The sequence below is a fragment of the Phoenix dactylifera genome, chromosome 9 (genome assembly GCF_051530095.1).
Source record: "Phoenix dactylifera cultivar Ajwa chromosome 9, Ajwa_hap1_PhDact_Kaust_v1.1, whole genome shotgun sequence".
Taxonomy (NCBI): domain Eukaryota; kingdom Viridiplantae; phylum Streptophyta; class Magnoliopsida; order Arecales; family Arecaceae; genus Phoenix; species Phoenix dactylifera.
Window position 1 is genome coordinate 32,095,832 of NC_143198.1, and position 277,199 is coordinate 32,373,030.

The window sequence follows — 277,199 nt, forward strand, 5'->3', positions numbered from 1 at the left end:
ATATTTCTCAACCTAACGGCAAGTATCTTCGTCGTGGCCTTGTACAAGGTGGTACACAAGCTAACTGGTCGGAAGTGACTCGACTCAATAGCATCTTGCCGCTTCGGTATCAAGATGATAAAGGTCCTCTGCCAATCTGACGACATCACTGTTGTACTGAAAAACTGATGTATAGTTGCTGTCACATCCTGTCCTACAATCATCCAATACCTCTGAAAAAATATCGGTGGAAAGCCATCCGGTCTCGAAGCCTTATCCTCCTCGAGGGACCACATCGCCTCCCTAATCTCCCTCTCTGACACCGGTCTGATCAGTGCCGCAGCCTCCTCCTCTGACACCCCAACCACAGGCCTCGGCATCTTCGCCCAACTCCCATCCCCTAACTGCTCCATCCACTTTGCCCTGAAGAAGCTCTCCACAGCCCTCCGAATCATGACGGGGTCCTCCAACAGGTGCCCATCCTCTCCCCTGATGACTCTGATCCTATTCTGGTGCGTTCTGATCACTGCCGTCTGATGGAAAACCTTGGTATTCCGATCTCCCTCCAAAATTCGCTGGACCCTCGACTTCTGTCTCCACAATGTCTCTTACTGTCTAAGAAGAGAATCATGCAATGCCAAATGCGATTTGAGCACCCCCACCTCGTCATCCGATAGTCCTCCCCTATGTGCCTCCTGAGATTGTAACCTAGCAATGGCCTCCTCTACCTCCTCTGTCCTCCTAAAAATGTTCCCCACTTCCTTACGGTTCCACCTCCGCTGCCGCCTCCTCGTCAGCTCCAGCCTCCGAGAGACCCGGGGCATTCTAAACCTCCCTCACCATCTTCCAGGACTGTGGATGGCATAGCCAAAACTTCTCAAATCTAAATGGGGAAAGAACTCGGATATGTGCATCAGTACACACCAATAGTGGACTATGGTCCAACGCAATCCTAAGCAGGTGTCTGACGTAACGATTCCGAAAGCACCGAACCCACCCAGCTGTAGCACAAGTCGTGCACAGCTGAGTGTTTTGGCGATCAAGTCGTGCACATTCGGGTCACCTTCAAGTTGTGTTGGATAGGACCAGTAGAGAAGCCCATCATGACCGATGGGAGTAGACGTAGGCATAAAGCTCATAGGATCGTTGGATGATATGCTAATGTAAAGCGAATTTTGTATAATTCTGTCGTCATCACTCATCCGTGCCCGCCCGGCTTGAGGCTCCCGCGGCTACATTTTTCCATCCGACCATCGCTGAACCAATGTGGTCCCAAAAGCATCGAGCCCTGCCTCTCCAATGACCCAGTGGCCAGTAGTACTACATGGGTTCTGCACAAGCCCCTTTATAGGCGCTGGTGGCTAATCTACTTGATGGCCTATGCGTCGGATGATGCGTAGCAAATAGCCATGGAACACTAATCATGGAAGCAACCAGGGTTCTGTGCATGATTTGAATGCAAAGATATAATTAATCAGGCATGAAGTTAACTATTGACCCTGGGACAAAGTTGGGCATTTTTCAGCATTCAGGTGTCTTCAATCATTGTGTTTAGCAGCATGCTGGAATTCTTTAGAGTCCGTAAATCTTGACCGGCTCGACATGTTTAACTCAACCGACCAGTGCATCTACTTCTAATAAATTGACTTGGCAAGCGGCAAGACCGGTTCTCCGCAATTTACTGCACCAGCGCGGCAAGGTCTACCCCATGCGTTCACCACTACATTGGCCTCCACTTATTTCTTTATCCTCCTCAATTTTGCAACAAGCCACCATCCCATCCGTATTATCAATATATGATCTATATACCTACTTTATATCCTAATCCCCATCCCTACATTGTGGGCCAGCTTGCGCTTTCAAAGTACCCTCCAGATTCATCTCTCCACTTGGCTCATCTTATGTTCTTTGACATTTTGTATGAAAAAAACTGGTTCCTGTCTTTTCTCATGCATGACCTTGAATTTAGAAACATAGAAATTATTTCTCCCTGATTCGACAACTTTTGTGTTTCTTCTTGCGGCCTTTATTTAATCGCTCTCAGATAGGAACCAAGCTAAGTAAGTAATCTGCATTTGATAAAGAAAATTCGAAATGAATAGGGGGCTATTTTCTGCATGCATTGCTATGAAGAAAGAGACGTGCATTGCAGGATATGAATTATAAGATTTATAAATCCCATAATAAGTCCAAATCTTGGATTTGTTGGATCATATGCTCTCCAACTCTACCTAATGATCTTAGATAAGCAGGTAGCGTCAGTTTTGAACCCATATGGAACCACTGTCAAGAGCATGATGTAATAGAAAACCAAGTGGAATTAATTAATGGATTGGAGAAACTGCATGTATGCGCGAAGCCTGTAAGCAAGTCTCGCAAACAAACCGAACTTGGTTCCAGTTTGATCTGGCATGACCTGTTCTGTTCTGAAAAAATTAAGCAACAGCACCGTACAATGTGTAAATTACTACTTGCATGTAAAAGCAATATTTCAGGAAAATATATGACCAAAGTTTTGGCCACTTAGATTTATTATGACCAAAGGTCATGTAACAGAAGAACTAATGGTGCATTGAGTCCTTACGACCTGTTGATGAATGCAAGATGTTGCTGATGAGAAGTGGATAACATTACCAATGATAATGCCGGTCCACAGCAGAGAAGGTGCTGATTATAATGATAGTAACTAGAGATATGATAATATGGAACACCATCACACATCACACTACGATTTGTTTAGGCTGAAAGGAGGCCGTGGTACAATCAAACAAGACCAACATACTCCTACTGATCCCTGTCCCATGATGGAACCAGTCATCGCCGGCCTTTGGATGCCTGAATAGTCCACAGACACACACCTCATGGCTGAGGATATGAAAGGGAATCCCACGTACAGCAACCAGAGACCCTTCACACCTCTTGCTTTCAGAGGTGCAGACCAGGGGGCATCCCAAGGCCCACCAAACCCCTGATAAGAGTTTAGAGCCAACGCCAACTTTAAGCTCCAGATAAGCCCCAAGGCACCTAACAAACAAACAAAAACTTTCTGGACCATCCATTCTCCATCGTATGACTCCATCCCCTGGTGTCTGCTAAAGTTAGGATGGCTACCGGTAGTCTCAAAAGTCTGCAACTTACACCAACAAAGAAGCATAATGATGTGGTTTTTCAACAACATTAAAGATGTTTTTTCTGTGCGCACTTGCAGAATTTTACAGAAAGTCTTCTGAATCTGGAAACTATAGATTTATGGGATCGATGCTGCTGCATGACGAAACATTATCAGCATACAGTGGATTATATGGTCTGCGAGTGATCTCTGATAAGATGCTGTTAAATTCGTAAAAGGTGGATCAGATACATGGAATGATGCACAAGCAAAAGGATTTAATAGGACACTCCACACAGACCTGCATTTTAACCTTTTCCAGAGCATGATGGTCATTTGCCTGCTGATATATTTCATGAAGAGCTGAGAGTGGTTGTTCTCAGATATTCAAAGTCCCAAATTGATATATAAATCTTCACAACTAGAGTCTTTCTTTCTTCAGGCCTACGGAGTAATCCATGGAACTGAAGTGTCAAAATTATCAGTCGGTGTATATAACCTTCAACACACACATTAGATATATAAATGATAAATTTTGCATTAAAGGCAAAACTGAAGCACTGCGTCCTTGCACAATGTTACTTAGAAGACGGGATTCTCTCCCTGAGCATGCAGGTCGGTAGGGATACTACGGCTTATATCAGCTACAGCTGTGCTCAGATCTTGACCACAAAATTGCTGGTAAAAGTTTGTAGACATTCATTCTTCGCATGAAAAAATAATGGAGGCAACGGTAATTTTATTAGGATATTAGATGATAGGAGAAACACGTCCTATAAACAGCGATGCCCATGCATGAGGCTTCTCAGATAATTGTTAAAGAAAGAATCACATTAGAATGGAAATAAATGATATCAAGAAGGATCGAGATGTCATGGTGAACTTGGTGCCTTTGAATAACCTAGGCGTGCAATCTCCCAGCTTTTACGTGGAGCAACCTCTTCGTGCAATGGAGTGTATTCCTGCAACTCAGATGAAAGAACAAAAATCATCAAGAAGAATAAGAAGTGAAACAACTGTTAGGAGTTAGGACTGTAAATATTGCTCCTTGCTGAGGCTATCATAGAAAGAAATGCTGGATAAAGTTGGATTGACACAAAAGGTGAAGTAGGAAAAAATATTACAAATTTATATAATGAAACCTAGAGTGAGAGGGTAGATAACCTCCATTTTTTCTAGCAGTTCTTTTGCAGTTGGAGCAGAAACAACTATGTGTCTAGCAGCTGGCTTTATGAATCCTTCCTTCACACCATTGTCAAATAGTGCAAGCAAGGAATTGTAGTAACCATCAACATTTAACAGCCCAACCTGCACAAATAGGAATTGTATTATCACCTGTATTTTGTTAAGAAATTCAAAGATGTTAATGCAAGAGTTTGAAGTTAACCGGTTTATTATGAATTCCTAGTTGTGACCATGTTATCATCTCCAGCAACTCTTCCATTGTTCCGTATCCACCTTACATATTCCAAAGCAAATGCAGTATTTCATCAGACAGAAGTAAATGCAGTAAATTCTTGAGACGTAACTATTGCTTGCAATTGTTTTCAAGTAAAACTTGACCAAGGAGCTGGTGAGGATTTACCAGGAAGGGCGATGAATGCGTCAGCCTTTTGAGCCATTTCAGCCTTACGCTCATGCATGTCGGCGACAGTTTTTACTTCACCAACAGTTTGGCCAGATATCTGGAAAAAGTTAAATTTCCAGTCTTCAGCGCATTATGAAAGGAATAACAAAGAGGGGAGGGTAGATGGGTAGGAGTCGACGTCAGATTGTGCTTTCCATAAGGTACATATCCACTTAAAATCATGCATCACATTAAATCTGGGAAATGAATGAAGTTGTCATTCCTTCCATATTCATTTATATATATCAATAATCCAAAAGCCCTTTCATTAGATTGCTTCTCTCAAATACGAAGCTGAAAATTCAATGAAGAGCTGGCAGATTAACTTCCGAGGGATCCTTATATATCAGGAGTCACTTTTTTTTCTTATCAATAATAAGCAAAAGTCGGAGGATAGCTCTGAAAAGTATATGTAAAAGAGTATAAAATTTCAAAACTCACAAAACCAGGAATGCATGGTACTGAATTGAAGATTAACATAGTTTTAAGATCGCATCTAATTAGGTCCAAGCCACCACCTTTATAATATGGACCTCAATAAATCGGAAGGTAGGTACCAAATTCCTAGCATTTATTAGAGTACTACAACTATGATTCCTCTTGGCCTTCCCCACGTTCAATATATCTGAAAGCAGATGAAATCTACCTATGCTTCCACCATACCCGTTACAAATAAACCACTGTGCTGCCTCCATATGGCCTTGCACAAGTTTAAAAACCTCTGATCTAAGAGATCAAAGGTAATCTCTTAGCCATAAGACAACGCTTGGAACCAATCCATTTCAAAGTGTATGTGAGACCAAGGAAAAAGATAACTACCGGGGAAAAAGTTAACAACTTGCTGTGCCTATTCTTGTGGCAAAAGATTTACAAAATAGAAAACATGGAGATACAGTACATGGCAGAATGAACAAGAAGGTAAAGAAGAAAAGGATACACAAAACAATTACATACCTCAAGGGGCATGAGAGCTGTAGGAATAACCCTGCACGAATTCATTCCAGTAAATTTTAAACACAAGCAGTTGCATTTATTTATTTACTTTTTCTCCAAAAAACACTAATAAAGGGTTGGAAGAAAGAAAAGAAGCCACAGAATAGCAAAATACAAAGGCAATATCAAAAGGGCAAAGTTCCTGTGTAGTAACTACCCGAGGACATGGCAGCCTCCATCATATACTGTCTGAGAGATCAGCCCCATCAGTCCCGCGCTACCCCCACCATAAACTAAATCAATTCTTCTCTTCACCTGTAATCATCCAAGAAATGCAACAAAACAATTGTAAAGACAAAAGCAAAAACAAAATGCCACTCTATCCATCATCCAAAATCTATACTGCGATCCAGCTTAAAGAAGAAGAAGGAAACCGGATTCACTGCAATCGAAAACCAATACCCAGGTCCTCGTATCCAATTTAATTCACTTCAAGATTAAAGTTTTAAGGTTCTTCAGCTCCCAAAATCCAATTTTTTGATCACCCAGATGGAGAAAAGAGAAGGAGCAGCAACGAGGCATACCAGCTCGTGACCCAAATCAATAGCTGCATCGCTGAAGACGGTTCGGTTGCCGGAGTTGCTGCCGCAGAAGACGCAAATCCGCTTGAACTTGCTCGGAGCCACCTCGCCCATCATTGTTCTATCCAACCTCTCCCTTGCTTTCCACTCTTCTCCAAAAGATTGGGATAAAAAAGAGATTTCCCCACGCTCCTCTGTCTCTCTTCTCCAAGAGAACGATACAAAGGAGTGATTTTTCCCCCCCTCAGTTTCTCTTCTCCAAAAGATTGATTTGAGATAAAGGAGAGATTTGTCCCCTCGGTTCCTTTCACTTTCCCAAGAGAATGAGGTGAAGGAGAAATTTTTCCCTCGGTCCCTCTCTTTTCTCCAAAAGATCGAGATAAAGAAGAGATTTTTCCCCCTCGGTTCCTCGGTCAAAACTTCACGTAGAGAATGGATTTTTAGACGGAGAAAGAGCGAATCCAAATCGATACGCTCTTTTGTTGCTCGAATCCGACCAGTATCTGGAATCCTAACGTCCTCCCTTCCCTCTCTGATCTAAACAAACTTTAGTAGAAGACCAGCATCTCTTTTTATCTCCCAATCTCTGTCTTCTTTTATTTATTATTCCTTCTGTCTTTTCCCTTTCCTCAGGCAAACTTCTCGAAGGAGACACCCACCGAAAGGAGGAAAGCTCTCTTACGCTGCCTCTCTCCTTCTCTCTCTAAGCCATGACACCCGCCTATATTTATTGATCCAGTGTTGGTTTTAATTGATGTCATTTGCCACCCCCCATGGACCACAGCTTTGTGATGTGATTCCTACCGTTGGATGTGAATGGTCGCCTTTCGGATTCGTTGGCCCTTAGGTTGTGACCTTGGAGGTTAGGACTGAGCTAAGCCCACATCAATCTAGTAGTTTGAAACATCCCTGGAGGTGGTTAAATTAGTTTGCTTGGAGAGACCCCGCTGTGCCCCAATCCTAATGACCCTTTGGGGTCTTTGTTTCTGCTGAACTGTTGATAACTAAGGAGCCCACATTAGAGGTCTTGCAGATTCTGCTAAGAAAATAATTTTGCTCAAAACTTAAGCAAACTGCAACGCTTGATGAATAGTTAATACCTAACTCGCTCAAGAACCTAGATTAAGCCCCAAGTAATCCACATTCAGAATGAGAGACTCCTAATGACCCTTTGGGGTCTTTGTTACTGCTGAACTGTTGACAACTAAGGAGCCCACATTAGAGATCTTGCAGATTCTGATAAGAAAATAATTTTGCTCAAAACTTAAGCAAACTGTGTCGCTTAAGGAATAGTTAATACCTAACTTGATCAAGAAACTAGATTGAGACCCAAGTAATCCACGTTTAGAATGAGGGGTCACGACAACAATGGAAGGACTAAGAGCAATGGTAGTGTCTTCTTCTATGGAAAACTTTCGTCGGTGGCGATTAGGTTAGCCATCGAATTTTTTTCGCATGAGTTTTATAGCATTTCTTTTGTAACTAACAATTATTAGAAGATCTAGGCATACATGAATAGGACTATTGTTGACTCCGGGCATCATATTTAATTTTTCTGGTGATGTGGTTAACAATTTTTAGGCTATTTGTGTGCATCAGGTCTTATTTGCATGTTAGCTTTTAGATTGCCATGTGGTCTGGGTCAGTGCTCTATAAGAACACCACCTTGTCGGCATAAACCAGACATGCAACATGGCCAACAAGTTATTAACCCTATTAGCAAAACATTCAAAATGAAAAGTTTGTAAACCAACTGCAAAATTATTATGCTGGAACTCTGTAACAACTCAAGACCTTATCCAAAATGGCTAGCCGGAAGATATTATTTGGATTTCTTGATTCCATATAAGTATTCAAGATCTATACAGCGAATAACCAATATGGGACGAAACACATGCCCGCACGGGTCCTTACATACTCCTTCCGTTCAAGCCCTGACATCCTCGTCAGGCTAAGGGTTCAATTTTATTCAAATCTAATTACAAACACGACGATCAGTCCGTGGTCAGCTCCAATTGATCTATGTTGCAGTGTCTCCTAGTCTACATAGGTTATGGGCCAGGTCCGCTCTGATACTATTTAAACAACTCAGGACCTCACACAAAATGACTAATCAGAAGATATTATTTGGATTCCTTGATCCTTTATAAGAACTCAAGATACATCCAGCGAATAACTGATGTGAGACTAAACACACGCCGGCATAGGTTCTTACAAACTCAACATGGAAATGAGTAATTACATGCTACACAATAGCACTTGTAGGGCAGAACCCTTCCCTCTTGCTCTCACAATGCTGAGAAGGCAGCAGAGAAGAAAGAGGAGGAGAGCGTTTTTTTGCATAAGCCTCTAGCTGCTGAAAGGAGGGGAGTTTAGGGGATGTTAACTTTGTCCACAACGATCACAATATGGTTTATTACAGAAAGAAACCTACGTAAATCATGAGACATAAGAAGAGCAAATCCCTAATCCCATCTTATATGGAGGTTCGCTTTACCCGTGCTCATCCTGAATGATAACAGAATGTAGCGGTTAGCAATTGTTTATAGTTGGTATTTTCAGCAGCCTGAAGTGATCAATTATTCGAAAACTAAATCAAGAAAAAGTAGAAGGTAAATGGAGAAGGAGATGTACAACAAAAAAACCAAGTTCGTAACTGTTCTCATAAGATGCTCACAGTGGTGTTTCGGAAACTCTGAAGATTATCAGAGAGAGAGAGAGAGAGAGAGAGAGAGAGAAAGGGGGGGAAAAGCAAAAGAAGGTAAAAAGAATCAACTAATAGAAAGTGTTCGAGTGCAGAAGAGCGTGCCAAAATTATCGTCATCAAATAGTATTGATGTGGCCATCAACCGGGAGGTGACATGTGGCGCAACATGAACTTAGTTGTATCCGGATTCAAATTCTTAGGCTGAAAGGTAAGAAAGGCTAAGATATCTGTCCATCAAATCAAGGACTCTAGAGCCTAGGTCGAGAGGAAGAAGGACTATTTGTCTATAGAAGAGGGCCCAAATACCAGGTACAGAGGACAGATAGTATTTTCTCTTTTATACTCTCCTTATTTTCTCAGATCTTCTCGCTTATTCCTCTGTTGGTCCGTAGAACTTTTTCTTAAGCATCAGACGATCGTGCTGGAACCAATCTGACGAGCCTTTCTCTTTTCTTTTCTGTGTAGAGCAACAACACAGCAACAACACACAATGAACCGTGGTCTCACCAGAGTGCTGACTGACTAAGAGCCTTTCGACCATCAGATCAGATTTTGGCAGCAACAAGTATCTTTCAGAATAGGGTTTACTGCAACTTCTGACTTAAGCACTCGACGGTCATGGCGGAACCAATCCGACGAGCCTTTCTTTTTTATGTATCGAGCAACGACATGCTATGAACCGCTGTCTCACCAGAGTGCCAACCAACTAGAAACTTTTCAACCATCAAATCAGATTTTGGCAGCAACAAGTACTTTTCAGAATATTGTTTACCACAACTTCTGACTTAAGCATCGGATGGTCATGCTGGAACTAATCCGTCAAACCTTTCTTTATTTTTTGTGTGTAGAGCAACAATACCTTATGAACTTTGTCTCGCTAGAGTGCCGACCAACTAAGAGCCTTTCAACCATCAGATCAGATTTTGGCAGCAACAAGTGCCTCTCAGAATATGGTTTACTGTAACTTGACCAACTTTAAAATTAAGGCAGACTGCTCGTCGAGACTGCTCTTTTTCTAAAAATATATAATAATTAAAGTGCCGACTTTGGTACTGCACAAGGAAGGGTCACTTTCTGTAATACTGTTGCACAGGCCATTTTGGTGAGATCCAAAATAAATATGTAAGAAGAATTCACAAAGACAAGTCATATGTGCTACTGAGTTTAGGTAGTTTGTCGCTTACTCGAGATGTAAAGACTCCTGGAGCACTCCACCAGGATTGGACAAATCGCCATAATAACCCACTTAAATACTTAATACTCAGTGCAGAGTGGTCCTCCAATTCGTAGAAGCCATAATGAAATTTTACAGAATCCTTGCAGAAGATAAGGGTTGCATGTCCCCCTTGTAAGATTTCAGAGTTCATGGATTTCATTTGCTGGCTTTTGAATGCTTACTTTCAACAAGCTCTCACATGCAAGGACCTGTGATTAAATATATAAGACTAAAGGCAGTCTGAGAAAGTTCAAGGTAGCTATCTGTCTCCAAGAATCAATTGTGTCATGAATACATCGTGGTCCAATTTACGTCAGAAAAGATACGTTGTGGCCCAGTGCCTGATTCAATTCCAAAACTAACTGAAGACTCGTACGTATACCTTATGAAAGCCCCCAGTTATTAATATGGATGAGACAAGCTTCTCTGTAGTGCTACAATACCACTGCAATAGACATTCTCAAATACCATCATAATAGGAAAAGGAAAGAACAAGGAATAAGAGTTCCAATTGTATGAAATTCTAATGTATCAAGACTAAATTGAACATTTGATGAATGGCGCTAACAGCACTCTGCCTCTGGTTCTCCAAATTCAAAAACAATAACAAATTCTCAAGGAATAAAACTTTCAAGTACATACTTCAAATATGTGTGATGAGAAATATAGTTGTTCGGAATATTACATGAAGATCTCAATTAAAATGCATGCAGAAGATTCTTTACTTTGACCGGCTTCGGACATTCAGGCAGTGGGAACAAACTGCCTTAACAGCATCATATTAATACCTACTAGAGGACAGACATGCAACTCATATACAAAGTTTGCTGCTTTGGTAGCGAACTCCATACCGGTACCATCCTATTATAGTGTTGGTATGCAGTACGGTACGAGACTGCATACCGGTTCGATACTGATACGGTATGGCACATCCGACATGGTATGGTACCGACGGATACGACAAACCTTAACTGCTACTTACAAATTTTTGTCAGTTGCACCTAGATAAATCATCATAATCATAATATACATTAAGTAGTGCTAAAACCATTGTTATCATAAATTCGTTTATCAGATTTTAGTTACTGTGCTTCTCTACCTTATCTACTCTTCAGATAAGTCAATAACTATATTCACCTGCCTCATCATAATGATCAATTAAACTATGTTCAACTTGGACAAAATTTGAGTCATAACAAGTTTTCAATACTTTAAATACCAAGTTATGCAAATTTCCAATTTCTTTTTTTCAGTAGTGTAAAGATCGAGCTGATTCTCAGGCAGATAAGTAACCTTTAAAATGTGATTCTTTGTTAAGCAAGAGGACATGCCTCTTTAGCTGCATGAGTTTCTATGAAACTCTGTGATCTTTCAAGATCTGATTTTGCTGAAAAGTAATAACAATTGATTCGGTTAATCTGAAGTAACTTCAACAACCTTAAAATGTATTCACTGCTAATATAATAGTACTCTGTACCCCATGCGTAGGATTTCCTGTCTGCTATCTCACTTACACTATTTGAATTTGTACTCTGTACCCCATGCTTAGGATTTCCTGTCTGCTAGCTCACTTACACTTGAATTTGTACTCTGTACCCCATGCTTAAGATTTCCTGTCTGCTAGCTCACTTACACTATTGGAATTTGTAATAGTTACCCTCTTATAATCGTCAATAAATTAATGAGGAAGCAGACCAAGATATCAGGAAAAAAAATTGCTCCATTTTATTGCTTAAAAGAAAGTGCTCATTGTCCATCCAGTAATATACTACACCCTTGCAAGGACACTAGAACATCAGAATAAGTTATCTACTTCTATAAAAAAAATGTGTTACAGGAGTTCTTGAACTTATCTTAAATAATCACTAACTTATTGAAAGCCATTGATGGTATATATCTATGTACGTATACATACACATTTTGCCTTTATAGAAACACTCTACAAAGAACCTATTTGAGCTCAGGTCATCTCAATTCATTTGATCTGTTCCCTTCTGATAGCAACACAAATTCTGACAGAGAAGGTAGATATTTCTTGATTTGTAGCAGAATGATAACTCTTATTATGCTGTTGCGGGTAGTCCAGAATAGAATCATGCTCGTTGTAGAAGGATTCTACGTTCATGCTCATCTCGACGTAGATGATTCTGGAACTAAATGTCACACCACTTTAAAGACAAGCATACTCTTCAAAAACAACCATTAGGCATGTTGTGGGTAGTCCAGAATAAAACCGTGCTCATTCTAATAAATGCACACAATAGGCTCACCTTGATCTTACTAGATAGAGTAAGTTATCACAACAAACTCAAATCATATGCATAGTTCAATGAAAACTCAGGAATCAGCAAGTCTGAATGCAACCATATGCATGGACACCCAATAAATCAAGCAATTAAAGATTTATATGAGAGAGATTCACAATAATTGGTAAAATGATGTGTTCATAAGATATATTAGCAATTTAGTGAAACCACATTTACTGACTGGTGAGCAGAATATTTGAAAAGGAAAAAAGAAAAACCGTCTATGCTACAAAAGCCATATAAGTAAAAATCAGCAAAGATCTCTGGATACATTATATAAATAATGACACAACAACAAGATGTCGGGCACCAAAAATAGATACCAAGAACACATGACCTCAAAGTTCCAAGAGACCAAGCAGAGACATGAAACACTCAGCACAAAGAAGCTGATCTCTAAACATAGAAATTGTTCTCCGTGTCCATTCTTCTTGTCATGCTCTTCCCCTTCCAAGACCTAGCTTTTCATGTGTTAAAAGATGAAACTGAGTCCGAACCAGCATTACTCTTTGAGTCTATGGTAGAGAAAGCCACCCTAATATAATACTGAAGATCCCTTGGTATTGTCTCTGTGCAGGTATTCTATGAGTATTGCTGACTTTCTGTTTTGCCTTGATCGGCTCTGTCAATTTCACATAGTTGGGTGATGCAACACGCATGAGCCCAAGCATGGGGCGTGCATGGAGTTTGGGTCCTCTCTTGGGCGTGCCCAAGCTACATTGGGTCCATGAGTCCAAACGTCAAGCTACATTGGGTCCATGAGTTCAAACGCCAAGCTACATTGAGTCCATGAGTCCAATCATCAAGATACATTGAGTCCATGAGTCCAGTCGTCAAGATGCATTGAGTCCATGAGTCCAATCGTCAAGTACATTGAGTCCATGAGTTGTTTGAAGAGTTCTAGTTGATTTGGGAGTCTTAGTTGATTTTTAGTTGATTGTGTCAGATGATTGAATTGTTTTGACAGAGTCCTTGATTGTTTTGCTTAGTCGTTTGCTTGTCCTTTTGTTTAAAATTCAGGTGTGTGTGAAGACTCATTCAAGGCATGCGTGAAGCTCCTTCATGGGCGTGTGCAAGCTAAGAGTCCTTCTGTTTTACTTTGTTTGAGACTCTCTCAAAGATTAGTGTTATCCAAAGCAAAAAAAAAAGATTAGTGTTATCGAGTACTTATATAAAGAAATTTGAATTATTTCAAACTTCTAATTTCCAGCGGATAGGAGCTGGTTGTTTGGTTTGTCTCCAACCTCCTCACACTATATAGAGAGATGGTGTATGAAGTTTTAAGAAAGATTAGAGTTGAAAATTTCTGAGTGATTCTCTTATTTTCCTTGGAGTGCGACACTCCCTTTTTTCCTTGGTGAGATGCCAACCTTTGGGAAGAGTTCGAGTGAAGTGGGACTCTTCACCCATTCTCACACCCAACCCTTTGAAGAGTTTGAGTGGAAGTGAGACTCTTCCACCCATCCTCTTAGTTATCCTAGTCTTCCCATGCCACCTTATTTGAGAGTCCTAGTGAAGTAGGACTCTTCCCATTCCTCACAGCATCCTACTATTTCCTCATTCCCGTGTCCACATTCCCTTCCCACGCCACATATTAGAGAGTTTGAGTCCCATTAGGACTCTTCAATCTAGCCACGCCTCATCTAGTTTAGTCAAGCCACATCAATCCTAATTGCAACCCAATCTAATTAAGCCACACCCAATCCACATTCGGCCACACCCAATCTAGCACACCATCACAACACCTCCCTCATTCTCTCACGTTCAGCATCCCCTTCCCTTCCATCCACATACACATCCAAAGACAGAAAAAGGAAGAAGAGAAAAGAAAAAAAAAAGAGTGCCACGCCATTCACCATCCTTCATCCTTCTCCATCCCATCCGCTGCACCAAAATTTGGGCCTACTTTTACCACTCTCCATTCTTTCTGACACTAAAAGGGCAGTTCCAGCTATCAGGGTATACTTACAGATGGAAGATGATGGAAGAGAACTCTCATCATACTGGAATTCAGAAGAGGAGGCAGATTTTGAGCTTCACAATGGTTGTTAAGCACTGATGGAGGAATCACTGAAACCCTTGTAGTGACATCATTTTTTCTGATTTTTACCAAGCTAGAATCTGAATACTCTGAACATGCTCCACAGGATTTTTCACAGCTTTAGGACATCTGGCCTCAGAAGGATCAGTCTGAGCTTGTTCCTTTGCCTATTCTCCCAAGGCTTAGCTGCCATCGACCATGCTAACCAGCTCCAACCCAAGTTGCTCTTATCGACCTCATGAAGCTTGAGAGAGGTCACAGATGAGTTAGACCTTGCATTCAAGTTGGCCTCCATTGCTGAGAGAAATAGTCAAAATAAGGGTTCCAGCCAGTCTAAATGGAATGGTTAAGACAATAATGCTATGAACTGTAGATCAAATTTTTGATAACTTACCTGCTGAGAAAAAGAATAAGCAATAGCTCGTTCTCTCTTTGTAGCTCTCTCTTGCCTCAGCTGTAACTTTGCCCTAACTTCATCCAGTGTGCCTTGATTATCATCATCCTTCCTGAATAACCAAAAGATATTGAGATCCACGATTTTGTAATGCATTTAACAAGATCCAAGTGAGTAACAATTAGAAGACTGTGTAAAAATTAGCAGAGATTGGGTCCATTATCATTCACTCTTTCAATGATGGAGTGCAACAATACTCAAGTCTGTCAGTGCACAACCATGTAATTATTTCTATAAGGATCAAATTTCTATATACCAACCTCAACTTTGCAGAGCCACAGCTATTGGTGATGCAAAGCATAAAATTTCTACCAGCATCATACCATTTTTTGAAACAGATAGTAAATTAGAATTCTCAGAATCAATCCAAATTGAGTTAAAACTTTATGAATGAATGCACTATGCACACAAAAATTTTGGTTTGGGATGCAGAGCTCAAGTCAAATGCAAAATTCAGATTCCTTTATTACAAACTCAGCACAGCAGACTAGAAGATGCAGAAATCTAGAGTGGAAGGTGAATTATGGTCAGGCTAAGTTCTGATTTCAAAATAAAGGTTGTGACTGCTAAGAAGCACTGTCTTCTCATTGTCCTTCAGATGTTCAAGTTTTCAGTTTCTACCACTAATATTTGATCGATGTAATCTAGAGAATAAATCATATAGTATTGCAATTATTCAAAAACCATTTCTTATTTTAATTAGTAGATGTTAGATCTCACCCTTGTGCTATTTGTCGGCAAAGTTCTCAACAGTTTCCATCTATCTCCTTACTTTCGTTAAAATCACAAATTTTTGCATCCATGATTAAAGTACAAGTACTACCAATTCGGTGCCAGCATGGAAAATCGAAAAACAAATGATGAAAAGAGAAATGTAATTGCAAGATGACATGAAAAGAATGCTGCAATTAAAAGGTAAATAGGGAGGGCTAAGGGTGAATGAAAAAGGTATACATTCTTTCCATTTGGTTGCGATGGCTCTCAAGCATCTTCTGCACACCCCGGTCCTCAGCAGACAACCGCACATGCCATGCGCAGATGTAGGCCTGCACTCAGACAAAAGCCTGCATACGAGTACCCAAGATCTACCTGTGCATAGCCGATGTGGGACTAAACACACATCCGCACGGATCCTCACACTACTACCTCCTGCTTCCTCACCTGGCAACCTCTCACCAGTGCTTGAAGCCTTACAACTCCTTTCCTTTCAAAGCTCTTAGAGCTCTTCTAGCCTACAGGTTCGAAGTTTAAAGAAAGAGAAGTGGAGGTGGGGGTGTGAATGAAGGGCAAGGATAGCATACTAAATTTTAACCTCAAGCTACAAATCTAAAGGACAAATATTGAAGGAAAAAGAAACAGAGAAATCTTCATGTTCTGTCAGGAAACAGCAAGCAGGTGTGAAAAATGAGGACTAAAACCATTTTTGTTAAATTCAGAAGAAAAAGTTTTTTCACAAATATGGCGAATATAAAGAAGAAACGGAAAAAGATAATACTTGGATATACAGCCGTTTTTATCAAATACATAGAATAAAAGCACAAAAGAAATTGTTTCAAGTTATATGACAAACACAGACAGCGCAATTAAATCAAAAGGAAAAAAAAGAAATTCTCGTCTAAATAGACTTGAGGTTTATTCACCGAAAAGGAGGAGAAGAGGAAGAAGTAGAAGAAGATAAGCCTCGGGTAAAATGTCGTCCGGATCAACTACATATTAATGAGCAAAAAAGAAAAAAAAATAGATGAGGAAATAGAGGCATCACAAAGGCTCAATCAAGCATATGTAAGTAAGAAGAATCAAAGTAGACAGCCATAATACCAAGAATCCACCCCCGCCTCACTACCTCGAAATCCTTTGGCAGCGCCCGGACGACCGTCGCCACCGCGGCACTGAAGGCATCGGCCGATGGGGAAGCGTCGGAAGCCTCCGACGCCTACCGGTGGCTTCTACTCCTCGACCCTGAGGGGCTCCTCCATAGCTTCCGCTTCCTACTCTTTCTACTCCCACCACCACCATCCACCTTGAAATGCATGCAATCCAGTTCCACAAGCGCAAACCACGAAGCCATTCAAGATTGGGAATTGGGTCGAGGAATGGATTGGAGTAATTACTTGGTCGTCCTGTTTCCACTTCCCGGAGCCGCCCATGTCTCCGGCCACCGGCGTCGACACCTTGGGCCTTCTCAGACCAAGATGAAACAAAGATATCCCACATTCACAACCCTTAACTAAAAAATCGTCCAACCTTTCTTCATTTGTCCCACTAAAATTAATACTTGTTTGAGTTTTGTCCATCAATTACATGATATTTCTTGTCCCACAGGCCACAGATCCTACCTTATTTCAAGGGCCAACCTGGAATTAAAATCCACGCCAACTAAGTTCAGCCTTCAAAGATCTTTTTTGCGGGGGAGGAGCAGAAGGCAGCCGAGCACCTATCACTAAGCGCTGCGGGAGTGTTATGCTGATCAAGTATGTCCTTCAGCCATTGATTGGATTGCTTCGTATGCTTATCATTCTGAAAATTTTTTTTAAACTCAGCAGCCCTTTGTTCTTTTTACTTTAAATAATCTTCTTGCTAGTGATGTAGTTGGCTATGCTAGTGATGTAGTTGGCTATGCTCATAGAGGAACAGTATAAACAGCCGATATACCAAAAAAAAAAAGAAAGCTAATAATATGCTTAAAATACGTTCAACAAAATACACACTAAATTCTAAGCCTATGTTCATGCCTAAAGCGGTTCGATCAAATGACTTCACTAGAATCCAATCTCGTTCTCCTCAACCTCCATGATAGCTGGATTGTTTCAAAGGAATGAACATGAGATGCGTGTGCAACATCATATTGAGGTAATAAGATTCGTGATTCTTTTTTCTTTTCTTTGAGAAAAAAAAAACATCTTGAGAATAACTTAAATTATATGGTTCTATTTTCAAATTTTTTGGCTTGCTTCTATGGAATTAAGATCGAAAAAAATAAAAAAGTCAGTCATGAGCAACCATAGATGAAGAATTACTTGAAAGCATAAGAATTAGCAATTCTTATTAGAAATTGAATGAATTCGATCTTAGATATACGTTAGAAAGATATCCAAAAAAAAAAAATATACGGTTCTCCTTTTTTTTATCATTCAAGAGCCATCAAAAATAAAAATTTTATGCACGGTTTTCAATGAGAAAGAAAAAAAAAGAAGAATTCTCTTTTTTTGATGCATAGCATAGATGATATCTTGAATTTATCGGAAGGAATACACCCTTGCTATTTTCCTTAATAAAATATACCATGATGCAACTGTATCTCTAGATTAAAAAAGATGTTGGGATGAGCCATTTTTGGAGGTTAAGTCCTTTCTTTGGAAATATAGCCATTTTTACCACTCCATAGGATTGAATTCGAAACCTCCCCTAAGGAAACAAGGATACTAGATAGTTGAGCAAACAACCATTGTCCTCTTTTCCTATATTGTTTAAATGTGGAATATTAAAAATATCTTAAATATGTTGAGAACTTCTTAGCTACAAATTAAGCTTTCTTATTAATATATAATAAATGGTTGGACTACACTAATTAACGGGTTTGAAATTTCAAGTCATATCAATGAATCGGACTCAATCCAGTCTTGCATCTTGAGAATGCAATGGAATAGCTCCATTCATAAGACAATCACCTTAGCTTCTTTCATTTCATAAAGTTTTAAATATTATTTGATAATATGATAAATATGGATTTATAGGCTCAAACATATTTAGTTCTACATCGCTTATATATTGAGAAAAATTTAAATATTTATATAGGAACAAAAAATTCTAATAATATTTTTTAGCTAGTATTTTAAGTAAGATTCTCGATTATTATATTATACCAAGCTAGGATAGCCTCTCAGGTGCTTTTCAAAATGTCATGCAATGTACCTAGAGTTACCCGTGCTGATTTATCTATTTGCGGATATTCTATGGCTTGTGCCCATCAAAAGACCATGCTTTTGCTCGGATTTAGAAAAATAATGTACATTCGGTCATTATGACATAGACTTTAGGCACATCATTATCATTAGCTTCACTTATATCTAATATAAAACTCTCCTCCACCTCATCACCATCACAGTAATCAAATTAAAAGGGTCTATTAACCCAAGCAATCTGATCTAGCGATCTCAATGCTACCTCTCCCTCTATTATCCTATCCCTCCCTCAAACATCAAATTTCTGGTCACTCGAAAACTATTATCTATAATTACAGTATAACTAAAGACACTTCTTGCCTTTACAAATTTACATTCATCCTTTGAATTTATTCGACAATTAAAAACATTTGTCACAAGATAATATTCATTTTTAAAATAAAATCAATGGATATTTTGTAAAAAAAAGGTGTTGCTTGTTCAAGAAACAATTTTCGAGAAAAGCTATATAAAAAAGGCAAAAGGTTAATATAACAAATAAATATTGTACAGAAAATCACATGACAGATATGTATCATTTTGGTTTCTTCTCTTATAGCTGCTGATAAAAAAAAAAATAGCAGGATGATCGCCGTATCATTTAAGAATTTGGTTTGCTATAATAGTAATATTAAAATATTAATTAGCATTAGATTTTAAATATTATATAAAAATAGTTATTTATTCATATCAACAGACAAAAATATCAAATGGTGGCCGATGTTCTGCCTTAGAATACCAGTTATAACGACAAGTCAATAAAGATAACAATCAAAATCTTAAAAATTTATGTGTCAGTTTCTAAGAAAATATGAGGCAAAGTGCAATTATATTTTTATTAACCAAATTGCAAGATAAAGAGATCAGCTTATCAATATACGAGAAAAAAGACTTCTAAAATTATCGTCTTGGTGGTTATCAAAGTTAGACGACTTAACGTTGCTTTACACCATGGTTGAAGCACTGCTCCAACGTTATCCTGTAGACCTCCCACGTCAGAATCCACTCGCCACGTCCCCATCCGCCCGTCCTCACTCCTGCGAACCTATCCCGAGGGCACCCTGTCGCTGATACGCGGGCCCCGCCATTTCTCAAGTCCCAATCGCGCTGGTCACTAAAAATGAACCGAAACTCTGGGTGACTTGAAGAACTAAAGAATTGCATCCCCGAAGAAACCCTACACACTTTATAAGACCGCCGGGCAATCGAGCGAGCAAGGGAGAGTGCGAGCGTGCGAGGAGGAAAGAACGAAAGGGAGAAGACGACTCCGATCCTCTCCAGCTTCCATGGCTCTCTGCAACCGCCTCCATCCCCGGATCCGCTCACCCCTCCTCCGTCCGCGCTCCGTCTCCTCCTCTCTCTTCCTCACCCGCCACCTCGTGACCACCGCGAGGCACCCTTGCACTGGCGGCCTCCGCGTCCAGCTCCGCCTCCGCTGCGCCGCCCAACCCCGTCCGGCAGAGACGCCGCTCCGGACGGCCGAGGGGAAGCGCAGGGACATCAAGAAGATCCTGATCTTGGGCGCGGGGCCCATCGTCATCGGGCAGGCGTGCGAGTTCGACTACTCGGGGACCCAGGCGTGCAAGGCCCTCCGGGACGAGGGCTACGAGGTGGTGCTCGTGAACTCCAACCCGGCTACCATCATGACAGACCCAGACCTCGCCCACCGCACCTACGTGGGTCCCATGACCCCGGAGCTCGTCGAGCAGATCCTTGACACCGAGCGCCCGGACGCCCTCCTCCCCACCATGGGAGGCCAGACCGCCCTCAACCTCGCCGTCGCCCTCGCTGAATCCGGCGCCCTCGCCTCCCGCGGGATCGAGCTCATCGGCGCCAAGCTCGACGCCATCCGCGCCGCCGAGGACCGCGACCTCTTCAAGCGCGCCATGGATCGCATCGGCCTCAAGACTCCTCCCTCCGGCATCGCCATCACCATCGAGGAATGCTTCGCCATCGCCGATAGCGTCGGCTCTTTCCCTCTCATCATCCGCCCGGCTTTCACCCTCGGCGGCACCGGCGGCGGCATCGCCTACAACCGCGACGAGTTCGAGGCCATCTGCCGCGCCGGCCTCGCCGCCAGCCTCACCTCCCAGGTGCTCGTCGAAAAGTCCCTCCTTGGCTGGAAGGAGTACGAGCTCGAGGTGATGCGGGACCTCGCTGACAACGTCGTCGTCATCTGCTCCATCGAGAACATCGACCCGATGGGCGTCCACACGGGGGACTCGATCACGGTCGCTCCGGCGCAGACGCTCACCGACAAGGAGTACCAGCGGCTGCGGGACTACGCGGCCGCGATTATACGGGAGATTGGGGTGGAGTGTGGGGGGTCCAATGTGCAGTTCGCTGTGAACCCGGAGGATGGGGAGGTGATGGTCATCGAGATGAATCCCAGGGTGTCGAGGTCGTCGGCTCTTGCCTCGAAGGCAACGGGGTTCCCCATTGCGAAGATGGCTGCGAAGTTGTCGGTGGGTTACACGCTCGACCAGATTCCTAATGATATCACGAAGAAGACTCCGGCTAGTTTCGAGCCTTCCATAGATTATATGGTGACAAAGGCAAGACCTTTCTCTTTTCTCCTCAAATATCCTAACACGATGCTACCTTTGTTTTTAATCAAATCTTATTTCAGTTTTATGCCACGCTTTCCTTGAAGGATGCCCATCTCCTTTGTAGTTTTATGTAGCTTTTGCTAGATATCTCCTATGATTACTGTAGTACATACTGTTTCAGTATTAAGATATTATGCTGAATTAGAATTTGCAAGCATTCATTTTCTTTAGTGTTTAGTTTTTTTATTTCTCAAATGGGGGACTGATTTATTGTTATAATTCATCAATCCAGTTTAGGTACATTGTAAGTTTATGCAATATCGTTGGAACTGGATTTACTTAAACTTTCCTTCCCTTTGTGAGTGGAGCTTCAGATTAAGCTTGGAGATGGGACTAAAATGCGCGTCCGTAAATTTCTAATCGATAGAATGATGCCTTTTAGCCTTTCAAGTGATTTCCAATGACAGATTTACCAAATAAAAATTTATAATGATGTAGATGTAATCTATTGTAAGTCATATTTCTTTCCTTGCTTCATGTGCAGTGGCATATGCCTTTTGGTCTTTCAACTGTATTATAAAATATCAAATGTTCCTTTTCTCTTCATGGTTGAAATAAAGCAACAGTGCATTTGCTTTATTTTTTGTTTGTTTGCAGAAATTATTCCTTGTTAACTTATCTCTGCACGCTATAGTGTCATAATGCTACATAGATTGTCTGAGCCAAGGGCTTCATTTCAAATCTCTTATCATGTAGTTATTTTTCATGTAACTAATTTCTGCCAATTGAACTGAATCACTCATGCAGATTTACAGGGCAGACATAACCCATTGAGTATCAAGTCATGCTATCTGAATGCTGCTTTAGTTTATGAATTAGTGTGTATTTTTTTAATCACCAGTATGAAAATTCAACTTTGCCTGCTCGTCCTCAAATGGAAGGGGCATACAGACTCAACAGTACGAAAACCTGCTTATGGGAAATGATATGGTTGCAGCCTTGAACCTTAGTGCAAGCTTCTACTTGCACATGGCAAGGATGATCTGCTTGTAAATCTTTATGCAGCATGCTTTGTTGATTATATTGATCATGCTCTGCAAAACTGTAGTAACACAATATAATTGTTCAGCAGTTGTGGAATTTTTAGTTCACATATATTTTTGAACAATTCTATTTTTCACTTTTCCTTTTACTCTAATCTACCTCCTCAAATTTGGCATGCAGCTGCTGCATTCCATGGGGCTGGTCTAACTGTAGCTGATAGCTGCCTGGTTCATGTCAAATGAGAATGGGAGACAAGGCTAATTTAAAATGATAACATCATCAATGTAGTCTAGATTTAATGTTAATTACAGACATTTCTCTCTTTCATTAATAGCAGGTTGTTCTTTCTATAGGTCATGAAGCAGCATTTATATTTTTTTCCTCCTGCTTTTTCTTACTTATTGTACCCGTGATGCAGATTCCACGATTTGCTTTTGAGAAATTCCCTGGTTCCCAGCCAGTGTTAACTACCCAGATGAAATCTGTTGGCGAAGCAATGGCATTGGGACGGACTTTCCAAGAATCCTTTCAAAAGGCTGTTCGGTCTTTGGAGTGCGGTTATGCAGGATGGGGTTGTGCACCTGTGAAGGAACTTGACTGGGACTGGGACCAATTGAAGTACAGCCTGCGAGTTCCAAATCCAGACCGAATTCATGCAGTATACGCAGCTATGAAGAAGGGAATGAAGGTAGAAGATATTCATGAGCTGAGCTATATTGATAAGTGGTTTCTTTCTCAGCTGAAAGAGATGGTAGATGTGGAACGGTACCTCACAGCAAGGAATCTGAATCAGTTGACAAAGGATGACTTTTATGAGTTGAAGAGAAGGGGTTTTAGTGATAAGCAGATTGCTTATGCAACTTCTTCCACTGAGAGGGAGGTGCGGTCAAAGCGCTTATCACTAGGTGTGACACCAGCGTATAAAAGGGTTGATACCTGTGCTGCAGAGTTTGAGGCAAACACTCCCTACATGTACTCATCATATGATTTTGAATGTGAATCAGCCACCACTCAAAAGAAAAAGGTTCTGATATTGGGCGGTGGACCTAATCGAATTGGTCAGGGTATTGAGTTTGACTACTGCTGCTGTCATGCTTCATTTGCCCTTCGGCAGGTTTGTGTTGCTTTGGCTTCTGTTTTCTATATTTCGATTATTCCTGAATGTGTAGTGGATGTTTAATTGTTTATCATTTAAACTGTGGTGTTTGGAAACTTGTGTCGGATTTGAAATATCAAGTTTCCTCTTCATATATTTGAGCATATCCATAAATTTTCTCCAATTTATTCCATATATTTATTTATGTTTATATATCTTCATCTCTAAATGCTAGCTTTTGAACTTTCATTTTGTTCTCTATGAGCTATCTTAAAATTTCTCGAAACTTGACCACCTACCATTGCCTGTTAAATCTCTGTATTGACTTGATTACTATGCTGCTAATAGGTATTTAGTGTCTTTTGATGATTATGTTTGGTTTCAGGATGGGTATGAGACAATTATGATGAACTCAAATCCAGAGACAGTGTCCACAGATTATGACACCAGTGACCGTTTGTACTTTGAGCCTTTGACAGTTGAGGATGTGTTAAATGTGATTGACTTGGAGCGGCCTAATGGCATAATTGTACAGTTTGGAGGGCAAACCCCTCTGAAGCTTGCTCTCCCAATACAAAGGTATCTGGAAGAGCAAAAGTTGGTGTCTGCTACTGGAATTGGATATGTGCAGGTATGGGGAACATCACCTGATTCTATTGATGCTGCTGAGGACAGAGAGAGATTTAATGCGATTCTTAAGGAGCTTGAGATTGAGCAGCCTAAAGGTGGGATAGCAAAGAGTGAATCTGATGCAATATCAATTGCTACAGAAATAGGCTACCCTGTCGTGGTCCGACCTTCTTATGTCTTGGGTGGACGCGCCATGGAGATTGTTTACGGTGATGATAAACTTGCCACCTATCTTGAGAATGCTGTTGAAGTAGATCCTGACCGCCCAGTCCTGATAGATAAGTATCTCTCTGATGCCATTGAGATTGATGTGGATGCACTGGCAGACTCGAATGGGGCTGTGGTAATTGGTGGAATCATGGAACACATTGAGCAAGCTGGGGTCCACTCTGGCGACTCAGCTTGCTCCCTTCCCACAAAAACTGTGTCAACCAATTGCTTGAACACCATCAGATCATGGACAACAAAGCTGGCGAAACGACTTAATGTATGCGGGCTTATGAATTGCCAATATGCAATCACAGCTTCTGGTGATGTTTACCTTCTTGAGGCAAATCCTCGTGCTTCACGCACTGTGCCTTTTGTTTCTAAAGCTATTGGTCGTCCGTTAGCAAAATATGCCTCTCTTGTCATGTCAGGGAAGAGTTTACATGAGATTGGATTTACAAGTGAGGTGGTCCCAAAGCATGTTTCAGTCAAGGAAGCTGTGCTCCCATTCGAGAAGTTCCAAGGTTGTGACATTCTTCTTGGACCAGAGATGCGTAGCACTGGAGAAGTTATGGGAATTGACTTTGAGTTTCCTGTAGCTTTTGCTAAGGCACAAATAGCTGCTGGACAAAAGCTTCCAGTTAGTGGTACAGTGTTTCTCAGTCTAAATGACTTGACTAAGCCACACCTTGCTTCAATTGCTCATGGATTCCAAGAACTTGGTTTCAGAATTGTTGCAACTTCAGGTACGGCTCGAGTGCTCGAGTTGGAGGGCATACCGGTGGAGCGTGTCCTGAAAATGCATGAGGGGCGGCCGCATGCAGGCGATATGCTAGCAAATGGTCAAATACAGGTCATGGTGATAACAAGTTCAGGAGATGCTTTGGATTCAATTGATGGACGACAATTGAGGAGGATGGCACTTGCTTATAAGATCCCAATTATAACAACAGTTGCTGGAGCACTAGCTAGTGTGGAAGCTATTAGGAGTTTGAAGTATAGCTCTGTGAAGATGTTAGCTTTGCAGGATTACTTCCATTCCTCAGAAGAGCATCAGAACTTGGAGGCAGCATCTTCTGTTATACAATAAATCAATTATTCCTAGTAAGAGGTCTCTTCTCATTTTTTCACTATGTTATATGAACTTGCTCTCTATTTTAAGATGCCTTGCTTATTTCTTGGTGTTTATGTTGTAGTGATAAGTGAGAGTGTGCATTTAACATTCATAATTAAGTTGCAATTGAAGAATTTAATATTTTGCTCACTTTATATCCTTTGTTTTTGCAATTTTAACTCAGTAACTGATAGTGAATGGTGTTATTTTTCTACTCTTCTCTCAAGACTCAACCTTTATACATGTGCATGTTTTGACTTCCTAGTTCTGTATATTAATTAGTTTGCTTTTATATTGGACCATAGCTCTGCAGATTATGAGTGTTCCAGTTTCGTAACTCTGGTCGCTGCAGCCACTTACTTGTCCTCTGATTTTCTTGTTTATATAACTTCTAGAGGTATGTCTGTACTCAACATTTGTTGATTCATAATCAAATGGCTCTGTCATTACCAACACCAATCTTCAGTCTGTGCTGAAGACCTTGATGAATTCATCATGGAGGGAAATAGGTCTTGCTAGTTGAGAACATTCTTAACAATGTGTTGCTTGTGTGATGGTAAATCTGATCTGAACTGGATGGTCCTGTGCGTGTCTTATTCTTGGGGTTGTACTTCCTATACTTGCATGGAATTTTCATTAGAACATTCCTATTTGTCAAAATGGAAGTTCTGTATGGATCAAGTATGTTAGTCTAGGTAGTATAAGTTGCACAACTCATCTGGTCCTTCAGCAGTAGGCCACATTTAAGTGTGAGATTCTCATCTGGGTTCTCTTCTACTTGGTATTCTCTTTGTAATAATGACATAAAACCTAGATAGTAAAATATGTCCTGTTTTTTTGGTACAATATCCTTTTTTTTTTTTTTGTTACAAGTAAAATATGTCCTTTCACATATCCTTTGAGAACTCCACTGTGGAAGGGGAAGCATCTGTTATGTCAGGAGGAAATAAAGAAAGTATCTGGAATGTTTTCGTGACTTGCTGCACACCACATATAGATTCAGTTCTCTAACGGTTTTGAATCCTAAAAATGTCCTATGTAATAACTAGTTATGATAGATGTAAACAGCTAAGATGCATTGTGTTTTGATGACCATTTTGTACATTCCATATTTTGTGGTGATGTCAACCAATATATTTTCTTGATGTACAGGTTGCTCTTTTTTCATGGTTTTGCACAGTTGAAATCTGGGAACCACCTCTAGGCATCTAAAGCATTTCTTGGCTAATGTGTTTTCCCTTTATCTCTCTACGGTTGATGCAAACCCTTTAGTTACACTGATTATGATGTTGCTTGAGTTCCTTGCCTCGATAGTTTTTTGCCTAGTGAATAGTGTTATAAATATTTGTAAAGGTTTAGTGTGTTGGGAGAGTGAGAATGACCACCTCCTAGCCATTTTTAGTCCAGTTCTTCTGAGCTTATTTCTTTCTGGTACTTCTCATCCACAACTTGGTTCAGATATTTAATGTCATGACTTTCCATTGAAATGCTTTTTGGTTGTTCAATCAAATTACAGGGTTGAAACTGCCCTAGGCATCTGTGAAGCAACAACACCTGGCATGGAAAGAGGATCTATCCTTCGATGCTCATTTACTCTGTGAAAAGCAAAGAGGAATAGGAGAAGGTCATAAGCTCCTCGATCATTTTGCTTGGCCTTAATTTTCTCCCAAACCATCCTCCTTGAATGGTGAAATTGAGGTGCTGATGGGATGTGTCCTTTGACATCTTTTTGTTTTTTATTTGATTTCAAAAAGACTTCGGTCAGGTTTTATCAGATGATAGCACAAAAGCTAGTTCATATGAGTGAAGCATCTAGCAGTTTTTATATAAGTGACCATGGAAGAATCGATGAAACTTGGATGGTGTTTCGCACCAAAAGGGGAAAAAAGGAAAAGAACGAAAAAAATGGGATTCCTTGTGGTTCTATGCACATCAAGTATAGTAATTTCCTTCTTTGAATTTTATAAATAACTCAAGGTCTAAATAAGGATTCAATACTAATTTTTCACTACATTTACAAATATATATTTGAAAAGGTTTTGAGATCAGTCTCAGAGCTCTTCATCTTTGGTGGGTTCATGTTGAAAAAAGATATGCTTGGGAGAAATTTTAAAAAAGACAGAGGTGTTTTCAGAAAATGAAAAAAAATATAGAGATGTGGCTCCTTAATCTCATGGAAAAATCACAATTTAAGAAAGAAAAACCATTATTCTAGGAAAAGAAAAAAGAATGTCATGAAAACTTTGACACCTAGGGTTCAGTTCCACTCCATGTCTGCTATATATGAAGGACATACTTGGTGCTAGCCGACGTTTACATGTGAGTTTAGGTCTCAGTTGGAATCATGTGAGGTTTTATGTCTTAATTTTTGGTGCATAATTGTTGCTTATTTGTTGTTTACTAAGGGACTGCATTGGTATTGTTTTTGATCTAGATATGTTTTTGTTTAATCTAAAAAACCAAGAAGAAAAATGAACTAGAATGAACAACATATATGTTGATTTTTTTTTTAATAAATTTTTTGTAAAATTTTGGCAGCTGTGGTTTATTGCTTTCAAAAAAGAGTGAAAATAAGTACAAGAAAAAGCAGAAATTTTGTGCAAATGCTGTTTTCAACATGAGTGTAGGTGTGGTAGTATGACTAGCAATGATACCAAATAGGCACTAAGATTCTTGACGAGTCTCTGTGGAGGAAATGACCTTGTGACTTCTGCGATGATCATGAAATTATTATACCAAGAATTTTCGGAAGATGAGGAGAAAATGGAAAGAAACAAAATCTTCATCTATCTGTTGTATTCAAGCCACAAGGAATGCAACTTTTAGGAGACTGTTAGATGTTTGATGACGAGGACATGCCACGCTGATGACAGTGATGTTTCATGGAGACAAGTTTGATGATAAAGGCTTGCCATGCTGCCCACAGGATTGCATTGGCGAGAATAGGAATGCATGTGAGCATGGTTGTTCTTTTTCTGTTTTTTTTTTTTGGTACAGGGTTCCTTTGTGGTCGTCTAAAACATCTCTCTCTCTCTCTCTCTCTCCTAATAATTGGATTGAGGATAAGCATGAGTTGACCATGTCAAGAGTCCAACCATTTTGGCAGTACCAAATTTCCCAACATAGATACAACCAACCATTTACTTCCCAATATATCCATCATTTTGCGACTCCCTTGCCTTGTTGCACCAAAACCACACAGTAGGCTCAGGCCTCTAACTTCCTGTGGTGTTCTACCAGGAGACACAACAGAGAAAGAAAAATGGCCTGCAAGAAGGTGGCTACAATGCTCTTCATCAGCATGCTGCTTGTTCTGTCCACCGTGGAGAGGAGCGAGGCTGGGCAAAGCTGCTTCTGCGAGTGTATGAAGAAATGCATCCCAATGGGCACGGTGAGCACGCAAGCATGCAAGAAAGAGTGCGACCAGGCATGCAGGCAAGCAGGATTTTCTGGGAAACCCAAGAGAGGATTGGAGTTCTGTAAAAGACTGGCAAGCCGGAGGCACTGATCAGTTGATTCTACTTCCATCTTTTCACTCTGATTTTTAAAAATGATGATTGTTTCAATGGTATATTTATTGATTGATATTCTCTAAGAGCTGACTTGTCTATCATTAGTTAATGAAACAATCTTTGGTTAATGAAACAAGCTTTCATAATTTGTGATTTTGCCTGGAATATGATTTAGAATTGGATGGCAGTACAAAATGGGATGATTTGCCTTGCAATGGTTGCATGGTAAATAGTCCACGAGATCATTAAGAATATGGTGACTTGCTTTGATTTAAAATCAATCTAAACAATACATATTATACAATCTAAATTACAGCTGTCTAGGTAGGGGTTCTACCTCTCCATCTAAGGAATTTGGAGCCTCATTTTTAGATATCGCATCAACACCAAATAAACCCCATCAATCCAGCTTTAACAAGAACTGGCATGCATGAAGATTGTTGCTACTGAAAGGTTCCTGGTATCTGAAATGTCTAAATCCTAGCTTAAAACATAATATTTGGAACTTAAACGAAGAGTATTAAATAGATACAACAGTACAGTAGTAACTGCCAACTATATCCTTTTTGTAACCACCACAGGTTCTGAATTAAAAGATGGAAAATTTTCTCATAATTTTTTCACATGTTTTTAACAAAGTCCAAGCCCTAGGGTCCCCACTTTGCCTCGGTTGTGAAACTCTTGTTTTCTTTCCCCTGATCCTTCCATAATGCTCCCTTGCAACGAAGGGTGAAAAGTGTAATTAGCAAAAACCAAATAGCCAACAGTCCATACAGAGGCAAAACTGAAAAAGAAGAGGAAAGAAAATATCAAAAGCTGCACATCTATCAATTTCATCAACCAACTGCATACTATCCCATGTAACTGCAGAAGGAGCACCACATTAACAGATCCAACTCCATTTAAGAACAATTTCTGGAAACTAATTCATTAAATTTTTTCAATGTGCAGTGTGTCAATGCTGAGACAACATCACTAACCCAAGCAAGGAACTAATTAAGCTTGCAAACTGCATCAATTCACAGAAAGAACAAACCTTACCAGATAAGGTAAGGCTTAATCACCTCTGAGTTCCCCAGCATCGCGGCAACAATCTTTTTCCTTCTTTTCTTGATCAACAATCCAGCCTCTAAAGAAAGGTGATGTAAGACCAAGAAGAACATTTTCACTACCAACAATTAGATTCCACAATAAACAAAAAGTACATATACAAAAATTCATCTCTTTACTCTGCAACAAGTGAATAAAGAAAAAAAATATCCAAGAAACCACAGATGCGTATCTGTAACCATGTACACGTCTCCAGGAAAAGCAATCAAAGAAGCTCCCATAAACCTTCATGGCTAGTCTCTCTTTCCATTCATAGGGGAGCAGAATTTCTCAAACATTCTTCCCAAAAAACCCCAGAATCCCCCTTCTTTGTTTGTGTATACCTCATGATTGTGTTCTTTCTTTGGATGAATTGTTCCTACGAGGGCCTCGATCTCTTCTTTAGCTCGTTCAAATACACCAGGTCCTTTAACTTTTTCAATAGGTGTATTCTCGTCAATGTCATTGCTCGTACCATGAGTCTCCTTGTCATGGGTTTTAACCCTGTTCAATGTTTTGGCCTCTTTGTTTGCCTTATCAGCTAAATTAGGTGCTTCCACTACACTTTCTGCCAATCAATCAAAAAATACATCCTCATTGAGAATTGGATAATTTATGGATGGTAAAAACCAAAATTTATAGATGAAATAACATTTTCAAATCAATAACAAACCTTTTGGGATACTTCATATTGACTGAAGCACTAATTTATTCGAGAAAATTATTAGGAAAATGCATTAGGACTATGAAGAAAAATGTTCTATTTAGTCTTGAATGCATAAATCAAATAAATGATTTTCTACCATAAATATAAGAAGATAGAAGACTCCATTCCATATACCAATGATTCACCTTAAAAAAAGATTGTTTAACTAACACCCTTGTCAAAGATATGATAGAAAGAAAGCTTGGTCCGGTACAAATTTCAACGATAACAATGAGGTACCAGATGAAAATTCAGCCTACACAGGGTGGGAAAAAAAACTGATTTTGAATATATAATTGGATCATAAATCTTTTACCAGAGCAGGTGTTTCTTTCACAAAGTAAAGACCAACTCAACCCTAACTCTCAAGCACAAGCATGAGCAATTCTTAGCTTCAACTCTTCAAGTTTTGACTATGCAACTGCAAAATTTATTCAAGTGAATAATCATAAAGAGAAAGGAAGAAAAAATAACACGGCAGCACATCTCAGTGCCGCTAACATGGCAATGTCAGGATGATATCCAATTAAAATTTACTTTAATGCAGCTTCCATTTAATCACATTTGGGGTGGAAAATTACCCTCTTTCTTTGTGGGTGGATCATGATGAGGTTCTCTCTTCGAATGGATAGCCTCCACAATGGCCTCGATCTCCTCCTTAGCCCGTTCAAACACATTTGGGCCTTTAACTTTGTCGATTGGTGTGTTCTCATCGATGTCATTGCTCATTCCATGAGTCTCCCTATCATGGGTTTTCACCATATGCATGGTTACTTCGATCTTTTCTTTTACCCTCTTGTGCAAATGAAGTGTTTTTTGCTCGTTTTTCTACCAATCGATTCAAAATAGTACACCCCTATTAGATCCTTCACTGAACAACATGAAAAAGAAAAGCTGAAGCAATTCATAGATTTATATAAGATTACAAATGTATCAATTACAAGTCTACAAGAATAATAGGCGTCTATTAATATACAACTCCAAACTGGTACCAATTACATCTGTAAGTGATCCCTGTGACAAAAGAGGTTTTTTTTTTTAATTTATTTTTTTAATGTATGTAGGGAACTTGATTCAGAGGGATGATTTTTAGACTAAGATCCAACAAAAAAGAAAACTTTATCTAACCCCATTGATCAATCAATCATAAGAACTCAGAAAAACCTAAGATTTTATGCACTTATCTTCGGATCAAAGATGCAGTAGAAAAAGGGGTTCGTCCGATAAGATTTGTGCATTGCACACAATAATTTTTGAGGATCGAACACACACACACAAAAAAAAAAACACATCAAGAAAGCGTGGGAATTAGGAATGAAAGGAAATCACCTGATTGCGATCCTTTGATTGTAGAAAAGACCACCGATTAGTGGAAACCCTAGACGAAGCGGATGGAAGGAAGACGGAGAAGGAGTTTCTTGTAAAGAGCTGAAGCGTTGCGATGAAGTTCGAGGGGTCCCCCGACCCCCCACAAAACAATGCTATGAGATATTGATTTGCTGCGAAAACGTTGCAAGCGCCGTCTTGGCGGCTTGGCCACGCTAGTTGCGGTGGTTATCCTGACGAGGACACCTAGGTTCTACCCTGGCTTGGCTGTCTTGGATCAAACAGGATACAGCATTTCTAGAATCGTTGATGGCACATCAGATGCATGCGTGTAGCTCCCGTTCCGTTTCTTGCTCCGTCGTGGCGGTTGGAGATTACCGCTAAAGGTCACCCGTTCTAATCACCACCCGTCCCCTAGAACTTGTGGATTGGCCCAATGGCTTGTACTAGGTTATATTCCCAAGTTCTAAAATAATATCCAAGACTAGTACAATCTTAAGTGAAACCCAATTATTTTCATGAACCACTAAGGCCTGTTTGGGAGAGCTTTTGGAGGGCCAAAAAGCACTTTCTGGCCCTCCAAAAGTACTTTTAGATAAAAAATGCTGTTTGGTAAAATTTTCGGAAAGCTGTTTCAGCTTTTGCGAGAAGCTGAAAACAGCTTTTGCGGGAAGCTGAAAACAGCTTTTGAGAAGAAGCTCCAATTTGGAGCTTTCCGAAAATACTGTTTTTAGCTTTGTCGGGAAGCTATTTTTTAGACCAAAATACCCCCATTTAAATTTCACTTTTTCTCCCAAAACCCTCATCCCATCTCTTCCTCTCTCACCCATCCCCTCCCTCTCCCTCTCCATCTTCTTCTTCCTCTCAACATCGTCGCCTCTATTCCTTCTTCCTCTTCTTTTTTTTTTCTTTTTTTGTTTTTGTTTTGGGAGCTCGTGGTTGCCATGGTGGCAGCCACAATGTCGGCCACCACTCATGGCCAGCGACCCTCTATATTTCAATGAAATAAAATAATAAATAACTAAATAAAATAAATAAAAAGAAAATAATAAGTGAGTGGCAAATAATCTGATCTAAATAAATAAATAAATAAAAATATTAGTAATTATTTAACCAATTTTATCACCTAGGTAGAAAATTTGTTAGAGAGATAAATGGTCATTAGATTGATGAAAAATTAATTTACACTAATAATTATAATATTTTATATATTTATTATTATATTATACTATAAATATAATATTATATTACATTATATCATAATACATTGATATGTTATGTTAAATAATTTAATATTATATTAAATTATTATTCTATAATACATAATGTTATAGCACTATATTATAATAATATTATATTACATTACATTAATATTATACTATATCATATATTTATGTATTAATACATATTATATTTTATTATGCTCTGTTGTATAATACTGGTAATGTTCTTTATGGTCATTTTGTCACACAAAAGTACTTTCTCGGTTTGTTTACTAAACACATGTTAAAGTGCCACATCACTTTAGAAATGTAGTTACCAAACAGTAAACAACTTTTTATAAACGCTCTGCTTCAGATAGCTCTACTTCCAACAGCTCTACTTCCAAAAGCTCTACTACTAACAGCTCCCCCAAACAGGGCTTAAATATAAACGGTACAAATAGGGGTGATTGGTCAATGGGAATGAATTGAAATGAGAATCAAATCGGTCATATTCTCCGATATATTTGGTTCATGAATAGAATCAAAATCAAATTTTTATAAATTACTAAATATAAATAGTACATATAGGCAGTGGTTGGTCAATCGGAATGGATTGGACTGAAAATCGGATTGGTCATATTCTCTGATATATTTGGTTCATGACTAGAATCAAAATCAAAATTGAAATGCATGTTTTCAATACAGGGAGAGACAGTCGAGATTAGGTTTTGAAAGATTGAGATATTTTCATTCTCTTCTGAAATAGAATAGGAATGAAATTCCCTTCAATCAAATGGTCGGAGCGCAACCTTCAATCAAATATGTCCATAATTTATAAGCTATTTGGACCAAGGCCAAGCAAAGCAATCTTCAACCAAAAACTAGCAGTTGGGCTCCGGGTGCGGCCGGCTCGCCATTGGCATATGGGCCAGGCTCAACAGAGTTAGATACAAAGTTGCCGGTCCAGAACGGTCCGACCTGGTTTATACAACCCGGTTCAACCCTAGCGTGAACCATATATCAGAGCGCTCGGAGGAAGCTTCGGGGAGCCAAATAGGATCGGGAAAACTAGGGTTCTGGGCACTCCAGGGGGACGATGGCGTCCAAAACCCTAGCTCGGGCCGGGGCTTCCCTCATCAATCGGCTCCGCCTCTCCAATCCATTCCATCCCCTGGATCCGAGCAGTTCGTTGATTCTGCCTCACATTCCTTCCAATCCTTCGGCGCAGTCTTTCCCGGCGAAGTTTCAGACACATTGGTTTCCTCCGGTGGAGGGAGGAGAAAACGCCGAAATCCTAAAAATATTGGATTCTCCCGAACGGATTTCCTTCCCCTGCGGGCTCCCTTCGCTTCGCTTCTTCATAGAAGATGGTGAGAAGGAAATTTTGAGACGTTGGGTTCTATAAAATCCCTATTGTTCATTATTTTGCAAGAAACCCTAGAATAGGGTTTTGTTTCACACCTTCCTTCTTCTTTTTTCATTATATTAATTCAACGTCTTTTATTTCTTTCTGTTGGCTTCTTCATTCAAAGTAGCCGATCAGATTTTCTTATTTATCTTGCATGTTGTCTATATCTCATTGCAATACACGGTTTCTAGTATAAATAATACTTTGTTATTTAAATGGCGACGGAAGAATTCTTCTGCATTCGTGCTAAATTCTTGTCAACGGATGAAGACTGTTTAGTAGTTGGAACTTGCAAGAAAAAACATGTCGTGATATGTTGGAGGGTTGACATCACGTTATGTGCAATGCTAATTTTTCTTGAAACTTTAGTGATGATTATATTTCTGCGATCGAACGGTTTGCTATGAGAAGAAGTTCACCGAGCTTAACTTTCCATTTTCGTCCAAAATCCTCTCTAGATACTTCAGTCGTGGCTTTATTCAAGTCAAAAGATTGAAGACTGCTTCAAAATATCCCAGCCATAAAATTAATGCTGACTAAGTATCACTCCAATAATAAAGATCTCCTCAAGTTTTGCACAATTTTTTTGTGTAAAGCCAACATAAGCGTGGATCCGGAATTCGTCTTGAAAGTAGCAAAAAGCCTATAGAAATTTGTAGCTGGATTAAAAGTCAGACTTACCGCATGATTTGTTACTTTCACCAACCAACTTTATTTCAAATTAAGGTTTCTGCAGTATGCTCACATTGATCATGTCTGTGGTATGCGATGTATGCTTTGGAGGCAGTTGCACACGTTGACACTTTCCGTTCTCTTTTCTAAGATTCAACAGACCTGGTAGTGTCTCTAAATTTTGAAGACTTTTTTTTGCAGAAGGAAATTCAGAGGCCCTTAAATCGAGTGGTCAAATCTTAAAATCAGCTTATATCAAAGTCATTTGGGAGAAAAGTGATTATCCTGGCATCTTCCTAGATGTGTGAAAGCCTCAATTTCATGATAAGGTGGCTGCATCAAAACACTTGAGCAGAATGAAAATATGTGAACGAGCATGTCTTGCATGCGAGGTTTGATCGTGGCTGAACATATGAGGTCCTTTGCCCTACATTTAAGTGTTAATTTTGGAGCTTAACAAGATAAAGCTTCTTATCCATCTTGTTCCATGGATTGTGAAACATAAAGCACTTGGATGCCCCGAACCTCTTTTACACTACCCTATGCTACTTATGGGGCCAGTTGATTAACTAACGAGCTAAAACTAAATCGTTAGGTTTGGGGAGAGCAACTACTCAATTGTGAATTTTGTAATAAAACAGGTTTGTACCGGGGGGTGTCTATGTGGGATTATCATAATGAGAGATTTATAATGCACACATAAGTACAATTTGCTGTTCCAAATGTAAAAAAAAAAAAAACTTATAAATGTGTTTTGCAATATCAACATCTGCTAGTTTTCTATCGGACATGGACATTGAACAATGATCTCTTGTTTAGCACGTTTGCATTGTATGGTTTCATTAAATGACCTTGGGGGACATTAGACTGGATCTCTTATGTCCTTGGAAGAAAATTGCAACAAACTAGGCAAAGCCAACTTTTTGGACGTTGAACCTAGAGTCACTTTTTTTGTTAAGAAAAAAATTCTAGTTGTGATATTTTTATTTATTCAACGTGCAACAGTGTTATGGGGACGCTTGTGTCGAGCTCCGAAAATCCATGTCGTGTATGTATCTGAATTGGATATGTACCGAATACTTGGATACTTATGAAGTTCTTTCTAGCGACTTTTAGAGACTGGGAGAGTACTGAACTCTTCTGACAATGATTGAGCTGATCTCTTCCAATAATAAGTTTGATCGTCTAACTTGATACTAGGGGTGAGTAGTAGTTCTTTTTCAAGATCTGTCAAGAATGTAGGTATTGAAATAACTTTGCAAAATATTATTTTACTAATATTCTTAAATTAATTGGAAAGTCTGAATGAGAAAACACATATATTGAAGGATCTTACCAAACAATATCTTTTTAACATTTTCTTTTTAATGTTTAAATAAATAAGGTTTAAAGGTATAAATATATAATTTAGTTAAATTTATATGTTATCCTATATTATCCTCGTATCTCTCTTTTCCCTCTTGCCCAAAACAAATTCTCATATGCATGTCCATGCAACACTGATGTGCAAAAGGCATATCTAAAAGAGAACCAAGAATTCCTCAAATATGGAGACATACATAGGAGCATGTTGTATACGAGATTTAGTGGGCATTTTAAATTTCTAAGTATTGATGAAGAATTTGTGGAGTTAAGTTAGTCTTATTGTTCCAAGGCAGCTGATATATAGTCGGTGCTGGTGCTGGTGCTGGTGCTGGTGTTGGGAGACAATCTGTAGCTTTTACTTGGAAGACTTGTGGAGGGTTTAGGAGACTTACCCCCTCCCCCTCTACAATTTATTATTTTGTTGTCCTTATATATGCTGATTTTTCTCTCTCTGTTCCACTTTAATATAGATGAATAAACACCATTATTATTATTTTCCTTCATTAGTATTGCTTTTGATTGGTTATTAAGTAGATATACAGGAAGCACATATTACTGAGCACAAATTGATGAGGAATTTAGACATGCACTGTGATCTTATTAACTTTGTATTTGAAGTCTGCTAGATCTGTTTCACATTACTGCAAAAGTTATGTAGCTTTTTTGCTTTTATACTACTAGGTTGGAGATGTTTAACTTCTGAGATGATAGTTGATTGGGACCCTAAACTGAAGTTTCTGATTTAACTAGCACAGCAATATTCAGGCACTACAACTATTAGAAATTCAAATACTTTTAGTGTTCTTTTATCTATCTAATGGATATTGTCATTGCTAATACTGATACTTTTCTTCAGGAAATGATGCTTTGGTGAATGAGCCTTTACTCCTACTTCCAAAACGAACTTACCAGCCAAGCCACATCAAGCGCAAGAGAACTCATGGTTTCCTTGCACGGTCTCTCTCTCTCTCTCTCGCTCTCTCTCGCTCACTCACACACATACACACGATCAAGCTAAATTTTTTGTGTCTTCCTATTTTTAGATTGCTTTATGGCCAGTCAATCACTCATTTGGACAGAAGAAATATCGTGTGTTCATTTCTTCCACATGTTGTTTGACAAAAAGTGCAATTAGACCTGCTTTAGCATATTTGTGAAGCATATGGCAAAGCACTTTTGATGTTTTTTTCTAGATGGTATAGGAATTAGATCAGTCTAGCAATCACACTTATGGATGAACCAAAGAACTTCCATGCAATTTTTATATATAATGTGACCATATTATAGTTTTGGCATATAATGCGATTCGATTTGTTATCCATTATCGAAAGTTTACACTTCTCTTGTTTGCATATCTAACTTTAACCATTGTGCATTATCCAAATTATTTGGCATTGGTTTTGTGAATCCTTATTCACCAATTGCAAATCCTTTTTATTGGAAGCACTTGGTATGATGATTTCTGTACATGGAAGGAAAAATAGCATGATGTGCATGAGAAGAGCTCAAGTTAGTTTGGCTAAGCACATGGAAATGCACTTTGCAAGCACCTTGACAATCATGGTGAATCAAAGGGGTCTTCATGGAGGAGCTCTGTCACCGACCCTTTTTTGGGTTTGGACATTCTAGTTGCTACTTATTTCATGGTGGCTTTGTGTACTCCTTTTTTATTCTCCATTTTCTGTGATGCTATTCAGGCATGCTAGTTTGTTTGCAAGACTGCAGAAATGCTGCATACATATTTCTATATACTTATGTGCAAATATGTTTTTAGCAGTTGTTTTCCCTAGAATTGACAATGTGCATTGCCTTGCTCAGTAAGGCGACGAGAGGTGGACGGAAGGTCATTGCTCGGAGGTTGGCGAAAGGTAGAGCAAGAATCACGGTATAACATCTCTACCAAGTCTGGTAGTATTCTGGAAGTGCGCTTTCCCTTTGAAATATTAGATTGTTGTGATCTAAATATAACTGTACTCTTTGATTCCTAGCAATCACAAACTAGAAATAATAATCCACAGCAGCAACGGTAGCAATTTATTCTGTAACAACAAATGGGTGTTGCTATCTCTAATTTGTAAATCTGTCCATTTTGGTTTGCAGTTGGAACATGTTTGAAATGATTCTGGCCGTTCTTTTAAATCAAATTACAATTGAGTTAACGGTGACCTTTCTATCTCTGATTTGAAAATCTGTCCATTTTGGTTTGTAGTTGGCACATGTCTCGAATGATTACAGCCATTCTTTTAAATCAAGTTACAATGCTGATAAGAAGATCGTCGAACCCTCCCATGAGTTAGCGGTGACCCCTAGCTAATTATCTCTATTGGTCGCTTACTGTGAGCTGTGTTTTGATCTGGCTCTTTGGCTTGTAATTTGTGCCTCGGACCATTCTGTGTATAGGCCTTATTTGTCTTCTAGAAGTTTTCACCTGTAATCGACCTTAGAAATTTCATGGCATTGTTGCCCAAAATTGCCTTGGCTAAGATACTAATTCATAAGATTTTGCTCATGGTCAAGACCCGAAACCTGCTGTAAAACATTCTCAAACCATATTAAATCATATCTTTTTTAGTGTATTATATTGTTCCTTTCTAGAAGCAAGATCTTTGGTTTAAAAAGTTCCAGTGGTCCCACACCTTGTTTTCACCTTGAGCACAGTTGGCATATGATCGGAAATTACTCGTTTAAGCCTGTCGTTAGACATTTAGTGTTCCTTGGGAGAGGAGTCAACATGGCATATGATTGGAAGTTACTCGTTTAAGCCTGTCGTTAGACATTGTAGTGTTCATTGGTAGAGGAGTCAACTTGTATTCTCATGGATTCGTCTCTGTTTCTGAGGTTGCAAACAGGGTCGATATTTGGGGCCATCCCCTTTTAACAATTCTTCTCATGGCTTGTGGTTGATATGCAAAGTGCACATTAAGGCAGTTTCATCATTTAGTAAACTATATCCCTAAAGGTTGACTGTTCCTGAAGTTTCATTATATTTCGTAGTTTTATTATCTGTGTCGCAGATAGCCAGCCATTCTGTTTCTGTTGTGAAGATACTGGCCGATTTTGATCCAGCAGTGCTTGCATGAATCAACTATTGTGCCTGTTTTGTTCTGGCCTCATGCAACCAGCCAAAGCAAGGAGGTACAGTAGTGCGTTCCTCAAGAACGGGGTATGGTACATGATTTTGGTGATAGCGATCGCTTACCATTATTTGGGGATCCAGTCATCGTATGATTACCTGCAGATGTAATGTTCTGATGCATTTGTATGATAGTATTGATGTGTTTCTGATACCTAGAGGGCAAGCATCATTTTCTCAGGGAGAAAGGGCCTCATTTTTTTCAGGGACAAGTTTCTTTTGAATTGATAAGATCCAATTAGGTTTCCCTCTCTCTCTCTCTCTCTCTCTCTAAATCATCAAGACAAGAATCGCAATTTATGGTCCAAATTTCATACAGGAAAATGATAACAATAAAAATATTTTCATCGTCTGACTCATTTCTGTTACCATTTGCCATGGTTGTTCCAGAGAGAACAGGAAATAATTTGCATAGAGTTGGAATAATTGAGCTGTATATCTAGAGATTCTAGCTGGAACATTATTTCTGGCGCAACTGACCAGAGAACGGCAGTCATAATTTTCAATGAATAGTTAAAATAGTTGCTCACCCATCTTCAAGTAAAATTGGGAAAGCGAGGATGCATTATTCAATCATTGCTATTTACATCTCCATAACTAGGTTACAAATTTCTTTGGAAGAGACACTACAAGAGTTAATGAGAAAAGAAAATTGCGCTTCGAAGAACAAATATATGATACAAATTGAGGTTCGAGGGACACCAGATTAAAGATATAACAGACAAGGAAAATCATGATTGTCATTTCTTGGCGAGCTTAGTTCGAACAACTCGTAGTGATTTGGATGACGGAGTGGGTAAGGCAGACCTGGGAAGCTCCTCCCTGTCCTGGCTGAATGCCTTCATCATTTCATCTTGAAGTTCCAGGTATCTTCTCTTTCGCTCTTCTGAAGTAATATGCTCAAGACCAGCGAATTCTGATAAGTCATCATCCACAATCTTGTTAAGCACCCTCGAGCACCGAGGGAAGAAGCGCATCCCAAGTTCCACTGGTCAATAATATCTTGGTGAGTATTGCGATACCGCATAAAATATGAATAGTTAGACTAGAAGAATCATTTACCAGACCATTTGAGAATTTCCTACCCAAATAGATGGACGATAAGCGGCTAGACCTTGTGTTTATGCTCATCTTTATCCGATGATGTGAGATAAGTAGGTCAAAAAAGAAAGTTTTGTTGATTTTTGCTGGAACTCTGCATGCTATGACAGAATACAACTCGAAGAAACTTCATAGCTAATCCCAGCATATAATCTGAGTTCTATCAATAAGAGAGCTTACAATGCATATATGCGGCTCCTTCAATCCTACTTGGTTCACACGACAGTTTCTTCAAAGAAGTGGTTTACCATATTGTTATCTCTAAGCGATCACCAAGAGACTAGTTCTGTCACCTTCTGCATGCTTGTATGAAGAGACTTAAAGGGCTCATCAATAACATGGGCCCATCCCGTGCGACCTTCATGTTTGCATCAAGTGCTTAGAGAGGGTTCTTAGACCTTCCACTACCAAAGGTGAGTTATGAAACTCCCAAGTGACTTGACATCAAGATCATGCTTGTCTCTGCTTCACAAGTGCAAAGAATCAAAAGTGTGTGTAAAGGCAAGTAAGAATGTTTCCAATCCTACCAAATTGGCTATTGAATCCTTGAGAGATGCCCATGCTCAAATCATCACAGTTACTCGAAAATTTGAGCATTCTCAAGATATATAAGAAATGTCTCGAGCAAGGTTCGATCCTGTACCGGACCATTCTATTACAATATCGGTATGCGGTATGGTACAGCACAGTATACTGGTTCGGTACCGGTACAATACCAATCGGTATGGCAAACTTTGGTCTAGAGAGTAATAAGACAATAGGTTCAATACAACATCCTACCTATAACAACTGCCTCATTTCTTTCAGCATCTTCCTTGACAACTATTCATTTGAGGGGGATAAAGAATTCAGGGTTTGGGCAAAATTCTTGCTCAATATTGTAATTCAGCTGGCTTTCACCTTTCCCTTTGCTTCATTATGTGGCACATTTCACAATGCCAAATCAAAAAGGAGCTAGAAGATTGCAACAAACTAGCAAACTGACCTTTTGAGTTAGATTTCTGAGTTATTAAAGCACTAATCATTTATTGATAATTATATGGTAGCGTGACATTTATCAATCATTTTTGCTCGCTCAAAAAGCATCTCAAATGTGATCCCCTCCATTCCATATCTTGCTCTTTACTATTTTAATGAGAGAAGCCTACACCACTGGACTTTCAACTTTGAGACTTTTAGCGTCCCAACACCACAAGTTTCCATTGATTTGAATTTCAAGACTTCCATCTCTAGGTTTCATGTATGACAACAATTTGGGGGTTTTTTTTTAGTTTCATATGGTTAAGGTTTCCTGCAATCCTTTGATTCCTACATAAGAAGAAAAGCAAATGGCTTAAGATGTGTGGTCCACCCAAAAATGGCCATATACTGAAGTATGTTTCTCTCTTTCTCTGTGTGGCCCAAAACTCTTCCTGGAGGGTCTTGTAATGGTCTAACTAAAGGGTTCCACCAAAAATATGATCATATTGTTTTTGATATCTCCTCATATATACACAAATATATACATGACATCTCTTCCCCTTTTCTCTGTTTGAACTGTTAGTCCAGGCCAGTTCAGGTCCCTAGATCAATATAAAAGTTTCAGGGGAGCCAGCGAGCGATTCCACTAGTTCAAGGGCCGATTAGTTCATCCTTCAGCACGCTAGTGAGACTAGGAGGTCAAATAAAAGAACAAACCTCCACTTACACAATACACAGCCGATTTGTAATTTTATGCTATATGCAAGAATATTTTTCTATGCTCAGATATGGAGATTTTTCTTGTGTAGAAAAGGTAAGGATGACCGTTTATTAATTAATCGCAGTGATGCAAATTAAGATAAAATCACCTTTTCAGATGTTTCTAGAATTTGATAGTTTCTTTCAAGTTGGTTTAGATACTAAATCATATGCTCATAGATCCAGTCTTCTATTTGACAAGAGTTAATTATTGGAATATTTTAGCAATGCAGTTTTATCATTATAAAGAAAAAAAGAAAATCATCCTATTATATAGATTAGAAGAAAAGAGATCGTTCCATAACATTGTATACAATTCACACACTATTATCAGCTAATGGTACGACCAATTGGCTGCCAGAAAGTGGGGTAAAACACTCTATACATTTAGTCTCGTTTCAATATTGTTCTTTTATTGAAATGCGCGAGTCCATTCCTTTTATATACTTCCCCCTTTTTGGTTCAAAAATGTGCAATTGAATCTTTGACAGTTTCTAAAGTAAAGGGTACCTTGTTGCCAAATTAGAACATTTTCTTAATATCAATAAAAATTAATATCACATGTGCTTGGAAGGAATAAGATGCAGAGTCAAATACCTGTTCGATAGAGAGCCCTCATGCGAGATAAGTATTCTTCCTTCATCTTAAAAGGTGTTCTATCTGAATCCAATGTCATCCTCTGGCTGCCAGTAGAGAGGTTTGAGTTGTACTCCAGAGTACCATCCACATGAGCATTGTCCATGGCAACTTTTGCTTCCTTAGGAAATAAGAGCTTTGCTAGAGTAACTGCATTAAAATGCAACCAAATCAATCTACTATATTAGATGCCTAAAGCAACACTATTAGCAGAACTTTCTTTCAGGTATGAAGGTTGGTAGGAACATTTGCTGCATAGTTTGGTCAAATAAATATTTACAATTGTGTTTTATTATTATTTTCAACTGACTGAAGGCTCACTTCTGTCCAATATACTCAACTACAGAAACAATCACACGCACATATTTGAATGTACCCAACACAAATTAAGTCCTATAAGAGATCCTAATAAACAAAAATGAAGATTCCTACTACAAACTTCCTTATGAGATGAGAGAGGCCTCCATCACAATTTTGAACATATCCAACACAAATCAACTCATAGAAGTGATCCCAATATACAGAAATGAAGATTCATATCTCAAACTCACCTCCGTATGAGATGACAGAGTCCTCCATCAAAATTTTCATTAGATCAACTTTAATAAAGTTAAGAAAGAATTACATTCAGCTCAAAAAACAAGTAGTCTTTGGATTGCATGATAATTACTTGAAGATAACTTCTCAATGATTATGTAGGTCCTTTAACAAGTTCACTGCATGCAAATATTTTATCATCTCTGACATTTATATGCTACATGAGAGGGTATAGACTGATCCAATTGCAAAATAGGTATACACCAGACAGTTGATTGCATACGAAATGTTAGATTTGGTTTTGTTAACATTATCCTTGGTGTATAATAGTCCCTGTATGATGGCGCATTTGCAAAGGCTGCAAGCATAAACATGCATAACTGTAAAGAGTCGAACAAATCAGTAATCTATACCCGGGTTTGATCCAGGGAAACTGGAGAATATACCAGAATAGACCCCCTTTATTCTGAAATATCCTGCCAAAATGACTTCTTTGGCTCTACAATAAAGGAGGTTGGGAGGGGAAAAAAAAGCATTTTAACAAAGCTGACAAGCTTCCCTTTTGCTCACTTATTGCACCTAAGCTGGATTAAAGTGTACCAGCAAAATGGTAAAATAGATCTATTTTGGCTTATCCTTTCATTCACAGTAAAGCTCACTTATTCCACCAACTAGAATAAAACCATTCCTAAATCAACAGGATAGAGACAAAAATTTGGATTGCGGACTTGCACATGCAAGGATTTTGTCTGTCAACAGTCGCAGATAAATTTGAAGGCAATCTCACAGGTATTTGACTACTGGTTGTTTCCTGATTTCTTTCACAAAATAAAGCACAATAATACATCATATATGACTTGCAAAAGTGAAAACAGTACATGCAGACATGGTCAGGAACTCAGGAATATAACAACACATATTTCTAGATTTGGTTGTGTACGCACTGGGCAACAGCTGTGACCTTCCTCTCCAGGTTAGAGGTCTCAGGTTCAAATTTGAGTGGTGATGTATAACTACTGTATTCTCAAAAAAAAAAAAATATATTTATGTGCTAAGATAAATTACCTCTAGCTTCAAGATATGATAATTTCTGATGCGGGTCGCCGCTAATCATTGCAAGAGGAAGAGCCATTTCTTCTCTTCTTTCAGCTTGGTCTAGTACCTCGATGCACAATTTATCATTACAAGCAGCCTTTCCTTCTTCGTTGGGCCTTTCATAATCTATGTATCTGGTATGTCTTTTTGAGATTTGAATTGCTTTCTGTCCATGCGATGTGAGATCGGATGGACGAGCACCCTTTGTTAGAAGGGATACAATTATGGTGGGCTCTTTACGCATTGCAGCAATGTGAAGAACAGTGTAACCCCTGCGATTTTTACGGTTAACATCTGCTCGTTCAAGATCCAGCAGCTTTGCTGTAATTTGTGAATCACAATGCGTGACTGCATAATGTAGTGCATATGCATCATCTAGATTGGTGTGCCCCTCATCCAACAGCAATTTCACTAACTCAATATCATCTGAATCAAGAGCTCTGTATATGCTCTTCACATTCTTATCTGGGAAACCAACGCTTTCTGGACCATGTAACCCTGGATTTGAGCGTGACTTCATGATTTGCTTGACGATATCAGAGGTCAATGCCTTTTCAAGGGTTACATTATCCATATCTGACTTGACCACAATTTCAACACACTTTTGGAGCAATCTTGAACATGCTTTACCGCACAGATTTGCAACACGTAGGATCACCAGCATGTCATCCGTTGCCACCTTTTCAAGCATATCAAGGAGGTGCCGCTGCAATGGAACAGATATTGATGGTTTACCATCTTTTCAAGGAAACTGATAAATTGAATAAAGGGATACTAATGCACAAATTTGTGGATGCAACTAAATAATTAAGCAACCAGGTTAAGTAACAATAAATAGGTGATCTAGCTGAGACAAGCAAGCAGGCCCAAAGTGGCCCTGTTCATAGAAATTAAGTTTGTCTGTAAGATCAATCTAACTTGGCCAAGAACCAGTTGTATTTTGCAAGTGCTAATCACTGTAATGGATAAGTGTCATGACAAATTCCTTCAGCTTTCTCAACATCAAGTATCGTCTTTCTTTATCTTGAAAAATAGAAAAAGAGACATATTTTAAGCAAAACTATGTTTGAAGAAAGAGAGAAGATTGTCCCTATTCTTTGATAAGGTGGAAAGGTGAAAAAATAGAAAAAACAAGGCAAGAAGAGAATTCCAAAAAATTAAAGTAAAACCAGCAAATAGAGGAAAAAGGACATAATGCCCTGCTGTTAATTCTCTCATGTTGGAGACTCCTGAAGGTCCATATGGATATCACTTCATAGTGAGCTCTGATTAACAGATAACATGTTCTTTTACTTTTACAGTTTCCCCAAGCACATCCATAAAATTTCCTTGAGAGCCTTGCTTTCTTGCTACCTGCACCCACTCCTGCTTCTAGTAACCAAGAGCAGGATTGTACATCATGAGAGCAGATATTGTTACATATCTAGGTTGAATCAACTTCATTATTATTTATGGGGCTGATACTGGTGATACGTCGTCAATAACTCCAATGAGCATCCCATAGTTGAGACTTAAGAAGATGATATTGGGTGATAAGGGGGAAAACTTTCAACGAATTTGAGTAGGTAGCCCCTCGGATTAAAGAGCATTCAGTAACCTGCCATAACGAGCTCTTTGCCAGATCAAACTCAAAAGATACCTTGACTATATAGACTGGTGCAGAGGATTCTTATTATTACCTGTGTTTGAGTACATTACACACTGTAGCAATTCCATAGATTACTGTCAGTTCCTATTTCTCATATCTTTTACACCACTATACTAACCCACTAAAGCAATTCAATCACCTTTAGTCTAACCATAATTAGTAATTTGCTGATTTAAAAGAGAAGGAAATTTTACCAACATGTGATCATTAAAAGAGAGAATCCGCCCATGAATCGCACCCCAATCCTTTTCCTTTTTTAAAGATATTCTACTACACATTGCAACGATTTAAATCACTAAAATCCTCAAACAGACTGAAGAAAAAACCCGAGAATCAAGCGAAGACCCAAGCAAGATTTCATTTTGAACAAAAGCCGTTCCATTAAACCCACTCAAAACCTTGAAAAACAACGACTTTGGGATCCAGGAGAGCTGAGCTAACCTGGAAGAGGCTGACGAGCTCGGAGATCTGGAAGGTTGCCGAGGCGAAAAGCACCTGGAGCATGAAATCGACAGCAGGCCAGCAAGCCACGTGGTCGCACTCCTCGTCGACGCACTCGCAGACCCCCTTCGGAAGCGGGCCCACCCGGCCGGTGTACACGTAGTCCAGCACCGCGCCCAGGGCCTCGAACCCCACCTCGAAACCCTTAACGAGATCCCCGAGCTCCAGCTGCGTCGCCCCCTGCGCGAATCGCTCCCGGAAGAAGGGGCTCCGCGCGGCGAGCACGCAACGGTGGACGCGGACCTCGCGTGGAGGGTCGCCGGCTGCGGCTGATCCGACGGTGATGCGGGCGTCGGAGCAGAACCCTAGGTCCGACGAGCGGCGGAGGGCCCCGAGGTGCTCCGAGAGGCGGCGGAGGGCCACCACGTCGGCCGGGCAACGGTCCGCCGCCGGCGCCGGCGGATCGCAGACGCTGCTGCTTAGATCCGAATCCGCGAAGAGGTAGCTCGACTCCATCGCCTCCGAGATCCGTGTCCGTCAAGGGGACGCAGGGGAGAGAGAGAGAGAGAGAGAGAGAGGAGAGACGAACGGTTCCTGTCTTGTCCGTACTGTTTAGAAGAACATTACTTTAGAGGACTGCTTGTTTGCTAAAACAGATCACCGCCGTCGGTGTGTGGTGGCATCAAGGAGTGGATAAGGTCAATGATTTCTTTTTCTTTTTTTTAAGAAGGGAAGGAGAGAAGAAAAGGCAAAATCCAGTAAAATAAATTTTAATATTTTTTTGAAAAAAAATAGATCAATTAAATTTATTATAAATTTTATTTTTTTACTAAAATAAATGTTTCCTGCCGCTGAATACATACATAAAAATTAAAAAATAAAATATTCTTAAAAACTCTCAGTATGCAAGTCTAAGAAGTTTATTGATTTTTTTTTGGCATATACTTCTCTCGCATGAGCACAACCAACTACGTCACTAAAAAATAAACTATACAAAATAAAAAAAATAGAGAATTGTTCGGTTTAGAAAAAAAATTTAGGATGATAAATAGTAAATGATGCGACCCAATCAGCAGCTTGGTTTATCTTTCGAAGAACATGCATGATATGGACAGTATCGCACTCTCGCAACATCCATATTTTAATATATGAGCTACAAAAGAAGCAATGCAGTCGGCAATTTTATTAAATTTATTTAATAATTTTATCCCGAGATAAAACGTATTCCTCTACGATGATTTTTATGGCTCTGGGCTTCATGAGCTAGTGATTGGATGGGCGGAGTTTTCTTCCAATGAATAAGTTAATAATTGTGACACCTGGCATGACGTTAGTGTTGACTAGCTGAGGAGGACGATGGGGACAAAAGTGCCATATAGGAAGCTTCTTTGGTCAACAAACCGACTTTTAAAGCAAGCTGCCGACGAGAATTTTGCCCGTCTGGAAATGTGGCTTTCCACCAGCGATGTTAGATTCAGGCTACACATTGACTGACTACTGAGAGATCTGGTCCCTTTTTTAGTGGTTCAAACTGCTGGATCAATGGAGATGGACACGGTGGTCGCTTTTTGTGGAGTTGGGGTTGATGATTTCCGAACTTATTCATTATGTCAAGGAGAGCACGGGGGATAGCCACGATGACAGGCGGCTTTCAATTTTATGGGAGGTAATCAAGCAAGGGAGATCAATTAAAGCTGAGGGAGTTGGAAAACAATTTGCCATTATGGTACAAGAACTCATTTAATACTTGAGGTTCGTCTGGTTCACGGAAAAAGAAAAGAAAAAGTATGGTCAACGAAAAAAATAATAAGATGCCTTTTATTTCGTTGGAGTTTTCAAAAGGCAGAAATAAAAATTTTTATTTTTTTTAAAAAAATTCTTCAATATTAAAAAAATATTAAAGATCTAATTTTTATCAAGGGCATAATAGAAATTATACATAACTTTCTCAAGAAAGTGGATGGTCAACTAAACATAAGTACTTTGGAAATTTGTCATTTTCTCATAGTCAACTAAACATGCCAAAAGTACTTTCCTAAGCATCATCTTCCTAGGAATCTATTTTTTAGAAATCATATTCCTAGGAGGAAAAATGCTTCTTGCGAACCAAACGAACCCTTAAGGTTTTAAGATAGCCTCGTTAAGAAGGCATTAGAGCGGCCAGAAAGAAAAATTCCCTCTATTTTAACTATGTGCTCACTTAACATCAAGTATATTTATGTATGTATGTATGTATGTGTGTGTGTATATATATATATATATTCAATCAATTTTAAGAGTGTCTGCCCATGCACAGGTATATATATATATATATATATATATGTGTGTGTGTATGTATAAATATATATCTATATACATACATGCATATATATGGACATATACAACTATGTGCTCACTTAACACCGGGTATATTTTTATATATATATATTCAATCAATTTTAAAAGTGGCCATCCATATTCTTATAGACTTGAGGAAATCATGGGCATGTCCATGATTCCCCTGGCCTGGGCTTTTTTTGTCAGCCTGAGACTGCTCGTTTGGACGAATTAGGTAGTCCATGGGCTAACATTGTTAATTTGGGCCGTGGATGGTGGATGCCAATTTGGGTGGCACGTGCACGTGGATATCTGCGTTCGTCGTTAGCATCACCACTAGCCGGCCCACCCTACGTGCAAGTGGAGGCCTTTAGACACTCTGAGCCGAGCCCCATTGGGTCGGGCTGGGGCCTTCATAATTGGTGTCGATGAGAAGATTTGGGCCGGCTCTCACATCGCTCTGATTTTCACGGTCCAACTTACCAACCGAAAGCAGCAGGGTGGCCGCCTTAACTAGTACTTCCGTCGGCATACGTTACCGCAGACCGCAAGCTCTATCCTCTATGTACGGGTTCGGCGACTGGTCCTTAGAGGCACGCTAGGTTTTCCAACGGATCGAATCTTGGAGAGGGAGGGGAATTCGAATTGATGGAGGACCTCGTTCGAAGCCCCGCGCCTGAGCTTCAAACCCTAAACCCTCGGATGGAAGGCTTCTCGCGATCTGCTTCTCGCACGCCCCGGCGATCCCATCTCGACAGCGCCTCCTATCGCACTCTGGTTCGGATCTTCTCCCTCTGCCTCGACGAATCCCTCGGTCGTCCTCAGGAGTCTCGTAAAGATCCAAACCCTAGATCGGATGACGTGCCAGAGAGCTCGTGCACCGGTAAAGATTCGATCTTTGGTCGAAGCGGTGATGGAAACGTGGCGGAGGAAATCGGTCGTGGTAGGAAGGGAGAAGGGCACAGTGGGTTTGAAGGCAGTGAGCGCGGTGAATTCGGAGGCAGCGAGAGGAGTCAAGGTTCGGCATGTGGAAACCCTAGGTTTGATGATTCTTCTTTGAATGGAAATATTAGTTCGAGGGAGGAACTAGGGCATGAGAATGGCACAAGCGTGGAGTTGCCCGAAGCACTTGTCTTTGAAAAGCTGCAATCTGGTGGCATTAAAGATGAAGCTTCGCATAGGATGGAAGAATTGGGGCATGGAAGTGGGCGTGAGGAGTGTGATCAAAGCGCCAATGGTGGAACTCAGAAAGCTCTGCTTTTTACAGATCTAGAGCATTTACTGCATGAGAATATAAATTCTGTGGAACAACCGGGGAATGGGGAATTGCTGAATGACATAATCTTTGATTTTTCTGGATTAATTGATAACCCGAATGACCTAGTTTGTTCAGCAGGGTCACAGGATGGACAAAGACAATTGGGACATGGTGAACTCGCCAACAATGAGTTGCGGAAAGATGTACCTCTTCGAAATACCAAATTAGCTGATTCCAAGAATCAAAATTCATGTTCAGGACAAGGAAAGAATCACGAACCTCAGGATGAAAGCAGTAAAATAATTTTCTCTGGAGATAAAATGATTTATTCTTCTGAGGAACTACTTCATGGTAAAATGAGAGAAGGGCATGGTGAATGCGTAAATGATGTATTAACTAAGCACATGTTTCCTGATAAGCATATGATGGATGGAGTTCGGCATAAAGAAATTAAATCAGTGAAAGAATTAGGAGAAGTGTTGCATGAAGAAACACACTGTTGTTCTGATTCTTTGATGGAAGGTTCTGAGTCAAGAGAACTGGCAATTCCAGTATTAGCTTCAGAAGATAGTGGAGACATTGAGGAAGGTGAAATTCCTGGGGAATTAAATATTTCCAACCAGGATTTGGATATGGTACATGAACATGCAGTCCTTGAAGATCGGAATATAGAGGAAGGGACAACATATTGTGGCTCTCCTAAGAAAGGAGATACTAACATGACTTGTCTTGATGAGGGTATGCATTCAAGAGAAAGTAACTACAAGGATGATGAATCTGCTGTGCCCATACATATTACAAAGGGTGACATAATGCATGTTTCTGGGGATGATAGGTATTCAGAAACTCAGATGAAGAAAAGTTACAGTTCTGGGATGAGAGTGGATGTTAAGCGCCCAGCTGTTGATTCAGAGGCTCTTGGATTGCCTGGCGAGAACTTAGGAAACATAATAAGTCAGAACAAAGAAAAACCATCCAACCATGAGGTATGATAATAATTTTTTTCCTTTGTGCATGTTATGTTACCATTTTATTTTACAAACTGATTTGTTTGTTTATCTATTCTACATCTGCTATGGATGATCTTGCTGTGAAGTGTTGGCTTTTTTTTTGTGAACTTTGTTTGTTCTGCAGATGAATATGCTGCCATGGTTTATTTGCTTGTTATTGAATCTCAAAATCGATGCTTATATTTTTTTTTTCAAATTCAGAAATGCATCAATTTGTCTCCTGTTAGAGACATTTTAGAATGGTAACTTTAGGACATTGTTTGTTGGAGATTGGAATTTCATTTTCATGGAGAATTCTTTTTCTAGCATTTGTTCAATATTTTCATCAACTCATGCAAATGACATTCGGCATATAAAATTTAATGTTCTAATCTTGGCTTTACCTTCATTTTTAAAATATAGTCTTGGTTTTGATGTTATCTAGAAAGTACATGTAGTTTTAGGTCTTGTAGAGTTAGATGATCTAACTCATTTAAGTGATCTGTCAGACATTCGCTACTATAGTTCTTTCTTTACAGGTTAGTTCTTTTAATTTGACAAAGAAATAAGTTCTTCCAGTGGTTTTTACAAATAAGTTCTTGTAATCAAACAAAGAAATTTACTCGATCACTTTCACATTTTCTAGGATAAGGAATCACATATACCATTTTGGCTACTATACAGAACATGCTGGTTTCGATTTTGTATATTCTTCTTTTTTTCGTCTTCAATTTTTTGTTAGGAAGACATGCATATTAGCAGTATCTTTGTTTCATTGTATTGTATTGATCCATTTTTCATATTCCCTGGTCTTTGTTTCACCAATTGTATTCATGAAATCTCTTGTTTCTTTGCAATGTATGTCTATTACAGGCTGTTGAAGCTAGGCTGAAAAGAAAACGAGGTGCTTTAACCGAGGAAAGAAAAGCTAAACGAAAGGTGTGTATTGGTTCAGATATTACTTTCTGGTTCCCATATTACTTTCTCATGACCTAGGTCTCAATATTATAGTGAACTAATTAATTCATCTTGGAGTTTGAAAGGGCAACTAGTCTGAAGTTCACATGGAAAAAAAAACCTAATGTGTGTCTGTGTGACCAAAATCAAAGTATTGAATTCATGGTCTTAACTGCTAATTGGTTTTGCAGAAGGCTAAGAAAAGGAAAAGAGCACAGAAGGAGCGAGAACAAGGAGTCAAGAGATTGAAACTGCAGCCAATTTCAAAGCCAAAAACAGTGAAATATTGCAACTTCTATCTGATGGGTAGATGTCAGCAGGTTAAGTAATTAACTTTTTTCTTCAAAATATTCAATTTTTAAATTAATTTTAGATTTTCTTAATGTTGTGCTCATTCCCATTAGAGTCGACATTAGTTTCACCATATTTTCATATTTTTATGGTTGAATAATTTTAGCGTGTTTCTTTTATTTTTGAGTGGAATAATTCTATTTCTAGTATGATTTTGTCTTTCAAACTTCATACCCGATCGATTTGTCTTTCTCACTTCGCTTTGTGTCAGCCAACATGGCCCTCCACCATTTTCTTTAAAAAAAATTTGTTGTCCTGATTGGGATGGGTTTTGTACTGACTAAGCTGGCCTTGATACCAGCTTGTACCGGTGGAACCGATCGAATGGCCGGTTTGTCCCATTTCAGTGCTTTTTAAAAGAAATTCTCGTCCCGATCAGAATGGGCTTCGTATTGGCCTTGGTACCTTTTGGTACTGTTGGGGCTGGCTGGTATATCCGATCCTGTGCTGTTTTAGTGTCCCAACATCCATACTGGTGCTGGTTTTGTATCGGAGCAGCATGGTACTAACAGAACCATCTCATTCCATTGGTTTTTTAATCTGTGGCTGCAAACACGAAGGAGGTCTGAGGACCCTTACTAAGAAATGACATGACCCTAGATGTGGTGAATCACAAATGTCTTAATAGAATGCTCCATGCCAATCCCATGTACATGGAATGAAGCCTTTTGGATAAAAGTTATATGAATTTACTTAATATTACATATGGGCATGTAGAATGTTATTTCTTTGTCATATACTTTCATATAGTAAGTTATTGAATTGCTTACAAAAATTACATATTGCTTCTGATTTTCTTAATCTCATATATTCAACAAATTTTTTTTTTCCCTTCAGGGAGACCTGTGCAAGTTTTCTCACGACACTACTCCCTTGACAAAGTCCCAGGTATGTATAGACTTCATTGAATATCTTTAACATTTTTAACATGTTCTGGTCAGATCTCTTAATATCTGATCGTGCAATCTGTCGTTATAATGTGAAAACAGTACATTCTGCTTGTGATGTAAAGGCACATAGTAAAAACAAATATGTGGAAGCGCAACCCTCATGTCCATCCTTTTTCTGGCTATATAACATGTTAGTCATATGGTAAATCAATCTTTATTTGATGTCATGTCTCTTATTTTGTGTATCTTAATTACTTTGATGTTTTGTATATATGTTTTTTTGGGGGATATTTAAGATTTCTAGATATGTTGCTATAGCTCATCTTGTGGATAAAGAATTTATATAGTTGGGTAGATTTAATTGATCACTTATGATTGTCCAAGGAAAACTTTTGCAATAATCGAGCTGGAAGCTGCCATCTATGGATGGGATGAGCCTTGTTAGTTCAAGAGTGGAAACATTCATATCAATCTTAATAAGGTGTCTCTTGTGCAGCAGTGTTGAAATTGCTTGTTCAAATGTAGAGGGAAATTGATCTTAGGTTGCTTGCTTCTCGTAAATCTTTACTTGATCCTTAGCTAGATGCTTGGCCTCCTTGCTTTGAGTTATATAGCCAACTCCCCCTTGATGGTACAAGGGTTGCCTGGTATTATCAATATGAGGTAAAATATGTCTCCTTTTCTGTGTCTTACTAGACAATTCATTTAAGATATATTCATAAAAGTTGTTATTTAAATCAGTGACTGAAAAGTCAAGTTTAGTTTCTTTTCTTACTTAATTGGCATTTCTTTATCCACTGCAACTTGGATTATGATGATTTTTCTAACAAGCCAGATAAACTCAATATTTTACCAGCATCCTCCTTAGTTGCTAAAGTTATTACCTGCATAACTGAAATTTAGTATCATTACATTTTCTTTCCTTGCTCTTGATGGTGTTATTTCGTGCAGCCATGCACGTATTTTGCACGTGATTCTTGTTTGAAAGGGGATGATTGTCCATTTGATCATCAGCTTTCTAAGTACCCATGTCACAACTTCTCATCCAAAGGCATGTGCAGCAGAGGAGATAAATGCAAGTTTTCACATAAGGTATCTCTACAAAGCTGTCATATATTCTTGTTTTAGTATTTTTCATCTCTTCAATCTTCAGCTTCTAGTCCCTAAGAATTGAGCCAATTTTTTGTTTGTTTTGCTGCATCTAATGTTGATATGAAAGTTTAATTGCTATTCAGCTTATTAACTCTATGAATTTTTGGTTACTCTTGATCTCAGATTACAACCAACGAGGCTTCCTCCTCAATTCCAATCATAAGCAAATCCAAGTCTCCATTGACATCAGAAAATTTAAATTTCAGAAAGCAAAATACCACAAACAGCACCTCCATAGTTGCCTGTGGTCCACCTAAAACTACAACTTCATGCACACCATTTCCCATTCAAAAGAACATGGAGGGAGACACTATAAAGCCTCCAAAGATTCCCATGCGGATACCTAATGGAATACGCTTTCTTTCATTTGGAAAAGGTCCTTCAGACAGCATTAACAGGCAGCACCACGATAATCTTCTCCTCAAGGAACGCAAAATATTGGATCAGCAGAATCAGGAGAAATTTTTGATGGATGGGCATAAGAATGATACCGATGATATCAGTTTGGCTCAGACATCACTTCTTAAAGTACATAGTGAGTCTAATGTGATGTCTGGTGGAGCTGCTTATTCTGCTATAAATACCCTTGACAATAAGAATTTGAAGAATAAGAGTATCAGCAGTGTGTCTTCTGTAGTTCCTGGTTCCAGGAGCCTCCATAGTGAAGTGTCAGATGCTTCTAAAATTTTGGAGGAGTTCTTATTCAGTGGTGTCAGCTAGAAGCAAGGAGTAGCGTCTGTTGTTTGCCCAAGTCTCTCCTTCAGCTGTCACTGATATTGATGTACAATGGCCAAGGTCCCATTTGTTGGAGAAGATTGCTGTGTCAGTACTCCGTAATACACACCCTGCTGCATTATCATATAGTTACGAGTTACAGCAGTGGCTTATTTGGTGTTGCAGACTTTGTGAGGTCTTGACGTTAACAGTTGAGTTGCTGTACTATTGTAAGTAATTGCCCCCTTCTCTCTCCCTTTTTCTGAGAATTACAATTCCAGTTGTATTTGAAAGAGTCATTCTTAAGTAACAAGTCACTGAAGGAAGAGAGAAGCATAGTGTCTAACAGCTGTTGATCGTTTCGAAAGTGGTTCTATCTGAACTGAGGAAGATGGAATCATTTTCTTGTTTATTATCTTTCATTGTTTTATGGATCTCTGTATGATGTAATTCTCAAGTATATCATAACTTTACAATAATGGTAAGTTGAAAGTCAAAAAGTTTGGATAAAGTGGTTGTACTTTGATGCTTGACTTAATTAAGTGCGATATGCCATGCTGGTCTTTTTGTAAGTTATTATAATTTGCTTGGATTTGGTCCAAACCCTATGATATAGTATCTTAAAACTGATTTTTCAGATCACTGTTCCCTGCTTGCCTCTCAATGGGGAGGAAAATTTTCCTGTCAAATGCATTTGCGAAACTTATTGCAATTTGAACCAATTTCTAGTATAAACATATTTGAACTTGTGAATTTATATGTTATAATTTAGCATCTTAGGTAATGCGACTTCTATTGATCAGCAAATTGAATGCTGTGTTTGATTGGTTCATTTTTGTCTCTTCTGTGTATATTATCTCTTTGAACTATATAGACATATTTTAAGCTTTGACCGTAGATGCTGATCTCAGATGGTTCTGCTACGATGTCAGCTAACAGGTCAGTCTCTGCTTTCATCAGTAGCTAAAGAGGTTGGAACTCCATGCTGCAACAGCTGATCCATTGATTGAACCTGGAACCCAAGCATTTTTACAATTACATCCTTTTGGGGCATCAAGTTCTAGTGTGATACATTAATTATGTATGTATTAATAGATGAAATTTATTAGAACATAAAGAAATGACCTATGTATTTCTTAACAATTGTTTTTGATTCTGTGATAATTTTTCTTATGGCTATGTAGTGTTATCTTACATAAATCCAGGTATGTGTCTTCAGTGGGGTATGATGTCTAAGCATCAACCAATATCTAATAATTTTGTCATACAAACCTAAATTCAAGTGTTATACCAATGCCCTAAATATCGGATGTGGGTATGTAAGACTAAATTAAAGAGTCCTAACGAATATGCTGAGTCTGGTGAAACAATATGCTATTTGTAGTTTATTGCAGACATACTTGGTGGTGTGAACTAACAGATACATTATTTCTGCTATGATTTCCAGGGAAAAAGCACTGCAATAATATATTGTTGTAATTCAACGAGGAACTGCTTTAACATGCCACAATAGCAGGTGCATCTAATCTGAGGGCAAAAGTGAAGCAATATCACTGTGTCAGTGAACTCTTGAAGACTGACCTTGCTGATGCAGCAAGCCTGTCGATTCAATAGCAGGATCCCCTGCCCAAGCCAGATGATCAGTTTGTTTGATCCTAGATGGGTATCCTTGTCAATGCTCCAAGCAAATGGAAAAATGGCAAACAAGCTGGTAAAGCATAATTAGGTTGAAAGAGGGGTTGTCCATTCTTTTTTTTCTTAAAAAAGGTTATTTCTATATGTAGTTACACAGATAACAAGAGATACAATTTTGGACTTCACCAAAGATTGGATGTTGTGGCATTTAAAATCAATTTTAAGTGGAGTATGAGGGAGATGTTGTGGATCAAATTTTCGAATGGGTTACATGAGCTGATGATTACAACTCCGGGGCTTCCTTGTGGTGCATTTGTGCATAAATGGAGATCTAGAAACTCTCAAGTGGTATTACAAAAGAAGAGCCTTGCAAAGCAAATAAACTTGTGGCAAATCTGGTGAAACAGATTGAGGTAAAATAAAAATGCCATCTATAAGAACTGGATTGCAAATACAATGAGACTACTATGTCCATTAATGAGCTGATTGAAAAATGAGATTTCTTTAATCAAGATTGTAATGAAGAATCTCATTCATCATTCATGCAGGATTTTCAAGGAAAATAGAAAGGCTATGCCCGTGGCTGGAATTTCGATGAAAGGAACTTAATGAAGATTTAAGCAACTTGACGAGTAAAAAGTGAAGGCAATTGGAAATAGCTCCCTGAAGTTGGGAGCAGATAAAGACTGGTGAAAAGGCCTCAGGATTGTTGAAGAACAAAAGGAGGCGGCTGTTCTTAATTAGAAATGCAGCTGGATGAGAACTGAAAGCTGGAAACATAGATACAGCAGTTGAAATGTAAGTTACAGGTGTTATGCATGCAATAAGATGATTCAGGATTCAATGAAGGATGGGAGAATTGTGCAAAGAGTTGCAGAAAAATGAAGAATGGAGAGTTTGGGAGTTCTTTATCTAATTCTCACAGTTGCAGAGAACATGAGCAATGGGTGAACAACAGGAAAAAAATACAAAGCTCGGACTTGAACCCAAGCCATTTCAGGAAGATTGAAAGCAAAAATTGGCTAGAGGTCATGTTAATCTTAAACCTCAGTTTTGTTTTTGATAGCAGGATCATTCAAGAAAACCCAGTAGTATCTCATGGAATCATTCTGTCGAGGAAGGGTCCTAAGAAGTTACGTATAAAACTGCCGGGCAACTGCTATTCTCGAAGGAGCAGCTCGTTGATGAACATTTCATCATTGTTGCTCCTTCCCCCATGATCTTAGTCCCCAAGTTCAAAATGTTTCATTCCATGACATCTGGATTTATAAGGACAGTTGAAAAGTGGCAGTGAAAGAGATTATATGTACTGGAAGAGTGGAAGATTCATATTCCTGATTCATTATTCACTGCTTCGTTTGAAGATAAACCAGGTAGCTTTGTAATCACCTCTGATTCCAAAAACCGCTATCAAACTCTTTTAACAACAAGAAGAACAACCATAGGTCACACTAGAAGAGATCAGATATTCTTAACTCCTTGAAATGATATACTGAAGTGATGCAAGGATTCAACCTTACAGGCTTGGGGGAAAAAGGAAAAAAACAGTTAAAAGTTGCTCTGTAAGCTTCCTGAAATTTTTATGCCCACTTATCCGGGGCTAGGCTAAGCACAGCTTGGTAGCATCCCTGTTGGTTGGTCTTCCCTTAGTCTAAAAAATTCTTTCCTCACTTTAGTTATCACAACTTAATTTTTTTCAAAAAGAAATGCACATCTTAAATTGAAATCTAAGTTAATATTTATTTGTAATTGATTTCTTTGATGAGTTAAAATTTAGCCAAGCCTCATGCTGATTGGTGTAAATGGCGGAGGAATGAAATAAAAGGTGCTCCTAATGATGCCCCCCTTTCAATGAGATCTACGTTCGAAAGATTTCTTGCTAAGTTGGTGATTGCACGGCTAAAGGCCCGCTTGAAGCCATCTATAATTTTGCCTCGCTGTGGGGCTACTAGTCCAACGTAGTTTTACGAGAGCACTGAAGGGACTCACGTGGTCGGGGCACTCGCCATCATGATTTCATTTAGGCCAAAACAAGTATAGGTCAAAAAGAGAGACATCACATAAACTTTTAATTTTTTTTGCTCTCTTCCTTTACCTCCGGATCATATTCATGATAAATCTATTATGACATAAATCTATCAAATAATTTCACACTAGGCCGAAATGAATCCATTTAGAATAATTTCACCAGATATGAGGCCTCCTAGATGCTCATACTTGAAGTCATTTTATCCCAATTACAGTGCCTTCTTCTTTTGAAGCCATCTGAGGCTAGAACAATGGTACTCATCAACTAGAGTACTTAATCTAGAAAAGGTCATGCATCACCTTTGCCATTCCTTTGGAAAATAAATCCAAGCCCTGAGAAGGAAATAAGGACCACCATGTAATGGTCATCCATGCACAAAGCTGGCGCATTTGATTTTAAAAATGCTCCAGTGGTTCTACGGATGATTGCTGGACCTTTATGTGATTAGGACATAGCTCTTAGAGTTTTCATAACATTCATGTAACTTTTATTGCTAATGGCCAACATTATAAAGAACAATCTTTCATCCTCCTCATTTCATTTTTCGGAAAGAAATGCACTTTGATAAGATGCAAAACATAGATGATCTTGGAGCTACTAAATTCTTAAGCATTTTAGATAGCCAAGCCCAATAAAAAGAAAAAGGAAATGATGATCTTGGTATATTATGAAAGACCCATCATCTACTATCATAACTAAGAGACCAATTAATTTTAGATAGCCAGTAAAGAAGTACTGTATGTAACGATTGTTTTGATCAAGTTTCATCAAAAGCAGACATGATAGAAAATAAATTACTCAGAATTTTCATTTGAAGTTTTGTCGACCAGACATCATAGATCACTTCCACATGAACCCATTAAATACATCCTCATTTTTTGAAAATATTGAAAATAAAATATTTTTTTCTCGAAAATAACAAAAATAATTTGAAAAATAAAAAATAAAAAATAAAACCAAAAATATCTTAAATTATATATATTTATTTTTTAAAATGAAAAATCAAACGATCCCAAACAGATCCTAAATCTTGGGGTGGAACGGAAGTCAAAACTCTCCCACCAGGACAATAATAACTCGGCCCGGGCCAAACACCAAAAAAAAGGCGAACGGAACCCGAGCCCTCTTTAATCTTTGTATACCCTCACGGAGCCTTTTCCACTCATCCTACCATCTCTCCCCCCCTCCTTCCCAACCCCCGCAACCTCCCCGTCTGACTCGGAAATACCAAACCGAATCCCCTCTCTTTCCCCCCTCTCCCTCTCCTTTACTCATACTCTCCATTAGAATCTCTTCCTCGCGTTCGTCTCCTCCTCTTCTTCTAATAATGACGACGGAATCGACGTCTATAAAGAGCAACCATATGCCCCCCTCCCTCGTCTCCAATCTTCAGAGCGTCCTCGCCGCCCGGCGAGGTGGCGGAGGCGGAGAGGACGGAGGTGAGGGCGATGCCAAGACCAGCGAGGAGGAGCCCCAGGCGGCCCCGTCCTCCGCCGCCGCCGCCGCCGAGGAGTCAGATGACGGATCCAAGAAGCCGGTCGTCCTCGTGACCAACGGCGACGGGATTGGCTCCCTGGGGCTCGCAGCCCTCGTCGAGGCGCTCGTCCGCGGCGGCCAGTGCGACGTCCACGTCTGCGCCCCGGAATTGTGAGGCCTCTCGTTCCCTTCGTTGGTTCCTTATCTGTTCGGTGTAATTCCTATATCGCAAGATTTGGACCGGTGGCTCCTTTTTTTTCGGCCAAATTTAGTCAAAATTGTTTCTACTTGGGATATGATTTTTCTCTGCTATCTTTTTTATTGGATTCTTTGGTGTTCCTTTTTGGCAACGTGTGTTTGTCCGAAATTTTAGGTTTGTTCCTTTTCTCGAGTTGGGGCGTTGGGTAGCTTGTTATTTGGGTTAGCTACAGTAGGGTTTGCTTATCTTTGCGGATGGATTTTGTCTGTTCTTTTCTTTCGCTTTGGTTTGATTCCATTGTGTTGGCTTTCTGGGTTTTGGAAGAACGAGATGGGGTTGTTGGATATAGGTATTGGCAATGATTTTGGCTGATTTCTTGGTTATTCCTTTTTTTTTCTTCTTTTGGAAATTTTGGAAAAAGGGACAAGTCTGCCTCGGGTCATTCAGTCACCGTTCGCGAGACCGTTGCTGTGACTTCTGCAGGGTTTAATGGTGCCACGGCTTTTGAGGTTTCTGGTGAGATCTTGTTTCCGCGGCTTTTTGAGTCTTTTCCTCTAATCTCCATTCTTGATTTGTTGATATCAAATTATGCTCTCGCTTCCTCATATTATTATCTATAGATTGATTTATCAAAAACAATAGTCAAGTTTGTGATATTAGAACTTGGATATGAAGAATTTACTCTTGCAAAAATCGTCAGAGGGCGAGCAAGAAGCTATTATGTTCTAATTTCGGGTAGATTCTGACAGGGACTCCTGCTGATTGTGTCTCTTTGGCTTTGTCCGGTGCGTTGTTTTCATGGTCCAGGCCAGCATTGGTATATGGTTATATATATGTTGTAAAAAATTAGAATTTAAAGTTGAAGTCAATTTAGATCCTTTTCTTTTGGGGCTTTAGTAATGTTTAATATGATATGTATCAGGTCGTCAGTGGTATTAACAGGGGATCAAATTGTGGCCATCACATGTAAGTATGCAGGCCTTTTCATTTTTTTTCCCTTGCTGTCCTGTGGATCAGTCACCAAATAATGAGTTTAGATTTCTTTTCTTTGATGAGAGGTGTCCTTTGTACAATTAACTAATGTTATGTTCCTTTAATATGTGAGCTCTATGTTTCATGTTCAATCTCAAGATCTGGTTCCACGTAGAAATCTTACTAATTTATTGTTTTTCCTTTAGTTGCATATTTCATTCCTTATATGGCTTTGAACCAGGTTAGACTGTCTTATGCAAGTGTTATATGTCGATTTTTAGTTCTCTCATTTCCTCTGAAAATTTATATAGCTTCTACTCGGGTGCTGTTGCTGGAGCTAGAGAGGCTTTACTATGTGGAGTACCTTCACTTGCAATCTCATTGAATTGGTAAATAATGCCTCCTGTTGTTATGGTCTTTGCTTGTTCAATTATCCTTGTATGTATATATCTTTCACATTTGGATTTGGATTAATTCTGCTAGGAGGAAGGATGAAAGCCAGGAAAGTGATTTCAAGGATGCAGTTGAAGTTTGTTTACCACTAATACATGTGGCCATTAGGGATATCGAAACGGGACTTTTCCCAAAAAGTTGCCTGCTGAGCATAGAAATTCCTACATCCCCTTCTACAAACAAGGTTTGCTTTTGCCAAGTTTGAAGACTTTTAAAGTTTGAAAACCACATAGTAAATATTTACGGCATCCCATGTTTTTTTTATGAAAGATGTGGTTTGATTGTTTTTTCCGAATTAGTCTATTTGATTTTCTCTGTGAGTTTGCAATTTTTACTTTTACTATGCAATTCAATTCTTTTACCATGAGTTCTTTGACAATTAATTTGTATTTTTATCCTCTCTTCAAATGGCACATTTGGTTACACACGCTTCTACTTTCTCATTTCATACATTAATTTTGAAGCTGTGATGTTTTTAAAATAACAGCATAAGAAATATACAATGAACAGCAACATCAATATCAACAATTGGATAATTTTCAGAGTTGATAAAAATCTTACTTATTTAAGTACTCCTTAGCAATCATACTATAGGCCATAAGGTTACAAATAATAGAAGCTAGTAGGCTGCAAGGACTACATATATTTGTGTAATGATTACATGTATCTGTATTCTAGAATGCTTAATATATAAAAAATGGCATAAATGCATCAATAGCTTGGGGCAGAGTTAGGAGTTGAGCAGCTTAGGTTTTTCCCTTGAATTTAAACCAATGCATTTGCTCAATTCATCGTGGCATGAATCAAGGGACTTTCTCCTCTTTTTCTTCTTTTTCTCTCCTGGCTGAGGCAAACCACCCCCCCCTCCCCCCCCCCCCCCAAACCACAGGGGGGAGAGGATACACATACTAGGATCAATCCAATCCTTTAGTGGCAGATCAGGCCTAGTATAACAACTGACACCACTATGGGGAAGTGGAATTTGAGATATATGATTGTCAATTTTGCAGAAGTAACCAATTTATAGATGTAGTGGGTCATATGATTGTTATTCTGTGAATTGTTGTTTTTATGGAGTACTGATGAATATGTGGCTTTGATTGATATTAATTGTGATATAATGTGGGGTGATGATATGATAAATGAGATTTTTGAACTGAAAATTGTATTATTTGAGATGCACTTCAGGAGTGTTGAATGGTTGGTATAAACCAGTAAAATTTAAAATAACCTGGAAGGAAGAAAATAACAAGACAGGCTAAGTTATATGGATCAAATTTTCGGCATTGAAGAATTTAAATTTCTATTTGATGAAAACATATGGCAGGTGAGAAACTCCATGGGTATTTTTGGAGGTGGGAGCTCAGATTGTAGCAGTGAGATCTTTCTTCAGAATGATGACGGATGGATGAACTTGTAATGCTCAATAAATGAGAGCTTGGAATTCTAGATATTTCTAAATATACATGCCTTCATTTTGGAGAACTATTTAAAGTGGATCCTGCAGTTTGTAACCTTTTTATCAGAAATTTTGAAATTGATGAGATGCTGCATGTACAGAAAACATTAACCATCAGTTGATGGGCCTCATCATGATAATAACTTGCTGTGGCATATCTGCCGTTTAGCTGGGCAAGGGATTTGGAAAGAAATGAACAGGCAAATCTTTGATTGTTCTGGTCTTAATTGGGGAAACTTATATTTTCCTTTTTTCCCCAAACTTGATGAGGCCTCATTTTTGTTGTTGTTTCTCTATGGTTGTATGATATGTCTTCGTTTTACCCCTAGCCTAACATTTTATAGTTTAATGGGGTTTACTCTTCCTGATTATGCCAGTACATGCTTGATCCATGATCAAATGTTACAAATCATACTTTTATCATGCGTGAATTTCCTAAATTTCTTTTCTTTCCCCCCCTCTTTATTTCTTGTATGCTTCTTTTCCATACATGTTCATTTGCATTTGTCAATGGCAGTTGACTGCTTCCATACTGGATATTATTCTTGCTGTTCTAGCATTACAACATGGCTAGGATTCTCAAATGACTTCAGGCATGTTCGGTGGTTGAGCCCATATGGCATCATCGGTGTTTCATGTAGCCTATGATTTGTGTAGTCATCATTATATATGTGAATATGATGTCATACACAAATCTATGATAAAGGCTTGGGCATCCTTTACCTTATTTAACATGTCTAACTGATAGCATTATTTTATAGCATACTCTTTTGGTCTCTGCTATTTGCTAAACCTGCATTTCATCGTCTTTTCAAGTCAAAGAGTGAGTGTCATGCATGGTCTTATGCTTTATCATTCATCTTTTCCATCATCTGTCTCTTCAACCGGAAAAAAATTTTGTGGTTTGCATGAGGACAGAGTGGTGCTTAAGAACTGTTAGACATAAGAGTTTGATATCATGCCAAATTTCCTATTCTAAAATCTTAGTTGTTACAGGTAGACCTGTTAATGGGTTGGCACGGACTGGCTTTGCTCAAAGGTCAGTACAATCTACTTAGCCGCGGCCTCAAGCTGGCCCAGCCTCCAGGCATACCTTCCAGGCCCAAATCCGGCCCTTACTTGGGCTTTGGGCTGTGGGCTGGGCTGCCGAATTAATGCCTGCTTTACTTCAAAAAATTTCAAAAAAAAATAATAGGTGAAGTCGGTAATGGCTATCGAATTTACTTAAAAAGTTTTTAAAAAATATAAATGGGTTGAAACCCCTGTTTTGTTTCGAAATAGGGTCTCTGCCTCTATTCCGGCACCACGAAGGAGAGAGGGCTTTCGAAGCCCCCTCCTTCCACTGCCCTCTCCCTCTCCCTCCCTCCCTCCCTCCACTGCCCTCTCCCTCCCTCCCTCCCTCTTTTTTTTCCTTCTCACTCTCCCCCTCCCTCACTAGTTTCTCGATCTAAGGGTCGGAACCGTCCCAGTCTGCCCCCAGTATAGCTCGGTACGCCCCGAACTAGACATTTTGGGATAGTGTCGCTATCTCATTGGACTTGTTTGAATTATTAATAATATTCATTGTTTTGGAACACTTTTGAATTTTTGTCAAATGTTAGATCTTTTTGTTTCTGATCATGCATTTGCACATGGATAACTGTGTGTGCAATCAGGTAGGATATCTTTTGTTCTGGTGTGGACCGACCTACACTAGATACTGAATTATAAGGATTTGGATTGAACCTAGGATATCACAAATATCTTCAAATTGTATCTGAACATAGGATTTGGTATGTATTGGACACTGACATTCATTAAATATGATTAAGATACATGTCAGAGATTTATTCTATGTTATGAAGCATAGATATGGGCATGAGATACAAATATGACACTACAGAATACTGGTAATAGGAACTCCGAAAAATAGTGTATGAAACATCTATGATACAACATAAACAATTTGTTTAAAAAAAATTATGTAAAAATTGTTTAAAAAGCGTGATGACTTATCACAATGTTATAGTCCATTCTTCATAGGATGAGAGCAGTTTCTACAAACTTCATTTCAGGTGCTATCTAAGGAGCTCATACTCCCAATAACTCGAGCTTCGCTTCTTAGGTTGCCTTAATGTGACTGAATTAGCAGACTGGTGCTTATCCAGATAACCTTTATGAGACTTGATACATTCTCTCTCAATGATGATAAGGGTGTCATGATTCTTTTTGCATCTAGCATGCACTTGCATCTATGCACATGTAATGGACCAAAGTTATCAATAAATACTGACATTTGCAGATTCTATAGTTGTACTTTTGCATTGAGAACTAACATGTTTAGTACATAGATTTGTTTGTGTTGATAAGATTAAGGTTTGTCTTTGATGGCTGCTGTGCCTGATTTCATTGTGAATATGTGGACCTACCTGTTTGTTGGTTATTATAGCTCCTTAGGTTAACATCGTTTTTCACTGTGTCTGAACTTTTTGACAGGGCTTCAAGCTGACCAGGCAGAGTCTATGGAGGTCTTCTCCTAACTGGCATGTGTTATCAGCAAACAGGCATCCTTCTGCTGGGCAGTTCATGTCTATGCATCAAAGCCTTGGAGTACAGCTTGCACAGCTTGGCCGAGATGCCTCTGCAGCAGTTAGTATTATTTTATAATCTGTCCATGGACGGGAACCAGACATTTGCCATTTTTTTCTTGGACTGTTCCTTATCTTCTTATCTTCTGAAGAATCTGTGCTTTTTCAGGGAGCAGCTCGTCGCATTACTGCTCAAAGGAAGAATGTGGAAATAGAATCAGTTGCAGCAGCTGGAAAACCTGAGAAAAGAGAGGTGGTGAAGAAGTACTTCCGTTTAGAGGTATGCTTGGGTTGTGTAAATTTGTAACAGGCATGCCATATATAAATAATATGAAGAGTTTTCTGGCTCATTTGAAGCTCATTGATGAGATTTTAGCTGGTGTACTGTACTAAGTTATGCATGATAGTCTAATACCAGGCTTGTTTCTTCTAAAAGAAACCTTTTTTGGATATTGTGGTAGCAGAGGAGGCTGTTTTCTTGCTAGGTCATATTTTTAGTTTTTCTCAGAAAACAATACTTTTTGAGTATCTGTACTAGCTTGCTTTTTTAAATGAAACCACTTGAACATCACCTGCACATCTGAACATTTTATGTTGCACAAGTATTTAGGATTAACAAGTGTGGAGCCTTCCATCGCACTTTTTTAATTGCAGTTTCTTGAGAAGGAGCAAGAAGAATTAGATGAAGATCTTGATTTTAGGGCTCTGGAAAATGGCTTTGTGAGTCTCTCTCTCTCTCTCACTCTCTCTCTCTCTCACTCACTCACTCACTCTCCCTCACCCTTTCACACACACAGACACGTGGACGTTCTTAGCAAGCAAACTTTTTCATCTTCTTTACAGATTGCTGTAACTCCTCTACATTTAAACGTCCATGCGGGGTCTGAGATCCAAGCCTCTGTTTCGGAGTGGCTTGCCTCAGCTCTAACAGGAGGTGGAGATGCTCTCTGAGGCTGACACGAGACATTAGTTTAACCTGTATACTGTTGTAGGTGGTTACTTTGTTTTCTGCCCCATGGTCAAGGTGTCACGTTTAATTCCAATTTGTGCTCAATCCATTTTGTTCGTTCATTGTTCTCTGCAACTGAAGAAACCCATGCTTCATCCATTACATTAGTAGAATCAGCAGTTGGCCGCATGGGTTCCAATTTTCTAGTCACCCTGCCTCTTGTTAGGTGTGTTTCTTGTCTGGAACAAATGGCTTCTATTCTGAATTGTAAAGGGAGGTGTGGGGTGTTGTGGTTTTGATTTGTTTAGATTGGAGATGGGCAGCTCTGCCTGGATTTTTTTTCCCCCTTAATGGAGTCTTTTTAGACATATTGGTGCCTTTTCCTCTGCCTCATGCTTGTAATAATCACAGGTGGAAGGTCATTAAGAGCTGTGGATGAATTATGCTGTCTTTAATGTTGGTATCTTCAACGGCAGAGCTTCTTGTTGCTGCTGAGGGTCACAACAGTCGAACGAGCTTGAGAGGGGAAAATTTGTTGGGACAAATATGCTTGTCACCAATGACGTTAATAATTTACATAGTTGCAGAAGATGTATATCCTTTCAGAGTTCGAGGTCTCTTCCTCCCTTCGAACGGAACAGATGAAAGAAATAAATGCAATCCGGATGCCTCCTTTCAAAAGAAGATATTCAGGTGGGTAATGATGCGACGTCATTCTATTTGATGAATTTCCATAATGGACCACAAGTTTTTGTAGCTAAGCAACTCAAAAGAAATAGAGCCATAGGATGTCTAGGCTTCCGGTAGGTTTCAGGGGAGCGGCATAACGAGATAATTAGGAGTCGAGTAATGTAGAGATACGAACCCGAACGCCCCCCTCCTACCACCTCGTGAGCTAATGTGGTGAAAGGTAAGCCATCCGCCCTTAGGAATCTTAGCATCGTTTCACAGGAATAGCTTGATAAAAATCAAACGATGCGGAGTTCTCTTCTGGATGACGGGGTGGGGCGGCCCCGTCGTGTTACCTCATGGTTCCACGCATATACTGTTCCTTAATGCTGTTATGTTGTTAATTTTCAGGTGTTTACTGTTGTTTTTTTTTTTTTTCCTTCTCTTTCGCGGTTGTCTGTCGTTTTTGTCGATTCCCGAGCATTTTAGTTGTTTTTCTGTTTTAGTACCTCCTTTTTGGTGATAAATTTACGTCCAAAAATCCAACTTTGGAGCCGAAAAAAATACATCTCTAGCTGAGATCAGATCAATTATCGTATGAAAACCTCAATATATGATGGAACCATCCTTTTGTTTTTTGTTTTTTTTTAACGAATTGTTTTGTCTTTGTGTTGGTGCTGACAATTTGAATCTTTTCTTGTGATATGAATCCTTGAAGTCATTCGGTTGAATCTCAATCGATCCCTCGCACATTCTTGACAGTATGATGGCGTGAAAATGGATCCACCAAGGCTAATGCCATGCAAAAAATGATGGGGATGGTTCTGTTCGATTCGAGCTGAAGAGGAATGGCAAGGACGGGGGGGATGCCATGAGTCCATGACTTGGTCTTGCTGTCGTCGGGCTATGAGAATGGGATATGCTATGTACTTGGATGGGGAGACGAACTTGATGGTTAAGAGATCGCTGGAGGCAACTTTTCTCTTGGGAAGATGATCGATCCTTCTAAGGATTTTAATGCCACCATCGGATGCGAAGAACCAAATTCTGGCGTCTACACTTTTGTGGGCAATTAGGAGTATGACCGGCGCAGGTCGATGGCATCGATCTAAGTCGATTTTTTCTCAGAGATTCCAAGCTTCGGAACACCGGCTACATATGTGGAGTGCTCATTTTCACTGGTCATAACACCAGAGTTGACGCAAACTGCAACCTAGTCTCCATCTAAAAGAAGCAGAATAGAGAGAAAAAAAGGATTGCGTCATTTACATCCTCTTCACCGTTCTTGTTCTGGTCTTCTTGATCAGCTCCATACAGTTCATGGTGAAGACAGAGTTTGAAATGCCAGAATGGTGGTACTTGCAGCTGCAGTGGTTGGCGACAGCAACTTTGTATGACCTGCCAACATCTGGATTATCAACCATCTTCCATCCCGTCGCAGCTCTTATCCTCTTTGGATATTTAATACCGATTTCGCTGTATGTTTCAATTGAAACTGTGAATGTCTTGCAATCAAAGTAGTTCATCAACCAAGATCTTCGAATGTGCGGCAAGGATTCGTGAAATCGTGCTCAATTCCAGACTTCCAATCTGAATGAGGAGCTTTGGCAGGTTGACACAATTTATCAGATAAGACAGGCACCTTGACTTGCAGTCGGATGGATTTCTTGATATGACCTAGGTTCTAGTGAAGTAGAAATTGCCGCTGCAAAGCAGATCACATCTGAAGAATCTGGTGGTTCTGTGCAGCAGCAGAAGGGAGTATTGGGAGAATGGTGGGGGTGGCTTTGGGTCATCGTCAGGGATCAAATTGGAAGGTGGAATTACTTGCAAGATCGAGAAGGTGCGGAAACCTATGAAAGGTTTTAGTTTCAGAGATGATCGTCTCATGCATGGAAATTGGATGTCTTTGAACCTAATCCTGGCATGGCTCTTTTATTCTTCTGAAGGTTTGCAGTTTATCACGCAGCGGTTCCTAAGCCGGATGAGAGAAACTGGTAGCTTTACCTAGGAAGCGGAGTCACCAGATCAAGGTGCTCTTCATATTGCTGCCAGAGAATTTTGGGTTTGAGTTCTGTTAGAAGGGCTCAATCAAGTGCATTCGAGCAGGAAAGATATCCTTATTTTGCTGATCCAGTAGAAAGGTCAGAAGACCAAAGTTTTGCGGGTGCTTCCGAATCTCTCCTCCATGCCTTGTAGAGTGTTTTCTATTCTCTGACTATCAATCTTACATGGAGTTCAAGATTCTCAAATTATTGGAATCGAACAGCAAGACGAAAAGAACGTCAGTAGTTATACAGAATGAGAATCAACAGCTGCTGCTTATTTGCAAAGGTGCAGACAGGTCTGCCAATATTTTCTTCTGATGAGTTGTCGATGATGCCTTTCTGGAATATAGAACTTCTGTCCTTGTGTCAAAACCAATTGATTCATGGGTGTCTGAAATTTTTCATGCATCATAATGCATATATAATCAACTTCTATGTAACTTCAACTATATGAATGTTATAGTTATCATAATGCATATATAATCAACTTCTATGTAACTCCAGCAATATGAATGGTGAATTTTGCATGGCCACATAGCATCATTTTTGATAGATTGTCAAGGAATGGAAGAATGCATGAGTGGAAATCTGAATGAATATGGAGAAGCTGGCTTGCAAACTTCGGCGCTAGCATACATGAAGCCTGAGGAATCTGAGTATTCAGCTCGGAACACTGAGTTTCTAAAAGCGAAGACTGCTATAGGGCCAGACAGAGAAGCTCAACTGGAACAAACCTCTGACATAATTGGAAGGGAATTAGTTCTTGTTGGTGCGACTGCTGTAGGGGACAAATTACAAAAAGGAGTCAGTTTTTATTTTCATAGTTTTACATTATTAAGTTAACAATTTCTTAAAACCTTTTTCACCTTCTCATTATCATCCTCCACAGGTTCCTCAGTGCATCAATAAACTAGCACAAGCTGGTCTCAAGATTTGGTTTCTTGCGGGTGATAAGATGGAAACTGCATTCAACATAGCGTATGCTCTCTATCTCCATTGAATTAGCAGAAAATTATCGTTATCATACGCATTTCTCGCGAGCTACATTAAACTTTGCTCATCAATGTATTTTTATCTTGCTTTTGACTTTGGATGAGGGTAGTAATGTTTCTAAGAGTTTTTTTTTCGTAGCCGAATTCTATGAAGTATTTTATTATCTTTAAACCTCATCAATTTTAAAAGACAAAGTAATTTTTTTCTTTGCATCTTACTGTCTCATTCTCTTATAAGGAGGTTGGTTCAAGAACCTGAAATCTTTCTTGGAGTTCTCTCCGCTATCCTTTCTTGGAGAAATATAAATTCTTTACCTGAAATCTTTTTTTCTTGCCCATTTTAACCTAGGTCACATATTCGGGTCCTTTTTTTAAATGCCGTGATCAATAACCCTTCTTTGATAACAAAATATTCTGGTTATGTATTGGCTATTGCATTGCTAAGTAAATTAGCACCTTTCTAAGTTGATGGAGACAGAGGGGTCTGGATGTCCGGTTGAGCTATGATGGCCTCCATGTACCAGTAAGCCTCTAGATGAGGACATATTTTGAAACTCTTCACCATTCTTTTTCTCGACAATCATGTCTAATAAATTTAAAACACAGAAAAGTTGCTGGGGCTTTTTAATTCACATTGCAATCATGCAACCTTTTAAGTGGGGTCGGGTTATTGTATCGGTGCAGTGCATCTCCATAATTGGAGCAGCTGCAAAATCTAATGTATTATTCTCTATGACCAATTTCGAATTGTTAGGTGAAATCAGATAAAATGCAAGCATTTGTCAATTCATTCAGGCATGATATGACATAGGCTCAAACGCCAGTCATTTTGACATCAATCGCCAATGAACTGATAGCAACAATTGCGAAGAGGAGATGAGTGTTGCTAATGCTGTTTTTTTTTTTCTGCCTACATTTACAGAAAACTGACTTTTCCACATGACTATTGACTGTTGCCTTCTACAGCCATTGAGAGGTATATAAGGATTCCATTGCGGTGCTATTTGTATGCATTTGACTCCTTGCAGGTCAGATGTGATGTTATTTAGGGGAGGGATGTGACACTTTGGTTGCATTTTCCTTGATTATTTTATGGTAGAATGTCTTTTCCCCGGAGGAAGACTGATTTCAGAATGAATGGGAGGCTCATGCTTAAATTGTGGAGATTGGAGACTGTTAAGAATACTTTATGGGTCTCCCAGATCTAATAACTGGCAAATGTGGTTCACCACAGCTGTGTGAGAGACTTGATTACCATTTCAACTTCTTTTTGTTGCATTACCAGTGGTCCATGTGGATTGCATCAGAGTTGAACTAGTTTATATCAAATTCTTCATGTTATCTTTTGACTTTAGTTTCAAGAATTGCTCGAAATTGTGTCTTTTTTTTGTTTTCTTTTTTTCAAGAAATAGGCTGGATGAATGGTTGGCCAAATAATTGAACCTGAGATAGAAACCACACTGAGGGCAAGATTCAACCCTGGATAGAAATATAATAATAAATGATTTTAAAAAACAATTGGAAAGACTTATGATAACATGGATAGAAATTGTAATAAAGAACTTGGGAAAACCTTGTACAGGAATATTTACAAGGCCGATCCTGAATAGGAACAGTGCAATTATGGTTATGGTTATTTTCATAAATTGCATTGACAAAAACAGTTGTAAAGCCATTTTACATAATTTAACTAGAGAAATATTTGTATCTAGATGCCTGTGTTTTGTGTGAAACAAAATTCAACGAATAAGTTAAGCCCATTTTGTTTCAAAGTGATCAGTTCCCATCAGATGCAACCATAAAGAACGTCGAGGACATGATTTGGATAGGTTCTGTCCCTTCTTGTTGATTATATTCAGGTGACGAAAACCTCGCAGGTCTGGGATGCTCAAACTGGAGTCAGGCGTCTTGAGGATTTTAGAGACAGAAGCAGAAATTAGTTCATTATCCAGGATAGACAAGATTTATAATTTAGTCAATATTAAGATTTTCTTTTGAGTATAAAGACAAAAAGTTGATAGTGTATTACTTGATAAATGGGTTATAACAGTAATTCAGTCCTTTTATACTTATCTTAATTTAGAGGAAGCTGAGGAGACCTTGAATCGAAAAATCATTTGGAAAATGTTTTCTAGCATCCTGACAATTTAAGGCCCACATACCTTCAACCTTCCATCTTGGAACATGTTTAACTTACTATTAGTGCTGAGTTTACTCGAAAGGTGATGTGCGTCGCCGGTGTGGCTCTCATCTGTTGGATGGTAGTGCTCACCGCTAGTAGCAGGCAAGACTATTTCATTCAATCTCATCATTTCATATTTGCATCATTCTACAGCCTAAGAGATCATCATATATGACAGATAAAATTTGATATATTCATTTCCTTTTTGTTTTTTCTCCTTTTGAGATAAAAGGAGGGAGGCCTATTTATACTGCTCTGCGAGAATTATCCATATCTAAATACTTGGAATGCGCCATTCAAGACTTGAATTCAGAACTTCTGGTTGCTAAGGAGGTGGTAAGTCATAGATGACTCAATATTCAACAAATGTTCATATGTTATCTTGCAAGATGAGTGATCTATGAGATTGATTCAACTATTTTTTAAACTTATCTATAATTTTACCCTTCTTTTGCTTCTCGATGCTATTATTTATTTAATTGGAAAAAATGGAAATGCACTAATTTGCTGTCAATGTCATTGGCATTTATACATATCAAGGGATTTTTTTTTTTCCAATTTTTCTTTCCCAAGTTTTCAAAATTAAATATGTATTATAATGTCTCCGAACATCTATTTCCAATCTAATATCCAAAGTCAGTCCTCATGAATTTGGTATTTGCACTAAATGTTGTGCATCTGCAGGCATTACAGCTAGTTATATGTATGAAACATTTGCATATAAAATATGTAAACCCATATTTTGTTATAAAATCTGGACGACCATAAATCTATTTCCCTCTTCTGTTTTAGTTGACAGAAACTATATTTATATATAAACTTTAACAACCTTGAACTTCTCAATAAAATTCTTCTAATTGCTAATTTCAATACAAACGCTCAATAATACTAAATTATTGTTATTATTATTATTTGTAAAAATCTCTTATTTCATCAATACGTACACTCAGAGGTTTCCCAAGACAATAATTATACTCAATTATCAAACTATTTTATCTTCGAATGCCTATTGCCATGCATTGCTCCAATAAATAACTTTATTCTCTGATTCCAATTGAAGGCGCCCACATATCTAATATCACATCATTTTTCCGGTAAAAACATGCATGATTAGGGGGTAAATCTTATTTAACCTCAATAAAATTCGATTATGATATTTTTTTTTTTGAAAAAAATTAAATAGAGACTGATGAGCTGGGAGACACTTTGTGCATGATTCGTTTGGCCATAAGAAAACGGCAGATAGTGACAAAAAAATGAATTTAAATGCTGCTGTTTATTTTGTATAATAGTAAGGGAACACGAATTAATTGGGAACATGATAGCTCCAAAAAGCTGCATTCCGCCAGATTTCTGATTCTTTATCACTTAAACAATTGTATGGTTACCTTATTATTGGCTATGGCCTATGGGCATAGTTCAGTTCTTTGACCTTTCTTCCTAGACATTACTCTTCCAAGGGGCTATGGTGAAACTATGCATGTATAGTTTTGGTAAGGGTTATGTGCTTATAAATTTGGGCTTGAACCAGGCAGGCAATAACATCATTTAAAGGTCTTCAATCTCTCTCTCTCTCTCTCTCTCTCTCTCTGTATACATATATACATATATATAATCTATATGTGTTTGTGAAGTCATGTCTTCTAAGTTCTAACCAATTCCATATATATTTAAGATTCAGATGTTTGAATCCGAGGACAACTGTCATGAATCGCTATGAGTTACTTGGGTTATTTAACCAACAAGCAATGCTTGGAATATGATAGTATCCATGTGCTTTGCAAATGATCCATCAACCCGGTGTGGTCGGTTTTTTGAGCAATACCCAATACGGCAGTTTACATAAAATAATTATTCCATAATTATAGGTTTGTTTGTCCATTGTTTGCTCGATAAATTTCAATCTTGAATTGAAATTTATGGTTAACAGTTTCTTATTTTTTGGAAATATGGTGAAGGCATCACTGCTAGGTTAGCTATAAGATAAACTTAATCATTTTCTCTCTCTCTCTCTCTCTCTCTCTCTCTCTCTCTCTCTCTCTCTCTCTCTCTCTCTCTCTCTATAATAAAAAAAAGACAGTGCGAAAACCTAACCAACTTCATAAACTTAGCATCTGATAGTAAAGAAGAAATTGTATCCTGTATTATATGTGCCACATGGCCGTGTACCATATCAATCATGCCATCTCCGGCTTTAATTATCATACACTCGACTTAATGATCCGGCCAAAGGAGGAAGACTAGATAATAGACATAGTGCATATCGTGTATGATATAATTTGCCAATAATAAGGTTTAAATTCAGCTTTGCTTAAACAGAAATCATACGCTTTCTATTTGTAAGCTCGATCCGTTCCAATATAGACTGCGTGCACCACTACACAGCCGCACAGGGGAGGCGGCAAGCCTCTATTAAAGCTATAGCCTAGATGTCTCGTTCCAAGGCATTAAAGTATAGGCAAAAAAAAAAGGAAGACCAAGAAAATTAGGCATAGTTTGGTCTTATCAATATTAATAAGAAAGTGGACCCCATTTTGTTCCTTATAAAATATGTATGTATTTAGAACATGGGCTTGTCAGAGCCAAGTTCAATCAATGAACCAATCATGTTATTATAGATGTGAAAAGCCGGGGCATAGGTTCTTTCTTTTACTATTAACCCCATGCCTTCCCCAATGCGAAATAAATCAAGAGCCCATCATTCTCCACAAGACCCGATCCACTTTTTTTCAAATCTCTACTTTACCCCATGAAAGAAAGTTACTGAGAACACAATAAAAGCTACATTGAAAAGTCGAGTTCATTTTGTATTATATCCAACTTTAAGCATCAAAGAGTTAACCCCTTTAGAAACGGTGGCCACCTTTGCATGGTTTACCATCGTACTCAAACAGAGATCAAGGAGGCTGCATTGACTTGTGGCCATACAAACTCTCATCTATATCAAGTGACCCACTTATTGCTCTTCCATGGACTAATGAACCATTCCATATTTACACTAATTACAGCTGCAGTAGATGACGGTAAAAGTAAAAAGCAAAGCCAAGAGTGGCAAGGGGAAAAGAATATAAAAGAAGAGGGAAGAATTTCTTTCTAGATATGGGAAGAGGACAAGGGAAAAGACAGAAAGTGCAACGTCAGCGTATGTGTCGGATGGCGTACAATTTCACACTGGGTTGCTTCCCTCCTCCTTCACAGGTCTAATTTTTAGATGGACCAGGTCCAGTGGACCGCTTGTCGCATTATCCCTCTTGTTAGATTGGTCCACTGGACCGGGTCCAATTTAGTAATTTCTCCATCCACAGGCTTACACCCTCTCTCACTCTCTCTCGCTGTCCACACTTTTCTCCTCCATCCCTTTCCTTTCCCTTCCTCCTGATATTTTTTTTTTCTTCTAAATTCCTTAGGCTTTCTGCAAGTACTTACAGTCTAAATTATAGAGATAGATTTCTTACCTTAGTTACAAATATCAACTCCTTGGCTAGTTGAGTTTCTGTTGTTTTCTTTGTTTTCAATTGTTTTGCACTTTGGTATAGCCTTCTTAAGGTCTCTCTAGATCTATGTGGTACCAAAGCATATAGAGTTGTTGAAACATGGGAGGTTCTTCCTTTTTTTTCCTCTTTGATTATATTAGGCTGAAGGATTGTTTGGTGAAGTTCCCTTCAGCAGTGTCCTAAAGGCCTTTTCTTGTTGCTCTTTTTTTCTTGTTCCTTTTTTTACAAAAAAAAATATATCGGAATCCTAACTTAAAAGCATTTCATTCTTGCTTGTGGATATATATAGTTGAGATCTGTTTGAAAGTCTATCATCATCCTACTTCGTTTCTTCATCTTTTTCGTATGTTTTTGATGTAGAATTGTTGGTTATATATGCTTCAATTATTAGATCTTTATATTGTAGTTGAGAGTAAAACATAGATCTCCTTTGAGTGGTTGAGTTCTATCTCCCCTTGTAGCCCATCCGAGGTTTTATCCCGTTTCCAACTGAAATTAAAGCAAGTTTGATGATGGAAGGGTTGGGAATCCAAAAGCACCAAGCCGCGGAGGAGAACATGTCGAACCTCACTTCTGCCTCTGGTGAAGCCAGCGTCTCTTCAAACCAGCAGTCCTCTTTTGCCATTCCGAACCCAAATCCAGTCAAAAAAAAGAGGAGCCTTCCAGGAAACCCAGGTCTCACATCTAACTGAAGGAGATTTGCTTCTTCTTTTTTTATGCTTGTTCCTCTCTAGTATTCATTGGTGTCTGCCATGCTTCGTAATTATTTATGGGGTTTTGGTGTTTAGACCCGGATGCTGAAGTGATAGCACTGTCCCCCAAGTCGCTGATGGCAACCAATAGGTTCGTATGCGAGATCTGCAGCAAAGGTTTCCAGAGAGACCAGAACCTGCAGCTCCACAGGAGGGGTCATAACCTCCCATGGAAGCTGAAGCAGAGGAGCAGCAAGGAGGTGAGGAAGAAGGTGTACATCTGCCCAGAGGTCGCATGCGTGCACCATGATCCCTCCAGGGCTCTCGGGGACCTCACCGGGATCAAGAAGCACTTCTGCAGGAAGCATGGGGAGAAGAAGTGGAAATGTGACAAGTGCTCCAAGAAATATGCTGTTCAGTCTGACTGCAAAGCCCACACCAAGATCTGTGGCACAAGGGAATATAGGTGCGACTGTGGAACCCTCTTCTCAAGGTAGCATCACCAACCCTAAAGCTCAATTAAAATAAGGAACTATAAGCTGTTCATAGGGTTACAACTAGTTCAGTTTGCTTGAATTAATATTGTGTCAAGACCATTAAGCATTAAAATTTAGCCTTTTTTCGGTTTGATGGAATTGGGAGGGGAACACCCCTTCTACCTGTTGGGTTATGATCATCGAGGTACAGCAAAAAGGAAGATGGAATAAGGGGTGAGAAGGGAATAAAGTTGGAGAACGGCTAAGTATGCCTGTGGACATAGAGAGGAGTCATGAGGCTGAAGCCTACTTTCATTTCTGACGCCCCTTTTTTTTTTTTTTTTTGCTTCTTTTTGGAGTTTTGTGAACTTTTTTGAATGGTATCTCCCCTACTTTGTTCTGCTTTATTCAATCCTTTTCGCTTTCCTTCTTTTGTTGCTTATGCTGCTGGAACTGCTGGTGTTCGCAGAAGGGACAGCTTTATCACCCACAGAGCCTTCTGTGATGCATTGGCTGAAGAGAGTGAGAGAGCTATCGCAGCAAACACTGTGGCTGATGACCATCCACCGCTGTGCTCTCAGGCCGCAGCATCCCATGACCCCTCTACTCTTCCAAATGCTAGCGTACAGCAAGCCCAGTTCCCGCACCTGCCCTCTACTCTTCCAAATTTTAGCGTACAGCAAGCCCAGTTCCCGCACCTGATGAGAACCACAGAGGCCAGCGCCAGCACTGGAAGCAGTCAGGGTCTCCAAGAGCTTTCGCTAAAAGGAGAGCACCAGGAGCAGGATTATTTCAGCATGAGACCGGGAATCCCGCCATGGATAGCCTGCCAGGGCCCTGGTCCACCACTAGACCTCTCTGCCTCTATTTACTCGACGAGGTTGGGACCTGAGTTCCAAAATGAGAACCAACCCCCAAACCCACCTGTATACCAGACCTCAGCAGCCACACCTCACCTGTCAGCCACTGCACTGCTCCAGAAGGCAGCTCAGATGGGTGCAAGCATGAGCAGACCTCCAAACAGTGGTCAGATGGCAGCTCACACCATCAGTGCTGCTGGTTTTGGCCTCGGCTTGTCTTCACACCAAGAGATGTGGGGGGGTGGGGATGGAGGTGGCGGTCATGTGCTCAAAGATATGATGATGGCTTCTATGTCATCAGCTCCTGGTCTTGGTGGAGGGTCCTTTGGGGGAGCCTTGGGTGGGATACTGGGCTTGAAGAGAGAGGGCAATGGTGTTGAGGACCTGACAAGAAGCCATGGAAGAATGAACGAGGGAGGAGGAGGAGGAGGAGGAGGTCGTGGTGGGAATGATGGAATGACAAGAGACTTCCTGGGTCTTAGGACCTTCTCCCATAGGGAGATTCTCAACATGGCTGGGCTGGACCCTTGCATGGCCTCCTCTTCCTATGAGCAGCTCCAAGAGAACAACGAAACATGGCGTGGGTAGTTTGCTCAAATGGAACTGGTATGAATATCTTTTCTTTCTTTTTAAAAGCTTCTGTCTTCTTCCCAAAGGGAGGAATCTTTGTTTCTACATCTTTATTTCTTCTAAGTAGGATTCATCATAAGCTAGCTTTATAATATCCTATGGCACTTTAATATTTACACATGTTGCTATATAAATGTCTGATAAATAATAATCTTCCTCATGTGCTTCTATGCTGAGGGTAAATCCTTTGTATGCCGTGCATGTTTAATGCTACGGGAATTACTATTTTTGAAACAAGAGAAATGCTAGGGAAGTTTAGATTATGCTATTTGCTTGGACTGCTTTTCTTTTTGATCTAGTTTTGTTGGGTACGGAGTACCAATAAACAAAATTTTCCTTCTCTTATTCTCTTCTGTTGCTAAGAGTGAACACCCATTTTAGCACATTCGAATAAAATAAGTTTCCTAAGTCCAGATTAAATTAAAAAAAAAAGAGTTGAAAAGCTGAAACTCGAACTACGGAATGATTTGAGAGTTACCTATTAACAGGGAGCGACATATATAGCCATTAATGGAAGCAGATGTTGAATATTGATCCATTAAGCTTACAGAATATAGCCAAGATTTTTTTTTGGCAGTCACTGTCTTCAACTTTCTTTAGATAAGCTTATGGAAGCATAATAGTATTTACAACCTAGGAAGCATCCAATTCCCATGTTGGTTATGAACTGGATATTGTCCTAATGTTGTTGTATAGAGATAGATTAAACTCTCTTAAATTATATCAGTATGTTTATGATGAGCAGGGCTTGTTTTTTTTTGCTAAACATAACTGTTAAATTCCAAAGCTGCATCATCAAAATTAAAATTTTAATTTTGGATCACAATTCTCTTTTTAGGCTTCCCCCAGTTGTTTTAATCTTCTATCGACAAGAAGACATTACAAGAAGACATTATAATAAAGGGCTTCTTTGCATCGAAGCCCCACATCCTCATCTATCTTCTGTGCGGCAAAACCATCTACTTAATCTTTAGAGAAGATTTCAGTCCATACATATATGGGTCAGAGATTTGACTGAACTCCATGAGACATAAGAGCAGCTGCTTGCAGTAGTTACAATGAAAACATAGAAGTGGGAATGCTACCAACAAGCAAGTACTGTAAGGGTGAAAACATAAGAGTTTCCATTAGGTGCTGAATTAACTTAGTTTGGAACGTCTGAATGATCAGGATGCAATCATGTTTTCTATAAAACTAAGGAGATAATCAGTTCCAAAATTTCTCGTAACGGCTATTTACTAATCGAGGTACTTGAAATGAAGGAATTAGATGCGCTCATTTGCCCATCTGAAGCATAAAACTTCTCCACGATCATGATATATATAACTAGGCTTTGGATTTGTTTGTTTAAGCTATGCATATATGGAGCTTTATCAGAGAGAAAATCCTGCAGTGGACATCGGTGGTAAGCGACAGACACTGAATTGTGGGCCAGCGGAGGAGATGATGATATTGGCAAGAAGACGAGAAAGAATCAATATGCTTGAATCTTGATACTATCTTTGCTCGCTGATTTCAATGGCCTTTTCTCTAATTTATGATGGAGAATATATATTATTCGGTCAGGAAAGCGGTTTGGCTCCTCCGGCCAGCAAGAATGCTAAAAGTTCCCATAAGGCGTGGTGCGAGTCTAGAAGATGGACCATTAGTGTTCGTCCGTACGTATGATAGCAGTGATATTTGTTTCTCAACTTGATAACGAGAGGTGTAGCCAAAAATATATTAAACTAAGGGGATTACGATGCATTAAAAAGGGACATAAAAGTGTTTAGAAATAGGAGAAAAATAAAACTTCAAGTCATATGTAATTTGAGCAATGGATATCTAAACATTTAAACTTAAATGGAAGGGAATGAGGTCTCGAGTACCTCTTTTCTCTCCCTCTATGTAGCTCATGTCAGCCCAGTCCACAGCCTGCCTGCAGTATATGTATGTCGATCTCTCTCTCTCTCTCAGAAATCATATGGTGCACCACCTGCACGTATAGCGGTGCATCACGCCAATCATATGCACTCGTTTCACTAGTAAAATTGGTTTAAATGAAAAAGAGTATCTCATGACAATTCTTTCTAAGCCTATTATGTGTTTTTTTTTCTTTTTGAGATAATTTATCAGGATAATAAATTTAAATTTATGCCTTAAGACTCAAACCCAATTCATTGGTATTCAAGCCCTACTAACTTTATCAGTTGAATCAGCTTATAATTTATACCCGCTCTGAGCTGACTATAATTGAGAAACACTGAAGGAATAAAGAAATCTTACATAACAAAATTACGCATCAAATGGATAAATCTGACGTTCGATATATCGATCACCAAGTGATAGGAAGGGGATACTTATTATAATCTTGTGGCAAAGTTATAGGAAATTCTTTGCTATGAGGTTGTAGAGGTTGATCCATTGCTCCAGCGCATATAATTTGTTTTTGTTTTCTATAAATACAAATTGATTTCAAGCCGACAAGAGTTTTACTAGCAGTATATGTTGTCAAATCCATCTCAAGATGCATGCTAGATACATCAAGATGTTCTTTGGTTGTACACAAAAATCAATATTATATATATACTTTTCAAGGCTACTAAGCATTCATCCCGAGACAGATTATACAACTTTCATGGTTAGTAAAAATGTGCATTTTCTTGATCTTAATTTTCTCATGTTCGACAAAATATAACTCGTGCTGAACTTGAGCATAAAGTCGATCTCCTAATATGTCAAGATAGAAGTTCGAACCATTCTCATGTCTAACAAAATATAACTCACAAGGAACTTGCTCATTAAATTGAGCTCCTAACATGTTAGTATAGGAGTTTGAAGTACATAGCCTGGCTTAACAAGGCATTGTTGTTATTGTAGTGTCCATCAATTACAATTAGAAAATGTTTCAAGGCACCCATTATGTGCACATAAAAATCTTCATTAAATCTACAACCATTAATTAGCTCTATCATAGTACGCTGTACCAATCCAAACTGGATGGTATGGAACATACCGTACCATATCGGTTTGGTACTGATAATTCGGTATGGGTGGCGTACCGACATTCGGTATGTCAAAAAAATTCTGTATCATACTGTACTGACACTGTGCTAATGTAGCACCAGTAAAAGTCCAGTATCGAAATGTCGAACCTTGAGCTCTATATATCAAATACTATGTGTTTGCAACAAATACAGCGAGTTGTACCAATCGTCTGTTGCCACATGGAAAGAGAAATGTTCGGATGATTTCTTATTGCAATCTTGTGCATCAGCTCAAAATGTTGCATCGCGCGAGCTGGGGTTAGGAATTATGTGATTCCGTCGTTTTAAGCTGTTATCGTTACAAACAGTCTTTCCAACCAGCAAGACAACGGGACTCGTAACAATCTAAGCGAGAGACATCGGTCGAACCAGTTGAACTCATATAGCTTGTCGAGATAGAAAAAGAAAATAATTAGTATGTGTCTACTTTTTCCAGAGAGATGCCAATAGCTCGTTTCCTTTTTGGATGTGAAGCAATGTAGATCCAAAACGCCCAACAGCCATAAATATTAGTCTCTGAAATGGAGCAAGAGTAACACATCTATCAAGGAAGGAGTTTTTTAATCAAATCTGCAAACTTCTGTGGTGCAAGTTAGGTCTAGTGTCATTATGTGGCTGCCTAGAGAGATCATACTGATTAATTGAATACATTTGACCATCCGGCCACCTAAACACCTTTTGTTGTCCTTGAAAGCTACCTACTTAAATGTAAAGCAACTATCAGAGTTAATTTACCTGATCTTTTATTTTATTTATCTAACCTGCTATAAATAAACCAATGTAATAGGTTGATCAACAATGATATCTTGTGGTGATATTGAAAATGTATTGGTTGTATTTCTGAATAAAAAGTCCAAGAAAATGAGCTTTTTCTGAAGCATTTACCTGACGTGCATGGTGAGAGAGACACAGTCACATTGTACAAAATAAGCATCTTTTTTGCCCTCGTACTAATTTTCTTTTTCCATTTTTTAAGATTGTTGTCACTTTTAACATTGAGAGTCAACAATGTGACTTTGTTGCATAAATTACTCAGATTCATTATATTTAATATATGTGGGGAAGCGAATCAATCCCAAAACCTGTGGCAAGATCTATACAGCTGAGACTAGAGTAGAGAGGAAGTGTAATTTTAGTTCTAAAAATTCTAAAACACTCTGATTCTGTTGCTTTCTTGTGCACTGCACGAGATCGAATTTGTACTGTGAAAACTATGGTGGTCAGTTTGTGTCCAAAATTTAAGCTCGTGAAAATTATGGAACTAATGCTGGACTTTCAATAGCTGATCAGAGATTTCTGGGTTGAATTGGATTTACCTGGCTCTTACTTCATCTGAATCCGTTTTTATATGTTTTTAACTTTTTTCATCCTCTAAGCTATGAGACGCTAGGATTGATAGAGTGCTTTCAGTCAAATCGGCAAAAATCTTTCCTTCTTTTTTATGAAACAGATGAATCATATCATTCTAGCGTGAATACAACCAAAAGCTTCAACATATAAAATATTCCAAAATTCCATAAGAGTCACGAAGATAAAGCTCCACATGATATTGCCAGAATGATGGTTAACATGAGAAGCAACCCAATCGACCGCATCGTTAACTTCCCAGTATATATAACTTGCTTCAATGGGCGAAAGCGTCAAAATCATCTTCGGTAGATCAGCCAATAGGGGATAAATCCTAATTACATGTCCATCCACGATGTTAATCCAACTAATGGTTCTCTTGGGGTCACCCTCAGGTAAGTTTCGATTAGCCCTCAAGATTGTAATATCATAGAAGATCCCCTCCAAAGCACCTATTAATTTAGCTAGGGCAACTGAGGTGCCATATAATTAAACACTCCGAGCCACCACTAAACTAGAGTTCCAGTTGCGAATAATGAAATCAGCACCGCCGTGCTTCATCATCCAGCACGCTACCATCAAAGTTAATATTAAGAAAGCTCAGTAGCGCAGGTTCTCAGGTGATCGAGATAGACCGTAACCGGATGAGAATCATGAGTTGCGGTAACTGCTGAAATGGAAACCCAGCTTTCCCCTGCAAGCCTCGATCCACTAATAGTCTTGGTGCGGCTGTATTCATCGGCTTGTGTGAGGGCTTTTATGCATATGTCACATGGGGACTTTGATCTACATCCTGAAAGAGTCTTCCATTCCTAGCTGGCCAGAAAAACATGATATGAAGCATAAGCATGATTATCCTACCTCTTGTGGTGCACATCATCCCTCATGACTTGCAGGAACGAGTCTAAGGAATCAAAGCGAGAGAGAGAGAGAGAGAGAGAGAGAGCTGATGGGTGCACGAACCCGGCTCCAAACATGCATGGGTCTCGGGCACTCAAACAACACATGACTCAGTCTTCCCACTGTGTGGGCACCATTCGCAATCTGGAGTGCTATGAATGCCCCGGCGGTGCAAGATACTACAGCAGGGAAGCTGCTGATTCCAAGCTGCCTTCAAGAGGAAGAATGCCACTCTCGGATGAGTACCAACCTTCCAAACCCAAGCCTACGTCCCTCTTATCAGGTGGACCACTCCAGAAAACCTTGTATAGTCTCTAGTCCGCCATGCGTAATACTCCAACCTAGGTTGTCCAGTTTCTTTGCCAAACCTCTCCAAATGCCTGGCGGATGAAAGGGTCCCTGAATCATTAGGTCTTTCACCATTAGATGATCTCCAACATGTTAACAGTCAAATGAGGTAAGCAGGCTGTTCGGTGGGGTGGTAAAAAGCCAAGGATCACTGAGCACATTCACTGACTCGATCTCCATCACCAAGCGTCCGTTGCAGCCGGAGGTTGGCACGGAGGAAGGCATACTTCAACTGCATGGCCAGTCTACGTACATATGTTATTTTACCTCCTGTTAAATTTTAAAGCAAGCAGTGCCGTCTGTTTCCCACCTTTGGTGGCCTCAAAGGGCAAACTACATTGCCTGTCCGAATTGGCCACAGGTGGGACCCATGCACTTTCCCACGAGACCAAATCATTTGTTTTATAGAGGTAACCCCCACGTAGACGTGCGAACATTCTCAATATATTATACCGCTGTTAGGTTTCCCAACTGCTAATTTGATTCTCTGATCTCAAGGTTGTCTTCTCCAATCTAGTAGCTCTGCTGTTGAAGTGGATGGGATTCATCCAAAAGCATTGTTATGGTGTGGCATAGCATTATTTTAATAAACAAGGGGCCTGCTGTCTTTCAATAATTAAAAAATAGGTGACAGTGGCCTAGGATTCCCTTTGGCTTTTGAGGTCCCCATCTGTCTCTTGTTGCCTAATCTCGTCCCCATGCATCATCCGTGCTCTTCATGTGTGGTAGTGCAATGATCTCCAGCACTCAGCAGCAGGCCTCTTTGTTTTCTTTGGTTGCTCACTACACAGTGGGCATAAATGTGGCCCATTGATGTTCGACTACTCAATCATTGTTTCATTGTTTGAGTTCAATCACTCCTCAGCACCGAGGCAAGGGAAGAAAGATAAGGTTTGCCCGGTGCTTACCTCTGTGTTGCAAGGGAAACAGGGAAGGCATCATTTCCACCAAATTAGCCTGAACCAGTCAATTCGACTTGCTTTAATTGGAGATAGAAGGGTCCCGGGTTTGGGAAGGAACTCCGTTCGAGGGCCTGAAAAAAAATGTAATGACTTCAAAACTACGTGCCTGAGCCTGATTTAACGAGTCTGCTAAAGCGTCACGATGATTTAAAATTGAACATATCCACCGAACCACAATTGATGAAATGCTTTAATAAAATCCATGAAGATAAATCTTGGATTCAACATGGCATCCTAGTTTTATCTTTACGGAAAACCAACTACAGGCGTTGGCATCTGCTCTGTCCCTGAAGAATGTACTGGCGAGAAAACCTTCACCCAATCTAATCCATTTGGAGACAACCAACTCAGCTGCAACTTGTGCAAATTCCATAGTACTACTGTGAGCTCTCTAGCCAACACAACAGCAGCAGCTGAGCAACAAGATGTTAACATCAAGGGCAAGAACGAGCATAATCTAATGTAGCGTAAAATTTTTAGAATACATTGACTAAATAAAATGTCATCTCTTCTAATGTACATATATGGAATATAGATGCTTAGCAGGTGTAACTTCCAGCACAAATATCTTGACTGCCAATTTGCTGATAGTTGTAAGAGCAAACAGAAATTGTGATCTGTCAATAAAAGCAGGCATCTTAAAATCAAAATTAAATAGGTTCCCAGGATGTAAGGATCATGAGGATTAACTAACATTAAATAGAACAAATGAGACGAACTCACATAAAGAAATGGTGTATGAAGGAAGAACTTACATATTTTTCAACTGCTCTCATTACCGACCTGCAAAACTAATTGACCGATAATAAATGAATTGTGTGAAAGTAGTTAAGATTTTCCATTAAAAACATTGTTCCCACAACGCACCTGTAAAAGTATCAACGGAATTCATCATGATAATCATCATCTTCTTCATCACTGAAAATAGCACTATAAAATACATAGGGGTGCCCGATCATCTCACTCAAACTTAGCCGCCCATCTTTATTGGAATCTGCCTGCAGTATTGAAAACACTCCGCAAATCAGTTGAAATCCAGAAGCTTCATATTCAGTGCATTCTGACAAATGATTAAAACTGCAACTGATTGTGGATTGATAACTGAAAACACCAGATCCAGTCTACTTCACCAAGTAGGACCTTTACGAATTACAACAATGACCAAGGCCTAAAAATGCCATTCTCAAGTAGCCAAAAGTTTATTCCATGAACCTCTCACCAATAATGACATTAAACTTAACAGAAATATCAGAAACACAACCTCTCGATCTGGTCTTTGAAAATGTGAAAGGTCAAAAATGGAGATGTAAAAATACAACTAAATGGTTCAAGAATATGAGCAGGGTCTTCTAACTTCTAACATCAAATAATAAACCACCATAATCCACTATCTGACAGTTTGCTTAACAAAGTGGATCGTATGCAATATGACTAGAAAAAGGCCAACATACCCTCAGGAACAGGGAAAACAGGGAGAAATAAAGGAGAAGATAATTAAGAATATGCTTGGTACCCCTCTCTCTCATAAAGAGCCTCATCAAGGAACCCCGATCATATATTTTGGCTGGTAATATACTCAGATTGCAAGTAAAGGCCCAAAAGGATCATATTAGCAGTAAGATCTGAAATATGACTTTTAACCAAAGATGATACCCTAAAATGTAATCAAATTTCTTTAAACAACTTCAATTAAACTCATTCATGTTAAATATCAGTTGTGCTGAACACTATCACTCTGCCCGGTAGAGGTCATATAGAGTGTCATATTGGATCACATATGCCTAATAAATATTGGCAAAGATCACTCCTCTTGATTCTCAAATCAAAAGATTGTACTTGTAGAACCAATTGGTATTAGCTAATATCATCATACAGAAAAACTGATTTATTAAACATCAAGTGTTGACTGTACCGGACACTATCACCATATCATAGTGCTGACTCATAAGCATCAAAATTGCAATATATATACACCAAATGCGCATTGATAGGAACCACCCCATTGTCCACTCTTAAGAAGGATCAAAATATACAAACAACACTAATGTGGGTGTTCTAATCAGTTTCAGAATACAAGATACTATAGAACCATCAGGCACTGTCCACTATTTTAGAATGGCATGTTACATCCCCAGTCAAGTCTGCATAGAGAAGTCCAAAAATCTTGAATGTGTGTTTCATTTTGTTAGGGTTGATGAAATCTGTTAATAACGGTAAATATGTCGAGCAACAAGATAAAAACTAGGCTGAAGGGTACATAAACAAGCACAAAGCACAGGTTCAGCAATAGCTCAAAAGTACAAGAAGGCAGGTCAGAGGACACAATACTGAAGATTTCCAAAGTTTAAGAATGCTAAAATTCTGATACTATCAACTAGACATTACCAAGTTGAATCAATATTTATATAATTTAAATCCAGGCAGCCATGCACATGCATAAGCAAAGATTGTAGAAGAGTTAGCACCCATACCTGTGATACAATGTAATCAGCTTGCTGTTTTGCATAGTAGTGCTCTGAAGAATGAAGAATACCAATCACAGCCTTGAGTTCATCATCTGATAAAAATCTAAAATAGAAAGCAGACCCTCCTAATTAGTCCAATAAATTCCTTTTCAATCAAAGTCAGCATAAAGATAGCACTCCAGGTTTGTACCCATCATTGTCCAGATCAAGCTGCGTAAATAACTTCTTTGCTGATGCCTCCTCCATTGAGGAATCAGAATGATTGTAAATTTCACCATCATCCCTTATTGCATCAAATAACTCATGAAAATATTCTTTGAAATTAAGCTTTCCATCTTTGTCTTTATCTCTTTCCCTGAAAATGAAAGAATTCAGTGAGCAATTATCTTACAGTTAGCATTATAGAACCATATAAATGGCCAAGTAATCCAAATAAAGACATATACTTTAAACCACAAAAACATAATAATTTTCTCATATGTCTCATGGATTCTTCAACTTGGCCGATGTAACAGGTCACATATGCATCTACACCCTTATAGGTAATGGCTAATGTACGAACTACCAGTCCTAAATAAAGAAGGCTGGCTTTTTAAGAAAAAATGCATAGTACTACACAATGAATCTTGAAAATTTTGATACATTCAAACATTTTTTGTCACCTCCATTACAGATTGTCAAAACACAATGACAAAAGAAAGAAAGAAAGAAAAAAAGCCTTCATGAAACAATATTGATCTGATACTGAGACATAGATAATCTTATCAACAATTCCATATGAATTCATATCTTGTTAGATTAACTGTGCTGGAAGACATCCAATCTTTATGGTTAACGATGTCAATTGTTGTCATTATAAACAATAAATGTAATAAATTTGTGCGTATCTTATGCTCTGACTATTATTATATTGTCAGAAGCATCTACTGAAAAATGCATAAAAGCATGCAAAATCGGAATTTGTCCTCAACTGACTACGGCTATGTATCGGTATAGAACACCCATGGATCTGATGTATGTGGGTGTGTGTACTATATCCATCTATATCAAACTATTAATGGGTCTAAGAAAGACAGATATACAAAGGAATTTGAATGAGTTATATGAAAGATCATGACTTGCAACAGTAGTGGTTCAAAATTAAATTCCTTTCTCATCAAACCAAAAACAGAAAAAGTACATTAAAAAAATAATAAAAGCAGCAACTAATTATTACATGCAAATGCCAAATAGTTAGGATTTATCAAAACAGTTGGAAAAAAACCAACAAATCTAATACAGCCAATCATTTGTTCACATAATTATCCCCCCAACCACCAGCACCACACACACACACAAAAAAAAAGGAATAAAGGAAGGACCTGACTTCAGGTTTTCACTAGACAATACAACAAATCCTAGCCTAGATGTGCACCCCCTTATGTTCAAACTTGACCTTCAAATTTCACAAACCAGACCATGAACCAATGCTAGCATTACAGAATCCATCAACTTGTAATATCCATACACATAACTCCTACTTGTCCTTTCTTATAAATCCTTTCATCAACACATCATCTTCTCCAGATATGTCAAGCTTATGCATTGTTGATTCAAGCAATACATTTTCTAAGATGAGTAGCTTTTGTAGAAGTAGGGTGTTGTTTGAGTCAAGAGAGTACAAACTCAGAGATCCGGAGAAAAGGTGTATTGATAAAAGGAATTATAAACACAAAAAAAGAAATGGAGGATGATGGATAAGGATATCTGATAAGTTATTGGATTCCTGATGCTGATATTACCTACTTGGAGCCTCTATGTGGGGATTGAAGTTCAAAATGTTAAGTGTGCACAACTCATCTATGCTAGGATGTGTACTATGATATCATAGAATTCAAAGCCAAGTATTTTGTTTCATCCCTTGTTTAGCTGACTTGTTAGATGAGAGAAAATAGTGGGCTTCTAGTCTCCACTAACTCTTAACCTCTTAATTTCTTTATTTTCCTTTGTTAGCAGTTTTGTAATGATTAAGTTCCAAGTGACCAAAATAAACACCATCTAAGCCCAAAATAACTTATTTAGAGCATTTCTCATCTAAAAAGTAAGATTATGCAAGAAATGAGATTTGCTGACATCCATACGCTTTACATTCATTATGATATACAAATAACATAGTATAAGTCCCAAACTTGATTTGTGCAAACACTATATGATCATCACACAAGTTCTCACTTTTCATGTCAAAGAATTTCATAGATGAACATTCAAACTTTTGAACAGTTTAACTTAATACTACACATAAGAAACCAGTTATAAACAAAAACTTTGAAGCTTCGATTTTAATTAATGAAGAGCATTATATCTTCGGAGTATATATAATAGAGTAGTAAAGATAGGGATATAAGATTTTGTGAAATCTCTTGGCCTTGAGAACGCATCCTAGACCATCAATTATTTACATAATTTTGAAGGGTCCTCCCTTCCATGTTTATGTGATGTTTCACAAATTCAATTGTCATGTATCACACATAGAGATAGGATCTGCATACGTTCAATATGCAAAAATGCATATTAGTTCCATGTGATCATGATGTGAATTGAGCTCAAGTTTGGTATACATATTATCCTAAGTCAACTTAAAATTCTTTCTCTAGGATACATAATAAACAACTTCCTATGACCCTGTAAGACTTAAAAAAAGGCCAATTGAAGTCAAGGAACTTCAATTTTCTCAAAGTATCAACAGTATAGAATATTAATATTATTTTCCTGATTCATAAATCAATAATTCTCCATCCATCAACCTAACCTAAGCAACAACATAAGACATGTTCATTGATTTTTCTTTTCCCTTTTTGTGTTGTGGGGGGGAGGGCAGACTAGATTTAACAGCAGTCCTACACTTTAGCCAAATGTATAGTTGCCTCGAAATGCTTGTAAAAGAAAAATGTAAAAGTAATTGATTAGATATTGCAAATAATGTATTGTCAAAATGAAAGAGGGAAGAAAGGGAATACTGTTACCTTATCTCTTCTTTACAGAGCCATTGAATCAGCTTTGGGTTATTACTGTCGACTGGATGCAGGAAGCTGTAGGAACATTGCCCAAACAGAATCAGTGCGAGAGTAAATTACGAAAAAAATAAAGCTAACTGAGAGTAGATAACGAACTCATTGAACTCCGTCAGATTTAGAAGACCATTCCCATCCACATCTGAAGCATTGAAGTGATCCTCTTTCCACCAACCCATGTCATTATCAGAAGAAGTCTTATCTAGCAAATTTCAAAACCCCATACTAAGATTAGATTACCAGATCATCAATTGTTTGATGCCTCTGCATAAGTACACAAGACTTTCAAAAAGCATGATGCATTCAAAGGATCAAACATGCATAAATAACTGTTCTAGTTTAACAACTTGATTCATGTCATAATGGCTGCAAATTACCTTAACATATACAGATGAGACAACATGTAAATCAATGTCGAAGCTTAATGCTAAAGAAAATCTTTTCAGATAAAACAGTGGAAGCTTAAGGGTAAGTACAAACTTGAACATCAAAGAAAACAAGGTAAGTACATTAAACGATTAGCAAAAGGTGGGGAAAAGAAACCAATGTTGAAGCTTCTAAACGAAAACTTAGATTTTGGAGAAGATTAATGATAAAGAAAAATTTGAGCTTTGAGCCAAAAAGGGTTGAGTACATCAAAGATTAAAAGAAGGACGGCGAGAAGAACAGACAATCTGATCAACAAAGACTCTTGGACAATCCCGCTAAACATCCAAACTTATTCACGAAAATACGAAACAAAAGAAATTAACAACAAAATCGAAAAAGAGGAGGGGGCGGGGGGGAAGCAAAACAGGGATCTCACCGACCATCGGAATGTCTGTTCCAGGTGGGGCCCTCGTACTCGTGGAAAGAGATAAACCCATCGTGGTTCTTGTCGTGGAGCTCCATGTCCCGCTGGGTCCGGTGCATCGTCTCCCTCGTCGCCTGCCGGAGGTTCCACTCCGTCAACTCATCGGAACTCACGAACCCATCGCTCGGGCTCAGATCGATCTTGGGGAAGAGAAGAACGATGCGGTGGGTGACGTTGAAGCGCTCGTCGTCGTTGATGTAGTCCTCGGCGTTCATGAAGTCCTCCCACTCGGGCTCGGCCTCCCCCTGACCGTCGCGGTGGGGGATGGAGAAGTGCTCCCGCTCCCACTGCTTGTCCTCGCGGCGGATCTCGATGTCGGAGATGATGGGGTCGAAGGGGATCGGCGGGTGGTGGCGGCCGCCGGAGGTGGAGGTGTTTTGGCGGAGGACGAGACGACGGTGGGGCCGGTGCCGGTGGTGGAGATTTGTCGGAGAGAAGAGAGAGGCGAGAAGGACGAGCAGGAGGAGAGCTAGGGTTGTGTAGATTAATATCACCGAGGACGACTTTCCCATCTCTCGCGAAAGAGCGAAAGAGCGAAAGAGCTGGAGATTTGGGGGAAGAAGGGGAGTTTGCTGTATGTGCTGTTAGTTTGAATGCAGCTGCCGCGAGCATTCGATGACGTAGAATCAACCAAAACCAAGGCGACACGTCATCGAAATCACGTTGCAGACCGGATCGGCGCAGCTGGCAGCTGGTGAATTGCCGCCGCGAGTTACTCGTGCGTGCCGGATTTTTACGGCCGATTCGAGTGGGCATGACGATTTTGGGAAGCCGAAACATCCAACGAGAGTTGTGCTTTGATATAAAAAAATTAGGTTAATCAATTACTGTTTCAAAATATTATTTTAATTTTTAATACTACATTATATATAAAATGATTTGTCATCTTTTTTTTTACCGAGAATATCTGTCTTATTTAATCTAATAAGATACGCTTTCACATAGATTGGGTTCTCTGCCTTTCTCTAATTCAACTCTTAAATTACACTTTAATTCTATTTCTAAACAGATTAAACTGCAACACATTCTATTTTTTTCTCTTTCTTTTTTTCCGAACATGCAAAATTGTTAATAACACTAGCTAGCTAAAGAAAATATTTCAAACCAATATCTCTGATCTCAGCCAAAATAATTACCTACCATCAATCCTTGGACCTAACCAAACCCTTTGTATCAAGACCATGACAATCAATGTTGTACCATAATGGCAACCTAACCCCTTGTGTTGAGTTAGGCATTCTACTAATTCTACTACTCTACTTTTGTACCAAAAAATAACAATCAATGTTGTACCATAATGGCAACCTAAACCCTTATATTGAGTTAGGCATTCTACTAATTCTACTAACCTGCCTTTGTACCAAAAAAAAAAAAAAAAAAAAAAATCTACCAGCGTACCCTAACGTAATTCTGATGCCGACAACACTAGCTTAGCTCCAAACTCTTGCTATGGCCATTAAATAATTTTACAGTTTTGGGAGGGTCCAATAAATAAATACATAGCTATTAGCTAACCCAATAATACCCAATTTTTCAGGCCGATATCAGCCAAAATAATTACCTACCATCAATCCTCGGACCTAACCAAACCCATTGCATCAAGACCATAACAATCAACATTGTACCATAATGGCAACCTAACCCCTTGTATTGAGTTAGACATTCTACTATTTCTAGTACCCTCCCTTTGTACCAAAAAATAACAATTAATGTTGTACCATAATGGCAACCTAAACCCTTGTATTGAGTTAGGCATTCTACTAATTCTACTACCCTACCTTTGTACCAACAAAAAAAAAAAAAAACTTCTAGCGTACCCTAATGTAATTCTGATGCCGACAACACTGGCTTAGCTCCAAACTCTTGCTATGGCCATTAAATAATTTTACAGTTTTGGGAGGGTCCAGTAAATAAATACATAGCCAACCCAATAATACCCAATTTTTCAGGCTAAATAAACAGCCGAGAACCCAAAATTGTTTTGAACAATAAGGTCGCAACCTGGAGATACAAACGGGTATCTTCGCTGAGATGAAAAACACGCCAAGAGAACCAAAAATTACAGCACAAATCTTTATAATAACAGTCATTCTTCAAACACATAATAAATCACAAGTTCGAGCATAGTAGGATACATATAGAATCATTCCACATTCCCACTCACTCGATCTCGCCATCCAGCATAGTCAAATGTCTGCACCATGATCTTAAAGAAGGCCACAGTAGCCAAAATCCACTTTCACAACATGAGAGGAGGTCCGAGCCCATTTGCAGTTTCTTTTCTCAAAAAATAATAATAATAATTGTTTAAGCCAGCTAAACTAATTTATCTGACTTCAGCTTCCCCAGGATGATTTCACCCACTAGGTATATATATACCATTCTCTTCAAGTAGATACAGATGCTTTGACGATTTGGATGGCCAGAGATAATATCCCAGACCTAGACATGCAATCGCACATGAATGCATGCCTACAAATCATGTTTTTAAAGGAGCCTTCTTCTCTCTGTCAGATATGCGAGCAGGGGCTCTGGAATGTGACTCGAACCGACCTCTACCCTCTTCTTCCTTTTCCTGAAAGTAAATTATAAGCATAGCAAGTTCGAGTGCGAGCTAGATGGATGGAGACAGCAAGAAAGAACAAGAATCAATTCTGCACACACAAGCCACACTTCAATGATTTTCATTGTGATAGGTTAAATGGTTTCGAAGTAGCTAAAATGTGAGGCAGTAGGTTACAAAGCCCTGTTAACAGGTAAATGACAAAGTCGTTCAAAGAATTAGAACTGTTTGAACAAGAAAGAGTGACAAGTGAAAGTATAGCAGGATAAAACCTTCTTCTTAACTATCTGGACAACGTCTTTTCATTATGAAGATGTGTGAAAGCCGGCGGTGCTGTGAATATTGCCTTCCACCAGTTCCCCAAACAAGCACATATCGCTCGTACTTGATTAAACTCTTGTGCACATGATTACAGAAGTCTTCCACTGTGCAGCCACCTCTATCCTGATTGAATATCACAGAAGCAGATTGTGAATAGCAACTGCCTCATTTCAGATTTCGATGCATACATATTGTGCATAAGAAAATGCAAATTAATGTGGAAAGGACAAAAGGATCTGTAAAATCAGGTTGTTGGCCCTGTGGACACAAGCCCCATCTCCTCCCACATTTTTGCCAGTAATCTGCTAAATTCAGATGTAATACATCATGAGAATATTACCCATAAGGATGCTTAAACAAAAGCGAAAAAAAGAAGGGCTGCAAGGAACTAGAGTTGGTTGAGAATCTTGTATTATTGGCAACATAAAAATGTTTATGAATTTTGTGATGTCAGCATTAAACCACAGCGTAAAGATAAAATTATTTGCAGAAAGGAACAGGCCAAAAAATAAGAAAAAATAGGTCTTGCCTTTAAATTGCAGCTAATGACAATTGAATTTGGCTGTCACGCTAGATTGTCCACATCATCAATACCAATGACATCAATCTTGTTATAAACATAAATACACCATGTACTTCTGGTTCCCCTCAATGACATCAATGAGATCATCCACAGTAGCATCCTCACGAAATACACCTACAAGGAAATGATAACAACGTCCAGGTATCTAGCAGCAGAAAGCTACAGAACATTCTTACAAACATATGGCAACAGTATAGAACTAATTAAGAAATTATTCATGCCGGATGAATAATGTAAGAAAAAATGACATTTGAATTGAGTATAGAGTGATTCCATAAAAAGTTTTTGCATTGATATTAATGTAGAGACAGGATTGCCAATTCTTCAATAATATAGAAGTGTAATAATACTATCTACTTACATATAACAATTCTTAAAAGGTGGTTCAGATGACCTGCGAAGTAAATCAACTAAATGTTTGGAAATTACAAAGGATCAGAGCTTTGACCGTAGCAGAAGCATTTTCAGGGATCATTCCATGGAAGGTATAAGTTTCTTCTGTAGGCTGTTGCGGCAAATGTGTCATCTCCTTGAATTATGCATCTGCAAGCAGAGAGAGTGGACATTGCTGCAGGTTTCTAAATAGAAATGCCTCTTTCTGGAATTGGAATATGATCTTTTAGATCACCTAAGTTTCTTAATCTCCATGAGGACTTCACATTTATGAGCCTCAGATATGGCGTTACCCAAGTAGCTGAAACTTGGAAGACTACTCTTAAATCGAGAGAAACCGGTCGGCTGCAGCTGATTGGCTTGTCAACTGTGGGTGGACTTGACCATGCTAAAGAACAGATCGAGCACAGGGAGAGATATTTCTTTCGGTGCTTTAATGACATCGTACCAACTTAAATGTATGCTGCAGAGCTTCATTGTCGGCAGAGTAAAACAAAACAAAGTAAGAGAGGGCTCAGCATCCATTAGATCTCATGGCAAGCTGCTTGCACACCCATGGTGGCTTGGGTACTGGACAAGTCATATCTCCCATAAACCTTTCCAGGCCACAAATAGCAGCAGAATTTTCAGTGAATTCCTAATATTTTAGCGGGTAAAAACGACATGGATAAAGAACACATTGTACTTCTAAACTAAAGAGGGTAAAAGAGGGAGTACAGACATATCTACTTTTTTAGCACGAGTAATAACTGCAAATTTCTCAGGTGGAGATGAGGCAACAGTAGGCCAACCATTCAGTCAGGTTTCTGACCAATCTGTTCTACACTTCTACCATAAGCTAATGAGGGCAAAGGCTGATAAAAGAACTGTAAAGCTAGTCAGTTGGTAAAATTCTATTTCAGGTATCAATTGCTATCTTAAAAAACTTTCTGAAAATGCTAAGAAAACACTAGGGAAGTCTGTTAACCCACTGGAGACATGGCTGACTCTACTGTTTGGATAAAAGGAGAATGCATTGGCCTCATTGTTCTGGCATTTACGTGATTGTATTGTTTCTTAGTTTAGTCATAGTCATTATCACCTCAGGACGAGCAAACAAATTGCAATTGCGCAATTTTCTACAAATCAGTCCCATGGCTGATGTAAACAAGTCTAATCTCCAAGTCTAATCTCCGTACGAGTATTGTGTTTCATTCCTAAACAGGCCACTTAAAAATAAAAAAAGATCAAATACAAAATAATCAGAAAACTAAGGGCACCTCTCATGTTATTTTAGTTTTTGTTTCTCTACAAATTAGTAAACTACAACTTAGCGATTGATGTTGAAGATAGAATTTACCAAATCTTCTGCTATTCCTTGCTTTTATTTTCACTCTTCTTTGAAAGCAATAAATATTTGCTTCCAAAAGCTCGGAAACTTTACAAGCAATTCTTAAAAACAAAAGGCTTTAATCATCATGTTTTTTCCGACTAGTTCATTTTTGTTCTTGGGTTTTTGAAAACAAAAGACTGAAAACCTAAGCAATCCAAAATGTCGCTAAGAAAACCAAATACAATTTCTTGCCACTTTCTTTTCCAAGAAAAAGGGTATTGAAAATTTCTAGGCTTAATGATCCGAATACCAACAGCAAGTGCCCCACCCACCAATTGCACCTCAGGACTCAACCATCAGCTCTTTTCAAACCCAAAAAGCTGGAACCTCCTAATGCCACAGCACCGTTCAATACTCTCTAACCATCACTGCTCCTAAGTTCTCTAAGCTCCCAAGAATGGTCCCTTCTAAACCCATTCGCTCCTCCTTCTACCCCTTCTTTCCTCCGCCGAACAACCGAGCAAGACGACATAAGGACTCTAGGGACAACACCCATATACTTGATAAGGCTAGATACCAATTCTACTATCAGCATTTTTTCTGCCTGTTTAATCGACGGCATTCGCGAGGCAAAAGAACTATGGATTACAGAACATCAGAGACTTTTTTTGCATAATTAAAATCTAGCAACCAGTGATATATGCGAATCGAATCAAATTTGCCGCTCTCTTTTTCACGACGCAACAATCTAAATTCAAGAAAATGAATCAGAAAATCAGGATAGGTAATGCCATACAAATATCGAAAAAATCTGGATTCAAGAAAGAACTAGAGAAAGAAATGCTCGTTTCGTTACTGATTTCTTGATTACATCGATAAAGATTGGCACAGAAGGAGATCGGGACGCGGAGACTTAACCCTAGCTTTCCGCTTACCAGGAGGAGAGGAAAGTGAGATCGCTGGTACGAGCGAGCGAGAGACATCGAAAGCGAAGGTTGGATTGGACGCGCTGCCGCTCGACGAGTCCACATCGACAACTCCCCCGAGACTGTTAAAGCTTCAGCAAGAAACGGATCTCAAAGAAGTGTTCTTCGTTATTAAAGGTTTAGTAATTTTTTACCCAAAAAAAAAAAAGTTGGCAATTCAATGGAGCAAATGGCCCGCGTAGATCGCCCATTTTATCCAAACCGACCTAACCCAATAAAACAGTGATTTCATTCGATTAACTTAGACCCAAGTGCCTTATTTAGTTAATGTTTGGATATTTAGATGGTACAAGTGAACCTAATTATAGTAAGGGACCTTTGAACTGCTGTGAGTGATCTTACAAGATGAAATGCAGCATGTGGTTTAGCAAATTGGATGTTTTTTTATGTTTTCTTATAATGGCGGCTGGAGTTTGGTTCGGGTTGTATCCTTCGCAGAAGATTGATCAATCTTCTTTTACGATATCGGCTGTTGAATTGTATAATGAATAGATCTCAAAACATTCTAAACTTCTTCATTCATCGCTGCATAGATCTCGAAGCAACTCCAATAGTAGATTCGGAAGAATCTTTCAATCATGTAAAAGACTTATTCTTATTCGTTGGAGTTTTAAACCCTCTTTTTTTTTTGCTTGCACTAATCCACCAATCTAACTTCTTCCAACTGTTGTCCCGTCCTCAAAGCTTCACCAAATACCCTCTCGCGAGGTTTGCCTTCTCTTATCATCCCTCCCATCCATCGGATTCCTAGTTCAGTAAGGTTGCTTCTTCACCTATTCGACTCTCCCTATATAAACGGTCGAGGACTACTGCTATATGCACTCAACCAGTTCTGCCAGTCGGTCAAATTCTTTTATTTCATTCGATCCACGGGGTTATTCCATTTCATGGGCTAGTTAGTTTACTAGGTCTGGGAGGAAATTTCATATTCGAATGCAACCCTGCCAAAAAGTAGGCATTGGACCTGCTTCACCGATAACCGGAAAGAAGAAGTGGTGTTTGAACTGTTTTCATATATATGTGTGATAAATCCAAAAAACGTCGGGACTTTCTTCCCCGTCAACCACTACGATGAAAACGACACGACAAATCAAGACCCGAAAAGGAGAAGGGCTGGATTGGATTCAAAACCGGAAGCGGTAAGGCTTCGCCGTTTGAGAACACCGGAGGTTCGGGGGGTGGGCCTCCCGGCCTTTCGTCTAGTTAAATTACCTCCTATGTCCCCCCCCCGAGGGGGGCTTTGGGGGGGGGGGGGGTAACGTTCCATGGCCTAAGGAAGGAGAGGGGAAGTTTCACGAAAATATTGTCTACGAAATCAAACTCTATATAGAATTTGTCATTTGATAGGCACTGCATATCTTTCATGAAACAAATGAAGAAAAGTTTTTTGTTTTTTCTTGGACACACTAGACAAGAGCAATCATATCCTGCCATTGCCACGAAGATTATACCAAAATTTCCGCAAGAAGCCTCTAAGCTGCTAAGGATCTAGTTTGTAACTCCGAAGGAACTGACCAAAGCAGCCTCGCTTTCTTCGCAGGAAGACGAAAGCAAACACTTCATGAGAAACCAAGTAATGGCAACCACAGGAAACTAGTTGAACACCCACCTTTTCGATATATCATCAATAAAAATTGAACTCCTTAGCTGTCGTACATGAAGCACCACTGTAGATCCTGAGAAGCCAGGGGTAGAGGACATCAGCAGTTTTCACAGTACAATCTATACATTGTTCCACAGAGTAACCCAGGAGGCTAGAACGGATGAATTTTCCATTTCTTCTCTACTTTTGTTTTTTTATTTGAATACATCGAGATGAAACTGGTAAAAGTTGGTACAATACATTCTTTTCGTTCTTTTTTCTTTTTTCTCTCAACGCAACATCAGTCACAGAGAGAGCTACAGTACTCCTCCTGCTCTCCTTAACCTCTCCCTGAGTACCTTTACTCCCATGTATCTGGATATCGAAAACAATGGAAACAATCAGTAATTAGGGAATTCAGCAAACAGAGCTCCTTGCAATTAAGAACTATGGAGAAAGATCAAACTTGTTAAGCATTTACAATGCTAATACCTGCCGAGCATCATGACAGTTGCCTGAGGGTTAGTCCCCGGCGAGTTAAAGAATATCGAGCTATCGATCACCCGCAGGCCGGCGATGCCGAGAACCCGGTAGTCACGGTCCACCACCTTGCCCAGATGGCATCCGCCATGGTAGTGCCAGATTGTGGTCACTGTATCCCTGCAGAACTGCTCGATGGATGCGGTATCATTGGTGTGCTTCGGTATCAAGTTCACATTTGCCTTCACGCTCATGTTCAGCAACCTCTGCATGGAGTGGCCACAGTCATCATCAGAGAGGCTAGCAAATTGCCTCGTCTGCACAATCTTCTCGATCATCCTGATCCCGTAGACGCACCGCCGGAGGTCGTGCGGGTGGCTGAAGTAGTTGAAGGTGATGGAGGGGTTGCTGTCCACATTTGTGTCGACGAGGCTGAGTTCGCCGGTGGAGAGCGGGCCGTCGATCTTCTCCAGTATGAAGCCCCCTTGGAATGCCTCCCGAGGGAGGCTCCCCTTGTTCTTAGCATACTGCCTGGCTGCTTCCAGGGTCCGTTTCTTTGGAGGGATGGTGGAGAGCTGCCCAATCTGCGGTGAGCTAGCTGCAGTTTAGTTGTAGGAGCTTTTGAAAAAGAAAAGGATTAGAGGAGAGCAAAAGATGGATAAAATAGCTGGTGGATGATGTTGCCGGACCTCAGCTGACATGATCCCGTGGTGGCGATGGATGCTGTCCGATGACTCGCTGAACCCGCTGCTGGCCTCGATGAACGAACCGGCCTTCGTGATCCCGACGGTCTGTATCAGGGACTGCTTCATAGGCTTCTTGGTGGGTATGAAAATGGAATTCATTGGGTTGTCCGACATGCCTTTTCCGACGTACTGGTTGTCGAGGACCACCGGAATGTTTAGCTTCTTGAGATCTTCCTCGGGTCCAATTCCACTCAGAAGCAGCAGCTGAGGGCTTCCAATTGTACCAGCGGACAATATAATCTCACTGCTCCCCCCATCATTGAGGACTGCTTGGTGTTGCATGCCGTTCTCATCCTTGAAGAGGACTCCCACTGCCTTGGGCTGCTGCCCTGTTCATCGATTTCATGTTAGATATATGATGGATGACCAGGATATCTTATCCCTATGTTTCGTTCTGTTGGTAATTATTCTCACTTCCAGCACGCTACGTTCAACTGAAATAACTGCTATTTCAGAGAAGGCGGCTAGGGTTATTGCTCTTAGGCCTCTACCTTGCGTATCGAAAATAATCTTCTGAACTGTGGCATGAAGCAAGACCCTGAGATTCCTTCTATGTCCGGCGGCGAGCAGATCAGCAGCAGTGCTTCGGAATCCATGCTTGTCGAAGATGGTGCCGCCAACCTTAGTCCCATACAGATGGTCGTAGGTGTAGCCATTGAAAGGTGACACACCAGCTTCCAGCAGCCCTTTCCTCAGTGCGGCTTGCCATGGTGCGATCTTGGGCCAGTGAACGATCCTCTTTTCGATCCATGGATATGACTCATTCACCAGCTCACCGTTCCAACCTGCCTCCCTCACGTAGCTGTGAAGCCATGTAAAACTTAAACGGATCAGTTCATTCCTTTTCTGGCTTCCTGAATTAGTGGAAGTTACGATCCCCATAGCTTTACAAGCTAAGGGGAGGAGAGCAAAAGAGCAGCTCCATTCATTAAGGTGTAAGAAGGTTGAATAAAGCACGAGGTTGGTGGGAAGGGGAGGTTGGAATTCAAGTACCAGAAATTAAAGCAGGAGGTTGGAAGGAAGACTCCATGACATCAAGGGCAACCATCACCACCACCATAATAGCAATAAAATCAGTTTTACAAGCTTGCCAAGTTTTGGAATTAATAGTGAAGACAACATATATATTTATGAACGTTTATCAGATTGTTTATAGCCCACTAGGCTCCCCCTTGTATCAGGACAGACGAGTGAGTTTTTGAGTGGAAACAAAAGATGGTGTCTAATGGACAGGAGGCAGTAAAAAGGTCTTTCTTCCCAGCTATATACTACAAGCTTCTTCTAGCTAGCCAGCATCAATTATTCAACTAAGAACACAAGCAGTAAACAGGAAAAAGTTTTTTTTTTTCATGAATTCAGCAATGATTTGAATATTTTTTTTCCTCACTACAAAGAATAAGCTAATTAACATCGCTTTCCATTACTATATTTTATGATTTATTGAAGATAGTGTAATCTGAAAAGAAAATGTGAATGTCTATTAATTCCAGTACATCTACTGATTTGCACAAATTGTTCTCTTTCTGAAATTGGTCGTTATCATCTCATCACTTATCAAAACCATGCAAAGCGAAACCCCCATTTGCCTTTTTCGTTAAGCAGTTGACCATGCTTTTCTTAAGCAGTTATCATCTCATCAAGCAATTGTTGTCTTTGAAGCAACCAAATTTTGTAAGTGCTTTTCTTAAGCAGTTGACTTGATGGTCATGAGAGATTGCTTGCATGAAAGAAAAAATGTTGAACAATGTTGCTAAGTACTTTATGACATGGTGATGCAAAAATTATCTTGATGCCTAGATATGCATGCACATGAAAAGAAGAAAACTTCAAAGAGGTCGTGATAATCTAGACTTTGAAAAGGCCTCATTACCATTACCCAAAAAAAGAGGGGCCGCCCTATGCAAGTTTTTACTAGTTGTAATTAAACCAAGCATGCCGGCCTTGGTAAAGCAGTAGAAGAGCTAGGATAAACCAAAGCCACTTTAATTAAGAAAATTAAAGAAAGTACAAAGAGAACAAGATAAGAGACAGTCAGAACAGGAAAAAAAACAGTAAAGCAAAATTCAGATGTCACTCGCTATTTTAGTCTTAAAATACTAAATCACGCTTTTCTCTAAATAGAAGGAACTTGTCAAATGGTGCTAGCAAAAGAGCTTGAATTGTTCATGTTTCGGCGACTCGGACAAAAATAGGCTTATCTCAAACTTAGATTTTTAACATTAACTAACCAAAGAATGACTACTCGGAAGCATATTGTTGGTGTTTTTTTTTTTTGAGAAGAGGTTATCACCATTGATATAGTATATATTTATCAGCTTGACCTCGGCATAGCCTGACCTCAGCAATTGGTCGAGGTGACGACCTCACCATCAACTGAACCAACAATCACTACAATCGATCGAGTTGCTGACCTCGGCAATGGCCGACTTGCCAACATGAACCATCATACCAACCTGCACAAACTAATCAACTAGCAGCACAGACACGTCCCCAATTCAAAGCATATTAAAGATAGTTAAAATCCGTTGAAGGCATGATTATGATCCCGCTATTTATGGGGCACATTGTGGGCGGTTATAGCTCATCCCGCATGATTGACGGATCTACACCATTATTCATGGTGCATGTGACATGCGGAATTTTACTGAGTAGTTAAGGCTCACTGCTGCCTAACTCGCACGGTAATGGACAGTAACCCTCACTCTATAGTCTCTATAAACAGTATCCAGAGAATCTCCAGGTCGGCTTTTTAATCACTCTCCTACTCTGCAATTCTCTCAAATCTCCATTGTTTCCTCCAAAATTTATATCTTAGGCATCACGTGGTCTCCCGCCAGACAAACTCTGACAAGTGAATTTTCTTTTCTCGATTTCAGGTCGGATCACTAGCACCAGACCCAATTTGAACTCGCCACCACAACCGTTCTCCAGCTCATCTCTTCAGCTCGGATCACGTCCAATCTCTCTAGACAAACTCGATGCCCGTCCGACCTCACCACCTTCAGCTAGGACTCTGGTGGCAACAACCACCGCTCAGATTTCAACTTGGAACCTCTCACTTGGAGAGATAGGTGCCAATAAACTGTACTACCAGCTGCTGGTTTTTTTTTTTCTTTGCATTAAAACATGGTGAAGAGACTAATAAGCAATTCAGCACAAGGAAATAACATAACAGACAAGAGCAGAAGATCGGAGATGAGTTGGACGCATACCTTGGGCTGGCTCTGGTGTAGAAGCCGGCATTGATGCAAGTCGCCCCACCTAAAACTCTAGCTCGGGCATTGATGACACCATCGGTGGAGATGAATGGTTGAGAAGGAGCAGTGGGAGAGGTGTCAGCCAGAGAGATGTGGAAGTTCTCCAAGTAGGAGATGTTGCGATTGCCATAGGGGGAGCCTCCTCTCTCCAGCAGCAGAACTTTGTATCTCTGAGAAAGGGTGGCAGCCAAGGGGCACCCTGCTGTTCCCCCACCAACTATGATGTAGTCATACCCTTGTGGTGGTGTTGAGGAGAACCTGCTTGCTCTCTCCAGATGTGGATGCCTCCGCTTGTGGAACCCCCTACCTGATATTATAAAGCAATGCATCACAACTTTTCCAGTTTTCTTTTCTTCATTCACAAAAGAAAATTTTTGACTGAGGTGGAGGATTTGAACTCGAAATTTGGAAACACATTTGCACTCGGATTTAACAATCTCAACAAACCAGTTTGAGATTTTCAGAATTGCAATGCAAGAATTACCGGGTGTTACCTTCTCTTAAAAATTGTTAGCCGTATAGAAGCTGTGTATGAGCTGTATTGTTAGCTGTATATAAGTTGTATATATGAGTTGTACATAACCACCTTCAACTATAAAAAATGGGCTATGGCACTGTCTGGTGGAAGCAATTGGCCTTCAGCACATATCTCAAGTCTTACCATGCAATTATAACAAAATGTCAATCAGGATTACTACAAAAACAAATTCAGCTTTCTCTCGGAAGAAAAGGAAAAAAGAATTAATCTATACATAATGCAGTAAATTAGCTCGAGTTCTTAGCTTCCAATCAGAGAACATACATAAGGAAAAAGGTACGCATCGTGACTCAATTCGTTTGGAGTGCAAAAATGCATGTGGCTTTTTCTTATATAAAATCCTAGAAGCATCTCAAAAAATATATAAAATCCTCGAAAACTTCTCTCCTTTTGCAAACTGAAGCCTTATCTTACAACAAAAAATAAAAATAAAAATTTGGGACAAGAAACTAATCAAACCTATAGGAAGAAACTCCTAAACTTCAGAAACTGTAGTTTGAAAAGTTAGGGGAACCAAAATCTTAGAATATCTAGAGAAAACTAACTGCCAAGATGAGTAAAAAGATACTCTGAAGGTTGAGAATTTGGAAGATGGTGGGGTTCCAAGAATTCATGCCAAATGGGAAGTAGTTCTCTTCTCAGAGAACTGGCCGCCGCCTAAAATTCTAACCAACGGAGGCAAATTCCCCTGGTTTTAACTTTGAGATACAGAAATTTTCTCACAAACTTTGAGACATAACAAGCATACAAAAGTTCAAAAATGAAATCTAAAGTATTCGGGGAAGCAAAAAAAAAAAAGCAGACCTTGTGTTGATCCAAATATGCTGAGGAACAGCAAGATTTTAAGAAAAAGCTCTCCCTTCCTGCAAGCCATGGGTCTGAGAGGCAGCACGAACGCCAGGAGAATAGCGTGGTAGTGCCGCAGTTCCTAATAATAAGCGATAAAAGCCTAAGCGCCAAGTCTGGCTCTCCTTGGTGCTGCTTACTCCTCTTATTCTTCCCTTATTTCTCTCATTCTCTCTCTTCCTCCATTAGATGCAAGTACTAGAGACAGTGCAGGTTTTGGTTAATAAAGCTTGGTGCATTTAAGGGAAGGTTGGAAATCATTTAATGGAGGCATGAATGCTAGGCTAGCTAGCTTGGAGCAGTCTTCACCGTAACATGCAACGGAACAAACTTCACTTACCTCATTCCAAAAGAGACGCTACCGGCTTCCCCCACATTAACCACAGCACAAACGTGTCTGCCCCTGCTTCCCAGTGATCACCACCTTGGAGCTGATGAGAAAACTATGGGTCGCCTATGCTTTTGCCACCAATGTGGTAGCTCAGTTAGAATGGAGCGTTTATTTCTAACCAAGTGGTTCCAAGTTCAAAACGCGCGGACGTCGATTAAATTCGAAAACCGGATGCCCCACCTCTGGACACAAGATCTAGAAACACTACTGATCGGCTCGTACCAAGGTGGCGTCGGGATGACGTACTCACTCGTAAGGAGGTTGCCACGTAGGTGGGGCCATCCGCGAGATGGGGAAGGTATGAGAAATATAAGTATGCCTCTACCTCCAAGAGGGTAAGGGGTGCTTTCTATCCGTATCGGACATATTCCGGTGGGAGAGAGGCCCAGTGTGGAGTTGCTATGCAGGAGAGGTCCCCCCCCCCCCCCCCCCCCCCCCCCCCCCCCCCTTTTTTGAGGAAAAAAAAAAAAAAAAGGTGTCCACTTGACGTACCTATCTTTTAGTAACCAAAGCAATGGATGGGAGTGGCAGTCCATCTGGATCAGATACATAATAGATTAAAAATCTGCGGGTCCCAATTTGACTTTTTTTATTAAACAGGTAATCTAATCTGATCTTTAATATGTTAAATCAAGTTAAACGGATTTGGATGATTAAGTATTGCCGCCCCTAATATTTTACCAGTACATGCTTAGCGTACTTCCTTCTAATTATTACTCACGTAACAAGCAAATGATTGTATATTACTTATATGCTATTGTTATCCCCGCCACATTAAACATTTAAACTCTCATTATTCCTCCATCTATCTCATTTATTCCTCCTTCCCTTATATAACCACCGGCCGAGTCCCGGCGGCGGCTCCTCCTCCTCCAGCAGCCATACCATCAGAGGCACCACCTCGGTGGCATGGCCATTGGTCGTGCAGGCGGCGACCATGGCCGTCCACGAGGCGAGTCTGGTGGGACATTTGGTCGAACACCTTGCGGGAGGAGATGACGTCGCCGCACTTGGACTACGTGGCAACGAGGGAGTTTGCAGCGACGGCCGACGGGGTGGGGGGCGAGACCTGCTACAAGGGCGATGGCGTATAGGGACAACCGAGGCGGATGGATGCGAGGCCGGCGGCGGCGTTGAGGGCGGAGGCAAAGGCAGGGGCGCTATATTAGACTGTGCTCTCATTGGTTCGGAGTTTTCCGTACATCTCGGTGCGGATCATGGCCCTATATGTTAGACCATCAAATGATCCAATAAGTGATTCACGTTAACCTTTTCTCTCCTCTCCTTCTTTTTTTTTTTTTTTTTTTTTTTTTTTTTTTTTTTTTTTTTTTTTTGTCCCCTCTCTTTTTGGGCTCGTTGGTTCGTGAAAAAAAGAATTAAAAAAGTATAATCAATGAAAAAGTAATGAGATGCCTCTTATTTGGTTTGAGTTTTCAAACGAGAGAGACGAAAAAGTTGTATTTCGATGGAAATATGATTCCCACGGAAAGTATTTTTGGGAAAGTTACTTTCTCGTGAGCCGAAAATCACTTCATTTTTATTTTTTTTCCAAAAAAATCCTTCAGCATTAAAAAGACATTAAATACCTAATTTTTATTAAGAATATAATAGAAATTACACATAACTTTTTCAAAAAAAGTGGATGGTCAACCAACATCTGTCATTTTTCTATTGTCAACCAAAAATGCCAAAAGTATTTTTTCAGGCATCCTCTTCTCAGAAATCTACTTCTCAGAAATCATTTTTTTAGAAGAAAAAATGCTTCCCGCGAACCAAACGAGCTCTTTATTTTTTTTATTGCTAAGGCAGAGAAGTTATACTACGGACACGCCCAAAAAAATTAGCAAACAAAGTGCCCTAGGCAGCTTCCCTCTATGGGTTCACAAGGTACCATGAGAATGGCACGACACACGACACCCCTCCCTCTTTTACAATCCGGTGATGTAGAGCACCGTTACGTGAAATTTTTTAAAATTCTCTCGGCATGATGCCGTATATTGTTGAGGACCACAATGACCGTTATACGTCTTCGAAGGTGTGGGCTCTTGACGTGAGCCACATGGTCTCGAGCACAGTAGACTAGAAGTTAATGAGGCAATGTAGTAGGTGGACTTGTGGAAGTTAGGTTTGGATCAATTGGAGAACCGTACCAGTCCAACCACAAATCAGCACACATAATTAACATAGATATAACAGAAGCAAAAAGAAAAAGAGAGCAATGTAGATGTGTTCGTGTGTGTTAGTTTGCAGCTAGACTGATCCATTAGCTCAACAGCAGATCTGGTCCAACTAAAAATTTTACATAATCGGAGGATGAGTCATCCATGGCTGGACTCATGTTTTACCAAAGTGCAGCTGGACTTGTTGCTTATTAAAAAGAGGCTGGAGTGTGGTCTACCATTCATGCAAAAGAGGATGGTGTGGTGTCTCACTCAAATCTTTAAATGTAACGCGGCCAATTAGAAATATGGGAGGGCTGCATCTTCCCCTTTCATCACGTTTGCTTCACTTGAATTCTAAAGTGAACCGCAATGGTATGGGATCACAAATAGGAAATGTTTATTAAAATTCGGCTCCTCATTTCTCATGAGAATTTATACTTCACTTTTAAGACTCTGCTGGCTTTTTTCAGCTTGCAAAGCATGCATGCATCGAAAGCAATTCCACAGCTTTCTTCTACAGTTCAGGTCTCTGTCATTGGGACCAATATGTCCTATATTTGCTTAGGGTTGTTAAAGCTTCTATTATAACTATGGGTACATCTTAGTTTTTCTTACCATTAATAAGAGAAAAAAAAAAAGGTTGTTCTAGACTTTTCTTGCCGCTAAGATTTTTGTTAGCTTTCTATTGCTTCTAAGTGTAGCAAGTTCCCCTGAAATAGATGTTCTTACCATTAATAAGAGAAAAATAGTTGTTCTAGGCTTCTTGCCTATGGTTTACTCAAGAATGGGGGCAGCATACAGATACCCATCATTGTAGGAATTTGTAGCAGTACTGGTATCTTCCAGATTGGAGCTTTTTGTCCTAGTGGTCGATCCTCTGATTAAGAACCTGAGGTCCTTAGTTTGAGTCTTGAATGGTTCATTTCCAAGTACTTGAGCTCAGATACTTGTAGTGCGAAATGGATCTCCTCCCTTTTGCCCGGTGGAAAAAAAATCTGTATTAGAATCATAGGCACAAGAAAAGATGAATTGACTGGAGAAAAAAAAAAGAGAAAGGAGTGCCATACTAATAGATTTAGGTTACAAAGGTGATGTACATTAAATCTCGATTCTTTCCTCTTTCTATCATTTATGAGAGAAGATATCATGTTGTAAATACATTTGCATGAAAATATATATTTGACCAAAAAAAAATGAAGATATTGAGAAAATTTTAAAAGTCTGATCCATGTATCTCTTTGGTTCCATTAGTTAGTAAAACATCTTATTCTATGTACACAACCCCTTGCAGAAATACATAGAACCTGGAAGATGAATTCGCTTCTTGAAAACTGTTATCTGCAGCAAAACCATGCTGAAGGTTGAGCCAATAATCAAGCAATTGACAACCTATGGACAAGCAGCTGAGCAAAAACATGGCAAGCAGTGGCATTCAAAAACATTTAAAACTCATCCAAGTACTCCATACCAAATAGTGGTCGCTTCGGTGGTGAAGATTTGGACAGGACAACCCCAGCTAGAACCAGATAAAGCCAAGCTTGTCCAGGACGACCCCAGCTAGAACAACTCTCAGGTCTCATCATAGAATACAGGCTCACATAATAGCAAGTCTTGCACTCTGCAGACACAGAAGAGGGTAGAGGAAAAAATAGGTTTCTGGTGGGGATCATGCTTTAACCATAGGGGCCATCTAAGCAGCCTCAATGTTGGTGAATGCAATTATTAAATCCTTTCCAGCTAAGCTGTCTCTTCAAGACTGCAACTCAAGAAAAGATGAAAGCAATTCGCAGCGGCAGGAGCGGCGGCAGCGGCAGAGAGCATGGCATTACGAGTATTGGAATTCTGAACCGCAGCATCAAGCATAAATCATAGGTTAAAGGTTTGTATAGGGAGAATAAGAAATTGTACATACCAATAAAGGCAGTTGAATAGATTGATCGGTGAAGAGAGCTACACTTACAGAGTCAAAAACAGTTAATTGGAGTAGCAGTCTTTATTCCAATTCCAACTACAGAATGATCCTCATAAGCCAAGATTCAGTATTCCAGTCTGGAGAAACAGAACTGCATCAATAATGTACATTGCCATTGGGCAAAAGAATACTAGTTGAATCCTCCTGATTTTCTTAATCAGAATAACAAGGAAGCTTCTTTGAACATAGCAGCTTCATTAGTCAGATTTCTATTTGTGCCCAAAAGAATAATGCTTCTTGTTTCAGTCATGTTTATCCTTCAAGAGGATAAGCTGCAAAATTTTCCCATCTTTATCCAACCCCCACCACGAACTTCTCCAGTTTCTTAGGGATTACTGCTTCCCTTTGATGAACAAGGGCCTTCTGAACCCTACTCATCCTAGAGCATGGTCAGCTGCCAGGATAGTTCTGTTGATGGATCTGATCTTCAGCAGTGATGAAAGGGAACCGAGTATTCCTACACCCACTGATCACTACTCACAAAACCAGTGCCGAATCTCCCAAGCTCGCTTGCACTTCCTGATGAGAAGCCTCTCACTCTATGCCAAAACTGCCCATTCCTACCTATTCTGAGAGGGCCTGAGCTTGAATACCTTTGGAAAGATCCAGAAACATTCCTTGTAAACCTTGCTAATGTGTTGAATATATCAGATGCCAATATCACCCTCTCCGATTCCAGATCCATCCCTGTACTGATCCTTATTTCCATACCCCGCATAGATATCTCCTCCTGGCTGCAGCTTCCTGATCCTCTACACTCATCACCATCGTTGCAGACTAGTGTTAAGGCTTGAACAACCTCGCCCATAAATGGACGCTGATTAACTTCGGGCTGAACACACATTGAAGCAATGGCTGCAACTTTTGCCACACTGCCAAATGGACTGGTGCCAAGAGACGGATCTATGATATTCTCTAATCCATCCTTGCTAGTAAGATGCGGACGAGCCCATGTCACCAGATTTTCTTGTCCTGGAGGCCGCAACATGTCAACTGGTTTCCTTCCCATTAGGAGCTCAAGGAGGACAACACCATAGCTGTAAACATCGCTCTTGACAAGAAGATGCCCCGTCATTGCATATTCTGGGGCTACATAACTACGAAAAAAGAAAAGCACAGCTTTTATCATTTAAAGCATCACATTGAGTCATAAGCAACAAGATAATTATGACATGTTAGAGCTATATACCCAAAAGTTCCCATAACACGTGTTGAAATGTGCTCGTTTTCCTCATCCAGAGCTGTTCTGGCTAGGCCAAAATCAGACACTTTGGGAGTGAAGTCATGTTCCAACAAGATGTTACTGGCTTTGAAATCACGATGTATGACACGAGGGCTTGAATCTTCATGCAGATATGCTAGACCTCGAGCAGCACCAAGCGCAATCTTCAGCCTAGCATTCCAATCAAGTGGAGCAATTTCCTTATCCGCTCCTATGTAGAAATCACAGTTCAAATTGTTTCTAAGAAGCAGCTTGAAATCAATGAAAGGAAAATACTAAAATAACATGATGTAACTAATGAATAAATTTTTCGTCGGCCTAAACCTAAACTAGTTATCTCCGTACCCTCGGGGCAATTGGTCCCAAGACTGATAGGCCAGAAACAAACTCTATTATGTTCAAACAAGGTCAACAATTTGACCAACTGGAAGCATGCAGACAGTGATAAACGTCAACAGTTGGAAAACAAGCCCAAGACTGATAACAGATATTTTGGGGCTAATGCTCTACAATTTGGATAGCCACTGGAGTCGCTGATCGAACTAAATGTGCATTATGGATGATATTTCGTGAATGACTGAATTATTAAGCAAAAATATTCTGCATAAGTAACATTAGGAACTAGTAGCAGTACTTACCATATAGATGAGATTCCACACTGCCATTTGGAATGAGTTCATAGACCAGACAGCGGAAATGCTCCTCTGTGCATATACCAATCAACTTTACCAAGTTTCTGTGATGCAAGCGGCTCAGCATCTCAACCTCGGCCAAGAATTCCCGGCTACCCTGCTGATCATCTCTCTTGAGCACCTTAATGGCCACTCTTCTTCCATCCTCAAGAGTGCCTTCATATACACGTCCAAAACCACCTTCACCAATAATTCTTGAATCATTAAATTTGTTCGTAGCTCTTTCCACCTCGGCTAGGCTGAATGATTTTGCTGATCCGGTGCATGTTGCAACACTAGGGTTGAAGGATGCTGAGGCAGAACTTGGCCTACTTCCAGATATTGTACGTCTACTCCCTGTAACTTTTTTGGCATATCGAAAAGGATATACTACAAAATAAAAATCACATTAATCAAAGGTGTCTCTAGAATCTCCTTTTATTAACATGAGCAAATGGAGACCATTTTTGATTCTGGGGATATACCAGAGACTGTATAAATATTTCGTGTTGAATATTTATTCTATTATTACCTATGGTTAAGTTGCTAAAGTCTGTACATACAAAATGAACTGGATCAGCAAATGTAACTTAATGTTAACTAGAACGATGTTATTGAGAGTTGCAGATTTGAATGTCAGTTTATTATCATCCTTTTTACCAACTTCTGATAAAATCACCATCACACAAATTGAATAGGAAATATTATTACCTGATGCCTTTGCAAATGAAGGTAGCGATATCTGTGGGGTTGGTTTTGGCAAATGAGAAATTTGTCTATGTTTCAACAAGAAAACGCACACAACTCCAACACATAATACCAATGCTATAACAGCTGAAAGAACTATGATAGCTATTACAGTGCCACTTTGTTTTTCTTTTTGCTTTCTCAAATCAACCCCAAGAGGATGTTTTGTCCTTGAGTTATTGTCACCGCCATAAACATTTCCAGGTGCCGTAGATGGTGGAGGAAGCCCTGCATATATAATATAAAAGAAAATCAAGACAAGCCAAGCATGACAACAGTCAAGTATGCACTACCAGAAAGAAACTTTCGACAGTGAAAATGCTTTCTCTCCATGTATCATGTCTCACCAGATGCTTTGAACTCTAAACTTCCAATTAACTGAGCACTTCTATGACATTCTATTAGGCAGAACATCACATCATGAGAGATCCTAGCCCTCCATCTTTTCCAATTCATCAAAAATGAGGCAAGTTACCTTTTTTCTGTTTTCTAATCAAAAAGCACCGCTGCAAAAGATCTATGCTAGTTAGGATAAGCAATATATTAGTTCTAATATTGAACCCGAACTCTCGAGTGCTTGAGGCTCCTGGTCATTCTTTTTAACATCTCTCTCTTGACATTGTAACTACTCCCATCTTTAATAAAACAACTCCGATGAGAAAAACAGTTGAGTCAAACCTCCCAAAGTTGGGAGTTTATTTTCAAAATAAAATCAATAATGAAATTATTTAATCAGATTGGGGGATCACAACAATCCATACTACCTCTCTCATGCATCACACGTGCCACACTCCAAAGTGCCTCATTGTTTAAGAGGCTCTAAGTCATGAAGTTCCAACCCCCTAGAATCAGTCCTATTAAACCCCATATAGTTCAATTCTTACTCTTAAAAGCAAGGTCCGCCGTACGGGTACCGGTCGGCATACTGGTGGCCGGCCGGACCGATACAGTACCGGTCCGGTCCGTACCGGCCAGGTACGGCGCGGAGCTGTGGTTCTTTTGAAAAAAAAAATGACGTACCGATGAGAACCAGCCGGTTCGCACCGGTATGATGCCGGTACCGCTACCGGCACGGACCACGTACCAGTCGGCTCTCCTAAAAAACCATCCGGTACTGGATTCCACGCAGATCCGGTACTGATCTAGGGCTGGACCAGTACGGCAGACCATGCTTAAAAGTGAAGAGAACCTCCCAAACCAAGCTTATATTTATAAATTATAAAATATGCTTAATCATACCTCTCCCATGCATCAAACATGCTGAGGATGTTATAAGAATAAACAAATGTACAGCATGTGCCTAGATCTGACTGTTTATGATGCTAACAGAAGGTAATGTGGCCCAGTTAGTCGATTGTTCAAATCATCCATCAAAAATGACACATGGAGATATAAGACGGCACTCCATTTTACGCTAAACACTTTGCCTGTGCAACATAAAATTTGCATGGACTAACATGAGGAATAACACCAAAACATGAACTCTAACCTGGATAGAGAACATATAATACATCATAATCCCCAAAAAATGAGGGGTTTATGAAAACCTGCTTGTGCCCGAACTTCTCATAAACTAAAAATGCTGTGGTGTTGTCGAATTTGTCTCCAAGCGGCACCAGATCAATAAGTACAATAGTTTTGTCATTATCCTCACTGGCAGCATTTGCTCCCATGATATGGACCAGACTTTGTTTCATGAAAACCCCATATGCAATTTCTTGGGCAAGCTCAGAGACTAAAGGGAAGAATGTGTATAGTGCAATGCTTAGACGAAGTCCAACTCTTATTGGCATCACACAAGCACATGGTGATCCTGGAGCGCTATTTGTTAAAGGCTCTGTGCAAGATAATGGCATAGAACAGTCTGCAGACAAACCAAATAAACAATGATTGCAATTGTATATTCAGCTAGACTTGGAGAATCTCAGAACAATGCAATGGGAATATCACAAAAGTTGACAACTACGCGGTGACAAAATGATGACTCTCCGTACCTACCTAGATTAGGTGGTGGAGGCGGTAATGAATGGAAAGGTTGAGGCTGTGGTGCTCTTGGCTTTCCTGCGGCAAAACCAGAAGGAGAAAGCACAGGAGATTGAACAGGCCCTGTAGGCATCAGCATGATCAAAAACCAGTAACAACTAGTATTGTAAAAAGGGAGAAACATGTATCAGAACAAGAGTACAAAATAAGAGCACTAAGTATACGTTTATTTTGGCTAGATGGGAATCTTATAGATGGGGAAGGCGTAGGGGTTCCTTCATTATCTACCGAGTAAAATGGAGCTCGGGAAATGAAGGGCCTGAAGAAAAAGATACAGGGTCTAGAGTTAAAGCAATAATACATCTGTTTGCTCTGGATGTTATTTAATAAATTTAAGACCTCGAATAAAAGGTGGCAGAGCACGATGCCCTCTACTATGCTTTGGAAGTGCAGCTGGAGGATGCGAAGGAGCTGGAGAAAAACATCTGCCTCTTATTAAAACCCAATGAAGGATCAACATAACATTTTCAGTTGTATCATTCCAACCTGGATTGTGGAATTCTGCAGAAGGAGCAGATGCAGGGATTCCAATTCTTTTCCTAGCTGTTGGCTGGCGAAATGAAACTCCAGGTACTGGTGCATGCCCATGAAGTATCCTTTCCATTGGAGGTTGGGGATGTGAATTGGAAGGAGCATTTACTGTATTTGAGGGAACATCAGCCTCATGTGGTGCCGGGCTTATAACAGGAAAAGAGCCTGTGGAAAAGATTATCACTGGATTAGCATTTTTAACTTTTCATTCATCATTTTTCAAGGAGGAGATGAGTACCTTTTGTGTGTGAATAAGCTGTGGGGGATAAAGGGCTAGATATATGCCTTGGTGGTCTCCCATGGTTGACAAAAGAAGTGGTGGGTGCCAGAGAAACAGCAGGCCCTGCACATCATACATTGCCACAAATGCACTATCAACATATAAAGATCAGTCGTGGAATCGGTGTGTTGGAGAAACAATAGGTGTTGAACATCATAGATTGTGCATGATCATTAAAAAAGATCCATCATACATTCCAACATTTTGTTTTCAGCGAGAAGAAGAAGAATACCTTTTGCCACAAATGCATGATCAACTTCAAAAAAAAAAGACACGAAATTTGCGGCTTATATTTTGGATCTAGTATTTTTTTTGTTAAAGAGAATAATACCTTTGGGATGAGAATAATTTGCTTGTGTTGAATGACTGGACAATTCCTTTGGGGGTGCAGCAGTACGCATGCCATATCCATTCCCTTGTATGACAGGAGAAGCAATTGATTTAGGAGGAACAGCCAGCTCTGTACATCATTTATCACCATAAATGCATGATCAATTAAACTTGAAAAAACTGTAAGCCAAGGAACGATCGAGGATACAATGAACCATTAAGCAAGAAATCCTGAATGACTAGTAAAATGCCAACAGAATTTAGGTCGGCTGGCTGGTGCCTCTCCTTAGTGGAGAGGTTCCAGGTTTGGTCCGAACAAGAAGAAGAAAAGCATAAAGTGCTCAAATGCTTAAGCTGCAAATTTGTAGTATGAGGAGCAAGTGGTGTTGTGGATGGAGTATTTTCTCTCTAGCTGGAAACACAGTAGGTGGTTGGAGTGGAGATTTTCTTGGAGACAGCGAAACTGGTTCAGTCACATAGACTTAGATATTAGATTTATAGAAAAATCATTCATTGGCAACCAAGTGAATGTGCTGTTAATTAACCATATCCTGTGCATGTGGTACTGGAACTGGAGAATTACTATTGGGTGCCTTTTTACAAACACCAGCCACAGGCACTCCAATTCCAGTATGTGCTAATGGAGGGATCATATAGGATGGAGAAAGATCATGAACTGTAAATGTATATTTAAAAAAAAAAAACTTTCTGAATTTGATAACAACCCAAGAATATCATGAGAATAATTTGTTGATGGAAATTTGCCCTCCCAAACATAAAAATTTGATGCTAGACCTGGTATAGACAGAGATCACTGTTGGTCCTTTTTTAGTTGTTACATGATCAGGTGCAGCACTAGGAATGGTATTACTGCTTGGGTGGAAGGGAGTAAAACCAGAGACTTAGGCTGTTCGGGCATGTACAGCAGCTCCTAACATGTAAGCTTAAAATTTTAGCAAGTGGCCTTAGATTTCACAAGAAATTCAATATATTTCCATCAAGGCTACCTTCAGGGACCATTATTTGATATGTGCATATTCACTTGATTATGGAAGATACACAGGTGTAGGTCCTCTCTCTTTGACATGTGGTAGGGCAGGTGATATGTGTGAATGGGATTCATGGAACCCAGCATGAGAACAAAAGCATTTATATCCATGTTAGTGTTTGGAAATTCAAATCAACTGAACTGGTCCTAAATATTAAACTGTACTTGGTGGTTCAAGTGGTGGAAGAATGGATGGAGCCAGCATGCCTGAGGGCTCGAGCTTCAAATCCGTGTCATTTGGTGGAGGCCCAGATGTTGTTGTTAGCAGTCTTCTGCGAGCCCATGGATGTACATGTGATGATTTTGATAGTTTCTGTACAAAATTTGAAATTGGACCTACAACAACAGTGTTAGTGAGATCATATAAGCACATAGCCATGCTCTGAAGGTACACTAAAGTGTATTTCTAAACCATGTAAAAGCAGGCATATGTAGCCAACAAATTCCCAAAATGTTACATGGAGTTGTTGTTAGGGCAACCGCTGGGACACATATATCATATGCAACTCGCATTTTGCATGTCGTTGTAATTCAGAACAACGTTCCAAATACAATCATTCTAACAGAAGATGCAACGAACTGGTTAATCCACATTGGATGCATCAGTTACTAATTTAAGAAAATAATATATTTTTATGTATTTTAGCATTATAAATTGGTGTGATTTAGAACATCAGCTTAATTTGAGCACAAGTATTCATCTCGTAGTCATAAATTTCAGTAAATAATAAGAAAAAGTTATGTTATTCACTCTAGCAATGAAAATAATAAATATCAAAGAAATTAAAAGACTCTGATTTCAAATTCCATCTCTTGCTGCTTCCTCCTATTTGCTCCTACATAGGCATCTCTCTGTAAGGGATATATGTGAAGTAAAGGAAGCACAGATATGAAATCATATAGAAAAACTCACATACACAGCCTATTGAAAAAAGCAATTATTAGCATGGTGTTAACTTCTTCTCCAAACACAGACTCCTCTCTAATAATAACATGTTGTCTCTTTACTAGTCAGAATTAACAAATATCCCCAATAAAGTAAAGCATAACACAAATTGTCGGTCAGTTGTTAAAAAACATTACCAGTTAGTGACACTATAAAGAAAAATTGGTAGCATGTTCACAACACATTTTGTTATTAAATTTTTCATTGAACCTATTAATTAGAGTGACAAAGAAACTTGACATAAAGAGACGATATTTTGCATCCAATGTAATAAGTATAAGGAGATCTTGAAATAGGCATGTGGTGAAGCGAGGTATGCTCGATCTACATGTTCTCGTGGAGTTGGGAACCCTGACAGGGTGTGTAAGCAACAAGTCCACTCTGTTAAGGGAACCTTGCTTAATAGCTCATGTAACTTACCAAGACTAGATGCAAGCAACTAAAAATTATGGTGTATGTGTTGTTTTTACAACACATATACATTATTTTCATCTGCACAACCAGGTAGATCTAGTGCCCAGTTGACACAATTATCTGGAGGTTAACCATTGAACAGCATATAATAGTATTTTCCTTTTAATGCTCATACAGGAGTTGGATTTATAGGGGAACTGATTTTCAAGAACAAGCATCATATCCATTGAGCATGTGTTGGTATGTTGAGGAAACATTCCTAAGCATTATGTTTTGGTTGAAATTCTCCCACAACATTTTATCTGTCATAAAGGTAATTTTTCCCATTTGACCTTTACAACACCTCTGCTATCTTCCCCAAACACCATGATAAATGATCATAAGCAGCAACTATCTTTGGGGCGACCCAATCATGTCTTTCCACTCCACAGCACCAAAATAAATATTTTTTGCTGGCACACTCCATTGAGTGTCTATCATTATTATTAAAACTCAAAAGGACACATTATGAAAGAGTAGGTGAAAATTATTTTAGTTTGAACTGCAACTAGCGGTGTAACCAAACCAAGCTTGATCAAGCAAGAATCCAATCACGTTTGGTTTGAAATTAATTTCAAGCCTGAATTTCAGATCAAGCTTGAATTGTTTACCATTATTTCAAGCCTCATTTGATCTGAATTTCATGACCAGATTAACAATCCAAAATCAATCTGAAGTCAACTCGAGATTAAATCAAGCTTGGTTCCAGCATAAATGAAAGCTTGATTCTTGATTTCACGTTTCATTCCAAAAGTTTGGTTCGGATCTAAATTAAATTAACATTTAATTGATCCAAAGTGTAAAATAACACACCAGTGAGAACTTTAATCCAATGATCTATTATATAATTTAATTTAAATATATTTGACTTTACTGAGCCGAGCTTGATCGAGCTAGGTCAATTTTTGGCTCAGCTCGAAATTAATTTGGATCCTATTTTGCTGGTTCAAGCTTAGTTTGTTTAGCTTCAAACCAAGCTTGATTCAAACTTTTCTCAAGCAGAGCTAGAGCTGAGCTTGAGCTGCTCAGTCTGTTTGACACCCCAAACTGCAACTTACTCTCTTCATAGCAATTTAAATTTTCCAAAGCATACCATGCTCTGAGAAGGAATATGTCTGTTTCCTCTTTACGGCCCGAATGCAAATCCCAGAATTAACAGCTTCCAGTTAAGCACTTGTTCGGACTCAGTTTTAATCATTTAAGATCAAGTCCGGATAGGTTAATCCAGAACTTATGGCCGCAGATAATGTCGCTTTTTTTCTTAATTTTGACGTGCATGCATGCATTTCCAATATATTTTAAATCTTTTGAGAAGAAAGATTAGATGACAAAAGCATCATTTAAGCATACCTGTCTTGATGAGAAGGATGGGTCATCTGAGAGCAAATCTGGATGAAGTGAATGCAATTCGATGATGTTTAGGATTAAAGCAAGAAAATTCGAACCAGTTTCTTATGAAAACAAAGCCTTCAGATGAGCTGTATTACAATTGTGCAGACTTCTTGATGGTTTTAATAACATGTTTTGTGGGACTATAAGAACTATGTACCTAAAGCAAATAGTTTTCTGTCGCTTCTTCTAAACTGCATGAAATGAATCCTGAATCACATAACTACCTGCTCTCTTTACCCATTTAGAGTCGAATCAAAAACGTTAAAAAAAATCTCTCTTAACTCTAACCTGAAGTTTACCCAAACTTCTGTCGCTTCCCCGATTCCAAATTAGAATGGGAGATAGCGGCAAAGGGGGAAAAAGATCCAAGGTGGAGCCATAACAAAACCAAATAGTGTCCCAAGTTTGCTTTTTCTTTTTTTCATAAATTATAACACAGCTAAAGCATAACAAAAATATAAATTAAACACTTCTGCAATGAATTTTACCGTGAGATCCATGGACGGCCAGAAGAACAACCACGACTAGGAGAACCCATGGGCGAAGAGTCTCTCGCCATCGCCCCATCCTACTGCTCCCCTCTCACTCAACATAAATCCAACATCGAATAACTCAACAAAAGCTTCTCGTATCCAGGATCGAATAACTCAACAAACCCTCACAGCCACCTCTGCACCTTCCTCCACTCCAAGAAAACTCATATCAGGTGAAGCACAGAACCCAGAAAACCTAGAAAAGGACAGAGCTGAAGCACCCACCAGGAGTAAGAGATGGGCAACGCCAAAGGCGACAAATTTAAGCAAAACCATGTCGGCAAGCAGCGATTTTGATATCAAAAAACAAACCGGGACAGCAGAGGAAAAAGATCGAGAACGGTGTTCAGAGCAAATCTCCACAGCAAGAAACGAGGGCTTATGTTGCCATGACGAATAAAAAACTTCAAGTTAGCTCCTTTATGGACCAAAACCTCCAAAAATAGCTCCTTTACATGAGAGAGAGAGAGAGAGTGAGAGAGAGAGAGAGAGAGAGATGCTAAGGGGACAGTATGGTGAAGTTCAGCCAACAGCCCTTGGTGAATTGGAGGAAAAGTTTCTGAAGAGGAATAAAGAAATATATAATATGGGTGAGGTCTTTAGGAAGATATTGTGGGGGCTTTGTTTAGTGGGGAGGGACCAATCCTTGGACCCTTTTCTAGCACCAGATTCTTTGCATCCATCTCAGGCTCTCTATGTTGGTTGAGGTCATTCTTCCTAGTCTCAAGAAATTATATCCTACACCAAGCCAATCACAAATGCATGTTTTCATGCCTCCCATTCATCAAGGCTCATTTGGATGACTAATACTTTCCATCTCCCACCATCTTTATGGAGTGTGGGACTAAAAAGAGGGTGATGTTAAGGGTGGTTGGATGAGGCAATCGATTATAAAATCATTAGAGCTGTTTCACATGGTGATCTTGGAAGTTCATGCTAGGGACTATTGTTAGCTTAGTTTAATGAGAGCTTCATGGTTGGTTATGGTGGAGTGCGATGCAGTTGCAGTAGTTCGAATGGATACTTAATATATGCCAATTGGGATGGACAAGCTGAAAAAGGAGGTTGGTAAGGACATCAATTTTTTTTCTGTGATTTCGAGCTATTTGACTCGATTAGGCCCTCATGCACTAGTTTCCTAGCACATGATGTTCATGATAATATTGTTGCTAACAATAAAACCAAAATGAAAAAGATTTCCCATGTGCGCTTTTGATTAATTCTTGCACTTGTGTATTCATCTCTAGACTCGTCACAAGTAGAATGATAGTATAAGGTTTGATTTATCATTCTTTTGATATAGAAAAATGTCAATAATATTAAGATGCACTTAATAGCTGCCAGTGATCAGATGAGCGTGAGTCGTGATTAAGACATATCATAGAGGAATCCAAGTAATTAAGTGTACAAATTTGTATATGATGTTCATTTCCATCAGCAAACCTTCATGATTGAGATAGGATAGATGATATAAAGCATTGCTGAAGTATGAATCGGCAAGAAACTTTTCAGAGTCTGGAAATCAGAACTTTCTATTAGAAATTAGAGAAAAACATTAATAGTTCTGGAATCATGAGACGCTCAAGAGGATGAATATCGAAGAAATTATAGTAGTAATAAAAGCATACATAGCTATCCAATAGTATCATGAATAACTCAGGACTGTTTTACATTCTCTATCATTTCATGGACTAATAACCAGATCAATCTTTGATCAAACTCCTGATGGTCAGTAGAGATTATGTTAATAGTTGGAGACTGTGGCTGTTCTACATACTGTAGGCTCTGACAGTCTCGCTGCAGGACACTATACAAGATCCTTCCTTCTGCAATACTCTCTCTCTCTCTCTCACCCAACATTTTGTGAAGAGGTTGTGGAGTCACCATCGCATTGGACTAGTACCTGGGTAACTCTCACGCACAATTGAAACCACATGTTGGGACCACCACTATATGAAAAGGTAGAGGATTGGATGGCTGAAGCTAAGGCGCTATCCAATACCTATCAATGGACTCTTCCTGTTTGTTTGGCTGGTCACAGAGCTGGAGCTTGATTCAAACTACTGGTTCAGAGACAAGCAATGAAGGTTTCCTCAAGTGACCATAGAAGCCAGCATGTCACTGAAGGTTTGCAGGTAAAACAGCATCTCCCCACCTAGAATGAGAGTTTAAAATTCAGAAGGAAGAGCTCTTTTGGTTCCCCACTCCCAAAGGCTTGGTTGGTGGCCCCACTCAAACAGCAGAGATCTCAGTGGCATATAGATCCTTTGGATTTCTTTGATCTTCCCTTGGCTGCAGCACCACCGAGTCCTCTTCAATCTGCCATCAATGCTTTCCAGCAAAAGCTAAATCATTAATGTAGCAAAGAGAGAACCAATTTGTGACTACGTCTATAAGAATGTAAACATGTCCTGCTTCTTCACAGTTTATGAGTAAACATTTTTTCCATGAAATTTGGAAATATTAAAAATTTTCTAAAAGAATTGATGAGAAAAAAGGAGGAAAAAAAAATCATACGGAAGAAGAGCTTGTACAATTCGTGAGAGTAAACAAGGAGGCAGCGCCTTTCAAATCATGTTCTGAAACATCCTCAATAGGGTTTAATTCTTCTTTCGACTCTATCTTACCACTGCAAAATTAAACAAAATAATGCAACTTTTAGAACCGAAGCAACAAAAAAAAAAGAAAAGGAAAAGGAAAGGAAAAAAGAACAGTGTGCACCAAATATTTAAAGCATTCATCATGATTATAAGGAGGCTTACGGTTTTTTTTCCCTCTATAATGTAACTTATTATTGCTGTAATGAAACGTACAATTCTATTCATTTATTGTATTTAAAGGTTGGTTTTTGCCACTTTTAAAAACCGGTGAATTGGAGGTTGACCGACTAATCCGACCTTCTAATATCCAAATCCAGTCCTCAAATCCCGATGCAACTCTAGGACATGATTTATAGATAGAGAGAGAAAAATGCAGCTCATTCAGAAACCGGTGTTGTTCTGGAAATTTTCGTCCAAAATTTTTTATGTCAAAATAATGGTATGAGATATGATGGATTTGCATCTTTGTATAAAAAAAATATGGAAATTGCACGGAAAATTTCTGCTCTATATAGAAAGCTGAATAAATATGGAAATATATCACCATGCATTAAGGGTATAATTTTAAAATTTAACAGTATTTATCGAGTAATTAGAAAATTCAGATCCTCCTTCCATCTCCACGTCTCTTAATTCTAACTTTCAGAAAACATCCCTGCAGGTCTTTTATTCTTCTGTACAGACCGAGCCTAGCTTAATTTGAACCATATTTTTTTTAAGAAAATTTATCAGAAGCACGAGAACCCTGACCCTAACCTGCACTGAAATGGTTCAGCAACAGCAGCAGCAGCAGCGAAATTCTTGGCGGATTCCTCCTCGTCATCCCCTATCAATGCCTGCCTGATCTCGAACATGTCGACGAGCGACTTCACGTCCTCCTCCTCCTCCTCAACCTCGCACGGCATCGACGTTGTTGGGACCTCCATGTGGACGACCCCTCTGTTATTATAATTACGATGATGATTCTTGCCATTATTGTTATGATGGTCGTCGTGGGGGTCGTCATAATAGAAATAATCGCAGAACTGCTGCTGGGGTTGCCGCTGATGCATCGGAAGAACAACACCGACAGTGTCGTCTGCATTTAGAATGAGATTGGGATAGACGACGCCGAGGTCGGAGGCAACGGCGGTGGTGGCAGGGGATGGACCTGGTCGAGCCTGGGAGCGGCAGATGGCGAGCTGGCGGAGGACGAGGGCGAGCTCGGCGGAGTCGCGCTGGAGCTGGCGCTCGAGCTCGAGGATGATGCGGTAGCACCCGCCGACAGGGTCGTGGGCGCGGGCGTTGGACTGGAAGATGATGGAGCGCATGGCTTCGGCACGCTGGACGGGGTCGAGGTGGCGGATGATCTTGAGGATGTTGCTGACGCCGAAAAGGCGGTGGGCGTTGAGGAATTGGCGTTGCTGGTCGGCGGGGAAGTAGGGGGCGAGGGTGCAGTCTCGATTGCACTTGCGACGCTGGTACTTGCAGGCGGCGCAGGCCTGGGTGGCGGAGGCGGCGGCGGAGGAGGGGCGGTGGGGGTGGGGATGGGAGGTGCTGGTGGCGCTGGTATTGGAGGAGGTGGCAGCGGTCATGGTTTGAATTAGAAGGGAATTTGGGCGATGGGGCGAGGTTGGTGGGGGGGAGTCTCCTGAGCCTGCGGTTCCGGCGGGCCTTCGGTGGGGAGGAGGGTTGAGATCGATCGCTGCGCGCTCGGCAGGCTGGTAGGGGAACGGACGAGCCAAAAAAAGGGTGGGAGGCGAAGGAGGGGAAAGGGCCATCAAAGAGGGAGAGATCTTGGCGTTGCGGAGACTGCGAAGGGGAGAGAACGAGATATTGCAACCCATGGGATCAGCTACCTGCGCCGCCCAACGGCTACAAGGAGAAATACAAAACGATCCTTGGATCACCATCCAACGGCACCCACTTCATGCCGGAAAATGCCTGGCGGAGCCCGATCCGGTTTTTTTCCGAACCGCTGGGCGTGAACGTGGAATTAAAAAGAGATGCTATTTTTCATCACGCGATCTGCTGATTTAACATTGTAATAACAAGTTTTTTTTTCCACGAATATCCTCCTAAAAATTTAAATTCATAAAATACATTTTTAAAATTTATATTTATTTCTGCACCCTCATAAAATACTATTTTTACATAATTACTCCTAATATAATGGTTCTTCTAATACCATTAATAAACACTATATTTATTTTAATTAAAAATAGAATAGAAGTTTAAAATTATATTTTTATATCTCATCGTGATCGTTTTATAAATATTTCTTTATGCACGTCTACTCATTAAAGATATTTTAGTCATTTTTATATGAAACAGTTAATTTTTGGCATGGATACATATGCAAAAATAAGGATAAAAAAGGGTAGAATAGCAAAACAAGTGTTTACAAAGCTATACATATAAATATCAATTTTGGAAGAATATTCATACAAAATTTGATCTTTAGGAGGATATTCATGCAAAAAATCCCTGATAACAATTGCTACTTGCTAATTTGGCAGTGGTTTTAGCTTCTTGTATATGAATGCCTATTGTTCATCGTTGCATTAAATAATAATAATACTGGTGGTACTAAGATAATGATTTAAACAATGGTGGGGGTTTTGATAATGTTCTTTGTCATCGAATAAAATATTTTTGTAATTTATGTAGCTATTGAAATTTAAAATTCAATAGGCATTTTTCTTCAACAGCCACAACAACTTCATCTAACATTTCTTTGACATTTTGTTTTCATGTTGATTGGCATTTGCTATTCATTTTCAACAGTTCAAAATATTGATGGGATTGGAGTAATGGTTGCATAGGAAGAACAATCTTGTGCAAGTAGAGGAATCATTATACCTATATCTTCGAGAAAGATTGTTGCTAGGGCTTGGTTCCCATATACAATAGCAAAAAGATCATTGTTAATCTTTAACATATCAGATTGGTAGCAAGATTTCAAGTTTCAAAACTTACATTATCCTTAACAAAAATTAATCTTGGAAAGTGCGGCTATTTTCAGATAGCCTTTGTTGATCTTTATGCAAAAATTTCAGCTTAAGAGGTACAATTTCTTCATGGTTTGATTTCAAAAAGCTCTTAGCGTTTTCTTATTGTCTCATTCTTAAGGACTTGTTTGGTTCGCAGAAAGAGGACGAAAAAAGTATGGTCGATGAAAAATGGAGAAATACCTCAGGTTTGGTTAGAGAGTTTTCAAAGGAAAGAAATAAAAACATAGCTTTTTTGTGAGAATAAGATTTCCATATTTTATGAAAAAAATTTGTGCAACTATGAGTAAGTTTAATTTCCACTGATTAAAAATTGGGATATTTTTTTTCCAGAGATGCTCTTAAGTTTTTAGATAGAGTTGGGGTAAGATCTTTTACTTTACTATGAACATGACAAGTATTTTACATAACTTTCACAAAAAGAAAGATGCTCACCAAACATAAGCTATTTTGCAACATGCCATTTTTCTATGATCAGCTAATCATTTCAAAACTATTTTTTTAGGCATCATACACCTAAGCATCAACTTTTCATTAAAAAAATTGAGAAATTTTTTTTGTGAACCAAATGAATTCTAAAAGATAAAAACACAAGACAATTAAGGAAACTATGAATGTACTACTACGATGAATAAAAATTAGCACGCATAACAAATCGAGCATATAGAAAATGTAAAGTACATATCATGTAAATTATTTGGCAGTAACCATATTTCTTTAATTACTTTATGCACAACATTTCTTGTAGTAGACTAATCAAAACGTTCTCTGTTAATAGGTCTTGTTACGGGGGGTTCCCCGAATTTAGTCCCACATCGGCTAATCAGCGGAAAGGTCTGTGCCTTAAATGGGGGGCTCAATAACCTCTTCTCACCGAGGCGCCTTTTGAAGGGCAAACCCGTGAGGGGTGGAATGGGTGGTTCCACCCGGGGCGCCGTCAAAGCGCGGACCCCCGGGAGCGGTCACGATCCCCGATCCCCAAAGCGGACAATACCTCGGTGAGGACGCGGTCGCTTTCCCTGCTCGGCTGGTGTGTGGGCTGTGCTGGTGACGGGGTGCAAATCCCGCATCATATGGCGCTAGAAGGAGGGCCTCGGCCCTCCGCCTATCCAGCAAGGAGCCGACTCGGGCACAGGACCTCCCCGCTGGGGGGGCTGTGTTACGGGGGGTTCCCCGAATTTAGTCCCACATCGGCTAATCAGCGGAAAGGTCTGTGCCTTAAATGGGGGGCTCAATAACCTCTTCTCACCGAGGCGCCTTTTGAAGGGCAAACCCGTGAGGGGTGGAATGGGTGGTTCCACCCGGGGCGCTGTCAAAGCGCGGACCCCCGGGAGCGGTCACGATCCCCGATCCCCAAAGCGGACAATACCTCGGTGAGGACGCGGTCGCTTTCCCTGCTCGGCTGGTGTGTGGGCTGTGCTGGTGACGGGGTGCAAATCCCGCATCAGGTCTCATAAGAACCTTGGTCGAAGTTCTCTTAGTTCCTTCTGATACTGCAACCATAATTGTTCCTAGGAAACTAGTTCATGCAAGTAATCCAACATTTTCAAACTTTGCTAGCCGCAACGGTTTATGTGGGAAAAATTTATGAAGTTCGGTTGATATCTCAGCATCAATTGCATTTTCTTGATAAATCTCTATAAATTAAGCAGGCTCCATTAGATAATCCAGAGGGAAGATTTCAAGAGTTTCGGATTCCATATGTACTTATTTTGCGCTATAGAAAACCATGCATACTTGGATAGGTGACATCTCCCTAATCATATCGGCATGCCAGATCAAAATATAATTTTCTCATCAACATACATGCTATTTGGATTAAGTATTTCACAATTCATTATAATGGAAGCAAAACTTTTTTTTCTCAGTAGATTATCCATATCTTGATTTGTATCATTCAAACACACCATCTAATGTTTGCACCGCTGACAAAGTATCTATAGACTATTTTTTTTTGTGGTACAATAGCGGCTCATATTCCTCAGATATGAATGGGGCCAACAAAATTAGAGAATAAATAGCTACAAAGAGGCTTCAGTGCTACACATGGTCTGCCTAAATAAAACCCTCAGTGTGAATTTCTCAGATAAATAGCTACAAAGAGTGCTTTCATCGTTAGTGTTCTTTCCGATCTCTACGTATTTCACCGCTTCATTGAAAATTTTTTCTGCCCCTACTATACTCCAGCTTGGAAGCTCCCACCGCTCCTTGTAGGACTTAACCCAGTAACTTACAGTATGAACTAATGACAGCCATGCACCATTTATGTCTGTTTTTGAAAGTACTTTTGTTTTTGAAGAGGATTCGCGGCGTATCAAGTCCTGATAAAATTTTTGGCTCGATTTTAATTAAACCACATGCAGCAGCGGACCGGTTTATTTATGGGCGGGACGGACCCAAGCCGAGCCCTCTCCTTGGTTTTTTTTCCTAGTCCGCTCCCATCCATTTTAACCCGCGGCCCGCCCTTCCCTCCGTGACCGATCTCCTTTCAGACAAGAGCACGACCTCGAGGGCTTCCTTCCCCTTTTGCGCAGCGGGCGGGAAAGAGTGTGAGAAAGGGACGGCGAGCGAGAGAGATGAGGGAGAGAGGAAAGGCGGAGCAACCCACAGTGGACGAGCGGTATACCCAATGGAAGACCCTCATACCCGTCCTCTACGACTGGCTCGCCAACCACAACCTCGTCTGGCCCTCCCTCTCCTGCCGGTTCGTATTATAACCCTCTTTCTTCCTCTCCTCTCCTCTCTTCCTCGCTTTTCTCGGCTAGGGTTCCTGGGGAAGGAGAACACAGGAGGAGGGTCTCGCATTCTAGGATTTTAGTTCTTGTCTTCCATCCTAGGGTTTTGGGCCGTACAAGGGGGTGCTGGAAACGAAGCTGCCTGTCTGTAGGGGAAGATTAGTAACGAAAAGGAGGCGATCTTTTCATGTTCTTGAAGGCTTTGGACTTCGATTCAATTAGTGAGACGTTATAGTCGCTGTTTCTTTTTATTTAGGGCTTGGAGGCCAATTTTTTTTCCTGCTTTCTATTTTTTTAAAAAATCTTTTTGAAGTGTAAGCTTCTTGATTTTTTGGCCTTTTACTTTTCCTTGAAAAAGGTGGGGTCCGCAGCTCGAGCAAGCAACGTACAAGAATCGTCAACGTCTGTATCTTTCTGAGCAGGTAAGTGGCCTTAGATTTATTTACTGCTTCGTTTAAAACTGTAGAATTTTATCAGCCTCGGTAATAGCATATATTGTTCCGCTGATTCTGTTTGGTAGTTACGTGTACTTTTTTTTTTTTCAAAAAAAGGGTTCCGAATGGCCTGCTTGCCTGTTATCTCACTGAGTTTCTCATGAATCAAATAACATTACATATAATATAGGTGAGGGTACGATGAGCCAATTTTTGTCGTATTGAAAATTATTAATGCGTGTGATTTTTGAATAATTGAATTATTTATCTGGAGTAGAAGGGTGCTCTCACTAATTTACTTACCATAACTGTTCTTTTTTATACTGAGTTTGTAAATCATCTGATTTTGTGTTAAAACAAAACTCTTTATTCAATTGCAAGCATCGAACTCAGCAATTTCCATATTAATTTGTGTTTCTACCCGTATTTACTCTTTTGTGTTTCCGCACAATTACTGGCATTCTTATCTTGCTAGATATTCACATAGATTTCTTTTTGTTTATTTTGCCCTATTGTGCCGTGTTCCTTTTTTTTCTCTTAATGCATTTTAAAGGTGGCAAATTATCATCTTGATTGATAATAAATGAGTGTTAGATTTTTCTGAAGAAGTGGTAGCTTATTGCTCATGCATACTTTCATGCTTATGTTTTGCTCACATTTACACAAGCATATTACTTCCATGGAGCAAATCTTTTTCAGTAGCAAATTGTAAATGCGGAACTTATACTGTTTGAATAGTGCTTGTCCATTGATCTCTTGTTTACGCTTTTGTTCCAGACCGATGGCAGTGTTCCTAATACTCTCGTCATCGCAAATTGCGAAGTTGTCAAACCAAGGGTTGCGGCTGCAGAGCATATCTCCCAGGTTAAGTGGTCATGAACTGTTGGTTTTAGTGCTTTTTTACATTGCTTGAAGTTTGTCAGAGTGGTGCCTGAGTTATTCCATAGTTAATAAGCATTTTTAAATAATCTTTACTAGAATATTGTTTGCTTTGCCATGGGCTAGTATGTATTTACTGCTCAAATTACATCCCACTAGGTAAATTGAAACTTTTTAGTTGCACACAAATCTTTCAGAATCTATTTGCTTTTGTACTCAATATTATGAGAAAATAATTTCCATCTCAGTTTTGAAGTTGTCATGAAGAGCATAAATTTGGTAAGGCTCCTGTTTGGCACGTTATACTAGGATTATTTGCATGATAAAATGTTTTCATTTGCATTTAGACTCATTAGTTTTCTGCTGATAATTAAATACTTTTCTGATTGCAGTTTAATGAAGAAGCACGCTCTCCCTTTGTTAAAAAGTTCAAAACTATCATACATCCTGGGGAGGTATGAAGTGATTATTTTATGGCAACTTATACTTTGTTTCAACATTTATGGTGTGTATTCAATCGCATCTGAAGATTATCGGTGTGGTTATTACCAAATGTGGTCATGATGCCTGAAAAAACTTGATGATGTTAATTCGTCTAGGCAATTGCCTAGGTCATCCAATCATTTTTCAAGTTATGGTAATGAATTTGCAAATTAGTCCAAACTTCTTGGCCAATCAACTTTAAGCAAAAAATTTGGTTGCTGAAAACCTTTTGTAAAGTTTTAAGGGAAGGCAGGTCAGCTTTTGAGTAATAGAGGAAGTTGTCAAGGAGCTACTGTCTGTAACTCCACACATCACTTGGATCCAGATTCTTTCATGTGTTTTACTGAGGGATCTATAATGGGTTCCATATGCAAGAGCTTTTAGCAACATCAAAGGCATTTATGAATTCAAAAATTTTCATGTGTTACGAATGTCTGCCATCATGCAGGTTAACAGAATCAGAGAGCTTCCTCAGAACAGTAAGATAGTGGCAACACATACTGACAGCCCTGATGTATGTCTTTGATTATCTTTATTCCAGCTGTATATATCAAGTTTACTCTCCATTTTTTTTTATTTATTTTTTGAAGGTTTTGAAAGCTGGATCCAATGTTACTTAAGTGTTAAGCTCCATTGCAGGTACTTATCTGGGATGTTGAGGTGCAGCCTAATCGTCATGCTGTTTTAGGAGCTGCTGACTCTCGTCCAGATTTGGTCTGTTGTCAATCAACTACTTTACCTGATTATGCTTTTCTTAATGCTAAATTACAGCGCCGATGGATAAAGTTAGCAGTTGGTACTGTTTTTATGATTTCTGTGCTGAGGAAAAAAGCACGTGCAATTTGCGTGAAGATTTAATTAGGAAACCTTATATATTTAGATTTTTGGTTGGAATATTTCCTTTTAACCAACTGCAACTTGCTATCTTGTTGTCATCATGCAGATATTGACAGGACATCAAGAAAATGCGGAATTTGCACTTTCCATGTGTCCTTCAGATCCTTTTGTACTTTCCGGAGGTTAGAAACTTTTTTTTTTTGGAGATATATAAACACATGCATGTACACGTGTGCATACAGGCATAATTCCTTGCTGTAGCTCATTTCACTTTGTAGGTATAGAGGCTTCTTGTGTCTGTTGCTTTTGATAGTCATGGTAATTTATCATGGAGAGGTTAACCTTGTTGTACCAATTCTTCTTCCTGTATGTACTCATAAAGTTAAAATGTTGGCTATTCATGAAAGCATGCCATTGTGCTTTTTAGTTGACAGTTCTCCAGTATTGGTGTTATGGGTGCCGTTTGATTTACTATTACTATGGAACTGATCTTTGAACAAATTTGTCTTGATGAAACATTTTCTTACGCAATTGATGCATCGGATTAATTCACATGGTATATTCTGTACATGCATCTAAATAAATTTTAAGACTTTGTGACCTTGTATATAATTTATTTTCAGGCCAAAATTTGCAGGCATCTGTTAGTCGAGATTGTTCAGATTCTTATGCCTAACACATTAATTTTGTTTGCACATTTTAACATTAAACTGAAAATCTCCCTAATCTTTCTCTTGTATATTATTGTGACCAAGATAACTAATTGTAGGGAAGGACAAATTGGTCGTTCTGTGGAGCATTCAAGATCATATCTCCACGTTAGCAGAGTCGTCAGCTGCTAAATCTCCTGCAACACCTGCAAGCTCAAGTGGGAAGCAGCCTGCAAAAGCTGGTAATGAGAAAAGCTCAGACAGTCCTACGGTTGGACCACGAGGCGTATACCAAGGGCATGAAGATACTGTTGAAGATGTGCAATTCTGTCCTTCTAGGTATAATAGTAGTTAAAATTTTGGAGCTGAGACATATCATATAATTCTGTGATTCTTTTACCTCATATGTTGGATCAGCTGTATCACCATCATGAAAATCCTGTGAGTTGTTCTGGTTCTTGTGATATGTTGTTTCTATGCTGATATTTTGTTCCCCGACTGTTATGAAGCGCACAAGAATTCTGTAGTGTCGGTGATGATTCTTGCCTCATTCTTTGGGATGCCCGAACTGGTACTGCCCCAGCCATCAAGGTAATTTTTTTTATTTCCCTTTGTAATTATCATGAAAGTTCACAGGTTTATAGAGAAGCTTTTTTGTTTCTGATAGATTTGCAAATATAAAAGTAAATAAATAATAATCTACATGGTTGGAAGTTCCATTGATCCATGTTGTTTGCTGATTGATGGCAACTTATATATTTCCTAATCCATCTATTTTAAGTCCAACATTATTTTAGCAGCATTTTTAATTTGGTTTACTTATGTGAAAAGAAATCCTAATAGTTGGATGCTGAGAATTTTGCTACCTTAGCTATGGAGAAATTGTGTGCTTTAATTTTGTATTTAAAAAGCATCTTCTTCGACATTTATTTGGCAATTCTTTGCCATTATGCTACAGCTCATTCTTCGTTCATTCTCAATATTTTTGTCCATTATGTTGATCATACTGTACGAGTCGTCGATAGTGGTTCTAAGATCTAATATTAGCTGGCTAGATGAACTAACCTTTGTCCATTTTTAAGTGCAACTGTGTCAGGGACGTTGATTACCTTTCTCGAGATGTGTAGTCTTTTTTAGTTTTTGATGTTCAAAAATCTTTCATATGGTGAGGCATTTTACCCAAACCCTTTGATTTAGCCTAAAGTACTCATGCCCGACCATGTAACATGGATTTCCTATAACACTTGGAGACAACTATTTAAGAAGAAATTCTCAGGTGTTGAAAGGATCCAATGCTTAGACATGCACCTTTGCGTAACACACGAACTTGAGTCCACGTAATGTAGAAGGTGAGTTACTGAAGCAGGGTGCAGCCTTTTGAGTTAACAAAAGATTGCTAGGAAAGGGACGGATATAGGTGTAAAAGTGAGCAGTTCAATATTTGTCAAGTAATTGGATGATGGAGATGGTAGGGATGCCATTTGGTTTGTTAAGTTTGTCTAGGATGTGGTAGCTCCATTACAGTGCACCTTATTCTTTATTATGGTTCCCTTTGTCCGTGGATGAACAAGAAAAATATAGCCGGGCTTGTCTGACTCTGACCAAATCAACTAATGCAACCAGAGATTACCATTATGTATATTCATTATGTATAAGTTGGTCAACATGAATTTCAGCTTCGATAATTTTGGTGTCTGTCTTTCCAGTTTGGAAAATTTTGGTGGATGTGCGTGCATGATGCTTTGGTTTGTATGTGTCTTTTTGGGGTGCGCACCTATGGTGTGTGCTCGTGCGTGTAGGCATGTGTGTGCATGGATTTGTTGGTCTGCCACCATGCATGCGTTTTTTCCCCTTTTCTTTTTTGTCCTTTTTGGAGTGGGAAGGTGCACAAACCAGTGTGTTCTTGTGCTTGTATCTGTATATCAAAGGTGTTTATGCATTAGCCTTACAAAACTATGCACTAGGACAACTTAACCCCCATTTCATGTATAGCCTGTCACTATTGCATCCAACAATTTCAGACTTGGCTTGGATTTTGAAGTCCTCCAGCAGGATTGGATATGAAGAGGTCCAAATGGAATAGGGTATTGATAGTATTCCACACAAATATAACTTACTACTAGTAGTTATATAATTTATTATGGGATTATTGAGTTTATAATGGATATGTTGAGCAACAATGAACTGTCTATCCTCCTTATTGAGATGCATTCGACAACTTAAAAGTAGAATTATAGTTTGAGAACTATTAGGTAACTAGTAGGCATCCAGATGCGGTACCATGTAGCATTCTTAAACGTTTTGGATTTGAGACTTTTCCATATCTATGCTATTATAGATTTCGATTTTAGAATATATCCTATAGGATTTCCTCTGTCAACTTTTTTGCTGGAAATGCCCTCAATTTATTCTAAAAGCATTCATTTCCGTTTCACACAAAATAAGAGGAAAATCATGTACAACTACTCTCTTTCTCCATATTCTCATGCGCCATCTTTTCCACTTTTTTTTAATGATTCCTCAACTACTTAAAATCTTTGAAATTTAAAATCTAAATCAAAAGAAAAAGAAGTAAACATCCTTTTTCCTTGATCCAAACACGATCCTGTCCTCTCTCTATATTTATTCCTTATTTACCAAACATTTCTGTTAAATGTCTGAACTCCTTCATTGATCACATTCCCACCTGCCCTCCAAATCTCACACCCCCGTCCCTCTCTCTCTCTCCACTCCCTCCTGCGAAACTGATATGTTTAACTATTTGATAAAAAGGGAAAAGTCACATCTCCTTATGTAAAGGGGCTGAAAAAATCACCTACAATTGGTAATAGTATCATACCGCTAGATTGATTCATTTGATGCTCCTGCTGAACTATTTGTGACATTGCTTTTGTATTTTTTTTGGCTAATATGAGTTTTCCAAATTGGTCATGGTTTGCAGTTTTATGAAAACCATGCTTAGTCCACATGCTTTCCTATTTTTCTCTCTCCATATATCTTTATGATTTTTATTTTTATTTTTGGTGGTGGTGGTGGTGGGGGGGGGGGGGGGGGTATGACAAGCTCGTTTGTTGTGACAGGTTGAAAAGGCTCACAATGCTGATCTTCACTGCGTTGATTGGAACCCACATGATGAAAATCTTATTTTAACTGGGTATGTGTTTAGATGTATACGTTCCTTTTTAAATAAAGCTCTTATACTTTGTTAATGGGCATGTGTGCTTGTGAATGTATTATGTTGTAGTTTAACGAACCATATTTTTCAAAAAAAACACCGTGATGTTATTAAATAGGCTTTGGTGTTGCATGCTGAGTTCTCAGCAACGTTTCGTAAGACCTTGTCCTTTCTGGGATGTTAATTTGTTATTATTGTTAATTCAATTGCATGTTGCTCAGATCTGCTGATAATTCTGTTCGTATGTTCGATCGCCGGAACCTAACTTCTGGAGGTGTTGGAACACCAATATATAAATTTGAAGGCCACAAAGCTGCTGTTCTTTGTGTACAGGCGTGTTTTTATCCACTTCTAGAAATACTTTTTTATATGTCTACTGTGATATCTTTTGCATTGTGGTTGGATGGTCTTGTTACTTTTTTGTCATGTCTTTTTATTGTTGTTTCAGTGGTCTCCTGATAAAGCATCAGTTTTTGGAAGTGCCGCAGAGGATGGCTTGCTCAATGTTTGGGATCATGAGAAGGTATGTAGTTGGAGTCTTTGGACCTATTAAAAACGTTGATAAAGTAAAAAGTGTTTAACTTGGATGGCTTGAAACTATTTTTAATGTTACTGAAAAGGCTTAGGGCCATTATTTGTTGTTCCTTATTTGCCTCTCTCCTATAGTAATATATGATTGCATGGTAAATTATATGCTTTCTACCCTTGTGGCTATCCTTTGTTTGTTTCCATCTCTAAAATTTATATTATTTCCAGCTTGTCACTTGAATATTTTATTACAGTATACTTATATATATATATATATATCGCTCCTTATAGCCTTGCTTCCCATTGTCATTGCCATTGTAGCACGTGTGGCCTAGCCCATAAGGGCCATGCGGACTTGGCGTCATCTGAATATTTTATATAGTATACTTATTTATATGCATGCGTGCGTGCCCGCCTGCCCCCATGCACTCGCAGGCGTTCTTGCGCGCCTGCGCGTGCGTGCTTGCCTGCCCGCCAGCCTGTATAGACCATACCATACTAGTAAGGTACTGACACAGAATGGAGATTTGGTTCAACATATGAGCCAAACTAGTCTGTACCAGTCTAAACTGAGCGGAGTTGCCCATACTGCCCCAGTACCAACCCTATTGCCTGGGTTTGAATGGTACCATGGATGGGAGTGAGAAGAAATGTTGAGAGCCTGACTTAGTACGAGATGCGTTATGTACCATACCGAACTGGTAACCTACCAATATGGTTCACAAAATACCGATTTTGCAGACCTTGCATATGCATATATAGATATGTGTATGTATATATATATATATATATATATATATATATATATATGCATGTGTGGATATATGTGTTTCAATATGTATTGAAGGGAGAGCTCAGGAGTAATTCAAGATATAAATATATGCTGATCACTGACCTTGGAGAACAATGCCCAAGTGAGGCCTAACATGTATTTAAAATATCCATATTTTATTGCTATATTAAAATGCATTATTACTGCAGTCTTATTAACTATTCTATTTTAGGTTGGCAAGAAGAAGGAACGTGTTGGAACGAGGATGCCCAATTCACCTCCTGGTTTATTCTTTCAACATGCAGGGCACAGGTATGTGTTGCTAATTTTTTATGGCATGATTTTGTCAAGCTTGTGTGGCAGTTGAGCACTTTAAGGCCAACCTTTCAGTTGCATATGGTAGTCAGTAGAAGCAACTTGCTAAATATAGTTTGCAGTATATGGTTCAGCTTCCTGGATAAATAGTGTATTGCTAGAATAAAGATAAGGTATTTAATTGATATATAATTTTCACGGCAAGATGTATGCATCAGTGTGCCTCTCTCTCTCTCTCTCTCTCTACCAATCTATCGATAGATATATGCATTTATGCATGCATAACAATCCTCGGAATTAAAATCTACACTGTTGATCATAATTTACAACATCTCTATTTGTTAAAGGCTTCTTTATACCAAGCAGGAAAAAAGAAGTGGAAAAATAGTGATAGAACTTAGATATCAAACTACTGGTGGGTCATATATAACAAGGAACTGTACCTTTGGTCCAGTGAAACTGTGAGTTTAATCACTTCAAAATTAAAGATTGAATTAGCTTGTTGTGTTCTAGAATTAAAAATGTCTATTTTGACAGCACTTAATTATTGCATAAGAAATCTTTAGAAATCTAGCTTACGCTTTTTAGGCAATTTAAATTGCAGAGCATAATGAGTGGTGTGTAATTATAGATGGCCAGTCATTTATTTGCAGTAATGATTTTTTTGGCACTCATTTCCTCCCAGTATAATAGTATTGTAGCTTTCTCCATGCAATCACCCACATAAACATGTGCTGCAACAAATTTGTCTGTGACGTTACATGTATTTGTCTGTCAATATGCATGCATCTGTACAAAATATGATTTGCAAGATGTTTATTGTAATGGCTTTCCATATGAGAGTATTTGATCCCCTTTAAAATTCCCAATTTGGTGTACCTTCCAGTTTTCGTTTTATCTGAAATTGTTTATTGCATGGTCTGATGAACTGGCCCGTACCGTCCGGTTCGGATCGGTCCAGCCTGTAACCGGTATGCTGGAGCAGTGAAAACCGGTACGGGCCAGACCTAGCCAGAGCTGGAGAAGACGAAGAGAAGGAGAGAGAGAGAGCGGGCAAGAGAGGGAAGGAGGAGAGGCCTCCGCCGCCCCCGGGGGGGGGGGGGGGGGGGGGCGACGGAGGCCGCGGGGCGGGAGGGGGGCGGCGGCAGAGGCAAATGATTTGCCGACTTTACTTAAAAATTCTCAAATTAAAAAACTGCGGCCGCGCCTCTACGGGCTCCCCCACTCCCCCGGGGGGGTGGGGGGAGGGGGCCTTCGCGGGCGGCCTCTCCTCCCTCCCTCCCCCGCTCGCTCTCTCGTTCTTTTCTTCTTTGGCTTCGGCAGGAAAGAGTGTTCCGGTTCGGTACCAGTTTAAATCGGTCCGAACCGAAACCGTGCTGGTCCGTTAGGCGACCAGTACGCCTACCGGTACCGGTACGGCAGATCTTGGTTTATTGTTTAGCTTGCTTTTTGAAATAGTACTATAATTATGATGGGAATTGTATGATGAGGCTGAGAGGTTTCTTTTATTTATGATAGTGAGTTTTCCATATTAGGGTATTTAACTCCCCCATCCCCCCCTTTTTCCTCCCCCCTCGTCTCTCTCAAAGGCGGCAGTTGGTTTACGTTCGTTTTTTTTCTTTGAAATGGTTTATTATTTAGCTTGCTTATTGGACTCGTTCTAAGTTATGGTGTAAGCAGGAGAGAACTCTCTCTCTCTCTCTCTCTCTCTCTCTCTCTCTCTCTCAATCTTTGGTGTACTTTTTTGTGTGCCACAATCCTCAACTTTAAACACATGCAGCCAATTCATGTTTTTTTCCCCTTAAATTTTGCCCTTATTTTTACAAGCAAACAATATTGCTTGTGTGCTTCAGTTCCTCTCCTCCCCAATGGCCCATCCACCATCGTCATCACCATAATCTTGTTATGGTGTTTCCTACCCTTGCACCACCATCGTCACTACCATCTGCCTTTGCTATTGCCAACTAGTACCATTCCCTCCACCATAGTCATCAGCATTCCAACTGTTCTGCACTGCTATTGGTGTTGATGTAGAACGTTCAATTAGTTAACACATTATATTTTAGTTTGTGGATATGGCATAACGTTCATCCTTATGAATTTTTGATTCTAGAGCTCGAGCAATATGGTGCTGATAATATCAAAAACTAGGGATATGGAAGATGAAGTGCTAAAAATATGTTCTCATGGATGCTCAAAATGAAATAGAAAATTTGGCTTTAAATTCTGGACTTAAGACTATAATATGGAGGCTTTAAAGGAGGAAGCTGTTTGATCTATGGTCAATGTAGTGGAGAAAATTAGATGGTTTGGTCTGATCATGTGCTACAAAAGCCACACTTCCCCCCCCCTCTGTTAAATAGTGAATGCCCAAACAGATTTTACGAAGAAGGTTTTTGTTGGAATGTTTAAGGTAATGGTATGAGGGCTTCTTGTAACGGTAGATTTTGCTTAGTGTTTCTAAATGGTTTTACTCATTAACGTTTGCATATTATTATGTTTGCTCTTTGTATGTTTGTGCAGAGATGAAAGTATGAGGGTTCTTGGTAATGGTAGATATTGCCATGAGTAAGCACTTAATGGGTTTGTTTCACTAACAGTTGCTTATTATAATGTTTGCTTTCTATATGTCTATGCAGAGATAAAGTCGTAGATTTCCATTGGAATTCATCTGACCCATGGACCATTGTTAGTGTCTCTGATGATGGTGAGAGTACTGGTGGCGGTGGTACATTGCAGGTAATTTATTTTGATTTGCCATTTTCCTTCTTCCAGATGACCTACCCCTGAAGTCGATTCGCCTATGGTTGGAGGTTGCTTTTTTTTTACTTAACTAATAAAGAAATGATTTGATGTAATCAAGTGTATGGTCCATGTTGAGGATCATATCACTGACCTGGAATTGCATTCAAACTGTAGAATTTTAACATGATTATGTATGTTTATTTAGAATTTCCTCTCTTTTTTGTTTTGACAACAGTCTCATGGTATGTGTTGGTCGATGCAGATATGGCGCATGAGTGACTTGATATACAGGCCAGAAGAGGAGGTTCTGGCTGAGCTGGAGAAGTTTAAATCCCACATTTTGACATGTGCACCTAATTCGTAAATCGTCAGATACTGCTAACTGATAAACACTAGGATTTGCTTGAGCTGTTAAATTTGAAAGAGTGCTAGTTTATTTAGAGGTTGATGAGCTTTTGTTCTGGAAACTTTGTAGGACAATTGGGATATTTATGAGTGAAGTCCTCACATCTGTTACTTAAATACCAATGTTGTGGTGGCTAAAATTACTGGATTTAGATCTCTCTGGATCGTTTGTTGGAATACCTGCTTTCTCCTAGCCATTGTGATGTGTTGGGTATTGCGCCTTGTATCATTTTGGCTGCCGGTTTATGATCGAAGTCCTGCATTCTTTACCTGATTAACTGATTGTTCTCTTCACCATAATTGATACATGGAGCTTTTTCTACATGTTCTGTATTGTAGCATCTGAACCAACAAAATTCGAGTTCAGTTAATGCATTGCACTGGGTGCTTGGTTCTTGGTCAGTTTTTTATTTCAAAGGGGTGTTTATGGTTGCTGCTACACATGAAGTCTAGCACCTGGAGAGGACTCAAACTCTCAATGAATAGATTTGGTGAAGAGAAGACCATGTGTAGCTGTGAGTAGGTAGGTTGAGATGTTGGAATTCTGTAGGATTTTTGACTGTAAATCATCTGCAGTGGTTGAATTTTCTGCAGAAACCTGTTGCCACAATAGTCTTGCAGGACAGGATTTGTGCATGGGCAGGTACAGCTAAAATTTTTGCTGGAACTTTGTAGGGAGAAGTATGGACAAGGATGTTGCTACTAGTTAACTTCCTGTTCAAATAAATCCTTATACCCGCTATCCGAATTAATGCCATGCAAGCTAGATGCATGCTCGGCCAGAAGATTGGCCGACTTCAAATTTTCGACTGATATTTAGGGGTTATTTTCCGTATTTCGGACATCAGTTGAATGAGCAGCCAAAATGAGTGTAACCATGCAAGGGATACGAGAGTGCATCTTACCTTTCTCATGCCGGAACATTTTAGAACGTTAGGTTGTGTTGAAGCTTATTGTTTGCAAATCAAGGCAATGCAATCCAAGTTATGACCGTTTTTGCCATTTCGCAAGCAGGGGATAAAATCCCCAAGCATCGATGATTGATTGTGTGGACGGTCAAATTTCTCACAAGGTCCAAGGATAGGCAGCAGCTGGTGAGATAAATTGTCTCACCGGCGTTTGGGAAGCTATAACGGCTTCCGCTTATCCGTATGGGCCGTGGAGTCATTTCAAGCCTTCAAGGTTGATGGGGCCCACAGCAAACGTGACCGTATGTGTTGGGGTCCTTCTAGATTTTCCCCGATAAAGCCATCAATTGCTGCACGCACCAGCCTCTTGATGTCGTTCCCTGTCCATAGACCGGCAGTCCTTACTTGGACTTCGACTCCCATGAGATACCGCCTCCTGTCTATGATGTGGTTCCGTCCAGGCCTGCTGTGGGACCCGGTGAGTCAAATTCGTGGGTTAATTTCGAACGGGGAGGATAACGATAACTAGCACTCCGATAAATCTCTCTCGTTACTTTCCTTGCGGGTGGCGGCCGACCTCCTCCTCCTCCTCTCCGACGTCTCCCCCTCCTTTGACGCAGAAATACTTTGATTCCGTATTAGGTTTTATTTATAGATTACGAATAGAGGTAGATCGAGAGAGGGAAGGAGGGAGGGAGGGAAGAAGGGAGGTTTTCTTGAAGGAATTATGGCGTTGAGGCGCCTCCTCACGAAGGTACGATCTCTCAGTGATAGCGTTGGTGGAATATTTCTGTTGATTGAATCTAGAAAACTTATTTCCGGGTACTAGGGTTAGACGCACGGATTGGGTTTTTTTTTTTTTTTTTGTAATTTGATGCGGTTTTGTGGATCTGAAGAACCTTTGGGTCTGGATGTTGTGATCTCGAGAGGAATTCTAGAAATTGGTTCTGAAGTTTTGATGGTTTATGTTTGTCATTGGAAACAGGATGGGTTTAGTTTAGGCAATATCTGGTGCAAAACCCTAAATTTGCCATCTGTTTCTTTTTGGCTTTCTTTTTTCTTGGATTTTATGAATTTTATAGAATTATTATTATTATTATTTTTGCTGCAGAGCCACTTGAAGAATTGGGGACTTTCTTGCGCTTTTAGCATTTTCAATTTATAATTCCTGCTATAATTTTCGATTCACGGCTTCCTCATTCCTGCCCTTTTATTATTCTGCCTTTACTCGAAGAAGAGCATTAGGTTAGTGGGGGCAAGTGCCCTTCTAAGCTCTAAACCCCAAAAAAGGTGCCCTTCTAGACTTCAAAAAAAAGCGAGTAATGCAAAATCTTCCCCTTTCATTATATACTAGATACAGGAGGTAAACTGTTCAAACCTATTCCCATAACATCTTCTTGTTTATTGAACAATCGTTTGCTTCCATCCATATTATAGAAATCCTGCCAAGGAGGCAGAATAGCTTACTTTTACATGAAATAACGCATCAACAATATCTGAATGGACAATACTTCCTAGTCACATGGATGGGTGGTTTTAAACTTCCATCACGTTATTCTTGGCTGCAATACAAAATGTTCAATAGTGTAAGTGATAAGGAACCACATAATTGTACTTATTTTGATTAATTTTGTACAGAGGACCTGTTTCTTTATTTAGATCTTTGGAATAGAAAAGTTACTCTGTTGATCGTTATACAGATTCTCCTGATTAGGACAAGTGGTTAAAATGGTAAATGGAATGAAGCTCGGCCAAAGACTCCTGATTAGGACAAGTGATTAACTCAGCTGTTATATAACTTATCATAATGATGAGCATTTTCAACCAATCGAGCTTGAACTACGGGATTGAGTGAGAGACATGATAATGCAGAGAGCAAGAACGTAGAACTTCCATTTATAGTAGCATGCATGACCTCTTTGGCTAGCTGGAAATCATGAGGACTCAAAATATTAATAAAGCTCACTATTGTGGTTGTTGTCCATTTAAACTTCTCGCCAATGCCATGGTCTCCTTGCTTATTATTTTCATATACCAATCTTATGGAAGAAACTAATTGCTTTTGACCTTGAGGAGCCATTGATGTTATGATGGACAGTTCTTTGATTATGACCCAATTTTCGATGTGACCTCAGAATACTTAAATATTTGGGGCAGAGGAGGATAAGTGTATCAAAGTTTCTGTTTTTGTCATTGTCTCGATCCAACTGCCATGGAGACAATGGGTTCTTGACCTGTCTTACATCATGTTTTTAATAATCTAATGATAAATGATAGTACTCATTTTGCATGATTTATAGTGAACAATCATCTAAGGGTACAAGTTATATGCCTCATTAGTAGTTTTTTTGGGAGCACTCTTGTTGGAAACAATTTGACAAGAGAAGAAGCAGTTTTGACTGTAGGTGTGGTACCTATTTGCTTTGCTCTTGTGCTTACGTGGTGATTTTGAGATTATCTGATCCCATGGTGTTGTGCATGTGTTTTCTTTAATGCTTACTTCTGTGGATGATTGGTTCATTAGTTGACATACCTTTCCATATTCTGCTGATTAGAGGACATCTTTTGCATTAAGTGGTCACAATATGTTAAGGGAAGGTATTGGCCACTTTTTCAACATGTTTGTCCCAACGAAGCAATGGCTGGGAAACAATTGTTCTTTACATTATATTATGTTCTGTCTTAATTTTAATTTTGTTTATATTGTAATAGATTGCAAAACAACAATTGGAGCCTTCATATTTATATCAATTAAGTGGTCGATCCCGTCTTGCTTCATACTCGGTTGAAGGTAGTGGAGGTATGTAAATCTCGTTGTCGTTCATTTTTAATGGATATATATTTTGACAATTTCAATTCTTGCTCTCTAAATTTACCAATTTTGTTTATAATTCAGCTTTTTTGGCTGCAAAGCTAAACTTATATCCAGTTTAAAGTTGTTATTCTGGACCTTGTTCATGTTGTTGGTTTAGCTTCCAAAACTACTTTCTGCAAGTTTCTAAATTTAGCAATATGCACTTGTTTAATTGGAATTATGCAGTGCATGTTTTCTCTTTGCGAGACCTCACTATAAATGCATTGAACTTATAAATGCATTGAACCCTAGTGTTATATGGTACCAGATTTTGATCTAGTAATCCATTAGGATGCATATATTATCCTGATTTTTAGCTCACATTTTCCCAGTAGGATCATTCCTGTTGCTTAAGACCGTAGGTTTCTTGGAAAATTATAGATATAAGACAGATCTTTAAGAGATTTCAACATTTAGATGTAAACTTGTGTCCACATAAGTTCGTTATATTATCAGCCCCGTATAGGAGTGCCATATTTTGCTCGTAGTCACGTTATTACTTGTTGCCTTATTAGGAAAATGAATACTCTCTTGTTTCAGGGATTGTGTAAATTCTGTTAAATATTTTAAGAATTTATGTTTGTACCTTTTGCTCTATATTGACAATTAGTATTCATCTAAAATGATCCTATAGAATCAGATAATGTTTTACGTTTTACTATTCTCAAGAAGCATTAATGCTCTTGGAGTGTAGTTCTTTTAAGGTGATGGAGGTATCTAGCAATTTCTTGTTGTTCAAATTGGATCCCTAATGACACATAGTGTGATGGTTGACTTAAGGAATTTCATAAGGTGTGTATGGTGCAAGAAAAAAAGGGTGGAACATACCTTGTTTAGCAAACATTGGACTGTTTTGTTAGCGTTGAGAAAAAGATCAGTCTAGGGATTAGATCATACAGTTGATAAATCTTAGAGATCTTATAGGACAGTACCATGTTACTTGGACATATGACATGGATGGCGAGTTCCAAGTGTCCAGAAGAGTGGACACGGGATCTTTCAAAAAATTGGATTGTGAGCACATTCATATTATATAGATATTTTCTATAAATATATGTAGATGTATGTATGTAATGAATAATTTGCTGGGCCAATCGCTTTATTATTTTTAAGATTCATAAAACCTTTGCTAAATATTATGCTAGACTTGAAATCTTATAGGTAAAAGTTTCAGAAGTTGATATTTAATTGTATTGATATTATGATTTGCTGAATTGGAGTGTCAAGGAGTGTCATGAAGTGTCCAGGTGTCCAAGTTTCCAAACACAATGACAAATAAAAAACCCTCAGATTTTGAAGTTTCCACGTAATACTAGAATGGTATGCAAGTATGCTTGGGAATTGGTTCATAGCATTGCAAGAGTTAGGTTGAGGAACTTTATATGGGAACTAATACTTTCCAACCCTTGTCCCCTTATTCTTAGTATAAATTGGAGATTGAAACTCTTTTCTTCTTTCTTTTTTATATAAAACATTTTGCAATTAGCCTATTATGGCTCCCATTTTTTCTTGTGATAGTTTTAATTTAAAGAAAATTATATATTAACCCCTTTGACTTGGCCCATATTTCACACACACACACATCCAACACTTTAGAAATGTCAGTTAGATCCTTAAAGTTGCATTTGATTGCAATGTAATCCATTCATTCATCTCTGTTAACTGGATGTTAAAGGTCTCCACCCGATCCTGGTCCCTGTCCTCCCTATCTCCTCGCTACTGTCACTCCAGGACAGCCATTGCCAGCCATGGCGGCGGTCCACCCCACGACCATATCTATCTCTCTCCCTCCTCCACCCCTCCTCACTGTCCAATCCCCGCCTGCCACTCTTTCCCAAGACCTCAAAAGCACCTCTAGCTCTCTCTCCTCTATATCTATCTTCAAGTTCAGATCAAAGAAAGGAAGAGGGCTTAGCTGCCACAAGTCTCCTAGTTAGCAGAGAGAGAGAAGAAGGGGGGGGGGGGGGTTGGAAAGGCTAAAGGCAACCAAATTGGACAGGTGGCTTTATAATTTGTATGCAACTTTTGATCCCTCCTAAGAACCATGTGAGACACAGAGATGCTGCCTCCCTGCTTCCTTGCTTGAGTTCGCTAAATGAAAGGGGGGAGAGAAATGCTTGAAAAGCTAAGAAATGTTGAGTGATTGATGGGCAAATGGTAGACTTAGAGATAGGGAGGAGTAGGTTGAGGCATAGATGTTCTGGGTTGGGGTTGTCTCCCTTCGGGTCAAGAGATGAAGGGGGAATTAGAAAATTAAAAAAGATTGAAACTTTGGGCAAAATTTTTTAAAAAAAATGGAGAAAAAAAAAAGGTTTTAAGAAAGCTACGATCAATACAACAGAAATTAACCTGAAACTTGGCTGGACATTTGCTCCAAGATAGGGGACATGATGGAGAGCGATATCTCTATAAGACTCCGCCATGAGGGATGTCATCAAGTTGGAGCAATACCACCATGATGTGCTACTGTATCTATGTTCTTCTGCAGCCATTGAGGTCGTTTCTCCTACAAAAAGTGGTAGTGGTTGTAGTAGCAGTGCCACTTGCTTTAACAAGGACTCAGGTGATGCACGCTTGATTGGGAAGTTTGAGGATTTGAATGAAATACAGGCACTTGGCTGGTTGGAGGAATTCAAAATGACAGCTTTTTAGTGATATCAGAGGGGAAGGTGAATCAGAAGATGTTTCACATCATTATAGAACGGAGTCAAAGCGAACAAGTATGTCCAGATTAGATGTAGGAGCGAGTACATATTATTCCTTGAATGAAATAAGTGAAGGTAGTAAGAAAGATGGTGTTCCAAGTCAATTAAGTGATGAAGTCCGGGACTATGCACGAATGAGGGGAGAAATATATGAAAAGATGTGCTTGGAGAAAATTCCTGAGTGATTCAGGTTTAACATTAGTATCTCAAATGGTGATGTTGATGGGTAATGAAGACATGGCTTTTGAGATTGTAAAAATTCCTATAAGTAGCTTTAACATTAGTAGCTCGAATGGCAATGTTGATGGGTAATGGAGACATGGCTTTTGAGATTGTAAAACAGATGAAGGCATTGGGTATAACTCCAACTGTGGTGATACGATCCTGCTTTTTTAGCCTTCTGCAGTCAGTGGTGAGATTGAGAAAGCATTCGAGCTAGAAAGGCACATGTTGGAATCTGGGATCCACCCTGAAGAGCTCTTTTAAGATCTATTGTGGCAGCTCGTAGAGAAGGTCTATTACTTACTGCACAAGCTTAGAACTAATGTGAGACAGGTTTTGCCATCCACGGCAGAATTAATTGAGGCATGATTTAAAAGTTCAACTGCTTCTAGAGTGGGAAGAAGGAAATCGGATGTAAAGATGGTAGAACAAGAATTGGGGAATGGTGGATGGGGTTGGAATGGGTTGGATTGGTAGGATAAGGGGAAATGGAACGTGGAACATGTACATGTTGATGCAGATGGTGCCTGGCTTCCGTAAGAAGATGGTGACCATAGACCTCAATCCAACTAGACTGAAAATTTTGCTGGATCTGTAGCATATATTAGCTAGCAAGTGGGAAAGGAATGCAAGCTTCCAGCAATTCCAAGTACAAGTGCTTTACCTATAAATATGCCATTTCATAATATAGATCCTCGGAATCCAAAGTTGGAGCAATGGGTGAGGATGAGGAAGGAGAGGAGCTAGTTGAGGGTAGAACCCTTGGCGCTGGCTGCGACGAGGGCAAGAACGACATGGACAAATAGTAGGGGAAAAGCAAGGTCGGCTTGGCCGTGGTAGAGACTTAAGCAACTTAATGGGAAAGCATCACCAGCGGTGCTGAAGGTGAGGATGACATGGACAAAGAGCGGGAAGACGACGAGGTGCGGGAGTGCTTGGAGCTGCATGGACGAGATGGCATTTTCATCATTTGCAGATGGTCATCAACGGTGTTAGGGGAGATGGTCGGGGGATCACTTTGCAATGAAATATAACTTTAAGGATCTAATTGAGACATTTTAAAGTGTAGGGATGTATGTGAAACATGGGAAAAGTTAAGGGGGTCGAAATGTAAATTTTCCTTAAATAGACTTGTAATCTTTAGTTTTTGAGTATATTTTCACCCAGGCTGAGCAGTGTTTCTTGACTTGAAAGAGCAAAGTTAACAAGGTAAATGTTATAACCATCAGAAGCATGGTAGGCATGAAAATATAAAAAAACTTAGAGAACTCTTAGGAATGCTTTAGAATATATTCTGATGAAATCTTTTCTACTGTCATGAAATTACAGAGGCTAGTATGCCAATCTTCTATTGACAGGATTGTGTTTTGTGGTTGTGGCTATGATGCAAACTGGGTTGATTAGGTAGGTGATAAAATAGCTGGTGGAGCACTGGATGCTAGGGAAGTAACTTAGCATGATTAATACCTTGCAAAAGCTACAAAATGCCTCACAAGCATCCACATCTCCATAGATATGAAAAGGAACACTTTTGGTTCTGGTTAATAAAAAAAAGAGTTGAGGGATGTTCAGCATGTATTTGTGCCTGAAGGTTTTTTCTTTCTTAATACTTATGAAGATCCATTAGGTCAATTTTGTATATATGCATTTGGATATTTATCTTGCAAATAAAACTGACTAGTTAGCTGGTCACATTATTTCCTCAAAAACAGTATGTAATTTCTGACTGATAATCTGTGCATAATTGTTAGTCACCTGAACTAAAAGGAGCCTTGTTTATATTTTCTTTCTAAGAAATGTTGGTTGTATTTTCAACCTTAGTCCTTGCAAAAATCAAACGGCGCTCATTCTAATTAAAATAAGCCTTGCATTACCCTTTTCCTCATAGCACTGATTTTTTTATATGTTTACTGATTGTAGGAAGCAGACTCAGAAATTTTCACCAAAGGTTTCAGTCAAGCTATGTTGGTAGTTTTGCTCGCAGAGCATGGGATGCAGATGGACCCAATGATGTTGCACTTCTTAAAGAGCTTTACAGAAGTGATCCAGAAAGAGTTATTAGACTATTTGAAAGTCAGCCTTCACTACATTCTAACCCTTCAGCAATTGCAGAGTATGTTAAGGCATTAGTGAAAGTTGATAGGCTGGATGAAAGTTCATTGCTCAAGACATTGCAAAGAGGTAATATACTACTGTCCTGTAATGACCTTATGGTCTGTGATGGATTTTGGCTTGCATGATATGATGGTGTGACTGTCAAGTGCATGGCATGTAATGCAGTGACAATCGGGTTCACTGGCGGCACATTACATTTGTGACTGTTATCAAGCATCCATGGTGTCATTCTGTAGGTTTAGTATGTAGTTTTGAGTGCATAGCATGGAATGGAAGAAAGCTCTTTTAATTGATAGATGTGTTAATATTGTTGCACATCTGTTTGGTGCTTATATCATAGCCACACACAGTTGTTTGTTTCCATGCTTATCTTCCTGAGGTTACCTATTAATCTTTCAATTGCTTATTTTAAAAACCCTGAGCGATGATAAATGTGTAACTTTTTCCCATTTATTTTGGTCAGGTCAATGCATTCCATTTTACCATTTTCACTCCGAGCCGTACCAGTTTCTGTTGTGAGCCTTCTAGTCTTTTCCATTAAACTGAATTTTGATCTTTTTGGACCTCTATACAGCTAGTAATATTTTCAGACATTTGTCCTAAAACCAGCCCCTCCGGCAACCATTATAGTTGTCTTTTACTTTAGCACCTAGTAATTTTGAGAACAGTACATTGTAAAATGTGATGATATTCGACTATGCATATCAGTTTATAGTTCCTATTACTTTGTTGTCAACAACATGCATAACCTTTCAATAGTAGTTCCGAAAAAGTGTCAAAGTGATCAAAATAATTGAGATGGTAATCCTTGAAGTGTTTGAATGTGTTTCTGTTCATTGTTTGTCTTGGATGCCTTGGTAGGCCCCTTACTTGCCCAAAAATATGCATTCTGCAAGAATTCTACTCCAATTCAGAGGATCGAAACTAGGTTAAAAACTAGTAGTAGGTTCTATGGAACATATTTCGATTTCTGAGGTTGATTTGGTATATATCATGCATATGGGATGAGGCTTTTAGGGGATTCTTTTGTGAATTAATATCCTATAGTATCTTCAATTACCGTCCCAAAATAGATCTCTTTAAGGTCCTTTATTCATTTTATTTTCAATTAGCAGACCCTTAGATGCTAAATCTTCAATTTTTAGGCTGTAGTCATCAAATTTGTCTAGGTTGAATCATTAACAGTAAACTTGACACTGAGTGTCAGAGCCATGAAAGCCTGGTCTAAACAAGTTTGTAAGGTGGTTTTATGCTTCTGAAATCTTCAAAACACTAAAAGAACTGTACCTTTTAAAGCTGAAATAGAGATTTGATCACAAGTTATGGGCTATAAAAATTGCGTCTGTTTATATTTGATGTAGAAATTTATTAACATTAAAACTAATGCCTGGTGTCCAATTTATAATCCACATACATTACTTGTATCCACTCCTCACTAGTTTAGAAATGCATCTATAATTTTCTTTTGTGGAGTCACATCCCAAATTTCACATTCAGTGACCCTTATATAATATATATATTTTTATTTTGATGATCATTTTTGTGCCTCCAAAATTAAGCTCTTTTGCTTGTTAACTTTTGGTGTATTATCTTCCCATTCTTAGGTTATCGTTTTCATGTAACTTGCTTTCCATTCTATGAGTATATGCCTAGTATCTCATGGGGTGACTTTATGGATGATGATATATAGGCATTGTTAAATCGGCAAGGGAGGAAGAGACTATCAGCAGCATCCCGACATTGAGGAATGTGGGCCAGATGACCAAGGAAGGAATTCTTGGAACTTCAAGTGCCCCTATTCATATGGTGACAGCAGAAACTGGTCATTTTAAAGAGCAGTTGTGGCGTACATTTCGCACTATTGCCCTAACCTTTCTTTTGATATCTGGTGTTGGAGCACTCATTGAGGATAGAGGAATTAGTAAAGGTTTGCTGTCTCTTAGGATTTGATTAGTTGCTTCATTGCCTGAAATAATTGAGTGGATGAAAGTTTTCTTCATAATAATTTTACACAGGGCTTGGTCTACATGAGGAGGTGCAGCCGAGCATGGATTCTAGTACCAAATTTAATGATGTAAAGGGCATTGACGAGGCTAAAGCTGAACTCGAGGAAATTGTTCATTACCTTCGCGATCCAAAGGTAAAAGCAAACTCATTATATACAATGTAATGGATAGTCTTCTTTCCCTAGTTTTCTGAGGATTCTCATGCTGTTGAAAGTGTTTTGTTTGATATTTAGTTAAATAAGATATATAAAATTCCCTTGCTCAGGACTAACTGAATATGATATGAGGTAGCCTTTTATCCAAGATTGGAAATAGCATTGGCATCTGCTGTATACCTGGTTTTGCAGTGGGATGTAATATTACTACCTGTTTGCATTATTCCTTATCTGTTTGATTTGATATATGTCCATTTGATTGCAGTGATTTGATATTGTCCATTTTAATGCTTAAAATGGACAATCAGTTATCATGATTCCATATATTCTACAATTCTTGCCTTTAATAGTTAAAAAAATAAAGTGACTACAGGACCACTGCTTTCTGTAATTTCTTTAATTCGTTTCAAAAGAGTCAAGAATATCCAACTCTTCAGCATTCAACTCATTCATTCATTCATTTATTGATTCATTGATTATTTATTTTTTTACATTCTTCATGCGAAGGTATTTGCTAATAAAGAATTTTGAAGATTCACTCTTTTAGAGAGAATTATAGGGTTGAAGGGAGTTGGATTACATGATTTTTACTTTCAGTTTAGTACTTCATCATTATCTCGGAAAAACCTTTATGGCATATTTATTACAAGAAATTGGTACACAGATGAGAACACATGCAACATGCCACTAGGCTAGCATGTTTGTTGCCCATTGGAATGAAATGAAAATATGGTATCCTATGTCAGCCACTTAAACTCCTGCAACTAAACACAAGCAAAGTTTGCTTTGGTCATTGGCCCTGTAATCTCATGCAATGAATGGTCAGTGCTATAAATCCATTTGAGTTACTAAGGGTATTTGTGGTTTTGAAATTGGTGCATATATTGGATAGGACCTCTAGAGCTATAATTGGAGTTTCATTTTATTCTATACCACACCCTCATTTGGGTGCAACCAATTTTCCATAGAACTGATGCACTGTAACATCCACTGCTTCTATTAAAGAATCATGATCTGTCTTGATGCAGTCCTAGTTTGGCTTTTGCTTTGTGTTTTCTACCTGGTATTAACCAGCAAGTCCCTACCATCTATCGAGAAACTGTTATCAAGCGCCTTACAACTCACTTCTTTTTGAGCTTCAGTTTTCTTTCGTGCTTCTACAGTGTGACGTTTATGCTTTATGATGCATCAATCAATTTACTATTGATATGCGATGCATAGTTTGTAAAGAGACCTGAAGTTCACTTAGATTCTCAAATTTGTATTATGTTGGTTGTTGCAGCGTTTCACCCGCCTTGGTGGCAAGCTCCCCAAAGGTGTCTTGCTTGTTGGCCCCCCTGGGACAGGGAAGACCATGTTAGCAAGGGCTATTGCTGGAGAAGCTGGTGTTCCTTTCTTTTCATGCAGTGGAAGTGAATTTGAGGAGATGTTTGTTGGTGTGGGAGCTAGGAGGGTGAGGGATCTTTTTGCTGCAGCAAAGAAACGATCCCCCTGCATCATTTTCATAGATGAGATTGATGCAATAGGTGGGAGCCGCAACCCAAAGGACCAACAGTACATGAAGATGACCCTAAATCAGTTGCTTGTTGAGTTGGATGGTTTTAAGCAGAACGAGGGGATTATTGTCATTGCTGCAACTAACTTCCCTGAATCATTGGACAAAGCCCTTGTGAGACCTGGACGCTTTGATCGCCACATTGTTGTTCCTAATCCTGATGTAGAGGGCCGAAGGCAAATCATGGAATCCCACATGTCAAAGGTTATGTTCCTCGCGGATATTTTATTTTTTATTGTTGGTCTGTCTCATTGGTTGCTGCAATTCAAAAACATCCAATGCTTGGTGGGCTTCGGCCTTCCTTTTTCCCTAAAAAAATAAAAAAAGGAAATCCCGGCTGTACAAACTCTATCTTTATTATGTATTTGAGATCTCCCACTTTTGGGTATCTTAATTGTGAGAAGCTTTAAGGCATCCAATTTGCCATTTGTGCTGGGCAGCGGGCCATCAAAATAGCCACTAAAAGAACTTTTAAGACAAAATAGCATCTATAAAGTGCTGATGTCAATGTTATTTTTGGTTTGATGCAGGTCTTGAAGGCAGATGATGTGGATCTAATGATCATTGCAAGGGGAACACCTGGGTTCTCAGGTGCTGACCTTGCAAACCTGGTCAATATTGGTGCCCTTAAGGCTGCTATGGATGGGGCCAAAGCTGTGAGCATGGCTGATCTGGAATATGCCAAGGACAAGATCATGATGGGCAGCGAACGCAAATCAGCAGTAATTTCTGATGAATCAAGGAGGCTGACAGCCTACCATGAGGGTGGTCATGCTCTTGTGGCCATCCACTCAGATGGCGCCCACCCAGTCCACAAAGCTACAATTGTGCCACGGGGGATGTCCCTTGGCATGGTAACCCAATTGCCTGAGAAGGATGAGACTAGCATCTCTCGGAGGCAAATGCTTGCAAGGCTGGATGTTTGCATGGGTGGACGGGTAGCTGAAGAACTAATATTTGGGGAGAATGAGGTGACCTCTGGTGCTTCCTCGGATCTCAATCAAGCCACAAGTCTAGCAAGAGCCATGGTTACAAAATACGGGATGAGCAAGCAGGTGGGTCTTGTTGCACACGACTACGGTGACAATGGAAAGAGCATGAGCACTGAGACGAGGCTGATCATTGAAAAGGAGGTGAAGGACTTTCTGGAAAGGGCATATAATAATGCGAAAACTATCTTGACGACTCACAATAAAGAGCTGCATGCCCTTGCCAATGCTCTTCTTGAGCACGAGACCCTGACTGGGGCTCAGATCAAGAATTTGCTTGCCCGGGTGCGCACTCAGCAGCAGCAGCAGCAGTTTGTGGCAGCCTCACAGACAACCACCCCTTCTGTGCCAACAACACCTCCATCTGCTGCGGCTGCAGCTGCTGCTGCTGCTGCTGCGGCCCAAGCAGCAGCAGCCAAGGCTAAAGGAGTTGCACAGCCTGCTGTGGGATCTTAGCAGCAAGAGGGTAATTGGTAGGTTCAAGTATGTAATATAAATTGCAGGTTCTTCTAGCATCTGAAGGGTGAATAGGCGGGAAGGACTTCCAAAAACGGAAAAGAAAAAAAAGAGGGCCTGTTGCAAATCCCAAGTCAATGTATGCATAAACATCTATTTGTTTCTTCCCTGAGCTTGCAGAAGAGCAAAAGTAGAAACTTTTGGCAGGGACACAGAATGTGAAGGTTTTTAAATCACAATGTTGGGACAGGCTTCATTTTTTTTCTCAATTCTAACAATGTTAATTGCAATATTCCCTTTGATTAATGATGGTGCTTCAACAGCAGCTTCTAGTGGAGGTAACTGCAAGCCTGTGAGGCCCTGTTCACAAAAGCTGAGCTCCTTGTAGATGGCCATTCTGTGGATGTACTGTTTCTTTTCATCATTATGTTGCACCAACCAGCTTGTTGATTATGCTTTCTGGACACTGGACAGCGAGCATGACTTGGACATTGATGTAAAGACTTGTAGGTTGTGTTTCTACTACAAGCTTGCACTCTCTTAAAACAGATTCTACTGCCAGCAATGCATTTTTGTTTATTTTATTTTTTCTTTTCTTAAAGCAAGGGGAAGTTGGCAGCAGGAGACACCCTCTTAAATTGGGACCGTTGAAAGCCTGTTTCTATCGGAATTCTTGGCTTCTACCTTGGGGTAAGTGCAGTGAAAGCCGCGGTGTTATCGTTACTCCTTTTTGTTCCATGTTGACTGGCATTAAGGGTCGATCCTTTTAGCTCCATCGAGGTGGAAAGATCACGGTACTCAAGAGAAGGATAAGGCGGATTAAAGGTGAGAAGAAGGTTGTCATTGGGGTCCTTTCCGGTTCAGCCTTTAGACCGGACTGTCTAATCCACAGAATATGATCACCCAGCAGGTAGTCATTTGTGAAAATCAACAGATGTTTAGGGTGTGTTGGGTTTGCTAGAATAGAAATCGGAATCTGAATGATTATAGTTTCTGATATATTTGGTTTGTAATTAGATACGGAATGGAAATAACAGATTGTAGTATTTTTAGAAAATTAATTAAGCAGAAAGATATTTTTGAAAAAATTAATTTTCTAAGTAAACCTGATGGAATGGAATTTGAATATCGAAAGTAAAGCTGGAATTGAGTTTTAGAGGATTAAGAGAATGAGACTTTCTCCAACCAAATGGCAGCTATCTCCAATAAGGATGGAATGCTCGTACACGGCACCATCTTCTATCTTTCATCATTACTCCCTTTCCTTCTATCCTTCCGAACAGACTCTTTTCTAACAATATTCAGACTTCAGACTGGGACCTAGGGGAGTTTGGACTTGCTTCGAGATGTCCGACGGAGAGTGGATAGGCCTTCACCTGTGTTTCTAAGAACTACACAACTTCGAGCCTTCGGGGGAAAGTTCAACAAAAAAAAAGAAAGAAAAAGTTATTCTCAATCTTCCCCACTACCATCAATCACTCTGATCGCGCAAAGCAAGTAGTTGACATGACGAAACATTTACCCAAATTGTTTTTCAAAAAATAATAAGATCCAAATTCTCGCTTATATGTTAATTTTTATTAACTTCTCTTGTAGTGCATGTCAGTCGCTGCTTTCAAAATCTTGAGCATCCAATTCCGCTAATTATGATGACAATAGCTAGACTTGAGATCAGGTTTCCTCGTATTATTTCTTTCGGAACTTCTGAAGCTGGTGGGGGCACAGAAAAAGCTCTTATATTGCCGTCTCTCTCTCAAAGCTTCTCCTAGCGTCTTCATTGTTTTTGTCTCCGGTCAATTCTAACTCTTTTGCCCATTTCAATGAGATTTTTTTTTTTTTGGATGGCCTGAAAAAGTTCGACCAGTTTTCAAGTCGGGCTCAAATATCAAAATATGGCTCAAAAACTCGTAAGCTTCATCACACACACACACACACACACACACACACACACACACACACACAATATATTATTAATTAAATATTTTAAAATATTAAATTATATTATATTTTGTTTTAACTATATTTTTATTTGTAAGTAAGATTTGAATTTGAGCTCATTTGGTTGATATTTAAATTAAATTAAATTAATTTTAAATTTAAACATTAAGATCTAATTAATTTTGAATTAAACTTTAAATTAAAATATTTTAAATCAAGTTGAGCTCAGATCTCTGACCGAGCTCCGTTGCTCCCCAGCAGCACAGAGGACTCATGGAATCGCGCTGCGATGCGTTCGCAGATTGCTGTTCGGTGCCATGCCAGTAGTGCGATTTTCAAAATTTTTTATCTTCCACAAAGTATTAACGATCTTTGAGATTGATTTATCTCTCAGCGCATAGAAAAATGTGCACCACCTCATTTCATAATTGACTATTAATCTTATACATTGCTGCTACTTGAGATTCTTTGGTAGCGTTCTTGGTGTAATTGAATGGCAGTCTCTAAGCAAAAGTCTGTTAAAAAGTACAGGGGGATGGAAAAGACTCGCTTGGTCATAGTCCAGGTCTCTCAAAAACTTAGGCACTACTTCCTGGCATGTCCGGATAACTTGGTATCGTAGATGGACTCCATCAAGTATGTTTTTTAACAAGCTGCTTCTATTTGGCAAGGTTGCCAGGTGGCAATGGTGATAGCAAAATTTGACATCCGGTTTACATAGAAGGTGATCAAGGGGCAAGCAATTGATGACCATCTTGCAGGATTCTCACTCTTAGACATAGAGGTGATTAGCAAGTAGTTTCCGGACAAGTAGATTATGTTCTTGAAAGGAGGCAACCATCTCCGAATTTGAGTCCTGTATTTCGATGGAGTCCTAAACAAAGCCAAGGAGTGGTATTGGCATTCTCCTCATGTCACAAGGGGTCTCCCATCACCCATGCTCTAGCTCGACTTTTTGAACCCTAATGGCCAAAGAGTATGAGGCTCCTATCGTGGACTTTAGGATGGTATTAGCCCTAAAAGTCGACATCTTAAGATGATAAAAGATTTCGAGCTCATCCACTAGCAAGTTCTCGACAAGTGCAAGATAATCAACCTAGAGCTGCTTCCACACCAATAACACACATACATTGGTCGCCCATCAACACTCCATAAAAAGGAAACATGCTTGTAGACGCTCTAGCGACTCTCGCTTCCGCTCTCGAGCATCCACTTTACATTAGGTTTGAAATTGTTCGCTATCTTACGGTACCCATAGCTCATCAGGTAAATTATATATGTATATAAAATTAGACTATACTTGAGTAGATCTCCATTCAGATTTGGTCAAATCTAAATTGAATGATGAAGATGTGATGCATCTATACATACATACATACATACATAATATGTATGTATTGTCAACTTCCTACCACCAGTATTTATGTATGATATGATGCAAGGCTCGTGCCATTGACGAAGAGAGGGAATGTTTTCGAGCAGCAAGGCCATCAGGTTAATTCAACCAAGTAGAAGGAAGGCGTTTTAGTTAGGCATACATAGATCAATTCCCTTGACATGACAAACTGATTTGCTTAAAACCAGGCAACCTCCCCTTCAAGATGATGTCCTCACAGATAATGAAAACCCTTGAAATACTGTTTAAAAAGGAATGATTTACTGCTCTTGTTATGCCGAGAGCTTCGCTGTCAAAGCTTGATAATATGGTTGCATTCAACAACTGAAATTAGTGTTTGCATGCAGAACTCTTGGTCATGTCTCGACCTGTTGTGGAGGAGCACTTAAATTTTATTACATTAACAGTATCACTTGCTTCCTAATCAATATATATCTGATAATGTAAAGTTGATGAGAAAAATATCAATAACACTAGAGAATTTAGATTTGGTGGAATGTAGATCTTCGCATTAAAGGGGCTGAAGTATCAGATTAAAACTGACGGAAGTTAAACATCATCGAGTTGTAGCTTTAAGAAGTGAAACAATATTACCTTAGTGAAGACACGATTTTAGAAAACAATGTAAGTTATAACTTGTAAGGGAACAAGAAACCAGAAGGCAAATCTTGAGGAATCCCAGGCAAAAACTTCCTTGCCACAGAGTTATCCAAATACCATCAGAATAAGCCAGCAATATCAAGAATTCAGTTCAAATAATGCTGTAATTTTCTCAGTGTTCTGGACGTTGCAATTTCCCTCTCAATGCCTCAATAACTGCCGAGAAGTCCTGATCACCAAGGCCAAGAAACTTGGCTGCTTTATACAACTCATTAGCAGCTGCTGCAATTGGGATTGGTTGAGAAACTGATTCAGCTAAGCCCAAAGCAAGCCTTAGATCCTGCCATAAAAAGAATACTTTCAGATCGCATAGAGGATTGTGTCCTCTTCATGCTTCCCTCATTTGCAGGCATCCAGAAAGATTACAAACCTTCTGTTGATGCTTCAAAGGAAATGCAGTTGGATAGGAGGCATTAACCATTGAAGGTCCTTTGACTGAATACATGGGTGCACTAATAGCACCCTGTGATACCACCTGCAATATACAATATATGAACTTTACACAAAATCCCACCAGGTAATGAATTGGGAAAACCATCGAAAAATGGGGCGGCAGTTTTCTGTACTCAATTTCAAACTACCTCAACAAGAACATTGGGGTCCAGTCCAACTTTCTCGCTGAGAAGTAAACCTTCCGAAAAGGAAGCCATCATGCTGCAAGAGTAGAGAAACAGTAAAATGAATACAAACCGTATTTGGAGCAGTTCAATTAAGAGGTGTACATGACCAGATAGAAGTAATCACGACCTTCCCATGATCATGTTGACAACAAGTTTCATAGCTGCACCATTTCCAACCTCCCCAAGATAGAATCTTGACTGCAGATTACATTGAAAAATATCACATTGGGTAGAAAAGGGATCTCCATGCATATAAGCACAAAGTGAGGCATCCTCTTAAATAACATTTAGGAGCAGATGAGAGGAATCAACCTTCCCCATGACATCTAAGAGTGGTGCCACCGTTTCATACAAAGATGCATCACCTGCAGATTAGCAACTGTATTATAGGCCCACCACGGAATTCACCCTGTAACAAGTTAAATCCAACTAGAAGTAACAAGAAAAGTGCATCTTATTAACAAAGCAACAGGAACCAGATTAAAACTGTAAGACACATAACATCAGAACCGGATAAGAAAACTGGGAAAACTAAAGTTACTTTAAATGCCAATCAAAATTCAGAATAACTGACCAACAAATTCAGATATATTCAACTGATTGTTAACATCTGAAAACTAAAGTTACCTGCAGCAAGAAAAATCAGCTGCCCATCTTCTGCAGGCTTTTTGGAGCCTGAAACTGGAGCCTATTAAAAAAGCACTGCAGTTTGCTATATAATTGAAGTACACTGATACACAAGTACAATGACATGGGACACCGAGAATACATTGCAAGCAATAGTTCCCAAAAAGAAAATAAAACCCAAAATATCTGACCTCTATAAAAAGCGCCCCTGCATCTTTAATATGTTTGTTTATCATTTTAGAAGTGGCACCATCTACAGTCGATACATCAACATATCTGTGATTATCTATACAAAGTGAGGCGAGATCACATATATATAATATACATAATTCAATTTATGTACTTCAACATATTACTCATTATTGCAGAAACAACATGCATGACTTGTCAACGTAGAATGCATGTACCAGTAAAATCTTCCGATAGAGAAGCAAATAACTGAAACATAATTTAATATTACAATTAGCAAAGTAATACCGCAGCTACGTACTCCAGCTTGAGCAAGCCAACAGACAGCGAGCACCACCATTAAATCAGAAGAAATGTCATGTTGAAGACAATGTTATAGATGGAAGAAAAAGTAGCTCATGCTAATGTACTCTAGGCTGCAATGGTCTGATAAGTTTCTACAAGGCTCTAAAAGAACTTTCCCAATATTTATTTGACCTGTTCCCTCCTAGTATTAATTTTTAAGCTCCATACTCAAGTTGCAAGCAGAATGCAGCATGCCAGAGGGTGTATATTTCTCTTCTAGTCTTAATGTGAAGGTCCTTACGAATAATTGCAAGCAGCATGCATCATGCCAGAGGGTGTACGTACTTTCAAACATGATATTGCAAGTTGCAGACTGGTTGTTCTTTTGTAGGAACTCTACTTCTCTACATATCTTCATAATCGGAATAGTTCCACAAAAAAGGGCAATTTGCAACTATAAGACGATAATCAGTTAGAACACAAATGGATCATGATGGTGACCAGACCTAAAACAGACCTGATCGAGATCACAAAAGGAAATAATAGTATCCTGCTTAAGATTGAACCATATCATATTTTAAAAAAAATGATAATAGCAAAAAGAACTACTGCTTCTAAATGCTGATTTCAAATTTATCAGAGAAAGAAAGGTAAGCATACCCTTTTCCTGGACCCATTCCTTTAGCAGCTCCATTTGTCCCACATGCAACGTCAATCTATGCATGGAAGCATCAGCTATGACATTACAGGAAATATGATTGCATAACTGAACAAATCAAACCATGGTATACATACCGCACTTTCAGGGTCAGCAAGCACCGCAAATGTCACATTGCAAGATGATGCAACTTCTGCTGGCGACGATTCATACCTGCAAGTGAAGCATGTGAATCTCTTCGAGTAGTTCTGTTTAAAATCTAAAAGAAAACATCAGCTGATAAAATACTTTTGTATGCTCCAACTACAATAAGATGTGTCTAACATTGAATAATCGCCTCAAAAATTTCAAGGAAAAAAACCAGCAAGATGTTAGGATTTTGAATGTTCCAGTTATAATAAAGAGGAGCGCTTTTCATATGTATGCAGAACAAAGGCATAGAAAATTGATACATAGATAACAAGGGCAGACAAAATAATCCAAAGAAAAGTAAACATTAAACTTGTATATTGTTTGTTATTAATATAACATACTTTGCACCGAGGTTGACGAGGTGATCACACTTGCTCTTTGTTCTATTCCAGACAGTAATATCACATCTACAAAAGGGATGGCAAGAAGTTAGCCTCAAAAGAAGTATCCAAGATACAGCAAAAATATGATTTCAGAATATAGCCATTCACTTGAAGATAGGTAATGGGTATTCTTGATTGCCTCAAGTGATACAGATATAAACTGAAAACTGAAACAATGATTGTTTTTCAAACGGGCTCAATCCTTCAAGGACCATAAAATTACGTTATCAAGTGTCACAAAAAACCACTTTAGCTGAATATTTAACATGTATGATATCATAAACCAATATACAGTAGCATTAATCTTATGGATTCTATGAAAGGCACAGTAGTAGAAGAAAGTATCATCTCCTCATCATAATATCCTATAAACAGAGCATTCTCCAAATTTAGCACTCTGATGACCAGAGGATGAAGTAAGATAAAGAAGACACGAAAACAACAAATAGAATAAAACAGTTGGGCAGCCTAATGCCATCAGCTTACGCACCCTTGTGTTCCTCAAATACCTTATTACCCTTTCATGAAATATACAAAATTTTCATTAATAACATAATGAAATCTTGGGTGAAACAATAGACTCTGCAATTTAACAACACGGCAGAATGCCAACCAAAAATCAGCAGCGAATACCATTTTTTCAAAAGGTACCTCCATCATGCTTTGAAAATCTTATTTGATATGCCCAAAAATTTTAAAGAAACTTCTTCTTTTAATTTAATTTGAGGACAAATGACATGTCTATTAATTGGAATCAAGAGATGCATTCCATGAATTCAACATCCAAACAGAACAAGATTCACAAGCCAGGTTCTTTAAAGCATGTCAGACAGAAATAATAATAACAGCAACGACGAAAACAATAATAGTAGTAGCAGTATAATTACCCAGCTTTTATAAGGTTCAGTGCCATGGGCGTTCCCATGATTCCGAGACCTAAAAAACCAACACGACCTTGAAATTCAACACCTGCAAATCAAAATCAAGAATTTGTAAATGAAAAAAAACACATATTGAAAAGATATTCATGATTTTAAGACTCGATTATGAAGAAAGATGGCTGCTTTTTGAGTCATGCCACTTCCTTGGCACAGACTAAGGATGTAGGATAAGACATTTTGAAGCAAATTAAGGCTTGCAAATTAGAAGGAAAGGATCAAAAGATTTTTTTACGTGGAATTTAAGAGACGGATGGGGGGATTGAGAAGGTACCTTTGGTCGCTTCTTTTGAGAGTTGGGAAGAGACGACAGTGGCAAAAGTGGAGCGGGAACTGGGGTTAGGAGTTGGGCGCCTCAGAGAGGACATGGAGATTGGGGGGCAGAAGCTGGAGGGTGTTGCCATGGATGAACGACGAAGATTGGATTTGGTCGAGACGACAAGGTAGGAGGAGAAAGGGAGCCGGGAGCGGTCCAGTGAGAGCTTCGCCATTGGGCTTGGTTGCTACTCCACGCGATAAGATTCTTCTCCCTACCATCTCGGGAAATATGCATTAACCACCCTAAGCTTTGCTCCGTTACATTTACATCCCTTCTCTTCTTTTTTTTTTGGCCTTTAACTACTCTCTTAATGACTCGTTCTATGATTGCTGCAATGACTAGCTAGCTCATTGAGAAAACTACCATCCCATTCCCATCATCCTCTAAAACATCTTATGAGCCTTCACCAACAACAAAACCATCATTAATCGCCTCTAGCTTATAATGTGTTTTTAATTTGATAGCTTCAACATGGTGTAAAGTTCGCTAGCTAGGGGTATTAATGGTTAGGCTTAGGTGTATCATAACCAAAACCTAAACCATATATTAGATCAAAATCCAAACCTAAACTAAATCAAAACTCTATACCCTATCTGATGTTAAAGTCAAAAAAAGGATCAAGTATTGGGTTGGATTTTAATTAGAAATCGGATGTACAACAAATTATTTTACCACTTCTCAGACTATGTCATCAAATTACTGATACACAAACTTAAAAAAATATAATAAGATAATAAAATTAAAATATTAGAAAGTTATATTGATTGTTTATTTATTACTTTCATAACCTGGCATCCATGAAACTAAAAAATAAATTAAAAAAAATCCTAAAACAACTATAAATACTGGATCATAAAAGATATATTATAGAAAGATTAATTTATCAGTAATAATTATGAATGCACATGTGGTTTGGTTGGGTTTTGGATGTTGGAGGATGGATCCACCCAAAATCAAGTTCCACACAGTTTAATTTGGACCCTAACGAACTCAATTGTTTATTACGTTTTGGACTTATCTCCCCAACCGCTCGCACAGCTTCGAATCACGCGTGGAATCTTTAGCCGGGAGTGTCATAATAGCGCAAATCCCGTACTGACTCCCACGGTCACTGGATCATTCCACGTGCGACGTGGTCCTCGATGTCCGCGAGGAGTCAGCACTGTCTGTACTACCAGAGTCGTACGCAATAAACACACAGTAATCGCATTTTTTTAGAGACTTCCACCATGCACGTAAAATATCTTATGAAGTCACTAGAATAGAAGAAAAATTATTAAAAGATTACCCAAACTCGATACGAATAGCTTGAGGAGTAAAATAGTAACACCCGGCAAATAACTTTGAAGGACAGGTGAAACCGCTTTCACCAAAACCAGATGAGAGAAGAATTCAATTCACCCAAAGTGATCAGTCCAAACAAACATGCAACTAATCAAAATTTATCATCTTGATACCAAATCTCTGGTATTGGTACGATATAATAAATACCGAGTATCAGTATACTATTCATACCGAATACCGGTACTGATTCGATAAAATACTGTACGCTTCATACTGATCGGTTCAGACAAGCTTGAAATCTATTATTGATCCACTTCAAATTTAAAAATGCGTATAGTGCTTCAGCAAAATTAGAAATCAAGTACCCATAATAATTTTATTTACCAAATTAATCTGTTCATATCAACCGGTTGCAACTAGTAACCTTTGTCGCACACGACAAAGCATGAACATTTTACATCACAAACCGTTGGTCGTACATAGGCGCCATTCGGTTTAAAAGAAGATCCAAAGACAAGTTCCAGGGAGGCTGGCTTGCTTGCAGCTCTCCTAAAACTGCTTCAATAACTTGGAAGACTGCGCCTAAGTGTGCTGAATTGATAGCAGATGTTTCAGGTGGTCTATATATAGGTGACCGGCCTATTATTGATACATTAACACAACTTTGGATAAAAGGGTGTTCCTTTTACCAAGTATGGTGATCATTAGATATTGATTGTTTGTTAAAGTACTTACCAAAGATCCTGGCTCTCCCCAGTAATCTTCTAAATGATCCTGATGTTCTATGTTGGAGCATTGCTTCTCTTAAGAAGGCATTAGTCTAGTCTCAATCAGAAGTTTAATTGGCTATGGAGGATGACATACGTGAGGCTGGTGTGGAGTAGATTACCGTGCTTTGATATTTTAGCTTTGTGGGACTTGTTATCGTTGCCAAAATGAAAACAGCAGCACATCTTTTCAACTGCTCTACGTCTACTAGATTATCCATTCACCAGTTTTTTTTTTTTTTATAATCCTTTGATGAGAATTCACCTGTCCTCAATAAGAAACTTTTCTATACGCATGATTTCTTTGGGGAAAAAAAAAAGAAAAACAATCCTCTTCCTGGGTGCAAAATTTGAGTTAGTCTGTAAACAAAATTACAAAGTACATTGACACTGCATGCACTATGTGACCCTGCATATCATAAATCATAACTACTCGTTCATATATTGATGTACCAAGATATGCATTTGATGAATGGAGCTCATATAAATTAGCAACTGTAACTAGAAAATAATTTCTCATCATGAAGAAGGCCGCATATAGACCCTCATTTTTCTCACTCAACATCCATCACGTATTAAAACGAAGCGATGGAATCCCTCAATTTTCACTAATAATGCTCTTTACTTGACTTCCGAATCGTACATAAAATTTTTTCACCTCTATTCTGTTTTTCGCATGCATTTCTTGAGATTAAAAAAATATTTATCAAACTATATATATATGTATAATTGTTAAAAAAAATAATTTATATATTTTTTTAATAGAATAGATTCTATAGTCCATAGTCATTCGTGCACTTGCGCTAGACATGCAAGCGTCAAAACGTCGACGCGTGGAAGGCATCGAGTCCGGTGCTTCCACCGACGCTGCCACATCACCATGAAAACGCCCCGTGCAAAGTTCCCTCCACACTCTACCCTCTACTTAATATAAAGGAAGTAAGATGGAGATCTGAAATTGATTATAATAATTTAATCAAAGAGAATAAGAGAGCTTGAATTGCTTATATCTAACAAGTAACAAGTTATCTAAAATTTCAGAGAAAATCAAAGGAAATATAATCCACAAACTAAAAAAATAATAAACAAAAAGAAAACGTATCAAAAACTATGAACGAACCGGCCAGGCGGTTCTTTTTTTTTTTCTTTCCTTTTTACTATTTTAATTGATGATTGAACTATTTTACCTAGAACGTCCACTTCCAGAACTTGATCCGAAGCTTCGCATGACACCGGGCGTTCGCATGCGAAGTGGCGGTGGCTGCCGCCTTCCCCTTGGCGACGCCGACCTCGATACCGTCACACGACACCGTAAGCCCGATTCGCTTCGACTTGAACCCCCCGATCTTGACCCCGGCCTTCGTCTCCAGCTCGATCTCCAGCGGGAATTTGTTCCTCTTCCTCAGATCCGCCGCCTCGCCCGGATCGAGGCTCCGTCCCGAGCTCGAGACCGTGGCATTGAGCACGGTGGTGTTCTCGGTGCCCTGGACGAAAGCCGGGAACGAGCCTTTCCCGATCTCGACCCCATCGGAGTAGGCGTAGATGGAGATGTGGTCGTAGAGAAAGACGAGATTCCGGTTGGGGTTTCGGGCGGAGACGGCGATGTCGAGTTGCGAGGTGAGGAGGTCGGAGGACGTGAGATTGAGGGCGGAGAGGCGGACGGAGTGGACGGAGAAGCTGAGGCGCTGGGGGTTGTCGATGACGTAGAATACGCCGGCGGCGATGGCGGCGAGGAAGACGAGGGAGATCAGGAGGAGGGTCAGCCAGAGGCAGCAAGCGCAGCAGCACCCGCGGCCGTGCCGGCGCCGGCGGGGGCCCGCGGGAGGGGGGAGGTGTTTACAGTAGGCGGGGTGCGTGTCGCCGTACCGCCGAGCCTTGTTGGCCGGGAAGGGTAGGGGGCCACCTGCGCCACCGCCAACGGTGGCGCCGACGCCGGTGAGGGTCCGAGCACTACTAGCGTTCGGGTTTGCGGAGAGGTAGGGTCTGTCGCCCATGCCTTTTGCGAGGTGAAAAAGATGTGAAGAAAGGCGGCGAGGGGTAAGGAGACTACTCTGACTCTTATTTATAACGAGTGGAAAAGTGAGAAGAATGAAGAATAATTGAAGATACGCTGCGGTCTTTGAGACTTTGATCGGGGTTTAAAGCTACCGGTGGTTCCCGGCCTTGGTGGAGGAGTGGTCTGAAATTTTTTATGGAATCCAAGATTAATTTGTTTGTTTGGGATCCAACGGTTGTGATGGTGATCTTTGCCACTTTGATGAAGATTTAAGTTTTACCTGTCATATTCGGATTCGACTCAGGGAATTTGGGAAGGAAAGTCTTAGCGCGATTCCATTTCTAATTCTGGATTGATATTTTTCATGATTTGAATAATTGATTGTAATTAATTAATCACGCGGTCCACCGATGTACCAGCTGGCACTTTCATCCCCCCGCTCAAAACATCAGTGTAAATCCATGTTCCATTGTGGGTATCGCTTGATTCATAATTTATAAATAAGTATTTCTTGATTAATTGAATTTTCTCAAAATAGGACTCCATGGTACGGGATTAGTTTTAATTTTTATTATTTGATTTATTTATTTTATTATTCACGGTCGGGCTTGCTCGAGTGTTATGTCTCCCTCTCTTTCTCTTTTTAACGAAAAATTTTAATCCGACCAAAATATATCACTAATTGATTCATTTTATAATAATTTCTAACTTGTTTAAGATATAGCAATTTAAGTATATATGATTTAGTCAGTCGGGATATCACCTACGCGAGGTTTATTTTTGGAATGGATTATATTCACCTTAAAGGTAAACTGATATGGTGAATGGATAGATTCAGGCCTATCTAGGGCGAGTAAGGAGCATCCATTGTTGCGCGACTTCGTAGGTTGGCGAGATACTGCGTTGCCTTTTAGATCACTCATATGCATCGAAAAATGAACAGAGTTACTGATTGGATTGCTATCTATGTGGCTCGGCACTCTGACGTTATTTCGTGAGATAGCTATAAAACTATTTTTCCTCTCTTACACCATTTTTTATCTTCTGTTTTTTTTTTTTAAATGTACTCATACTAGAATTATATCTATCTAACTTATAGAAAAATAATAGCCAATCAAATAATAAATAATGAGCTTAATGATTGGAAGACTTCAAAAGTGATCTCTCATGCAATGCCAATTCATAAACTCAGGTCCCAAGGAAAAAAATAATGGATCCATGAATATAAAAGTTTACACTTGCATTGGTACCAAGATTTCCAGCTCATTTATGGCCTTTGTTTCGGCTGGTAAAAACAAATTGAAATATAAAGAGTAAAACATTAATCTATGGGCAAGTAAATATTGTCAAGCTCTTAAAACTTTAATTGCGCCTCTTGGATGACTTAATTGTAATTTGCCATCGTATTTTAAAAAAACAATATCTGAAAGGGCTTAATTTGATGTCATCGACATTATGTCCCATCCAAGATAAACAGCCAACATGAGGCTTTTTTTTCTTTTTTCTTTTTGAAGAGGTTGTAAGTTTCCGTGCACAGAGGCAAGCCTTGTGTTATTATTTTTTTTCCTCTTCAAAATTTGTCTTGAATCCTGTTAGAGAGTTGGTTCAAGTAGCTTTATTTGGATTTCATGGAATGATGAAAAAAAATAGCTTTCAATCAAACAAACAAAGAGCAGAACATGAACACCCTTTTCTACTCTTTTTCTCTTAGACTCTTGTGTTTGCAAACCTAGTCCATCCTTCGTGCAAACCAAGTGTTTTGCAGCTAGAATTTGGATCAACTTTGTCAATAAGGTTTATCGGCTTAATATTATTTACTGGAAAACAACAATTGGTTGCATGGTTAAGAAGAGTGGAATCACGCTATTGTATATCAATTGGGACTCTCACATGAGCAATATATAGGGTAAACTATGCGTAGCAGAATAATAAATAAATAAATAACTTTACTAACCTCCGTCCATTGCTGTTCAAGCACAAACATGTCACACTAGAGAGAGAGAGAAGAGAGAGGAGACCTCACGAGAAGAGACCCGAATCTTCTAACCTATATAGGACTTGAGTGCCACAGGCTTATTTATAATGCTAGGTTAGGGACTCGTATCCTTATTTATAAGATTTATCTCTAATAGTTTCTATCAATCACGTAAACCACCGATAAGATAAACTCTTAATAAGCTCTTAATTTGATTGGATTTAATTACCATTTAAACGAGGTTTATCTTGATACGGGATAAACTGATCAAGTGGGCCACACCAGTCTCCTAAAATTAAGAGACGTGCTAACATAATAGTGAAAAAGTTTCCATCCATTCCAGATTCTATAGTGACTATGCACTCCGATAATCCATAACTTTATATAAATTAATCAAATTACGAAACATTAACCATCGCCATTGAGCCTCCACATGATCCGATGTGTTCCATAAAAGAAGAAAACAATGTGTGATAAACGACAAGATGTGGAGTAGTTCGTCACCATACAACAGTCATGCTAGGTGTGTGAGCTCCTTTGATATCCCACATGCAGAAGGTTATGCATTGACTTAGAAATTTTGCGAGTCTCTTTGATATGGTGAGTCTCTTCAGTCCGATATTTTATTTGCCACATCTTTACTGTGGATATATTGTACAATATTATATGTTTTTTTAAATAATAACAATTTTAAGGAGATAAAATTCCATTAAGTATTCACTTTTGATAAGAAGCGTGCTATCTAAATTGTTTTAAAAAAATTAAAACTTCCTGATAGTTATTAACCATTAAGAAACCTCTATGATGTTTAAAAACAATCCCATAGAGTTGGATTTTTTTCTGAAAAGAAACATATGCAACGTTCCGACTTTGAAGAGTTGCATCCCTTCTGACTTGTACGATCTTTGGGCTCATATAAATCTAAGAAACTTCAGAAGCCGAGAAATAACTTGCTTTTTATTCCGACTTTCTATTTTATACTTTTCGTTTCTCAAACTTTCTTTTTGCATTTCATCTTTTTAGGTTAAAGATGATTAAGAATTACAATCTTACATCATCTTTGTGTTGGATATTGTATCCTAGGGATAGGATTTTTAGGAATCATTTTGCACCTATAAGAAGATAAATCACTATCTTTAAGGCAGCTTCCTGAAAGTGTCTTACTCAACTAATTTCTTTTCCTTCATTGCACTCCTTTTTATATCTTCGACTGAGCACAAGAAGATATACCCATGGCAGGCAAGAAGTTTGATCAACATGAGCAAAAAAAAAGAGAGAAAAATACTCAGGAGCTTGTGGTTTTTTTGTTACATCTACTTGCACGAGTAGCTTGCTTGATCAACCATGCAAACCCTAATTATTGTAGAAAATGACATCTTGATACTTGGTTGACCTGGAACTCGCCCCACTTGTTGCCCTCTTAGATTCTAAAAGCCTATAATTCGACCATCATGGCGCACCATTACCTTTTCTAGTAGGTTGACCCCCGCGTCTGAAGTCCACAAGATCATCATTTTTTTTTTTACTAGCACAAAAAAGAAGAGGGACTATGGGGAATAGGCTTGATTTCCTTGTTGCTGATAAGCTGGGCACAATCTCCAACCCTACTGCACAAAGGGCAAATTGCTCGAGCCATGAGACCCCATTGACCAGTGAGTTGTGGTTAAGCCTCGCAAAATATAATCCGACCCATAAAAATATGATCAGATTTGTAAACCTAATTAATGTTCGACTTGTAATAACCAGCTTTGAGTTTGCGCTAAATAGGTTTGGTCAGAAATAGATCGGCTCATTTAACCTGTTTAACATTTGGGTTGGGATTGGGTTTAAGATATCTGACCCATTTAACCCATTAAAATTAATATCCAGGTTAGGGTGGGGTCTTGTAACCTATTTAATTCGGTAAATACTTGCTTAGCTTGTTTAAACCTTGCTTAATTTATTTCTGTCCAGTTTAACTCAATCCGCTTAATTTATTTGACCCGTTACAAATCTGCTTAATCTATTTAACCCATTTAACCTTACTCGACCTATTTACTAAGTGGAATATGCAAGTCGGATGGGGTTACCTGTTTAATAAATAAGTTGGGTTTAGATCTGAATTTTTGACTTATTCAATAAACAGTCTGAGTTCGGATTGATGAATTTTTGATCCGACCCGTATCTCCCTTGATCTAACCTAATTGCCACCCCTAGTTGTGGTGTCTCTATGGAGTTCTAAATAGGCTGAAGATTTATGGAAAACAAACACTCACTTAGTTGCATGTGGCTGTAATTTGCATCCATCCGATCTCTTTTGGAACAAGGTCGATCTTACGAGTTATCTAAATGATATATAGGATGCTGAATAATTTTAAAAAGATTGAAGATATTCCTCAAGATCAATTTTGATGGTAGCATACATGAGGGAGATACTTTTGATGGAGCATGTTTTATAATCAGAAGCCCTAATGGTGTTCTATTAGTTGCAGGTGGAGTCAGAATTTTTGATACATGAGATACTTTCCTTCGTTGCTATCTTGAATGGAGGTGTTTGCAATAGAAATGTACTATTTGAGCACCTTAAATATGGCCCTAGGCTAGTTGCACCATTGCATGTTGTCCATATTATTAAGATAAACAAGTTAGAATAATCTGTCGCATTCTCAGGATCATCCAAAGTGTTAGTTTTCTAACATTCTATCATGGGACGCTTCTCGTTTGGAGTCTTGCTGATGAGGAAGTGCTTCGCATCATTATCGAAAAGATCTGCTTGACCAGGTCAATGTCATCTCTTTGCAATTTTAACCAAGGGTGACTTTTATGTCTCCTTTGATAAATTTTATTTTTGCTGGACCTAACTGGAAGTCCATTTTGTTTAACCATGGTTGAGTACTGCTCAATCCTATGCATGATGTTGAGAAAGTCCTTAGTTCCTACATTTCATCGCCCATCTTTTTCTCTCTCTACACCGGCTAAAGTAGGATGACATAGGGGGCCACACTTTAGTTTGATAAAAAAATAAAACGACCATTCCTCCAAAAATTAAAAAAAAATGCACCAATCCTGCAAAACATGAAAAATACAATATTTGTTTCTATAAAATACTCTCAATTTTTACATAAAAATATATCTATTAGAATATTTGTAAAAAAAAATTTAAGTTTCTATTTCAACGTATTTGATATATTTTATGAGTTATAATATTCGTATACAGATTTTATACAAAAAAATAATATAGAGTTATTATGTGATTTTTAAAATTACTGCAACAAAATCATACTAATAAAAAAATAATATAAATTGATATAGAATCATGCTAATAAAGAAAAATGTTATGAAATGGTGCAAGTTGTTACGTGATCTCTAGATAATACTAATAATATCAAATTCCTATTATATAATTAACTTGTAAGTCAATCAGATCATTTACAAATCAGCCGCATTTAGGCTCATGTTGATCCAATACACAGCTAGGGCGTATACCATATCTAGTAGCCATACGCGTAAATATCATGTTGTTCGCAAATCCCAATATAAAGGAGAGAGACGCCTCTTGGTTGGCCAGTTCATTCAAACTTTCGGCATCGCTTGCATTGGCGGTCACGTTATTTTAGGACCCCACCTCTTTTTTTTCTTTTTTTGCTTAAAAGGACCCCACCTCTTCGAACGTGGGAATAAAGCGAAAGGCAGGTCGGCCACACGGCCCGCGCCCCATCTAAGCTGCTTTTAGATCAAATCAACACGAACCGTCCGATCGGTACAACTCCGCCACAAAGTAACGCTCTCTCTAATCATATCGAACAAATAAGTTCGAATTTGAATCAGGATCGCCCAATGATGCATCATTAGCTGGCTGATGGTTGCCGGTTAGGTACGAATAAATGCGATACACCGAAATAATGGTGTGAGACGTCCAAGAAGAAGGAGAGACGGAGAGAGAAAAGTGGGCGGCTCAGGACAGGTGGGCGGCTCCTGAGGTCGGTCCGTCCGTCGGTGCACGTGCCCCACTTCCCCCTACTTTCGAAGAAACTAGGATTCAAGAAAACAACCGGAAAGGAAAGAAAAAGCGAAGTGCATCAAGATTCGTACGTATTTTTCCTCTCTTTCCTCGCGGGGTCGTACGTATATTTATTTTTTTAGTCAATTTTTTACGGGGGAGGTGAATTTGGTTTCTACTAGTTTAAAGTAAGGGGCGATGGCGGTGCTGGATCGGACTCTCTCGGTCTCGCCTTTCTTTTCTTCCGCTGCCGAACACGCAGGCCCGGGTCTTGGTGTTCATCGCGAGAGGGTCTCCGTCGAGGATCTCCGCCTTTACCAACCACCGCGCCCGATCTCTCCTTTTCCTTCCGTCGGTACGGCGTCGCAAATCTCTCCGTCCCCCTTTCTATTCCAACTTCTTGGCTTTATCTGCTCCTTAACTTGCTGAAATCTTGATGCCTATTTCGATGAGATTTAGGTCCGATCTCTGTGATCACGAGGGTTCGATTGCTTTCTTCCTTTTTTTCTCATTTGTTTCCTAGTTTTCTATGTTCGTTTCTTTCAAAACTGTGGATGATGAGGTTTTATTCAGTTCGATGGAATGTTTAGGATTAGGGGTTTATCTATTAATTAGTTATCGAGATGGATTCCATTCTTGAAGGTTATTTTATTTTATTTTATTTTTATTTTGATAGAAAGATGGTTTTTGATTCATTACTGGTTTAGCGCGTCATTGCTTTTGGGTTATTCTTGAAGTGATCAAGAATTCGCTTTGAATGAAGGATTCTTTTTTTTTTTAAGGAGAGAAAGAAATTTCTCCATTTTGAGATCAAATAGGGCTCTTTTAAATGTCATGCATTATTGAGTACCTTTAAATATGCAGCTTTAATGGAACGAACTTATTGATTTGTTCTTCTGATTTTTGTGATTAATGTTTACTATAAGTAGTTGTCTGATCTCCAACACAATTGAAGCAAGAAATTCCTTGTTCTAATTCTTTTGATATCTGGAGTTTCCGGCGCTTTGATTATGTACATGAATATGTTCTTTCATACCGGTGCAATTGTCTGAGTCTCTGCCCTTCGTAAAAGATCGTCCTGGATATGTAGGGATCTTGAGGCAAGTTCATGAAAATTTTCAATCAAATCATCTAAGCATATCAAGAAAGAAAAGCCTTTAAACTTTGCCAGTAACTCCCTTATCATCGTCTGAAAACATGCTAATGATTGCCTATGACTTAGAATGGTTGACCATCGGCTTAAGGAATCTGTCACTAATTGTATTTATTCAGGAGCATGCCCTTTTAGACCACGATAATTGTTAAATTGGTGCCTTCTTAGAAAAATGGTCTTAGATATTTGTTAAATGGAATCTTGTTTCCAATTTGCGAATTCTTATATTACATATTCTTTATTTGAATCTTGTCAAAGGAACGGCTGATAAGCTCTACTCTAGATTTTTGTGTTCGATTTAATTTGTGAGCGTTCACTCTAAAGAATTGGTAGCTGGGTACCAGCATTTTGCAAAACCCAATTTTAAGCATTTGGGAAAATGGTGGGACGTTAATGATCTTTGCGATCCTGTTTTGTTAGTTTATGATTTTCAAGCTATTTTCCTTTTGTGCTTCTGAAGTTTTAGTAAGTTTCCCAGCAGTCTTACTTTATTATTTTTTTTCCTTCCTGCAACTTTTTTCCCTTCATACATGTCTCCCTTGCCATTTATTTGTGTCTCCTCTGATACTCTCACAGTATTGGAGGTAATTTTTGGAAAGAGAAAGAACATATGTATTGCTTTCCAGTGTGCCATAATGATTTTGTCAGCCTTAGACTATGGCTGGGATGATATCTAGACTTATGTTCACTGCGAATTAACACACGATACATATGCCTTGCCTATTTATCTTCGGTTCCTATGATATGGACCAGCATTGCATACTGTTCTGTGAAATTTTGATGACATGCATTTCAGGAAATATGTTTACTGTGTGATTCAATAATATCCAAAAACATCCCCGCATAATGGGACTTAAGTTCTGGCTTTGTTAAATTGAAAAAAAATTGGACAATGACACCCCTTTTCTGTTTTTAAATTCTTCTCAACTTCTCACTTTTTTTTAATAGCAAATCTCTCTCTCTCTCTCTCTCTCTGCATGTGGGCACGTGCTCTGAGCACTTTCTTTGTGTAACTGTTAGTGTCCATATGAAATCATTTACTGACAAGTTGAAGTCCTTTTCTCCCTCTCTGCTTTAGAAAGGTTGGCGAGTTTGTGCCTAAGAGCTGCATTATTTTCTGCAATGTTATCAAATATCGAATCAGATTAATTACCCTGCTATCTTTATATTATCAGTTAACGATCATATCTTCTTGCCTCTGTGTTCTTTGAATAGAACCATAATAACTCATGATATTGTTGTTAGCTTTCCATTTTGTTTTCCAGAAATGGGTGAAGATTGTTGTTCTACCCAACTTATTGATGGAGATGGTGTATTCAATGTTGCTGGTATTGAAAGCTTTATGAAGACAGCGAAGCTGGCTGAATGTGGCTTGTCTTATGCAATGGTCTCGATAATGGGCCCTCAAAGTAGTGGTATGTTTGCTAGTCTCGTGATGCTTTTTTTTATATAAAAAAATCCATAAACTCTAATCAGCCCTCCTTGTTTTTGTTTAGTATTATTGTTTGGACAACATGTTCTGTTCGACTTTCTTATTGTTCTCATTTTCATTTTTGCATTTCTGACTTGGAATGGTGTGATTGCACATAACAAATAGAGCTTTTGGTGGCCAATACTGTAAATTATCTGAAATTTTAAAGACAAATATTTCCTGCTTTCCTGAAACCTAAAGATTGTATGCTCTCATAGTTTAAGTGTTTTGAAATTGACATATGTGATTGATGAAGAGGCTTGAGAAGAGAAGAGTTCAGGACCAGAACTCATGTGAGGTTCTTGCTCTGCAATTTTCCAGACCTAGTAAATTGAATTACAAGATTTGTTTGAGGTTATCAAATTCCATAGAAGGCTTGGTATCATGTAGGACTGGACAAGGCAAGATAAATTGTTGCCTAGGTGCTTCCGAAAAGGGAAACGAGATCAGAATTTGAGAATATCAGAGTGATGTTGTGGATCCAAATTTTCATATGATGCATGATTAAAATACCTATTCCAGGCTTTAAGGTATTTTCTGCAAAGTGTCTAAAGATAGAGGATATATATTTTTGAACTATTCTTGTTTGGTATTTGTTACACCTCAAAATCTAGATGCCTTATCTAGTAATCTTGAACCAGGAATATTTGCTTATTTTTTCTGCTGAAGGTGTTACAGTGATTGTACAAAATATAGACTTTTCCTCTGATTACTTGTGTCTAACAGCCATGCTTTTGTTGCTGCGATTGCTAGTATCGTTTTACTGCAAAATCATACTAGGCAGATCATATCATTTGCTTCATCTGTTTGGGTTAATCTTATACTGCTGGAAGTATATTCATTTTTAAATATCATGAATAGTTTATGATTCTTTAATTGTGCATTCATGCTTCAGATATTTGTTTTGGGCAAGGACAGGAAAATTGAAGCATATATTTTTGAAATAATTTCTCCAAATTATGCATTAATTAAAGTGCTTGGGAACCCATTGTCTTAATTAAGTTTCAAAAGTTACATTGGCACCTCAATAGTTGAACTTTTGCCAGCTTATGGATTTCTTATTTCCAAACATTACATACATACAGATTAGCAATGTTAAGCTGCCTGCTAGAGGTCTTTAATGTTTTTTTCTTGATCTTGGACAGGTAAGAGCACTCTTTTGAATCACCTGTTCTATACTAGATTTAGGGAAATGGATGCTTTGGAGGGAAGGCAAGTTTTTGATCATCTCCTATTCATTGTCAGCATTGCTGAATCTGTTATGTTTTGGTTGGTTTACTCAAATGAAGTGTTTTTTTCTCTTTAGGTCACAAACGACTAAAGGAATTTGGTTGGCAAGGTGTGTCGGCATTGAGCCATCTACACTTGTAATGGATTTGGAGGGCACTGATGGAAGAGAGCGAGGAGAGGTATTATTTTAGTTTATGCAATATGACTACCTCATTGTAAAATAGATTTAAAATTCAATTTGACTTTCCATATCAGCATTTTGTTTATATGTTACCCTGGATGCATACCCATTTCCTAGAGTATGTATTTCACTATGCATTATTTGGTGACTAGGAGTCTGATCAAGGCTTGTGGGGGATTTTAGTATTGTCTGGTTCAGAGTGCTTCGTATCCATTTGGTGAACTCATGATTTGGAGTATGTTCAAAAGACTTACTTGTAGGTCCTAAAGATTACAAACATAAATGATTTAAGGTGTTCAATCAAATGAGGTGGTGAATTAAAAGAAATGGACTGAGTGAAGAACATAAGAATTAGGTTCTGGCACATGCCTTTTATTTTGTCGTCACAAGAAAATATATTTTGAAATAATCTAAGATCAGAGGTTCTCCTTGTTGCTTCTTGTCAGGAAAATTTCCTACCATCCTAGTGCCAAGTTTATTTTCTTTAGCCCCCTCTTGTATTAATTACCAATTTGGTGGGTTTTGAAAATATAACTCAAAAGACTAGCATTTCTTTTTCCTTATTGTTTACATTTTCTATTGCATCACTATTCTAAATTTCTTGACCAGTTGTCTGGATACGTAAGATCTGATTCATCATCGATTTTATCTCCAGGATGATACTGCATTTGAGAAGCAGAGTGCCCTTTTTGCTTTGGCTATTTCAGACATAGTGCTCATAAATATGTAAGCCCGCTGGTCATCACACAACATGCATTTTATTTCCCCTTTCTAATCTGTTTAGATTTCTAAGTTTTGCAATAATTTAATCTCTATGTTTCTGAAATACCTTGTTAATGCAGGTGGTGTCATGATATTGGCCGAGAACAGGCTGCCAATAAGCCTCTTTTAAAGACAGTATTCCAGGTAGTTTGAAGTGTGCAATCCATGTAATTATGCAGTGCTATGAGCTTTAGTTTTTCACTTTTTCCTGTTTGTTTCATATTAACAGGTCATGATGCGATTGTTTAGTCCTCGTAAAACAACATTATTATTTGTTATACGTGATAAAACCAAGGTGCAGTTTTCTTTCCTTTGTCATAATCTGAAAAACTTTTTCTCTTATCATTCTTACATGTTTTGATTGTGCATTTTTCCCCTTTTGCATGTGACCAGACTCCTCTGGAAAATTTGGAACCTGTTCTGAGGGAAGACATTCAAAAGGTTCATGTCATCTAATGGTTGATCACTGCATATATGCAATTTCCATTTTTGGTTTTGTAACATGAAAATATTCTGCAGATATGGGATTCTGTTCCAAAACCACAAGCTCACAAAGAAACTCCACTTAGTGAATTTTTTAATGTAAGCTACCATTAATGAGTGATATGAGATAAAGATTTTTTATATTCATCCATTGCTCATGAAATTGCATTTGCTACTCTATTATCTAATTTGATATAATTACCCAGGTTGAAGTTGTGGCTCTTTCAAGTTATGAAGAGAAAGAAGAGCTATTCAAAGAACAGGTGCATTATCACATATGGGCACTGCCTGTCATTCTACTAAATGAATTCAACTTACCATTTTTTTGGAGTTCTTGCTATGCTTTATTGCCTTATTTATCACTTGGATGACATGCTTATAGGTCAAGGTTTTAAATATTGTGGGATTGAGCCATCCCGGTTTTTCCACATAACGAGGCACCCCATGCCTCTACACTTGGGACGGTGGATCTCCCATCCTATCATTGCCCATTACCCGATTTGTCCTGTACCAACACTCAGCATGCCTTTTATTGACACTTGGGATGGTGGGTCGCCCTGCCATCCTATCAGTTTTTAAAGCCTTGTCATAGGTCAGAACATATGTTTCTTGCATGGAACAATTCAAATCAAATTGCTGCATGGCTTTATGACACTGGTATAGAGCACTCACTTGCCATGAAATAGCAAGCTCTACAAGCTCCAATAAAGACAGCATGGGGCGATTTTTATGAAATTAACAACATGCAATGTAAAATAACAGGAAGGGAGTTGGACTTATTGTATCATGGGTTTAGAATAGCCTTAGATTACTTCTAAAAGGAGCACATACACCCAAACCTACAAAATGGCTGTGAATATAAGAGAAATGGTGGGAGGAAAGGAGTCACAGGATTTAAAAGTACCTCATTACTAAGTCACTGTAGAGAGAACTGGAGTGGGACTATTTCCAACCTCCAACTACTTTTATATAGAAGATAAAAAGGTAAAAGTAAATTCATCATAAGTGAGAACTCAATGGAATTCGTAGTTTAATTCTTGAGTAGAAGTTGGTCAACTCAGTGTCTGCAACCAATAGTTTGCATTGTTAATTGATGGATGCAGTTTCTTTTAGAAGGTAGAAAAACTTGGACATTCCAATTGAAATTCAAGGAAAGGGATCTAATGTAAAAATGAGCCCTAGGCCTATAAATATCTAAATAAGAGAGGTTGCTTTTAGCATAAATTTTGCTTCCCTTTTCAAAACCAGCAGGTAAGAAAGATATTTCACCAGATTGCATCATCAGCAAGCCTTGTTATCTAGAAGATTAGTCTTGACAGCTGGCCAGAATCACCCCTGTTGAAGCATTGTATCGTCCACTTTAAACGGCTGCCTTTTGGGAAAAATAAACCTGCAGTTAATCAAAATTTTTAGGCCTGCTGCTTTAATTAATTAACAAGTCTTTTGTTATAGTTCGTGCATGAGATGATATGTTGAACTGTCAAGAGCATTTGGTAATATAATAATCAGGGGATTATTGTGACCTTCTTTTGTATGATGTTGTAGAAAATATTATTACAGTCCATGTAATTTATTTGCAAGAGTTCTTAGTATTTTCAAGTAGGCAGTAGTTACTATTAAAACATAGAATTCTAATGCTTCAGCTGAAGCCATGACAATAATGTCACCTGGCAAGGGAATGTTAGGTTGTGGAGCCATTTTGTTTGCATGAGTGTTCAGAAGAACCATGCTTACCAGCCTTACCTAATTCTTGTTGTTCTAGTATGATTTAAAGCTTCACCTTGCACTCATATCCGAGGCCAAGTAGACGTCATACTCACAAAAGCATAAGTTCTTCGATTTGAAAAATGAAGTGCTCAGTCAATTTGAAATGATGCAAATTTCCCTTTACTCTAGTTGTCATCCATTGGTTGACTAGGATAAGTTTTGTGTGGTCACTTATTAATTTTATGGTGTAATCAATGAAGGTTTCAAGTTTAAGGCAAAGATTCTTTCATTCTGTTGCTCCTGGCGGACTTGCTGGGGATCGCCGTGGGGTTGTTCCTGCTTCAGGATTTTCATTTAGTGCACAACAGATCTGGAAAGTTATAAAGGAGAATAAGGACCTTGATTTGCCTGCACACAAGGTGATGCTTTGTTTACTTTCTTGATTGCAGAATTGAATTTCCAATGATTATTGGTTTAAATTTTATCTTGCCTCTTTGTTTATAGGTTATGGTAGCCACTGTACGCTGTGAAGAAATTGCTGATGAAAAGCTCGTTTATATGAGAGCTGATGATGTAATATATGTTCATTCTGCAATTCATTTCTATATATTCTTTACATGAAATTTTCAAACTTGAGTGGTATATAATTCTTTGTTGCACTATAGGAGTGGCTTCAACTTGAAGAGGCTGTTCAACTTGATATAGTACCAGGGTTTGGGAAGAAGCTTACTGCGATCTTGGACAAGTGCTTGTCTGGGTGAGCATCCTTATTATTTAAAATTATATGCTATATATTTTGCTAAATTTAATGGTTCAGATTGTGACTGGCAAAAACAATCCAATGTTCTGATTAGTATCTATAGATTTTGGGGTTTATGGAGATTCTTGGTGGTTGGACCAAGACTTTTTGAACAACGGGAAAAAGATTGAAGTGTCTATGAAATAATCCAGTAAGAGGATTCCTAGAGAAGTGATGCCTGTAGTATAAATTAAATAAATTTGTGTCCTGATGGAAAAATATAAATTAAGGGAGCAGGCAAATTCTCATCATGTTAGGTGAGAAATTCAACATAACTTGGACAGAAGAGCACAATAGAAAACCTAAACATTTGGGAAGAAACTTTCTGTTTTGTTTTGGAAATATCAGTATTAATTTGTCTGCTTTAAACTCTAATCTTGATAAATTTTATTGTTCCGTTAATCCTCTATATTTAGGACTAGTCCTCCCACAAGATTTTTTTTTTTTAAAAAAGAAACTCCCACAAGAAAGTTATCTTCTGAATTATTCAACCTTTTGTAAAACTAAAGAGTGATAGAGATGGGCATATTTAACAAAGTGTATAAGTTGGTGCACTGGGGCATTTAGTGATGGAGAACTACTTATGATGGTATGGATGTTTCCCTTGTTGACTGGAGGAGGCTCGAGTAGGAAGTTGGCCTGTGTTTGGTGTAGTTTAGGGAAAAGGAAGCATAGACCTAGGAAAGGCTTTTATGGATATCTTGTGAAAGGATAAAAGGAAATTGTAATGTTTCAATCTTTGTAGGAACCAATGCTGAAGGATGATTCTTAAAGCTGACCCAAATGAATGGAACAAGGCTTGTTGGTTGTAGTATGCTTTGAAATATAATTTTCTTGATATTATAACACCTGGACAGACAATGATGCTTCATGACACTTCCAAGCACTTCATATAGACAAAGCATGATGTAATATTCCCATGTCAATATGCGACAGTTCTAACGAAAGATTTCAAGTCTAATGCTATATATAGCAAAGATCTTGTTATGATTAGAGTTTTATGTTGCTAATAGTACCATAGGGACATAACTATATAACTATTGTTCTTGCCTTATTGGGATTGGTTGATTTGTCCCACTAGATTACTCTGGGGACTTTGATGCTTGCCACTTGCATTATGTGCTTGAGAAGAACTGGTTATGATAGTTCCTACAACCAAATGTAGCTCATCAAGTGTCCATATTTCTATCAGACCGTCCCATAAATAGATTTCATTTTTAAGTTTAGAGGATGGTGGAAGTGATTTATTCTTTGGACACTTAATAACACCATCAGAAGGTTGACTTGCTAATGCCTATGTTTCTAGTCATGTTACTGAGCTGTTAAATTTATTCTATTTTTTTGCAGGTATGATATGGAAGTTATTTATTTTGATGAAGTTGTCAGAACTACAAAGAGACAGCAACTTGAATCAAAACTTTTGGAGGTATTATTGAACTATGTAGAATTTTTTGGCTATACTGAGTATCAGCATGCAGTCCAAGTCAGTGTGCTATTAATGTTACTTATGTCATAAAAAATAGTGGTACTGCATAAATATAAAAGACCTCTACCATACAATCATGTAATCCATGTCCCTGCACTCTCCTAGGATTTGTATTTATTTACTATAACTTTTATATGCTTTTGCTCGTACTTTCTTTTAAATATCTGATAATTTTCTTTTCTTGTTCATCTACTTTTAATGCTGCTAATACATAATATCTGTATTGACATTAAATCATGCTTGGCTTGCTGAGTTCCTCAGTTGTATTTGGATGATATAAATTAAGATGATGGCTTTGGCATATCTGTAGAATCTTTAACTCTTGATGAAGCATGTGATATTCTATGTGGAGAAGTCCTTAGCACAATTATCTAATATTGGGGATACAAGGGATACCTTTAAATGTTGATTTGTAGAATGGATCTGTTCATGTGTAACTTCACGGCAGCCCCAACTTCCATGTTTGAATATCAGTAGTTTATAGATAATATGTTTTCCTTCTAGCAGTAATATCATTATTACATTCTATAAAGAGCTTGTTCTGCTCTTGGATTCTTACAAATAATTATCCATCTTCTACTGTGGTGGGATATAGCCAAGTTCTTCAAGCTTGCCTCCCAATGGGAGCTTTGCCTGGTTGAATTCGCATAGGGAGAATCGCCTATTTTGAGAGATTTTAGCTTCTTATATCAATTATATAATTTAGAAGAGATGCAAGGATGTTCCAATGATAGGCTGAAGAGTTGATAGGCATCCATGTGTGTTCATTGTGAAATTTTCATATGTTTTATTAAATCATGCTTCTGCATTCTTGAAATTTATAAAGAAGTATCAGTAGTCGAAAATGGCAAGGGTCTTAAGCTGCACTTGAATTAAACTTTAGTAATATTTCCTTAAATCACAAACTCAATATGATTATACAATTCAGCTTGATGAGGCATGAAAGACCCTGACCAAACTGTGACTTGGAAATTCTAAGCTAGCTGAGACTTGAATACTTGAAATATTGAAAATTTTCTTCCAATTGGCCAGGCTAGATTTTCCTGCATAAAAAAAGGTTTACCAGTTTCAACCTTAGTTCATGCAGTGATAATGGGTGCTGGAGCTGTGATGAGGGATCGTCTGTTACAAACTACGGAGTGTCACATGCTTGTACAACGCATATAGATGTGCATGCGTCTGTTCTGCATGCAATGATGGTCCACATTGTGTTGAGTCTCAGATGATCGTACATATGCTTGGAGATCTGTTCTGCATTCAACTTGAGATCTGCTATGCTTGGTGGGATAATTGGAAATGATATTAAGTAATAAGCTTGCCTTACTGAACTGATGTTAATAATATTCTCAGGGCACAAATGTTTAGCAGTTATTATCTTATCGAGTGTAGGGTTCATTATAGCACCATGGAATGACATACTACATGTGTGAAATGTATCTTATGATTGTCAAATATAAGGTGAGGTATATGAGACTAGCTATATAATATTACTTAGCTCAAATAAAGAGTGGATTTGCTTTTCTGAAGCAGGAATCATTGGGGATTTGCAAGCTTTCTACAACTTAGGTTTTAGCATATTATTTTATAAGTTGACTCAAAGTACTATTGTTCTTTAATGTTGTTTTGACATATGATTTGATTCATTATAAGTGTACTAGTTATCTTATTGCCTGTTGTTTCTCATGGACCGCAATTGCTGTGCTTTTTAGATGGTCCATCCTGCTTACCAATCTATGCTGGGGCATCTACGGTCTAAAACTCTAGATGATTTTAAGGAGGCTTTTGACAAGGCTCTGGAAAGAGGAGAAGGATTTGCTGTTGCTGCTCGTGCTTGTATTCAATCCTTCATGTTAAAATTTGAGAAAGGCTGTGAAGGTAGTTCTTAGAGAATTCAATTATATAACTTGTTTTCATGTTTTCCCATTCTTTACATGAAATACCTTATCATTGCCTTGTTATGTGCTATTTACATATTTTTTGTCTGTGCAACAATCTAATAGTTTTGTTTTCCATTTTTCCCCTGTTGGTGGATCACTACCTACTGAGATAACAGATGCAGCTATTGAACAAGCAAAATGGGACCCTTCCAAGGTTCGGGATAAGCTTCGGCGTGATATTGATGCACATGTTGCTTCAGTTCGTGCTGAAAGACTATCTGAACTCAGTGCTCAATATGAGGTATTTTGGCCTTTTTAAAATTAAATACCAGGATAGGGGAATGCTAACTGCACATGGGAGTACAAATTAATATTGTATGTTATATCAATGAATATAGTTTCCAGCAAGATTCACCGTCTCGGTACTGGCCTCCGTACTGGTGCCACACTAGCATAGTATCGGTATGGTACGGTACGGTACGGTATGCTTTTTTTTTTGATATACCGAGTGTCGGTACACCACCGGTATCGGTACGTCCGGTACTGTCCGATACGGTATGGTGCTCCCTGTACCGTCTAGTTTGGTACGGTACGACATACTATATTCCAGGAACATGTTTCTTAAGATATTAGTAGTTTTCCTAAGTTTGCTTTCCAATTTAGAAAACTTTTATAGTTACAGATTGAGTTTTAAAAATTCTCATTAATGAAAAATCTGCCACTGTGTTGCATATGTATTTATGCATGTTATCATTGCATACCTGTTGTGTGCATCTGTGTGCATGCAATGGGCATCTTCAAAAATTGTTATGGGACCAAATATAACATGATAACAACCATCATTTTAAACCATCATACAGACTGATTGCTTTACATACAATCAAGATGATGGTTTTTCTTTTCCTTTATTTTTCTCCTTTTTCTTGGATCAGTTCCATCATAGGCGCCCACATATTTTTTTGAACTGCCACAGTACACCTGAAATTTCATGCATTTATTTGGTCTATACAACGAAAGACAAGAATAACAAAAATCTAACGTCTCTGGTGGAGAGATTTCAAATAGAAAGTCTAAGGTGCTTGGTTTTGCAGTCTCCACCCCCTCCATATTGTATCTCATAAGTCCCTTTTAAATCACAACCATTGAACCACGAAACTTCCTATGTTCCCACTTTCTTTTTTTCTAAATCATTACTCTTCCTTAGTTTCTCTTCCTCTTCATTCAGGGTCATCCATCTGTTGTTCCTTTTCTCATTGGATATAGTAGACATTAGAGGACAGATAGAAGCATCTGTGGGGAGGGTTGAGACAGAACCCTGACATTATCAGATATGATAGTGTGTCTGTGCATTTGAAGAATGACGAGAGAGGATCAGAGCATGGGGGTGAGAAAAAGAAAAGAGGAGGAGAAAGGGGAGGGCATAATCACAATTTGAGATTGAGCCATGGGAAAGCAACATGGAAGATGACAGATTATGAAAATTAGACATGTAAAATAGGTTTTCTGTTCCTAACATTCACCAAAATACCCTTTTGGAAGATGCTTTTAAAAAATTTACGAAAAAGCTAATGGCATTTAGGGGGCAACTTTTGAAAGGGCGCTGATAGGATATTTTGGGAAGAAAAGTTGTCAATACTTAAGATGGTCATCATCTCATAGAATGTAATTGTAGGTGCAGCCATTAATTAATAAGGATCTGATATACGTGCAGGGGCAGCTGAATAAAGCTCTTGCAGAACCTGTGGAAGCTCTCCTTGATGCAGCTAGTGATGATTCCTGGCCAGCAATAAGAAAACTTCTCCAGCGTGAAACTAAGTCAGCTATCTCTGGTTTTTCTTCTGCCCTCTCAGCATTTGATATTGACCAGGCAACTACAGATAAAATGCTAGCAAAACTGGAGGAATATGCTAGAAATGTTGTTGAATCTAAAGCTAAGGAAGAAGCTGGAAGGGTCTTGATTCGTATGAAGGACAGGTAGTGTGTTTTCCTCCTTTTATTTTTCCTTTTAGACTCCATTACCCTTTGTTTTCTGAATTAGGTCAATTTTGTTGCTTTTAACAGGTTTACAACATTATTCAGTCGTGACTCTGACTCAATGCCAAGAGTTTGGACAGGGAAGGAAGACATCAGAGCAATTACAAAAACTGCTCGTTCTGCAGTATGTCACAGTAACTTTGTTGTAAATATAATATTATTATTTTGATACTGTGAATTAAATTTGTAATATGAGTATTTAAGCAAAAAGGTTCTTTGCAGTCCTTGAAGTTGCTCTCTGTAACGGCCGCAGTTCGTTTGGATGATGAGACTGATAACATTGAGAATACTCTCTCACTTGCTCTGGTGGATACTGCTAAGAGTGGCAATGTAAATAGAAGCATCCAATCATCTGATCCACTGGCTTCAAGTACATGGGAAGAGGTGATCAATTTTATAGTCAGCTGTTTTGATATCTTCAGGACATTGATATGTGCTCAATAATCATGTCTTTGTCAGATAATTTGTTTAGCGTTGAGTATCAGATTCCACCACTTGCATTTGGCAAATAAGATGTGCCTATTTTGTATAACCTGGTTTGTATTTTCTATTAGATTTTTATTCAAACTAATATTAGCTATACTTCAGGTTCGTAGAGCTTTTCTTGGACTACCCATGGTGCCATGATATTGTGTTTTTGTATATTAATAATTTTGACCTTCCATTTTATAAGCTATTAGCCTATGATACTCTGATCGGGTCATTGTTTTTGTTTGGGGGTCAACAGTGCTTGTGCGAAATTTAGTCTCGAATCTCACTGGTTCCAGTTACAAGTAACCTGCCTTTGCTGTTCAACATCAGAAGAAATTCTTGTTGTTGTGGATAAATGAGGCCAAGATCTATGGCCTAACTATAGCGTATAGACTGTCTTTGCAACCTCAAAAATCTTATATATATCAAATACAAAACTTCCAGTTACTGCACAAATTGCATGTACAGAGATTGCACTCTGTTAGGCCCCAACTATGTAGTTTGCATTTAATGGTCTCACTTTTGGAGGTATTGAAAATTGCAATAATTGTGATCATCTTTCTTCAAGCATGCAAATTTTACCTTGCAGTTTTCATTTTGAAAGCAAAAATGGCATTATTTTCTGGCATATTCTATTTTCTTGAGATGTCTACTCTCTTAATTATGGTATAATCATTTAGGTTGATGTGTGCTGTTTTTTCACCAGGTTCCACCAACAAAAACTTTGATTACACCAGTCCAATGCAAGTCTTTGTGGAGACAATTTAAAGCAGAAACTGAGTATACTGTAACTCAGGCCATTGCTGCTCAGGTATATTCTCTTATATTTTTGACATAGTTTATGTTGTTTACCCTATCTATTCAAATTATGGATGCCCATTTGAAAAGAAAATGCTTTAGATGTGTTTCTGGAGATTTGATATTTTCTACTGCTACAGTTATATGGTGATAACTCAGCTTGGTAATATTTATCAAAATTTGATTGATTTGTCAAATGCTGATATAAGGTGTCCTCTGGGAATGGGATTCAAAAACATGTACCTTCTCTTAAAAAAAAAACCGTTTATGCTGTCATAGCTAGAGCAGAATTATCTGTGGCTGGGAGATGAAAATCACCATGCCTTTCAGTTTGAACTAAAGAATTTTGCCTGGTCTGGAATTTGTCTCATCCATCTGAATGTTGACTGACTTTTTCACATTATGGGTCTGCCATTGGCTTACAGTTTCACTATTCTCAGAATTGGCTGGCTATCATTAAATCTATTGTATAAATGCTATAGTTTACAAATGAACTGAAAACTCTTGCTTGGTGAAACAAGGAAGAAGAGTTCTGTTAGCAATAATTTGATATAAAACTAAGTAACTAACTATATTACAAATTTAAACTGAAGAATTTCCTCTTGTGAGTGAATTTCCTCTTTCGTATTCTGTATATCACATTTTATCGTTATCTCAGGCATTTCTTATCCATAAATTGCATTAAATTTTTTGAAACAGTTGCACTCTTTATTGTGGTCCTTGTGGTGGATTAATGCCATGAATATTACACCACAAATATAAAACAAGTAATTGGTAGAAAAGCAGGCACACATACATGCATGCACACAAACTTATGTCCTTGCTCTCATTTCTAACTTTTACGGGACTTAATTTATAAGAAGACATTGTGGTGATACAGTAGGATTGTTATTTTGTGTTGTTAGATCATCAGTGGTAGGGACTCAATACATGAGGAACCTGGCTCTTTCAGCACCTCATCAACTGTCAACCCCCTGTAAACATGATTAATAGGTGCCTTCTGATATCTGATTTAGGACTCAAAACTACCTGTCATTATCCAAGTTTTTGGCTGGCTGCCAACCTTGTGAGTCCTTACAGACCTTCTGAAGGGAGGTTGGAGTTTGGCAGGCAGCGTATGCTTTATATTTGTTAGATCATCAAAAGGAATTTTAAGGACTTGGAGGTTAAGTAACCTGGCTTTTGCTGGACCTTATCAGCAACTGCCAGCACACTGCAATCATGAGTAATAGTTGTTGGAGTTGGTGGTTTAGCTATCTGATTTTTGAAACCTCAAACTCCACCGGATAACAAAGTCTTCGGCTCTTTGACCAACAGCAAACTTTGTGAAGTAATCCTTAACAACTTCACAAAGAGGGCTTGGTGTTTGGCAGGTACAATGTAATTTGTGGTTGAGAGTGAAGCCATCAAGTCATCTACTACCTATCATTACTCTATGGGGGGGCTAATAGAGTCTTTGGATGAGAATGGAGATTTTTTCTTTGTTTGCTTTTTGATAAAATATGAACTTCGATAACTTTTTGATGAGTGGGGAAGTTTTTCTCTGAAATTTTAAGAGGGTCTAATTAGAGTTCACTAGTATATTTAAAGCGAAAATGGGCAGGTGTAAAATGCCTTGTTAGGGTCAAATTGGCCGAGTTCTAGATTTTATCAAGTATAGTGTTTTAGAGGCGACCTGATCAGGCCCCTTTGTTCTGGTCTTTGGGGTTCCTTTTGGCTTGTATGCATTTGCTCTAGTTTCACACTCACCACCTTGGCATGATATGTAGTCTTTGTAATGTTTCTTATTTTGCTGTAATTTATAAAAAGGCAGAGATGCAAAAGATGGTAAATTTGCGGTGACAAAGAGCAGATATTTGTGCAATTTTATTCTCTTATTTCTTCAAAAATGGTATTTTTCTGAAGCAATTGATATTTACTACTTCTAAGCAATATGTAATCTTGAGGTCTATGCTATTATTATTGTCACATTGTGGATTGTACACCTTACTAACATATTAAATACGTATCTACATAATAGTTGGTAGTTTTCTTTTATAAATATTATAATGTTTCTTCCATATGTCTTGCACAGTGGTAATTTTAAGATGCCAATGATAGCTCTAGTCAGCAATATAGTCTCATCATGCGACAAGACCTTTACATGGAACTTGTTTGTTGACGCTTTATTTCAGGAGGCCAATAAGCGCAACAACAACTGGTTACCTCCTCCATGGGCGATAGTTGCCATTCTTGTCTTGGGATTCAATGAATTTATGACACTTCTAAGGTAATTTACTTGAACTTATGAGTTGAATATATCTTGCAAAACTCATACTCTTCTGACTTGAATTAAATCTCTGTTGTTTTGCTGATGCAGAAATCCTTTTTATCTTGCTGTGATATTCGTTGCCTTTCTAGTGGGCAAGGCCGTCTGGGTCCAGCTAGATATCTCAGGCGAATTCCGAAATGGCGCTGTGAGTGTTTGAATAAAAATCTAATTGCACTCTTCTTTTTTTTTGGCCGAGCTGAAAAGACCTTTCTAGTTCTGATTTTGTGTATTTGCCTGCATTATCGTGCCAGCTCCCTGGTCTCCTATCCTTGTCCACAAAGTTCATCCCGACGTTAATGAACATCCTAAAGAGGCTAGCGGATGAGGGCCAAAGACCTGCAGCTCCAGAAACCCGGAGGAACACGGAAGTTGATTCAAAAAGCTTCAGGAATGGCGTATATAATAATTCAACATCTGATGCATCTTCGAATATATCCTCATCAGAGAGCGGGCCAGAGTACTCGAGCCCCTTGGCACAATGAATTAGCGTGAGGGATAGCTAGCCATTAGAATAATATATATATATATATCCCATTTGTTGTGTTTCTCTCTGGTTTTTTTTAGAATTTTAGCCAACTGCAAGAGCCTCCCTTTTTGCTGAGATGCCCTTTTCCCAGGCTAGGGTTGGAGCTAAGGAATGCATTTAGATTGTGAAGTTGTGAGACTTGGCTGTACGAGAGAGAATTGAATGTTAGTTTTATAGGTTTTTTTTTTTTTCTCGGGTGAGGGGTTATACGTTGTTAAGGAACGGCCCCATAACAAATAACTTTAATTTCTTATTTTGCGTTGTTTCTTGTTTTATATGTTTACCTCGGTAATGACAGATGTATTAAGCTGATTTGGTTTCTATGAAGTGTTTGTCTCGGATCTCGGTTTGGAATAGCCGACCCTAGGGTTTTTCAAGTGGGGTTATTATATATATTTCCCTCTGGTAGCCCATTCTCGTGTGCTAAAAACATTGCTCAAGAAAGCACAGATATATTACACGGACGGCAGAATGCCCCCTGCGGCCAGATGGAAGAAAAAAACAAGGAGGACGACCAGACCGGCATCCTAAAGGAAAAAATAAAGCAACCAGCGTCCTCGGTTGGGGAGCGTATGAATCCAAATCACGTCGTCAGCAGATAGTAAAACAAACAAACCACAGCAGAAGGAAATAAGCAATCCATCCCAAAGCAATAATCATACCTGAAGCGTCCGCCACCCTACCAAAGACATGATCAAACGCAAATAATCAGCGCGCCCCTCGAAAACAGGAAGCGAACCGTTTTCCGTAACCGGATTTCCTCTTGTTGACGGAAACCTTCTTCCCGTCGGTCAGCCCCGGCGCACTCACAAGATCACCAGCCGCCGCCTTGAAAGAAGGCGGGACAGGGAGGTCCTCCGCCGCCGGGGGCGCCAGATACCAGTCCCCATCCTCGCCCGGCACCATCCCTTTATTCTGCTCCACCCACCACGACCCCGGAATAAGGTACTCATCCTTCAAGTACTCGCTCGACTTGTTCACGAGCGCTATGCTCCTCTTCACCTTGAACTCGAACTCTCCATCCTCTCCATTCCACCCCGCCACAGCCTGCAGAATCCCTTGCAAATTATGCCAATCGCTCGGGTTCTTGGAATCTTTCAAATACGGCGATTTCCGAGCGTCGACGACCAGCTCCTCTCCAGTGTACGCATAGCCCAGCAACCCACTAGGATACAGTGGAATCAAATCTATCTTGTTCTTGACACGCAGCACCCTAAGATTCGGCAACTTCTCCAGTCTATCATTGAAGGCCTTGTTTCCAATTTGTGGGCTTCCAAACACCATAGCACAGACTTGGACATGGCTGTTCTCTCCGATCTTGGATAAGCCATTCTCCACCATATCGAAAGCGCTCAGAATGGCCAAGCTCGCTCCCAAGCTATGGCCGACGCAGATTATGCTGAGGCTCTCGTTCTTGTATTGCTCCACGAGCGCTCTTATCCTGGCTAGGAGCTGGTCCCTCGCGCTCTCTTTGTTGAAGGGAGATTTCGGGTTGCTCGAGGTGTAGATTACATACCAGCCCTTCATGACCTTGGGAACTTCGTCATCATCGGCCGAGCCTTTCTGGGTGGAGGAGAGGATGGAGTCGATGGGGACGAGCTCAGGCTGGAAGACATCGACCCACTCCAGAGTGCGAATGGTGCCGCGCCACGCGACGTAGATCTCGCGGCGGCCGGTCTTGAGGGCGGCGGCGTCGGAGGAGACGGCGATGTAGCCGATCCAGTTGGACTCTTTGCTCCAGGCCTCGTCGGAGCGGGAGAAAAGGAGGAAGCCGTCGGGGAGGTCGATCTGGGAGGTGGCGTAGAGGTACTCGGCGACGGAGAAGTCGGCGGCGGAGGGGAAGAAGACTCTGCTGAGGAGGTTGGATTTGGAGTAGCGGCAGCTGCCGCAGTACTTGGAATGCTGGTCGCTGTTGAAGGAGTCGTAGGTGACCTGGCAGAAGTCACCGCACTGGAGGAGGAGGCGCCGGAGCGAGAGGTCGAGGGGGTCGAGCAGGCCGGCCCACTGGTTGGAGCCCAGGAGATCCTGCCATGAGGGGGTGGCGGCTCCGTCCTTCGCCATTAATTCTCAAGCGTTCGCGTCGCAGGGAACCAAGGGGTTTGTGACTTCGCTTGGAGCTGAAGTAGAAGAAGATGAATATGATGACCGAGAATGGGTTCTTTGCTTCGTTGCTGGGGATAAGGGAGGGTTGGTTGTGGGAGGGAAAGGCACGAATTTTGCTTTCAGATAGAAAGTCGGACGGCAACTTACATAAAGCGGCCCGTCTCAACCGCCTTCGCGGAAATCCACGGTTGGATTGCGCAAATGGAGTTAGGAGTGCTTGGAGATCTATGCAAGCGGGGCATGATCCAATGGTCGACCTTGCGAAAGAAGAACCATCATTCTTTCGTGCCAAAGATACAACCCGAACTGGGTTTAGGGATCCTCGCATTGTACTGCAGATCCCGTCTCAATTAGGCCAGATTGAGCTTAGGTCCAAGTCGAGCTAAGCTGATCTGACTAACGTCGAACTACCTATCTTTTGATCGATTTAGCTGTAAGCCTTTGGGATTACTCTTGGATTGTTGAACTAATCTCCACAAGATTGAGTCAAATCTAATCGGATTGGGTTCCATGATGGATTGGATGTGGAATTTCGACTTGAGTTCCGCATTGAGACTCTAGAGTTAATTTAGGTACGAAACATGTTTAAGTTGGATCCGACGTACAGGACGGATCTAGAAACCTAACCCATTTGCATACCTGCTCAACAGAAAGATTAATTATTCTAGTTTCTAGAAATCTCTCACTTTTTTTTTTTGGATGAAAAAATCTTACTTTTTTTTTTGGTGAAAAAGTCTTATTTTTTTTTGAATAAATGAGGTAATTTATATAGCTCTAACTTGAGTACATCCTGCCAAATCATGAGAAAGTAAAAAGTATAAAGAAGAGAAAATGTCCTGGAATCTCTCACTTTCGGAGCCAGCCTGTAGGCCAGGGAACGAAGACAGTGGCAGCCCGCCTGCACGTTCGGAACGTGACGGTGGCCCACCCTCCGGGCCCATGGATGTGATGTGATGGAGTTGGTCCAACATCACCATCATGCAGTGCACCCCCGAGGCAGGTAGACTGAGATGCGCGACCCTACCATTACCCAGCCTTTATCCTCTCCATTTCTGAACGGGTTCCATAGACCCTTCTCTGCCAGACTCCTTAAAATGTCGCCTCCGAAGCTCTACAAGTAATCTTACACAGCAGGACTAGAATTCCCTCAGATTGTACTCCTTTAGAGATGGATAAGGTTCAAATTATATTCACCAAATAAAAAAATGTACAGAGACAACGAACTTAGCATGCTGAATTGATGGTCCAGATAAACCCCTTGTGCTCGAGATAACTTATACAACACTGGATGCAGAGGAAATTAATACAGATGAAACCCTTCGTGTTCAGCACAACCTAGAGGACACTAGATGTAAAGCAGAGGACTCCAGAGAAATCAGACATCTAGCAAATTTTGTGGGATAGCAAAGCAGATATTACAGCAAATGAACCCTGTAGTCATCCACTCCCTTTCAACATGCTCTCCGGTTTCAATATGACTTGAACATGAAAGAAAAATGACTGAGGGATGTAATACCAGAGAAAGAGGGCAAGCAAAAAAACCCACTAGATCAAGCCAGATGATCAAATCGTGTCACCGTGCAAATTTTTGCCTGATCCAGCTACAAAGGCAATGCAACGAACTGCATTTGTGAAATAGCGAGCACCTCTTGCATTATTTCTATTTGAACATATACCTGTTCACCGACAAGGTGTTGGTCAGAGCAAAAAGTTACAACATTGGAAACAGAAATGAAAACACCAACAACCAGTTCCAGGACAACAGGAATGAAAATCGAAACCAAATCCTCGCATGCTATCCTGACTCCAACTGAAATCATCAACCCCTGAAACTGTACCAAGTCCTCCAGCAGGAACTGAGGTAAATTTCTTCCATGTCCACTCTTTGACAGATCATCCCACAACACCACAAACCAGCCTTTCGGGTTGAAATGCCAGTTGGAAGCTGATAAAAGCTCATCGGCTCACTGTATGATCAGTCTATCTTCACAGAGGAATATATCTTGCAGACAAACCAGAAGCAAGCGTAGAAGCCAATGGTCCCGGTCAATACAAAGAACCCATATGATCCAATCAACATGTATCCAAAGTAAAGGATCCCAGAAACAACCCTTGTAATCTCAAGCTTCGTGAAGAAATAGAATGCTGAATATAAGAAGAGGTATAATGCAGAAGAACCTGCGGTAAGATATGCCCTCCACCACCAGTGGTAATCCTCACTGCAAAGCTGGAAGTAGCAGAGCACAATAGTAATCTCTGCACAAGTTATTATAAGGATAACAAAGACCATAAAGAGGAAGCCAAAGATGTAGTAGAATTGGTTCAACCATATTGAGGTCAAGATGAAGAAGAGCTCAATGAAGACAGCACCAAATGGAAGAATACCCCCAATTAAAATGGAGAATGCTGGCTGCATGTACCAAGCCTGCTCAGGTATCTGTCTTGGGATCTTGTTGGTCTTTACAGGGTCCTCAATAGCCGGCTTCTTGAAACCTAAGTAACTACCAACAAAGACTAGAGGTACTGATATGCCAAACCATAGGAACACCAGTGCAAACATGGTCCCAAAGGGAACGGCACCAGAAGACTTCTCACCCCAGATCAATGCATTCAGCACAAAAAAAATGGTGAAGACAATACCTGGAAACATGAAAGCTGTTTTCAAAGTAGTCTTCTTCCATTCTGTACCTTTGAACATCTTATAGAGGCGAGCTGAAGAATATCCTGCAAATAGGCCCATGAAGACCCACAAAAGGACCATGGCAGTCATCAAACCCCCACGGTTGGAAGGAGAAAGGAAGCCTAGCAATGCAAACATCATGGTGACCAGGGTCATCCCAAAGAACTGAACCCCTGTTCCAACATACACACAGAGCAAACCAGAGTTGACTGGGGGTCGGAACACATCGCTGTGGACTAATTTCCATCCCGTTTCTTCTTGGGCTTCATCCTGAGTCTCCAATTGATTGTAGTTCGCAATATCTCTGTACAGGGTTCTCATCATAATCATTGCCACCATGCCAGACAAGAAGAGAACAATCATTAAGGAATTGATAATAGAAAACCAGTGGATCTGATCATCACTCATGAGGAGGTAAGTGTCCCAACGAGATGCCCATTTGATATCACTAGTCTGAAGAGGCAAAGCCATGGAAGTTAGCACTGCATCTTGAAAACGAAAGGTTAGTTTGAAGAAGTGAGTACATACCTGGAAGGTAACATCATAAGTGAATACAACATATGTATCATCGGCAACTTCCTGGAGACTCTGGGCATTTGTGGTTAACTTGGTGCTTGGGTTACATGTCATCAATCTAGGGTTCTTATCGTCCCAGTTGTTATACTCATGACGTACACTGTTTGAACAAGCAAATGACATATCAGTTTAATGCACGCATGGAAGAGCACGAATCAAAATTAGGTTCATCATATTCTACTAATTGTAAAAATCTGGTACCTTGCATCATAACTACAAAAAGTTTAAGAGATACCAGCACACAACTCATCAAGTAGTTCTGTATCGAAATCTGAAGAGGAATGCATATGTTTCAGATGGATTTGTTCAAGCTAATATTTTTTCCAACAATTCCATTACAATGGTTGACTTTTTTTATTATCAACTTCCTCAGACTACTCTTAATAAAACAGAAATGCCCCAGAACTTGTGAAAGAATTCATTACAAGAAAGGAAAGTTGTACAAGGGCACACGAGCACATAAAACATTCAAATCTACATTACAATTTTTGATAGAAAATCTAGAATACTAATTAATCATCAAGCAGCTGCTAACCACAGAGTGAAGAAATGGCTCAAATGGTATCAAAACACCACGACTCCTATGCTTCAGACATTTTGTCAAGAAACTCCTATACCAAAACACAACTTTCCATCTATTAAGAGTGAAGTCCCCTAAAATATCGAACATGGAAAAATTTATAATATCTGGTAAAATTTAGTACAACTAAGATCCCAATGCACCTATGAATGGTGGTATAGGCAGGAAAGGGCCATGTCACACCATTTATAACTGATATGTCTCTATTTATATGAGTTGCATGAGCAAGGTTTATCCTTGATAGTTGATACCATAAGGATGGCTAAACACCACAAGTCGTCTAGCTGCCTAACAATTCTCAAGGTTGGTAAAAAAAAAGGGGGAAAAAAACTTGTGCATTGTAGCAACAATAGAAACTGGAAGATAGAGTACCCTTTCAACTTGTCTTTTATGAACATGAGTTACCAGGCATTGTGGAAAACTGGGTGGCAATGATTATAGTCCGATCTATTTGTCCTCTATCAACATTGAACGTAACCAATAAATGAGTACCATTTAATTCACTGTTATATCCTGCAGTTTCAAGACCACTGTGGCATACCCAAAATTTGGTATGGTTTCCCTGTTCTCTCCATCACACTAACACATTTGCAATATCTATTTGTCCTCTATCAACATTGAATGTTACCAATAAATGAGTACCATTTAATTCTCTGTTATATCCTGCAGTTTCAAGATTGTGGCATACCCAAAATTTGGTATGGTCTGTGTCTGTTCTTTCCATCACACTAACGCATTTGCAATACTGCCTTCTAGTTCTTACTGTCTTTATCTTTCAGAATTATAGCTACCATGAACATTATATTTTACCTACATGGAGTACCTAATTCACATTAATTTTTTATCAAGCAACATGGCGAAACTATTGCCTAATGCAGCATGCACCAATCAGCTGCCAGACAGCATCACCTATCACCTATCCATCACACACATCTTTAAGAAGAAAAGATCATCATGGGGTTCAATGACCTAAAAGGTGGTGGAGTTCATGAGGCTGCAACAGTGAAAATGAGAGGTCCAGTTGGTTATAGTTGGTGCTATTAAGCACTATTCAGGCTCAAGCAAGGACCTGCGATTAAGGTGTTGCCTAGTTGAAGCTTCATTATATGCATAAGTAACATATTGAAGCAGACAAACTAATGAGTAAACATGCAACTACTCTCTAATAACAATGAAGAACTTAAAAGAGAGAGATAAGGCACTCAACAAGCAAGTATGACTACAAACATTATCATAAAAATAGAAAAAGAATAATTATTAAAAAAAGAAAGAAAGAGAGAATGAAACAGAAGAGCATTTCCACCTGCTTGGAGTAACCTCAAAACCAACTATACGAGTGTCCTCATTTTCAAGATCCTTATGGTACATAACTCTGAAGCTCAGGTGGTTATTAATGTAATATTTCTCATCCTTAGTCTGCCATAGAATAACATATGTTAACTACAATATAATAACAAGCAAGAATCATAGAGAAATCACCACATGCAACTTACATCAGTGAACCGGTCTTCTTTGTAACCAACACGGAAACCATGCTCGTAACTTGGTGGTTGGCTTTCATCTCTCTTTTGCCTCAGAACTGCGACAGGAAGATTATCCAATATCCTATATAGCACACAACAGAATTGTCAAATATTGAAGGACATGGTAATTTTACTCAAAAGATATGTTTCTTTCTCTTTTTTAAGGAAAGAAAAGTATTCATGTTTATAATCAGGAAATATGGTGCCCTCCCCAATTTGGTATGAATATCACATCTATCATATTCGCATTATTACTTCATCACACTGAATAACCAGAGATTTTAATTCTGTAAGTGAGATTAGATCGTGACAACTGTAAAAGCTGTGCAAATGTCATCAAATTAGCAAAAATATTCAGTGAAAAACCATTTACACAAAGAAACTTACATATTCACTCGATATTCATCATCAATTTTCTCCTTAAAATTCTTTGCAGTTTCTGGGCTAAGCTTTGTGCGACAGGCCACTTTGCATGTCTCATCTAACCTCATTTTAAACTGGGTTGGACATCAAAGATTTACAGAACTATGGTCAATGCTATATTTGCATTATTTCATGATAGAAAACGAATTCTACTTGTTTATTGGACTCAAAAGGTTGAAGTGACTCACTGTATACACAGAGTTCTCAATGCGATCACCCCGAAGGACCTCTCCCAAATTCTCGGCACTGTTCACGATTTTAGCAGGCTTACAGTAATCCAGGAAATAATAATCATATGGAAGTTGAGTCTTTGTTGATGAAAGTTTGTTCACTTTCACCTGAAGTTCATCGCCCTGAGCAGAAAAGGTTGATCAGCATTGAAGCAAGACCAAGGACTGAATTGAAAAACCTAAGTTATAAGGCACATATATACTAAATATACTGAGGATGAGGGAACATTTAAAGATTGAAAATAAAAGTAGAAGAAATACCAGATTCAAGAAAAAAAAGAGTTCCAAGCATCCAGCGACAAAGGATCAGAAGACAGCAATGCAACATCAATAACTATGATAATTATAATTCTCAATGGATAGGTAAAGGTCAGCATTTTAAGAAAGACATGATATAAGATCAACAAATCATACACACCAAGAATCATTTTTATATATATGCCTCAAGCCATATTCAATGTAAACCTTAATGAATAGTGCAATAAATAATGTGTGATTTATTTTTTCCTTGTGCTTAACAACAAAATCTTCCTGGTCAGCATTGCTGATGGCACAGACAAGCAATACACCTGGACCTCAAACACAGAACCAAAAATAAATGACCAATCTCACTGATATGTTAACATGGAAAGTCCGAATCCTTGGTCAAAGTTGAAAAGCAAAAATTCATATCTTTGATTGAGGTAAAGCACGTGCTCGCGTTCAATATCTTGCATTCATAGTTCAGCAGCTTCAACCCCAAGAAAATGTTTCTATAAGGTTCAAATTATGGAGGTTACTCTCCTTCCAAACTCTAACCACAAGATTTTCATAGATGCAATATCTCAATATGTCTATCATTACTTGTTTAGGCCTATATGCACTCCAATAAGAATGCCTAGCAATGGTTAAAATGCAAAATGTCACGCTTAAATTGAAATTTGTTTCACAAAGAGGAAAAAGACCTAGAGGTTGCAGCCTTGCAGGAATCCAAAATCCATGATTAGAGAGAGAAAGAGACAGAGATAGATAGATAGATAGATAGAGATAGAGAGAGAGAGAGAGAGAAGAGTGCAGAATAGATAGTACTCCAGGAAGAAGCTAGTTGGGAAAGAGCTTCGCCATCCAAGCACCGAAAAACCAAGCTAAAAGGTCAACTAAAAGAGAGGGTGGACCAAGTAATTATGACCCACAAATTAAACAATATGAACATTTTGCATAATGTCAGTGAATGTTACGGTCTCATAACTTCCCTAGTTCAAATCCATAAAATCTCCAATGCAGAAAACAACAACAACAACAAAAAAAAAAAAATCAGGAACATTATTTCCAAACTCAAAACAGGTGAGGCAAACAGATCAAACGAATACATAACGATCACCAAAACATGTATCACATGGAACAAAGCTATAAATATTTGACGGCAGTGAATCACAAGACTTACAACTCGATGACCATGGCATTAAACATGACAATTCAGCGTGTCTACGATCAGATCTTCAAGCATTCATATTAAACTATGAAGGGCGATATGTACACCGGAGAAGCAATACAAGAGCAAAAATCCAGCCTCACCAAATTCTTTGTGACCAGAAAACTAAAATCCTAGAGTAAAAGAGCAGTATAGGAGCAATAATACAACCAAATATAATTCTAAAATCCAAATAAGTCATCTCAAACCGCAAAACATAATTTCCTGGCCCTGATTACCTTAGATGCCCGAATAATAATACAACAATTCAGCAGGATGGTTAACGAATCGTACAACGTGTCGCGAAAGTTATAAATCCAAGTATTCAAATGCCAGATCCGCGAAAAGTATGGATTCAGAGCGTAGAACCCTAGCTAGATCTTCACTCATTCCATCAAAATCGCCAGAAGAAATCACCTGCTGAAAGCCGCGAGGAGCGACGCCGGGGAGGTAGAAGGCATCCGCCGACAGGACAAGGAGGAGACTTGAAAGAAGGGCAATGGCGATCCCACCGAGGTTCCCCATGTCGAGCTCGGGGAGAGGGACGCCTCGCCGAGAGAGGAGAGAAGATTTGGAGACGGAGACGAAGAAGAAGGTGCCGGGGGTAAAAGTAAACAAAACAGAGCATTTTGTACTTAGTTATCTTGGAATTCCAGTTTAGACGCACAAAACGACAATGAAGTGACTTTTTATTACGTGTCAACTCAGCAGACCTTAAAGTTGGCGCCGACATCGAATTATGACGGCGTGTATTTGTGGGGGTTCTTTGTTTCTGGTGTTTTTACGGACGCGGATGTTACGCTCGGCCTAAGCGGCAAAGATAGCAGCATACAATTCGGCAAATCATAATCCGATAGCAGTCGGTTGAGATGTCTTGATGCCGGCATCTCAGATCTGATCAGACGGACGGTCGTGATTCCTCATTGGATACTTATCACCTCTTTGATTAGCGCTTTTTTTTTTTGGTATTTTCATTTAGGCCCCTTTTTTGTTCTATTTCCTGTTTAAAAAATATTGTTTAAAAAAGATACCTTAGTATTGGATTTGGCGAGTGTCTATAGCGTGTATTATAACTTGTACGGGCCATGCAAAGCACACAAACTGATACTGAGAGAGTAACTTTTATTGGATTAACTGATTAATCCAGTAAAAGATGGTGGAAAAATAAAAATTGAAAATGTTGATGTTAGATTTATGGTCCAAGATGTCCAAAGGTTATGTTTGTACAATATATCTTTCGGTATATCTTGAAAGAAAGAAAATATGCATGTACCAAATAAAAAAATAAATAGAGTAAATAAAATTAAAGCTCTTTTTTATATGCACATCCCTGCTATACCTTCTCTCATTTGCCAATTTATGTCACTTAGCTTACTTGACTCTAAGTTGAAAAGTCATATATATTTATTAAATAACATAACTGATTGATGAATGAATGACAATCGTCTGTACTCTCTCTCCCATGCACAACAACTAAACACTTATTTTTATATGTGCTAGTTCGCATCCTCGAACCACGACGATCATAAATTTTACAAGTTTCCCTAAGAGGGTACAGCGTTTTCATTTTGCTAACATAAGACGCCAATATAGGGTTACATAATTGTACATTAGATAAAATTACGAGCTTTCTTATCTCAATTGGAAAAAGAATTTTAACGACAAAAATACCATCTTCAAATAAAACAAGAGAAGAAAAAAGAAAAAACATCAATTGATCTTCCAAGCTGCCTCATTCTCTTCCTCTTCTCTCATGCGATAACAATCAATTATGTTACGTGACAATGGTGGGAAATACCACCACATTGCTTCTACTATGGCCATTATTGTCTCTTCATCACTAAAGATTATCCTCTATCACTCTCCTCCCATCTTGACTATTATTACTGTCTCGTTCTCACCCTATCCACTTCACTCTCCACATCCTCTCCCCTTTAGCTCCTCTAATTGCTAGCTCTTTATCCGCCGAATATCCCCTTTTCTCAATCTCCTTTCAACTCCTCCTCCAACCATGTTTTCTTCTTCTTTTTTTTTTTTTGTATGAAACATCCTCGAACCATATTTTTTATCATTGCCTCATCCTCCCCATATCAACATCCTCCCCCACTACCCTATTTGACCTAATAAAACTACAATCATTATCAACTCCTGCTAGTATCAAAACTTGTAGGAGCTAGTATCAAAACTTTTGCTACATTTTTTCCTAATCTTTTGCCCTAAGGTTGCCATTTGGCTGCGCCGGCTTCGGGTGTAGCAAACTCCGACCCGGATTAGATATGATTTTGGATCTAAATTTTGTTCCACACATAACTCATCTAAGGATAGGACCAGTCCAGATTTGGGTCGTCAAGACCTATTAAGTGGTTCAGGCCAGGTTGGAGTATCTTGAGACCTGCATCATGCCAAATGTACAATGAGCTTGGGGCTAGGTTGGCAGAAATTATGTACATTTTTTTTTGGTACAGTAAGGCCCGGATGGATTAGGGGCGTGCACGGCTATATAGGGAATAATTTCTCCATTTGCGTAAATGAAGTCCACGTGTCAAAAACTAGCGAGGCAAACCGCGTCGCACCGTAACGTGAGGCCGAGCGGGATCTCGAGCCGTACGTAAACAGCCCCCAAGTGTTTAGACTTTAGACCGGTCTGGCGAGCAAGAACGAAGAGCAGACAGGATCGTTTTTTTCTTTCTTTCGTCCTCCCTCTCTCGAAGATTTGAACCCTCTCGATCTCTCCTCTTCCTACTCTCGGGGTCCCAAACCCCAAAGGAGATTCTCTTTTTAATCGCAAAAGGGCTCGGAAATGGATCACCAGTACAGCGGGGGAAGCTGGATGATGGTCCCGAGCCAAAGCTCCATGGCCCAAGATCTCCGCTCTCTCCAACCCCAATACGCCCAACAGCAGCCGCAGCAGCAGCAGCAGAGCCATCACCACCCCTCGCTGGCCTCGCACTTCCATCTTCTTCACGTACGTTTCCCACCTTCTAAAACCCTAGCCTTGTTTCTTTTTGAAATCACTATGAATCAAGCAGCTGATGACTTCAATCTCTTGTTTGATGAATGATGCTGATAGGAAATCAACATTTTGCTGGTTGGCTACTTCTAATCTTCTAAGATTATTCCCTTTATCTGATGAAATTTTTTACTTATATATAGAACTGACGGACGGTAACGGCCAAGGTTGTTTCTTTATAATTTCTGTCATGCAGTATCTAGCAATTCGATAGGTTTCTCCACGGATGATGAATGGTTTTGTTAGATTTGGGGGGAGTTGGTTGGATTTTTGGGTAGACATAGGTTTCTTTTAATTTCTCTAGGTTCTTGGAAAGCCACGAATCTGTCTTCTGTTGAATACGATTGTTTCTTTGGTCGCTAATTTTTGCTGATTTAGTTTCATTATCTTCGCATCTTGCAATTTGAATATTTAATATTATGTATGAATTATTTCCGTAGAATTTAATATTTGGTGGGAAATGGTCGTATTTTTTATTTTTTAAATAAGCTTTTCAAAATTCTAGAGAAGGAAGCCAGATTCTTTCTTCTACTGAATGTGATTGTTTTTTTTCATAATTCTGGCATGGATTGATTATGTACAACTGGTAACATAATCCTTGATGGTGATCAGGTATGAACAAGAGGAAAGGAAAACAGTAATTTGACCAATGGTATACTTGCTCTAAGCCCTTGTATTTTGGGTCCATATACATGGTCTTACTGTGTTAGATCTTATTTTTTGCTTGAGGATCTGACCAAATCTGGGGGTATTTCTTATTGATGTGAGGGAAGTGGAGAGGAAGAATATGAAATGAATGAGAAACTGGTTCCTTTATCAAGAGCAGAAAGGCAACTAAGCCTCCTAAGGAAAACCATAAGGCTGCACTCACTGATGCATGCAAATATATGATTGCTTATTATTAAGATTTATACATCGAGGAATGCCTTTTCAATTATGAATGTATCAGTTGTACATGCCCACTGTTCGCTTGATCAGGCTTGTCAGTTTTGATTATGATCATTTCTCTGTTATAATGATTATATTTTGGTGCACGACCATGTGGAAGAGGAGTTCTGTGTGTCCATGTCTTAAGCAATTAGCATCATATACTTATGGTTGAAGGACAGGTTAGTTTATCCTTATTTTATTTATAATTGTTATTTTTGCCATTATTTTATTTTGCAGTTAGTGGAAAGGTTAGCAGATGCAATTGAAAGTGGAACTCGCAATCAACATTTTGATGCACTGGTTAGAATCTCTCTCTCTCTCTCTCTCTCTCTCTCTCTCTCTCTCTCTCTCTTTCTCTCACTCACTTTCTATGTGTGTGTATGACACTTTTGAACATGCTTCAAAAATTATACTCAATTTAATGCTATTTTGCAGTTCTTTGGCATAAACTAGCGCTAGATTGTATAAGCATCCAGGCACTCCATTTTTGGATGCCATGTTTCCATCTATTTTTGGTTGCTCAAATGAATTTAGTTGCTAATCAGAAACTTGATCATGTTATCTGACAAAATGATCCCCCCCATTTCCACTCTTTGCAATTTAACATTTTGCTGTTTTGGCAAAATGCTTGGTGGAGTAATATCAATTCAACTTTTATGACAGGATGGACTGCTTGTAATTTTCATATATGTAAATATATGATTCAAGATTCAAGTGCTTATATATCAACTGTACTTTTTATTTTTTTGATTTAAATGCTAAAACATGAAGGATTTATTTATAACTTGATTTATACAAATTATTTTATATGAAGTCAGCTAAGAATTGTAAACCAAAGGTTTTATTTGTTATTTGAATTATATGGGGTTGTATGCAAGTATCCTCTTAAATATCAAAACATGAGAGCTTCTTTCATGTGAGGATTTATGAAAAATTCTTTAGTGAGAAGCTTAGAAACATGGGTAAACATGCAGACAGAACTCCTCACTAAGATAAGGGAGTCTGGTGTCAGATAATGGTATCTAGGTTAGTATCATATCTTGGAAGCTAATGATCTATTTGGTATGAATCTTATTTGAGAATAGATTTTGAGCTTAATCGTAGTTGGAAATGGGTTGTTAGCTTTGTTAGAATGTCAGTGGCACTGTCAAATGTATACCAGTTGAAGCAATTTGTTTCAATCTACTCCCAACCCATACAAAGATTACATTCTCTTGCAACAGCATAAAACTGGGAAGAGTTAGTTTGACATGGACATATGGCATCATTCAAAATTGGGATATTGTCTTACTGAAATATGCAATAAAGGAAAGAACTTAAATTCCAACGCCACGGTTGATCCACTGGAAATGGAAAATTTTCTGTTGCACCAAAATGCCTGTAACTTTGACCACTTTATTATTCATATTGTTAGTGGTATCGATAATCCATTGTTTAATGGCTTTACTATGTGCAGCTAAGCTAAAGAAGTCACCAGTGAAGTGGATTTTGGATTTAGGTTAAAGACTGAAATTGAAAGGAGGTCACTCTTCCGCTGCATTTTTTTTAATACTTTATTTTCTGGTTTTCATGAATGTATTTACACCCGTTTTAAATAATTAATTCATCCATTTTACCAAAAAAAAGAGGTGGTCACAACATAAAAAACTTGGATATTAATGTGAAGGCTAAGAAACCTTCATTATGGAGGAGTTTGTCAAGTTAGGAATGAGTATCAATAAAGAATTCACAAGTTGGCACAGATAGATGTGACAATGCTTGCCATTTATTTTTGTGTTTGTATAGTTTTATGGGTATTGATTTGTCAAAAATCAATTGCTGATCACCTTCAAGCAATGATCTCTTCAGATAAGAAAGAACTTACAAATCAAATGTGCTACATAGTTAAACTGTTTGATAGCCTGATTATTAAAATATCTGTACGACTTTACACATTATATGCACTTCTGTTCATCTAAGTTGCTTGTCTTATTTTAAAACAAAGATGGTTTATCCTTGTGCATGTGATGAAATTTGCAGTTGGAATTGATGTCTACCTCGTCATAGTAGTTTGCAATATACCAAGAGTTTTTATGCACGTATCTTTTAGATGATCTCTTGTGAAACTTGTCTGACTGCACTTGAATTTTTCATCTTTCCTCTGCTCATGCTCATGACTGTTAGCTATCGGTATATGAAATGTATGTAATATTTCATGTCCTTTTCAGGTTAGCGAATTGACTGCCCAATTTGAAAGATGCCAGCAATTGTTAAACTCTATTTCAGATACTATGAATACAAAGGGTGTGGTAAGTAAACCAATCATGATTTATTTGTGCCATTTTTAAGTGTACTAGAAAGAAAGCACGGGAGGAGTTTAGCTAAGTAGTTTTTGCTTTGGAATGGATGATGAACTAGGATTCACAAGCCTAGCTCTGTTTAGATGGAGTAGGCTGCCAGTTACAGTTGTAATAATTTATCATTATAGTGTGTCTAGCTAGATGGTGTAAATGGAGCTGGACATTTGGGTATCGTCTCTCTATCGGAAGTAGCTTTCCTCCTGTTAGGGTTGAGGGTTCAATCCTAAATTTGACGATCTACATATCGATCACCGTCCACCGCATCTAAGAGACCTAGCTAGACTACGGCCCCGTGTTTCTTTTGCATACCCTTTGCTTTCAGATTTTTCAGGCTACAAGCAGGCTGTTAGCTTACCATGCATGCTACATTAGATCCAAGGTCTCTCTCTCTCTCTCTCTCTCTCTCTCTCTCTCTCTCTCTTTGTGTGTATGTGCGTGCTTGCGTGCATGTGTGTTGGGCATATGCTGGATTATATACTTTAAATCTGGGAACTTCATACAGTTTGAAGATATTGTTGCTTGTATATGTTCCTTGTTCAATTCTTCGAGTTGACTATTTGGTGTTTATAATTTGTCACCAGACAGTTGAAGGACAAAAGCGTAAATCTGAGGAAACTATGCAACAGCTGAACCAAAGGAGGTCTGTTTTACCTTTTCACTATATCATTACCTGCAATATATGATAAATAGATGATTAACCTTATTTGCAATAATGTTTTGCTTGGATTCTTAAAACTTTAGCAGGGACCTGATCGCTAAATATAGGAGTTCTGTGGAAGAGCTGGTTAAGTCAGATAATGACAGATAATTTTAATTCATTTGTTATCTTTGCTACCACCAGCCAGGAAACTTGTAACTATTCCTTGTAAATCTTGATTTCTTGAGTTCTCATTAGGAAACGGCCATCTGAAAGCGATCTCATGACTTATTTCTTAGTGGCTAGTTTCTATGGACTTAAGTTATTTGATTATATGAGCTTTTGATCCCCTCCCCCTGTTTATGCTAAGCCTGCCGTCAAGTAGAAGTATCAAATATCTTTTTCTGAGAGAGGGAAGGAAGCAGCGTTTTTTTTTTTTTTTGCAATTCATCTGGTGGACGTGATCCTTTCTCTCCCATTTGATAATCCTGAGGATTACAGCTTGGCCAATTTGTTTGGCATTCTTCTACCTTTTCTTTTTTCGAGTATGTGCATTAGTTAATATGATCGATGAGATTATGTTAAGGATGGGATGAAGAAAGCGAATAGATTGGAGAAAGCGAATAGACTGGACTTATCAAATTTCGTATAATTAGTTTTGCAATGAGAGAGCTGTCGACCTGCCAATATATGAGCCGCTCCCTCGTCAAGCAACCCGAGCTGTGTGATGGAAACTAATTAAGTAGCTGAAAAAATTATTAAAGAGGTAGGGATGAGAGCAAAACATTCAGGTGTATCGAACATTACATGATGCAGAGAATGATGATAAATTTATTTGAGATGATCATTACATAAAAAAGCTCTTATTATATCTAGTTATAGATAATATTTAAATACAAAAGCTGGTTTTTTTTACAAAAAAAAAAAGAACGACAATTTATTTTGTTAGAATATCGAACAATGTACTTTCAAGAGCCAGCTTCTTTTAGTTGGATAGGGGTGAGACAAGGATACGGGCTGGGTAGAGATACTGAACACCTTGAGATGAAAGGGTGAAATAGAGGGGTTGAGAGAAAGGATTATAGCTTGAGTTGAGAGAAGGGTAGCATGGTGGAGATGTTGACCTCTATTTTTTTTAGAAAATTAAGAAATATTTTTTTAAATATCAAATTTTACAAGTTAATATTTATATACACATTTGTAGAATATTTATTTTGCTATTTTGCTTTTTTTTATTCTTATTTTTTTATATGGATCCATAACATTTAATGCTGTTAAAAAATTAATGGCTTCAAATTAAAATGACTAAAATATTTTTAATAGGTAGATGTGCAAAAAAAAAAAAGTGATCAAAAAAATAATTTCAAAATTTTATTTTATTTTTAATTAAAATAAATATTATTTTTATTAACGGTGTTAGAAAAATTGTTCTATTAGAAATATTTATTAAAAAATAGTATTTTTTTAATAAAAAATATAAAAATAAATATAAATTTTAAAAAGGTATCCAAATTTGTAGAAGTCAGGTAAAAGATTTTTTTTTTTTTTTTTTTTTGGGGGGGGGGGGGGGAGGGGATCGGGTGCTGTCCGAAAACAGTCCAAGGAGAACTCAGGCGAACACGTAGCATAGACACGTGGTTTTTCTAAGAAATAAAAAAAAGGGGCGCTGGCACTTCCCATTGCTTGACATTTGGTCCGTGCTGCTTTAATCGAGGCCTTCCAACCAGTGGTACCCGCGACGCGGCACCCTTCTCCTCCGTGTGCATCGACTGGCTAGATTGATCCGACGGCTATCTTCCCGGGATCAGAAATCCTCAAAAGCAATCATTGCATAATGAAAAACGGGAAAACAAATATAAGGCACGGTTTTTCTCTCCGGCGTCGCCCCTCTCTCTCTCTGATCGAATCCGTGGTACGCTTTTTCGCAGCGTCCTCTTCCTTCGTGGAACTTTCTTCTTTTTTATTTTTCAATTTCTTGCCGAAAATTTGCAATCATTTTTCGATGCCATTGTTGAATTTCGGCTCGTTGTGAGATATTTTACACTGCTGAGTCGGAAGAATCTGGTATCTAGATTGGTAGACCGGTTTGTTTCATAAGATCCGTTCGTTCGTTCGTTCGATTGAGCGAAGTAGCGTGAAGAGTATTGGGGTATTTTTATTTCCAACATTTTTTTTGGGGGAAAAATGGCATGAGTTACTGTTATCAGGGTAATAGTTGAAGTTCCAGTTGTTTTGTAGAATTTCTCCTTTTTTTTTTCTTTTCCCAACTTTGTGGATTAGATGGGCCAGTTACTTGTTCTCCGGTAAACAAAATGTTTGCTTGCTTGGTTTTTGTAATCAAGGCTATCCATAAACCTTTAAGTCTGTCTGGCTAAGTTTTGGCACCGAATTCAACTCATTTTCGAACTTTAATGTTTTAAATTTCAGGTCAGATATTTTTTTTGTTTGGGATTTGTAGCTGGTATGGCTTGTTTTTTTGTTTATTTTTGCACATGGAGTGAATCCGAAGCTGTTCTTCTGTGTAGATCTGGGGACGGGTGATCTCTGCTAATTCTTGAATGGCATAATTTCCGATGAAAAGCAGCCTACAATTGCAGATCTCGTTTAAATTTGTTGTCTTTTTTTTTTGGGTTCATGTACAAAATCTCTTTTCGATGTTGTGGGAAGTAGGAATATTTCAATCAAAAAAGTAAATGAAATCAATGGGCATTTTATTGAGTTTCAAATCCCCTTACTGTTATGTGTTAACAACTTTTCTATGATTCAGTTAAAAAAAATAGGTTTATGTTTCAGATTTAGGTTCCTTATATCTTTTGATGCACCTTTGGATTTCAATAACTTATTTGCAATAATAGGGCCACAGTTCTGTCTGCCAATTCTTTTATAAAATTATTAGTTAAAAAGAATAAGCGATTATGGGCTGCTGATTGTTTTTCTTTCTCTTGCTTTCAGGCTGTTAATCGAACATGGGCGTGGCAAAGAACAATACCGACATGGAGGAGGGAGCATTGGAGATTGGCATGGGTATATATATCTTGGCTTAAGTTCAGCATATATTGTTGTCTCTGTTGTCCTCATAGAATATAGCCCAAGATCTTGGATTGTTATGATCAAGTTTGAAGCTTTCTTGATAATGCATATGTGACAATCCCTACATTGCTCTCCTGTTTTTCTCAAATGGTCTTAATGTAATCAATGGACGATATACTTGATTTCAACCAAGTTTGATGTGAAACTTCCAAAACCTTTAAACCAATGGGCTTAGTTTTGTTACAGATCTAATTAAACATTAAATGGTTGGGGATAGAAGGATACCTTGATTGGGCACTTTTATTGTGCCCTTGCATTTGGGTCATTAGGATGACACACAGCTTTTATGGTGCCGTTGTGCTTAAGAAATTAGGATCTCACGTGGATGTTGTTCTGCCCTTCTGGTTAGGACATCAGGATCTCACATGGTATAACAGACTTACTTTCCCCCCCCACTAGATAGGAAATGATAGATATAAGCTATGTCATATGGATCCTTTAACTTACCCCACTGTATTTGTCCTGATAAGTAGATATGCGTATTGATATGAGTCCTCTTGTGTATAGGCTTGTAAGAAGAATTCCCAGAGTTAGAAGGAGTGGATACTTAAACATGTATCTGCACCTAATACTTGTATCTAAGTCCAGGCAACATAGGATTTAGGTATCACATAGCAATCCAATGGAATCGAATTTATCTGATGCCATAAACAAGTCAAGAAATTTAGAAACGACGAACTACCATCACCATGAGATTATTGATGACATGGGGATGATGCTTCTGCAGCTAATTTACAGATGCATGTCGCTTGTATTACATTTCATCCTCTGTGGTGAGTTATACCGCATGTTTCCTTAAACTTATGGTAGTATATTGATTCATAATTCTTACAATAGTAGGTTTCACTGTATGGAATTTAAAATGGATCTTTTTCTTCATGATGCAGAGTACAGGACTGTTTCTGGTGTTGCAGGTCCTCTGGTGATTTTAGAGAAAGTTAAGGTGAATAAATTTGTTACATTTAACCACCCAGTTTTACCACTGTAATTTGTGTAACATCATGGTTTTATGTTTTAGTTCCTGGATTTCCTCTTGAAGCCTCTTCTACCAAATGATTTCAGGGTCCTAAGTATCAAGAAATTGTTAATATACGATTAGGAGATGGCACAACTCGACGTGGTCAGGTTCTGGAAGTTGATGGAGAAAAAGCTGTTGTGCAGGTTTAATCTTGTTTTGCTCTGTTGATTTATATCAGTGATGTGTACATTTTGGCCATCAGAATGCTCATTGCTCTTCCATGTAGTTAGTGCCCTATGTAATTTCTGAGAAGCAGTGCTGACTTTGTGCAATGCTTAATAGTAATTGCTGAATTGTTTGGATGTTGTCTTCTGTTCAATAACCAAAGCACCCAGTAGTAGACACTCTGTTCTTCCCTCTCTCCATCTGAGTAACATATGAGGATGTTGGCTATTACTATTATTTGCTTATCTTGCTGCCACATGAGAGGAGCAAAAACTTATATCTTTCTTCTTACTTGCAGTTGATGTTTTCTTGCTCTTTTCATTGTATGAAAGATTCTGTTACACTCAGACAGTTAATTTGATAATCTTCACCTTTTCAGTTTTGTATAAATGCCTGCTAGGTTTCCTTTCCAAATCTTTTGTTTAAGTATTATATCTTTTTTCAAAGTAATGTTTATTTGATTGTCCCTTTTACCTGTATTTGCACACTGTTTTGATTGGCAGGTTTTCGAGGGAACTTCAGGCATCGATAACAAATATACTACTGTGCAATTTACAGGAGAGGTGTGGATCTTTTATTTGAATGTTATCCATTAATGTTTTTTTTCGTTCTCCACTATATATATATATATATATAGACCTATCAGTATAAGATCTACGGCTTGTCTTATGAGCAGAAATTTCAATATACAATTCTAATAAGTGACTCTGTGCTAATATGTTCTCAAATCCAATCTTAATCTTAGTACTGTTCATTTTTTGTGTCCCCGTGCATGTATCTGTGTGTTTGCACTTGCTTCTCTTGATCCCTTAAGATGCTTCATGGAGCCAAAACTTCAGTTTGATGCACATATAACACCATACGAGAATAGATGGCGATAAGAAATTGAAATTTAGAGGGAGGATTGTGAGAGAAGAATATTCTTGCATATGAGCAGAAAGTAAGACCATATAATGAAAAAGTTTCAGGAAGACAGCAAAGCAATGGACATAAATAAATTGTCGAGCCTATTAAACTGCTCTCTGCTTTAAGCAGCTTAAAAATGAACATTGATCCCTTCACGCTCACTATATTCTATATAAGCTTGTTATAGAAAATAATATTTTGTGCATATTCATCTCTTGTTTTTTATGCAGGTTTTGAAAACTCCTGTCTCAATGGATATGCTTGGACGGATTTTTAATGGTTCTGGAAAACCTATAGACAATGGCCCACCTATATTGCCCGAGGCATACTTGGATATCTCTGGTAAGTTATAGAGGAAGATGATGAAATTGCAAATTTCTGAGATTAGCTCTTTTGTGTTATTGTTTTGGTGCATTTCAGTATTTTTATGAGTTTATTGCAGGAAGTTCTATCAATCCCAGTGAGAGAACATATCCTGAGGAGATGATTCAGACTGGGATATCTACCATTGATGTCATGAACTCCATTGCTCGAGGGCAGAAGATCCCTCTTTTCTCTGCTGCCGGGCTTCCACATAATGAAATTGCAGCTCAGATTTGTCGTCAAGCTGGTCTCGTGAAGCGGTTGGAAAAATCTGATAATCTCTTGGAGGTATCGCAGAGATATCAATAGGTTCAATTAGCAAGTAATAAAAACTTTGTTCATGACTCGAAATGGTACTTTTTAGTTTTATGCTTTTTTAAGTTAATGAATTTTGTTCATGTTTGCATGCTACTATTATAATGAACATCTTATACTTAATTCATATCATGTTTCCTAAGTTCAATTAAATCCTTGAAAGTCAAGAACCTCAACAGATATATATGTTGCTATATTGGTATGCAACTTAGAAATGTATAGGAAAAGTGGTCTTTTCAAAAGCTTGTTGGAGAAGAATGCTTTTTCTTGGTAAGCATGTTATGGAAGCTACTTAATTGAGTTTCCTAACTGATGTGAACTGTATTTCACTACAATTGAAAGTTGTGACATTTTTATCTCTTCTTTTACCAATTTGTTTGGGCTTTAGAGTGTACATTTGATTCCAAGTATATGTTTGTCTATTGTGTAATATTTATATATAAATATGTTGTGCAATTGTATATTGTCATTATTTTTGTTTTATTTCGCTTATCCTGGCAGCTATGCTTCTGACAAATCCTTGCCAAATCATGCAAGTTTAGGAGCCTAGCCATTCCAAGCTGTGTGAAGCATGATGAGGGTGTGGCCCAATAATGGCATAGTTAAAATCCTTGTGAATCAGGGTAAAGTGAGAGGATATACACATAGAAATTAGGAGCCCAACAAATTTAGACATGAAGGGTCATAGTCTAGGAATGGTCCATGCAATATTTTGAGATCAATGGCTGAATCACCGGTTCAATTTTCAGAACAAACTCTGAAATATCATGCAAGTGCTCCTGCTATTTTTTTTCCTCCCTCAAGTTCTCTATAGATTGTAGTGCGTCCCTTTCTTAGAATCAAGATAGGACCATGATTTTCTGCTCCAGCTGATTAACAGTATTTGTTAGGGTTAATCATCTCATGCATGGAGGTAAATTTAAGCTTGGAGGACTGTGGAGATGTCTGCATCAGTTCGGGATCCATCTAATGTTGCCTTGTAAATATTGATGTTGGAAACAACAATTCTGGCCCTTTTTCTGATAATAATTAAAGACGAAGATTCATTAAAGTACTGGCACAATGGTTTTGGACCTTTTCTTTTCTTGAACTTCTTCCCTGTAAACATGAAATATCTAAATTTATTACTTTATGGACTAATCCATGTTGATTGCTTGTGTGTTCCATTCTCAGAAGAATGAGGGAGTGCAAGAGTTCTTACAGTTGGCCATTGAGAATTTCTTCCCGAAATCATTGTCTGTTGATACATGCATGCTGAACATCTTTTCCCTGAATTCAACAGGATGGCGAAGAAGACAATTTTGCTATTGTATTTGCAGCTATGGGAGTAAACATGGAAACAGCACAGTTTTTCAAACGTGATTTTGAAGAAAATGGTTCAATGGAGAGGGTGACCCTTTTTCTAAATCTGGTATCTTTGCTAAACCTTATGATATGTTGCATATCAAATTTTATATTCTTTTATTTGGCAAAATTTGGATATCATGTATAGTTGATAATGCTTAATATTTAGATAGTACTGATATCATTCTCCATGCAGGCTAATGACCCCACAATTGAGCGTATCATCACCCCTCGAATTGCACTTACTACGGCAGAATATCTAGCCTATGAATGTGGGAAACATGTCCTTGTTATCCTAACAGACATGAGCTCATATGCTGATGCACTTCGTGAGGTAAGGAAAATTGCATTTTCTTATTGATTGACATTTTTATAGACAGTTCGACGAGTGTGAATTTGACTGCTGCTGACTTTATCTTAAATACTTATTGTCTGGAGCCCTGCCTTAAGGCTCTATTGGTTGGTCCTCTGTCAAATTGGTGGTTTTACATGTTTCTTGCATAACCATGACTTTGAGATAATATGTAACAGGAACAATTTGGGACATATCATGCAATGCTTTCCCCTTTTTGATCATATTTGCTAATCTACAGTTAAGGTGCCTGGTTTCCTGATAAAAAGTATGGTTGCATTACTTGAATCTGTTTATACACAGCTCTATGCAGCTATCTATTTTGTTACTATTTCTGTGTCAAGTGCTCATATTTCAAGGTAAAGTTTGAAGTCATCTGTCATAAACCCTGAAGACAGCATCTTACAATTTAATGACTACATCTTAATAGTTTTATAATTCGTTGCCAAAATGTTTTGTCCCTTTGTTTCTTAAGTTTGTCTTCTCTCTTTGAAATTGTCTGAATTTATCAATATCCATTATATTTGTAACTCTGCATCTATATTGCTGTCATGTTAATTATGTCAAACACTTCTGCTGCTGAGTTTTTCCAGAGCAGTAAGCTTGCTTATGCAAGTTACCTTTTCTGTTTTCAGGTATCTGCTGCTCGAGAGGAGGTGCCAGGTAGACGTGGTTATCCTGGGTACATGTACACTGATCTGGCAACAATATATGAACGTGCTGGACGTATAGAAGGGAGAAAAGGGTCAATCACTCAAATACCAATCTTAACCATGCCGAATGATGGTAATATATGAATTCATATCCTTCTATGCATTGTGTCACTAAATCATGACAAAAAAGGAATAACAATCTTAACCATGCCAGATGTACTAATATATAAATTTGTATCCTTCTATGCATTGTGAAGGTAGATCATGACCTATTTGTGTTACATAATAATTTGGTAAACATTGGCTATTGGGTTTTTCTATCATGGGATATTGACAGTCTTTTCTCATCAAATTTTTATTTTTATTTTATTTATTTTTATTTTATTTATTTTTATTTTTTGTGGTGGTGCTGTTGGGAGAGGGGGCCAGTAGGAGGCGTTCCTTGTCTCGGAGGTCATAACATGTGGTTGGGTTGTAAATGCTTTTCGCTTAATGTTTCCCCATTGTCGAACAGATATCACACATCCAACTCCAGATCTTACTGGTTACATCACTGAGGGCCAAATTTATATTGACAGGCAACTCCACAATCGACAGGTATAATAATGCTAATTTTGTTTTGAGACCCTTTTTTTAATATAGTTTTACTCGTAAAAATTACTGGACTTGAAGCTACAAACACAGATGCTGTAGTTATTTCTCTAATTTCCATTTATTTGGGTGAATGATGCATCTGATGCAACGTATATGGAATGTAACTGCTTCTCATTAGATATCTGGAGTTGTTATTTGTTTGTTGTCTGATATATAAGTCATGTACCTGAAAGTTACCTTTTGCTTATATTAACAGATATACCCACCTATCAATGTCCTTCCATCTCTCTCACGTTTGATGAAGGTGAGCTTCTAAATACATGAAGGACGCCCTTTTGAATCAAAAGGAATAACACTGCACGGTCTAAATTAGGAGTTATGAGCAGTGATTAAACCAATTATAAGTCATCACCAGTGACTAGAGTGATTAAGTTATAAGTGATTTGGATTTCCTGGCAGAGTGCTATTGGTGAAGGCATGACCCGTCGTGATCATGCTGATGTGTCTAACCAGGTCAGTGAGCAAAAACTAATGCCCGTCTTACTGCTCTAAAGTGCTCCTAGGCATCTTATTTATTGTTCATTTTCCAGCTTTATGCCAATTATGCAATTGGAAAGGATGTTCAGGCAATGAAAGCAGTTGTTGGAGAGGAGGCACTCTCTTCTGAGGATCTGGTATCTCTCTCTTTCTCTCTCATATCCCCATGTGCATATATGTTTGTATAGTTGCCTTCTTGAGGAGACCTGTACCTCTCATAAACACACAAACTGGCGATCAGTTTATATCAATCTGAATGGTTTTTGATAACAATCATTGTATATACATGTGGTTTATGTTAGTCATGTCAGCCTAGTTTTTAATTTAATATACTGTTTAATGCAATCTATTTTGTTTTGGACTGTCTCTAAGTTGTAAAAGGTCAGTGTGTGAGCTAGTTCAACAACCTGATTAAATCCATCCATTGGACCCTGTAGACAAGACTGAATTGTTCAGATTGATGAATAATATTGCCAGTGATGACTACGAGTAATATAGGAGCTTATCTAAGGATTATTCAGTATTCTCTCCGTGTTTGTGTGCATGCATGCATGTGCATGTGATAGAGAACGTAGTAGGAACTCCCTTCTTTGATGGGCATGGTCTCTGTGTGTGTGTGTGTGTGTGTGTCTATATATCCATATACATACATGCATACATACATACGTACATATATATCTATGTATGTATGATGTGTGTGTTATAATATTTATATTTATATACATAAGTATCTTTCTCTTTTAAGCATGTAAAAATAGATTCTAAATTTTAGAACCCACGTACCTGTGTATTTTCAGGCATGCACCTACATCAAAATAGGTGTGTTCCCTATCTTATTGAATGTAGTAATCTTGCTCATCAATTTGTTGAAAATACAGTTGTACCTTGAGTTCTTGGACAAGTTTGAAAGGAAGTTTGTTACTCAAGGAGCATATGATACTCGCAATATCTTCCAATCACTTGATCTTGCATGGACACTTCTACGCATCTTTCCTCGTGAGCTTCTCCATCGCATTCCTGCAAAGACCTTGGATCAGTATTACAGCCGAGACTTTGCTCACTAACATGCCTATGTATTGCATGCTTGCAAATGTTATTGAAATCTAGCATGAATAAGTTGATGGGCAAATGAGCCCTAAACTCGGTCTTTTTGCTACTTAGGTGAGGTCTATTCTTTTGCAGCGGAAAGTTCAAAGTGTTAGTGATGTTTATGTCGCTCGAGTAATTTCTGTAATTTATGCTGAAGACATCAAAAATATCATACGATTTATTGTCTTTATGCTTGCATGTATGACCAACTTGTGGATTGATTTTTGTAGATAAAGTAGTCATTCAATATTCCCATGTGCGTGCAATCTGCTTACAGATATAACCGTGGGTTAAATTTGTTTTTATGCTAAGCTTGCAGGGGGCTGTTTGTATGCCTGCGATTTGATTGCTTGCGATTTAAATACAGGCTGCTGTTAGACATGCTGCAACTGAAATTACAGTTGCAAAAATTGTTTCTCTTTGGTTGTCTATAATTAAAATTTGCAAATACAACTGCATCTATTTAGTTATATCATGTTGAAAGAGATATAGTAACCCTACAGACGATCTGATAAGTTTACCTTCTTAAAAACAACAAACTGTTGCTTTTCTATTGTTGTATAATATTGTTGGATTATTATAAAAATAATATTACTGAATATTATCAATTCTTATAAAAAATACCCATAGTAATTATATCACTATAAAATAATTTGATAGTACATTAATTAGATTATATTATTATAGTCATAAATTTATATATTATATATTATATTAATTATATATTATAATAATGCATCTATATCAATATTAACTAAAATAATTAATATATATTTATTATGCTAGATTATATAATATTAACTTTTAGTAGTTGGAGAGTGGTCAGATGACTCCTTCAAGCATTGCTTTTAATTAATAAATATTGAGGTTGGAACTATGAGCAATTTTGCCCGTAGTTCCAATTACAAGTTCTGGGCCTTTTTTTCTTGTAGTTTACATGCAGTATGCAATTACAATTACAGGCATCCAAATATATTTTGGACATCTACAGTTCAATTGCAGCTTTTGCAACTGCAACCTACCTAATTGCAGGCAAATAAACAGTCCCTGAATATGAAGCAAAACTAGCAGTGTGAGGAGAAGTGCTTAGGATCAATGCATTGAGGATACTCTAGCTCTATGCATTTTGCATAGGCATGAAGAGATCCAGTACTATGTAGTGGGGGCTATAAAGGGAAATCTACTTCAACATCTAGGCCAAAAATTTGAGTTCATTATATCCTTCTGCTCATCTATATGAGATGCATATTTGTTTTGTTGCTTTGCTGTTTAGTTACAAGGCTTACTTAGAAAGCTAGAAAACCATCGTTGAATAGATTTTGGTGATTATGAGATACCTTCTAAGTGAATGTTAAGTGGAAAAAATCATGTATTTAAGTCATAGAGAAGTCTACTTTTCATCAACTGGATGAGAAGTTTGTTATGCCAATAAAAGCTTGGTGTCTGTATAACCCTGAAGAGAATTAATGCATGTATATTTGAATGTGGGCAAGTTTTTTTTTCAGATGTGATGCATATTACCAGATATGCTGAATGTTTTGCACAAGATCCATGCGCTAGTTTTACTGCCTTTCTTGCACCAATGAACACTGCCAACCTCTGAGGAAATTTAATGCTTCATGAGCAACTCAGTTCTTGATTTTGATGAGGGTAATAAGGCGTTGGTGCGCGTGGCAATAAGGACTCACAATTACAACATACGCTGAAAGTTTTGTACAAGATCCAGATGCCAACTTTCTCACTTTTCTGGCAGGAATGAAAACTGCCAACCTCACAGGAAATTTGATGCTTAAACGCGCCATTCGATTCTGGATACTGGTGCAATAAAGGGTTGGTGTGCAATTAGGGTTTGGTATCATTGACAAGAATCAAAGAGATGCAAATGATGCCAAGTTGGATGTCTGTGTTGAATACCAATGATCTAGATTTAAATTCCATCAGCAAGATTTATTTAGACGTTTTTATTCTAATATTAAAAGAAAAAAACAGAAAGAGAGCAGTTTGAAGAGATTTATAATTTATAAAGAAGTTGGAATAACAGGAGATGCAGATAATGCCAATTTGTAAACTGATTGGATGTCAGCATCGTGTACAAATAATTTAGAATTATTCTTTTTACATAAATATTCTTTTAAAAATTTAAATTTATGTAAATATTTTTTTTAAAATTTATATTTATTTCTCTACCTCGATAAAAAACTGTTTTTTTTTTCCTTCATCGCGGTTGCTTTATAAATGTTTCTCTTTGCACATTTATCCATTAAAAATATTTTAGTCATTTTAATTTAAAACCATTAAGTTTTTACGATGTTAGATGGCGTGAGTGCATATAAAAAATAAGAATAAAAAGATAAAATAGCAAAATAAGTGTTTTACGAGAATATATAAATAAATATCAATTTAAGAAGAATATTTATATAAAATTTAATATTTAAAAAAATATTTATAAAAAAAACTTTAGGATTAAATTGAAATTGTATCCGGTAAGATTTATTTAGGTTATTCTATTCTAAAAAAAAAAGAAAAAGAAAGAGAAGTTCCAATCACGTTCTTCCAAATTTCGTAGGCACGCACCGCGCGGGTTTATCATGTGAGATGATCCCGGCTCCCTCTGATCGAGCGTGCCGTTTTTACTTCACCGCTTCGCACGCGACACGCTCTCCTTCTCTCCGATATTTTCCGGCCACTCTCTCCATCTTTCTGGTCACGCGTCGAACACCACGATGCTGTCGCTCGCCCGAAAGCTCTCAACTCGAAGGCCAACCAAGCTTGCCCTGCACCCTTTCTATTTCATCTCTCCACCCTCAGGCTCTCAGTCAAACCACACCTCCTCTTCCTCTCCTCCCCCACCGTCACCACCCCATAAACCCCACCAGAACCCTCCTCTCCTCGCCATCCTCCGTCCCTTCTCCTCCTCCTCCCCCCAGCCTCCAACCGCATCCTCCCATACCCTACCTCCCCTCTCCGCCCTCCGCGGCGGCTGCTACGACGAGGACTCCGGTGACCCCCCTCCTCCCCCGCTCCCCCTCTGCCCCGGCTGCGGGGTGCACATGCAGGACTCCGACCCCTCCCTTCCGGGCTACTTCTCCCGACCTTCCCCCAAATCCCCCGACTACCACGCCCCTCTCGACCGCCGCCGCCTTCTCGCCCCCGACGACCCCCACACATCCATCTCCCTTAAATCCGGCCTCCTTCCCCTCCAACAGGACAACCCCATCTCGCCGGAACCAAACCCTAGCCCGGAAACGAAGCCCCTCGTCTGCGCTCGATGCCATTCCCTTCGCCACTACGGCCGCGTCAAGCACCCCGCTGCGGAGAACCTCCTCCCGGATTTCGATTTCGACCGCATGGTCGGCCCCAAGATGGTCTCCCCCTCCGGCCCCCGCTCCGTCGTCCTCGTGGTCGTCGACGCCGCCGACTTCGACGGCTCTTTTCCCCGCAAGGTCGCCCGCCTCGTCTCCGCCTCCATCGACCAGAACTCGCGGGCATGGAAGGAGGGGAAGCCCGCCAACGTGCCCCGGGTTGTGCTCGTGGCTACCAAGATCGACCTGCTGCCCTCCTCGGTATCGCCGGAGACGCTTGACGACTGGGTCCGGAAGAGGGCCCGGGTGGGGGGAGCCAACAAGCTGGCCGGGGTGCATTTGGTGAGCGCGGTGAGGAATTGGGGGTTGAGGAATCTGGTGGACCATGTGGCGGAGCTGGCCGGTAGCCGGGGGAATGTGTGGGCCGTCGGGGCTCAGAATGCCGGCAAGTCTACATTGATCAATGCGATGGGTAGGTGTGTCGGGGGTAAATTGAGCCACTTGACGGAGGCTCCTGTTCCGGGAACTACGCTGGGGATCGTGAGGGTGGAGGGGGTTCTTAGCGGGCAGGCAAAGCTGTTTGACACGCCGGGGATTTTGCATCCATACCAGATTATAACGAGGTTGACGAGGGAGGAGCAGAAGCTGGTGCATATAAGCAAAGAAATGAGACCAAGAACTTACCGAATCATGGTTAGTTTTTACTTCTTTTTGCAAAGCGGTAGATGGAGTCTGGTTTGGTGGTGTTTCACTTCTATTGCTGAATGCTAGTTGAGTTGGAACTTTTGCCTCTGAAGAAAATTGGATGCACCCACTTTTAAGACAATCAAAGTTTAAGATTTCAAGAAATTTTTGCATGTGGCTTTAGTTCAATGTGTTCTGCTCAATTTTAAGCTACAAGGGACATCAAATTTGATAACTTTTAGGTGTTCTTTTTCATAACAGGCCTAAAGTATGGAATGTTTTGAGCAAATTGTTTCCTTTGAGACAATAGATTATTTCCATGTTAGTGAGGCCACACACATTATAGAGATTTTGGTAGAGGAAATGCTCAGCAGGAAACTTGCAAGTTGGAGCTATTTATGCTTATTAAGGATCTGATGTTCAACCAGTATGCATACTCATCAATTTTTAAGATCCCACTCTTTTCCATGCTTAGTTGATTAGTATTCAAATTTCAGTATAATTTCTTATGGCGAGTTGGAAGGGGAGAAGGATCTAAGAGAGTTTATTTGGTGGACAATGAATTGAACGAAAGGCTTAAGATAAAGACATGAGAAAGAAATGAATGCACTGCTTGGATAATGGATTTCAGGAGACTGCTATTGAAAATGGGCTCCTAGGGAGAAATTACTAGCAGAAAATATTGCAAAGGCTGAGTTAACAGGGTGTTATTAGATCAATTACAATCATTTCAGATGAGATCCTTTTGTCACGCCCTCAATTTCCTCTTTTCTCTCTCTATTTTATGCTTCTCATGGGACATCCTTCCATAGAACTTTTCTTTCTGTCCTTTCTTGCCATCTTGGTTTCTCTTCTTACTTTGCCACCTTGTGGATCCTAAATTCGGCAGCCATAGGTTAGGTTATATCTTTGATATCATAAGTTGGAGAATCCTTTGCTTTCATCATTATGTCAACTTTTTTGCTGCTAGCATATGTAAGGATCTTTCTTTTCTATTTGTTGTTATCTTGAACACCATTTAATGTGGAAACAAAATTGTTATGTAATTATAGTAACCCCTTTTGTGTGGGTTGGATTGTCATCCTCATGTAACCAAGAAAATTAAATTTAATCTATTGCGATGAGAAATAAACTGCTGAGGAAAGATACCGATTAACGTGTTTTTGGAATGCAATGCAGGCTATTTTCACATGCCTATGATGGTTTCTGCAGTGAAAAAACAACAAATTGTGCATGCACAACTTTTGAGCAAGTGGTACTGCCTAAAAAAAAAATTGGCATGCTGTTCCGCGGTTGTGGGTAGGAAGTGTGTGGTGTGGGCTATTTACTCTGAAATAGCTTAGGATATATATCGTACGGAAAAGATGGAACATTCTGATATGAAAGTCCAAAATTTATGCTTTGCTTACATTTTGGTATCCTCTGCTATGAAGTATTATTTTTTTTGCCAGCATCAATTTACTGAAACCATGTCCATCAACAAATGACACCAAATCTGTCTCCAAAACTCAAAACACTGTTGAATTGCTCAATCATGACCTGGTTTCCTGCGATCTGTTCATTCTTCTGATCCTTTCACTGTGTTTGAAGAATTTGATTGCACCTGATTTTGTTCTCTTTTGGCTGGAGATGCTGGTAGTAAGCAAGAAGTATAAATCAATTTTGGATGGGCTGGAGGTTGATACTGCTTGCAAGATAGGAGCAGGGTTTCTTGGGTTTTCAGAGTACCATCTTAGTTTTGAGGTTAGAATTGTTACCAAATGAATTCCTCAAAGCTGACACTACTCTTTGCCTTCTACTTTCATACATAAAAGACCTGCTTGATTGTTGTTATTGCAGTTTGAGTTCGGATACTTGACCACTGTCGGATGTGGCTTTTTCCTTAGTGATAATCAAGGGTACTTTTACCATACCAACCGGGCTAGGCATTTAAACTTTAGTTGCGATGAAGGTTGGAAGCTAGTATGAAATGACTCTTCTGAGGTATGAGTCCTTGATGTATGCAAAGGGTTGTTATGATGCTAGTGGAGAAACATGACTTTTTCCCTGTTTTTCCTGTGTCAAAACATCCAATGCAGCAGAGCATTAGCATTAAATTGTTTTTCATCCTTACATAGCTAAGAAACTTAAAATAAACTGCTTAAAAGAGCTAGGCAATGCCTGTACAATGATATTCACAAGTTAGGTGTTTGAGAATTATCTGGCAGGGTTGAGAAGTTTGGAATTTGGAAGAAAAACCGCTGATCGTTTCTTGGGATCTGTTCATTCTTTTGATCATTTTACTGTATTTTAAGGATTTCACTGCAACAAATTGTGTCCTTTTGGTTGGATGGGATGTTTATACTAAGTGGGAAGTATAAATTGGTTTTGGATGGCTTGGAGTTCTTCACTGCTTGCAACATGGGAATAGGTTTATTTAGGCTTTCGAGAGGATAGTCTTAATTTTGAGGTCAGAAGTTTTACCAAATGAATCATTATGATTGTCAAAAGTGACACTACCTTCTGGCTTCGACTTTCATTATGAGAACCAGATTTGTTGTTATTATTGCAGTTGCACTTCTTGAGACAGCCACTGTGGAATTGTTCTCCTTTGTGATTAGGATGGGTGCCTTTACCACTAAAGCAGCCAGGAAGGGTGCTTAAACTAATTAGTGAAAAAGAAGGAAGCTACTATAAAATGACTGGTTTTGGATGACTTTTACACACAAACAGAAACATCTTTATTGATTTGATGGAAATCAAATATAAGATGAAAAAGTTGGGGAGGGGGGGGGGGGGGGGGGGGTTTGTTTGGTTTCTTTTAGGGGATGGCCATATGCATACAAGGGATTGTGATGCTAGTGGAGAACTATGACTTCCTTTCCAGTTTTTATGCGACAAAACATGCAGTGCAGCCTAGTGTTAGCGTTAAATAAAGAAACAATTCTTGTTAAGACAGTCATGCTACTTTAATGCTTCAAGGTGAATCCCTTACTATGTAGAATGTACAAGGGTAGGAAACCTTCTGCGGAGAATTCAACCCTATCATTTTGCGCCTGGGTAGTTCATCCTGTGTAGAGGAGAAACAGGAATTGGGCTCTTTAAAACTTGAAACTTCATTACCTCTGTACCTCCTCCAGAATAATTGTATGTTTTGGATTCTACCTTTCTCAACCATGGGCTAGAGGAGATCCTCGGCTCTTATCTATTCACTTCGTTGCTGACAGGTGGGTCATTCTGTACATCTTGGTGGGCTCATGAGGCTAGATGTCGAGGAATCATCAGTAGAGACTATTTATGTCACTGTATGGGCATCGCCACTTCTTCCGCTTCACATGGGGAAGACAGAGAATGCATCTGCAATGATAGAAGATCACTTTGGTCGACAACTCCAGGTACTTTTCACTTAGTTGTTGTTCTTGCCATATAGAAACTTCTTTCAGATATATGATCAAAATGTCTGCTAGTGCTGTTTAAGTCACAGGAATGATCTGATGATTTTATTCAAATTATAACTGCAGCCACCTATTGGTGAGAGACGGGCCAGTGAACTTGGAAAGTGGGTGAGAAAGGAGTTTAATGTTAAAGGGCACAGTTGGGATGCGAGTTCTGTTGATATAGCAGCTGCTGGTCTTGGTTGGTTTGCCATTGGACTGAAGGGAGAGGCCGTTTTAGGTGTGTGGACATATGATGGGATTGATGTTGTATCCCGTGACTCATTGATCTCTAAAAGAGCACTGATCTTTGAAGAAGCAGGATTTACGGCTTCGAAGATTGTTTCTCAGGCTGACAGTGTGCGAAATAAGCTGAAACACAACAAAGCTGAGAAGAAAAAGCATGCTAATAAAGCGGGACCAGCAAATGACTCATCATCCGTATGTGAAGCAGCTATGGGTGCTTAATTGTCGTTTAGCAGTAGAGTTATAGAATGATAGTTGGATAAACAAACAGCTGCCCATTTATCTTAAGGAAGTTTTGCTGAATCTGATGGTGGGATCATAAGAGAGGAATTCGCTTATGATCATCGGTATTGGTTTTTGAAGTGAAGAGGTTGAATAGATGAATACGTTTCTTGTAACTCATCAAAATATATCAGCATTAAATATTCGTTGTAAGCCTTTTGATATCTTCCATATCTATCCATGTTGTATAGGAACATTAATTTATAAGAAATTTCCTAGAGTTAAGAATGAATAAGACCCTTTTTTTTCAGAATATTTATAAGCTATTGCAATTATCATCAAAAAAGTTAGCGGGTGAAGTTTGTGTCTCTTATTAATTGCAGTGCTTATGATTGCAGAGAGCTAAGCAGCGAGGGGCAGAGGATTAGCTCAAATGAATGTTAATTATTGAAACTTCTCTCCCTTTTATTTTATCTGAAGAGGGTCCAGGTTCCTACCAGAGTGGTCAAGGTTCTACCCGAACTCACTGGGCCAACGGGCTTGGGCGAGCCCATCATATGGACTTTCTTAATGAACCTCGTTTACGCTAATGCTTCTGCTTGTTTGTCTCAAAGAATGTTAAGGGCCTTCCCTCGGCTTTTATCCGAACAAAAAAAAAGGAAAAAAAAAACGGAGAAAAAAAGACTGGTGTAGTCTTGAGCATGACTTATGTCCTGTTTAACTTTCCGTTTATTTGTATCTTTCTTTCTTTACAGCACGATTTCGCTTCTTATGCTACGCTTCTTGCTGGATTGTTTTGATTTCTGATGCCTTTTTTTTAAAAAATATGTATGACTATTTCTATGAATCCGATTTATCTTGCGGTATCTCAGATTGGCTTCTTTAGAGAGGGAATCCACGGCTTTGGTCTGAGGATTCTGGGCTTCTTCGGCTGGGCCCCTGGCCCGGTCTGCCGTCCAACCCACCTCTATCAAGGGTTCAGCAGTAACTCGGTGCACCGTGGCTCAAAATGATGAGAACAGCTCGGTCGGCGGCGAGTTCGCGAAGATTCCAGCCTTCTGCCTTTTGGAGAAATTAAAAAGGAAAATAATCTTGATTGCCCTGTTGCTCAGTGCATCAAGCGATTACGGATCTTACAGTCGTCTCCTTCACGGTCTGGATTTACTGGGTTCTCGTTTCTCTAATCCTTAAAACCCCTCGACAGGCCGCGGCTTGATGGCCTCAGTCCTTGTCATTTCCTTCTTGATACCTGAGAAGCTCTCCCTCCACTTCCCCAAAGGCTATCTCTTGCTCTTTGTATCACCTCGCAATGTATCGGGCGGCAGCTGCGATCGCTTCTTCCATGATCAGGTCCGCATTCGACCTATATGTTTCACTTCCCACTTCCTCTGATTCTTTTCCTTTTTTTTTTGAACCATTTCTCGTTCTGATTCTTATTTCAACCCCGTTTCTCCCGTGTCGATCAGAGTTTCTTCCTCCAAGACACAGGTGAATACATTATTTCTACACCGAATCCATTTCTTGTTCCTTGCAAGATTCCTTCTTCTTCCGCTGATGTCTTTTTTTTCCGTTCTTATATAAATCTCCCAACAACGAATTGGAATGGTGAAAGATCTGGAGCGGTAGGATTCTATCTGCAAGGAGCTATGCTGCCAAGGACATTGATTTCGGGGTCGGAGCTCGGGCTGCCATCCTGCAGGGCGTTCATGAGCTCGCCGAGGCCGTCAAGGTCACCATGGGTCCCAAGGTGCAAACTCTTCCATGATTTTTCTAATTCTATCAGTGTCTTCTCATAGAATTTGAGTGAGAGGGGAAGACTTTGGTGGAACATTCAGGCAAATGTTGATCTTTTCTCATCCGCTGCCTCCGTCTTCAAATGAGCCGTTTAAATTTAATCCTTTTCACAAGAAAAATAAGTTAGCATGTCCTCTAAAGACCTAATATCAATTTCAAGATGTCCTGAAAGTCACAGATCAAATTTTTGCTATTGTGGTATCAATTCATTGAAGAAAACAACATGTTATGGTTCCTAAATTCTATAAAGTACGCTATTGGTAATCTAGCAGCCACCATGTGTTAATTGAGCTATGTGGATACTGACTGGTAGACATACTGCTCAACTAACTTTAGTAGTTAATTATGCACCCTCACCTTATTTGGTATTGGAATTAAATATTCCTATATAGGGTCGCAACGTAGTTATTGAGAAAAGCCGTGGAGATCCCAAAGTCACAAAAGATGGTGTGACAGTTGCAAAAAGTATTGAGTTTAAGGAAAGGGCAAAAAATGTGGGTGCGAATCTTGTCAAGCAAGTTGCGAAAGCTACTAACACTGCTGCAGGAGATGGTAAGTACACATTCCGAACTTTAGATTATACCCTTTGAATATCTTCCATGTTTTAGTGTTACTTGTAAGTTATCAGCTTGTCAAAGGGTTCAGCAGTGTTTGTTGTTTTTCCGCTATTTTCTCCAGCTGGAGCTTGTATAAATTTCCTTTTCACTTTTTAATCAAGAAGCATTCTCTAGATCCAGCAAAAGAACATAAATCTGATTTCTGTTTCTTCATGGCTTCTACGAAGCAGTGCTAATTTAACATAAATGTTTCTCTATAGGATTATGTCAGTCATATTGTATTACATATAGAAGTTTGAATCTTGTGTTTAATTTTATTTTATATTTTTGCTTGGTGCATTTGAAATCTTTGGGAGTTGTAGGTGGTAAAGGACAACAAGAACCATTGTTGCTTTTGTTATTTTTGTGGTGCCGATACTTCATGTTTTCCAGAAAGTTGATTTTCAAATCTTTGTTCTTCTGCATTCTTTAAAATTTTTCTCTTTAAGTAGAATTGTTTTTTGGTTGGGTTGGAGTGGGGGGCAAGGGTGACAGTAACTGAGGCAATACTGATCATTTTCTCCATGCAATCAAGATTGCCCTAAAACCCAAAATTTCTGCACTTCTCATTTGTGAATCAACTGTTACAATTAAGAGGCACCATGATGTGTGTTATTTGGAGACAACTGAAGGCACAAATGGGATTCTTGACGACAGACATGAAGCATTTTAACTGAAGAGATAAATTTAGTCACTATGTAGATAAGTACACATGAAAGTGATGCCCCTGTTAAAGAAGAAAAGATAATTCTAGAGATGATGGAAACATCTTTTTGGGAAAATCTATTTTGCAGATGGTGCTGCATGGGAGTGTGTGAGATCCACTGTCTATAACCTCACCATGTCTGTGTAAGGGTTGGAGTAAATCTGCATTCTCATGAGAGCATGAAACCAGTAGACATAGTTAGGCGACTTATTCGAAATAAGTATGGGATACTAGGGTGATTGTAAATATGGCCTTCATTTATACTCTCCGGAAATGAATAAAACAGTATATAAACTACATGGTAAGCACCCATACTGTTACCTGTATATGCTACAATAGGCTACCATGCTAACTTGTGATGTTATTGGTAACAGGTACGACCTGCGCAACTGTTCTAACTCAAGCAATACTCACTGAAGGTTGTAAGGCTGTGGCATCTGGAGTTAATGTTATGGACTTGCGCAATGGTATAAATATGGCTGTAGATGCTGTTATATCTCATTTAAGAAGTAATGCCTGGATGATTAGTACTCCTGAAGAAATAACTCAGGTGAATTACTTCATCTAATAACTTCGTATGGTTATCATGATCTACAGTGGTTTCTTTCCTGTTTGACTATGCAAGTAGAGTTTGGCCTGTACATAATTGGTTGGGGAAGGTTGTAAGGCTGTGGCATCTGGAGTTAATGTTATGGACTTGCACAATGGTATAAATATGGCTGTAGATGCTGTTATGTCTCATTTAAGAAGTAAAGCCTGGATGATTAGTACTCCTGAAGAAATAACTCAGGTGAATTACTTCATCTAAGAACTTCGTATGGTTATCATGATCTACAGCGGTTTCTTTCCTGTTTGACTATGCAAGTAGAGTTTGGCCTGTACATAATTGGTTGGGGAATAAAAGCAACTTTGAGGTCATGTGACCATAACTAGCCTAAGCATCCACAAAAACCAGTATTCGTATGCTAATATGAATCTATAGTACTAGTTATTTGTATGGTACTAGTTATTTGTAAACTTTGCTTGCATTGGTTGTGGAGATAGAATTTTGTGCATGGTTAGGTGAAGGATCCTGTATTTGGCCATTGATCTGTTGACAATGTTCCTACATTTGCTTGAATTTTTATTTAATCATTTTAATCATCATTTCTGCTTGGGTTAAAGCAGGTAGCTACCATTTCTGCAAATAATGAAAGAGAGATTGGGCAGTTGATTGCTAGAGCAATGGAGAAAGTTGGGAAAGAAGGGATTATCACTGTCACTGTGAGTGCTTTTATATAAAAAAACTCAAGCGGCCAAACAGTCAGCTGACTATATGTTGGATATTACTTACTGCAATCTTACAAAATATGCAGGACGGAAATACATTATACAATGAGCTGGAAGTGGTGGAGGGAATGAAATTAGCCAGGGGTTATATATCTCCCTATTTCATCACTGATGAGAAGACCCAAAAATGTGTGAGTCCAATGGGCCTTTTTGGTTAGGTTCATGAATAGGCATTTCTTGAATAAAATTGTAACTCTGTTCACAAATTTTTTCCAGAAACTACCAGTACTGCTTAATTCTTTGCTTTACCAACTTATATGAGGACTTTAGTTTTAACATCTCATTGATAAGGTTTTGAATGCGAGGGCTACATAAGTTTAAAGTAGTGGAAATTGATGAGGCTCAAGGCTAGATTTCAAGTAACCACTGATAACAAACTATTTTGGTGATTTCTTCCATGAAAGATTTTCATTTGTTAGATAAATAGCTATTATTGTAACTCTTAATATTAAGAAAGCAGAAATAGGTGCTTGTATATGATAGCAAAGTACCAAACAGAATAATGATTAATTTTTTTCCCCTATGAAGAGAAAAGAGCACCGATTAAGTTCATTCCAAGAGTTCTATTAACAAATCTTTCAAAATGTGAATATGTTAAGCTCAAAATCACATGGTCCAATAATTCAATAGATAGAAGAAGTTGGAAGGAAGGCATGGCGCTGTCACCCCCACTGATGTCCCCACATTGCTGAGACCGAGAGGTTTTAATTTTGGTAATAAAACCCAGTCAAATGGGGGTAGTAAACTAAAGGGAAGCATAAACATAAGTTCTCAATTTCGTTTATCTTCTCTATGTAGCTGGTAATTAATTTTTGCAGAACTATAAAGTAATATATTTTTGTATTGCTAGTTGTTACACTTCTAAAAATTCTGAAGATACGATAACCTAAAGAAAAAAAATCTTAACTATGTAAAAGCTAGGTGCTTTATTTCAGACTAAAATTTACTTGTATTGGATGTTTGCAGGAACTAGAAAATCCACTGATCCTTATCCATGATAAGAAGATCTCAGACATGAATTCTCTTGTCCGAATATTGGAGCTTGCTCTAAAGGCTAGTAAAATTATTTTCGTCCTAATGTTTCTTCATGTATAAAAGTTATACATAATCTGAACTTGTAGAGAATCTTATCCAAGGTTGTGGTGATAATTTGTTCTTTTATACAGAAAAATAGATCCCTTCTAATTGTGGCAGAGGATGTAGAAAGTGATGCTCTAGCAATGCTGGTACTAAATAAGCATCATGCTGGAGTCAAGGTAATTGCTTATCCCCCCCGCCTCCCTTCTTTTTTCTTGTTTGCATACTTGTGCATCTCGTGGTGCATTCACTGTTAGATATGTTCGCTCTTTCTTTATTTGAAACTTTTGTTTCTGCTAGCTGTGATGTGTAGCAGAAATTATAAGATGTCATATGGAGGTGAAACATGTGTTGGAATCTTTCATGTTATGGCATTTTCACATGTTGCACCATCTATTTAGCTAGTAGCTTGCTACAATACCAAATTAGTGCCTGAGATTTCGTTGGCCAGCATGTTCTGGCAAATTGTTCTGAATGTATCATATTTTAAGATTTATTCTTATAATTTTTGTGTTTTATCTGCCCTGCTTGTAGGTTTGTGCCATAAAAGCTCCCGGTTTTGGGGAAAACAGAAGAGCAAATCTGGAGGATCTTGCCATACTTACAGGAGGAGAGGTTAGATACCACGCAGGTCAATTAGTTTATGTATTAGATAGCCAGAAATGTCTGTTCTCAATAGTATGATTTCTTTTTGAACACTTTGATGATTATTGCACAATCTTATATATAGCATTTTAAGGTGAACAGGTTATTACTGAAGATCATGGTCGGAACCTTGAGAAAGTCCAATTAGAGATGCTTGGTACTGCTAAGAAGGTTCGTAGCATCTTTTATATGCATAAATGACATTTTGAGGCTATACTGATTTTTTCTTGTCATAGGTCACTGTCTCTCTTGACGATACTATTGTTCTACATGGTGGTGGTGACAAGAAGCTAATTGAAGAAAGGTGTGAACAGGTATTCAGGATAATCTTTTATTTATAGCATTTCTTTGCTCTCTCTCTCTCTCTCTCTCTCTTGCAGAAACATGGTTTGCATGTCTCTTATGATATTTTTCCCAATATAATGTTTTCTTGAGCATGGAAAATTGTGAAAACGAATTGGATCTGGCACACATTATGGAAATACATGCTTTTGTATGAACTGGTATACCATCTGATATTATTTCATTTGAACTTCATTGTGCATGGCATTGTTTGGAAATCAAATGATTTTTTATAATACTTGACATATGTACAACTATGTTGAGGACAGGAACAATCCTGACCTTAGTGTACGGGGAACGTTTGCATTATAGTCTAATGTATCTCAAACAGAAACTGAACTGTCTCAGTGATATTCAAAATTAGATTTTTGTTGCATTATAGTCAATGCATCAAGGGTTAAGAACTCTTTCTTGGTTTGTTTGAAAATTGCCAATGAAGGGAGGTGTTTTCCCTAATGTGTGCTTGCGTGGAACATGCACAGGTCTTGTTTAGAACTAAATGGTCAGAACTAAAGACAGACATCTAATATTTTAACAGCTTAGAATGGCCATTGAGAAGAGTACAGCCATGTTTGACAAGGAGAAAGCACAAGAAAGATTATCCAAGCTATCTGGAGGTGTTGCTGTTCTCAAGGTCAATTCATTTCCCTTGTTAAAATCTGTGTTGGCCTTGTTCTGTTTTGGCACAACTTTATAGCCTGTATGTTTCAGATTGGTGGAGCTAGTGAGGCTGAAGTTGGTGAGAGAAAGGATAAAGTAACTGACGCTCTGAATGCTTCACGAGCTGCTGTGGAAGAGGGTATTGTGCCAGGTATGATCATATTTGGTCATTCTTTTATATGTGGTAACAATGGTTGCTACCTTTAGTTACTTGGTCCACTTAGTTTCTTGCTTCTGCAGGTGGTGGAGTTGCCCTTTTATATGCGACGAGGGAGTTGGACAGAATTCAAACTTCTAATGGCAATGAGAAGATAGGAGTTCAAATCATCAAAAATGCTCTAAAGGTTTTTAGTTTTTCATTATTCTACCTTTTTGCATAACCAGTAAAGATGTTCTCTAATGGAAGTTGGTTTGATGCAGGCACCTACATTCACTATTGCTACAAATGCTGGTGTTGATGGTGCGGTAATTATTGGCAAACTACTTGAACAAGAGAATCTTAATTTAGGCTATGATGCTGCCAAAGGTTCGTCCATTTAGATAGTTGATTCTTCTTTCTGATTTAGGTTTATATTTGGGAAAGGTTAGCAGGAATATGATATCTTCTACAAGCTTCTTTCTAGTTTTCTTCCCTAGTTTAGCTGCAGCTCTGGTCTGCAGCGGCATAACATTTGAAATATTCAAGTTCATAGGCCACTCCCTTGGGATTCCAAAAACCTAGATAAACTGATGTGGTGATTAGGCCCGTTAACGAGCCGAACTGCTCGGGCTCGGCCCGGTAAAAGCTCGGCTTGTTAGTCAAACGAGCCCGAGCCTGAACCCAAAATGAGGCCCGTTTAAATCCGAGCCCGAGCTCGAGCTCGAGCCCGACCAGCTCACGAGCCCAAACGGAGCTTGTGACTTAACACGACCAAATGAGGGGGCGGCTTCAGGATCCGACGGTCGAGATCGCGCCACCGACGGAACCGTGGGCGGTCAGATCTGGATCTCACTACTTGGAAATCCTGCATCTAATGATTCCAACCCAAGGGCCAAGGCCCTCCTCTCCTACCCAGCTAGTTGGCTAGGTGACCGGGAAAGGCCCCATAGCCGGCGGATCTCATGGGGCGGCTGCGTCCGCCCATGGTGGCGGCGGGCGAGCCGCCTCGGCCTCCTTCCGCCGCCATCACACGGCACCGGCCGGCGGCAAGGAGGACTCCCCTGCTTCCTCCGCTTCTTCTTCCTTCATTTTATCACCACCACCATGGATTCTCACCGTGGTTGCTAGTTCTGTGGACAGAAACTTCATATCTATTGTGATGCTTGGTAATGGAGAGCAGCTCTATGGTGAATCTCTTAATCAACCCAAAGGCTTCAAACCCTCCTCTCTTCCTCTAGTCTACCCTAGTGATAGCACCTGTACCACTGTGAATTACGATATTACTGGCAAGGTCGTAATGTGCCTCGTTGCTGGAAGTGAACAAGAGGATTTGAAAACAGGAAGAAGGAATCTCTGCAGGAGATGAAAACAGAGAACATTTTCCCTTTTTTTTTATAATTATGGTGGATGATTAAACGAAGAAGAAGATGAAGAAATAGGGTGGTCTGCGGTTGGAAGATGAAGCCTACGGGAAGGAAAGGAAAAAGATGAACAGTGAAATTCTTTTTCTTTTCCTTTTTTATGGTTATTATTATTATTATTTTAATCCGAAAAAAATATACAAATCATAGCTTGTTATCAAGCCCAAGCCCGAGCTCGGGCTCCGGCTTGAGCTCGTAATTGAAATGAGCTTTACGAGCTCAAGCCCGAGCTTGAGCCCAATACAGAGCTCGGTACCGAGCCCGAGCTTCTGTGAAGCGAGCCGAGCCCGGCTCGTTAACAGGCCTAGTGGTGATTAGATATCATGAGTCATGACTGGCTAAGCAATGTGCTGTGCTTTCAGCATACATGTTTGTGTGCATGCTTTGTGTGGGTGTGTACTTGCATTCGCACAAAGTGTGTATGCGAATCATGACTGGATATACAATGTACTGTCTGTGCATGCTTTGTGTGGGTTTGCGTACTTGCACAAGGGTGCAAGCATATATGTTGTTTGTGGGTTCAAACCAATATAAGAAAATAAACCATATCTTAGAATCTTATCTAGACTAATTTAGCTTATGGTTCCTTGAAGTTCTAATTTATCAATCATCAGTTTGAGTTTTGGTTGCAACTATGGAGTTCAGACTGCTGCAAAAGAGGCAAAATTATGTACCTTACAGAGCAGAGCAATGTGTGAACTCATTATTGAGCATGCGTTATATCATTTTCTCCCTTTCATAGACTTATTTGAGAATGCTTTAGATATCAGGCAGGGGCAAATTCTGTTTGCCTTGGATGTTTATTTCAGTAACTGATGTTGGAGATTGGTATTTTAGGTCATTAGTGTTTCTTCGAGTAGTGGGTGCCATATTAAGAAATGTTTGTTGGGTAACATTGTTTGGTTTTACAGATTCCAGTGGGATATTTTGCAAGGTTTGGCAATTTTTCTTTCGGTCTTATTTGGTTTTAACACTGCCGTGGCTGATCCCAACCCCAGAAAGAAGTCACCCACTGCAATATAACCTGGCTGTAGAGACAAATGAGAAAGGGTTATTTAGGATTAGAGGCTTCTAGTAGTAATCAAGTACAATGACGGTCGATTGGAGTAGTAAGGATATAAGGGAAATTACATTATATAGGGAAGGTAACCATACAGAAGAAGAGATTTAGATTTGGTACCTGGAATGTTGGAACTTTGATTAGAAAGAGTAGAGAACTAGTGGATACAATGACTTGTACAAAAATCAACATTGCTTGCTTAAAAGAAACTAAATTGAAAGGTAGTAAATGCAATGATACAAGGGATGGTTATCAACTACTATATGTAGATAAGGATAATTATAGAAATGGCATAGGTATAGTAGTGGATAAGGAAACGAGAGATAAAATTGTGGATATAAAAAGGATAAGTGATTGTTGATAGCAATTAAATTAGTTTTAGATGAGGAAATTATTAATATAGTTGGTGCTTGAAGCACCACAGGCAGGCTTAGAGGAGAGGATTAAGCCATAATTATGGAAAGAAATGGATAGATTAATGCAGGCGTTCTTGAAGGAGAAAGGATACTTGTAGGTGGGGATTTAAAAGGGCGTGTAGAAAAGAGCAATATGGAGTATGAGAGAGTGTGGAGCGGATTTGGTTTTGGGGATAGAAATTTAATCGGAGATCTAGTTCTTGAGTTTGTAGGAGCTTCGGAGATCTCGTTCTTGAGTTTGTAGGAGTTTATGACTTAGCAGTTGCAAACACTTATTTGTTAAAAAGATAAGCATTTAGTAACCTTTAAGATTGGAACAAATTTATCTCAAGTGGATTACTTTTTTATCAAAAAGAGACAGATCAACATGTAAGGACTGTAAGATGAGCGACCGAGAATATTAAGATGGATGTGTCGTAAAATTAGAAATGTTAAAATAAGAAATGAATATATTAGATGAGCTGTAGGAGTTATACAAATTAAGGATAAAGTAATGGAAAACTGGTTGTGATGGTATGTATATGTACAACAAAGATCTGGATGGAGGTTGTGAAAAGGGAGGTAGAAAACTTGGAATAACATTAGAGATGGCCCTAAATAGGAATACTTTGCAAATGAGTATACATAAAGCTGGCTGTTAATAGATTTGGCTTGAAAGTGAAACGAGGTGGTTCTTGCAAGTATACTTGGAGGGAGATCTAGAGAAAGGAACCTATAAAGGCTTGCAGGAGTGAATACTTCAGATAAGTGGGACAGCCTTTGTTGGGTTGCAGTCATTTTAGATAAAGTCCGCTTTTGGCATGCAGAAACTGTTAGTCTGAAATTTCTATGTTAAACTGACATACTAAACAAATCAATGGTTCTCTAATCAAGTAGTATGTGGCGATGGTTAGGTTCTTTAGTTACTAGATGGTATGGTTACACAAGTGCTGTTCCTCCATTTGAACAATCAGTTCTTTGTTGTCCTGCTAATGGAAGCATGACATTTTTTTGTCAATCTGATACTCTTTTCTTCTTGTAAACTCTGCTGTTCCATATCAGTAATTCTTAGAGAATCTAGTGAATACTTGTATTTCTCGTTTGCTGCTACAGGTGAATATGTTGACATGGTGAAGTCTGGAATTATCGATCCTCTAAAAGTCATAAGAACTGCTCTGGTAGATGCTGCTAGGTGAGGTGTTCGATGTTTTATTAGTTTGCTTCTCTCTAATCTTTTTGGAGCAGTTCTTCAACAAATTCTGGCATTGTATTGCAGCGTCTCAGTATTGTTGACAACCACTGAAGCAGCAGTCGTGGAGCTTGCTGAAGCAAAACGCCCACGAGCAAGTCGCATGCCAGAAATGGATGATATGGATTATTGATGGGATAAATATCTGTAGTAGATATACCAAAGGAGCAAGGAATCAAAATAACTGCAACACTGAGTTTTAAAGGGGAGGCTAGTCAATGACATGACTTATTTTTGGAAGTGAGGTTGTTCATTTGATCTACTCGTATGGGTGAGAGTTCTGCATCGCTATTGAGTTATTTAAGCTGAGTGGATATTCTGTCACGATGGCATACTTTTGCCCTCATTGTTGTAAAACTGTTTGTTGACAATTTTTGATAAAAAAAAATTTAGTGCTGATCTTACGATCGCATGCAAAACGATCTGTGATATTATGCGGACCTTATGTTTGAACAAAGCTTTATACTTGCTCCTCAAACAAGTAGTCTTTTAACAAGGGTTTTCTAGTTCTCGAAGAAATTACAGTGTGCTAATTTTCAGTTTTATTCATCATCGGTTGGCTTTTTAGTGCCATTACCTCTGGCATAATACTCATGTGGTAGTCTCTAGATAAGTGGATCATAATTCATAACATTGTTGACCTAAGGTGCTAGCTGGTGCCCGATATGTTATATGCACGTCACCCATCAGGGTATTTTATTAATAATCATGTATATTTATAGTTGAAAATGTGCAGGATATTACAATTATAATGATATAAGAATTGAAAAAAAAACCCAAATAGATCTCTATTATTGATCCTAAATTTAAACTATTTAAAATTCAACACTCAAAATTTAAAATTTAAAATTTAAAGTTTTTAAATTACATATTTTATGGGGTGAGATGAAAATACTGCCAACACAAACTTTTATGGATACATCCTGCTTCGATCCGATCCAAAGTTATGGTGTCACATTAAGTAGTAACCGTCCGTTGAGTCGCCACTCGTTGTGGCAGCCAGTCAAATCCAAACAGTACTAACAGCAATTCCAGAGCGACCTTTTTCTCCTGTACTGCAGCAGCCCTCACGTACCATGTAAGACAAGGGGTCTGAGCTATGATTGGATGGGCGAGCACTTCTCTCGAGCAAGTTATGACGCTCGAGCAGCTTACTCAGTTCGTTTGCATCCCTAGACGCTACTCTCCCTTTCTTGTTTGGAAAACTCGATCATCCTCTCCCTCCCTCTCTGTGCGGATAGCTTTTCACTCGACAATATTAGATCTGGGTTCAGTCTACTCTTTTTCCAACCTAGTTTCTAGCTTTTCCTTTGTGATCCTTCATCACAGATGTTAAGAATCCGAATCCTGTTCCCAAGCATCGTGCTTCATGCAATTCCCAGGTATCATGCTTCATACCGCGAAATAGTAGCCACCGCCCAGTTGTCTTTGATCTTATCCATCCAAAGTAAAGATGGATCTGAAACCCTGCAGGCTTTTTTTTTTGGTTTTTAATGGTTGCTTAATCAATTTGAGGATATTTAATTTCGCATCAGCATAACAATGAGGATGAAAACAGAGGGCAAGAGAAGCAGAAACTGGAATCAGAGATAAAACAACATGGACAGATATATGCAATTGCAGCCTTTTCATCCCAGTCAAAGGTTATAGCTATTGCAAATTTTACATTATGATGAAGTGGCCAGGTTGACAAGACTTGGCCTGAAACCAGCTTGCAAAACTGAAATAAAAAGTTCTCTTGCTCAAAGATCTAGCTTCAAATCCATTCATCTACCTACGGTGAAACTGTATCGCTCAAATTCTCAAGTGAGCATGATGATTCCCGCAAGCATGCAGCTCATTCAGGCCCCATGACCGAAAGATGAGGCTGAAAACAGCATAAGCTTCACTTTGTGGCCTCTTTGTTGGTGTCCTTTTCTTCTCGTTTGGTTCCTGAAACGGCTGCAGTTGCAGCAGCAGACATAGCAGCTGCTGCTGCACCCACCTTGGCACTACCTGCAGCCTTCATTGCCCCACCCACCTTTGCAAAAATAGCTATGCCACCTGCAAGGAGAGCCCTCAAAGCCACAGTTGGTTTGAGCTCCATAACTGTCCCTGGCCTGTAACCAAAAAAAAAAAAAAATCATGCAATGACCAAAAATTAGAAATTGGGATGCCCAAAAATAAGAAATGGGATGCATCGCTTCCAGATCAGTCTCTTCTTTTATTCTTCACCACATGATTTCAACTTCAAGGAGATATCAAAAGAAGATGCTCTCTCTCTCTCTCTCTCTCTCTCTCTCTCTCTCTCTCACGCACACACGAGTGTGCTGAGATCCATAGGCAATTCTAGCCTTACTCGGCTGGATACAACAAAGAGTCCACTCTGCAGCACCTCAACCTTAAAACTCAACTAGGTGGTTTGGTTGAGCTCAGCAGGCCATTTGGCCAATGCATAACCCAATACATTCATATCCTGGTACCCTTCAAATTGCACCGCAGAACTGGTCTAGAGCTCCATATCAATCTCCATCCCACATCCAAGCACAGATTTCACTACCATGCCTATCTTTGGTCTATGTCCCGAAGCTTTAATGGTTACTAAAGCTACACAAAAAAAAAGAACATTCATGTCACTCCCATAAATGTGAGGCAACATTTTCTATAACAACCAAAAATTGTGCATAACAAACAGTTACACAAAACCCAACTTTTCAGGCAACAATATTTCTTATTAGACTATTCTTAAATGTTTTACACCATTCTCAGTGTTTTACGGACAAGGCAGGACCAGAACAAGTTCCTTAAATTGCCCAACATGAGTTCGAAACCAAAACCTAGATGATAGGCCGTCACACAGGAAACATATTTGGAGCATAGGGATCGCTTCCGGTTGCAAACAACAGTGCAGAGTGGAAGACAAGCTACCAGTAAGAGATGGTTGTGACTCAACGATTGATTCTAGGTAAACATCTAGAAGTGGAGTAAGACTGAAAAATGATGCTCAGAGATAGTAGCAAGAAAATTGGTGCACTCTACAACTTCCAGAAAGATTGATTTTGTGAAGAGGTCAATTGCATAGTCAATATCAAAAGATGGAAAGACCAAATAAAATATCTTCCAAGCTTAATTGGTAAATTGCATAACTATTGTTAAAATTATTGCTACACAAATAAAACTAATTGGGATGTAAAGACCTTTTGTTTTATCTAGTATCAAGTTTTGTTTAAGAAGCAATAGTTTAACAAACCAAAATCATTCTGTCCCCTAAGTATAAAGGGTATGATCATTCCCAGAAAATTTGAAGAGTCGTGAGGGTGTGTAACCACTTTCTCAAGCACACTGGACTTCACAGGATATGCTGGGCACGATAAGTCACATGTAGATTTTGGATTCTTTCGAGTCCCCACTACTCACTCTCATATTTTTCTTTATAGATTAGCCAAAATCCTCTCTGTAGATCTGTTCTTCAAGAGTCAATTATGATGAATTACTATCTGATCTCCAAGTATCTATCATGAATTTAGCCCATCATTGTTCCAGAGCTAAGGTAGGATACTAGTTCTAAAGCACTGCCAGGCCCTGCAAACTTCTCTTTTGAAGACATATCGCAACACAAGCACACCCTCTTCCACATCCTAAGGAACGATCTCGATCACCAACAAAACGTTTTCCTTTTGAACAGAGATCGCAACACAAGCACATCCTCCTCATCCCAAAGCACATAACTCGATTGACACATAAGAATTAAAATCTTTAGCAAAAGAGCACAGTTTCTCATGTCTTCGACCAAAATCCTAAAAGAAGCGGCAAACCAAAGCAGGAAAAGAAAATTGTCAAAACTCATTGCGGTCCCTCATCCATCTAATCGTCTCAACGATGCTTGATGACTGTTTCCGAGGTGAGATCTTCGAACTATTTCCTCCCAACGCGATAATTAGGGTTGCAAAATGTCTCAGGCCTAAGGAAGGAATTTCTAATTCTAATCAAGAAAACAAAAGGAAAAGAAAGAGACATGGAAGCACGAGGGTTTCCAAGAAATCGAACCTGGAAGGAAGGAAGCGATGATTCCGGTGATATGGTCTTTAAGCTCCGGATCGACAGGCCGGGATATCGAGCAATAAGAGCTTTTCCGAGCGACGCTTTACCGTGCAACTCCGACGGTCCCTTTCTGTGGGGGCGTGGTTTATTATAAGACGTTCGATTCAGAATGGAGCGTCCCGTGATCGTGACAACCAGGACATTCGCCCCGGGTATAAACATAAAACCGCACTCGCTTTGATAAAAGGCTATCTTGTGCTAGATCGAGCAAGCGAGCTATCCATTTTCTTATCTAGAGATATATTTTCACGTAATCTTTTTGCTTGCTCCATAAAAAATTTTCTCTGACTTAAACATCGGAGGGCCGGCGCCGGAACTTCTGACCACCAATTTCTTGCAGGTCCTCCGAAGAAAGCTGTCCGCTCTGCATCTCCTGCCGGAGTTCCTCCTCCTCGGTCCGCAGTCACCTCGGGGTTCAATTTTCAGCAACAGTCTCTTCGAGATCTATGTAGGCGGACTGATTGAAAGAAGTTTGGAATGTTTTGAGATCTATGTAAAAACAACCATTCTTTTGCGCGAAAGATACTACCTGAGCCTTTTGAGAGCTGATATCTATAAAAGTTGAATTAGTTATGTACTTTAGGAAGAAATATGGGAAAGGATAGCTGAATGGGAGAGAACGGATTCGCTATTAAGAGAGAGAGTTCACCAGGCAAATATAAGTTTAGCTATTATAGAACAGTCTCTTTGATTACTCTATGCATAATCATGGCCTTTAAATGATAAATCAATAACTTGCAGGGATCTAATGAAGGAAATAAAGGTGAAGGGTCTCGAGAGTGCTTGAGGATTATCATGCCTCTCATAAGCATTGTAAGTGGCATTGAAGTTTCCACCAATAATCTAAAGCCCAGTGAACATGGATCGGACATCAAGGGCTCGTTTGGTTCGCAGAAAAAGAAGGGAGGAAAGTGTGGTCAATGAAAAAGTAATGAGATGCCTCTTGTTTGATTGGAGTTTTCAAAAAAGAGAGATGGAAAAGTTGTATTCCCATGGGAATATGATTCCCATATTTCATGGGAAAATCTTTTCTATGAGAAACATGGAAAAGTTACTTTCCTATAAGGCGGAAATCACTCCATTTTTATTTTTTTTCCAAAAAAACCCTTCAGTATTAAAGAGGCATTAAAGACCTAATTTTTATTAAGAGTATAATAGGAATTACATATAACTTTTTCAGAAAAGTGAATGGTCAACTAAACATAAGCACTCTGAAAATCTGTCACTTTTCCATGTTTAACCAAACATACCAAAAGTACATTCGCAGGTATTCTCTTCCTAGAAATCTTCTTTCCAGGAATCTTCTTCCTAGGAGGAAAAATGCCTCCCACGAACCAAACGATCTCCAAAGATTTCCTCCCAAATCTTTTTCTCAGTCTGCAATCTGTAGGGCAAATTGAAGGACCAGCTGAAATTTAGAACTTTATCAAACACTTGGGTGGTTGCAAAGAATATCTTGATATCCTGGAGGCTGATAAAAAGTCAAACCGACCACAAGAACGTTTTAACACTGTGCTCTCAAGTGTATTCCAATTGTATTATAAGTTGAACTGCTGTCGCCAAGGGCATAAGAACCAAGGAGTTCACATAATCTCTGTGCCATGACCCTCAAGCATGCAACCCCGTGTCTGTTCGCTAGACCATCCATCCAAAACCAAAAGTGAGCAGCCTCCAAACAAAGCATACAAAGTACCAGAACAGTTGATTGAGAGAGAGAGAGAGAGAGAGAGAGAGAGATGCTAGTAGAGTAAAACTCTGTTTTTCTGTATTACTTCGCAAAGAAAAAAATCTGTACTACAATGAGTAGGAAAAGAATGATGCTAAAATTGGCTGTTTTACATTCAATAGATAAATCAATCTGAAGCACTAGACCTAGGATGCAAAATTTGAACTCCTTCAGAGGCGAAGAGAATGATCAGAAAGATATAACTATCTCGAACTAGCTTCTGCTGGCTTTTCCTCTGGGGATCGGGTTTCGATGTTGAGATGCCCCACACCAATAGCTGGACCCATACTACAACGAGCAGTGTTGTGCTTTGCAATGGCATCCTTTATTTTCTGAAACTGAAGAAGTTCATAGAAGACACTCAGCCAAACAGTCTAATTTCAAGGTAGCAGAAGTATGATAGACTACAAAGAAAATAAAACACCTAATTAGGGATGCACAGCCATTTCTCATATAGATCTTCCATTGGGAGGTCAACCAAGGTCTCAATTGTGTGAAACTTTTTGTTTTTTGGGGTGGGTACAGAGCATGGAGGTAGTATGCCTGCTTATTCAAGATGATCCATCCTTCTAGATTAGATTCATCTGAGATATTTGTAAAGGTAACACTTGCTCACTATTGCTCCTACTGAAAATTCAGTATTTACATTTCCTGAATTTCAAACGTGCAAATAATAACAATCAATCTTTAATATTCACAGATCAAAGAACTTCACAAGCAGAAAGCTATCTTCTCTTATTAGTATTTTGAGCTACATTTTATTGATAACAACCTCAGTAATTTTTTTTTTGGCTGCATGAATTGATAGCACAAAAGGCAGAAAAGTGATCATCAAATACTCTTCTCTACACAAATTGATACTCATGTACCTGAATATCATTACATTTTTAGTAATAACATCTCAAGATAACCATGGAAGAATAATTAAAGTACTTGCATTGACCACTAGCTACTAATATGCTTAAATTATTCCAAGATAGTGAAGAGAAAAAAAAATACTCTAAAGATTACAAGCCCCCCCCCCCCCCCACCCCCCCCCCCCACCCCCCCCCCCCCCCCCACAACAAAAAAAAGAGAGTAGCCAAACAGGTTAACTACGAAAAAAAATAGCCAAACAGGTTTTGTGCATGCTATTCAAGCAATAGAAAACAAGCTCCTTAAAATGCACATGAAACAAATCTATTCATGTTTTATCATTTATCAATTTGACAAAATTTACTACTTTAATACCTGTAAAATACTAAAATAGTTTATTCAAGTGGGCAAGTATAAAGCAATTTTGCAGTTCATTGATTCAGAGATGACTAGAATTTTTGGAACCATTAAGAGGAAAAACCACAAACATGAAGATAAGATTTGCTTACCTTTGATAAGCTGCATGAAAAAGATTCCAACTGCCCATCAGCACCACGGTAGAATTGGAAATACGGAAGCACTTTAATATTTAGTTGTTTGCACATTGTCTTGTTTTCATCAAAATTCACCTTTATGAATAGTATATCAGGATTTTCTCCAGCTATTTTGCAAAGCTGAAACATCATTTGGAAGATAAAGAAAAGGAAAATATAAGTTGAAAGTACAGAGTTAAATGAAAGCAAACGATATATCTAAAATCAAATGCAGGAACACGAACTCAAGATAAAAACAAAAATGAACATCAAAGAAAGATTACAACCTTTCGCTGAAAGCTCGATAGAACTTTTTTGGAAAAGAAAACTGAAGGTTAGTTTTAAGACAATATAACTGCATTTACCTCCTACCGTGATGCATGAATCAACCTCTCAGAGAGAACAGTGATGTATTTGACAAAAAAAAACAGTGGAAATTAAAATTAATTTTATGCTCAGTGTCAGTGACTTATGTGGTAAACCTACTTTCTTAAACAGCTTATGGAAGAACAGAAAACAGATTCTTTGTGGCATGCAAGTGTCCTTCTTGCTTCACCTTCAAGTGTGTAAGGTGCAAACATGATTACTAACCGAATGGTCTGGTGTCATACTCGTGTGTTTCTCAACTATTTTGGAGTGAAGAAACATGCTTCTCCCTTCCTCTGCAAAGAACACACTATAAGCAGACCAAATGGTACAATGGTGGATGTATGATAAAATATGTCTGATTTAGGAGGCCATACTTAATACTCTTTACATAGATAGAACTGTATTTAAAGCTCTTCATCTCCCTGTTTTGGCACATGAATGCCTAATTATAAGCATGACTAGTTAATAAAGTGTAATAGATAAAGGATTTTCAGATGTAAACCCATGAGCTAAAGGGCATATTGCTACTTTAAAGAGACAGGTTTTATTTTTATGGTACTTGTGTTCCGATAAACAAAACCATGCACGAATATTCAGACAGCAAAGTATCCGATATTTGAAAAAAGCTCGACAACAACAATCCATTTATATTTCGAGTTGTAATTTGAGAGCACCTTTGGGAAGAGGGCTCGACAAGAAGCACACCAAGTGCCATAAAAGTCAACAACAACAAGCCTATCACCAGCTTGGCTTAATTCATGCGCAAACTCCTGCATCGAGTGAATGTCGATCATATTTGGTCCTGCATTTCTTTCCCACCAGTTTGGTCGCTTAGTTTCAGCAACAAATGCATTTACCTGAAACAACACATCCATATCAAGGCTTTGTTGACTACAGCATGCAAAATTGAGACCACATGCCCAGAATCTTGAAATTCTCACAACGCTTAGGAACTTTATTATAAGTTCTCATCAGTCATAACCGCACCATTTATATTGTTTGATCACTCTCTCTCTCTCTCTCTCTCTCTCTATATATATATATATATATAACACACACACACACACACACACACACTTTTCGAGAGAGAGAGGGAGAGAGGATTCAAGTAACAGAGGGGCATACCTTGAAGTAAGCCGACCGCTTGGGAAGGCGGGGGACGGCCGCAGCGCCGGCATCAAGCTTCTGCGATGGGTTTAGTACCGAGGAGTTTGGGACCGAGGAAAGAAGAGGGGTGCGAGAACGAGGGAGGAGGAGGGAGGAGGGGAGAAAAACGCTGGCCATTTTAGAAGAATAATACTGGACGGGATCGGGTCTTGGGATGAAGGGTGGAGGGAAATGATACTTATAACACCCTTCGCTGTGAGAGAACCAAGGATGTTGGTGAAACCCTCCTCCGGGTCGCGCGAGGCGGGCTTGATGGAATGGGAGGCAGAGGGCTCGTCGCGTGTGCAATGTGGACGGACTGTGAGGGCTTAGGAGTGCTGACGGCTGGCGTGGCGGACAGGGTTTCTGGGTCGGTCAACCGCACAAGCTAATCGAAGCGACGCAAAAGCCTCAGCGCCACAAGTTGCGTTGATACTTTTCTCTTCCCCTCTCAGTAGACGTATACGCAACGTGGCGTGCATTGCCCGCGCCATCCACGTGAGGTATATTACGATTTACGGACGGCCGCGCTTAATGTCATGGGCTCTTAACGCAACTATTGCTATGACCAACCAAACATGAGAATTCCATTCTTCTCGAAGGCGGCCTAGAACTACTTACCAACCAGGAGCGTGCTTGCAAGGAGGAAGACTGGAATTTCCCCGACATGTATGGACTACCTAGAAGTGGTGGAGATGGTTAGTCACGTCCTGCTATAGTGCCCACGAGCCACACAAATCTAGAGGAGGGCCTCCTTTCCCCTACCGAGGTCCATAAAGTCTACGGATGATCTACTTCTGATTATTAATGCCATGAGGTCACCAAGTACTGCTGGCTGGAATATTGTGGATGCCTATCTAGCTTATCATATTTGGCTGGATAAAAATGACAGAATCTTCAAGGACAGACGGGCTCCCCTGCAGGCTAGGGCGGACAGAGCTATCTGCCAGGCCACGGAAGTCACCGAAGCTATTATGGTTGTTTCATCTAAGTTGGTCAGGGACATCTAGAGCTTCATCTCTGCTGCTTCAACACCTGAGTATGTTCTTACTTCTTGGGAGCCTCCACCTCCTAACTATCTGAATGTGAATTTTGATGGTAGTCTACCAAATGGCGGCGACTGTACAAGTATTGCATTTGTGATCAGAGACCACTACTCCAGATTGATAGCTATAGGGGGACGATGTACTTTTGAGGTATGTGTTTCCAAAGCAGAACTTAGAGCAGCGTGGAAAGAAATCTCCTATGCAATGCAGATGCTTGAAGCTGGGAGCATCATCCTAGAGGAAGATTCAGTGAAAATTATTGAGTGGATTCTACAGAAGGGGACGTGGAGGCAAATCATCTGCTTTTAGTCGACATCCGGAGGCTCTTAGAGAAATGTGATGCCTTTCAGGTTGTGCATGTCTACCGAGAGGCAAACAAAGCTGCGGATTGGATCGTCTCCTTTGTACTCACCACTCCGGAGAGATTTTCTGGACTCACCCTATATCTGTTTCCTTATCTCTGGAGTGTATTCTTTTTCTGCACTCATATGGCAGTGCTCACGTGAGATTAGTGTGAATAGCCGATGTACCAATATATATATATATCTTCGCTCTGTTCCCCTATTTTCTGCCCTCGGTACATTAGCCTATACATCCCAGCCATTTTTCCTACTAGAGAACTCCCATTTCTGTTTGGGGGCCGTACATCTTGGAGAATTTCGACGAGCAATCTGTCCCGATCTCGTAGTGCATTTGGGTGTTTCGGCTTATAGCAGCAGTCGACAGCTTGGAAGTGTCTATGGCCCAGGCTGGATGAACATACTCCACAGTCCTCTTCGAGCTTGCATTTGCATATAAAAAATTCAACAGCAGTTCTTCGCAATTGAGGGACTTGTCCACAAAATCTCTTCCTTCTTCACTCCACTATTTCTTGAAAGCATATTCACTGTCCATGAAGGCAGCACCGGTCAGAATAACATTGTAACCATTCTTCTTTTTTTTGCTAAAGAAAAGGGGTAGGGGGAAGGAAGGGACAAGCCCAGCCCCGCGTAGCAGCCCCTACTGGGCCCCCGTCCCGCCAGGAGAATGTTCGATGCGGGCAGAAATGGCCGTGTGTTGGGCACCCCGACCGGTTTTACTCATACCCTCCCCACCCGTAGGCCCGGCTCAGCTACTCCTCTGAGCTCTGGCTCGAGTCCCACGTGTGAGTACGTCACACCCGGCACCACCCCGGCTACTAGCGGTTCAAGAGCGGTCCTACACCACAAGTCCAAGCAGTGGCCAAAGTAGTGAGCTCCGGTCCACAATTTAATCGTCGCCGCAGCGATTCGAACTTGGGACCTTGTGGTTAGAATTGCTGCCCAGTACCACTAGGCTACCACCTTGGTAGCGTAACCATTCTTCTCACGAGCAAATTTCTCGTTTCTGTATTTCAAAGGGCTGCCATCTACCATTCGTGGATAAAAGCCCACAATTCCTTCAGGATGCTCTCTCCAAACCCTAAACCCTTTCTCTATGTCATTACAAGTCATCATTATGTCATCATCTAGTTCAAGAACAGCTCTAGTCCTGATCAGTGGATCAACCTTGAATCGATTGTTGAGAGAATTGAGCTCTTCCACGCGTATTCTCACAGGGACAGCAGAATCAAACTCATCTGGGCTTGGAGGGTTGCCCTTGTTCCACACTGACAATCTCCCTCACAGATGCACATCGAGAATAGTGTTTGATGTATAGTTTCAATTCCAAAGTCGGGCTTCATAAGTCATCGTAAGCATCGTAAACTGTGAATATTGTCCCCGGTACATGTATGCCTCTTCAGCACCATTCCCCCTAAACAGAAAATGCACAGCCATGCAGACCAAAACCCCACCTACAAAAGCAAGAAGGCAGAGAACCAGCTCGCCAGAGCATGTTTTAGTATTTGCTCTCCCTCTGAAAGAATGATCATATCTCTTCATGCCTGTACAATGTTTTCATATTTTCAGGTAGAACTGGGGTCGGGTCCAAAACCAATATGGCTCGTTTCTCCTACTTAAGGCCATGCAACAGCTTGGAGGAACAATGCAGTTCATAGCACCAACTAAAAAGCCTATCAGCATGACCTGTAAAAAGAGTAGCAGGACAAATGTGCAACCAGGGAGAAAAAGCCATGTTGTATGACCTGAAGGAACACGATCTCCATCCATTACCGCAATCCAGTCACCTGATGGAAGCTGCTGTGCGTCTAAGTGATGGTACCTGATACCATTCCAAGCATTTCGACCTTTCTTTGACTCTGATCCCAAGCTTTACAGGGACCTCCCTGAACCCTTCCTTGCTTAGCTTTTCAACTTTGTAAGTACTGATCCTTTGGCCATAGGTGCCACTAAAGTCCTGGGCCAGGCGATAGAGAGATCCTTCATATATAAAAGGTCTTCCTGCATTTCTAGCTCCCAAGCTTCTGTCATCTCTGTATATAGGGTTTCTTCTATGCTGTTTTCAGGAACCAAACAGTGAGCTACTGTACCATATTTCGAGCTCCCTATTCTTCTCAGTGCTAGACTGGCTAAAATCTGAAGCAAAGAGCCAGTAATATTCCCCATACTGGAACAGTGAAGCATCGACTAGTGGCTTCCTTATAAGCACCTTCTCCAATGTCCACTCAAGTGGAAACCTAGTTGCTCGATAAAGCCGCAGCTCCCCCTTTTTACTGCCCTCAGGCATCATATAGATCTGAAAGAAATATAAAAGCAAAAGAATACCGTATCCTGAAAATGTGTTAGCTACTCTCCCCATCAATATAATAAAGCTAATCACTAATCGGATTGGCTTCTTCCGCTTACTTGGTGGTCATAGCTGAAGACAAATGTCATTTCTCGTCTAAAGCAATGCCCAAAAACTCCCATGTGGCGCCTTGATCACCACTCCTTGCAACACCAATATCACCTTGCATCGTACAAGTACTTTTTTGTCTCAAAGAAGAGGTAGAGAATATTGTCCTGAAGAAAATGCATTATTATCAAATGAGGATGCAGTCATGCAAAATTGACATGTTGATTGACAAATTTTTAATGTTACATATGTACAATTTACTACAAAAAGACCATTCAGAGCAGAGTGTGCATGAGTTTAGCAGGGAAAACAAGATCGGCCTAAAGAAACTCTTCAGAACTTCATAGCCATACCATAATATGCAAATGAAATTTTCAAGGTTTCAAATATACAAGCAATGGGATGGAGGCCTGAAATAATTAAGCAATGAAAATAAAAACAAGAGAAGTAACAGATCAGGAATATTGAATCATCGAATGAGAAGACAAAGTTCAAACACATTGAACATGTTGTATGCTTGCATATGTTATAGCTTACCGCAAGCTATACCATAAGGAAGTCGCGCTGCTGTTCATGATACCAAAAAAGCAGTATTATGAGTGACTAGGAAAGAATATAAAAAGGAAACACCCCACATGTACCCTAAGAGCACATATTGGACTAATGCATGCCACTCATGTGATTAGGATGCGAATAAGCATTTAAATTCAGCCTGAGTGTTAACAGTGTGCATAAGAAGTCATGATAAACTAGCCAAATGTCAACAACCTGAGACTTTTAATACAGAATTATTTACTAGCCTAGTTTGCATCATTCATTCCATTCTTCAAGCTACCAAACAACTTTTCACCTACAAATTTAGACAGTGTTCACAACATGCTGCCTCACTAGTCACAACTAAATAGTTGCAGACTCCAACATGATGTTTTCCATTGAAGAAAGGCTACATATAGGCATATAGCTGTGTTGAAATACTCCCTCCATTTAAGCCCCAACGTCCTCGTTAGGCTAAAGGTTCAATTCCATTCAAATTTAATCACAAGCACCATGATCGGTCCATGTTCGGTAGCTAGCCGGAAGGTATTTTTGGATTTCTTGATCCTGCATAAGTATCCAAGATTTATCCAACGAATAACCTATATGAGACTAAACACACGCTCGCACGAGTCTTCACATCAAGTCTACTTCTTACATGTAATTTAGCCTCGTATACTAAAAGAAACCTCAAAGCCTTTGATTCGCATGCTATATCATAGCGCAAACTCAACACCGCTGCAAGTTGAAGGAGATAATTAATCTCAGTAAACTCAACTAAATTTCCAATAGACCATTCCAACCCACTCGAAAAGCATCAATGACATTTCTACGCCACATTTCTAGATTCCAAACCTTCCTAGTTGAAATAAACTAAGATTTTTAAAGCATCCATATGAAATGGCCAAAGCCAGCCTCCACATCTCCTCCCCACCAAACAAAAAAAAAAACAAAGAAATCTCTTCAACAACTTGAATGCGAAAGAAATCAAAACCATCGCTTTCAATCGATAAGAGATGAACAAAGCGAAGAATATCGCCAACACCAACCTGAATATGGAGGAATGGGTCGGCGACAAAATTGTTCGGATAACCCGCATTAGAGGCGGACGCACAAGTAAGAACCGGATTCGCAACCGGCCACGCCAAACTGTTTCCATTGCTCCTGCTCTCCTGCTACCTCAAAAGAAATCATATTAATAACCATTCGATCCATGATATAAACCATACAAACAGCTCGGAATTGGAACAAGACCCTACCAGTTCGATGGGGGAGAGCGAGAACCGGATCGTGGCGGCGGAAGGAGGAGACTAAGAGCGAGAAGTAGGCGATCCCAACGAGGCCCGCGGCGAGGAGGGAGACGAGAAGGAAGGAGACGGCGGTGGGGAAGCGGAGGAGCCGGAAGGGGTTCCACCGCGAGCGGGGCCGGTGCCCAGGGGCCGCGGGGAAGCATTCCAATAGCCTAGAGTCCGACGCCTTCAGGCCCTTCTCCCCCCATCTGCGACCGTCCCCCTTCTTCGGATCCGGAGAAGAGAACGCGGAGACTCCTCGATTTGTTGTTACTCTTTCCCTGAATGTGGACGAAGGGGCATAAGATTGGGGGAGGAGACAGCGGAGGGATGAAGCCTTCCATGAATGTGGTCTGGTAATGGGTGTCGAAAAGTGGGTGCGAAAAGAATTATAAGAGTTATTAGAGGGAGAGTTTATTTGTGATGGAGGATGGCGACGGTGGTATCGGCGGACCCAAAAGGAATCAAAAAGAAGGCTGCTTCCGTCGCAGGATAGCAATGACTTCTCGAAGTTTTCTTTCTGCGGCGTAGAGATTAGAATCTGGATTAGATTTGGATAGATCCATGCAGGATACAAGCTAGGTTAACCCACAGGTGCAATTTCTACAAAATTTTTATCTTAATTCTAGAAATATTCACAATAGATCCCAATTTCTCTCTTCTAATTTGTATCCGGACCGAAAGTGAGCACAAGAGCCCTGATGCAGGCCTCACAAAAATCGAGGTACAGACCCATGAGATATGTGCAGTTTGTCCTAATACCGCAATAAAATGAGAATATTTTTTTTTATATTTTAATTTCTCTATAGTATTTTTGTTGTCGAAAATTAGTTGGCAATTAGTCTTGAATATTCAATAAATGAGGCACAGTGATTTGCATGATCATTATAACTAGTGCTATCAAATATAGAATATTGTTTCCTTATAAATCTCAATACCTTTTTTCTAAGAAAAATAAATAAAATCTCCAATGCTATATTGAAGGATCTTTACTTAATAAATTTAGTTGCTTCAACTTATTTTATCCTATGTCTCCTTATCTAGCCATGCTCCCTAGCAGAGCTTGTTTCTTATTTCTTTAATTTTTTAAACTTTAGTGCTGTTTTTCAAGGGTCTCAACAAGGACAAGAGGAAGGAAAGGGGACCATCATCTCCATTATTTCTTTCGCAAGTCTAATAATAGCATGTTCCCATGATCAAGATTGCAACTACAATACACACGAAATATTTTATCCTTGCACATCATCGTAGCCGCATCTAAACAACCATTCTTGTTGATGGGCTCATGCCTATCAATCAAAATAATGGAATTAGGTGGACAAATGGAATCTCGCACACAATAAAAGAGTTAGGTCGGTAAGCTAGCTGAAACAGATGTAAACATGTGAAACTTTAAATACATCCCTTAAAAGTGAGGATGTGTCTTTTGATTTACACATGAAATGGTCTCTCCTAGTTTTGATAAGTTGAACCTCTAAATTAAACAACCGGTAGGTCGTCCTTCATGCACGAGAACATAAGCTAGCCTTTGATAAACAGATCCATCTTCACCCTCTTCGACTTTTGTGGTAGGATAAAAAAGAGAATTTAAATATGTTTGCTGAGTATGAATCGATGCAGGCCAAACATCTATATCTTGAATTTCTAACTAATAATGCAACAATTCGAATACATTGCTCATCCAATGCCCCTTAACGTGGCTGCAAGAAATTGCCATGTTTATGAGTAACATTTTGTAACAACCCAGGACCTCACCCAAAATGGCTAGCCGGAAGGTATTATTTGTATTTCTTGATCCTGTATAAGTACCCAAGATCTATCCAGCAAATAACCGATGTGGGACTAAACACATGTCCGTACAGATTCTCACATACTCCCTCTATTCAAGTCCTGACGTCCTCGTCAGGCTAAGGGTTCATATCTATTCAAATCTAATCATAAACACCACGATTGGCCCGTGGTCAGCCTCAATGGATCCGTGCTGCAGTGTTTCCTAGTCCACATAGATTATGGGCCGGATCCGTTCTAATACCATTTGTAACAACCCAAGACTTTACCCAAAATAGCTAGCCGGAAGGTAATATTTGGGTTTCTTGATCCTGTATAAGTACCCAAGATCTACCCATCGAATAATCGATGTGGAACTAAACACACGTCCGTACGAATTCTTACATATTTCAAGTCACATTAGACTGTAGCCATTTGACTCCCGTAAAACTAAGGCAATTGCTGCATGGTATGTGGTAGGCTCAATCGGCTTGTCAGTAGGTGCATTAGGGAGGCTTCATGAAGAATTGTTAAGGACTGATGTTTTCTTTTTAACTCCTTGGAAACGATAAATTCTTAAACCCTGCCTCAGAATTCTTTTTTTGTAAATTAAGAAAAAAAAGTATTTGGAGTTCCCGTCTTACAAATTTGTTCCTGGTTACCTGGAGCATCACATCATTGCAGACGAGGAAGCCACATGCCCTTCTCATCAAGAAACGGGCTTCTCAAAGATTTTATTAGACTCTGTTGTCATTATAGAGCTATTTTAGACTACGTGAATCTCCTCGTTTCCATTTAGATTTGCCGTACAGTTGTTTTTATTCTCTACCTTGCCGTATTCTATTGGAATTGCAGGAATTGCCAGGCCCAACCAGAACTTCCTGTGCCCTCGTTTGGGTCACAAATGATTCACTTGCGTTGTTATAATGGGACAAGGTACCGAGTATAAATATATATATATATATATATATATATGCACGGCCCCATGGTTCGGTATAGTCATCCAGAAAAAGCTCAGTCCCAAGGTGGTTGGTGCCGATGCACTAAGCAAGTTAAGAAATCCAGCTCTAATAAACTGTACTGCCAACCACCGTCCCACTTGCTTTCCGTATCTTTCCATTTAAAAAGTGGTGGTGGTTGGAGATGAATAGATATTCCGAGCGTCGAAACTCCACAGATTCCCATAGATTCTTTTCGACAGGCGGCGGTAGGTGGGTGGAAATCTAACCCCTCAGCATTTGTATTTTGACTCCCCCTCCATTCATTTGTTCGTTCCCAAGGATTTCGTCCACCCCATATTATATCACATATATTTCTCCCCCCCTTGTCCCTATTTTTCTGAGGTCCAAGATAACGATAACCCGCCTGTGACTTCCCTCCCCGCCAACCATGCTCTCTTCCTTCCCAAATCCCATCAACCACTCCCTTATTTTCCTCTCTTCTCTTCCTCCACTTCGTTTTATTTCTGTCTCACATATTCTTGCGTATAAAAGGAAAAGGGAAAAAAAAAAACAGGACAGAATTCAGGCGAAGATCCTCCTCCATCCAGACTTCATCCTCTCCTCCTGCAATGCTGCACCTCCCATTCTCAGATATATAATATATCATGGGGATTGGGGGCAGAAGGCCATGGCTCCCTCCACGTCAGCTTTAAGAAATCGTGCCCCCACCTCACCCACCCACCCACCCACCCCCTCCAGTGGATCTAAGAAAAACTTAGCCACCAAAATATTTTTAATGTCATTCAGATAAAGTTTTATATATAGACCAAGTACCCCAAATTTAGTCTTACACGAACCCATAGACGCCGGAGTCGGAGGAGGCCGAGGTGGAGCTCGGTCCCCCCTGTAGCTCACCCTCTTCCTCCGCCTCCTGGACGCCATAAATACAAAACAAAGAGATATAGATAGAAAGAGAGGTCTCTCCTTCTCTCTCCATCTCTCTCTCTCTCTTATCAGTGTTTGACCAATGGAGCGAGCTCGAAGACTAGCTAGCCGGGCGATCCTCCGCCGTGTGATGTACCAATCCAAGCCACCCCAGACGCCCGCCCCCAGCGCCTCCCGCCACCTATCCTCCCTCGCGCCGTCCGTCTTTCCGGCGAACCCCGCCGTCCGCCGCCCTCCCGCTGCTGACTACCCCCCCTTCCGCAATGCTGGCTGGCAGTCCCGGTCGATCTCGGTGGAGTCGATGCGCCCCAGCGACACCTTCCCCCGGCGCCACAACTCGGCCTCCCCGGATGACCAGGTCCGCATGGCCGAGCTCTGCGGCTTCCCCTCCCTCGACGCCCTCATCGACGCTACCGTCCCCAAGTCCATCCGCATCCCACCCATGGCCCTTCCCAAGTTCGACGCCGGCCTCACCGAGTCCCAGATGCTTGCCCACATGAAGCGCCTCGCCTCCATGAACAGGGTCTTCAAGTCCTTCATCGGCATGGGCTACTACAACACCTTCGTCCCGGCCGTCATCCTTCGGAACATCATGGAGAACCCCGGGTGGTACACCCAGTACACGCCCTACCAGGCCGAGATCGCCCAGGGCCGCCTCGAGTCTCTCCTCAACTTCCAGACCATGATCGCCGACCTCACCGCCCTCCCCATGTCCAACGCCTCCCTCCTCGACGAGGGCACCGCCGCCGCCGAAGCCATGGCCATGTGCAACAACATCCAGAAAGGCAGAAGGAAGACCTTTCTCATCGCCTCCAACTGCCACCCCCAGACCATCGAGGTCTGCAAGACCCGGGCAGACGGGTTCGGCCTCAAGGTCGTCGTCGCCGGCCTCAAAGACTTGGATTACCTCTTGAACGATGTCTGCGGTGTCCTGATTCAGTACCCCGGGACGGAAGGCGAGATACTGGACTACGGGGATTTCGTCAAGAAGGCGCACGCTAGCGGGGTGAAGGTCGTGATGGCGACGGATTTGCTGGCGCTGACGATGCTGAAGCCGCCGGGCGAGCTGGGAGCCGATATCGTTGTCGGGTCGGCGCAGAGGTTCGGGGTGCCCATGGGTTATGGCGGCCCCCATGCGGCGTTCCTGGCCTCGTCGCAGGAGTACAAGAGGATGATGCCGGGGAGGATCATCGGAGTCAGTGTCGATGCCACCGGGAAGCCAGCGCTCCGGATGGCGATGCAGACCAGGGAGCAGCACATCCGGAGGGACAAGGCCACCAGCAACATCTGCACTGCCCAGGTCTGGAATCTGTTTGCTGATTTCCCTAGCTGATATCAAAGCTTTTGATTCCTTGATTGGACGGATTGCTGATAGAGAATTGTATTGGAAAATTTGGATTTTTAGGCGTTGCTTGCAAATATGGCTGCAATGTATGCGATGTACCATGGGCCTGAAGGCCTGAAAGCGATAGCTGATCGGGTTCATGGTCTTGCTGCTACTTTTGCGCATGGACTGAAGAAACTTGGAACCGTGGAAGTCCAGAAGCTTCCCTTCTTTGATACTGTGAAGGTTACATGCTCTGAAGCAAAGGCAATTCTAGAAGAGGCTTACAGAAATGAAATGAACCTGCGCCTTGTGGATGCAAACACGGTATGTGATTCTATCCATTTCCTCTTTAATTGCAGGAGAGGAGTCAGCTCGTTTGAGATGTATGTTTGATTCTTCCTTGAAGTGGATACTGGTCTTATTGTAGTTTTCTGGTACTACAGATAACTGTGTCTTTTGATGAGACTGCAACGCTGGAGGATGTGGACAAGCTGTTTAAAGTGTTTGCTTGCGGCAAGCCTGTGCGTAGTTTTTGCCTAACAGCTTACTAATGTCTAAGATGAAACTTGTATTCTCTGAATATCGGAAAAAGAGCTTATGCTTGTTCAAATTCTCAGGTAAACTTTACTGCTGCATCTCTTGCACCCGAGGTTCAGCCGGCAATTCCAAGTGGACTTGTTAGAGATAGCCCATATCTGACGCACCCAATTTTCAATTCGTATGAGCCTTTCCCCTATCTAGCCGTCACAGTGTATCCCAACTCTCAAGAACCATTATAGTTGCTTTCTCTGCCTTCCAGGTACCACACGGAGCACGAGCTGCTTCGGTACATCCATAAGTTACAAGCAAAAGATCTTTCGCTATGCCACAGCATGATTCCTCTTGGGTCTTGCACCATGAAGCTGAATGCTACAATGGAAATGATGCCTGTGACTTGGCCCAATTTTGCAGATATTCACCCATTTGCCCCTTCCGAGCAAGCTGGGGGTTATCAGGTAATGCAGTTTTTCTCACAATGCTTAATGCACACCATGTTAAATTCCTCATAATCTGTGGGAAATATGAATTGACAGAATTTTAATTTTCCGATTAAAAGGAAATGTTCGAAGATTTGGGCGAACTCTTGTGCACAATCACGGGATTTGATTCCTTCTCTTTGCAACCAAATGCTGGTGCTGCTGGAGAATATGCAGGGCTCATGGTTATTCGTGCTTACCATATGGTAGATTATCTGAACATTTAGATCATCAAATTGCCCACTAATTCAGTTGTTCATCTTTGAAGATGTAGAGCTTTTAGATCATCATCTGTTTATGGTACTTATATATTTGTTGGTAACAAACTATAGGCAAGAGGTGATAGCCATCGGAATGTCTGCATCATACCAGTCTCAGCTCATGGGACGAATCCTGCAAGTGCAGCTATGTGTGGAATGAAAATAGTAGCTGTTGGAACTGATTCCAAGGGTAACATTAACATTGAGGAACTGAGAAAAGCTGCCGAAGCACATAAAGACAATTTGGCTGCTTTAATGGTATGGATGCTGCATCTTTTCCATTTACAATTTATAAGGAAATAGTTTCTCTTCTTTAAAAATTATTTTATTTATATTGATGAAATCTTTATGCTCATGGCCTTTATGCTGCAAAGATAGCGGTGCGAACATTTTGATGCATAATGAACACTTTTGCATAATATTTGATGATTCAGTAATGGATTCGTACTCAATTTTAACTACCATGCATACATGTCCTACATAAGACCGCCAGCTGCCTAGAACATTTTAATTATCTTTAGCGGTTCAATCTTGTTTCCATAGGTTAAAATGATGTTGGATTACATTGATGAATGCTCACTTGGAACGGTTGAAAGCTCATGCTATAAAATTTTTAACAGCCACTGGCACTTTTATGATATTGATTAACTGACACTTCCTCAGGTCACCTATCCTTCAACTCATGGAGTCTATGAAGAAGGCATTGGTGAGATTTGCAAAATTATTCATGACAATGGTGGGCAAGTCTACATGGATGGAGCTAATATGAATGCACAGGTTAGTTTTCTCTTCTTGTTTAAATGAAACTTATAATAGACGTGTACATGCTACTACGTATATTACATTTACATGTGTGTAATTGTTGGATTAGTGGTTACTAATCAACAATAGCAATAATTGGTTATTAGGGGGAAATGATAGTAATATTCCCAGGTCACTCTACCTATTAAACTTGCATGCATGCATGCGACAATCTAGAATACCTGTTGGGTTCATCATATGGTATTGTTGTATTATTGTATCCCCAAATGGTTAGGGAAAGAGCTTGCCTTGCCCCCTCCCTCTTTTGTAGGGTATATTTAGAAAGTTTCTCCTGTTTTCTATTAAAAAGTTTTTTATCTTGTTTACAGGTTGGATTAACAAGCCCTGGCTGGATTGGAGCAGATGTTTGCCATCTTAACCTCCACAAGACATTTTGCATCCCACATGGTGGAGGTGGTCCTGGAATGGGTCCTATTGGTGTGAAGAAACACTTGGCCCCATATTTACCATCACATCCTGTGGTAAGATAGTTTCAGTTGACTCATATTTGGAAGTTGTAAAACTTACATTATCATCACAACACATGCCAAATTTGTTAACATATATCTCTCTTTGTGACCAAAAACTTTTATATTCTGATATATTTTCTTGTACGCATTATCCCTCTAATGAACACACCTTGCAATATCTTGAATCAAATTCTTTGAGAAGTTTGTGCTATAGACATTATTAATTTTTTCCTGCTAGCATATTTGCGTTTAAATGGAGAATGTAATTAGCGAGCAATGCATTGAATTCCACTTTACTCATTATCTAGATTGGTTTAGTGTAGCTCATAATCATAACTATAATTGTTGATGAATTCTCCCACCTATATGTTTATGTACTTTGATTTTACATCGGTATGCTTGTTTCTTGTCTGCTAACTTTTTTCTGTTTTCTAAATTTATGTTTCCTTGTACCTTTATCCGATTCTGTTTTACGTGCCATATGCTTCATTATGCTAATAATGTTGCTCCCTTCTGTGATATTAGGATTTGTCACATTGATTTGCATTCTTTTTATGATCCTTTTTCTTTCCTTTCTTATTATGATCAATTTTTTCTATGTTATATTTTTTTTTCATTCATATCAATGTTTATCACTATAGATGTGTCTGTTGGTTTCGATCATCACTTTCCTGATTGCTGCATTCTTTGTGGCATTGAGTATCTTTATTTTTGCAATCCTTTTTACTGGTCAATTTAAATATTGATTATTGACATTCTGATGTGCCTTAATTATACTACTTCAGTTGATACCAATGATGATTTTTGTTATAACTAGCATCTGGTGGTTTCACACACACTTAGAGACACAACCACTTCAGTTGTTACACTAGATGATTTTTGTTACAACTATAGCTATGTTTCTACTGGAACTACATTTTCTTTTGATCTTATGGCACATTCCTGAGGTAGAGTTACAAAGTACGTGACAATTTCAAGACCATTAACTGTATCAGTTATAAATGATAATATTCTTCTTTCATGTGCATATAATTTCGTCTCATCGCATAATAGGAAATGCATATTATGTGATTTTGAGGTCACTGGTTCTGTCAATTTGATATCTTGTTGAAAAGTGATTATCATTTACACCTTCAATATATTTAACACAGCTACCGTTTGTGATATCAGGTGCCAACTGGTGGAATACCGCTACCTGAAAAGGCTCAGCCGCTTGGTACTATTTCTGCTGCACCTTGGGGTTCTGCACTTATTTTGCCCATATCATATACGTACGTAGCTATGATGGGTTCTAAGGGACTAACTGATGCATCAAAGATTGCAATCTTGAATGCAAACTATATGGCTAAGCGTCTAGAGGTATCTTAATTCTTCCTTCTCATGTCCATTTACTCTCTGCATGCTTTGATGTCAATAGGTACTTTCAGCTTACAGTCATAGCCTACCTGCTGATAGTTGCTCTGATTAATTGATCCTTTATATTTAACTTCATGTTGCAGAAGCATTACCCTATTCTTTTCTGTGGAGTAAATGGAACTGTTGCCCATGAGTTCATTGTCGACTTAAGGGGTTTTAAGGTTCTTTTGACCAAACTGTTTCATGGTTGTTCACCTACATCCTCCTATTTTTCTTGATAATGAGTTTCGCTGGGATTTGATTTTGCTGCAGGCAACTGCTGGTATAGAGCCAGAAGATGTTGCCAAGCGTCTTATGGATTATGGATTCCATGGACCCACAATGTCTTGGCCAGTGCCAGGCACACTTATGATCGAACCCACTGAAAGTGAAAGCAAAGTACTGTTGCGAGACTATTCTCGTTCATTAGTTTCCCCTCTTCTTCAACGTATTTTATATTTAAAGCAAATTTAATTGCTCTTGCAGGCAGAACTAGACAGGTTTTGTGATGCTCTCATCTCTATTAGGGAAGAAATTGCTGAGATCGAGAGTGGTAAAGCTGATATCAATAACAATGTCATGAAGGTAAAGACTTGTGGTAGCATCAGCGCACTTGCTTAGAATTCTCCTAGCTAACTGCACTAATGCATTTCTTCTTTCAAAATAACATGTTTTAGTTTCTTTTCCAATAATGTTTTCCTCGTTGCTATATGGATTTTACTGAAAAAACAAAATCCAAGCATGCATAACAAGATCAATTCAGGAGCTCCTGTAGTTCCTTGCACCAAAAAATGTTGTTATTTGCATTGTTATTTGGAGAATATAAGAGAATCAAATATGCAGGGTGCTCCTCATCCACCATCCATGCTTATGGGTGACACATGGACAAAACCCTACTCCAGGGAATATGCAGCATTCCCAGCTTCATGGCTCCGAGGTTCTAAGTTCTGGCCAACTACAGGTACTGGACTCCACCACTTTATATTCTGAACATAAAGACCAATTCCTCCATGGTTGAAGTGATAACAGAGCTAATGCTTTTGGTTATCGTTAATTCTTCAGGACGTGTGGACAATGTGTATGGCGACCGCAACCTCATCTGCACCCTTCTTCCCGCATCACAGATGGCTGAAGAAGCTGCAGCTGCTACGGCATAGCCCTGTCACACCACAGCAAATTTCTCTTACTTAGTTTCAATAGAACAGAAAGCTTCTTCTCATCATCCTTAAACTGTATATATAAGATCTTGCGAGTGTTCGCTTCTGCACTCCTGCAGCTGCCGACATTCCGTTCTCCTCCTTTTCTGCATGCAGCTTATTTTAAATGATATCCTAAACGTTCTATTATTCTTCTGAACTTAAGATATTTGTGAAGCATCTGTGCAAAATGAATTCACATCTCATCTCTTTCTAGAGATCTGTTGCAAAATCAACAGATATAGATGGTCAATTTGTTGCGAGGTATACATGAAAAATGGAATGTTGCGGTAGAGGAATTGCTTGCTCTTTCTCCTTCCATCCTAGATGGAAACCAAGCTACCTGTACTGTAGCAGGAAGTGCGGATGTTTGAAATGTGACTACTACCGTGCCAGAAGTTAGCAATTCATTTGTTTTTTTTGCTTACTGATGTTGGTTCTGAGTAGCATCTGATGTTTAATGAATTTATGAGAAATTCAGCTTTTTACTGTTGGTAATTAAAGCGTGGGACTGCATCTACAATTCTCCTTCTTGGATTCCCTACAAGCAAAAGAAAATTACAGGAAAATCTTCAGAACTGTAGGACCAGCCATTCTCAGCCATGGATCACTGGTGAGCCAGCATTCAACTTAGGAACATCAATCGTCTGTTAAATTATTAACGTATAAGTTTTACAGACTACATTAACAAGTTGATGCGAGGGTTTTGCAGTGGTCATAAGGTGACATTGACTCTGCAAATTCTATATAAACTAATCTAAATCTTCACTTTGGTGTCTCAAATATATTTCAGAGTGGAGCATCCAACCAGCAACCTTGTGTGCAGATTAAGTCTGCGAACTACAAGAGGAAAAAAAAATGAGGATGTTTTACCAGAAAACTCCCGAATCTTTTAAGATTTGTTTGAATTCCAAAAACCTATTTTTTCTCCCTCTTTTTTTATTGCTTTTTCTAAAATATTTTCTGTTTTCCCCCTTCTTAAAAACTTCGGCACTTCTAAAGGAACCCGAGTACTAAACTGCACCAGCGCGCCTCTGAAGAAATCAAAGAAAGCAAAACAGAAGAACGGAAACGGTATACAAAACTTAAGACCACCATATATTGAGATTGGAGAATCTATTTCTTTCTCCGGCTAAATCGGAAAAATGTTTGAAAAACTTGTTGGAAATCCTTGCCTATACGTCTTATTACTAACCGCTCCTTGAATTGCGAGTGCAAACACGAAATCGGCTGCAGACTTTAGATTAAACTGTTTCGAGGTCCCAAAATTGGCTGCATGTTTTTAATAATACATTTGTCCCATTATAACGGCCGTTACCTATATTATAACGGTCCACTATAACCGGAAATAACAGAAAATTATGAATAATTATGATTGCCATATTTTTTTTACCTTACTTACCTCAATAGCATAACAGGTTGGCCGAAACCTTTATAACAACCCTTATAATAGTTATGATGCCGGTAAGGTCATAATTTTCTTTTCCCTACAGTAGATGAATCATACACATCTAATATAAATATATCTAAAAAATTAAAAATATAATAAATATCGAAGTACTCTGAGCAGCACTTTTTTTTCAACCCACAAGCCTTCCAAATGATCGGCCACAAAGGAGGTCACAATCTGCAGCCTCATTTTTGTTACCATGGTTCAACTTTGTACCAGTCCCAAGATTTCATGTTGCCCAAAAATTCAGAGATTTCTTGCTGCTAATTAAGGTTCAATTGTTTATACATCCCTAAACAACTCTTAAATTAATCAGGCGGACCTTGATACGTGAGTTTTAATGTGGGGCCACACGTGGGAATCCTTATTAGACCTATAACTTTCCTAAAAAAATAATTTATTTAATAAATTTAGCAATGTATGTATGTATGTATGTATGTGTATATGTATATAAGAATACGTTTGGCTGCTTAAAGGAAAACCCCGATGGCCGCCCCAACCGCGACGGCCGGCAGACGTGTCTCTCTGAGGCGAGAAAAAGAAGCTTGATAGATCTTGGATCTCTTCGCTGCAGCGAAGGAAGTCGAAGCGGGCCTCCTACTCCCCTGTCCGAGTCTCCTTGCCTCCTCCTCGTCGTTCATGTCTTCTTCTAGTGCTGCCTCGACTCCTCCGCCTCCATATGCGGCGAAGAAGGGCTTCCTTCGTCGCATCGTGCCGCTCCTCCTCGCCGCCAATCTCGGCATCGGAGGTCAGTCGCATTATCTGCCTTCCTCTTTCCATCTCTCCTTCTTTACCCTTTTAACCTTCATCCATTTTCTTCATCTTTCTCTTTTTTTCTATTAGATGGAGAGCGGTTTCAAGGTGTCGAGTGCGTTCGATGTGTTTGTGATATGTTTTTTCGTTTTCCTTTTTTGGCTAGAATTTGTGATGTGATTGATGCGAAATGGGGAGCTTTAATCCCTAGAGTTAGGTATCCCTAATTTCTCTCCTTCCCCCCCCCTTCTCCTCTGTTTGGATCTTGTCAGGAGAAGAAATATTTTTTCTTTTTCTTACTATTTTCTGGATGGGAACTCAATCATTCTCTGTGTGACTTGATCGTTTATCAAACTCTGATGCTTCAGCTATTTGTTTGGGTTTGTTATTGGTTTTGGATATCAGACTAAGCGGGAAGAGATTTTTTTGATTTCTTATATGACACATTACTTTGATGACTTGCTCGTTTCTATAAGCAAGTCGTGTTGGAAACAAACGCAAGGGTTTTGCTTGACTTTTGAGAAACTGCAATTTTAAAATCAAGCAGCGTCAATCAGAGCGTAGAACTAACTTGATCGAACTGCAAAAATTGAAGATGATCTCGAGGTTCAGCATTTGTGGAGCATGTATGTTAATCTGCCAGTGGCAACTCAGATTCATCGGAAGTGTTTGTGATAAACTTTTAAGGTGATGACTGTGTGATAGGTTGCTAAAAAGATATCACTTATGGCTACTTGTCTTGCATTGGAAAGTTTTGGGAAATTGATAATTGGATCAAGCACACTGTATATTTCTCCACTTTGGGATGAAAATTCTTGATGTATGTCTGTCATCTCTTGATATTTTTCAGATGCTAGCTGTGTAAACCTAACACTAAACTATAAAATTTTAAGGCTATCTTCTTGGAGTTTTTGTTTTTGGACCTGGGTGCACAGCAATATTCTTGGTTTTGGAATTCGGTATAATGTGTTTTATGGCATCCAAATAAGCACCTAAAGCTTGCTATTGAATATGGAGGATTTTAGATGATCACAAGATTGTTTAAAATGACTACTTAATAATTGTTTTGAAAGGTGTGGCTGCTAGAGATCACCTTAAGGATCACGAGAGAATCTATATGAAATGAGGTGTGAATTGGAGAGTGAGACTTATGTAAATCGTGCATGTTAACCTTACTCCCTGTCTTTTATTGGAGGCATAGACATTTGTCTTTACTTATTTTTCACAAGCAAAAGAAGGCAAACATATTGATCCATACAAGATGACCATTTTCATGGAATGAAGTGCAAAAGTTTGGCATGGGAAGATCTGCTATTGTACACAGTTCAAGCTTTTCTAGGATTTCGTAACACATGGTACTGAAACTAAGCATGGAATCTTTTGATTTATTTGTTCTAATATCTCTGCACATGTAAGATACAGAGTGTCAGAATGCCGCTATTTAAATCCAAGTAGGATATTCAGGTGTAAATAAAAAATTTATATCCTTTATATGTTTCTCTTTCACATGATTTTTCTTAGTTTACATATGATTTTCGGAAAGAAATTATACATCTTAAAGCTTACTCCATACACCTCACTTCATCGAAAATCTAAATGTCTCACGTTTAACATATTGGTAGAATAGAAGCACGTGTAACATCTTATCTTTCACTGTCTGAATGGCATTCTCATCTCGTTGTGGGTTGGTGGTCCAGTTGAAATAAAATGTACTTTGATGTGTGCCTCTTTTCATCTTATAGAGATGCTGTAGTGTTGTATTATTTGTAGGGCCATCGTTGAAGTAAATGCAATTGTTTTGGTATTTACCCATATGTCTTTCTTGGGCTTGTGCTTACTTGGGGATGGTCATCAAGCAAATTGATATGTCATAAGGAGAGGGGGGGGGGGGGGGGGGGTGGTGAAACTAGTATCGTTAAATAGGTGGATCCATGTTTGTGTAATTTACTTTGTTTTCTTTCATACCTATTAAGTGTCTCTGTTCTTTCCTTCATGTTTCTTCTTCGCTTGGCCTTTTAAAACACGAAATATACCCTAGCGGAGTTCCATGGTAAACTTTGTAGGAAGGGGAAGATGGAATGGAAAAATATTATTAGGAGAATTAGGTAATTGTTGGGTAAACTATAATAGGTTATGCGCTCAAACTGCCTATCAACCATGACAAGCCCGCTTGGTACATTACTACATTTTTAAGGCCTATCTTTTCTTTGGGTGCTGATTTGATTAGAATGCCTTGGAAGTTGGACAAATCTTAATTCAAGGTTCACGCGTATCTTAGGCACAGCTGCTTGTTCATCATTCACTGGCAGTCTGAGATTCATGTACAAATCTTGGCATGCTGCCATCATTAACTGCAGATCTGCATGTGCCAATGAATGGCAGATGCATGGGCACGTCCCCAAGACTTGTCTTTTGAAGTTAGCATGGGTTGTGGAGGGTTAAGTAACACCACAGCTGACTGTAAACAGGAATGCTTGGAAAATGAGGATCCATAATACCAATCCCATTGGAATAAGACTGGATGATTATGATTGTGGGTATGCATTGTGGAAGAAATTTGAAGTGCTTCTAGATGCTGGTATGTTTCGCAAGCAAGAAGATCTGATTAGTTTGCTTGAGATAGCAAGTGATTCTTTCAAGCTTCGATGATTATTTTTTATTGTTCACAAAGTAAGTACCCTAATTTCTTCATTTAACATTTTGATACAACATGCAAGTTTTTTCCCTTTTTGGCCTAACTTCAAGAGAGTGAAAATGAAGCTTCTCTTATGCAGTATCAGTGGTAGACTACTCCCATAACTTTTGCCAAGAGCTCAATGGATGTCTGTCCTCATATCAGATGATCCTTGCAAAGTTGTCGATAACATAGTTATAGGCTTATAGCTATTTTATGTGAGTATATGTGGATGTATTATGTATTCAAGTTGTTTTCACTCTAGAAGAGCACCATTATGGATCACCTTTTACTTTGAACCAAAATTTGCTATATAATAAGACATGCAACATCTCTGCAGGGCGAGTAAACAAACATATAAAATATTACTATTCTATTATTTCTGTTTAGCTTCAAGTAGCTTTCAAGAATTATCATCTCTCAGCATGCTCAACATTTATCAATCTAAGAGTTGACATACACCAAGTATTATTATGTCATCACAGAAAATTATCTTTAGTTGGATGTTTTTAATGAAAGCTAATTATTGCTCAAAATTGTTTAAAAATGGGCATTAGTTTCCATTATTTCAGATTATGGTACTACATGTTATTCTCCAACTAAACAGTACTGTAACTTGCAGTATATGTTCTTACAAGGACTTCAACGAGACAGCCAACCGATAAGGATGAGGAAGTTCCTTCTTCTCCAGTAGTCAGCACTGGCGCTCCAGTTCCTGAGAAGAAATCATCTGCTGAACCTCCTTCAACACCCAAAAAGGTGCTCCCTCCCATCCCAGAAAATGAGCAGCGCCAGCTCTTCAAGTGGATTCTGGAAGAGAAGAGGAAAGCAAAGCCTCGTGATTCAGCAGAGAAGAAGAAAATTGATGAGGAAAAATCTCTTCTCAAACAGTTCATTCATGAGAAATCAATCCCAGTCTTATAAGGACCTCATCCATGAACTGACTTCATTAAGAGACTGTTGTGCTTGGATTTAACATGGATGTGGTTTCTATAACGGCCAGTTGGTCTTATATGCTGTTCTAGTTTTATCTTTGCAAACATCTAAATGTGTTGTTTAGATAGATTCAGCAGGACTCTTCACGGTTCATAGAAGAAATCATGATATGGTTGTCATCTTCTCTTTGAACTGTACTGTGTACAGAACTGATTGGGATTTGAGATAATGCCTCTTAATTGTTTTTTATTAATAAAAATTTTTGGGAAGGTGTTTACTATGGAAGTTAATCAATCTTTTTGAGACTTAAATTCAGAGCTCTGTTCAGTCCATTTGCATCCTAACAGTATGACTAGTTTCTGGAATGAGATAGAGAGTATTTTTGTGCAGCATGGAATAGGTGATTGGTCAGGGAGTTTACTGACTGATTTCTACATGGTTCCAACAATGAGTCAACAACTGGCTCTGAATGCAAGGTTAACTGGTGCTTTCCATACTGGTGTTCACCCCCTGCTACCATGATCTAATTGGTCGGTTTGCATGATAAACCTTTTTGATGCGACGAAGTAAGTGGTCTTGGTGCGACGTTGCCGGCTGCTGTCATGTTGCTCTTCTCTGCTAAATTTGTAATACCTATGCTTTAGTTCATGGCCATGGTGAGGGGCTGTCAGTAAATGAAAAAAATGCCCTTATGCCAGATGATAAATTGCTGCTGCAACTTCTTTATAGATGAAGAGGACGTGCCATAAATCTAAGGCCATCATATAATTTGACACCTTATATTTAGTAGGGATGTGTTTTTTGAGAGAAATAAAGGAAGACCTCCTGATAACTCTTCTCTAGTTTGTGACTGAACTCTGGAAACTATAGGCTATAATTGTTTTATAGCCTATAATTCCCAAAGATTTATGCACTTGTTCCTACAATAAGGAAGCATTTGGAAGCTTATTCGAATCAGATAACAAGTAAATTCTTTTATAGCTCAAAATTGATTAATATATATAAATTATGACTAATTTTGAGAAGCCTGCGAACTGCAACGGTGAATTGGCTGCCATGATTGCTGTTATAGTCAAAATCTTTTACTATCAGCAGCAGAATACATGCCAAAGTTACCTTCTGGAAAAATTTTACCGGAATTTCTAACAAATGGCTATAAAAACAAATTTAATCAAAAGAAAGCATCTGTCTCTCTGTATTTTAAAATCCTTGCATCTAGATCCCGGCATATCTACTCTCCTATATCTTTTATAGCTAGCTGTCGGAGATTGGTGGACATCTGTAACAGGCATGCGTTGCAATGTTATACCACTGGATTTCTACAGGAAGAAAGCAACAAATTGATTCTGATGAACTTAGGTTTTTGGTTTGCATCTAGGTGCAAAATAGTGGAGGCCCGTACTAACCTTTGATCTCTGTTGGAACCATTGGGTGGTGCTGCTTTCCTCCCAATCTCGCGGGGCATGCAGAATTACAGGCATGCAGAGCGTGGGACAACAATCTCATGGGGATGATGCATTGCACTCAAGCATGCAGCATTTCCAGCACAAGTACTGCAACCTCTTCGCCTGCAATTGCCACTCATTTGTGGAGAACTGCCTGAAAACCAGCTTGCAATCTCTGTTGGAACCTGATAAATTTTGGAGAGGAAAATGGGTGGATGGCATGTCAGTTTTTCTGTCATTCTTCCCCTTTGTTTCATTGTTGTGCATTGGGATTTTGATGGCTGGTTGGCCATTTCTCATTTCTATTGGTTGGGTGGTTTCTTTTTGGGACTCTAGCCTCTTTTAGCATGGGAAAAATGAGGTGGATTAATTGTTCTGAACACTTTCTTTATACTTAATTTCCATCTTAAAACAGTTGCCAACCAGCACAAAGGGGCAGATATGGTGCTGCATGTCAGGTACTTTCTCATTCTCTTCTTGCCTCTTGGCTTCTGGAGTAATGAATTTAATAGTTATCAACAGCAAAGCCAATCCAAGGTCTACAGCATTTTTGTTGCTTTTTCTTTCTTCTGTTTTCTCCCATTTGTCTCCACCTGTGCAGAGATTTTAAGCTTTTGAGCTGCTTGTGACTTGCACTGTGCAGCAACGTATGGTAAAACTGGATGTGTTCAGAGAGAGAGATAGATTGAACTGATTTTTCATGCCAAGGGCGTTCAATGCCTTCCATGAAAAGCAGCAGTGCCGGTGAGTAAATTAGGTTTGCTCTTTTCACAAGTCAAGTAAATAGAAGTACCAAGTAAAGCACTTTCAGTGTCTAGAAGTACCAAGTGTGCAATGCTTTCGTGGATTGGATTTTTTTTTTTTTGATGGAATGCGGAGGAAGTAAGGTACTACCCCCACTCAATTTAATTAACTTGAAGTAAGCATATGTACAAAAGGAAAGAAGATTTGAAGAGGTACAAAGGAAGAGAAAAGGAAATTAAGGTCAAGCTAAAGAGGAGATGCAACTCTAAATTTGACGGTGTCCTCCAATCAATTTCTCCGGCCCCCAGGTGTTCCGAAAGATAAAAAGATTGGAGGATTTTTTAAAGGACAAAAAAAAAGGATGCCTGCCGACCAAGGAAGATTTTTTTGTTCCACTCGAGCCAAATATGCCCCATGCTCTTCTTAAGATTTGTTGAATATACCTTTTCCTCCAAGATGTCCATAAAAAGTGAAGATTAGGTGGCCATCCTCTAACAATTAGACAAGATTTAAGAGTAGTCCAGAAACTCCTCGCAAATGGGCTTCTACTGAAAAGATGAAAAATAGATTCCATATCACGACCACAAAAGAGGACGGCTTGTATTCACAAGAATCACAACCCATCCTGTATGAAGTTTGTTCTTCAAAGCAAGCCAAAGAAATACCATTACTTTCTCCTGCACTTTTGCCTTCCAGATGACTTTATAATAAGCACAAATAAGTCCTCCGATGTTGATAAGTCCTCCGATGTTGAGAAATCTATAGGAAGAATTAACTGTGAAAGAGCCATGTTGTGTGAGCTTCTAGACAAGAGAGTGTCAGCAATTCTTGATGGTCTCACTGTGGAGAGGAGATCTAACATGATCTGTTCTATAAATGCTAAGCTAATTTGAGTTGCAGTGGAGGTCTTGCAAAGGACCCAAGCTTCTTTTGTGTGTTGGGTGTTGGTTGTTGAATCTGGGTCTTTGCTGATCCACTTGCACTGTACCTGTCTCTTAAATTTGATTTTGTTAAGCTTCCTCAGTGTTGTTTTCTTGGGTTGCTCCCAATTTCGCAATCCAATCTAGTAAATTTTGTGAAAGAGCTTGCCCAATAGGACCTAACATCACCCAAACTAATTGAATTTACGAATGATAGCAGACCCAAGATTGATTCGTAATGTGATGCAGCACACTCAGCCACACGTGCATGATTTAACGAAGTGACTCGAAATCTCTTGAGGAGTTCCGTAAGGAGGTGCTGTGGATATCCAACAAAGTTTCTAGCTTCCATTGGATTGGGTCGGGATCCAACAAAATTCTGGCTAGACCATGCAATGTCCAGTCCGAACCCAACGGTTTGCTTCGATGCAATCCTACTCCATTATGTACATGGGGCCGGCTAATTTCTAGGGCCACACCTACTAACATATTTAGTGCAAGCTACTCTGGGATGCCCTCTAGATTCTCTAAAGCTGGGATGGGGAAACAAGGTGCTCTGCCAATATTCTTTTTCTATGTAAAGATATTTCTTTCCAATAGGACGGTTCACCATGCCAATCAGTCCTATGGGCTAATCACTAAAATAAGTTTTTTGATGAATGATTAGGCTGAAAATTCTATCGGATTTTTGGATTGAACCTATACAACCAGCAAGATCATAGAATCAGAGGCTGGACTAGATCTATATTTATAAATATCCAGGAATAGCTTTGAAGTAAAAGCCTATTATTGGATATTTTTGAATATAGATCTACTCTAGCTTATAATTTTATAATCTTTCTGGTTGTATTAGCTCAATCTATTAATTCAATAAATTTTTCAGCCCAATCAAGTGAAGTAAGACCTAAATTATATCTCATATTATATGCACCATATAGCGGTGCACCATGCCGATCGTAGGCATCATGTTGCTTGAATTATATGCCTTTTGGCGTGCGCTTAGGTGGCAATTCTTCTTCTGTTTATTGGTGTGACCCACGCATATTGTGACCTATTAGTTAGTTATTAGAGTCCGGGGCAAAAGTTAGAATCGACCAAGTGTATAACAAAATAAAGAAGGATTTTTTTGCATGAATATTCCCCTAAATATCAAATTTTGCATGAGTACTCTTTCAAAATTGATATTTGCATATATACTCTCGTAAAACACTTGTTATAATATTTTACTCTTTTTTATCCTTATTTTTGCATATGTACCCATGTCATCTAACGACATTAAAAATTAACGGTTTCAAATTAAAATGACTAAAATATTTTTAATAAGTAGATGGGCCAAAAAAATAGTTATAAAGCAATGGAGAATAGAAAAATAATTTCAAAATTTTATTTTATTTTTAATTAAAATATATATAGTTTTTATTAATGGTATTAGCAGAACCATTATACTCAGAGCATTTGTATAAAAATAGTGTTTTATAAGGGTACAGTAGTAAATATAAATTTTAAGAAAATATTTATGTAAATTTAAATTTTTAGAAGGATATTTATATAAGAAAATCTAATAAAGAAACAGAGCAAAAATATGAGTCATTCTTGCCGAGGATGTATGGGGGCGTTGGGCGGCATATCGCTTCGCCAAGCTTCGCATCCAATCCGATCTAATATGAATCTGATAAGCCGAGCTGCGCCGCGCCGCTTGTAGGATGGGAAATTAGTAGAAATCCATCCGTCAACCCCACTCAATCCACTTCTCCACGTATCCGTTTCCGCCGATAAAATCCCACGCACCGCCATCTCTCTCTTTCCTCTCTCTCTCTCTCTCTCTCTGCTTCTCCTCTAGAGCCCTCGCTCGCAAGCTAGGGTTTCTCTCTCTCTCTAACTCTCTCTTTCTTTCTTCGATCTCTTGGGAGGAAGAGTAGAGCAGAGGCGAAGCCGGAGGCTCGATTTCGGCCGCCATGAGCGAGGAGAAGGACGCCCTCGAGCTCTCCGATCTCACTTCCGCCCTTCCCTCCAACGCCCCTGGTATGCTCTCTTCTGCCTATCCTTTATTCTCTTTTTTCCTAGCCATCTGATGTCTTCGGGTGTGTGCAGCTCTGAGCGCGGAGGATAGAGCGGGTCTCGTTAACGCTCTCAAGGTGCCATCTTTGGTTTCTCTCCTGTTTGCGTTTTCTCTTAGTTTTGTTTTTTGCGATCAAGTTGGTTTTTTTATAAGCCGGTATGATGATATTGGTGGGTTATTGGGTTGTAGAACAAGCTTCAGAGCCTGGCGGGGCCGCATGCGAATGTGCTGGAGACCCTGACCCCCAAGGTCCGGAAGCGCGTCGAGGTCCTGAGGGAGCTCCAGGTCGGCCATTCTTTCTCAGTCATCATCTTCTTCATCCCTCCTATGGATGTCCTTTTTAGGCTTTCATCTTTCCTAATTAAAGTTATCTTTTTAAAATTCTTGCGGGAGGTTATGGTACTTACCTTTCTTTACTTACTATTTTCTAGGAAGTGTTCTTGTTAGAGGTTAGGGTTCTGGCATCTTCTTTAATTACTAGATTGAATATATCTGCGATTTCTGAATCAATTATTTACGCTATCAAGTTCAAGTATTCTTCTAGAACTTGGCTTGCTTTCATCGCTTTTTAATCCTGGGTAATTTAACAACCTCTTCGCTTGTATAAGGTTGTTGTAAGAACATCTTTCTTTTCTGGGAGGAGTTAGCATATATTCTCTCTTTTCAAGCCTAAAGAATGTCAAGAAGCCTACTTGAGCATCCTAATATTTCCTTTTCAATCTTCGCCCTTGGCTAGGTTAGATTATATATATATATATATATATATATATATATATATATATTCTCTCTTCAAATCTTTCATTGATCCCAGTGAAGACGGTTTTGATATTGATTCCTAAGATTAATACTGACAAATGGGTTTGAAATTGCCTCACCATGACACACTTGTTAGTATATGTATATTCCTGCCAAAAATTGCCACTTGTCACTTGTATCATCAATTATAGTCGTTTTGATAATTTTCAGGAGGTTTGATGATTCTTGCTTGTACTAATTCTGCTTTTTATATTCAAAGTATACTTTTGACTGAAGAACTTAGATGGGTATAGGAAGCTGTGATGATTGAAGCAATACTATGAACATTTTAATTAAGGAAAAGGAGTTTATGATTATCATCTTAAGTTTATAAATGCAGAATAGGAAACAAGGGAAATTTAAGTTTGTTTCAGTAGACTAGTGGAAGTGTTCTAATGGTTTCTCGTTATCCAGAGTCGACATGATGAGCTAGAGGCAAAATTCTTCGATGAAAGAGCAGCACTTGAGGCCAAATATCAGAAGCTCTATGAACCATTATACAATAAGGTAACCTTTTGTTGGTCGGTCTGATTTGTAGATTATTGTTTTTTTTTTTTTCAAGGCCGCTTTGTGAAAACACTAAGGTGCATTGAAAATTCAAATACTAATATTTGAGGTCGTTTGTCTCTGGACATGTTGTGCATTTGCTGATCAAATGACATTATCCTTCCCTTAATATATTTTTTGTATGTATATTGTGCAGCGTTATGAGATTGTGAATGGTGTGGTTGAAGTTGAAGGTGTTACAAATGAAGCTGCAGAAGAAAGCCCTGCAGAGGATAAAGCCAATGCAGGTTTTTGTTAGGACTCACTTAAGTTGTTATTTCATTCGTATTTGCTGTTTAAATTCTTATCTTTTGTTTTTTTTGCCTCAGAAAATGGTGTGCCTGATTTCTGGCTTACTGCAATGAAAGCTAATGAAGTGCTCTCTGAGGAGGTAAGCAGGACTGCAAGGGACGCATCTTGTTACCTTCATTTGGTTAAACAAATAACTTCTGGATGTGAATTCTTTTTTTCTTTGGTTCTTGAATTCAGATCACAGAGAGCGATGAAGGAGCATTGAAGTACCTCAAAGATATTAAGTGGTGCAGAATTGATAATCCAAAGGGTTTTAAGCTTGAATTTTTCTTTGATACCAATCCTTATTTTAAGAACTCTGTCCTGACAAAAACCTACCACATGATTGATGAGGATGACCCAGTTCTAGAGAAAGCAATAGGGTAAACTTGTTCACTGTATGCTAGATACCAATTGATGTTTACTTTTTTAAGTGCAGGAACTCATCGGATTGTTTTTGTTGTAGGACTAAAATTGAATGGTATCCTGGGAAGTGCCTGACTCAGAAGGTTTTGAAAAAGAAACCGAGAAAGGGATCAAAGAACACCAAGCCCATAACTAAAACAGAAAATTGCAATAGCTTTTTTAACTTCTTTACTCCACCTCAAATCCCTGATGATGATGATGAAATCGATGAAGATACTGTAAGTAAACTTTGTTTTTTGTCTGGGAGGGAACAAAGGAAAACTAAATAATCGTACTGTCTGTAAGCCTTTCTTATTTTTCCCATTCTTCTGGACAGGCTGAACAGCTACAGAATCAAATGGAGCAAGATTATGATATTGGGTAAGTCATTATAGCTGTTGATAATGATGTTTCTGGCGTCATCTTGTTGGAGCCAATCTGCCAATGTCATCATCATTTATGTAGAAATGATGAAAGGATAAGTTTGAACTTGTGTATCATGTTGAAAGACCATATATTTGATACTTTTATTAAATATTAGAGATTCAAGAGCTTAAAATTTAGCCGGTTTATCTATGTTTTAAAAGGTAAAGTGGCACCTTTGTAATGATATTGCATTTCCTTTAATAAGGTACTCAGCAGCCAGCTGTTATTTGCAGATCCACTATAAGAGACAAGATTATAAACCATGCTGTTTCATGGTTTACGGGAGAGGCTGTTCAGGTGGATGATTTTGAAGGCATAGAAGATGAGGATGACGAGGATGAAGATGAAGATGAAGATGAAGATGAGGATGATGAGGATGAAGATGAGGATGATGATGAAGAAGATGAAGGGGAACGCAAGGTCGGAAAAAAGGTACAAAGGCCTTTCAGATGCTTCTTTCTTAATAATAATTGTTGTTAATAGCATCTGACTTTTCACTATCTCGATTTTGAAATGCCCCAAGCAGTCGGCAACTAGGAAGAAGGTGCGCAATTTCTTTTCAAGTTTTAGCCTATGTATTTGTAATATGCTTTCCTTTTTTATCATTGTTGCTTATGCTCTGGAGCTGCAGAAGAGTGGAGCTCATTCTGAGGAAGGTCAGCAGGTGGAACGTCCAGCTGAGTGCAAGCAGCAGTAATATGTTTCAAAAATGAAGATGGTGTCATGCGAGACTTCCTTGAGTGTAGTGTTTGAGGATCTGTTTGAGATGATGATCAAGCAGAACTCTTCTGTTCTGATTCCCTACTGTGATTTTATTGGAAATCTAGTGGAATTGGAGTAGGGGTTGGAAATCTACTGCCCTTGTCATATATCATGTGATTGGTTTTTCCCGTTATTCCATTTTTTTTCTGGGTTCTGCGGATGGGGCGTCTGAAAATCTGTGAGAATACCCCTCCGCTGGGGTAAGATAAGGGTCACACCACGTTCAGCGCCTGTATGATGCATTTTATTCTCATAGTCGTTAATGATTCGGGACTGAAAAAAAGTTCTGCCAATGGTGTTCCTGTCTGAATATGTGCTTTGTGATAGTTAATAGTCGAGATTTTTCTTGTTTTACAAGACAGAAGTATAACTTTAAATCGAATACAGTGCTCTTGAGCCGCACAGAGCAAGCCAAGGTATCGTGTGGTTGATCGGGCGGTTCGGGCCACCAATCATCTGTGTTAGGAGTGGCGAATAAGGCTGGCCGGATGTTTGTGGCATATAATGTGGATGAGGACATTAATGCTGATGAGGGCACGCGTAGGTCATTGGATAATAAAGCCAAAAAATTTACAACTGCATGGGCACAAAGTTTGACATTTTTATTTTTTTTTATTTTTGTTGGTAAGCTCCAACTGGTAACGGCTCCATCCTGCTTTCTAATATTATGCTCGTCATAGCATCCAATCATCCAAATATTCTTAGAATTATGCTCTCCTAATCAAGGTTTCAGTCTCCGGATCTTGTACCGGCTGTTACACAAAGCCTCGTCGTGCTAGAAACCCAAAAACACACTGACGTGAAGCATCTCCCTCATCTTGAGTTGATGCGGATGCTCATGCACCCTGGAACCGAGCATGTTTTCCAAGTCCTGGAGCTACAGAACACGTATTTTTTACCAGTCTTGCCCGACAGGTATTCGCTGACCTAATTAAAATAAAATTTCTTGCATTTTGATTCTCCTTTGAAATGAGGATGCATATCTTGTTGAAGTATAGAAGAAGCTTTGAAATGAGGAGGAATATCTTGTCAAAAAACACGGTATACACCACTCCATCAGCGAACAAAGGAAAAAAAAAATCGAATTTTCCTGTTACAAAATGATCTACCCCCGACCTAATCTATATCCGAGAAAACCTTCATCTGCTCTTCTTCTCTTGTATTCTGGCTCCTGTCAGTTTGGAAAACGTTGTTAGAGAATTTATTTTCTTATCACAGTCCACCCCAGCTCATGAACTTCTTCACCTCGTCATATAAAACCAGTATAGCAGCTGCTCCAGTGCTTCGGAACATGTTAGATACTGCTCCACGGTAAAAGGAAGCCAGGCCCTCCGTCCTATATATCTTCCTCCAACAATCGAGAGTGCTATGGTACATTGGTTTCTCCATTCCAGACTGCATCATCATTCTCCTCCGTACGGTATCCAGCGGGTAGGAGACGAGCCCTGCCATGGTTGTGACTGCTTGGGCCGTCACCCAACGCTTCCACAGTGCAGAGTCCTCGGACACCAAAAAATCTTTAGCTGTGTCAAAGCCTCCAAAGTACAGGCCCCGATGGACAATCATCCCTTGGAGTGAGGCCGGTAGGCCCCGGTAGATGCCCCTCATGCCATCTTTCTGGTGGATCGTGTGGAGGAAGTGGCAGATGCCCTTGAATTGGCGGGAGTCCGTCCTGCCAATGTCAGCTGCAAGGCGGGTGTGGGCAATGTCCAGCGGATAGATGATGGCGAGGGTTGTGCATCCAGCTGCAGCCCCCGCCATGAAGTTGGCAGCTGCGACCGACGTGAAACGCCCATCTACTGATGCTTCTCTACCCTTCAACGTTGTTCTGTACAGATCCTGAAAGAGTGACAACAAATTACATTAGAACATATCACAAGTTAAGCATGCAACGTTAGCTTGTTTTGAAGCAGGGCACATTCCATCATTGTTCATAAAACTTGAGACGGATTACTGTGAAAACAAGATCTCTCCTGCTAAAACAAATTTATACAGCAAACCTATGCAAATTTCAAACTTTTTTTTTTAAAACAAAAAATCCTTTGGCAAGAGTTTTTCATGGACTTAAATTCATCATAGTTCTTCTGAGTGGTTTTTTAATTCTCAACAGAATGGCCGGTCAAATGATGTAGGCATGCCGCAATAATCTTGTTTCCCCACAATATTACTACCATACGACCAAACAGCTGGTTCCAAATGAAAATGGAATTCAAAAATACTACAATAGCCCATATGCGAGGCTGGCAATAGAAGATATTGCCACAAGACTTAACCTGCACGTTAGCAATTTTCCATCATATATTAGCATTATAAGAGACAAGCTCAATCATATAAAAATGATTGTTTGCCATGCTCAATTATTCATCACAGATATTAGAGCTCGGGAGGGTATATGCGCGCACGAGATGGTCAACCAAACTGCAAGCGCTAAAAGTCAGCAGCGGAGAATTTCCAAGAGAGGAAAAATGATATTTGTAAAGAAGGCTTTTTGTAACCCTCTGAAACGCCACAGGCAGTAATTTGGCAACCAAGG

General features: G+C 39.2%; 29 protein-coding genes, 2 long non-coding RNA genes and 4 pseudogenes across 95 annotated transcripts in view; 18 read left to right on the plus strand and 17 right to left on the minus strand.

Annotated features, from left to right (window-relative positions):
• Positions 1-3,810: 3,810 nt before the first annotated feature.
• On the minus strand, positions 3,811-6,927 carry LOC103719490 (cytokinin riboside 5'-monophosphate phosphoribohydrolase LOG8-like). Its single transcript, XM_008808761.6, has 7 exons — positions 6,233-6,927; positions 5,866-5,963; positions 5,670-5,700; positions 4,674-4,773; positions 4,476-4,546; positions 4,253-4,396; positions 3,811-4,050 (listed from the first exon to the last, which is right to left on the minus strand). Exons 1-7 carry the CDS (start codon positions 6,344-6,346, stop codon positions 3,961-3,963), a joined length of 648 nt encoding a protein of 215 aa, XP_008806983.3. The 5' UTR covers positions 6,347-6,927; the 3' UTR covers positions 3,811-3,960.
• A 7,265-nt stretch (positions 6,928-14,192) lies between these two features.
• On the minus strand, positions 14,193-17,100 carry LOC113463581 (protein IQ-DOMAIN 6-like; annotated as a pseudogene).
• Positions 17,101-19,860: 2,760 nt separating this feature from the next.
• On the plus strand, positions 19,861-29,192 carry LOC103719494 (carbamoyl phosphate synthase arginine-specific large chain, chloroplastic-like). Of its 13 annotated transcripts, none has more exons than XR_003388045.4 (6): positions 19,885-21,449; positions 22,906-23,601; positions 23,969-25,531; positions 26,687-26,965; positions 27,051-28,488; positions 28,775-29,192. XR_003388045.4 is itself a non-coding variant. In XM_008808790.6 (4 exons), the coding sequence occupies exons 1-3, from the start codon at positions 20,181-20,183 to the stop codon at positions 25,508-25,510; spliced, it is 3,507 nt and encodes a 1,168-aa protein (XP_008807012.4). In that variant the 5' UTR covers positions 19,885-20,180; the 3' UTR covers positions 25,511-25,531; positions 28,775-29,192. The 13 variants fall into 13 exon arrangements, 6 of the variants coding, with proteins under 6 accessions (XP_008807012.4, XP_038987168.3, XP_089781741.1 ...); XR_015969096.2 differs by having other exon boundaries at positions 27,051-27,158; XR_003388047.4 differs by having other exon boundaries at positions 20,035-21,449; positions 23,969-25,524.
• Positions 29,193-29,500: 308 nt separating this feature from the next.
• On the minus strand, positions 29,501-32,372 carry LOC103719530 (uncharacterized). 6 transcript variants are annotated; one of them, XR_015969097.2, is made up of 5 exons: positions 32,171-32,371; positions 31,423-31,712; positions 30,480-30,703; positions 30,088-30,175; positions 29,501-29,762 (listed from the first exon to the last, which is right to left on the minus strand). XR_015969097.2 is itself a non-coding variant. In XM_088705048.1 (4 exons), exons 2-4 carry the CDS (start codon positions 31,607-31,609, stop codon positions 30,161-30,163), a joined length of 426 nt encoding a protein of 141 aa, XP_088561174.1. In that variant the 5' UTR covers positions 31,610-31,712; positions 32,171-32,371; the 3' UTR covers positions 29,959-30,160. The 6 variants fall into 6 exon arrangements, 3 of the variants coding, with proteins under 3 accessions (XP_088561174.1, XP_038987170.1, XP_026665378.1); XR_015969098.2 differs by having other exon boundaries at positions 29,501-29,830; XR_015969099.1 differs by having other exon boundaries at positions 29,575-29,762; positions 30,111-30,175.
• A 2,028-nt stretch (positions 32,373-34,400) lies between these two features.
• Positions 34,401-45,012, plus strand: LOC103719568 (Ribosomal protein L34). 6 transcript variants are annotated; one of them, XM_008808888.6, is made up of 4 exons: positions 34,401-34,742; positions 37,674-37,773; positions 38,636-38,702; positions 39,027-39,393. In XM_008808888.6, exons 1-4 carry the CDS (start codon positions 34,469-34,471, stop codon positions 39,129-39,131), a joined length of 546 nt encoding a protein of 181 aa, XP_008807110.3. In that variant the 5' UTR covers positions 34,401-34,468; the 3' UTR covers positions 39,132-39,393. The 6 variants fall into 6 exon arrangements, with proteins under 6 accessions (XP_008807110.3, XP_088561175.1, XP_008807122.1 ...); XM_088705049.2 differs by lacking the exon at positions 39,027-39,393 and adding an exon at positions 44,644-45,012 and having other exon boundaries at positions 34,402-34,742; XM_008808900.6 differs by lacking the exon at positions 39,027-39,393 and adding an exon at positions 39,812-40,203 and having other exon boundaries at positions 34,402-34,742.
• On the minus strand, positions 40,461-47,643 carry LOC103719594 (BTB/POZ domain and ankyrin repeat-containing protein NPR1-like). Of its 2 annotated transcripts, XR_015969100.2 has the most exons (5): positions 47,128-47,643; positions 45,009-45,744; positions 43,368-43,556; positions 41,036-41,513; positions 40,461-40,938 (listed from the first exon to the last, which is right to left on the minus strand). XR_015969100.2 is itself a non-coding variant. In XM_039131244.3 (4 exons), the coding sequence occupies exons 1-4, from the start codon at positions 47,641-47,643 to the stop codon at positions 40,691-40,693; spliced, it is 1,689 nt and encodes a 562-aa protein (XP_038987172.2). In that variant the 3' UTR covers positions 40,461-40,690. The 2 variants fall into 2 exon arrangements, 1 of the variants encoding a protein (XP_038987172.2); XM_039131244.3 differs by lacking the exon at positions 41,036-41,513.
• A 2,321-nt stretch (positions 47,644-49,964) lies between these two features.
• Positions 49,965-58,271, plus strand: EMB1789 (CCCH-type zinc finger family protein). Of its 4 annotated transcripts, XR_003388053.3 has the most exons (8): positions 49,965-51,687; positions 52,564-52,629; positions 52,839-52,967; positions 53,836-53,886; positions 54,840-54,980; positions 55,164-55,984; positions 56,687-56,835; positions 57,202-57,579. XR_003388053.3 is itself a non-coding variant. In XM_039131245.2 (6 exons), exons 1-6 carry the CDS (start codon positions 50,092-50,094, stop codon positions 55,758-55,760), a joined length of 2,580 nt encoding a protein of 859 aa, XP_038987173.1. In that variant the 5' UTR covers positions 49,965-50,091; the 3' UTR covers positions 55,761-56,265. The 4 variants fall into 4 exon arrangements, 1 of the variants encoding a protein (XP_038987173.1); XR_015969101.1 differs by lacking the exon at positions 56,687-56,835 and having other exon boundaries at positions 57,202-58,271; XR_005513800.2 differs by lacking the exon at positions 57,202-57,579 and having other exon boundaries at positions 56,687-56,954.
• Positions 58,272-60,503: 2,232 nt separating this feature from the next.
• Positions 60,504-70,582, plus strand: LOC103719612 (uncharacterized). 2 transcript variants are annotated; one of them, XR_016396564.1, is made up of 10 exons: positions 60,504-61,065; positions 61,515-61,609; positions 61,843-61,910; positions 62,016-62,059; positions 62,377-62,454; positions 62,549-62,702; positions 66,453-66,605; positions 66,714-66,824; positions 67,905-68,186; positions 68,881-70,582. XR_016396564.1 is itself a non-coding variant. In XM_008808941.5 (10 exons), the coding sequence occupies exons 1-10, from the start codon at positions 60,746-60,748 to the stop codon at positions 67,493-67,495; spliced, it is 1,197 nt and encodes a 398-aa protein (XP_008807163.2). In that variant the 5' UTR covers positions 60,504-60,745; the 3' UTR covers positions 67,496-67,861. The 2 variants fall into 2 exon arrangements, 1 of the variants encoding a protein (XP_008807163.2); XM_008808941.5 differs by lacking the exons at positions 67,905-68,186; positions 68,881-70,582 and adding exons at positions 67,199-67,264; positions 67,388-67,861.
• Positions 68,053-70,247, plus strand: LOC148702577 (putative phospholipid-transporting ATPase 7 pseudogene; annotated as a pseudogene). The gene is made up of 3 exons (XR_015969205.2): positions 68,053-68,107; positions 69,039-70,005; positions 70,112-70,247. The product of XR_015969205.2 is annotated as a putative phospholipid-transporting ATPase 7 pseudogene (transcript).
• Positions 70,583-70,644: 62 nt separating the features above from the next.
• LOC148702578 (putative phospholipid-transporting ATPase 4) lies at positions 70,645-72,296 on the plus strand. The gene is made up of 3 exons (XM_088705052.2): positions 70,645-71,014; positions 71,100-71,188; positions 72,125-72,296. Exons 1-3 carry the CDS (start codon positions 70,775-70,777, stop codon positions 72,150-72,152), a joined length of 357 nt encoding a protein of 118 aa, XP_088561178.1. The 5' UTR covers positions 70,645-70,774; the 3' UTR covers positions 72,153-72,296.
• Positions 72,297-76,705: 4,409 nt separating this feature from the next.
• On the plus strand, positions 76,706-79,804 carry LOC103719621 (protein indeterminate-domain 11-like). The gene is made up of 3 exons (XM_008808953.6): positions 76,706-77,553; positions 77,667-78,063; positions 78,516-79,804. The coding sequence occupies exons 1-3, from the start codon at positions 77,388-77,390 to the stop codon at positions 79,492-79,494; spliced, it is 1,542 nt and encodes a 513-aa protein (XP_008807175.2). The 5' UTR covers positions 76,706-77,387; the 3' UTR covers positions 79,495-79,804.
• Positions 79,805-86,477: 6,673 nt separating this feature from the next.
• Positions 86,478-93,091, minus strand: LOC103721485 (uncharacterized). 3 transcript variants are annotated; one of them, XM_039131246.3, is made up of 8 exons: positions 92,444-93,090; positions 91,734-91,836; positions 91,587-91,652; positions 88,775-88,939; positions 88,591-88,687; positions 86,987-87,117; positions 86,875-86,902; positions 86,478-86,736 (listed from the first exon to the last, which is right to left on the minus strand). In XM_039131246.3, exons 1-6 carry the CDS (start codon positions 92,997-92,999, stop codon positions 86,998-87,000), a joined length of 1,107 nt encoding a protein of 368 aa, XP_038987174.3. In that variant the 5' UTR covers positions 93,000-93,090; the 3' UTR covers positions 86,478-86,736; positions 86,875-86,902; positions 86,987-86,997. The 3 variants fall into 3 exon arrangements, 2 of the variants coding, with proteins under 2 accessions (XP_038987174.3, XP_038987175.3); XR_005513801.3 differs by having other exon boundaries at positions 86,546-86,736; positions 86,843-86,902; positions 92,444-93,091; XM_039131247.3 differs by having other exon boundaries at positions 86,546-86,736; positions 86,875-86,910; positions 92,444-93,091.
• Positions 93,092-95,142: 2,051 nt separating this feature from the next.
• On the minus strand, positions 95,143-98,734 carry LOC103720067 (uncharacterized). The gene is made up of 3 exons (XR_016396565.1): positions 98,595-98,734; positions 95,901-96,068; positions 95,143-95,673 (listed from the first exon to the last, which is right to left on the minus strand). It is a non-coding gene; the product is annotated as an uncharacterized LOC103720067 (long non-coding RNA).
• Positions 98,735-100,396: 1,662 nt separating this feature from the next.
• Positions 100,397-106,442, minus strand: LOC103721497 (protein HOTHEAD-like). Its single transcript, XM_008811740.5, has 6 exons — positions 106,053-106,442; positions 104,666-105,017; positions 101,945-102,255; positions 101,397-101,782; positions 100,720-101,291; positions 100,397-100,602 (listed from the first exon to the last, which is right to left on the minus strand). Exons 1-6 carry the CDS (start codon positions 106,120-106,122, stop codon positions 100,545-100,547), a joined length of 1,749 nt encoding a protein of 582 aa, XP_008809962.4. The 5' UTR covers positions 106,123-106,442; the 3' UTR covers positions 100,397-100,544.
• Positions 106,443-109,681: 3,239 nt separating this feature from the next.
• On the minus strand, positions 109,682-121,604 carry LOC103720074 (receptor-like serine/threonine-protein kinase ALE2). Of its 16 annotated transcripts, none has more exons than XM_088705061.2 (13): positions 121,041-121,514; positions 120,771-120,962; positions 117,657-117,827; positions 116,445-116,528; positions 116,072-116,176; positions 115,789-115,998; positions 115,642-115,713; positions 115,258-115,365; positions 114,749-115,123; positions 113,224-113,487; positions 112,480-112,902; positions 111,809-112,052; positions 109,682-111,716 (listed from the first exon to the last, which is right to left on the minus strand). In XM_088705061.2, exons 2-13 carry the CDS (start codon positions 120,847-120,849, stop codon positions 111,077-111,079), a joined length of 2,775 nt encoding a protein of 924 aa, XP_088561187.2. In that variant the 5' UTR covers positions 120,850-120,962; positions 121,041-121,514; the 3' UTR covers positions 109,682-111,076. The 16 variants fall into 16 exon arrangements, with proteins under 16 accessions (XP_088561187.2, XP_088561186.2, XP_088561185.2 ...); XM_088705060.2 differs by having other exon boundaries at positions 120,771-120,958; positions 121,041-121,361; XM_088705059.2 differs by having other exon boundaries at positions 120,771-120,952; positions 121,041-121,356.
• On the minus strand, positions 120,675-125,379 carry LOC103720129 (uncharacterized). Of its 2 annotated transcripts, XM_008809704.6 has the most exons (3): positions 124,172-125,376; positions 123,333-123,444; positions 120,675-123,134 (listed from the first exon to the last, which is right to left on the minus strand). In XM_008809704.6, exons 1-3 carry the CDS (start codon positions 125,305-125,307, stop codon positions 123,048-123,050), a joined length of 1,335 nt encoding a protein of 444 aa, XP_008807926.5. In that variant the 5' UTR covers positions 125,308-125,376; the 3' UTR covers positions 120,675-123,047. The 2 variants fall into 2 exon arrangements, with proteins under 2 accessions (XP_008807926.5, XP_026665595.4); XM_026809794.4 differs by lacking the exon at positions 123,333-123,444 and having other exon boundaries at positions 124,172-125,379.
• Positions 125,380-128,856: 3,477 nt separating this feature from the next.
• Positions 128,857-140,519, plus strand: LOC103720121 (WD-40 repeat-containing protein MSI4-like). The gene is made up of 15 exons (XM_039131248.3): positions 128,857-129,109; positions 129,499-129,562; positions 130,352-130,438; positions 130,846-130,908; positions 131,385-131,450; positions 131,576-131,650; positions 131,880-131,955; positions 132,543-132,762; positions 132,933-133,014; positions 135,504-135,577; positions 135,820-135,931; positions 136,047-136,121; positions 137,131-137,210; positions 139,853-139,952; positions 140,221-140,519. Exons 1-15 carry the CDS (start codon positions 128,982-128,984, stop codon positions 140,320-140,322), a joined length of 1,404 nt encoding a protein of 467 aa, XP_038987176.2. The 5' UTR covers positions 128,857-128,981; the 3' UTR covers positions 140,323-140,519.
• Positions 140,520-141,640: 1,121 nt separating this feature from the next.
• On the plus strand, positions 141,641-154,910 carry LOC103720136 (ATP-dependent zinc metalloprotease FTSH 5, mitochondrial-like). 4 transcript variants are annotated; one of them, XM_089925620.1, is made up of 9 exons: positions 141,641-142,025; positions 143,984-144,071; positions 148,973-149,233; positions 149,631-149,682; positions 150,858-151,094; positions 151,183-151,307; positions 152,611-153,087; positions 153,414-154,157; positions 154,252-154,634. In XM_089925620.1, exons 3-9 carry the CDS (start codon positions 149,201-149,203, stop codon positions 154,366-154,368), a joined length of 1,785 nt encoding a protein of 594 aa, XP_089781746.1. In that variant the 5' UTR covers positions 141,641-142,025; positions 143,984-144,071; positions 148,973-149,200; the 3' UTR covers positions 154,369-154,634. The 4 variants fall into 4 exon arrangements, with proteins under 4 accessions (XP_089781746.1, XP_089781745.1, XP_088561194.2 ...); XM_089925619.1 differs by lacking the exon at positions 149,631-149,682 and having other exon boundaries at positions 154,252-154,910; XM_088705068.2 differs by having other exon boundaries at positions 153,414-154,634.
• Positions 154,911-154,923: 13 nt separating this feature from the next.
• Positions 154,924-155,322, plus strand: LOC148702579 (uncharacterized). Its single transcript, XR_015969115.1, has 2 exons — positions 154,924-155,018; positions 155,099-155,322. It is a non-coding gene; the product is annotated as an uncharacterized LOC148702579 (long non-coding RNA).
• A 2,827-nt stretch (positions 155,323-158,149) lies between these two features.
• On the minus strand, positions 158,150-162,763 carry GLYR2 (glyoxylate reductase 2). Its single transcript, XM_008809726.6, has 12 exons — positions 162,489-162,763; positions 162,164-162,245; positions 161,235-161,300; positions 160,839-160,914; positions 160,704-160,759; positions 159,761-159,845; positions 159,570-159,630; positions 159,255-159,307; positions 159,070-159,140; positions 158,904-158,976; positions 158,693-158,797; positions 158,150-158,602 (listed from the first exon to the last, which is right to left on the minus strand). The coding sequence occupies exons 1-12, from the start codon at positions 162,703-162,705 to the stop codon at positions 158,435-158,437; spliced, it is 1,113 nt and encodes a 370-aa protein (XP_008807948.5). The 5' UTR covers positions 162,706-162,763; the 3' UTR covers positions 158,150-158,434.
• A 2,904-nt stretch (positions 162,764-165,667) lies between these two features.
• LOC103721503 (NDR1/HIN1-like protein 10) lies at positions 165,668-166,675 on the minus strand. The gene has a single exon (XM_008811753.6). It carries the CDS (start codon positions 166,576-166,578, stop codon positions 165,772-165,774), a length of 807 nt encoding a protein of 268 aa, XP_008809975.4. The 5' UTR covers positions 166,579-166,675; the 3' UTR covers positions 165,668-165,771.
• Positions 166,676-172,443: 5,768 nt separating this feature from the next.
• Positions 172,444-190,144, plus strand: RHD3 (Root hair defective 3 GTP-binding protein (RHD3)). 2 transcript variants are annotated; one of them, XM_008809739.6, is made up of 24 exons: positions 172,444-172,622; positions 172,724-172,889; positions 174,953-175,102; positions 176,304-176,370; positions 176,465-176,567; positions 177,225-177,295; positions 177,412-177,475; positions 177,561-177,626; positions 177,725-177,772; positions 177,851-177,913; positions 178,021-178,077; positions 179,782-179,940; positions 180,026-180,094; positions 180,187-180,278; positions 181,668-181,746; positions 183,516-183,681; positions 183,860-183,984; positions 185,395-185,657; positions 185,745-185,841; positions 185,940-186,101; positions 186,895-186,999; positions 189,161-189,255; positions 189,346-189,442; positions 189,549-190,144. In XM_008809739.6, exons 2-24 carry the CDS (start codon positions 172,733-172,735, stop codon positions 189,777-189,779), a joined length of 2,586 nt encoding a protein of 861 aa, XP_008807961.5. In that variant the 5' UTR covers positions 172,444-172,622; positions 172,724-172,732; the 3' UTR covers positions 189,780-190,144. The 2 variants fall into 2 exon arrangements, with proteins under 2 accessions (XP_008807961.5, XP_008807967.3); XM_008809745.6 differs by lacking the exon at positions 172,444-172,622 and having other exon boundaries at positions 172,738-172,889; positions 174,933-175,102.
• A 98-nt stretch (positions 190,145-190,242) lies between these two features.
• Positions 190,243-192,041, minus strand: LOC103720165 (alpha/beta-Hydrolases superfamily protein). The gene has a single exon (XM_008809758.6). It carries the CDS (start codon positions 191,882-191,884, stop codon positions 190,532-190,534), a length of 1,353 nt encoding a protein of 450 aa, XP_008807980.4. The 5' UTR covers positions 191,885-192,041; the 3' UTR covers positions 190,243-190,531.
• A 1,512-nt stretch (positions 192,042-193,553) lies between these two features.
• On the minus strand, positions 193,554-200,008 carry LOC103720171 (transmembrane 9 superfamily member 7-like). Of its 2 annotated transcripts, none has more exons than XM_039131250.3 (7): positions 199,806-200,008; positions 197,897-198,061; positions 197,673-197,782; positions 197,256-197,367; positions 197,066-197,178; positions 195,135-195,282; positions 193,554-195,059 (listed from the first exon to the last, which is right to left on the minus strand). In XM_039131250.3, exons 1-7 carry the CDS (start codon positions 199,911-199,913, stop codon positions 193,902-193,904), a joined length of 1,914 nt encoding a protein of 637 aa, XP_038987178.3. In that variant the 5' UTR covers positions 199,914-200,008; the 3' UTR covers positions 193,554-193,901. The 2 variants fall into 2 exon arrangements, with proteins under 2 accessions (XP_038987178.3, XP_088561197.2); XM_088705071.2 differs by having other exon boundaries at positions 199,628-199,988.
• Positions 200,009-201,994: 1,986 nt separating this feature from the next.
• LOC103721511 (mediator of RNA polymerase II transcription subunit 9) lies at positions 201,995-206,653 on the plus strand. Of its 4 annotated transcripts, none has more exons than XM_088705074.2 (6): positions 201,995-202,353; positions 203,566-203,628; positions 205,536-205,616; positions 205,990-206,046; positions 206,249-206,307; positions 206,409-206,653. In XM_088705074.2, the coding sequence occupies exons 1-6, from the start codon at positions 202,189-202,191 to the stop codon at positions 206,473-206,475; spliced, it is 492 nt and encodes a 163-aa protein (XP_088561200.1). In that variant the 5' UTR covers positions 201,995-202,188; the 3' UTR covers positions 206,476-206,653. The 4 variants fall into 4 exon arrangements, with proteins under 4 accessions (XP_088561200.1, XP_088561201.1, XP_038987180.2 ...); XM_088705075.2 differs by having other exon boundaries at positions 206,412-206,653; XM_039131252.3 differs by lacking the exon at positions 205,990-206,046.
• Positions 206,654-207,982: 1,329 nt separating this feature from the next.
• On the plus strand, positions 207,983-218,812 carry LOC103720190 (V-type proton ATPase subunit B 2-like). Of its 4 annotated transcripts, none has more exons than XM_039131254.3 (15): positions 207,983-208,216; positions 209,257-209,328; positions 210,282-210,337; positions 210,457-210,555; positions 211,081-211,140; positions 211,714-211,825; positions 211,926-212,134; positions 213,444-213,572; positions 213,702-213,839; positions 214,493-214,643; positions 215,025-215,107; positions 215,361-215,408; positions 215,564-215,617; positions 215,695-215,778; positions 216,520-216,920. In XM_039131254.3, exons 2-15 carry the CDS (start codon positions 209,271-209,273, stop codon positions 216,703-216,705), a joined length of 1,467 nt encoding a protein of 488 aa, XP_038987182.1. In that variant the 5' UTR covers positions 207,983-208,216; positions 209,257-209,270; the 3' UTR covers positions 216,706-216,920. The 4 variants fall into 4 exon arrangements, with proteins under 4 accessions (XP_038987182.1, XP_038987184.1, XP_038987183.1 ...); XM_039131256.3 differs by lacking the exon at positions 216,520-216,920 and adding an exon at positions 218,236-218,812 and having other exon boundaries at positions 208,040-208,216; XM_039131255.3 differs by having other exon boundaries at positions 208,188-208,453.
• Positions 218,813-219,314: 502 nt separating this feature from the next.
• Positions 219,315-225,055, plus strand: LOC103721520 (P-loop containing nucleoside triphosphate hydrolases superfamily protein). 2 transcript variants are annotated; one of them, XR_015969117.2, is made up of 4 exons: positions 219,315-220,725; positions 223,923-224,090; positions 224,217-224,806; positions 224,996-225,055. XR_015969117.2 is itself a non-coding variant. In XM_008811775.6 (3 exons), the coding sequence occupies exons 1-3, from the start codon at positions 219,454-219,456 to the stop codon at positions 224,595-224,597; spliced, it is 1,821 nt and encodes a 606-aa protein (XP_008809997.5). In that variant the 5' UTR covers positions 219,315-219,453; the 3' UTR covers positions 224,598-224,910. The 2 variants fall into 2 exon arrangements, 1 of the variants encoding a protein (XP_008809997.5); XM_008811775.6 differs by lacking the exon at positions 224,996-225,055 and having other exon boundaries at positions 224,217-224,910.
• A 541-nt stretch (positions 225,056-225,596) lies between these two features.
• On the plus strand, positions 225,597-236,429 carry LOC103720177 (chaperonin CPN60-like 2, mitochondrial). Of its 2 annotated transcripts, XM_008809775.6 has the most exons (18): positions 225,597-225,947; positions 226,064-226,085; positions 226,210-226,344; positions 226,784-226,943; positions 228,068-228,243; positions 228,861-228,956; positions 229,049-229,153; positions 229,989-230,075; positions 230,189-230,278; positions 230,634-230,714; positions 230,847-230,915; positions 230,981-231,058; positions 231,625-231,720; positions 231,798-231,897; positions 231,987-232,090; positions 232,167-232,272; positions 235,875-235,953; positions 236,038-236,429. In XM_008809775.6, exons 1-18 carry the CDS (start codon positions 225,907-225,909, stop codon positions 236,141-236,143), a joined length of 1,731 nt encoding a protein of 576 aa, XP_008807997.4. In that variant the 5' UTR covers positions 225,597-225,906; the 3' UTR covers positions 236,144-236,429. The 2 variants fall into 2 exon arrangements, with proteins under 2 accessions (XP_008807997.4, XP_089781747.1); XM_089925621.1 differs by lacking the exons at positions 225,597-225,947; positions 226,064-226,085; positions 226,210-226,344; positions 226,784-226,943; positions 228,068-228,243 and adding an exon at positions 228,258-228,483.
• A 1,322-nt stretch (positions 236,430-237,751) lies between these two features.
• Positions 237,752-240,173, minus strand: LOC103720213 (uncharacterized). 2 transcript variants are annotated; one of them, XM_008809818.6, is made up of 2 exons: positions 240,037-240,173; positions 237,752-238,109 (listed from the first exon to the last, which is right to left on the minus strand). In XM_008809818.6, exon 2 carries the CDS (start codon positions 238,094-238,096, stop codon positions 237,896-237,898), a length of 201 nt encoding a protein of 66 aa, XP_008808040.3. In that variant the 5' UTR covers positions 238,097-238,109; positions 240,037-240,173; the 3' UTR covers positions 237,752-237,895. The 2 variants fall into 2 exon arrangements, with proteins under 2 accessions (XP_008808040.3, XP_088561203.1); XM_088705077.2 differs by lacking the exon at positions 240,037-240,173 and adding an exon at positions 238,473-238,584.
• Positions 240,174-241,833: 1,660 nt separating this feature from the next.
• Positions 241,834-250,925, minus strand: LOC108511768 (uncharacterized; annotated as a pseudogene). The gene is made up of 5 exons (XR_015969206.2): positions 250,313-250,925; positions 250,103-250,225; positions 244,248-244,430; positions 243,181-243,345; positions 241,834-242,154 (listed from the first exon to the last, which is right to left on the minus strand). The product of XR_015969206.2 is annotated as an uncharacterized LOC108511768 (transcript).
• Positions 246,924-248,602, minus strand: LOC103721528 (glucosamine inositolphosphorylceramide transferase 1 pseudogene; annotated as a pseudogene).
• A 2,431-nt stretch (positions 250,926-253,356) lies between the features above and the next one.
• On the plus strand, positions 253,357-260,620 carry LOC103720219 (glycine dehydrogenase (decarboxylating), mitochondrial-like). The gene is made up of 15 exons (XM_008809828.6): positions 253,357-255,295; positions 255,401-255,646; positions 255,766-255,843; positions 255,940-256,040; positions 256,122-256,317; positions 256,419-256,544; positions 256,671-256,856; positions 257,262-257,375; positions 257,729-257,881; positions 259,040-259,228; positions 259,369-259,446; positions 259,538-259,663; positions 259,751-259,849; positions 260,108-260,225; positions 260,327-260,620. The coding sequence occupies exons 1-15, from the start codon at positions 254,078-254,080 to the stop codon at positions 260,419-260,421; spliced, it is 3,123 nt and encodes a 1,040-aa protein (XP_008808050.4). The 5' UTR covers positions 253,357-254,077; the 3' UTR covers positions 260,422-260,620.
• Positions 260,621-262,373: 1,753 nt separating this feature from the next.
• LOC103720228 (uncharacterized) lies at positions 262,374-266,558 on the plus strand. The gene is made up of 2 exons (XM_008809837.6): positions 262,374-262,658; positions 265,960-266,558. The coding sequence occupies exons 1-2, from the start codon at positions 262,550-262,552 to the stop codon at positions 266,259-266,261; spliced, it is 411 nt and encodes a 136-aa protein (XP_008808059.4). The 5' UTR covers positions 262,374-262,549; the 3' UTR covers positions 266,262-266,558.
• A 4,513-nt stretch (positions 266,559-271,071) lies between these two features.
• Positions 271,072-274,959, plus strand: LOC103720242 (nucleosome assembly protein 1;2-like). Of its 3 annotated transcripts, none has more exons than XM_088705078.2 (12): positions 271,072-271,404; positions 271,474-271,517; positions 271,631-271,726; positions 272,651-272,743; positions 272,940-273,030; positions 273,112-273,173; positions 273,272-273,456; positions 273,540-273,717; positions 273,816-273,859; positions 274,138-274,336; positions 274,431-274,448; positions 274,536-274,959. In XM_088705078.2, exons 1-12 carry the CDS (start codon positions 271,338-271,340, stop codon positions 274,599-274,601), a joined length of 1,143 nt encoding a protein of 380 aa, XP_088561204.1. In that variant the 5' UTR covers positions 271,072-271,337; the 3' UTR covers positions 274,602-274,959. The 3 variants fall into 3 exon arrangements, with proteins under 3 accessions (XP_088561204.1, XP_088561205.1, XP_008808078.2); XM_008809856.6 differs by having other exon boundaries at positions 271,196-271,404; positions 274,428-274,448; positions 274,536-274,773; XM_088705079.2 differs by lacking the exon at positions 274,431-274,448 and having other exon boundaries at positions 271,169-271,404.
• Positions 274,960-275,650: 691 nt separating this feature from the next.
• Positions 275,651-277,199, minus strand: part of LOC103720262 (ADP/ATP translocase At5g56450-like) — a 10,001-nt gene continuing 8,452 nt past the window's right edge. For both annotated transcript variants that reach the window (XM_008809881.6, XM_088705080.2), the window contains exon 2: positions 275,651-276,505. In XM_008809881.6, the coding sequence (XP_008808103.1) occupies positions 275,879-276,505 (627 nt within the window). In that variant the 3' untranslated portion in view covers positions 275,651-275,878. The remainder of the gene's footprint in view (positions 276,506-277,199) is intronic.

Bases quoted from the DNA above. Each gene is read 5' to 3' on its own strand.
- LOC103719490 (XM_008808761.6), bottom strand. From the start codon at position 6,346: ATGATGGGCGAGGTGGCTCCGAGCAAGTTCAAGCGGATTTGCGTCTTC. The intron at 5,964-6,232 runs GTATGCCTCGTT...GGATGATTACAG, and splicing joins TTGATTTGGGTCACGAGCTG to GTGAAGAGAAGAATTGATTT. The intron at 4,051-4,252 runs GTTATCTACCCT...TCTGAGTTGCAG, and splicing joins AACTGCTAGAAAAAATGGAG to GAATACACTCCATTGCACGA.
- LOC103719494 (XM_008808790.6), top strand. From the start codon at position 20,181: ATGGCTCTCTGCAACCGCCTCCATCCCCGGATCCGCTCACCCCTCCTC. The intron at 21,450-22,905 runs GCAAGACCTTTC...CCCGTGATGCAG, and splicing joins TAGATTATATGGTGACAAAG to ATTCCACGATTTGCTTTTGA. The intron at 23,602-23,968 runs GTTTGTGTTGCT...GTTTGGTTTCAG, and splicing joins CTTCATTTGCCCTTCGGCAG to GATGGGTATGAGACAATTAT.
- LOC103719530 (XM_039131242.3), bottom strand. From the start codon at position 31,609: ATGCATATGGTGAAAACCCATGATAGGGAGACTCATGGAATGAGCAAT. The intron at 30,704-31,422 runs GTAATTTTCCAC...ATTGATTGGCAG, and splicing joins TCCACCCACAAAGAAAGAGG to AAAGTGTAGTGGAAGCACCT.
- LOC103719568 (XM_008808888.6), top strand. From the start codon at position 34,469: ATGGCGTCCAAAACCCTAGCTCGGGCCGGGGCTTCCCTCATCAATCGG. The intron at 37,774-38,635 runs GTCTCTCTCTCT...TGCCTTGCTCAG, and splicing joins ACTCATGGTTTCCTTGCACG to TAAGGCGACGAGAGGTGGAC. The intron at 38,703-39,026 runs GTATAACATCTC...TTTGGTTTGTAG, and splicing joins AAGGTAGAGCAAGAATCACG to TTGGCACATGTCTCGAATGA.
- LOC103719594 (XM_039131244.3), bottom strand. From the start codon at position 47,643: ATGGAGTCGAGCTACCTCTTCGCGGATTCGGATCTAAGCAGCAGCGTC. The intron at 45,745-47,127 runs GTTAGCTCAGCT...GTTCCATTGCAG, and splicing joins AGCTCGTCAGCCTCTTCCAG to CGGCACCTCCTTGATATGCT. The intron at 40,939-43,367 runs GTATTTGACTCT...ATTATTGACCAG, and splicing joins GAGGGCTCTCTATCGAACAG to TGGAACTTGGGATGCGCTTC.
- EMB1789 (XM_039131245.2), top strand. From the start codon at position 50,092: ATGGAGGACCTCGTTCGAAGCCCCGCGCCTGAGCTTCAAACCCTAAAC. The intron at 52,968-53,835 runs GTTAAGTAATTA...TTTTCCCTTCAG, and splicing joins TGATGGGTAGATGTCAGCAG to GGAGACCTGTGCAAGTTTTC. The intron at 53,887-54,839 runs GTATGTATAGAC...TATTTCGTGCAG, and splicing joins CTCCCTTGACAAAGTCCCAG to CCATGCACGTATTTTGCACG.
- LOC103719612 (XM_008808941.5), top strand. From the start codon at position 60,746: ATGACGACGGAATCGACGTCTATAAAGAGCAACCATATGCCCCCCTCC. The intron at 61,911-62,015 runs GTATATGGTTAT...GATATGTATCAG, and splicing joins CATGGTCCAGGCCAGCATTG to GTCGTCAGTGGTATTAACAG. The intron at 62,455-62,548 runs GTAAATAATGCC...TAATTCTGCTAG, and splicing joins CTTGCAATCTCATTGAATTG to GAGGAAGGATGAAAGCCAGG.
- LOC148702578 (XM_088705052.2), top strand. From the start codon at position 70,775: ATGGAAGAATGCATGAGTGGAAATCTGAATGAATATGGAGAAGCTGGC. The intron at 71,015-71,099 runs GTCAGTTTTTAT...CATCCTCCACAG, and splicing joins GGGACAAATTACAAAAAGGA to GTTCCTCAGTGCATCAATAA. The intron at 71,189-72,124 runs GTATGCTCTCTA...CTACATTTACAG, and splicing joins GAAACTGCATTCAACATAGC to AAAACTGACTTTTCCACATG.
- LOC103719621 (XM_008808953.6), top strand. From the start codon at position 77,388: ATGATGGAAGGGTTGGGAATCCAAAAGCACCAAGCCGCGGAGGAGAAC. The intron at 77,554-77,666 runs GTCTCACATCTA...TTTGGTGTTTAG, and splicing joins GAGCCTTCCAGGAAACCCAG to ACCCGGATGCTGAAGTGATA. The intron at 78,064-78,515 runs GTAGCATCACCA...TGGTGTTCGCAG, and splicing joins TGTGGAACCCTCTTCTCAAG to AAGGGACAGCTTTATCACCC.
- LOC103721485 (XM_039131246.3), bottom strand. From the start codon at position 92,999: ATGGGAAAGTCGTCCTCGGTGATATTAATCTACACAACCCTAGCTCTC. The intron at 91,837-92,443 runs GTCGGTGAGATC...GAAATTTGCTAG, and splicing joins CTGGAACAGACATTCCGATG to ATAAGACTTCTTCTGATAAT. The intron at 88,940-91,586 runs GTAACAGTATTC...TTTCATTTTCAG, and splicing joins CTCTGTAAAGAAGAGATAAG to GGAAAGAGATAAAGACAAAG.
- LOC103721497 (XM_008811740.5), bottom strand. From the start codon at position 106,122: ATGGCTTGCAGGAAGGGAGAGCTTTTTCTTAAAATCTTGCTGTTCCTC. The intron at 102,256-104,665 runs GTATGCGTCCAA...ATGGCTTCACAG, and splicing joins TACACCAGAGCCAGCCCAAG to CTACGTGAGGGAGGCAGGTT. The intron at 101,292-101,396 runs GTCCGGCAACAT...AGCTCACCGCAG, and splicing joins ACGGGATCATGTCAGCTGAG to ATTGGGCAGCTCTCCACCAT.
- LOC103720074 (XM_088705053.2), bottom strand. From the start codon at position 120,849: ATGGGGCGATGGCGAGAGACTCTTCGCCCATGGGTTCTCCTAGTCGTG. The intron at 115,999-116,071 runs GTACTCATCTCC...TCTTTTCCACAG, and splicing joins AGCTTATTCACACACAAAAG to GCTCTTTTCCTGTTATAAGC. The intron at 115,366-115,641 runs GTCTTAAATTTA...TGATGCCTACAG, and splicing joins TCTGCCACCTTTTATTCGAG to GGCCTGTTCAATCTCCTGTG.
- LOC103720129 (XM_008809704.6), bottom strand. From the start codon at position 125,307: ATGGTGATCCAAGGATCGTTTTGTATTTCTCCTTGTAGCCGTTGGGCG. The intron at 123,445-124,171 runs GTTAGGGTCAGG...TTAATTTTGCAG, and splicing joins GCTGAACCATTTCAGTGCAG to TGGTAAGATAGAGTCGAAAG. The intron at 123,135-123,332 runs GTATGATTTTTT...CATTGATGGCAG, and splicing joins ATTGTACAAGCTCTTCTTCC to ATTGAAGAGGACTCGGTGGT.
- LOC103720121 (XM_039131248.3), top strand. From the start codon at position 128,982: ATGAGGGAGAGAGGAAAGGCGGAGCAACCCACAGTGGACGAGCGGTAT. The intron at 130,909-131,384 runs GTATGAAGTGAT...GCCATCATGCAG, and splicing joins CTATCATACATCCTGGGGAG to GTTAACAGAATCAGAGAGCT. The intron at 132,763-132,932 runs GTATAATAGTAG...ACTGTTATGAAG, and splicing joins GTGCAATTCTGTCCTTCTAG to CGCACAAGAATTCTGTAGTG.
- LOC103720136 (XM_008809715.5), top strand. From the start codon at position 141,999: ATGGCGTTGAGGCGCCTCCTCACGAAG. The intron at 149,234-150,857 runs GTAATATACTAC...GATGATATATAG, and splicing joins GCTCAAGACATTGCAAAGAG to GCATTGTTAAATCGGCAAGG. The intron at 153,088-153,413 runs GTTATGTTCCTC...GGTTTGATGCAG, and splicing joins TGGAATCCCACATGTCAAAG to GTCTTGAAGGCAGATGATGT.
- GLYR2 (XM_008809726.6), bottom strand. From the start codon at position 162,705: ATGGCGAAGCTCTCACTGGACCGCTCCCGGCTCCCTTTCTCCTCCTAC. The intron at 159,308-159,569 runs GTAACTTTAGTT...GCTAATCTGCAG, and splicing joins GCTGATTTTTCTTGCTGCAG to GTGATGCATCTTTGTATGAA. The intron at 158,603-158,692 runs GTTTGTAATCTT...TTTTTATGGCAG, and splicing joins CTTTGAAGCATCAACAGAAG to GATCTAAGGCTTGCTTTGGG.
- LOC103721503 (XM_008811753.6), bottom strand. From the start codon at position 166,578: ATGGGCGACAGACCCTACCTCTCCGCAAACCCGAACGCTAGTAGTGCT.
- RHD3 (XM_008809739.6), top strand. From the start codon at position 172,733: ATGGCGGTGCTGGATCGGACTCTCTCGGTCTCGCCTTTCTTTTCTTCC. The intron at 177,476-177,560 runs GTAGTTTGAAGT...TCATATTAACAG, and splicing joins TTTTAAAGACAGTATTCCAG to GTCATGATGCGATTGTTTAG. The intron at 183,985-185,394 runs GTATTTTGGCCT...ATATACGTGCAG, and splicing joins AACTCAGTGCTCAATATGAG to GGGCAGCTGAATAAAGCTCT.
- LOC103720165 (XM_008809758.6), bottom strand. From the start codon at position 191,884: ATGGCGAAGGACGGAGCCGCCACCCCCTCATGGCAGGATCTCCTGGGC.
- LOC103720171 (XM_039131250.3), bottom strand. From the start codon at position 199,913: ATGGGGAACCTCGGTGGGATCGCCATTGCCCTTCTTTCAAGTCTCCTC. The intron at 197,783-197,896 runs GTGAGTCACTTC...TGTCCAACCCAG, and splicing joins TTGAGAACTCTGTGTATACA to TTTAAAATGAGGTTAGATGA. The intron at 197,368-197,672 runs GTAAGTTTCTTT...TGTGCTATATAG, and splicing joins GATGAATATCGAGTGAATAT to GATATTGGATAATCTTCCTG.
- LOC103721511 (XM_088705074.2), top strand. From the start codon at position 202,189: ATGGATCACCAGTACAGCGGGGGAAGCTGGATGATGGTCCCGAGCCAA. The intron at 203,629-205,535 runs GTTAGAATCTCT...TGTCCTTTTCAG, and splicing joins ATCAACATTTTGATGCACTG to GTTAGCGAATTGACTGCCCA. The intron at 206,047-206,248 runs GTCTCTCTCTCT...ATTTGTCACCAG, and splicing joins CATGCTACATTAGATCCAAG to ACAGTTGAAGGACAAAAGCG.
- LOC103720190 (XM_039131254.3), top strand. From the start codon at position 209,271: ATGGGCGTGGCAAAGAACAATACCGACATGGAGGAGGGAGCATTGGAG. The intron at 210,556-211,080 runs GTTTAATCTTGT...TTTGATTGGCAG, and splicing joins GAGAAAAAGCTGTTGTGCAG to GTTTTCGAGGGAACTTCAGG. The intron at 214,644-215,024 runs GTAATATATGAA...ATTGTCGAACAG, and splicing joins CTTAACCATGCCGAATGATG to ATATCACACATCCAACTCCA.
- LOC103721520 (XM_008811775.6), top strand. From the start codon at position 219,454: ATGCTGTCGCTCGCCCGAAAGCTCTCAACTCGAAGGCCAACCAAGCTT. The intron at 220,726-223,922 runs GTTAGTTTTTAC...CGTTGCTGACAG, and splicing joins CAAGAACTTACCGAATCATG to GTGGGTCATTCTGTACATCT. The intron at 224,091-224,216 runs GTACTTTTCACT...TTATAACTGCAG, and splicing joins ACTTTGGTCGACAACTCCAG to CCACCTATTGGTGAGAGACG.
- LOC103720177 (XM_008809775.6), top strand. From the start codon at position 225,907: ATGTATCGGGCGGCAGCTGCGATCGCTTCTTCCATGATCAG. The intron at 228,957-229,048 runs GTGAGTGCTTTT...CAAAATATGCAG, and splicing joins AAGGGATTATCACTGTCACT to GACGGAAATACATTATACAA. The intron at 232,091-232,166 runs GTTTTTAGTTTT...GGTTTGATGCAG, and splicing joins TCATCAAAAATGCTCTAAAG to GCACCTACATTCACTATTGC.
- LOC103720213 (XM_008809818.6), bottom strand. From the start codon at position 238,096: ATGGAGCTCAAACCAACTGTGGCTTTGAGGGCTCTCCTTGCAGGTGGC.
- LOC103720219 (XM_008809828.6), top strand. From the start codon at position 254,078: ATGGAGCGAGCTCGAAGACTAGCTAGCCGGGCGATCCTCCGCCGTGTG. The intron at 255,296-255,400 runs GTCTGGAATCTG...TTGGATTTTTAG, and splicing joins GCAACATCTGCACTGCCCAG to GCGTTGCTTGCAAATATGGC. The intron at 260,226-260,326 runs GTACTGGACTCC...TTAATTCTTCAG, and splicing joins TAAGTTCTGGCCAACTACAG to GACGTGTGGACAATGTGTAT.
- LOC103720228 (XM_008809837.6), top strand. From the start codon at position 262,550: ATGTCTTCTTCTAGTGCTGCCTCGACTCCTCCGCCTCCATATGCGGCG. The intron at 262,659-265,959 runs GTCAGTCGCATT...TGTAACTTGCAG, and splicing joins CGCCAATCTCGGCATCGGAG to TATATGTTCTTACAAGGACT.
- LOC103720242 (XM_008809856.6), top strand. From the start codon at position 271,338: ATGAGCGAGGAGAAGGACGCCCTCGAGCTCTCCGATCTCACTTCCGCC. The intron at 273,174-273,271 runs GTAAGCAGGACT...TCTTGAATTCAG, and splicing joins ATGAAGTGCTCTCTGAGGAG to ATCACAGAGAGCGATGAAGG. The intron at 273,457-273,539 runs GTAAACTTGTTC...TTTTTGTTGTAG, and splicing joins GTTCTAGAGAAAGCAATAGG to GACTAAAATTGAATGGTATC.